Source organism: Cupressus sempervirens, chromosome 9, assembly GCF_028749045.1.
Source record: "Cupressus sempervirens isolate cs-2001-9-10 chromosome 9, ASM2874904v1, whole genome shotgun sequence".
NCBI lineage: Eukaryota > Viridiplantae > Streptophyta > Pinopsida > Cupressales > Cupressaceae > Cupressus > Cupressus sempervirens.
In genome coordinates, this window is record NC_143126.1 from 821835083 (window position 1) to 822123440 (window position 288358).

The window sequence follows — 288358 nt, forward strand, 5'->3', positions numbered from 1 at the left end:
CCCTCGATAAGCCTGAGTTACTCTTTGATTCCCCATCAAAGTATATCTTTGTCCATCCATCCTCCAAAGGTTTCCAAGATTCTGGCACAATCCTTTTCACTGGAGGTTGAACCCTCAATGACCCATAAGTGAATCACTATTGTGTATTTTAACACTATTGAATCAAAACCTTTGTTATTATTGAAACCTAAATGTAGTAGACTACTTTGTTACTGCTTTTACATGCCCTCTTTTTAAAGTAACAATTTTCTATATAAAGCATTTTGGAACACCTTCACAACCTATTTTAAGTCTAACAAAAACAAAAACTCTATTACAATAAAAACATACCTATCATCAGTAGCTGGAAGGATAGGCAAGTTACTATCAATGGCATCACCTTTCAGGTGAATGAGGAGACCATAGCTATGGTGATGGGCTTGGACAAAACTGGTAGGAAATGATAGAAAATTACAAAGGTGGTGGATGAAGCTAGCCTGTCTAGTTATTTCAGAGGTGAGGTCCCACATTGGTATTGTGGTGGTTTTAGGAGGGATAAGCTTCTAGAGCCTTGGGACGATGTGTGCCTAGTGATAATGAAGTATCTCACTCTGGAAGACATACACAGACAAAAGGAATTATTCGATGAATTGCAACAGGGCTCTAAACCTAGGTATTTTGGAGGATGGGGCTATTGCTTGTAAAGACTTCTAGGAGCTGAAGGACAAGTGCAATGCATTGGAGGAGGGCTTCACCCTCTTCGCAAAGTTCACTCTAAAGGTGACCCATGCGACTGTGAACACTCTCCAACTTTTGGCTCATGAGTAAGAGGAGGAGGGCCTGGGAATGAGGACTCGAAGCTACTTTGCAATTTCCTTGCTGAAGACTAGGCCAAAGTCCTCCTAGCTGGGAAAGAAAAGAAAAAAGATGCTAGTTAGTGGCCTCCTAGTGCTTGGTGTTTTTTGGTACTCTCCTGGTTTTTGTCTCCATCCTTTAGTGATGGTTTTATTTTTTTGTTGAACTTGGATATTAGCTGTAGGTGGTGTGATGCGATGACCACCTATATGTCTTTTGTTAACTTGTTAAACTTTGCCGCTTTTAAGAGTAGGAACTCTAGTACTTTTAATTACTGTTATGTTGTTATTTATGTTTTTGATGTAAATTGTTGGGAGTTCTGTGTGGCTGTTTGCTAGTTTTCTGATGGTTGTTTCACCACTGTTGTAAAGGGCCAGCCCCCTAATTTTGACTACTTGAATATCAAAAACATATTATTTAAATTAAATATAAAACTTTTACATTTTCTTTAAAAAAAAAAATTCCTACCAACAAATTCTTAAATATATAAACCCTCATAATAAACTTAACACCCGGAAAAAATATGTGGAAATATTTGTACCTATTACACATCGAAGCTGACTGCGGACAATCTCGCCGTACGACAGGTTTTCTAGGCAAAGCTTTATACTAGTGTTTTTGGTTTTCTTGCGGTCCAGGAGAGTCGAACATGGCACCTCGGGTACTTATCTGCGGCGACGTTCTGGGTCGCTTCAATGCACTCTTCAAACGCATTACCACGGTAAGTTTTTAATTTACGACGCTCTTTCAAGTTTATGCTTTTTCCTTGCAAATTTCGTTGTCGAACTTTTAAGCAAGTTTTAGAACGTAGTTGAATGAATGAATAAAAGACTCATGAATTTTGTAGCATTACGGTTTTGCTGTCGCATTGAAGAAAGGAGGTGTTTCGTTCACCGAACATTAAAAAGACCAGAAAGCTTTTTTTGTAAACGAATTTTTCTTTTAAGATCATTTAGTGCGGTTCTTTTGGTCTCCTGCCAATCAAAACCATTAAAATGTAAATCCAAACGAACTTCTTTCATTAGCAGTAATAGCTATACCTAGCAAAAGTACACTTTATTAGCGTATATGCACTAAAGACGCTAACAATTTAAATAACGAAATCAGCTTGTTAAGGGACTATGCAGCCCGTCGAAAAAGCTATTCAAAAGTCAATTCCAAATCAAACATAACTTCGTAACACATAATTCTAAAACCTTAGACCACCTTCCATTTCTCCTTGCTCATAGGTTTGTCTGCATTAGGCTTGAGCATATATGATCTATGCTTCACGGAGTTTGCCGGAAGGGGAGGGGTGGGGACATGTTTCTGGTATGGGTATGATTCAGGGCCAATTTTCAGGGACAACAGAGGATGGCTATCAAAAAATATAGGGAATTTATATATATATATAGAGAGAGAGAGAGAGAGAGAGAGAGATCAAATATGCATATCATTAACATTGATAACCATTCACCGTAGACATTTTAGAAGCTCAATACATAGAAAATTAACAAAATTCAAATGTTTTCATTGTAAAAATATGGTGTACATAAAGTAAAAATATCCAAAGACTCCAAGTTTCATGCAGGAAATGACATAAAGAGAAGTTCAACTAAAATACTAAACAGTAAACAATAAAATAGAAGTCCAACTCCATAATCAGCTATTCATAATAATCATAATCAATAATGTATCTACAAGTAATATATGCCAAATATATGGCTGTTCATAAACAGAACATGGTAGGTCTAGGAATCTATATCAGCATTAAAGATAGTATCTGTGTCACTGGTAGGCTGAGGGTCTTCTTTATCCAATGGAACCCCAAGCAATCTTGGAGATCCTCCTCCTTTGGCATAGCATGCTTGGGATTGACATCCTAGCATAGCCTGGAGTCTAAGAATAATCAATACTACGCTAATCCTATAGCCACAATGCACTTTGAATAGCCACTAAATTCTCTGATCGCCTAGAGGTAAGATTGTTCCTCTTGACTGATTGGATGAAGCCATATGTGGACTACTTCCTCTTTGCAGTGGAGGAACTAACAATCTGTGAAAGGAGATGAATGACAAGTATTCTCAGCTTAGGTGAAGCCCTAGCATACTACATCCATCATCCAATAGGGTCAGTTAGAGCTAATGCAGCTCTATCCATCTTGGCTTTTGGTGTACCAAAGGTTGGACCACAAAGACTGGCAAATATAATCCATTGACCTTGAAGTCTAGTAGCATCATCTCCATTGTACATTCTAGAAAGGCATTAAACAAGCCCCCCTTTGCTTGAGGTGAAAACAAAAAAAAGAATTACAATATAATCAAAATGAATGTGAAGAGATAATCATAAGAGATCTACTTTGCTACTTGAAGTTTTAACTGAAAGCTTGAGATTTCAGAATTGAGACTCACCTCCTCCTCATCAGATGGAAGCACTCTCCCAAGCCTCTGTGCATACCATCTTGGATTGACAACATAGGCTGCGATGTGAAGCGGAGTGTTTTTAATGTTCCACCGTTGCATCACAATGGGCCTAACTAAGATGCTCCTTATAAAATGCCAATGTAGGGTCCTTGCTATGAATATTTTGCTTGATCTGCCCAAGCATGCTATCAAAGGTCTCATAAATCTCTCCAAGGTTAGGAGAGTTAGCATCAACATATCTAAAGACCTGCACAATATGCTCAACGAAGGAGCAAATGTATCTGCAAGTGCAAGCAAGCTACAAGTTAGAAACATCTTAAAGTTTAAAATTCTTAATTTGTAAATAGTAAAATCAGCAAATGCCAAAATGAGAAATATATTAAATCAGCATTAACAATTTTCTTACCTCATTGTAGACCACCAATCACGTCAAAGACTCTTTGCTTCGCACTTAATCCCTCCAGTGTGCTGGATACATGCCATCTACTCCACTTTGCATTGATCACCATGCACTGTAGGATCTCTTGAACACTAAGCACTTGCTCCAACAAAATAAAGTAGCTAGCATATCTAGTCTCCATAGGCTTGATATGTGTAATGGTTGCAAATAAACAATGCAAGATATGTGTGATGGTTGCAAATAAACATTTGCTTATCTCTAGCCTTAAACACCATTGCCTTTATCCAATCAATTGCTCTATGTCGTTCAAGATGTTGTTGAATGTGTGTGCACAATATGTGGTCCAAAAATTGTGCCTATAAGCACCCTCCATCATCAATCCAGGTGACTTACACACCTGGGCTGAATCAGTAATCACTTGCACAACATTAGTGGGTCCAACCTCTTCTATAGCATCTTTCAAAACTTGAAATTGAAAGGCGGCATCCTTCCTTTTCTCTAAACAATCTATACCTCTAAGAGAATAAGAGTCTATTATGGTAGTGACAATAAGATTGATGAGTGGCCGATGTTTGATATCGGTCTACCCATCCATGATGATGGAGCAACCATCCCCCAACCATGATTGTCTCTTATCCTCCATCAAAAAGCTCGCTTTGAGTACTCTCTATCGAGGATGGTGGTGTACTGTTTTTTTCCAGGACCAGCAAAATAAATATCTTTGCACATTTGCTTAAATTGTGAGGAGCTTGACATAGAGAATGGTCTAAGATGAGAAAAATGAAACCTACCAATAGATGATTCAACCACCTTTTTTGCTTGCATATTAAACAAATCAACATTTATTTCTGTTTTAGTCTTCTTTCACTTTCCTTTACTAGAAGTGGGAGTGGGTGTGGTGTGCTACTCAAAGGCATGCTAGTTTGTACATGCTCTAATGAAGTCCCTGATTTTAATGCCTTCCCTCCATGTGCAATCTAGTTGCCTCAAGTTTTTGTTCTTGTGTTAATTTTTTTGCAAGCTTTGACTCATTAACCACTATCCCAAAATATGACAATAAACTCTAGCATAGCTCCTAAAATAGTGTTTGTTGCACAAATTACACTCCCATTCCCTACTACCCCCTGATTTGTTCTCTTATCCTTGTCTACTCTTCTGGCAAATTGTAGGAGAGGTTTCTTGGGGTTGAATGTGCCTTTGGCAAACATTTTGAGGGCTTGGGAAGGGCACTCAAATGGGTTATCAGTTGCTACCCCTATGATGCAAAGGGCTAACATCAATCAACATACAAGTTCTACTTAAATACATTCAAGGTGCATTCCTTTTTACACCACTTATATACATTACTTATTTGGCCTATTGAAATGTTATCTAGAGTTCGTCAATGGCACACAGTATTGGCCTAATTATGGCCTCTGACAATGAATATTGTCAATTGATGGCATATAAATCATCCTTACATCAAACAACTCAATAATGCATTATTATGTCAAACCCTCGTTTCATCAAGGGTTATGAACATTGAAAACATTTACCATGAAAAGACACCCAAAAAACCTCCATATTTTTCCCAAATGATCATATAATGTAAATTTCTTTGGAGGAACCTTTTTCAGAAATATAAAGAAGAATCTCTCCATGTTTGAGCCTTTTTGGATGGCACAATACAAAGATATAATTTTCTTAACACTTGCTGGAAACTCTAGTTTTACCACAGGCTGCTCTCACCAAAAATGTCATTACTCCTTCACAACGTATTTAAATTGGATCAAACAAGAAGGAAATGAAACTAGACCCATTTCTTCTTCTTATCCAATTGGTTTCCCACCATTATTGTACGGTACACATGGGTTTCTTTTGGACTGTTACAGGAAAAACTAGTCATTCAAGAGAACCTGTACCAAAAATGCCATAACTTTTACAAAACTTAATGAAATTGGATGGGACCAATTGCAAATGAAAGTAGATTCACATATCTAGCTTAGCCAACCAATTTCAGATTATTAAATGAAATATACAGTCCGTACAAATCAAGAGAACATTCTGCAACATGAGAAGAATTCAGAAAAATAATACAAAACAAGGGTTTATTCTTCTTCACAATCTCCAACCCTCAATTCGACTTGGAGGTCCTCATTCATGATTTTTTTAATCCACTTATTCCCCCCAACCATCTACAAAACTACTTATCAAATTTTAACAAACTTTTAAAAGATTGTCATCAAGTTGCAAAAGTTGTCATGACAACTTTGACATCTTTTACAATTCTTGTCCAAATGACTCAAAACTTGACACAATGATCCAAAAGGATCATGAAAGGTAAAAAATGACCTTACAAACATTAGAGAACCCAAAAGGAAGCAAAAATCTCAACTTTGCCTCCTGTAGGCATATTAGGTACTGAGGGGTCTCCAACACCACCTTGTTACTTCCACAGCAGTTGAAGTTTATGACTACCCTAGTATTATGTTTTTTCTTTGAGATGTTTGAGTTTGTTGCATTTCCATATTCATGTTTTCACTACTTTCCTCACTTGTACTGCTGCTCATGATGTTGAAACTTGAAACTTGAAATCGAAAATAGTGCTGCAAGTTCAAAAGAAAACAAAACTTGCAGTAAAAAATTCTCTTCCTATATGTTGCACAATGCAGAACTAATGAAAAATGAAAAATAATGGTCAAAAGCAAATGGAATATGAAAAACATACATGGAATGAAGAAGATTTTTTGGGAAACCCTTCTCTTGCAACTCCAAAAACCTCCTTTCTATTTGCTGCTCCACACCACTTCTACCTGCCAAATGATGAAATGAATTAAAAAAAACTTACCATTTCATGTTTCAAGGGTTTCACATATTTCATTTATCTTTTTACCCTTAGTGGGGTCCACACAAAGCCAAATAGATAAAAAAAAATGATTTTTAAATGTTTGGTGGCCACAAAGTAAAGCCTGGGCCGTAGGTGATGGGATTCTGTCCTAGGGATGGACGAGGGACAGCAGTGCTGTCCTCGGTACAGAATGCTATTTGGTATTCTGCAGTTAATTCCTGTTTTTAGGCTGCAAATACGTATATATTTATAATTTCTTTATGTTTTTGTACAGAGTTACCTAAGTTAATTATTTTATAGTGTACTGAATTCCCATACTCGAAATGATAACATTGGGTTTAATTGATAAAACAAACATATCTCAAATTGCTCGCATTTAAAAAACTTAAAGCTTCTCACAACTTTTTATATTGATTGTCAGAAGTTGGAACATAATCTGGGTGAATTTGTAGGTTACCAATACCATATGCTGATGCAAATTCCGAGTCTTCAGGAATGATTGTTATAGAAACTGTCTTTATTATCAAAACCTATCTTGATTCTACTTAGATTACTCACATATTCTGTTCTGTTATATCACAGTATATGTTAGTTGCTTTCAGAGTTCAATAATGGCTATAAATGGACATCTGTGTGATGGATTAGAAGTTCAAAATTTTCATTCTAATTGGAGATTAACCTGCATATTTAAGTTATACTGTAATTACTAAGCATTTAAAAAAATTTGTTGTCATCAATTTTGATCAAGAACATGTGTTTTTGTGTGGGTGCAATAGGTAAACAAGGCAAATGGCCCTTTTGATGTTCTTCTATGTGTGGGTCAGTTTTTTCCAAATACAATTGAGGAGCTAGATGAGATGCTGCTATACATACAGGGCGAAAAGGAGATTCCTTTACCAACCTATTTTATAGGGGATTTTGGTGAAGGGGTTTCTTCTGTACTATCTGCTGCTAAATTAGAATCTGCTAGTCAAGGGTTTCAAATGGAAGGCATTCCAGTTTGCAAGAATCTTTATTGGCTCAAAGGGAGTGGCAAGTTTATTCTTCATGGTATGGAATTTTCATTTAATGTGTGTTTTGATTGCCATATAAATCTTCTCTGCAAAATTTGTATTAAACATGCATTTAATGTGAAGTTTGTGTAAAGTTTAATAGATCTTAGTTGGTGGAGACTTATCAATTAGTTTCAGTCTGATTTCTATGATATAGCAGACTGGTGTCTTCCTTATATAATGCTAGACTCTTTATTCTATATGTTCTTATTGCAGTAGTATCCTATTCTAATCTGAGATCTGTATGCCGCTTTCATTCATATGATCTGCAGATATAGAATTGGAACTAATATATATACATATCGAAGCACAACCGAGTAGGGTCATGCCTCAATATGCACATACACTAGCACCAATTCATAATGATTTAGTTAAACGATAACAATTTCAATATATGCCACGTGTATTAGTTAGACCCGATAACAATTGTAATATTTAACATAATGCATGGGATGTCACCCGCTAATACAATCGGTGTGAATGAGTTAGAGCCTATTATGGATATTTGATAGCAATCGGTTTATTGCCTATCGTCACCATAAGATTATCGTTTATCGGCAGTGGATCATTTATTTGATGTAATCGATATCTTAATATCTGAATGCATAAGATTATAATGATAATGCATTTAAGAATGGAAACACTGCAATATTATAGTGACAGCAATTATAATTATATATATAAATATCAATTGCTAACTTTTGAGCAGATGTTTCAATATACTTAACTGCTAACATTCTTAACACTCCCTCTTTAGCAATGAGGGATTGAAACTTCTTCATACAATTAAGTATGACGCAATTATGTTTGATAGAATATGGTGTCTGGCAAAATCTGGCCTAAAGAACCATAACAAATGATTTTCATGGTGTCCGGCAAAATCCGGCCTAATAACCATGATGAATATCAATGTGTCCAGCAGAATCCGGCCTAATAACAATGGCACCAATAATTTTCATGATGTCCGGCAAGATTCGGCCTAATAACCATGATGGATATCAATGTGTCCTGCAAAATCCAGCCTAATAACAATGACACCAATAACCTTCAACACTTTTGGTGTTAGAAGGTTGGTCATCTATTGATAAGATCGTTACCTTACAATAGAGACCTTTAAACACATATGAAAGATCGTCACCTTTCATTTAACAAGTTTGCAAACAATTAAATTAAGTATAATATTTATGAATAAATTTATAAAAAATGTAATTACAAATTTGTCATACCAAGTTTAGTTCTAAAATACTCTATTTTCACTCTTGCAAGAGGTTTAGTGAAAATATCAACATTTTGATCATTTGTGTTAACATAGATCAGCTTGATCACATTCCTATCAACCATGTCTCTGATACAGTGGTAAGGAGTCTCAGTGTGCTTTGACCGATTATGGAACATTGGATTTGCAAAAAGTTTGATGCAGCTATGATTGTCACAATGGATCACGGTGGAATCTAACTTCTTTCCAAATACTCAAATAATAGCTTCCTTAACCAAACTACTTCACGTGTTCCCATGGAGGCTGCCATATATTCTGCTTCAATAGAACTCATGGCAATTGTAAGTTGTTTTTTACTGAACCATGATATCATTGTTGATTTGAGACTGAAGCAACATCCTGTGGTACTCTTATGGTTTATGGAACAACCAGCCCAATCAGGATTAGTATAGCCTTGAAGTTTGATTTCAACATTTCTATACTTTAGTCCAAGACCAATAGTGCCACGTAGATATCTCAAAACATGTTTCGCAGCCATCAAGTGTATTTTCTTAGGCTCACACATAAAGTGGCTTAGTACATTTGTGGAATAGTAGATATCAGCCCTAGTGTTTACCAAAAACATGAGAGATCCAATGATTTGTCTGTAAAGGGTAGGATTAATAGATTCTGAATGTGCTGCTTCCTCTTTTAGCTTTTGTAGATTAGTTTCCATTAGAATTGCAAGTGGCTTGCTGTCCATCATCTCAAATATATACAGAATATCCTAAATATATTTTCTTTGATTTAAGAATATGTAATCTTCCTTTTAACATGCTTTTAGACCCAAAAAGTAATGTAGTAAATATTACAAAGTAATTGGTAAATAATTGCTTGTTATTAACAGATACCAAAAGGTCAATTTATAAAAAAGAATAAAACGATGTTTCCTTAGGGAACGATTGTAAAGAATAGAAACATTCTAGTCTAACAGAGAAAGCTAAAAAAACAAAAGCAAACTAAAGCTTACTAGAAATTTACAATAGATAACCATTAACTAATAATAGACGACTATCTATTATCGTAATACCCTCCCTTAATAGTTAATCTATCTAGAACACCAAGTTGTCCTCTGAATTTGACAAACTTTTCAGGACCAAGAGGCTTGGTGAAAATGTCTACAGGCTGATCTGTGGTAGGAACATACTGCAAATCTATAGTCCTGTCTTCAACCAATTGTCGTATGTAATGACAGTGAACATCCACATGCTTGGTTCGTTCATTGAAGACTGGATTTTGTGCTAACTTGATAAGGCCTTCGTTATTAACAAACAGAGTAGTCGGTCTTGTTGGTGACATCTGCATGTCCCCAAGCATCCGACGAAGCCAAACAACTTCACATCTTGCCTTAACAGTCCCTTTGTATTCAGCCTTTGTAGAGGAGAGAGAAACTGCCTGCTGCTTCTTACTGGTCCATGTGACTGCACTGGATCCCAAAGTGAACACATATCCAAACATTGACTTTTTATCATCAACAGAGCTTGCCCAATCTGAATTTGTGAACCCACTCAACTTAGGATTAGAACTTCGAGAGTACAGAAGTCCATAATCTGAAGTGCCCTTCACATAATGAAGAACACGCTTTGTTGCCATCCAATGATCAGCCTTAGGAGTTGTCATAAAGCGTGAAATATAGCTGACTGTGAAGCTGATATCAGGCCTAGTAGCAGAGAGGTAGATGAGGTTGTCTACTTGTTTCCTGTATGTAGTATCATCAATGGAAGGAGAATCAGACTTTGCGGATAACTTGAGACCTTTCTCCATAGATGTAAATGTAGGCTTGCAATCCTGCATACGAAATTTGTCTAATAGGGCCTTGACATATTTTGACTGAGAGATGAATATACCAAAAGACTGTTGCCAAACTTCAACACCTAGGCAATAATGCATGAGCCCAAGGTCAGTCATATCAAAAGACTGCCATAAATTCTGTTTGATTCCTTGAATCAAAGATGTCGAACTGCCAGTGATGATCAGATCATCCACATAAATAACCAGAAGGATGATGTCACTGTCAATAGTCTTGATGTACAGATTTGAGTCTGAAAACTCCTCTTGAAGCCTTGATCACTGAGGTACTTATCAATTTTTATGTACCATGCCCAAGGGGCCTACTTCAAGCCATAGAGGGCTTTTACCAATTTGAGAACTTGATGGTCTTTACCAGCATCATATTTCAGTTGTGCAATCTGAGCCTTCATAAGATCTTGATCTAGATAAATCTTAAAAGGGAGAGTGAATAACTTCCTCTTTGCTTTGAGAGCACTAAGCCTATCCAAAAAGGTGAGAAACCGAAGGAAAGGGATGTCACCGTGACCAATCCAGCATGTGTCTAGTATAATCTCGGAGAGACCAAGCTGATCAGTAAGGAAAGAGCGTCTAGTTGAGAGAGGATCAGAAGAGGGAGCAAGACCATGTACTCGTAAGTTGAGCTCACAAGCACGTCTCACACATTCATACACAATCTTCCCCTGAACAATCTTCTCCAGATTCGGTAAAGGTTCAGTAGCAATTGAGGTGTTGCAGATAGAAGCCCATGATTTAACTTTCTCTTCAATTTCTAAAATGAGAGAGGAGTGTTTTGCTGCCATTTCTATTTGCTGTATTTTGATTGTATCTAATCCCTCAAACTGTTCAATAATGGATTCTAGATTCGATTTTAATCCTGCTGTTTCAAAAGTAAAGGTATTAGAGAAATGCTTAATCTGGGAGATATTTGATCTTGTAGCATGTTTGAGTTCATTGATGGTCTCTATCAGAGATAATATTTGTTCTCTAAGTATCTGATTATCAGATTCCAGCTTAGAGACCCGATCGCATAGCCTTTGATAAGTTATAGGTTGTGGCTGTGACGTATCAGCAATTGCGGTCGTCATTTGATACAATGGATGGTAGAAATCCCACATGGGAGAGGTTCGATCACAGATGGAAGGCACTCAAAGATGAAGACAAACTTGACACGGGAGCTTGCATATGTGACCAAGCAGACCCTTATTCTCTAGAAGCAACAGAGAGTATACCACACTCGAGATGAGAAGAGTTGAGTGATGCTCTCAATTTTTATTTTGGGCTTTTGGTTTGGGCTCCAAGAATCTTGGAGGGAGTGTCTATTTATAATAATTCACCCCGTTAGGTTCATTCATCGTCGTTCATCTTTAGGATCACTTTGGTATTGTCAAATGATGCTTCTTCAACTGTTTTCGCAAGATGGGTAAATTATTATTATTAGTCATCTAAATATGCTAAGGTTGCTATTTTTTTGAGGTTGTTTGTTGGTCACCTTAGTATCATAGCTCGTTGGAACTAGGACAAAAAGTTTTAAATCATGGGAACAAGAAACAATGGCCTTGCATGTCAGATTATTAAGTTATGGTGGAAAAGGTCATTTTTGGAGCCAAAAGCAATTAATAAATAAAATTAATGACACTTTATTATATTTTAATATTGTGTGTGGGAAGCTTGTTAAGTGAAGTTCATTTGGGAAACTTGTGCCATTTTGAGATTATAAATATGAGGCCATTTGATTGAAAGGCATCCAATTATTTGATTATCATATCTTTTTTTGTTGTCTTTGTGACACTTCTGAAGTTCTGATTTTTGTGCCCTTTCTGAAGTATAAGGGTTTGGAATTTACAGCTGAAGTATTGTAGATTAAATTCTGAGAATTATTCCGAGATTGGTTGGCAAATTGTGCTGAGGTATACAATTTGTCATTCCTCCTGACTAAATTGCTACCGTTTCTAAGGAGAGGATTTTAGCTGGCTGAATTTGTGAAGGAAATTCGAGGTATTATTGATAATTGCATCTGCTATATAGAGGCACGTTTTGGGCATTTCACATCTTTGTATTCTAGCGCCTTTTTTTGCTGCATATTGGCATTGGGTTTTTTAATTGCTGGTGATATATATTGGGCAACATTGGATAGCATTTGTGTCTTGTTTATTCCCACGTGGTTGTAGCTTTTAGATGTCAGAATTGGCGCTTTCCCAAGCTACTGCAATCACAAATCTGGGCGTCTAGAAACTGATCGGAAGTCTTGTTTTAATGCCATTATCTGGGCATTTAAAGGGCTGCAGTATTGGAGTCATTGTTGGCATTGTTGGTGACTACTGAAGGATGTGGGCCTTTCCTATACACACTGTGATTGGTGTCATTTAAAGCTCAAGGTGGAATGTGTTCAGTCTGCTGCAAATTGGAACTGTCTCAAACATTTCAGGTTTCCCTTATATTCAATTGTAATTTTCAATTTGTGAAGCAATAAATTTGCATGTCATTAATTGCAAGATTGTTTAGAATTTGATAGACATTATTAGTTGTGAGTTATTTACTTGAATATTCCGGTATTTGATATATACCAAAACATTCATATATTCTGAAAAAAACACTAGATTGCAAGACATTTCAAAACAAAAACAATCTTTTCCAACATTAGAGTAGTGTGAGCTAGTCGGGTTACTACACTGAATGACCATTAATATGACATTAATTACTTTCAAAAAATAAACACTCAGTTAAACTAGAAAGGAAAGGTAAAAAGGAAACATCAAACAAACTACTTATGTACATAAAAAATACTTGAGCAAAAAAGGCTTGAAAAACATGGATAAATGTATGACCTAATGCGGTTTCATATAATGTTTAGTGTCCATGCGCAACAATGCATAGGTCATGGTCCAAAGTTTTGTAGGTTTATCTTTGTAATCTGATAGATAAATTTTGATCAGATTGCTCTCACACTTGATGGAAAAGTCATAAAAAATCAGCAATTGGTGCAAGTCCTTTGTTTCATGGTTGATTTACATACAGGCTGTGTTAAACTACCATAATCAAATTGATAACTGTCATACCTATTAGTAGCAAACAGATATACAGCCCAATGTACTACTTGCTCAGGGAGGATTTTTTGTTTACTGTCCACCAGTATGTCATAGCACATGGTATGTTGTTTTGCTTGCAACATGGGCATGTAAATCATAAAAGCATATATCAATGAAAATTTCATGGTGAAAATCAAACTTAACATATGTAAACTCAAGAACATGGAACTGTTCACCTATATGCGAGTCTTCATGTGGCATGGATGATGAATTTTTGTTCTTTTCTTTAAGCACATCTTTATAAGCTTCAACTTCTTTGATAGGTTATCCTTCAAATTCCATCTTAAGTTGTTCTTCAACAATCTCTATTGCAGCAGCCTGCTCATCTCCATTATGCATGGTGTTCACTATTTTTCTTGTCTTTGCATGGCTCTATATGTTGAAGATTGTAGCTGCGATGGAGATCCTTATCTCTAGAAATATGGGCATTATTATCTTTATGGTCACCTTCAGCTGAAGAGGACATTTATGATAGTAATTGTAATATTAAATATAAAGATATGTGTCATACGACATGCGTTGAGGCATGGAAATACAAAGAGTTGTTTCTTTGAAAATGAAGAGTCATGTTTTAGGAAATTCAAGAGACCTTCAGTTGTAATGTGAAGTTTCTCGTTTTGTTATAAATATTGTACCAAGTGAAAAACATTGTACACTTGAGCATTTTATGATTAATAAAAGTAATATTTTTGGTTGTGTCGTTGGGTTTTTCCCTTCATCTTGAAGGGTTTTTCCAGGATGATTCCGTGTGTGTTTTGTGTCTATTTTTTGACTCTTCCTTATTGCCGTTTATCTTAAATTCTGGACTAAACTTAACATAGTATCAAAGCTATGTTAGATATCAGCTTTTCAAGGAGTTCCTTTTATTCTCTAAATCATTTTGCAGTTTGTATATATTTCATATTTGTTTTGTTCTTAGTAGATTATGAGTTGGGGCCTCTGGATGGTGATCATCTGATTTTTTTTCCTCTTCATTCAAGGTGGGAAGTAAGTGCATCTGAGATATTCAATCTGGCAGGCAATGTTGCTTTATCTGTGTGAAATTTCGTTGGACATGATTTTTTTTCTTTTATCATTCTCTATGAGATTTTTTGATTATGAACTGTAAATATGTGTTTCATGGTTTGTCGACTATCCTCTTTCATGTTGTTGGTTCATTTAATTTCTGTTGTGTTTCTTGGGTCATCTTTGATGTAATCGACAACTTAATTTTGTTTCATCGATATAGCTTGTTTATGCCATTTTTAAGGTCTGCATGTTATATTTCTATAACTCTTGTTGAAGTATATTTGCTAGATAATATTTTTTTGTTCTTTGTGATTGCACGAGGTCTGTGCGTGATGTGTTTCACCAAGGCAACATGATTTGTGCCATTCGTCTTCTTTCTTTGCTGACTTGGATTTTTTTAATTTAGCTCATGGACCCCTCCCTTTTTTGTCTCTCATGTTTATACCGTGTATTTTTCCATCTTATTTTTTTCCTTAATACTCTCTGGCTGTGATCATTAATTTCGATTGGTATTCCCCTTATAACTGTCGATTCTGATCTCTTCAGTTGTGCATGTCTGGGGACCTTCTCGTGGTCATCTTTATTTTTACCTGTGAGTTTTCTATCTTGATACTCAACTTAGGGACTCTATTGTCTCTCCGTGATTGGGTCTGCTATATCTGTACATCGTGAGTTCCAGATGTTTGATCCTGTGTCATTCCCATATTTGAGCCTTCTTCTTTATCAAACTCTTTGTTTTGCGATCTCATTTTATGACATGATTGTTTGTAAGGATGTGCAAGATTATTGTTTCAGAGTTATTCTTTGCTTCTCCCCCATCATTGATTAATTGCATGGGTTTTGTTTGAAATTACGATGGATTTGCTGGTCTAAGCGTGTATTCTACTCAAGAACCCTGTTTCTGCAATGAGAGAAGTGGTTGAGGGTGCTTGGATGTTTTGTATTTAATTTGTGTATAGGAGCAATTTGCTCATGGAGGTTCTCCTTTATGGGGTGGAGAGGAGGTATATCTATGAACAGTAACCAATTGCAGACTGATGCTCTGTCTACTTCTGAACTATAGCAAGATAAGGAACATACTGTTACAAGATTCAAGAATTGGCAGATTAACGGATTTCTAGATGATTGATTGATTAACAGAGGAACAAATGTGTTCCTTATAAAGAATTACAAGGACATTGTCTCTAAAAGAAACAACGTAGACTGAAGATGAAATTAGAAACAAAACTGAAGATAAGATAGGAAACATTCCTATCTAGACTGAAAGATGGACTACAGACAAGTAGTTGATCATTATAGAAAGTATAAGATATTATCTTAATACCCTACCTTAATAGTCAACGTATGGATGTCAGAACAGTTTGGGATAACTAAGACCCTCCCTGGATCTATAGAATGCTGAAACCAAGAAGTTTTGCCAAAAGAGTGCTATGACTCAAAACAAATTGCAATCACAAAACTTCATTTTTGTGGAAAAAACGGTAAAATCTAGAATCTCACACAACCTTGTGTATTACAGACAACATGAAATGATTTTTCAGAAGAAAATCAACAAACCCAAAAAAACAGAAACAAATTTAGAAGACAAAAAATGTAGCTTCGCCTTGATCGGGAAGCTCGACAACTTGTGTTGTTGGTTGGGAAGCATTTTGCCTTGCTTGGGCAACCAAACGTTTCCGACACTTGAACTTCATATGGTCAAACTTGTGACAGTAATTGCACTGTACATTTTGCTTCGTAGAGCCATCCAGGGATTGAGCAGAAGGTTGATGCTCTAAAGGCTGAGAAGACTGATGGTTGTTGATGTTCTGTTTAAAGGATTTTGCAGCAAATGCTTGCTTTGAGGAGGCTGTAGAAGCACTGCTGCCAAACTGTTGTTTCCAACGATCTTGCTGCAGAAGTTTGGTGTATAATTCTAGAAACTTCAGAGCAACATTAGTTGACGTAATGTTGAGTGTTTCTATGAAGTGCTCATAGGACGATGGTAGACTTTTTAGAGTGATGACTACCATATCCTCTTCCTCCATTTTCCGACCAATAGCTTCGAGCTGATCGTGGATGTCCTTAATCTTTGTCAGATGCTCTTGCAAGGATGTACGTTCATCCATCATAATGGAGAACAACTGATCCTTCAAAAAGAATGCTCGACTCTTGTCAGATACTTCATGCAGCTCCTTCAGATATTTCCAGATTTCTGCAGCTGACTTGTCGGAAGGAATCTGCGGTAGTTGATCATCAATAAATAGAGAGCTTAAGAAGCATAACAACTTCTCGATTGCGATCATCAAACTTGTCCTGTTCTACTTGGTCGGAGGTTGGAGGAGTCTTTGTGCCTAGAACAAGCTCATCCAAATGACGATACTCGAAGATGGTTAACATGCGCTGCTTCCAGTGGTTATAATTATGGCCATTGAATTGTAGACTACCCTCCAACATCAGATTAGTTAAAGATGCCATTTGCACGAAGTTCGAGGCAATGTTGAGGCTGACTTAGAAAAAATTGACAAGTACCTAGAAGAGTAGACGAAAAACCTAGAAGGAATTTGAAATCAGATTTCAAATTCATCGGCTCAAAAATTGAGGCACGAAAAACAAGGCACCCACAAAAATTTGATGAAGCCCCATTTGAGATCTTGAAAAACTCACCAAGAATTTGAAAACAAAAAATTTTTCCGACCCCAAAAATTAGGGTTTTGAAAAAACGGCCCTGGCTGAAAAAATCTTGCAAAAACTCAGATTTCTTGATAATAATGGCAGATTTTTTTGCAGGGAGAGTGTAAACGATGAAGAATGGAGACAAAACGAACTGATCCTTGACCCTACAATTGCGATTTTGCTGTCAAATGAGCTTGAAAATATACGGACGCGAGTTGCTTCAGATGCGTGTGATTTGGACATGATTTGTAGGAAAAAATCGCTAGCTTTCCCAAGGATACAGGCACGGATTTTGCAGACCAGTAGGTTACGAGTAGAGATGACTGTTGTGGTGTGCAAAACTCACAATATTGCACAAACTTGTAGGCTTAGGCGTGATAATGAGACAAACCCGTTTTTGAAAAAACATCACCGGAAAATCCGTGATTTGATGCTGCGATTTTTCAAAACAAAACCCGTGTTTTTCCAAAATTGGATGCCAAAAAAAATGCGATTTTCATATTTGACCAGAATTGGACCACGATTTGTAGAAACCCTAGCCGAGTTCTTGGTGAAATCTCAGAAATAATTTTGAAAAAACATAACAAATAATTTCAATAGAAATTATAAATTTTTCAAAAAAATTTGAAGCATTGGCTCTAATACCATGTTACAAGATTCAAGAATTGGTAGTTTAACGGATTTCCGGATGATTGATTGATTAACAGAGGAACAAATGTGTTCCTTATAAAGAACTACAAGGATGTTGTTTCTAAAAGAAACAACGTAGACTAAAGATGAAATTAGAAACAAAACTGAAGATAGGATAGGAAACATTCCTATCTGGACTGAAGACAAAAGAGACAGGAGAGGAAACATTTCTATCTAGACTGAAAGATAGACTACTGACAAGTAGTTGATCATTATAGAAAGTATAAGATATTATCTTAATACATACTTCATACAATACAATGGAAATTAGGTTTGAGTTACAACTTATTTTATAAAAAGAGGAGTATCTGTATTTTAAGGAGTATGGTTCTTTCAAATAGAAAGTTTTTTTAGTTTTCTTATTTATGCTCTGACTTGTTTTTATGCAAGAGTCTATGGTTGCTAACTAGGTTATCCTAGATGGCTTCATAGAGCTTGGAGATTTGATTGATGTTGTGAGGTTTTCACACATCGTCCCAAAATCTTGGGGACCCCCTTTTTAATCGCCTTTAGGGCCAGTGGAGAAGGTTAGATGTATTTTTCACCCGGTTTCAACTTGATTTTCCAGAGCTATCAGTTCTATCCTTAGGCCGAATAAGTTCAAAATTGATTTCAACTTGGCAGGATAAGATTGTGAATTTTGTACTTAGACGATTTCTTTTGAAAATTTGGATTTAATTGTAAATTTGAATGATTTTCAAATAAAGAAATTTTTCGTTAGACTTAGGTTCTTGGAAAATCTTATTTTTTTTGGTGAAATAGAATTTAATTTTGTAAGATGAAGTTAAATTGCAAAATCGATTTTTACTCTAGAGGCAATTTTATTTTTTTTGTCATAAAATTTTAATTATTTAGCAAAATCGATTTAGAGGAAAATTGCAAAAATTGGCTTTAATAGATTAAATTTGCCTTGAAAGCTTTTGGTATTTAATGAAATTGGTAAATTAATATTAAGAAATCGCTTTTGGTTAGCCAAAATTCAACTTCAAGGATGTATTAATTAGCAAACCCTCATTAAATAGAAATTTTTAGCATCCTCAAGGCACCATTCAATTTCGTTTTGCAATTTGTGGTTAATTAGCAAATTAAAAGTGCAGTTTTCATTTTAGAAAATTAAAATTTTGGCAAAGTATTTAAAGTGGGCCACTAACTTAACTTTAATTTTGGTTTTTTTTGTCCTCTATAGGACCAAGTCGGCCAGCCTGGGAGGGAGGTGAAAGCTGCTATAAAGGGAGTCCCCTCCCATTTCATTTTCATCAATTCATTTGCTCCTCATGCTTGGGCGAATTTGAAGCAAGGGCAGATTTCCAGACTTGGGCAAAATTGGTGGAAGGCAGTTTTTTGGTGATTTTTGGGCAATTTCTCCATTGCCATTGTTGGGCGATTTGTCTAAGGGCCAGATTTTTTGCGTTTTTGGGGATTTTTGCTCCACTTTGTGGGCTGCGATTTGTGCCCTAGGTGGCAGATTTTACAGATTTTGCTCCTTCTTTGCTTGGGCGCATTTTGTGGAAGGGCAGATTTTTTTTTCATGCTTAGCCGAATTTTGTGGGAGCCGAATTTTGTGGGGGCCGAAATTTGTGGAAGACAAAATTCTGATTTTCTAGAGGGGCTGCAATTTTTATATCAGATTTGGGCAATTTTGTTGGGAGAAGAGATACATATGAAAGTTTGATTTTTGCATAGAAGGCAAGTGTTGGATAAGCTTAGAGGCTTTGTTTTCTAATTTGCAAAGGGATTTGTAATTCTTTGATGTCATATCCCGGGTTCCGAAAAGTTGCTGTAAGATTATTAGTTAAGGTGAAAGTCATCATCTAGAGTTGCAAGGAGTGCTTAAGCTGACATCCATTCTTTCGCTCTTTTCTAAGAATTGCACTACTTGGTTCTTCTTGCCTTTTGGTCCACCACTCTACCATCCCGTAATAGGGCGACGAGCATGGAGGATGATAGTGCAAGTAAGAATCCCAAGCGGGCAAACGCTAAGAAAGACAAAGAGGATATGATGCCCAAAACTTCCTTCTTCTCGAAAATGAAGAAAATAACCGATACTAATATCGCTACAGTGGACATGATACGGATGAGGGACAGACTAAAGGAAGGACAATCCCCCTTGGCAAAGAGGATATACAAGAGCGAAATTGTACATGCAGCAGCTTTTCCTCCTACTTTGCCTTGTCCGGAATTGATTATGGAGTGTGTATCCAGATTTGATCTAGACAGTAAATCCATCATTTTTGGCAAAGGGAAGAGAGTGTTGGCCAACATTGGCGAACAAGCAATTGAAGAGACATTTAATATTCCCCAGAGCAAGGGCATGACAGTTGTAATGGTGGATCAGGCGGCCAAATCATTTCAAGGTAACCAAGAGGCCTACTTCTCACATCTAAAGCGGAATTGGATACACGAAGGAAGGAAAGGAGTTAACAAATCAACAAGGCTTACAGTGGCAGATTTCAAGCCGGAATATGGTGATCTCATTGTTCTTCTCAGTCGGATCATGGGCCTAGCTCAAGCTATGCAATTCAAAAACTGGATGTACTTCTTCATTGATGAAATTGAAAAGGGAAAAGGAAAATTTGATTGGGCTAGGATCATAAGTGAAAATTTAGAGTTGCAACTTAGAACAGTTCAAAACCAAAGGCAATTCTACATGGGATCCTATCTGTTTTACTTAATTGCTAGATTGTATGAGAGTCCGGGACTTAGGGCCTTAGGAGAGATTGGTAATGGGCCGGGGCAATATTTGATGCATGAATGCTATCCGTAGCTTCATTTGCACAATAACAAGGATTACAAGATGTTTTGCGATGCATTCGCCATGAAGACAGTAAGGGTATTACAAGGGGCGCCTGCTAAGAGACTTTCATCGGAAGCAGAAGCAAGGATTAAGAAGTTTGGGAGTTGGTTCATCCAATTCCCGCAATTCACATACATTAGAGTGGCAGGAAGTACAGTTTGTCCCAAGAGGCTTCCAAGATACCCGCCCGACAAGGTAGTTTTGATGGAATTGGCTAGGCAGCTTGAGCACTATGATAGAGTAATGAGGAATGAGGGGAAAACAGGCGTTTCCTTCTCAGTTATAATTGGCAATGATAGTTGCCCAAATCGGGCCACCTTTGAGGCTGCGGAAAAGGAATTGGAGTGGTATCATCTAGGATGGTACAGAGCAAGGCAAGGATTCGACCCTGTTGGTCTTATCAAGGCATCTCATGGAAGCGAATTTAAGCATGTTCCCACTATAGAGGACTTTTGGGCCAATGCAAAGGATGATTTTCACGTGAGAAAGCTAGCTTTCTCGAGATTGTCGGTGAACATGATGAGAGATATCAAATGGAGAGGCCTTGATATTCCCGATCAATTGGAGGATGATCGTAGTGTGTTGAGAGAAGACTATGAGACAGTAGTTGGAACAGAGTTGAATCCAGTGGATTGGGACGATCATCAGGATCCTTCCTTGGAGGCAGTCACAAGGACAGTAGATTTGCATACCGAGTCATGGTATAATGCCAAGTTGAGAAAGCTACAAAGACAAAAGGTTCTCCTTACTTATGAGATGATGAAACCGAAGGAAGGTCTAGTAGAATCAATCGGACAGAAGGGTGAAGGAAGTGGCCGGCAATCGGAGACAGTTAGAAATAGCAAGAAGAGGGCTTTGGAGGTAGAGAAAAGCCAAGAACGTTCGGAACCTCCAGCCAAGAGACAGCGGGCAGCGCCGTCAAGGGAGAGTATAACTAAGGCTAGAAGCCAAGAGGTCAATTCGAGTGATAAAGGGGCCGCAGTGGAGGTGAGCTCTGATTCGGAATCAAGTGGCTACAGTGAAAGTACGGAGTACTCCCCTCTTTCGGAGAACCAGCAAGGAAATATGGCAGAAACTAGTAGAGAAGAAGATGGGCCGATTGATATTGAAGAGATAAGTCAGGCGTCTAAGGCTGTTGGTGATGCTTTGTTGGTCGAATCGAATCCGGATTTGGGGAGATGCACTGCACCACTATGGTTAAGGCAAATGCTTATGCTGAGAGGCGAGGTGGTAATGGCTCACGCAGTTGATGATATCCAAGGACTAATAGAAAAGGATGATAGCGAGAACCAAAAACAGATGGCAAATACGGTGGCAAGGGTAATCAGAAGCGACAGTGATGGTCACCGAAGGGTTCAGATTGCTATACCAACAGTCAATAAGGCAGCGGATGAGATTGCAGCCCAGGAGTACGAAATAGTAGAACATAATTTGGGAAGAAATACAGATGATATGGAATGTGAGGAGGTTCAGGAAGGCATAGCATCAATCAGAGAAAGATTGAGGAAGGCAAACAAAAAGATAGTAAAGTTGGAGGCCGAAAACAAATATTGGAGAGATTGCCAGCCAATCCAACAGCTGCATCAGGCAGCCCTTCCTCAAGACAGCGGGAGCGATTCAGAAGAGGTATCAGCTCAGTTACATGAAGTAAGGGGTTGGATCTATGATACAATCCAAGATGGGCGAAATTTCTTGCCCTCCTTCATCTCAACATTCCAGTCATTGGTGACTGTTAGAAACAAATTCAGATTATTTGAAGAGGAATGGAAGAATTTTCTTCCCATCAAGGATTTGGTTATTCCTAGGCTGCAGGCGTTCATTAGGCTACCGGAGGCATATTTGGAAAGAGCCCGGTTGGTTGATGAGAGAGGATTGAGCATAGTTGAATCTTGGTATGTCGCATTGACTACCAGATTCAGAACACTTGAAGAAATTCATGATGAGATTGCACAACACGGCCCAAGCGTCGACACTTCCATTTCAACCATAATGAGCGACGTTGGGGTGGCGCTTGATTTTGAGGGTATTAGAGAGGAGGATGTCAGTGAGACAGGATTTGGATCGAGATTGGATGAGTTAGGAAAGGCTGCCGTCAAAAGGAAACATCTGAACACCCTTTCCTCACTCAATGCTTTTATTGGGTTTGCAAAGGAATATGAGAAGGATCACGAAAGGATACTACAAGCAGCAAACAGCGTGGCAAAGTCAGCAGAACTCCGAGCGAAGCACACACCTTGTCCTCCTATGGAAGAAGTTAACGAAAGGCTAGCTAAGTTCATTGCCTTAGCTAAAAGAACAAAAGAAAAAGGAAGAATTATATTAGAAGATCATCTTATGTAAGCCCAAGTGGCAACTTTCCCTTTCTTCTAGAATAGGACAAGTGTTTGTTTCTGATTGGCCACCATTTTGGTGCCTTCTCATTGGTTGCCACTTTTGCACTTTTTTTATTGGTCCATTGATGAGGTGGCATCTTCTCATTGGCTGATGGGGTGGCAACCCTAATTAGGGTTTTTGGATCCAATCTGGATCGTCGATCTTGTTTTGATCTCTACCGTCCATTGTATTTTGGACCTCTATATAAGGCCATTGGCTCTCATTTGTAAAGGAGGGATTGGAGAAATTGTTGCGAAAATAATACCAAAGTGCTCTCTTTTTCATTGCATGTTGACTAAGAACATTGGGTGTTATTGCATGTTTTCTACTTCCACATAGTTAAATTTTCTTTTCAGGTTGAAGCAATTTCATTTCAAGTTGTTAGAGTAAGAGTAAAATAAAATGGATAGTTGCATGGTAGCTTTGGTAGATGTTTGATAGGGGTCAACACTAGGCCACTAGCATCCTAGCGGCTGGTTGGGAGGCTTTGTGTGGTGATCTAGTTTACTTTCCTTTGAAGCGTTGCATCTATGGAGGTAGGGCCGCTGGTTAGCCTTCATTAGATTCGATCCCCGTCCATCTGCTAACCTTCCATTCTTAGGAGTAGGAGTAGTTGAGTAGCCAAATTTCATGCTTAGAAGAGGTTAGTTAGAGAAGTAAACCAAAACATCGGCATTCTCACCTTCCATCGCCATTCACCCTACATTGCCATCATCGCGCCATCAACATCATCTAGCATTCACACCGAACCACCATCTCCATTTTCTCACCAAGATCCAAATTTTTCTCAAACAGGAAAACGTAAGGCCGCCTACGTGATTACCAGCAAATCACATTGATAAAACTGAGCGAGTATCCAACGGTGTAAGGAACATTGGAGTTATACTCATGTCCCATGAGAGATAACTTTTCAAGAGAGGAATTGTGTATTTGATATTCTGTATCAAGCATCCAATTACTAATATGTTATGCAGTGACACAAAACTCGCATCAACATTATCTGGCGCTAGAAGGAGGGCCAGAAATTTTCCCTTTTGAGAAACTTTCAAGATAAGTATGAAGAAGAATGGTGCTTCCTAGATCAAATCAACCTAGAGCAACTTGGAGAACACTTCAGGATCACCTTGTAGCCAGTTTGGGCTCAATTGCTTGGGAGGAAAGTGAAAACACCAGAGAGTATTTGGACACCATTGAAGTATTGAATCAAGAAGAAAGGAAAGCAAGAGCTATTGAAAGGAGAATTCAAAGGAAGTTGGAACGCCAAAGAGAATTGGAAAGGAAGCTTGAGAGAGAAAGAAAGGCGCAAAGACAAGCTCAAGCTATTATCAAAGAAAACTCGAATTAGAGAATCACTTGAGTCGGTTCTGAACTATATTCAAGCTGGATAGAAAGATTGGATCTTTTTCCCCTGAAAGATTTGAGAGATTGATATCGGATAAGAGACAGAGGATATTGAGAAATACACCACACCAAGAAGAAGACTTACTTGTGTTAGAATCTCCCAAAAGGTCAAGGAATCGTCAGGTAGCTGATATCTCAAACTTAGCTAGCTCCTCAAGTGGTCAAACAATCCAAGCTTTGGTTAATTCGCCAGTTCAAGTTCAAGTTCAAGTTCAAGCCAATCAACCAACAATGGCTCAACCACCATGGATTCAAAACAATGCGTCACCCATTTCATTCCAACAGTACCATGATCTACCTAAGAATCCTGAGGTTTTTTGCTCCAAGTTTTTTGTCAATAACCCTAACCGCACAGCAGAAGAGCATATCAAAGTGTTTCAAGAGGCATTATGCAACAGAAGAATTCAAGAAGAAGATGTTGCATGTAGGCTTTTCCCCTATTCATTGAGTGAGGAACCATATTACTGGTTTGTCAATTTGCCAGCATCATCAATAACGGGATGGGTTCAACTCAAGGAAGCCTTTATTGCAAAGTTTGGTATGCCCACCACACCAATGGAGTTACATAGAATGTTTGTGGACATCAGGAGACGTGATAAAGAGTCAATAAGTTCCTTCAATGATCGTTTCCATAAGGCTTACACGAGATTGCAAGCTCCTTACACAATAACAGAGGCGGGTGCATTGGAAGCATACTACAGTGCCTTAGACAGCCAGACGGCTATGTTCACAAGGATGGCGAATCCTGCTCCTACAACGCTAACTGAGGCTTACACTAAAGCAATTAAGATTGGGAGGCAATTAGGCCAACAAGGAATAGAACCTCAAGGTGTAAGGTATTCGAACAATCCAGTTCCACAACTTGCTTACCAAGCTCCTACAAATCAATTGGTGGTACACCCGGGACCTCCATTATCTCAAGCACCACCCTCAGTACCAGTTTATCTACAAGGTGCAGGTTCCTCCACGAGGACACAAGAAGAGAAGGATGAGATGAAAGAGTTGATTGACCAAGTCAAGAAGCTATCCACGGAAGTCACCTATTTGAGAAATCAGAACAATCAACTCCAAAGTTCCCATAGAAACAACCAAGGAAGCAATTATCAGAACCAAGGGAATAATTACCAGAATCAAGGTGGAAGTTATCAAGGAGGGTATCAAAGAAACCATCAAGAAGGGGGATACCAAAGAAATTATCAGGATAGAGACTACCAAAGAAACAATCAAGGTGGTGGTTATCAAAGGAACTATCAAAACAACAACTATCAAGGTAACAATCAGTCACAAGACCAAGGATATAGCAATCAGTCTAACCAAAGGAAGACTTGGAACACAGGCCCAAACAATGGAAATGTGGTGTCGCCACTTGATAATCAGGCCTCAGCGGACAGTAGACCGGTAGATAGAATATTTCTAGCTGAGTCCGCTATGTCCAAATATTGCAGATTTCATGAGACTGATTTACATTCGGAGTTAGGATGTGCTGAGTTCAAGAGGGCATCTAACCTGTTTCAAAACATAATAGATGAGTCAAATAGTTAGGAAGATGTGAAGGTCACGGGGTATGAGATTGTTCCATCCCCGGGATATGATCAGTGTTTGACTTTTGAGGAGTTTTCATTCCCGCCAGAATTTGAAGCATATAAAGAGCACCAAGGAAGATTTCCACCCGAATCAGCCAATGGGCCAGTTAGCGAGGTGATAAATCAAAATGAATATAACAATGAGTCGGATTTTTCTTTCCCACCTTTGGGGGATACTGTTCTAGTTCAAGGAACAGGTGGGAATCAAACATTTCAACAACCGGCTAGCAACGCAAGATTTTATCAAAGAAACAATAGGAGGAATGACAGACCCTTCACATCCTCCATTCCCCCGAATAATTTCAATACACCTCCACACCCCAATGCGAGCAATGTACCAAATGCTTCAAGGGATGCCCCTGAATACAGACAGAGTAACCATAGCAGTGGGAATGGACAACAGAATTTTCAACAGGGTACACAAAAGAACAATCAAGATGTTCAAAGATCACAGAATGTCCAGTCGACACAAGAAACAAATAGAGGAAGAACGGGAAACAACACTGTCAATAACGAAGAATTGAAGAAGTTGGGACAAAGTGTGACAGAGGAGATGAGGAAGATCAAGATCAGTCTCCCTTTGTTCGAATTACTGAAGATAGCAGAGGTTAGGGATACGTTCCTTAACAATTTGAAGGATAACAAACCACAAGGATCTCAAACTCAAAGTACAGTAACACATACTCAAGGGAGGTCTCCTCCTAATTCGGTGCATGTAATCCAAGACGCTCTAGGAGCAAATATGACAAATTCATCTCAAGAAATTTCGTATGGTGAGGGGGAGAACCCTACACAAGAGGTTGCATATGGCGACATTAGCAGTTTCAATGGCCAGTTAGGGCCTCAACCAATTTATGTGGCTCAAGGATCAACGCCTATAGAACAACAAACTCAAAAGAGTCAAAATCCGGTGAACAATAAAGAAAAGGTGAAGAAGGAAGAGATTACTCAAACAATAGATTTCGGAGTGAAGCCAAAGCAAGCACATAAGACACCTGTGGTATATTATCAAGGGAAAGAGGAACCAGCCCCATTCTTGTTGTCAGTAAGGATGTTCGGGAAGTTGCTTCACAATTGTTTGATAGATTCAGGAGCATCAAGCAACGTCATGCCTTTGAACATTTGCAGAAGGTTAGGAATCACGCCTTTGGACTCCAACAGAAGGGTTACTCAATTGGATAAAACGGAAGTGCCAGTGGTAGGAGAATTACACAATATACATATGCAGTTGGCATCTGATCCGAGGATGGAACACATGGTAGACATTTCAGTAGTGGATGTAGCCGATACCTACGGATTGATCCTAGGGAGAGATTGGGCTAGAAAATTGAATGGATATATGGCTACTGACTTCTCCCACATGTGGCTCCCATGGAAAGGTTTGGCGAATCAAATTAGAATTGATAGCACCCCAAGGTTGAGATTGACAGTGACCGAAAATGGGGAGTCAAACGAAATATTGTTTGTGGAGACAAATATGAGCACCTACAGACCAAAGAAAGTAGAAGTATTGACAATGAATATCATAAGCAAAGGAAGGGATTCCACTGAGATCCTGATTGAGTCAGATCCAGATGCTTCGTCCGATGAGGGTTAAGGCATGTTTGAAAATTTCAAGAATTTCGTGACTAGGACCGTGCAACAAGGAATGGAGTTGGGTAACCGAACACCAGTAAGAGACTTATTATTACCCAATTGGTGCAGAATTCACAATGCATTCCACTCAGAGTTATCTTGCTCTCTGTGTACAGTAGCCTTAGAACAAGTGGAAAAGAGAATACCAGGGGCTCTAAAACGAGAAGATCAACATGGTAAACAGAAGGTTGAGATTCAACAAGTTGAGAAGGTTGAGATTCAACAAGTTGATGAAGCAGAAAGCAACATGATGGGTGAAACAAAGAACCAAATTACACCACCCAGTGCGGAAATAAAAGAAGATGATGAAATAGACGAGTCGGAGAGTCTCCAAAAGGAGAAGCATCTAGAAAGAAATGGAGTATGGACTCTAAGATTCGATGGTTCCAGAACCAAACAAGGAGCTGGAGCCGGATTTGAGTTAGTCAGCCCAACAGGGACAACATATTTAGAGGCACATAGATTGCAATTCTCATGCACTAACAATGTGGCAGAATATGAAGCTTTGATTTTAGGATTGTTATGCGCTATCAAGAAAGGTGCCAAAATACTACATGTTCTTGGGGACTCATATTTGATAATTGAGCAGATAAAACAGAAGTTCGCCTGCTATGACAAGAGATTGAAGAGATATAGAAACAGGGTTTGGGATTTGATAGAGGACTTCGATGCCTTCAATATCAAGTTTAGCTATAGAGCGAATAATCAGGTGGCAAATGCCCTCGCACAGACTGCAAGCTCGCCGGCACCAATTAAGTTGGATGGTTTGAAGAAATTCAGAGTTGAGTTGGCATCGGTTCCATCAGTACCAGACAATGTCAAGAATTTCCAAGTGTTTGAAGATGATAGACATATCCTCAAATTCTTGACCAATTCAAATGTTTTCACAGCGCAAATCATAGATGGTGAAGTGGATGAAGAAGCAAAGATTGATGCAGAAGGAATTATGAGCTTAAAAGAAAATACTATTCCAAAGGGGATTATTGAGTTAGAAAGGATATTTGACATGGACCAGTTCCACAAAATGCAGTATCAACCCACAGGGGGCGATGAGTGTGAAAAGGTTAATTTGGGGACAGAAGATTGTCCCAAAATAGTTCACATTGGGAAAGTTTGCACACCTAAGGAGAAGGCAGATATATTGAGTTTGATGAAGGAATTCCCAGATGTAATTGCTTGGGGATATGGAGATTTGAAAACATATGATCCTTCTATCATCACACATACAATTCCACTGAAGGAAGGGAGTAAGCCATTCAGGCAGCGGCAGAGGCCAGTCAATCCTTTGTTAGAACCATTGATATATCAAGAAGTAAAGAAGTTGCTAGATGCGCGGATCATTTTCCCAGTGAGACATTCAACGTGGGTCGCCAATCTTGTCCCAGTAAGGAAGAAGAACGGAGAGATAAGACTATGTGTAGATTTCAGAAATTTGAACAGAGCCTCAGAAAAAGACAATTATCCATTGCCATCACTAGACGAGGTTTTGCAAATTGTAAATGGAGCCCAAATGATGTCATTTATGGATGGATACTCGGGATACAATCAAGTGATAGTCGAAGAAGAAGATAGGTTAAAAACGGCTTTCACCACGAAGTGGGGAACATTTGCATACAGAAGGATGCCTTTTGGCTTGATCAATGCAGGCGCAACATTTCAAAGAGCCATGGATTATGCTTTCAAGGACTTAAAAGACAAGTGCATTATAATCTACATGGATGACATAACCGTATTTTCAAAGAACAGAGAAGATCACATTCTGGATTTGAGGAAAGTTTTCAGGAAATGTAGTAGGTATGGAATTTCTCTGAACCCGAAGAAATGTATGTTTGGAGTCACCGAGGGTAAATTGCTAGGACATATAATTTCAGAAAGAGGTATCATGATAGATCCAGAGAGGGTGGAAGCAATTTCCAAACTTGGCATGCCAGGAGTAAGAAGGAGCTCAAATCGTTCTTTGGAAAGATCAACTTTGTGAGAAAGTTCATATCTGCATTTGCTGAGATCGTGAAGCCAATGAATGACATGTTGAAAAAGGATGCAAAAGTGGATTGGACTCCAGCAGCTAAGAAGGCATTTGAAGAGATAAAACATGCTATCATCAATGCACCAGTTCTAGTGAGTCCAGATTATGAGAGGCCATTCAATATATATTCTTTCGCCTCTGATCATGCATGCGCGGCTATTTTAACACAGAAGAATGAAGAAGATGAAGAGCACCCGATAGCCTTCATGAGTGCACCTTTCAGAGAAGCTGAATTGAATTATCCAAATGTGGAGAAGCAAGCTTATGCCTTGGTGAAGGCAATGAAGAAATTCAGGCACTATATCTTGAGAAGTAAAGTACGTGCAATTGTACCTGATATAGCAGTGAAGACGCTACTGATGCAGAGTGAGCTTGGAGAAAGAAGAGGCAAGTGGGTCGCCACTATCCAAGAATATGACATAGAAATCCTACCAATGAAATTGGTTAGAGGACAACAATTGGCACAGACCATGGCATCAGAGGGGCCTGGACTTGTGCAACAAGTTTATGAATTGGAGGATGTACATCCCGATGAATGGTACCAGGACATAACCAACTATTTGTTAAATCATCGGTGCCCTTCACATTTAAATCCAGTACAGAAGCGAGTATTGAGATTCAAGAGCAGAAGATATATGTTACAAGGAGCAGTATTATACAAGCAAAATCATGAAGGGATATATTTGAGATGTGTCGGAAAGGAAGAAGCCAGAAATATTTTGGAACATTTTCATGATAAATGGGGAACAGGACACGGATCAGACTTGGCCACAGCACATTGGATACTAAGAGCAGGATATTATTGGCCAACTTTGTTCAAGGATACTCACGAGCACGTAAAGATTTGTCATGTTTGCCAAACTTCGGCAAAACGACAAAGGAATCCGGCAATGCCTCTGCGGCCAATCATTGAGGTGAGACCTTTCGCGATGTGGGGACTTGACTTCATCGGTCCTATCAATCTACCTTCCTCAGCACAACATAGGTATATTCTAACCGCAACTGACTACTGTACTCGGTGGTCAGAAGCCCAAGCTTTCAAGAATTGCACTGCTGAGATTGTTATCAAATTTTTAGAGGAAAGAATCACTACCAGGTTTGGGTGTCCTTCTGCTTTTGTTTGTGATAATGGTTCTGCTTTCACTTCTTTGAAATTTCATACATGGGCATTTGATCACAGGATTATTTTAAAATTTTCATCAAGTTACTATCCCCAGGGAAATGGCCTAGCAGAATCCACAAACAAGAACCTTTTGACTGTGATTGGAAAACTTTTAGACAGGAACCCAAAAGATTGGCACACACAACTGAGATACGCTTTGTGGGCAGATAGAACAAGAGTTAAAGAGTCCATAGGGATCACTCCTTTTCATATGGTTTATGGACAAGACCCTGTATTCCCAATTCAATTGAAAATTCCAACTTTAAGGTTCATACAGGAATACTATGATGAGAACGAAGACAGAGTCCAAGTCAGGTTGACTCAACTGATGCAGTTAGATGAGAAAAGAGACGAAGCCCTGGAAAAATTTGCAAAACATCAAGGGGTAGTAAAACGTTGGTTTGACAGAAAAGCACAAAACAAGGCCTTCAGGATTTCTGACTTGGTCTTATATTGGGACAAAGCCCATGAAAAGAAAGGACAACATAATAAATTCGACAAACTTTGGAAAGGTCCTTTCCAGATTGCTGAGATCATCGGAGATAATGCATTTAGACTCAAGACACTCACTGGAGGAGATGTCCCATTGCCCGTCAATGGGCAATTCCTCAAGCATTATTTCCAAGCCTAGGACTCTGTCCGGAGCCCTTTGTACATAGTTAGTTTAGGTTTGCTTTCAGTTCTTTAGAATAGAGTTTATCTTGGATCATTTGGCCCAAGGGTTAGAGTAGTTTCCCTTTCAATTGTTTAGAGTAGTTTTCTTTTAGTTGCTTAGTTTAGGTGTTTTGAGGGAGCTTGAATTTGATTTGCATCAAGTCATTTGACTTGAGATCTTTTTGCTTCCCTCAGTCGGAGAGTAGTTTTGGTTTTGGACCTTTGCAAGTGCAAAGGAGGGTTCCATGTTATCACTCATGGGCGAGGTGTGTAGATTTTATATTATATTGGGACAAAACGGAGTCTGCCTTGTTCATTTCTCGAATGCATTTAACAAGGTTCAGAGATTAAAGGATGTGTTTAGTCGTTGGTCTATGGTAGGACTTGTACTAAATTTGGGTTAGACTCTATAGAGGTTCTTGAGTTATCTTTTGACATGGTTACAACATTCTACTCACACTTAATTGCTCTGAGTTCTTGGTGTTTTAAAGTGAAGTTGGACTTAGTAAAAATCATACACCTGCTTCAGCGCCACTGTGGTCTTCCAAACCCTCCGCAAGCTTCATTGCCTGCAAACCAAACAAAAGATTGAAAAGAGAGAAGAAAAAGAGAAAATATCAGGAGAAAAGAGAAAAGGCAATATTAAAGTGAAAATGAAGATAAAATTTGGTTAAAGGGTGTGCAGTCATCTCTGCCGGTGCTATAAAGATAATCACTAAAGGCAGAACCGTGATTGTGGTGCCACAGCGATAACTCCGTCGGGGCTATAGACGCCTGACTGGCAGCGGAGCTCTATCCGGGTTGCTTTTGAAGTAAGGATATTTATAATAGCTAAGTTTAATGGATCTGAGAGACTATCAACTTCTTGTCGAGCGGGGAATAAATCATTTGCACACACGTGAGTAACTTATGGTAAGAGTGCTTAGGTTCAACTTGAGAGTCCTTTCCCTTGTTGAGTGCTCGTCCTTAAGTGATTTGCGGATAGGCCATCCTGAGATTTTGTTCTAAGTTACTTGTTTCTCGAAATGTTCAGGAACATTTCACCCGTGGAGTCGCCAGATGTTGTGAGGTTTTCACACATCGCCCCAAAATCTTGGAGACCCCCTTTTTAATCGCCTTTAGGGCCAGTGGAGAAGGTTAGATGTATTTTTCACCCGGTTTCAACTTGATTTTCCAGAGCTATCAGTTCTATCCTTAGGCCGAATAAGTTCAAAATTGATTTCAACTTGGCAGGATAAGATTGTGAATTTTGTACTTAGACGATTTCTTTTGAAAATTTGGATTTAATTGTAAATTTGAATGATTTTCAAATAAGGAAATTTTTTGTTAGACTTAGGTTCTTGGAAAATCTTATTTTTTTTGGTGAAATAGAATTTAATTTTGTAAGATGAAGTTAAATTGCAAAATTGATTTTTACTCTAGAGGCAATTTTATTTTTTTTGTCATAAAATTTTAATTATTTAGCAAAATCGATTTAGAGGAAAATTGCAAAAATTGGCTTTAATAGATTAAATTTGCCTTGAAAGCTTTTGGTATTTAATGAAATTGGTAAATTAATATTAAGAAATGGCTTTTGGTTAGCCAAAATTCAACTTCAAGGATGTATTAATTAGCAAACCCTCATTAAATAGAAATTTTTAGCATCCCCAAGGCACCATTCAATTTCGTTTTGCAATTTGTGGTTAATTAGCAAATTAAAAGTGCAGTTTTCATTTTAGAAAATTAAAATTTTGGCAAAGTATTTAAAGTGGGCCACTAACTTAGCTTTAATTTTGGTTTTTTTTGTCCTCTATAGGACCAAGTCGGCCAGCCTGGGAGGGAGGTGAAAGCTGCTATAAAGGGAGTCCCCTCCCATTTCATTTTCATCAATTCATTTGCTCCTCATGCTTGGGCGAATTTGAAGCAAGGGCAGATTTCCAGACTTGGGCGAAATTGGTGGAAGGCAGTTTTTTGGTGATTTTTGGGCAATTTCTCCATTGCCATTGTTGGGTGATTTGTCTAAGGGCCAGATTTTTTGCGTTTTTGGGGATTTTTGCTCCACTTTGTGGGTTGCGATTTGTGCCCTAGGTGGCAGATTTTACAAATTTTGCTCCTTCTTTGCTTGGGCGAATTTTGTGGAAGGGCAGATTTTTTTTTCATGCTTAGCCGAATTTTGTGGGAGCCGAATTTTGTGGGGGGCCGAAATTTGTGGAAGACAAAATTCTGATTTTCTAGAGGGGCTGCAATTTTTATATCAGATTTGGGCAATTTTGTTGGGAGAAGAGATACATATGAAAGTTTGATTTTTGCATAGAAGGCAAGTGTTGGATAAGCTTAGAGGCTTTGTTTTCTAATTTGCAAAGGGATTAGTAATTCTTTGATGTCATATACCGGGTTCCGAAAAGTTGCTGTAAGATTATTAGTTAAGGTGAAAGTCATCATCTAGAGTTGCAAGGAGTGCTTAAGCTGACATCCATTCTTTCGCTCTTTTCTAAGAATTGCACTACTTGGTTCTTCTTGCCTTTTGGTCCACCACTCTACCATCCCGTAATAGGGCGACGAGCATGGAGGATGATAGTGCAAGTAAGAATCCCAAGCGGGCAAACGCTAAGAAAGACAAAGAGGATATGACGCCCAAAACTTCCTTCTTCTCGAAAATGAAGAAAATAACCGATACTAATATCGCTACAGTGGACATGATACGGATGAGGGACAGACTAAAGGAAGGACAATCCCCCTTGGCAAAGAGGATATACAAGAGCGGAATTGTACATGCAGCAGCTTTTCCTCCTACTTTGCCTTGTCCGGAATTGATTATGGAGTGTGTATCCAGATTTGATCTAGACAGTAAATCCATCATTTTTGGCGAAGGGAAGAGAGTGTTGGCCAACATTGGCGAACAAGCAATTGAAGAGACATTTAATTTTCCCCAAAGCAAGGGCATGACAGTTGTAATGGTGGATCAGGCGGCCAAATCATTTCAAGGTAACCAAGAGGCCTACTTCTCACATCTAAAGCGGAATTGCATACACGAAGGAAGGAAAGGAGTTAACAAATCAACAAGGCTTACAGTGGCAGATTTCAAGCCGGAATATGGCGATCTCATTGTTCTTCTCAGCCGGATCATGGGCCTAGCTCAAGCTATGCAATTCGAAAACTGGATGTACTTCTTCATTGATGAAATTGAAAAGGGAAAAGGAAAATTTGATTGGGCTAGGATCATAAGTGAAAATTTAGAGTTGCAACTTAGAAGAGTTCAAAACCAAAGACAATTCTACATGGGATCCTATCTGTTTTACTTAATTGCTAGATTGTATGAGAGTCCGGGACTTAGGGCCTTAGGAGAGATTGGTAATGGGCCGGGGCAATATTTGGTGCATGAATGCTATCCGCAACTTCATTTGCACAATAACAAGGATTACAAGATGTTTTGCGATGCATTCGCCATGAAGACAGTAAGGGTATTACAAGGGGCGCCTGCTAAGAGACTTTCATTGGAAGCAGAAGCAAGGATTAAGAAGTTTGGGAGTTGGTTCATCCAATTCCCGCAATTCACATACATTAGAGTGGCAGGAAGTACAGTTTGTCCCAAGAGGCTTCCAAGATACCCGCCCGACAAGGTAGTTTTGATGGAATTGGCTAGGCAGCTTGAGCACTATGATAGAGTAATGAGGAATGAGGGGAAAACAGGCGTTTCCTTCCCAATTATAATTGGCAATGATAGTTGCCCAAATCGGGCCACCTTTGAGGCTGCGGAAAAGGAATTGGAGTGGTATCATCTAGGATGGTACAGAGCAAGGCAAGTATTCGACCCTGTTGGTCTTATCAAGGCATCTCATGGAAGCGAATTTAAGCATGTTCCCACTATAGAGGACTTTTGGGCCAATGCAAAGGATGATTTTCACGTGAGAAAGCTAGCTTTCTCGAGATTGTCGGTGAACATGATGAGAGATATCAGATGGAGAGGCCTTGATATTCCCGATCAATTGGAGGATGATCGTAGTGTGTTGAGAGAAGACTATGAGATAGTAGTTGGAACAGAGTTGAATCCAGTGGATTGGGACGATCATCAGGATCCTTCCTTGGAGGCAGTCACAAGGACAGTAGATTTGCATACCGAGTCGTGGTATAATGCCAAGTTGAGAAAGCTACAAAGACAAAAGGTTCTCCTTACTTATGAGATGATGAAACCGAAGGAAGGTCTAGTAGAATCAATCGGACAGAAGGGTGAAGGAAGTGGCCGGCAATCGGAGACAGTTAGAAATAGCAAGAAGAGGGCTTTGGAGGTAGAGAAAAGCCAAGAACGTTCGGAACCTCCAGCCAAGAGACAGCGGGCAGCGCCGTCAAGGGAGAGTATAACTAAGGCTAGAAGCCAAGAGGTCAATTCGAGTGATAAAGGGGCCGCAGTGGAGGTGAGCTCTGATTCGGAATCAAGTGGCTATACTGAAAGTACGGAGTACTCCCCTCTCTCGGAGAACCAGCAAGGAAATATGGCAGAAACTAGTAGAGAAGAAGATGGGCCGATTGATATTGAAGAGATAAGTCAGGCGTCTAAGGCCGTTGGTGATGCTTTGTTGGTCGAACCGAATCCGGATTTGGGGAGATGCACTGCACCACTATGGTTAAGGCAAATGCTTATGCCGAGAGGCGAGGTGGTAATGGCTCACGCAGTTGATGATATCCAAGGACTAATAGAAAAGGATGATAGCGAGAACCAAAAACAGATGGTAAATACGGTGGCAAGGGTAATCAGAAGCGACAGTGATGGTCACCGAAGGGTTCAGATTGCTATACCAACAGTCAATAAGGCAGCGGGTGAGATTGCAGCCCAGGAGTACGAAATAGTAGAACATAATTTGGGAAGAAATACAGATGATATGGAATGTGAGGAGGTTCAGGAAGGCATAGCATCAATCAGAGAAAGATTGAGGAAGGCAAACGAAAAGATAGTAAAGTTGGAGGCCAAAAACAAATATTGGAGAGATTGCCAGCCAATCCAACAGCTGCATCAGGCAGCCCTTCCTCAAGACAGCGGGAGCGATTCAGAAGAGGTATCAGCTCAGTTACATGAAGTAAGGGGTTGGATCTATGATACAATCCAAGATGGGCGAAATTTCTTGCCCTCCTTCATCTCAACATTCCAGTCATTGGTGACTGTTAGAAACAAATTCAGATTATTTGAAGAGGAATGGAAGAATTTTCTTCCCATCAAGGATTTGGTTATTCCTAGGCTGCAGGCGTTCATTAGGCTACCGGAGGCATATTTGGAAAGAGCCCGGTTGGTTGATGAGAGAGGATTGAGCATAGTTGAATCTTGGTATGTCGCATTGACTACCAGATTCAGAACACTTGAAGAAATTCATGATGAGATTGCACAACACGGCCCAAGCGTCGACACTTCCATTTCAACCATAATGAGCGACGTTGGGGTGGCGCTTGATTTTGAGGGTATTAGAGAGGAGGATGTCAGTGAGACAGGATTTGGATCGAGATTGGATGAGTTAGGAAAGGCTGCCGTCAAAAGGAAACATCTGAACACCCTTTCCTCACTCAATGCTTTTATTGGGTTTGCAAAGGAATATGAGAAGGATCACGAAAGGATACTACAAGCAGCAAACAGCGTGGCAAAGTCAGCAGAACTCCGAGCGAAGCACACACCTTGTCCTCCTATGGAAGAAGTTAACGAAAGGCTAGCTAAGTTCATTGCCTTAGCTAAAAGAACAAAAGAAAAAGGAAGAATTATATTAGAAGATCATCTTATGTAAGCCCAAGTGGCAACTTTCCCTTTCTTCTAGAATAGGACAAGTGTTTGTTTCTGATTGGCCACCATTTTGGTGCCTTCTCATTGGTTGCCACTTTTGCACTTTTTTTATTGGTCCATTGATGAGGTGACATCTTCTCATTGGCTGATGGGGTGGCAACCCTAATTAGGGTTTTTGGATCCAATCTGGATCGTCGATCTTGTTTTGATCTCTACCGTTCATTGTATTTTGGACCTCTATATACGGCCATTGGCTCTCATTTGTAAAGGAGGGATTGGAGAAATTGTTGCGAAAATAATACCAAAGTGCTCTCTTTTTCATTGCATGTTGACTAAGAACATTGGGTGTTATTGCATGTTTTCTACTTCCACATAGTTAAATTTTCTTTTCAGGTTGAAGCAATTTCATTTCAAGTTGTTAGAGTAAGAGTAAAATAAAATGGATAGTTGCATGGTAGCTTTGGTAGATGTTTGATAGGGGTCAACACTAGGCCACTAGCATCCTAGCGGCTGGTTGGGAGGCTTTGTGTGGTGATCTAGTTTACTTTCCTTTGAAGCGTTGCATCTATGGAGGTAGGGCCGCTGGTTAGCCTTCATTAGATTCGATCCCCGTCCATCTGCTAACCTTCCATTCTTAGGAGTAGGAGTAGTTGAGTAGCCAAATTTCATGCTTAGAAGAGGTTAGTTAGAGAAGTAAACCAAAACATCGGCATTCTCACCTTCCATCGCCATTCACCCTACATTGCCATCATCGCGCCATCAACATCATCTAGCATTCACACCGAACCACCATCTCCATTTTCTCACCAAGATCCAAATTTTTCTCAAACAGGAAAACGTAAGGCCGCCTACGTGATTACCAGCAAATCACATTGATAAAACTGAGCGAGTATCCAACGGTGTAAGGAACATTGGAGTTATACTCATGTCCCATGAGAGATAACTTTTCAAGAGAGGAATTGTGTATTTGATATTCTGTATCAAGCATCCAATTACTAATATGTTATGCAGTGACACAAAACTCGCATCAACAATTGATATGGCTACATTTTGTATGGCAAGTTCTATGATATAAGTTATCATTATGTATTAATTCATATTTGTGTACCTGCTGAGATTAGAGTATGCATGAGATGAGGATGTAGCCTTGACGATACATGTTTAGAGGGAGATGTTCAGCTTTAGAGGGATGATACTACTATGATCTTATTGCGGTGATCAAAGTAATTCTTGATTGAGAGGGAGTCATTACGGAATCCCCACTATTCTTATATATGTTGTTAATGTTTTGGTATTGTAGAATTTGAGACTCTTGTTAGAAACAAGTCTCAGTTGTGATTTTCCTTGTTGATTATGAGTTCTTATTCATGTGAAATTAATAATAGTTATAAGGTCAACTACATAACTTTTCCACTTATGAGAGATTCATAGTGAGCATCATGTAGAGAGAGTCCATCATATCATCACGTTGAGAGATTCCATGATGGGAGTTGGAAGTCACGTTGAGAGAGTCTATGGTTGTATCACGTTGAGAGAATCTATGGTAAAATGGTGGTTGCAAACCTTACTAACATTTCACATTGAGTGTTTCCATGATGGGAGTTGGATGTCATGTTGAGAGAGTCCATGACAACATCATGTTGAGAGAGTCTGTGATGTGCGCTGGTTGTGATCCTTGTAGACTTGTCATGTTGAGAGATTCCATCAGAACATCACGTTGATAGAGTCTGTGATGCAAATTGGTTGTGATTCTTGCAGTTTTTTCATGTTAAGTGATTCTGTGAATTATGTTTGTTTATGAGAATCTAGGTGATTAGAATTTATCATTGACATTTTTCGGTTGCAGCCTTGTGTGATTGTTTAGCTAAAGATCTCTCTCTTGCTAAGAGGGAGTGTGGAAGATTGTAGCTGCGATAGAGATCTTTATCTCTAGAATTATGGCCATTATTATCGTTATGGTCACCTTCAGCTGAAGAGGACATTTATGATAATAATTGTAATATTAAATATAAAGACTTTTGTCATATGACATGTTTTGAGGCATGGAAATACAAAGAGTTGTGTATTTGAAAATGAAGTCGTGTTTTGGGAAATTCAAGAGATCTTCGGTTGTAATGTGAAGAGTCTCTCTATTTGTTATAAAGATTGCATCAAGCGAAGAACATTGTAAACTTGAGCATTTTATGATTAATAAAAGTAGTATTTTTGGTTGTTTGGGTGGGTTTTTCCCTTCAACTTGAAGGGTTTTCCCAGGATAATTCTGTGCATCTTTTGCATCTAGTTTTTGGATCTTTCTTATTGCTGTTTATCTTAAATTCTGGACTAAACACTTTGTACGTTGTATATGGCTGTGTTTTTGTTTTTGGCAGAAAATATGGCTACATACGTTGCATCTCCTCCCATAGTATTCACATGTATAATTTTGAAAGAAGATTCTATTATATTAGAAAAGTGGTTTATTGATATTCATATAGTTTTAGCTCTTGTTTCTTTTTCCTCATTGTTTTATATTGTTCTACTTCTCATTAAGGACTTTATAAGCTTTTTAAGACTAGTTTATCTGTTTTTTTCTGGAGTATTTTTCCTGATTATTTAATATCTGGACTACAGGTTTATCTGTAGCCTACTTAGCAGGAAGAAGTTCATCAAATGGATCAACTATAGGAGTATACTGTGAAGATGATATTGATGCACTGAGAGCTCTTGCTGAAGAATCTGGTGTTGTTGATATGTTTCTAACATATCCTTGTATGTTTCATGAGTTGAAATATGTAAAATTGTATTTACAGAGTAGAAAAGGGACAGTCTAGATCAGTAATGTGCTAATGGAAGTTTGAAATCGATTTTGTTGCTGGTTGGGTTGTATGCTCTTTATTCTCTTATATAATTTTAGGTAGTAGTTTTTGCTTCGGTAGACCTTGACTTGTTTACTAATGAATGGCCGGAAGGAATTCTCAGGGGTGCTAACTTAGCAGATGCTCCTCCAGGAATTGAGCATCTGTCAGGTGGAAACACTGTGATATCAGAGCTGGTTAGAGAACTCAAGCCTCGGTAAGCTTCTTTTAAGCCACACAAAGCTCATTACACATACAAATAAAGTAAACTTAAAAGGCATTCGCAACTGCAAATTTTACATAAATTGGTCTAACTTCAGGATTCTGAAACTAGCTTCATTCTCAACTGCAAAGGTTGCTAAATTTGGATTAAGTTTATGATTATGAAAATACCCTCATTCTCTAGTGCAAAGTTTACTTAATTTGGTTTAGCTTTATTAATCTGAAATTAGCTTGTGTTGATAGAAGGCATCCTCGATATCCTATAGGCATGCTTTTGCAGTCAAACTTTTTTATTATATTCTATTTTTTACACACAAATGCTTATTTAAATATTCTATACCTGATAATACTTGGTCAATTCTGAATTTTGCTAGATCTTCTAGGTAAATCTTTTTGTAAATCAAATTTGGCTTATTTAAATATACAATTGCTTGCAGTAGTTTCTTTATAGGACAGGAAGGTGATGTCCTTAAAAGGACTTATTTGAAATATTCATTTGAAAATAATTTAGAAAAAAAAATGTGAAGTGTGACTATTTAGTTTGGCATTGTACAGGTGGATATCGCTAGGGGAACCTTCATCCCTCTAACAGTGTAACATACCAAATTAACTTCCTAGAAATAATAACAATTAATTAAATTTTAAATAACACAAAAATAATAAGAATTAAATTTCACCTTAATCATAATAACTGAAGTAATTGATATCTTTTTCACAAGAACTTGAATCACTGAAGGTTTGTTTAATAATTGAAAGGAAAAACACAATTTCTCTAGAATAACTAACTTCACATGAAGGGGAATCTAACCAACCATTTTCCTTTTTTTTAATGCTGAATACAAGAAAAAATTAAACTGCTATAACTAACAAAACATAAACCATAGAAACTGATAAGCTTGATGGTTTGATCTTGTTTGTTTTTACTTCAAGCTTCCGATCTCTTTGGGGGGAAAGGGTATCATCAGAGGTTTTACTTCCCCACCATTGATCTTACGATCTTACTTGAATTAGTCTCCCACACAGCTTCCCCACATAAGTGGCCTGACCGTACACAAGAGAATGTGGGCATGAGATTCAATCTTTCATATCATCCGAGACTTGGTGCAGAGCACACAACTGTCATAGCCAATCAACGTATAGACATCTTCGCCTATGAGATTTACCTTTCTAGCTAGACATTGCCCAACTGGTGCTAGTAGTTGACAGTTACTACCCATAGCAAAGTACCATGTTGGCTGAGGTTTTAAAGGTGCAAGCATTGTACTTCGTGCTATCATTGTCACCACCAAACTCGTATAAGAGTCCTTTGACATCTTTAATTTAGTCAACATGAACTCAAGGACTCATCATTTGAATGTCAATTATGTTACCTAACAATCTAGGGCCTTGTGATCACATACTTCAATCTCTAGGTTGGTCATGTCTTACCTTGATTTGCAATTCAATAATGGTTTGCATTAGGTAACATCCTAAACCTAGTTATGGGGCAACATCCCTCTTGCAAGAATAACAAACAATACAACCCACCTTAATCTCAGTACCTTGTCTACCAATACCTAAGGGTAGTTTATAGTTGCAGTAATGGAGAAGGGTTCTCTATGTTAAAATTGAACCAGAATGAAACAGATAACAACAGAAAATTTTATTCTGGGAAAAACCTCCTTCTTGAGGAAACAACCCAGCCACACAAAATAATGCCTTTATATATTCAAATACTTATGAATGTTACAATCTTGTATCACCAGTAATAAAACAACTTCTTAGATGAGAGTACAGAAACATAAATTCAATGAAGTTTCAGTCAACAAGATAGTTACAATATGTGCCAATAAGGAACCGAAATATATACTATGTGAAATGACAAGACTAAAGCACTAGGTCATATGAACAATCAGAAATCACGAGCCAAGTGAGGATGAGAAATTTCTGAGCAGACAGCAAGCATATGCATCTACAACCATTCGTGTTGTAACTGAACTTCACCCCCCAAGCCCATTTAAAAGCAATACAAAAAAAGTATATTCCGGACAATATAAATAAGTGGCTTCCTTGAGAAGAAGGGGTCATCTTGACAGTTACATGGAAGAGAAGCCATCGTCAGTTGACAAATAACAAGAGCACCTGATGAATGATTTCAACACGAAAATAAAGAGTCCGATATAACCAGTATCACTTGATGGAAGACCAAGGAGCTTAAGATGCCGACAATAATAAATTTGCAGTTGAACTAATATATATCTGCCGTGAGCAGGACATACTTCAGCTTGAAAGCCAACAGGGAGCTCGACTGTTGAAGAATGAATAACGCCAGTGTAGCAAACTTGATGCACACTAAAATTTGATTATTGTAAAATCAAAACAAAATTTCATGAAGTTGAAGAGAGGAAAAGATCTCTCTTGCAGCTACATCAGATCTTCAACACTCTACATATTCTGGTCTCGGATCTTAAATTCAATTTAAACGAGGACTGAGTTTCGGATTGATATTTAATTGTCAATTTACTGCTAAACACTGATATAAACTGTGATAAATATTTCTCCCTTCTTGTGGTTATTAGGGTTCTTCCTCTTCTGAAAATAATGATACATTTATACTTAACCGGGAACGAATTCCTTGATTGTAATGCTTGAAAATGATAAGATTATTCAGTTCAGATGATTGCAGATCAATGCGTTGCTCAAAAACAGAGCATGATTTTTTTTGGGATAGAATATGAATCATTGAAGCAACTCTTCTATGCAGATTTACAACAATTTAATTCGGAAAAGGATTACACCAAGAGTATGATTCAGATACATCAATTATAGATCCGAATCAGATGGCATATCTTATAATACTTAGACCTGTTTAGCTTATTACTATATCACTATTATATGCAGCAATCTTCATTTTGATGATTGCGCAATAACTGTCATGCATGAAGTCCCAATGAATGCTACTATGCCTAATTCCATATCAGTAAGCAATAATGAATTTATGAATCATTTCCATGATCAATTGAACCTATTAGCAAGCTATATGCAACAATGACTCACAATACTATTAACTCTCTAAATTGATGGCATCATTGAGAATGGGGATTATTTATATGATAGACTGATTAGTATGTAAAAATAAATACATAATACCACATAGCATCTTAAAGAGAGCGCACCTGGTAATCTTGCAAGCAGATTCTCTGTCCTTGACTCCTTTACAACAAGTGTGATGACTCATATTGTTGGCAAAAGTGTTATGCCATCGGGATTGGTTAAGATGTCAATTGGTTAGTACCCGATGGGTGTTCTGTTATGATGCGATGGTTTGGTTGCACCCCTTTGGAATCTATAAAAAACTCTCCCTTGAGAGAGAAGTCATTCAGTATTATCCATTCATGATCTATCTTGTACTGGCGTATGATGTACTGAAGCATGGAAACAATAATGAAGTATATGCCTGATTCCTGAAGCATTGCATTTTTGTCATATTCTCGTTACTGTGATATGCATTAATTAAATTTACCTTGTATGGTAAACATTTGGCGTTGTTGCAGACTCTGAATTTGGGAAGAGTGACGCAAACAATGACATACAAAGAATAGAATAAAAGGGAATACCTATCCCGGAGTTTGTGAAAACTAATGACGATGGAGTGACCAAGTTGTTTGAAGGGGAGCATGAACTATTGACAAATTTCCACATTTTTTTCTGAGCAAGTATTGAAACTTTTGTACGGAGAGAAGCCGTACATGAATAGGTTCTCGAGGACACCGTTTGGGACGCACTAAACGTGAGTCCCACTGCAAACCATTTGTTGCATTAGTTTCCTCTATTGTTTGCACAAACTTTCCTGGCTCAGGCAAGGCAAAGAGAGGAAACAGAGAGGGAGCAACACAGGCAATAAACTCTCAAAAACTTTCTGGAACATAACTGTTGAGAATTAGAGGATCGCGATGAAATCCAAAGGAGGTCTTATCCATGAGCCCTAGGCCGTGGGAATGTAAATGGAGTGAGTGAAAAAAGAACTGAAGCTCTGTAACGGTTGCATAGACAACCCATGATGATGTACAGGGAATATATAAATAAAGGTGTTCTTGTTATTTATGATGTGTTTTTAAGAATTGATGCCAAATCAATTGAATAAGAATAGAAATAGAAGAGAACAAAATGATGATGATATCCACCTTGCACAACAAGGTTTGATCCTCGTACAACAAGTTGAGTGGAGGAAAAGGCTTAGGCAACTCGTTGACAGGTACCACAGTGGGGTCACAGAGGGTGATCACGGTGCTAGAGGAGGTGCACTGAACGGAGAGCACGGTTCGCCTAACCATCCGTGACCAAGAAGTACAAAGGACTTACTAGAGGAGACGTAGGAAAGGTTGAATCTGATTGAGGAAACAAGGGAAAAATTTCTAAATTTGTGTACACTACAGGTAGAGAATCTAGACAAAGGTGAAGGAACCAATGTGGCTCAAGGTGCTAAAGTAGCACGATCGCAGGGTGACCACTTTGCCCCTCACACACCATACGAACGAGTACAGTTTGAAAATCAGACTACCCTCTTTTCAGAACCTATCACATCACAGTGTAACACGGGCACGCATTGTAACGCACCGGCACAGACGACAACACAACAGGTATTACAATTAGTGACAACCAACAATCATGGCTGGGAACAAACAAAAGTTGCTCAAGTTTATGGCCCAAGCAAAAGAGGATTTAGTACGACACTGCCGTACATGTGAAACAATTTGGACTGCTAACGGGGTCATTGACTGGGACGAGTGGGTTAAATAGTTCCCTGCCACATTAAGGGAAGGAGCCATTAACTAGTACTCCAGTGTGGATAAAATTGGTTTGACAACATGGGCGACAGTGAAGAAAGAGTTTCAAATGGAATTCAAGTTGCTAAAAGACGATAATGAGATCCTTGTCGAGATCTACAAAACAAAACAAGAAAAGAATGAGTTTGTTAGAGCCTACGGGTGACGATTAAAGAAATTAACTGGGAAAATGGAATCTACCCCAGTCGACGAATTGGAGAAGCAATGGTTCGTCAAAGGACTAAAGACTTCCCTCTGAAATAAGATGAAGATCGTACCTCCAACATCGTATGATAATGCATATAATTGTGCAATGGACTTGGAAAGTGAATTTAGGACTTCCAAGAAAATGAAGTCCTTGGACGATGAGTCCTCTAAGGAAAGTAGTGAGGAGGAATCAAGTAAAAATGTGCATGCCTTAGGAAAAGACCTTCAGAGGATGATGAAGGAGCAATGAAATGAGGATCAAGAAAAATCGAGGAAGATGAGGTGTGTGGTACTGACTGCAAGGAAGCCGAACACACGAAAGGTTCTTGTCCGAAGAAATCCTTTTGCAACATTTGCCAGATTGCGGGACATTCCACCAAAGAATGCCCCTATAACCTAAGGACCAGGAACCAACAAGTGTTCATGTAGGAGCAAGCTTCCATATCTAGAGCTGACGGTCAAAAAAATAATAATTATACTGCATCATCTAGTGGCGCTTGAGGTTCCAACCCGACTTGCTAGTTTTGAAGTTTAATGGACGGAATGAGATCATATCGGTCAAATTCAAAGTGAAGTGGCTCGGACCTTATAAAATTTGGGAGGTTGGAGCCAATGGATCCATCAAGCTTTGGACACTTGATGGCCTAGAAGTCCTAGATGCTATGAATGGTTCAAAACTAAAAGTCTAACATGAGTGACGCGAGGATTTGCGTAGGCCGGATAATTTAGATTAAGGTAGGATTCAATTTAATTTAATTTTTTTTGAAAATAAAAAAAAAGGTTTTTCAAAACATAAGTGAATAAACTGGGGCCATATGGCCACATTTAAGTCTATTCTATATGACAATGGCATAAGTACCTGAAACAATGACATAATACATGAAGCAAAGAATGGCATAAGTACCTGAAGTGCTGGGATATCCCCTGAAGCAACACAAAAGTACCTGAGGTACCGCCAAGCATGGCACCATAAGACACAATATAGGAAACGGTAAAAGAAATATACCTATACAACCACACGCTTAAAAGATCATGCGACCTCTTACCCAAATTGTATGGTACTTTTATCGAGCCAAGTTGCGATACATCACCACTATTGTACGACCACAAGGCAAACACAATATAGCTATTTGGCTAAGAGATTGGTCCACTGACCATATATATTGTATGACACGACATCGTGAAGGGCAGCATTGAAAATGATATCGTACGACCTTAGGGAAGCAATAAAGTTTGGTTGCAAATGTGAAGCCGTATGGGCATATGTTTGTAAACCCTATTTAGCATATTGAAGCGACAATACCCCTCACACAAAACACCTGTGGTATTAGAAGAATACCATTGCGACCACAATGATCAAGGGAAGAATACATCCTATGACTAAAGGAAAAAATTACAGAGACAGTAAGAGACTAGCTCTGTGCGGCATTTGGAAAAACAAAGATATCTCCAAGATAAGCACGTCACCATCTTGGTAAGGTAAAGCCATATGACATACGGCGACATCTCTGGCCTAGCATCAGAAGAATGCAATGTTTAAGAGGTTAGGCCATTACCGTGACTATCCAACAATTGTTAGATTGAGAGTAACCCAAAGGCGTCATACGACGTTGAGGGTGTAGCACTAAGCAATTGTTTTTCGACAACCATAATGGAGAACATGTTGGAGCCGTACGGTTGGGGAAGAGGGCAGAGGAGGATAAAATCATACCCACATGTAGACAAGCCCTAACTATTTGGTTCTCTCTTATCTATGTAAAAGACAAATCAAGAAACGGTTATGGACAAACAACCTTGGAGAGCAAAACTTCAAACACGAAGTGGGTCTAGTTTGAGCAACAACACCATGCCAAAGAATACGAATCTCCTACCCTCAGGAGTAAAAGTTGCAGGCAAGGTGTCTACAGAGGGAAAAAGATGTCACGACCAAAAGCACCCATGCCTGCAACATCCTATGTAATGCTTCAAAACGTACATTTTGAAGGATTGAATGGGTTGGAGTGCCACAAGTGGTGGCAAGAAACTCCAGACAATGATCTGATGAAGGCCAGCATAAGGAGAGCACGGGTGGAATGGGCAATTAAAATGCCAGTCTTATGCATTAAGGATTTCAAGGGTTGCTTGTGAATCATGATCTATACCTATGATAGGTAGTTGAAAACAAGTACCTTTTCATATCTAAATCGTGATATAAAGATCTCCTTCAAAGCGCAAGATCTCATGAAAGTTTTTGGCATACCCAAGTATGCGAAAGGAGGTAGGAAGATTGACCTAAAGGCAGCACATGAGGCAAAGGAGTGATTGGTAACCCTGGTATGCAGAGACCTCTTTGACATGGAGAAACAAGCCATGACGCAAACTTCAAAAATAAGAGGACTAAAAAATTCAGATATTAGAGAAGGATCGTGGCATTGCATTATGGACCTAGTAAAGAGTAGACTTATTGGATCAAGCCATGCTTCAGACATTTCATTCCGGAAGGGGCATTGATGAACAAAATAATGACAGGAAGGGTATACTATTAGGCGACACTTCTTGCAGAGCGTATGTATGAATTCATGACATTGTAGCATAAAACATTCTATATGCCGCACTATGCTATTGGCCTATTTTTGGATGTCACAACACAGTTGATTCTAGCCGATAGGCTTGAGATTAAGCTAGAAACTTAGCTCTAGGGGAACCTCCTATGATGCAATGGTGCCATTTAGACACACCCGGTGGGCAAAAGGCCATGGTAGGGAACGATGCAGGTAGGAGGTGGATTTAGGATACGAGCATGGGAACACATCTAGTAGCCGACATGATACCTCATCCGACAGTGACAGTGACACAGTTGAGGGTGACAACACGCAGATGGAGGAGGTTGAGATCATCATCGCAACACCACTATTATTTCCATGACCCCTTCTCTCCACAACACATTTGACCACTAGGAGCGTACACATTCCTGGGTTCAGACATATTAGGTAGCCCATCGACATGACCTCAACTGTAGTGGTAACGGAGAAAGCACCCGATTCCTGAGGCAACAATTATACATGTGCCCATTCATGTAAGAGACAGAGTCCACACCTTGCTGGCTAGGGCTTTGTCAGAAGAGGTGATGGAGGTGCCCGAGGAGCAACACAATAGTCAGGAGGTGCCACAAGTTCGGTTAGAGGTGATTGGATCCGATGTTGTTGCCACAGTGGATGCTGCATTGTTGGGATGCTGCATTGTTGGCCAACCCAACTAGAGAATACTGATCGGGCATGTACAACACATGACTTGCGAGCTTATCTAAGCAAGAGGTTCAACAAAACCCCAAGGGCACGAGCATCTAGTGTCCTCTCACCTATGAGAGAGGTACCTATGGTAGAGGGTAGGGAGCCTCTTGTCTCTCTTCCAGCTCTTCTGGTGGGAGAGAGCCACCCCATCCTTGCAGATGAGCAACCACCACCAGTGGATAGTGCCCAGAGGATGTTGGAGGTAGTAGACATGGCAATGGGTACATAGGGGCAGCCAACATCAGAATCATCCACGGTTTTGGGAGAGGATCTTGAGGCATACCTAGCAGGTGTAGTGACTCGAGGTTGCTAGGTGGTGATCTCAACTCAGACACGAGTACTTGAGGGGGTAGTCAAGGAGTTGAAACATGTTCTCTCGTTTATGAGAGTTGGTTGTCCTGTTGCATTTATTGCATGTTTCAAGGCACGAGGATGGCCTGACATTGAGACTTCTGAGATGAGACAAGATTGGATTTCTGGAGAGCCAATAGTTGAAAGCCAAATTGAGTACCTTACAAGATAGTACAGGTGTACCAAGATACCTACTATGCTTTGCGATGTAGTAAGACAGATCAGGTAGCAATAGAGAGGGATTGAGAGGAGACGACTACTCGATTGGTTGCAACAGAAGGGAACTTGGTTACACAACAGTCAACCTGGGAGTCGGAGTGGGTAACACTCATCAGTCAGCTAGAGGCAGTCAAGCAGGAGAAAAAATTTGAGAGAGCAATAGTCCTAGCTCAGCTTGAGGCAATAAAGTAGGAGAATAAATTTGAGAGAACGATAGTCCTAACTTAGCTCGAGGTAGTAAAGAAAGAGAAGAGTTTGCTAGAGGAGTGTGTAACAAAAGAGACAAAACTTGGGAGTATTGCTGATATGATGAATGCAACACTTGAGATTCAGATTTAGGCTGAGGCAGATTTGAAGATGAGGACTAGGCAGGTGTGAGAGTTGCAGGCACAATTGTGGGCTCGAGCATCTACACCTCCATGGACGCACCCTCCTTCCTCCTAGTCTCTGTTTTGATGTCTTGTGTATAGTAGCTTTGTCTCCATTTTTGTATGTCATCCGAAGATGACTTTCTTTTGGGGGGGATATTGTCGGCAAAAGTGTTATGCCATCGAGATTAATTAAGATGTCAGTTAGTTAGTAGCCGAAGGGTGTTCCGTTATGACACGATGGTTTGGTGGCACCCTTGTTTACCGCATAGATTAATTGATTAATGCACACAGATAATGAACAAGAACAGCAGCAACAATACTCCGTTTATTATTCGCATATGCCAAGAGATTACATACCGAGCATAAGATGCTTTACAGTGATCCCAGACGGGGTATAAATACTTCCCGTCGAACCTTCCCGAAGGGGTCCGTCGGCTACATAATAATCCTAATCTACCCATTGGCTACAAAATCTTTACCGACAATATGAACCCGTCGGCTACACAGTTTCTACCAACGACATCATCCCCCCCAAAAGAAAAGTCGTCTCCCGGCAACTTCAAAAACTAACAAAAACAGGAGATCACAAAATACAATAGAGAAAGAATATACACTAGAGAGAAGGCTGTGATCTTGAAGAATGCTACTGCCGGCACAATTCATAGACTTGCTCCGTCCGGATGCTCAAATCCTTCTGAATCCGTGTGTTAACCTCTACGGCTTCCTTCAGGAGAAGCACTGCATCCATAGCCTGGGTCTTTGCCAACTGTAATTCCTGCTCTGCCGCTTCCTTATCACGCAACAGTGCTGCACGCTCAGCTGCCCACGCTGCCTGCTGGCTGGCCAGATCTGCATTTACCTTTTCCCCAGCCTCCTTCTTTGTTGCTAGAGACCTCTTCGCTGCGACCCTGCCTGCTGCCCTGTCCGCCTCCGCACACCTGCGAGCAAAGTAGACTTCTTTGTACAATCCTACTATCTTGTGCGCTAGCTTCTCCACGTGCGGCAATTTCCTTCCCTCTTCCTGGTTCTCCTGGTAACTTAGCAGTTAGCATGGTATTTGTGAGTGCTGATTGGAGTTGAGGCATTGTGAGCAACAGACCGCCTATTTTGATGGGTACCTCAGTTTGTAATATTTGGCATACGATGTTTTGTTCCTTGCAGTTCCTTGGTGAGGTGCCCATGGTGTCTTTCAACTGAGATGTCTCCGCCTGTGTTGCTTTCTCAATTTCCTTCCGTACTTCCTCCAACCTCTTCTTTTCTTCCACTGGGTCGAGGTATAGTTTTGCTTGTTTCTGTGTGATTGCCAACAACTCCTCTTCGTCCGTCTCGATGGTGATCAGATTCACTCCAGACTTCGGGCACTTGACATCTTCATGATCGCCGGGTCCGCACCACTTGCATAATAATTTTGGTGTGTTTGCCGTTGTACAATCTCGGGCAAAGTGGCCCCACAAATTACATGCTCAGCATTGAACCATTGGTCGGCCATTCGTATCGTGCTGAATTCGACTCCGACTGCCATTGTTATTGTTATTGTTTGCATTGTTGTTGTTCTGCCCACGTCTATTATTTTTGTATTATCCGAACGTGGCACCCTCCATGCTTGTGTTCCTGCTCCCTCTGGATGCAGAAGCCTCCTGTGCGAGGAAGACTTGTTGAGGTCCTTTGGTTTTCATGTTGAAGGGGCATTCTTTTGTGGAATGTCCCATGATCTGGCAGATGTTGCAAAACTGGTTCTTTGGACAGGACCCTTTGGTGTGACCTTCTATCTTACACTCCGTGCACCAAAGCTCGCTTCCCTTTGTTTCTTTCTGCATGTTCTTAAATTCTTTCATCATCCGAAGCATGTCCTTCTAGAGAGCTCGGACCTTTTTGCTGCTATTTTCCTTATCGCTGCTCTCTTCTTCCGAAGACGCATCGTTGTTTGATTCAGAGGAGCTACTCTTCTTCTTTTTCATCTTCTGCTCACTTTCCAAGTTCATTGCTCGATTGTACATTTTCGTGTATGACGATGGCGGCGCAATTTTCATCTTCTTCCGCAGCTTCGGGTGCAGGCCTTCGATGAACCATCTTTTTTGTAGTCCGTTGGCTGGCTTATTTTCCATTTTATTTATCAAGTCTTTTAATTTCTTGGCATAGACTTGAACTGTTTCATTTTGCCCTTTTTTTTGTTGTATATCTTGGCTACGATCTCATTGTCGTCGCAGAGCAGTTGAAATTCGGCAGTAAACTCCTTAAGGTTGTCCCAAGTGGTTAATTTTTGGGGATCTGCATCGGCGAACCAATCAATTGCAACACCCTGTAGGGTGGTTGAAAACTGCCGAACCCATTCGTTTGTATCGATTATGCCATTTGCCCTCCAAATCGTTTCGCATGTTTTACAGTGTCGGATTGGATCGGCCATACCATCGCCATCAAACTTTGGTAACTTTTCCTTTAGTCCTGCCATCACTACTGGATTTTGTGCACGGGCGTTGTTCGGTCCTGCAACATTGGCGCTGTTCACTCCCACACTAGCACTTTGTATTCCCACACCGGCGGTTTGCACTCCCACATCGTGGCTTTGCACTCCCACACCAGCAATTTGCACTCCCACACTGGCGATCTGCACTCCCACACCAGTGGTCTCTCCAACAGATGTCTTATCTCCAACAGCTGTGTCCTTTGGTGAAGAAGGGTCTTCTCGTTTCGGAAGTGTATCGTGGACGAAAAGTTCACTCCACGCTCGTGCTCCCTCGGCACTCCGAGCTGTGCAAGTCAATTCCCTTCCGTCTGGATTCTCTTCCCTCGGCGAATACGGGTTCAAAAATTCTTCCCTGACTTCTTCCACCAATTCCACTCGCTGTCGAGTCTCCTCCAACAATTCCTCAGCGCTTCGGTGATTGTTGGCAATCTTTTGAAACCTCCGTCTGCGTTGGGCTTGCTGTGACAACATTAAATTTCCTTGAGCTGTGCGGATTTCGTCTTTGTCCTTCAACTTATTCTTATTTTTGTTTAACTAATTTGGCATTAGTCTTCATTCCAGCCTTTGTTCTAGGTCCATCGGGCAACGGAGCCAAATGTTTACCGCATAGATTAATTGATTAATGCGCATAGATAATGAACAAGAACAGCAACAATAGTTTTCCATTTATTATTCGCATATGCCAAGAGATTACATACCGAGCATAAGATGCTTTACAATGATGCCAGACGGGGTATAAATACTTCCTGCCGAACCTTCCCGAAGGGGTTTGTCGGCTACATAATAATCCTAATCTACCCGTTGGCTACACAGTTTTTGTTTTGATGTCTTGTGTATAGTAGCTTTGTCTCCATTTTTGTATGTCATCTGGAGATGACTTTCTTTTGTGGGGGATGATGTTGTCGGCAAAAGTGTTATGCCATCGAGATTAATTAAGATGTCAGTCAGCTAGTAGCCGAAGGGTGTTCCATTATGACATGACGGTTTGGTGGCACCCCTTCAGAATCTATATATGTAACTCTCCCTTGAGAGAGAAGTCATTCAGTATTATTCATTCATGATCTATCTTTTATTGGCGTAAGAGGTACTAAAGCATGGAAACATTAATAAAGTATATGCTTGGTTCCTGAAGCTTTGCATTTCTGTCTTATTCCTGTTACTGTGATATGCATTAATCTAATTTACCCTGTACGGTAAACAACTCATAGATGAGAGCTATATAATTGCACTATATTGATAACCAAAAATACCAAGTGCTACTTCCAATCACATGAATGAATGAATGATGACAACCACAAATAAGGTGATAAACAATAACTAAGTGTAATGCCCCTTCCTTGGGTAGTTCAATATACAACAAAGGTTGGCATATAATCAGTTGTTCCCGTAAGTCAGTAGAGTGCTTAGGGTTGTGAAGCTTAGGAAGGATTTCCACTTTTTAAGGATTTATTAGAAGCTGACTAGAATGCATCAAGAGGTCTTAGGTATCATTCTGGAAGCTTTGGTTGCAGTTCCTATTTTTTTGGAGGGAAATATCAGTTCACCTACTATATTGAGACGTCAGCAAGATGGGATGGGCATCAGCAAATTTCGTTTTGGAGTCTAGGTGATGGATTTATGAATAAATTTGGAATAATTAAATTATTACCCAGTGTTTTAATTTAAATAAAAATAAAATAATTTAATTATATCACTTTATAATATAATAAAGTGTTATGGAGTGGACCCCTATGGAACACACTCTAGGAGTTATAAGGGTAAAACTTTGAAAAGTGGGTATTTTTATGAATGCGGAATAAGATCCTCAAATGGGTTGAACTCTCTTGGAGAGAATAATTTTCTAATGAACTTCATTAAAAATAATATGAAAACCTTAATTTGGATGGCTAGGGTATAGAGGCTAATAAAAAGACATTGAGCGGTTTCATTTGGCATCCAAGTATTCATTTTTATAACTAAACAATGTGTTTGAACTCTGTGATGGGGTTTTGAGCAGCAGGCTGAAGCTTCAGGGAACAAAAGCTCTCTCAAGATCAGAAGGTTGGATGAAAGCCCAGCTTTCTTGGAGGAGTGATTTCACCCAAAAGTCACCATTGGGCAAATTGAAAACAGTATCAATTGATTCAGTTTAGCAGTTAGAGGATCGGTTTTGGTCAGATTTGTGAAGGTTGGACACCAGCTGTACTGTTTCCTAAGGCCATCTCCATTCTACAACCATATACATTGGATTGGGCATTGGGTTTGTGCAACAATTTCCAAATCAGAATTACCAACAAATCATTAGTGAGGTTCATTCAGATAATAGGGACTTATGATGGATCGGATTGATGCACATTGAGAGTTTGTTAGATGACAGTTTGATCGTGCCTGCTGGCCAGGAGTACAGTTTAGAGTTTCCTTAATGTTGCAAATAAAACACGTTCTGATTGTGATTTTATCTATAAAAACCCTTCTTGGAGTGAGCGTTGCACTTCCGGTTATGCCCATTCTTGTTGTGGTGTTTAGTCCTTTCATTTGAATGAATGCATTGTCATTCATAATAAATCAGAATTATGATATACCAGTCATTTATGATTTTGCATTTCAGGTTCAAAAATCATATTTATTTGCCTTATATATTTGACAAAGTGCAAACTACCTTTGGCATTGAAACTGAATCAAAACACATTACGAACAACACAAAAACATATCTAATCAGCAACCAATCAAATCAGAAAAATCAGATCAGATTTGGTTGGGGATCTTTTAGTGGTATTGTGATAATTTTTATGCATCCTAGAATGATTGAGGTATATAGATATTATGTCCACAAGAGAGTGCATCATTAATTGAATCTTGATACAATTACTCCAACAGGTGCAGTTATGGGCGATATGCATGAGGGTGGTAGGAGTCCTCGACAGAGGGGGAGATAAGATTAGTAGGATGATCTAGATAATAAGTTATTTAGAACTCTCGTTAATACACAACCATTGATTGCACAAGCCTTAGAGAGGATAAGTAGGACCCTTGACATATTAGATTTTAATTGCCCCAGGGATAGGCATGACAGGCATGACATGTAGATCAGATCAGTATCAATTGTTGGGAGCTGCAAGAGTAGTAGAGCTCCATCTTAATTGCACAATGCATTTGATTATCCTCTGTGTGGTAGAGCACGTACCTGAACAAGTGACTGACCTATACAGCTCTATGTCCCACCTAGAGCTCACCACTGGTTGATCCACTTGAGGGCGTGGAGTTTTAGGATGTGGTTATGGCAGCTAGTGACAAGTGGGCATGCCTCCCAGAGCATGTTAGAGAGGCTTTTCATATTCATTGTTATTGTGCACAACGTAGAGACAGTATGAGGAATTTTTTGGTGATTGGTAACCTAGACAACAACATAATCCAACAAACTACTAGCAAGTTCACTTTATTATCCTTTGACAATAGTGGGAAGATCAGTGCATGAGCCTGGGTGTACAAGCTTGACATCTAGTTCTCACTTAAGTCGATGCCCATGGACGAGGCTATATAGTTTGCAGTATTACATTTAGAGGGCATGGCTTATGATTGGTGGCATAATGGTTTGGCTACTCAAAACCATGGACTCATTCATTCTTATAGGGAGTTTAATGAGCGGTTGATTGCCAGATTTGACTATAAGGATGTTGAGTTGTACTACATGGATTTACCACTGATGTGATAGATTCGACACATTGAAAACTATATGAATGAGTTTCAAAGCATTGCTGTTATGATTCCAGAGATGTGTGATAGACATGCGGTGATGTTGCTCATTGAGTTCACATGAGAGGTTATGAGGTTTGATTAGGGCTCTTAAGCTTGGGAATTTGTAAGAGGCTATTCAGACTCCTTTAGACCTTGACAACTCACCACCACCTACATTGTTTTATTTGGATAAGAAGTCCTCCACGAGCTTTGAGCCATTTGAGAGGTCTTCTTAATAGCCCAAGAGTGCACCACTTCCCCCTAGGATGGATTAGGAGGCATGTAATGAGTTGTGGAGGAAACTTTGCTTCTCATGTAAGGAGCCTTGGGAGCTTGTACATTGATGCCTTAGGAAACACAAGGCACATCTCATTGAGGTTCATTTAGAGGTGCAAGATGAGCACATACATGATATAGGTTCAGAGGGCAACAATGCTGAGGGTGAGTAGGAGACTTTACAAGTGGAGCTAGGAGAGAAAGATGCATTGGTCATGTCTAATGTAATCATTGCCTCATTTTCAAGAGTTCTTAGAACTATCCCTTTTACGTGATGGGAGCGATTAAAGGACATTGTATGACTTACCTTGTTCATAGTAGAGCCACACAATTTTATTGTTGAAGGATTGGTTGCTAGGCGTGGGTTGTAGACAAAGGATTTTCCTTTTCTAGTGTGATAGTTGTAGACGAGTTCCCTACAAGATACACCAAGAGGGTTTTGAAGTTTAGCATGTTGATGGGGGATTGCACCTTGAGTGATGATATCTATGTTGTTGGACTCAGTTAGATTGATGCAATGTTGGGCATTCAGTGCTACAATCTCTTGAAAGGTACATATAGGATTTCAGGAGGATGGAGTTGGAGTTTATGGTTGATGGTAAGAAGGGTTATAATGCAAACTATAAACCATGATAGCTGATAAAAATCCCCCATCAACAAAATTTTGATGAGTGGTTATAATCTATTATAAAAATTCCATTGTAGCATTGGCATGAAGGAGATTCTTTATGATAGGCGAAAGGTCTTATTTACTTCTCTATACAAGCATGCATATCAACCAACGTGGCATGATAACAATGTGTAATATCTTTTAAAAAAATTCTCCCAATTATTGTGCCATATGGGAAGTTAATAACCCACTCCCAAGTTTCTTATTTTTGGCTCAACTTCTTGGGAGATGCTGGCAGAGGCTGTGGAATTTGGATTAAACCTACCATTTGCATTTGCTTGAAAGTTTCTAAAACATTGTAAACAAGTCTATTTATGTAACATTTGAAATTATTGCATTTCATGAGACTGAGTGACACATCTTTAAGGAATTCCTATTAAGCAATCCAAATGATTGTCTTTAATTCTTCATGTTGCACCAGTGTCCACTAGAGCATTTTCGACTATAGTATCTGATAAGGACATCATTCTTCCTTACGTTTTGATGTATGCCCATACTCGTAGCCGCCTATAACATTTTCATGAAAGTCAATTTCAACAAACCCAGATTTTTCATGTGCTGCAATTCCTGGCGCCCGTGCGACCATATTTCTCTCAAGTTTTACAATTTACATGCACTTGTAATGTCCTTATTTTTAGTAGGTTCTTGCAGTTGGCTTGGTCAGTTCACCATTGCGACCCTCGTGAGCTGATTGTGGGATTTGAGGATCTTAGTTGTGTGGTTGTAGGCTTTCCAATAGCCTTTGGTTTGTTTTGGCTTTGTTTGAGGGACTTACTATTTATAGTAAGTCAATTGTTGAATCCGATGAGCTTTTAGTTGAGTTAGAGGAGTTGAGTGATGCTTTGTTATTTTGGGCTTCTGGTTTGGGCTCCAAGAATCTTGGAGGGAGCATCTATTTACAATAAGTCACCAATGTCAGGTTCATTCATCGTCTTTCATCATTAGGATTACTCTGGTGTTGTCAGATTTTGATTTTGATGCTTCTTCAGTTGTTTTTGCATTTTCGCAAGATAGGTGAATAATAGTTATTCATCTAAAAATGCTGAGGTTGCTATTTTTGTCGGTGTTGTATGTTGGTCACCTTAGTATCATAGCTCATTGGAACTGAGTTGATAAGTTTTAAATCGTGGCACAAGAAACAATGGCCTTGAGTGCCAGAATATTATATTATGGAGGAAAAGGTCATTTTTGGGAGCCAAAAGCAATTCATAATTATTTGATGACACTTTATTATATTTTAATGTTGTGTTGAGGAAACTTCTTAAGTGGAGTCCATTTTGGAAACTTGTGCCATTTGGAGAATATAAATATGAGCCCATTTGATGAGAAAAGACACCCGATCATTTGATTTTCTTATTTTGCTTTGTTGTCTTTGTGACATTTTCCCGAAGTTCTGAATTTTTTGTGCCCTTGCTGAAGTGTAAGGGTTTGTTCTGAGGGCTTCCCTTCATTTCTGAATTGTAGTGTAGATTAGAGTTGTGAATTCTGGAAATTTGCTGGTGGCTTCTTGACTGTTTAACACTGTGACTGAGAAGATGGTTGTTAGCTGGAAGAATTGGTGATTCTTACCTATGCTAGTGAGCACTTGTGTTTGCTTCTGGTTGGCGTTCTTCTCGTGATTGAGACAAATCCATACTTCAGGTAATTGGTAGTGTCAATGCCCTTTGTTTGATTGCATTTCTTATCTGCACATGGGCCAATTATTCTGGGTGTGATTGCATCTGCATTAGCGAAAGAATTGATTTGATAGTGAGAGGCCAGAATTTAGTGTGTTTGTAATGACCCTTACTATAAAGGCCACTGAAACCCTCAAATTGGACTTAGGAATTTTGTCAAACAGTTGGCATGTAACCGAATAAGGCTGCAATATTACTAATTGTTGTACAACGAAACCTCAATATATGATGCCAATAATGTATGAACAACAATTCCAGATTATAACACTACCAATCTAAGAGATAGATGACAATATGAAACTCAAATATGAAGTCCAATGCAATTCTGATTTTTTGACAGCAAATAGAACTGATTACAATGAGAGACAACTATGCACTTCTAATACATCAAGCTCTTGACAATGCAATGTTATGACATGAACAATAACCCAGTTCAGATTTGGAATGCAAAGGACGAAACTTTTACAACAGTTATTAATGACTGGAAATAACTATTTATGCAATGACAGTGCTGACTGTTCTAATCCATAACATGCAATATTTTGGCAATCAAAACTTCAGTTTGTGCACCTGAAATAGCTCCAATTTTGCCGGATATGAATGCTGAATTAATGCCACACAAAGACCTCACAATCTGCCCCAAACCGACTCACAAAATTGCTGCTGCTGCCCAACTGACAGGGCCGTACAGGTATGGCTTGGTACGGCTGCTAGATAAAAATATTGCAGCATTTTTTTGTCACTCCAAAAGCAATAAATCTGGGCGCCTAGGGTTGCTGAATAACCCCCTTAAATATGAAATTCATCCGTCAAGCCAATTAGGAGTTATGAGCAAAAGCGTGGGTCCAAACCCTCGACTGGCAGTCTGAAAATAATGCACAACTGTGTCTTCAAACCCTGTTAATCAATCCACAAATGCTAGGGCCCAACTGGAACCCTTATTCCAACCAAAGTAAACCCTTATAACTGAATCTCAATGAAGTCCAAATGAGATGGCTGAATTACCAACTCCTCAAATGCAACAATTCAGGTGATATTTCACACCCTCAAAGTCGCCAATCCAAGGGAGTGATTCGTTCCCAAAGATCGAATAATAATTTGCAAACCCAAGAGACTACAAATTTGCTCCACAATGGAAGAAGTAGAAGAAATCTCAAATCCAAGCATGTCCAAAATGAGAGGCCCAACCCTCTATTTATTCACTTTTCTAAGAAGTTGCTAGAACTTCTAGAAACATCCTTTATAAAATCTCATTATAATGCACTTTTTCTAGAACTTCTAGAAACATCCTTTATAAAATCTCATTATAATGCACTTTTAATAATAAAGTAATTTTATAAAATAAAAAGTGCAACTCAACTTAAAATTATAAAATGTAGGCCCCAATAACACATAATAATAAAATATAACCTCTTAACACTTCTTCAAGAGCAAGATATGACCATTTGATCCGCAGAATTGACTCTCTCTCCACACCATTTGCCTACGAGAGTCTGGAATAGGCAAAATCTATGATCAATGTCATGTCGAACTAAAGAGGGGACATTACAGTCCGCCCCTCCTGAAATTGCTTGGCCTCAAGCAATCTCAACGCTGCGTGCTGCAAAATAGCTTCCCCCTCCCAAGTAGCATCCTCAACAGGTAGATCTTTCCACTTAACCAAGTATTCTCTGATCACTCTTCTGCGAAGCTGCTTTTCTCTGCTCTCCAGGATGGATTCTGGCACTAAAATCAATTTTCCCTCATCGTCTAAAGGAGGTAATACTGCGGAAGGCACCACATTCTGACCCAACGCCTTCTTGAGGTGGTACACATGAAACACATTGTGCACCCTGCTGTCTGCCGGAAGCTCCAACTCATAAGCCACCTCACCAATTCGCCTGATAACCCTAAATGGTCCGTAATAGTGTGGCTTGAGTTTCTTTGCACCACTCTTCTTAAGAGTAGATTGCCTGTATGGCTGCAACATGAGGTAAACCATATCATCCACCTCAAAACTACGCTCAGTCCTCTTCTGGTCTGCATACTGCTTCTGCTGGTTCTGAGCTCTCGCAATATTATCTTTGAGAGTAGCAACTATATCCTTACTCTCCTGTAATAATTCTCCTGCACTGGGTACCCGGCTGTCGCCCAACAACAAATCCAAGAAACTAGGTGCTTCATAACCGTAAAGTGCCATGAAGGGTGTCATCTGTATAGTGATGTGATATGTAGTATTGTAACAATACTCGCAGAGATATATCCATCTGACCCAAGCTCGCTGCTGAGCTGCCACATAATTCCTTAAATACCCTTCCACCCATTTGTTCACAATCTCTGTCTGACCATCGGTTTGTGGGTGATAGCTAGTGCTGGGTGTAAGCTCCGTGCCACATAACCGGAATACCTCCTGCCAAAAATGACTCATGAAACGGCTATCCCTGTCACTCACAATGTTCCGAGGCAATCCGTGCAATCTAAAAACCTCCCGAAAGAAAACCTCTGCCACCTGAGCTGCTGAGTGGGTAGTGGTGATAGGAAAGAAATGAGCATATTTTGTTAATCTATCTACCACCACATAAATACAATCCCGTCCTTGTACCTTGGGCAAACCTGTGATAAAGTCCATGGAGATGCACTCCCACTTCCTGTCAGGGATCGGAAGTGGCTGTAGGAACCCTGCCGGATAGGTGTGTTCTTGTTTGTTTTGCTGGCAAACAAGACACTCTCGAATGTACTGCAAAACATCAGCTTTCAGCCCCTTCCAAGTGAACCACTCTCGAACTGACCTGTAAGTCTTGAAGTACCCGGGATGGCCTGCTGTCGGTGAGTTGTGAAATGCTCTCAAAATCAGTTGCTTAACCTTCGATCCTGGGACTAGGTAAATCCTGTTCTTGTAAATGATTAAATCATCTACAAGTGTGTATCTGGTATCAATCACTGTACCCTCCACTATATCGGAGGCCCATGTATCCCTGGCATACTCTGCTATAATCAAGTGTCGCCAATCCTCTGATATATGAACCATAAGAGTGAGGTGTGGCCTTCGAGAAAGAGCATCTGCAACAACATTCTGAGTTCCCTTGACATATGAGATGTCAAAATCATACGCCTGCTACTTACTTATCCACTTTTGCTGGCGATCATTCAGGTCCCGCTGTCCCAAGAAATGCCTCAAACTGTTATGATCAGTTTTAATACAAAACTTGCTACCCACAAGATATTGTCTGAATTTGGCCAAAACATGCATGATGGCCAACATCTCCTTATCATATATATTGAATGAACGCTCGGGGCCTCTGAGCTTCCTGCTCTCATAAGCTATGGGGTGCTTATTCTGCATAAGTACAGCACCTACTCCCTCTCCAGATGCATCACATTGAAGCTCAAATGGCTTCGTGAAATCAGGTAATGCTAGAACTGGGCACGTAGTCATTATCTCCTTAAATCTCATAAAACAGTCCTGTGCCTTCTGAGTCCACACAAATTCCCCTTTTTTCAGTAGATCTGTCATGGGAGCTGCATGTCGTGAATAGCCACTGACGAACCTGCGATAGAAACCACATAACCCAAGGAACCCCCTCAACTGTGTAAGGTTCTCTGGTGGAGGCCAATCAACAATAGCGCGAATCTTTTCAGGATCCATCCGCACTCCATCTGCACTAATAATGTGTCCCAAATATAACAGCTTGGTCATCCCTAAGTCACATTTGGACTCTTTTGCATACAAGGACTCCTATAAAATGCTCAACACTGTCTCCAAATGCTCTAGATGCTCCTGCCATGATCGGCTATAGATCAAAATGTCATCAAAAAACACCAGCACGAATTTCCTCAACTGATGGTGGAAAACTCTGTTCATAGTGGACTGCAAAGTGGCAAGTGCATTGGTCAGGCTGAAAGGCATGACTACAAACTCAAAGTGCCCACAATGAAATCTGAAAGCAGTTTTCTCAATATCCTGTTCACGGACTCTGATCTGGTGATATCCTGATCTCAAATCAATTTTCGTGAAATAACAAGCCCCATGCAATTCATCTATCAACTCATCAATGCGAGGAATGGGATACCTGTTCTTAATGGTTCTCTTATTTAATTCCCTGTAATCAACACACATCCGAAGAGTTCCATCCTTCTTTTTTACCAAAACAACAGAAGATGCAAAAGGTGACTTACTTGGTCGGATGTGCCCCATAGCTAGCAACTCCTCGATGGTCCTTTCGATCTCATCCTTGAGTCGCTTTGGGTGTCGATATGGTGTGATCATGATAGGCTTAGCACCTTCCTCCAGCTCAATAACATGCTCAATGCCTCTGTCCGGTGGCCTGCTTGGTGGAATCTCACTGAATACCTTTTCGTACTTAATCCTCAATTTTTGAATATTAGGATGATATTCTGTCTTATGTTGCTCGTCCTGTGTAGGTGTCAAAGTACAAATTGCTGCCCACTCTATATCATTATGCCTAGTTAATCTCTCCAGCCGCCTAAATGAGATAGTCCTGATGTCTCCATTACGGATAGCCTTAAGCACATGAGTCCTACCATTCACTTCGAATTGTATCTACATATCCTCTAGTCTCAGGGTAACCACCTTCAATGAATGTAGCCACTGCATTCCAAGTACTATATCCATGTCACCCATGTTGACCACATGATAGTCCGCCTTAAACTCATAGTTGTTCAGGCGCAAAGGTAGGTCTCGTACCATCCTGTCACAATGAAGAGTGTATCCATCAGCTACCTTGACTCTTAGTCCCACGAACTCCTCAGTAATGAGTCCACGCTTCTCCACGAATCGTGCATCAATGAAATTATGTGTGGCACCTGTGTCCAATAATGTAATAACCTTCTGCCCAGCCAAAACTCCCCGAAGTCTGAAAGATTCCCTCTCTCTGGATACTAGACAGTCGTGCTTCCTGTAAATGTAGCTCTGTTCTCTGCTGTTGCCCTGCACTGTCTATCTCCTGCTCTCCCTCTGCTTCATCAGGATCCTCATCATGATGTTCTGAACTATCTGAATCTGAGCCTTCGTAATAAGCCCACATTGCTCGGTCGGTCTTCCCTTTTGGCCTCATAGGACAGTCATGGCCATACTCATACGGGCCTTTGCAATAGAAGCATAGCTTCTTCCTACGCAAGTCATTAAGTGTCTCCTTGTCCAACCTCTTACTTTCCTCCTTAGGTAGCCGTGCCTCTCTATGAAAGGGTTTCCTGTCCCTATCTTTTCCTGAAGGGAAACTCTTTGCCTGGAATTTATTTTTAGAAGCTGAAGAGGAATCCATGTCACGAGCTTTCTTAATGGCTTCCTGCAAAGTGGGAGGGTTGAGAGCTTTAATCCACCCTCTCAACGGATCGACTAGCCCATCCATAAATAAAACCAATAGCCTCTGTTCAGATACATCTGTTACTAACACTGCAAGTTTTTGAAATTCTGAAATGTATGTTTTCAATGAGCCCCATTGTTTAAGCTGAGCTAACTCCTTGAAATGGAGTTCTGGATCCTTCTTATCAAAACGTTCAATCAGTCTCTCCGTAAACTCCACATATGAGGTGATGTGTGCATGACCCATAGTGATCATACCATGATGCCACCACTCGTGTGCTAACCCATCCAGGTGAATTGCTGCATACTTAATAGCTTCTTCTTCAGACATAGGGTTCAATTGAAAGTATGTGTCAAGTTTTTGAACTCAAGCTCTTGCTGTAGACTTCCCCGAGCCATCATAATATGGTAACTGAAGTTTCCCTACTTTCTTTCGTAGCTCATAGCTCTGAGTCCTGTCATGTCCATGGGGCATATGCTTCATCCGCACATCCATATACTCTCTAAAGGTGATTGCAGCTGTAAAATCTGGACCTCCTGCTTCCCAATCTCTCCTCAGCTGATCCTGTATGTCAGTGATCTGGGGTTCTGGTACTGGCTGCTCTGGAGCTCTAGGAAGGAACGTGGGAATCATAGGTCTCGAACTCACTGTCCTAGCTTGCTGGGGTGCATGACCGAAATGGTTCCCAATTTGTTCGCCTCCATTATGTATCCCATCCTGATTATTCCCATTCTGATTGTTACCATTTTGATTATTTCCTCCACCTATGTTAGCGTTCAACCCCATTTGACGAGCCATCATCTGCATCATAAGCTCCATTCTCTGATTCTGTTCCTATGCTCTTTGTTCGGCTAATCGCTGTCCCTGTGCCAAGGTGTCTAATAACTGTAAAAATCTTTCCTCTCGCTGATCTGGACCGGCATTCCCGCCTCTATCCATATTGTAGTCGTAGTCTTGATCAAAGAATACCTCCCCTGTGTCTGTATGACTGGATTCTATGTCCACCTGTACAGATGAGCTAGACTGTTCGCTCTGCAGGTCTGAAATCCTATCTTGTCTTGCTTTGGTATTGCGGAAATTATAAAGCCTCTGTCGCATGCTCAAACATAAATGTTTTGATTTTAGTGTTTTGACATTTCGTCAAACACTTTCCCTTCTATCCAGCTGTTCCAAATTCCCTATAAGACCTCCACAGGATGGCAGGACTTATAGCTCTGATACCACTGTAATGACCCTTACTATAAAGGCCACTGAAACCCTCAAACTGGACTTAGGAATTTTGTCAAACAGTTGGCATGTAACCGAATAAGGCTGCAATATTAATAATTGTTGTACAACGAAACCTCAATATATGATGCCAATAATGTATGAACAACAATTCCAGATTATAACACTACCAATCTAAGAGATAGATGACAATATGAAACTCAAATATGAAGTCCAATGCAATTCTGATTTTTTGACAGCAAATAGAACTGATTACAATGAGAGACAACTATGCACTTCTAATACATCAAGCTCTTGACAATGCAATGTTATGACATGAACAATAACCCAGTTCAGATTTGGAATGCAAAGGACGAAACTTTTACAACAGTTATTAATGACTGGAAATAACTATTTATGCAATGACAGTGCTGACTGTTCTAATCCATAACATGCAATATTTTGGCAATCAAAACTTCAGTTTGTGCACCTGAAATAGCTCCAATTTTGCCGGATATGAATGCTGAATTAATGCCACACGAAGACCTCACAATCTGCCCCAAACCGACTCACAAAATTGCTGCTGCTGCCCAACTGACAGGGCTGTACAGGTACGGCCTGGTACGGCTGCTAGATAAAAATATTGCAGCATTTTTTTGTCACTCCAAAAGCAATAAATCTGGGCGCCTAGGGTTGCTGAATAACCCCCTTAAATATGAAATTCATCCGTCAAGCCAATTAGGAGTTATGAGCAAAAGCGTGGGTCCAAACCCTCGACTGGCAGTTTGAAAATAATGCACAACTGTGTCTTCAAACCCTGTTAATCAATCCACAAATGCTAGGGCACAACTGGAACCCTTATTCCAACCAAAGTAAACCCTTATAACTGAATCTCAATGAAGTCCAAATGAGATGGCTGAATTACCAACTCTTCAAATGCAACAATTCAGGTGATATTTCACACCCTCAAAGTCGCCAATCCAAGGGAGTGATTCGTTCCCAAAGATCAAATAATAATTTGCAGACCCAAGAGACTACAAATTTGCTCCACAATGGAAGAAGTAGAAGAAATCTCAAATCCAAGCATGTCCAAAATGAGAGGCCCAGCCCTCTATTTATTCACTTTTCTAAGAAGTTGTTAGAACTTCTAGAAACATCCTTTATAAAATCTCATTATAATGCACTTTTTATAATAAAGTAATTTTATAAAATAAAAAGTGCAACTCAACTTAAAATTATAACATGTAGGCCCCAATAACACATAATAATAAAATATAACCTCTTAACACTTCTTCAAGAGCAAGATATGACCATCTGATCCACAAAATTGACTCTCTCTCCACACCATTTGCCTACGAGAGTCTGGAATAGGCAAAATCCATGATCAATGTCATGTCGAACTAAAGAGGGGACATTACAGTGTTCAGTGTGGATTGGGAGGTGGTTGTTTGGATGTTTAACTCTTGCTATTTTGGCGTCATAGGGGTTGAGGTTTGGACACCTCAATTCGAGACTATATTCTACCAAGCGACTTGCACCCTAACTGTGTTTTGCTACAACAATTCTGGATGCCTATATCAGGCAATTGAGTAGTGTTCTATACAGCACTTGGGCTGGAGAATATTTGGAGTTTGAGCAGTCCCATTGCTAGGCGATTTAATTGATTCTTGGGAACTCATACAATGACATAAGAATTAGTGGACAGACTTGTTGTTGCCAAACGCCCAGACCATCAATTGCAACATTATTGGTTGGCATATATATATGTGAATCTCTGCTGAAAATCAGATTAGAGATGGGAGTTACATGTTTAATATATTGTTTCTCCCATTAAATCTGCAAATAAATCTGATATCTTGTAAGAGTGTTAATGACAGTTAAGTCTTAGCATTGGATTTTCCTTGAAACTTGGGGCTCACCAAGGTATTATTTTATAACTGATTTCAGCTTTCAAACTGTTTGAAAAAATTCAATGTATATGTTTCAAAAGCAAAAGCCGTAAATAAAAGATTTATCATCAGTGTGGTATTGAATTCGTTTGTCAAGTGTTTGATTAAATGCCAAATCTCTGATTAGTCAAGGAAGTTGATGTTTGTTAAAGCCATAACCCAACCGTGGTTATTATAGTGGTATCAGAGTGATTTCTTGCCATCCTGTGGGGTAGGAAATTTATTATATTTTCAGATCTGCTGTTGTATTTGGGAGTGACCAGCACATTCACACTTACTAGTTATGGACAAATACAAGAGGTCTAGAAATTTTGGGAGTTGGTGGAGTAGTGAGGAAGATAGCAAAATAAATGCCTTGAGAGAGAGTATGGAAAAAGTTAAGCTTCATCAGCAGAGGTTGGCGGTAAGATTGTCAGATTTGGCGATGGTGGAAAGGGTAGTGAGATACATAGTTTCTGCTTTTAGGCTAGCATTGAGAATGCACGGAAGGAGGCTTGAGTTTTCCCCAATAGGTGTTCATGATGCAAATGTACCTGTTGATGGACTTATTTCATAGGGACATGTGGTTGTGTCAGTGGCAGTGAAGGATAGCGACATTGAGCTTCAACAGGTTTAGGATTCCATAGTGTCACTACAGATAGAGCCGAGCTGTTGGGGTAGTTGTTACCATTGATTGTTCAAAATCTCTTGAAGAGGGGACTACTATTCAAGATTTATATCAGCAGTTGTAATGTTGCTCCAAAGCAGGAGGCAAAATTTTCCTTAGGAGGGGCTAATACTTATATGGAGTCACCCAGTTGTGATATTGGTGATCTGAGCATTACGACAGAGTCAATTGATGTTGGATTATACTCTAGCATTATTGATTCAGAACTTGACGTTGAGTCATGTGTGCAAAGCCAGGTGATGGCAAGTGAGCATCTATTAGTAGATGTCGATATAGAGAGTATGGACACATCTGAGAGTATGCACTGCGTATGATGCCCCTTGCCAGCTATTGGGTGATGACTCCGAGGAGGTTTTGGATGGGTCCAAGGATCAGGATTTACAAGGACTTTTTGTTGAGGGGGAAGCAGAGTCATGCGAGGAGTTCGATATAGCGAGGGCTTCCACTTCTCCAGAGGAAGTGTTGGTTGTGATACTGAGTAGTTGTATCTCGTTTATAGAGGTGTGCGAGGATAGCACACATGTGGTGAGAAGTACTAATTCAGTTTCCTATCACATTGCAGATAGTGAGGCAGTGTGCTTGCAGAGGAGTTAGGGGTTATAGAGGCATCATGTGACTAGTTAGTTGAAGGTGAGTGATAGTGACATCACTTTAGCTCTGAAACATTATGATGAAATCCATTAGATGCTAGTTGCATCTGGTTGAGGTGCTCCATTGTTAGATGAGCACGATGATAGTAGTCTTTCCCTAGTAGAGGTTTATGCACTTCAAGAGGTTGTTATGGTCTTGAAGCATAATTATTCACAGTTAGTTGCTGATAGGGATTGCTTTCTGGAGTGGGGTAGCACCTATTATGAGACATTGTTAGGGAAAGAGGTCGTTGAGCTCACCCAAGTTCTTGAGGTGACTGTGGACTCTCGTCAATTTACTCAGTTGGCTCTTCAGGAGTCACAATCACGGTTGGATGAGGTTATCATGGAGTTAGAGCAGGTACAGTCGACACTAGTCCTAGACCCTGTTTAGTTGCATATTGTGGTTGGTGGTGAATTTGCTTACACGGTTGGGGATGAGGGGTGTGATGATGTGGCTATCACATCTACCCAGGATATGGGTGCGTTAGGTACAGTGGAGGTAAGAGCATTAGTGGAGACAAGCTCTCATGGTGATTCGCTTCCTTCTGCCAGAAGCGAATCTATTTCTTCATTTCATATAGCTAGTAGGATTAGATAGTTGGCAGTGCCACATTTTTAGAGGGATCCTTTGTAGGTTGCGGGGGAGGAGGTTGATGCTTCTACATATAATTTCTAGTACATAGTGTTTCATGAAGTATCTTTTGGAGAGATTAGATGCGCGGGAGAATTCATACAGAGTGTCTGAGGATACTCTCATCTGTGGCTCTTGTGCTGTTTGGAGGTTGGTGGGAAAGATTGTAGAGACTTTGTCTATGATGCTTCCCCACAAGGATCTTGTGGTTGGGTTTGCTAAGAGAGTTGCCTAGGATCTTGCCCGATCAATGGTTCAGAGTCAGAGATTGGAGCTGTCTTCTGATTGCCAGTTTGATATTGATGAGTCCTTGGTAGAGATTAGGAGTTCTTATTGGCATTACACTGTGAGGAGTGCTCATCACTACTCTCTTGACACACATGTAGAGGATTGAATTTCATGTTGGTATATGTTGGCTTCAGTTTCATACCATCCATTATGGGATGGGTTAGGACCATCTTTCATGGATGGGATCGGCAAGTGCAAGTTAGATCACTTGCAATATCCGCACACCTAGTACAATTTATTAGAGATTGGAGTTGGTGATAGTGATTTGGGTACTTATGGTCGTTATCATTACCATAGTGCAGTTGGGTGTGAGTGTCAGTTTGATAGGGACTCAAATGTTGAAAGAGTTGGTATTTCAGTTTGATTGTGTTCCAATGAGTTGTTATCGCCATCAACACCAACAATTAGTTTCCAGATGATTATGTCATTGATATCAATTATTTGGTGTCGGTGCTATAGTAGTTGCTTGTACACGGCAAGGATAGTACACAGTTCTCCCCTTGGGATCCAAGTGGACTATGATGTTCATTTTTCTCCGGGATTGCTTGGGGACAAGCAATTTTAAGGAGGGGGAACTGTAATGCCCCTATTTTTAGTAGGTTCTTGCATTTGGCTTGGTCTGTTCAACATCGCGACCCTCGTGAGTCGACAATGGTATTTAAGGGTTTCAGTTGTGGGATTATAGGCTTTACAACAACCTATGGTGTGTTTTGGCTTCGTTTGACGGACTTACTATTTATAGTAAGTTTGTTGGTGGTTCCGATGAGCTTAGTTGAGTTAGAGGTGTTGAGTGATGCTCTTAATTTTTATTTTGGGCTCCAAGAATCTTGGAGGGAGCGTCTATATATAGTAAGTCACCCTGTCAGTTTCATGAATTGTCTTTCATTATTAGGATCACTCTAGTGTTGTAAGATTTCGATTTTGATGCTTCTTCAATTGTTTTCACAAGACGGGTGAATTATTATTATTATTCATCTAAATAAGCTCAGCTTGCTATTTTTATTGGTGTTTTATGTTGGTCACCTCAGTATCATAGCTTGTTGGAAATGGGTTGAAAAGTTTTAAATCTTGGGCACAAGAAACTGTGGCCTTGTGTGTAAGAATACTATGTTATCGTGGAAAAGGTTATCTTTGGGAGCCAAAAGTAATTAATAAATTATATTATGACACTTTATTATATTTTAATGTTGTGTTGAGGGAGCTTCTTAAGTGGACTTCATTTGGGAAACTTTTGCCATTTGGAGACTATAAATATGAGCCCATTTGATGAGAAAAAACAGCCGATCATTTGATTTTCTTATTTTGTTTTGTCATCTTTGTGAGGTTTTCTAAAAGTTCTGATTTTCTGTTCCCTTGTTGAAGTATAAGGGTTTGTTTTGAGGGCGTCCCTTCATTGCTGAAGTATAGTGGAGATTGGAGTTGTGAATTCTTAAAATTTGCTGGTGGCTTCTTGACTGTTTAACATTGTGACTGAGAAGTTGGTTATTAGCTGGAAGAATTGGTGATTCTTACCTCTGGTAGTGAGCGCCTGTGTTTGCTTCTGGTTGGCATTCTTCTTTTGATTGAGACAAATCTATACTCAAGGTAATTGGTAGTGTCAATCCCCTGTGTTTGATTGCATTTCTTATCTGCACATGGGGCAATTATTCTGGGTGTGATTGCATCTGCTTTGGTGAAAGAATCGATTTGAATGTGGGCAGTCAGAATTTAGTTTGTTCAGTGTTGATTGGGAGGTTGTTGTTTGGATGTTTAACCCTTGCTAAATACCTGCATTTGGGAATCATGGGTTGAGGTTTGGATGCCTCAATCTGAAGCTATTTTCTACCAAGCGACTCACACCCTAACTGTATTTTGCTGCTGCAATTCTGGACACCTATATCAGGTAATTGAGTAGTGTTCTCTACTGCACTTGGGCTGGAGAATATTTGGAGTTCGAGCATTCCCATTGCTGGGCTATTTAATTAATACTTGGGCACTCATTGAGTGACGTGAGAATTAGTGGACAGATCTGCTGTTGCTAAACGCCCAGGCCATCAATTGCAACATTATTGGTAGGCATATATATGTGAATCTCTGCTGCAAATCAGATTAGAGCTGGGAGTTACAGGTTTAATATATTGTGTCTCCCATTTATACAATAAATCTGATATCTTGTAAGAGTGTTAATGACGGTTAAAGTCTTAGCATTGGATTTTCCTTGAAACTTGTGGCTTGCTAATTTATTATCTTTTAGCCGATTTCAGCTTTCAAACTGTTGGAAGAAAATCAATGTATATGTTTCAAAAGCAAAAGCAGTAAATAAAAGACTTATCATTAGTGTGGTATTGAATTCATTTGCTAAGTGTTTGATTAGATGCAAAATCTGTGACTGGTCAAGGAAGTTGATGTTTGTTAAAGCCATAACCCAGCTGGGGTCATTACAGCACTCCAACATTTGGAAATTCATTAGGGTATGACTCAATTATCTTAAGCATTTCCTTACAAATTTGATTAGCGCACATTATAGATGTCGATAACCGACATAGATATCTTACTCGTGTGCTAGAATGAATGTTTGCAATCTGTTCTATTTATGTTACTTTTGAAATCATTGCATTTCATGAGACTGACACCTGTAAGGAATTCCTGTTAAGCAATCTAAATGGTTGTCTTTAGTTCTTCATGTGGCACCGGTGTTCACTAGTGCATTTCCGACTATAATGTTTGACAAGGACATCTTTCTTCCTTATGTTTTGATGCATACCCATACTTGTGGCCACCTTTAACATTTTCTTATAACTCCATTTTAACAAACCCAACTTTTTCATGTGCTGCAAATATTGGCGCCCATGCGACCATATTTCCCAAAAGTTTTACATTTACATGCATTCCAACATTTGGAAATTCATTAGGGTATGACTCAATTTTCTTAAGCATTTCCTTACAAAATTGATTAGTGCACATTATACACTTAGATAACCGACATAGATATCTTGTGTGTGCTACAATGAATGTTTGCAATCTGTTGTATAACCTCACCCCCACCCCACCGCCACCCCCACCCCCACCGGCACTTGGCCACCACTCAACCTCCACTGGAATGCAGGGACGACTAGAAGTCCTTAGGATGTCCCAGGGATGGCCAAAAGTCTCCTAAGCATTTTGGGGATGCCTAGGAGTCCCATGAGCATCTGAGGGACTTCTGGTGGTCTCTTGTACCAAGACATTTAAAAAGTGTATTTTTAAAATAATTTATTAATATTTGTATGCAAATCATATATATATATATATATATATATATATATATATATATATATGTATATGTATATATTGGTTGATTGCGGAACATTTTCAGATCAATTGCAAAGATAATATGGGCAGTTTATGAGCGTTTGTACTTTGTAGCTGCTATTGCATATATTATTGCTAGTTATGCTGGCTACACTAAATAAAAATCAGAACTAGGATTTCTATATTGGCGTTTCCATGTTGGTAATTCATGTGGTTCCCCTGTTGTTTTTTTCATATAATATAAATCTTCCATTTGTCGTTTTGACATTTATTTAGTATTTAATTTTTTAATGGTAATTAGTAATTGAAATTCGATAGGCAATGTTCAAAACTTCAATGTTAAAGCATATTAGTCTGTATTTAGTATTTGGCATTTGCAATTTTTCTATTTTACTTCTTATACTATCATACATCTTCATAACTATAACATTTTAAGTACTATTTGTATAGTACATAGTATATACAATGCTGCCTTCTTTATCCCCCGTCTTGGAAACCCGTCTTACCGTCCTCCTGCCCCCTTGGCCCTTAAAGCCGGTGTACCACTGTTAATTATTTATGCTTGTTATGATTGATGGTGCTATAATTTTAAACATGACATTACTTTTATATCTAAGACATACATTACTTTTATATCTAAGACATCTCTACTTCTTTAACAATTATAGAATGGCTTCCCTGCATGAATTTTGTATGAATGACTGTTTATCCACAACCAATAATTTTCAGTTAGGTTTGCACATTTGATCTTTTAGAAAGATTCCATAACCGTATGCTCCTGTGCTTTCTCAATTCATTTTTATCTTCCATTGTTCTACTGCATTCAGATGATGATTGGTTGTTTGGAGAAAAATAAGTTCTTATATGATGATGATTACTTTTTTTTTCTTAAAATATTTTTTTTGCTCAAAGTACAGTAACATGCATCTGATTGATTGAATTACAGGTTTTGATTCTTTGTTTTGCTAGGTATCACATTGCAGGTTGTGAAGGTATATTTTATGCTAGGGAACCATATACAAATGATGGAGCTTCACACATAACACGTTTTATAGGAGTAGCAGCTGTTGGAAATGATAAGAAACAAGTTAGATCTTATCTTCCTTCCATATCTGTTAACTGAGTGTATTCTTCTTAGAGAAACTGTTTGCAGAACGACATTATAATCTTTTGTACCTTATTTTTCATTTGCCTTGGTAAAATGCTGTAAAATTACATGAACAGCTCTGAAATGGGTGTCAAAAGGCAAAAAGTTTGTGGATATTTTGCTTTTACTATACAAACCACCTTTTACACTATTTCTAGCACTCTATTGGAAAATGGTCAACATTAAACAAAATAAAAATATGCTATCAATGTGGTTTCTTTATGCAATAAATTGCTTTTTGTCCTACATAAACTAGATATACTTTACTATATCAGATCAAGGTGTGGTTCTGGCCCATTCTTTTTATGATAGATGATTCAAATATTAAAAGAAGAATGATTGTTTTTGTTTAAGGTATAAAAGAAAACAGAAGGTTGGAACCTATTTTTTTCTGTGTTGAATACACTGGATGCTGGATGACAAGTGCTGGTAGGGACTGGGACTGTTGCTTCTACAGGGATGCTCCTGTGATCACTTCAAAGTCTTTCTTCTGCAGATTTGCTCTCTATATTCCGAAGTTATTGAAAAACTACTGTAGAGCTAGCTAGAAACCTGCAAAAAAACAAAAGAACTCTTTAACAAGACATGAGAAATATTCTAGAATAATTGATATAACAAAGAAATCAATGAGATTGAAAGGGATAAATAGAATGAAGTCCAATGTTCAATAGAGTCTGATCTAACCAGACTAATTTTGACAAGCAAAATGTTTAAGGCTGCTTAGGAGCTTGCAAAGATGGTCAAACCCATAGTTTGGTCTTTTAAGTTCCAATGAGTGGTCAACTGAAATATTGCGTGTTTAATTTATATTCCCCCCAAGGATTAAACTATTAAACAATAATGTGAATAACCGTAAGCAAATCCCTTATTGTTTACGAAGGGACAGAGGAAATGGAAAGACCTGAGTATTGCCAATAAAGAGAAATAAGAAAACAAATGATTTAGGTCATTCCAGGGAGTAAGATGAGAAGCTAAGAGAAGTTCGTCGAGCCTCTTGCAAGAACAGGGGTACAATTTTCTTTTTTTGAGAAATGCAAATAAATAGAAGTTGCTTGCAAGGAGAGAGGGCAAAGCAACTTGAGAAGAGGACAAGAAGAGGTCCTATGAGTGCTTGCAAGAAGAGGGGCAACATCTCAGGAGATTTTTCTTCATGAGTTAAGCAAAAATGGAAAGAAAAAGGGGATTGATGTTTTTTGAGATAATAAGGAAAAAATATCAATATAGATTTTCAATATTGAGAATAGAAATGCTAATTCTAACAACTTTATGAATGAAGTATTGATTTCAATTAGAGAAGTTAAAAACAGATTTTACCAAGAAAGAAGATGCAATCTCACAATCATGGAGCTCTCACATAAATCCAGAAGCTTTAAAATTCCTCCTACATAACAATGGTACCCTGTAACAAACAAACACTGTGAAATGCTTGTGGGATATGCAAAAACCATATGGACGAATACTTCTGTTAGAGTGAGAAGACTATAGTTGCAGCAGAGTTGAGAGCGAATAACCAGTTAAAACTGAGAGAGAATGTAGTAGAGAGTGAGGAACATTAAGGAAAAGCTTAGTATGATGCTGTGAATGACTGATAGGTGAATTTGAGATCATTCCTTTTAAAGGGTTTAGAGTTGGTGCCTACAAGACAACAACAAGAGATTTCTTGCGAAAATGCAAAGATCTGTTGTCATTGATCATGCTGGATTCAAAGCTTACAGATTTTATTGTATTAGTCCGTCCTTTAGCTTATCAAGGGACATATTTATGATCATAGGGGTATTAAGATAATATCTTATACTTTCTATAATAGTCAACTACTTGTCTGTAGTCCGTCTTTCAGTCTAGATAGGAATGTTTCCTATCCCGTCTCTTTTTTCTTCAGTCTAGATAGGAATGTTTCCTATCCTGTCTCTAGCTTTGTTTCTAATTCCGTCTTCAGTCTACGTTGTTTCTAAAAAGAAACAATGTCCTTGTAATTCTTTATAAGGAACACATTTGTTCCTCTGTTAATCAATGAATCATCCGGAAATCCGTTAATCTACCAACTCTTCTTGAATCTTGTAACATGGTATCAGAGCCATGATAAGGAATTTTTCGAAAAATTTATAATTTCTTTTGAAATTATCTGCACACCACGACAGTCGTCTCTTTTTTGCAGCCTCCTGGTCTGCGAAATCCGTGCCTATATCCTTGGGAAAGCTCGCAATTTTTTTCTGCAAATCGCGTCCAAATCACATGCGTTTGAAGCAACTCGTGTCCATATATTTTCCAGCTCATTTGACAGCAAAATCGCGATTGTAGGGTCAAGGATTAGTTCGTTTTGTTTCCATTCTTCATCATTTGCGCTCTCCTTGGAAAAAAATCTGCCATTTTTATCAAGAAATCTGAAGTTTTTTCAAGCCTTTTTCAGCCAGGGCCGTTTTTGTTCGAAACCCTAATTTTTGGGGTCAAAAAAATATTTCGTTTGCAGATTCTTGGTGGGTTTTTTGAGAGCTCAATTGAGTTGTTGTCGTTTTTTCTGGGTGCCTTGATTTTCGAGCCAGCGGATCTAGAAAACGACAGCAGATTCCTTCTGGGTTTTTCGAGCTCTCTTTTGGGTCATTCTCTGATTCTTTTGGGTCTTTCGTATTTTTGCCTCGAAGAACGTGCCTTCACAGATTGTCACAATTTTTCATTGAAAAACGTGCCATGGCATCTCTGACAAATATTCTGCTCGAACATAATTCCAAATTCAATGGTCGCAATTATGGAACCTGGAAGCAGCGCATCATCGCAATCTTCGAATATCGAAACACCGATCAACTTGTTCTGGGTGTTACGCAGCGTCCGACTTCTCCGGGTCCTGATCAAGGCAAAGCTGCATTTTTCGCCTTCTGAATCTGTTTCTGTTTTTATGGGTTTGTTGATTTTCTCCTCAAAAATCATTTCAAGTTGTTTGTAATACGCAAGGTTGTGTGAGATTCTGGGTTTGTTGATTTTCTCCTCAAAAATCATTTCATGTTGTTTGTAATATGCAAGGTTGCGTGAGATTCTGGGTTTTACCGTTTTTTTCACAAAAACGAAGTTTTGTAATCTATTTTGAGTCATAGCACTTTTCTGGCAAAGCTTCTTGGTTTCAGCATTCTGTAGATCCAAGGAGGGTCTCAATTATCACAGAATGTTCCGACATCCGTACGTTGACCATTAAGGGAGGGTATTAGGATAATATCTTATACTTTCTATAATAGTCAACTACTTGTCTGTAGTCCGTCTTTCAGTCTAGATAGGAATGTTTCCTATCCCGTCTCTTTTTTCTTCAGTCCAGATAGGAATGTTTCCTATCCTGTCTCTAGCTTTGTTTCTAATTCTGTCTTCAGTCTACGTTGTTTCTTTTAGAAACAACATCCTTGTAATTCTTTATAAGGAACACATTTGTTCCTCTGTTAATCAATGAATCATCCGGAAATCCGCTAATCTGCCAACTCTTCTTGAATCTTGTAACAAGGGATGCCCCCATGACTATGGTAGAATCCACAAACATCCAAATATAATAAAGTGTGGGAGTAGGGAGGATGAGGTGAGATGTTGGAAGAAGCACATAATTTAGCAAAGGCACAGAAAAGTACAGTTGGCATTTTAGGCTGGAAAAAAAGCCAAGATAGGTGGCTGAGTGAGACCTAAACGTGCTTGACAGGTGGACTCTAAAATGAGTGCAATTTATAGAGTAGAAATTGGGAAGCTATGCAATTTCCAAGCATACACCAGCTGAAAAATTAAATGCGATATCCTCATGGAAGCTCTAGAACTGTAGAATATTCAAATTGTAAAGCTACATTGGGTTGCATCTGAAGTTCTTTTTGATGTGGCCCTTTCCCATTTGTCACCTTCCCTCTCCAATTTCTGAAATGTAGGGATGGCTAAGAAATTATTCCCTAACTGCCCCAGAAGTTGTTGTAAAAGGGGAATTCATCCATGAAATGTGTAATATTAGAATAACATCTTTATTATTTGTTTAATGGTCAATATTGTAGATTTTGTATGTATTAGAAACTTTCTAATCATACGATTGTTTCATAATTATTTATTTTTGAACATTAATATTTTTATCTTATCTCTTTGTTATCTTTAAATGATCGCTTGATCACGCATTCAATAATTACCAATTTTCTGCATAATATGTATCAAAACTTAGGATGTGAGATTTGTTTTTTAAAACAAATTTTCAATTAATTTTCTATTAAGTTTTCAAAAATAAAATTTTTTTTCCCAAATTTTTCAAGGGATTTTCTGAAGTCGGTCATGTAGGCAAGGATTTTTTCTAGAAATCCTGACCTTGAAAACCAAACACGTTTTTTGTGTTTTTTCTTTTGTTTTCATGGTTATTTTATCTCTTATTTGAAGGCCATTCCATTTCAGATACAAATGCGTTTTTCTACAAAATAAATTGGAATGACACAGGTTTTTCAGCTCATAAATTGCTGTTTTGAGTCTTGCATGATTTTCTTCTTTATTCATGTTGCTCTCTAGGTTATTATCCATTGCCGACGGTCCACTCACGAGGAATTTTTGGCCCTCATACAACCATTTTTTCGTTGTTTTTATGCTTCTAAGTTGATAAATATTGTGACTGCTTTCTCTCGGGGTTTTTGATATTCTTTTGCTTCTCTTTTGTTGTGTTTTTCACATGTTTGTAATGTTCCCATTTTTAGCAGGTTCTTGCAGTTGGTTGAGTCAGTTCATTATAGTGACCCTCGTGAGCTGACAGAGTGATTTGGGGGTCTCAGTTGTGGACTTATTATTTTTAGTAAGTTTATTTTTGGCAGTTGCCATTTTTGGCAATGCAGTGGGTGGCTCTGGCAGTTGGTCATCACCTATAGTGGATGTGGTTATTATTTGCGCAAGCTCTTATTTATTAATTATTAAGTCACATTATTATAATAACAGTAACAGATATTTCTAAAAAGTTGTGTTGGAAGTTTTAAGAGCTGAGTTCTTTTGTTAAACTCTGCAGTTTCTGGAGTTGAGTCTTTTTAGAAACTCTTTGCACCAAAGGGTTATAAATACGAGCTCTTTTCAGTGGAAGAGGCATCCGATTATTCATTTGTTTTGTTCTATTTGTGAATATTTCTGATGTTCTGATTTATAATTCCCCTTGCTGAGGTATAAGGGTTTGATCTGAGGTTCCAGTAGTCTGAGATTTGCAATTAATCTACTGCTGAGGTATAGTAGATTATTTGAATTTCTCAATTTCGAATTATGGTGTCTTCTTTCTGTATTTGCTGTTGCTAGAAGACATTAAAGATCTGGGAGAAATAAACAGTAATAATTACTGTGTATTACATCTCTATTCTGGGCACTCTTAACTCTGTTATTGTGAGCAAATTGCTGCTGCAAATAAAGGTGACTTTTAGCATGGGATTGTCTCTGCCTTGGCATCAAGAAATCTGGTTTTTGGCAAGGGTTTTATCTGCTGTAGCTGTAGATTCCTACTGTGCATTTTCTTTTTGAGTACCTAAGGGCTGTCAACCTAGGCGGCTATTTGTGTGGAGGACGACTGCATTTCTTGTGAGGGCAGATTGCCCTATCGGGTTGCTGGAAGTTCTAACACCAGCATTCAGCGTTGTCTTTCTCTGCTACAACTGATGCTAGTACATATGTTGCCACTGCCTGGACGTTACTTCTAGAAAATTGCCCCATTTATTATCAATCAATCTATGTGTGGAGGCATTGCAAGGTTGGGACATGCACAGGACAATATTGGAAAGGGAAACTCAAGTGCTTATTTTACCATTCAAGCTGGATTGAGCAGGTCTGTTCAAACTATAGTGGGCTCTTGTACAAATCGACTGGTTAGGAGCAGTGACAGGTTCATTTTCAATCATAATTTAATGCAGCATTGATTGGTTTTCCAATTCGCAAGTTGATATAAATTTGTAAGTGTGCATCTGCTGTTAATATTTACAATTCCTGGGCTGCAAATTGTTAAAGGTTGGATATTTTTGCTGGATACTGTCATTTACATTACCTTCAACATTTGTTTCTAACTTTCTATGCATATATTTATTCAACACAAATAAAAACTTGAATAAATTCAGAGAACATTAAAATTATATCTGCATTTCCAAGAGTTTGTTTGACAAATGTTTGACAAAATATCAAACATCTAGTTAGTGTGAAAAATTGGTAAAATTTGGAGTTGTTTAAGTTATAACCATATCAAAAGTTATTACAATGTTCTTATTCACTCAACTAGGGTACACGTTTTTCTCCTTTGCAACTCAACTTTTCTCTACAAATGGCTTCATTCACATATTTCAGGAGCCATTTTCTTGCCAAATCGGAACTTTTATTTCTTTTTTCACATGTTCATTGTTCTATACCTTCTCTGCTTGGGTCTGCAACTTTTGTTTTTGCAGATGACTAGGGTTTCTTCAAAAGATGACTTGCACTTTCTTCTTCTTCTAGAGATCCTTAATTTTCTCAGAGGTTGCTTTTCTTTCTCTAGCCAGCTAGGGGTTTTCAAAAGCCCTCTCATTTTTTAGTCAGATTAAAATTTTACTTACATAGTGGATTTTTCAAGAAGATTTTTGGACCTTCGTCAGAACTTTCTGGATTTGTGACAACCACAATTTATACTTTGAAGTTTATACCTGAATCTATCTCTGTTCCTACATTGGTATCCATTCCTCATGTTCCGCAATTAGTTTTTTTGCCTTTTCAAAAGTTCTTTGTTTTTTTATACCTTAGAAAACATGCGATTGGCTTCTTTGACAAACATAATGTCACAAGGCTATGAACAACAAAAATTACAATGCATGGAAGCAGATGATGATGACTGTCTTCAAGTATGGTAGCCTTGATGAGCTCATTTTGGGTAAAGAGTTTCATCCTTCTACCTTGGACAAGATTAGGATAAGTTTGATAAGCACAATTGAGAAGTGCTCATGCTTATCAAGCTTTCAGTCACTGATGATGAGCTGCCACAAGTACCATCTGGCAAGAAAACTACAAAGATTTGAACTGTTCTTAAGGATCTCCATGAGACATTAGATAAGAGCCATGTGTTCTTCCTAAAGAACTAGCAATTTTCTATCATGATGGATGAGTGTATGTCCTTACAGAAACATCTGACAAAGATTGAGGACATTCAAGACTAGCTTGAGGCCATTGGTCAAAAAATGGAGGAAGAGGATAGAATATTCATCACTTTGAAGAGTCTACCAAAATCCTATGAGCACTTCATTGAAACATTCGACATTATTGCAACTAATGTTGACTTGAAGTTTTCAGAATTGTGCAACAAAATTTTGCAGTACCATGGGAAACATCAATTTGGTTGCAATGTATCTTCATCCTCCTTAGAACAAGCCTTCACAGCCAAATCTTTGCACAAGGATAAAGGTGAATCTACATCAACTTAATAGAAAGGCTCCAACCACTCTTAGGATAGCTTGAGGAAGAAGAAAGTTCAGTGCAACTAATGCAGCTAATTTGGTCATTTGATAGAGGTTTGTCGGAATTGGATTGCTTCTGAACAAATGAAAGTAGGAAGTGTTTCAGCCTAAGGTCAATGTTGCTAAGAACTCTTAGCAGAAAGAATCTGCATTTTATGCTTTCATGACAAAGTGACCTGTAGATCATGTGATGTGTCTGCTTGGTACATAGACTCTGGTGCTTTTGGACACCACTCGTAGGCGTAATTGGTTCATATATTTCTCACTTTTCATTGATTGAATTATTTTTGGTGGAGGAGAAGAGTATATTGTTGTCGTCAACGACACTATACAGATACAATTTGGTGGGAGGAATCTCATATTCCTCAATGTATACTACGTTCCTTGTATGGAACTAAATCTTCTCTCCGTAAGCCAAATTATGTGACATTCTCCTTAGCTTGATGTGGTTTTCATGACACACAAGTGTTTGTTTGTATATTGAGTAACTTGCACTATTGTGGTGGTTGAAATCGAGGGCCATGGTCTATATAGACTTCTGGATTTTAATCTTTTTAAAACTAGATTATGTAATTGTAGTTCAATTGTTGATTGCGTGACTTCCACTAATGTGGTGGTTGTTATCAAGGACCATGGTTTGTACAGACTTGTGGATTTCAATCTTTTCAAAACTTGACTATGTAATTGGAATGTCCTTTAAACAAATTTTAGGAAAGAGGAACACCAATGAACACAGGTATAACGTGGAAACCCTACTTGAAAAAACTACAACAATAAATGCTTGCATATAAATATTTGCAATGTTTGTAGGAACCAACCTACTAGAGTCACCAATGCCTAAATATGAAACACCAACTTGACAAAGATGAAGCACCGATTTCTCCATAATGATGCACCAACATTCTAAAAATGAAGCACCAACTTCTCAAGGATGAAGCACCAACTTCACTAATAAACTCTTATATTATGATGATTGAAATAGTGACAAAATCTGATTACTGGATCCTCTTAGAATCTGCATATCAACTCCTGCTTTAATCTATCTCAAACTTGATCACAAATCTGCTCAAAGAGATCCCAATCTCTTCTTTATAATATGCCTATTGTCTTCATGTATACTCCTGAAATAAATCTTTTTTGTATGCTACTCTCTTTCTTGGTGTATGCACTTTATCTTCTTTTCTCACAACACACACTCTTCAACCTCCTTTCTAACCTCTATACATATCTTCAACCTACCCCTTTATTAGAGGTGTGAACTCTTCTTAAAGAGCCATCTATTTTAAAAGAAAATTGCACTTCTCTTGAAGAACACAACACATTTCTTAGTAATTGCACCTTTTTGGCGACTTGTCATGAAAAACACATCATATTACCACCTTAATCATGATTGCACCTTTTGTAAAGGTTTTTGTTATCTTAACTAACTCATGTCGTACCCTTAAAAGATAGCATTTTGTTTAATATCAATTTTTCTTAGATCACCGCTTTTGCCTTATTAAGCAAGTCAGCCACCATTTTATTTAATTATCATTTGTTCTTAACACAAAAGTGTTGATTAATTCGTATACACAGCTGCTGCCTTAATTGTGGCTGTCTTAAATTTGTCCCTTTTCAATCACACTTCTATTATAATATTAATTATTAGCCTTGATTTGCTTATTGATTGGATTACTTGATGAGTTAGATTCGTGACTATTGCATTGATTGCTCCTACTTGTTGATGTGAGTTTTGTTTCACTATAACATGCAAAATCAAGTACATAGTAACCCAGGATTAAACACCAAATCTCCAACTTTGTCTTGAATAAGGATGCTCATATGTTAAAGATTATAGATGAATTGTGCTATCAAACAAGACAACCCCAAGGTTCCTTCTGAATTGTGGACTTAGTTTTATGATGTGATATGTTGGTTATAATAAAGGGGCTTGTTGATGTATAGCATCAGTTGAAGTAAGATTAAGTGCTTGAAATCATGATTTATATGATTTCTGTTTTACTGGTGAAAATATATATATATATATACACACACACACACACAGTCACAGACACACATATACTAATGAGCAAACAATAGATGTTTTTACCAAGCCTCTTGCTAAAGTGAAGTTGGAATACTTCAGAGAAAAACTTGGTATGATTAAATTGTAATGTTGAATATTGAATTTAAATTTCAATTTATGTGCATTTATGCTTCTATGGTTGTTTAGTTGCATCAGATATGTAATGAAAGGTAACAATCTTTCATGGACATATATATTTAGAAGGTAGTCTTTCTAAGGTGATGATCTTGCAAATGATAGGCTTGTTATTATGACACTTTTGTTCTGGATATGCTGGAAGTCATTGATAACGAATGCCTTATGATTACTTTAGATATTGTTTTGGACAATTAGAGATCATAATATATGTTATGATAGTGTTCATAACATGGTGCTTAAAATTATTTGACAAGTCACTATTTCAGAGTGTTAAAGTCAGATAATGTGTTATGTATAGATATTCTATATTCTGGTACCTATTAAAGAGTTTATTACTTTCTCCCTTGCTAAGAGGGAGTGTTGATGTATAGCATCAGTCAAAGTAATATTTAGTGCTTGAAATCATGATTTAAATGATCTCTGTTTTACTGGTGAAAATATACATACATACATACATACATACATACATACATACATACATACATATATATATATATATATATATATATATATATACATACATATATCAATATCGGGCTTATGCCTTGAAAAGATTGTTGTTATCGGGGCCTTGTATTTATTTGTTCTGCTGCTGATTACATCGAAACAATTACATTTGTTATGATAACTAATGAAACAGATTGTTATATTTGTTTCCAGATGTGGACTGATATTAATCACAAGTCATATATAGTCCCAGTGATCGTAATCTCTCTGCATTAAACAAAGACAAAGTTCATCAGTTCTTCATTATTATTCAAGATTGAGGATCGCATCTCCCAGGCTATTACTCAAGTTTAAAGATCTGCAATATTGGAACAGGACAGTCGATCTATTACATCTGTAAGTAAATCTGAATTGTACATTCTGCAATTATAGTTTATATCTCTATCAGAGATCCTGCAATTAACATTGTATCAGAGCCATCTTGATAGGAAATTCTATTATTCAGAATTAAATCTAAAATCTCAGATTTATAAAATTTAATTTTATCCTCAATTTCAAAATGGTTAATCATGTAAGATTAGAGGATAGACTTGAAGGAGCATCAAACTTTTCATCATGGAAAATTCGAGTCATGACAATACTAAGAGAAATGGAATTAGAAGAGCAAACAGAATCAAACAAATCCATTCCTGAAAATGATCTAGATAAAACGACATGGAAAAGACACAAGGCTATGAAAATTATTATAGAATCCGTAAAGGATCATACTCTCCCTTTTATATTCCGTCTTAAAACTACATTTGAGATGTCCTCTATTATTAAGGACACTTTTGAAATCAATAATACTAGTAGACTACTAACTTTAAAGCAAGATCTTCTATGCATAAAGATGAATAATGGGGAGTCAATTACGTCCTACTTTCTAAGAATCTCTAAATTAAAAGATCAACTTGTAGCGATTGAAAATCAAGTTGATGACAAAAAACTTAGCATGCTAGCTTTAAGTGGACTTCTTCTATCTTGGGAAACCTTTATTCAAGGTCTAAGCTCCCGACCTGAGCTTCCTAAATTTGAATTACTCAAAAATAAGTGCACACAAGAAGAATCAAGATTAGTTTCAAGAGGATTAAGCATAAATCAAGAGGGAGACATTCAAGATCTTCATGCAAATTCAAACAAGAAAGGAAAATTTAAACGTAATAAGAAGGAATTTAAGGAATTTAACAAACCATACAAGAAATGAGATTGGTCTAAAGTAAAATGCTTCAAATGTGACAAAATTGGTCACTCACACAACTTCTGCCCTAAACAAAAAAGAATTCAAGCAGCCCTAGCAGAAGTCAAAGAAGAGAAAGAAGAAAAAGAAGAAAACTTTGCATTTTATCTAGCCCTTTCAAGTGAATTAAACTCAAACAAAAACACTTGGATTATAAATAGTGGAGTATCTCGGCATATAACAGGTTTTAGAGACAAATTTGAAAGCTTCTTAGAATACTCCTTAGAAGAAGTAACCATTGGGGATAATTCTACTTATCTGATCAAAGGTATTGGGTCTTGCTCAATTTAGCTAAATTCAGGTATTACTCTCCAACTTAAATTTGTTTTATACATATCTGGTATAAAAAGGAATTTGGTCTCTATCTTTGGTCTTGCTGATCAAGGATTCAGAGTCACCTTTCAAGAGGACATAGTTCTATCTTGGCCAAAGAACTCTAATATCAAGAAAGCTATATCTACTGGATTTAGAGACGAAATTCTATATAAACTTTGTAATCAATAAAATTTAGCCCCAAGTCATGAAACTTCAAATGCTACCGAAATTTAGCATAGGAGACTAGGTCACCTTCATTTTCGTGCATTGACATCAATAGGGAAAACTGTAATAGGATTACCTAGTCTCAAAATTGATCATTTAGGCATTTGCAAAGGATGTGCCCTAGGCATAAACATTAAGCAGTCCTTTCTTAAAAGTGTTTACAAATCAAAATTTGTACTTGAACTTATTCACACTAACCTATGTGGTCCTATGTCTGTACCTTCCCTAAATGGGTGCCTCTATTATGTAATTTTTATTAATGACTATTCTAGAAGAACTTGGATCTACTTCTTCAAACAAAAGGAATCAATTGAAGTATTATCAGAATTCAAGAAATTCAAAGCTCTAGTTGAAAACCAGTAAGGACAAAAAATAAAAATACTAAGATCAGACAATGGAGGTGAATACATCTATGAAATTTTCAAAGATTTTTTCATTATGTTGGGATTAAGAGGGATTTTTCTGTACCATATAATCCTCAACAGAATGGAGTTGTCGAGTGTAAAAATAGATCAATTGTTGAATCAGCCAAAGTAATGATGCACGACCAAAATTTTCATACTTCGTTTTGGGCTGAAGCATCTAACACTACAGTTTACATTCAAAATAGATGTCCCTACTTAGTATTAGAAAACACCACTCTTGAAGAAGTATTTACGGGTATCAAACAAGATCTAAGTCACCTAAGGATATTTGGGTGTCCTGTTTATATTCATATTCTTAAAGAGAAGAACAAAACTAGAACCATCTGGAAAGAAGGGAATACTCATTGGATATAGTGAAACAACAAAAGGCTACATGATCTATGTTCCGGGTCAAAGAGCAATTGAGATGTTAAATTTGAAGAAGATATTGCCCTCAATCTTTCTAAGAACAGTGATGAATCGTATAGAGAACCAGTCACTGAAATAGATGAAGATCACCCAACAAAAAATGAGAGGGAGAATGATACTGAACATCCTTCACCTACCATTTGAAATCTCAAGGATACTAAAAATCTTAACAATAAAAAGAGGCCACTTTGAGCTAGGAAAATGATAGAAGAGAATCATGTTGAACCTAATGAAGTAACCAGAGAAAGTAAGAGAACAAGAAATCAGTCATGTTTTGTGGCATTATTAACTGAAGTTATCAAAATAGGACCTACAAATGTTGAAGAAGCCTTATCAAGCAAACCTTGGACAGAAGCAATGATTGAAGAATATAATTCTATACTAAAAAATGATGTATGGGATGTTGTACCCAAACCTAAAAACAAATTAGTTGTTTCTTCTAAGTGGCTTTTTAGAATCAAGCATGCACCTGACGAAAGCATTGAAAATACAAAGCTAGATTTGTAGCACGCGGTTTCTCACAGAAAGAAAGTATCGATTATGAAGAAACATTTGCCTCAGTTGCTAAATACACATCTGTTAGGACTATCTTGGCAATCACAGCATTCAAAGGATGGAAAGTTCATCAAATGGATGTTAAAACAACATTCTTAAATGGTGAAATTGAAGAAGTGTATATTGAGCAACCAGAAAGGTTCGTCACTCATGATAGAAAATCTAATGTGTGTAAGTTAAAGAAAGCACTGTATGGTCTTAAACAGGCTCCCAAAGCATGGTATGGAAGAATAGACAACTATCTAACAAAGTTAGGGTATTTTAAGAATGAAGTTTATCCTAAATTATACTTCAAGATTGATGGTGATGACATCATTATTCTTGTATTATATGTTGATGATTTGTTGATAACAGGTGAAGAACATCTTATAAAGAAGTGCAAACAAGAACTGACAATAGAGTTTGATATGAAAGATTTAGGTCTTCTCCACTACTTCCTATGACTAGAAGTCTAGCAAAAGGGGAACTACATTTATCTAAATCAAGGAAAACATACTATTGATATTTTGACAAAATTTGGAATTATGGATTGTAAACCAACTACTACTCCTATGGAAGTCAACTTACATAAGCTGAAGGATGATATGATTAAATTTGAATCTATGGATCCTACTCACTATAGGAAGATTATTGGATCCTTAATGTATATGGTGAATACTCGTCCTGATATAAGTTATGCCACCAATACCTTAAGTCAATTCATGTGTGCACCTAAGAAGATACATCTAATGACAGCTAAATATATCTTAAGATATGTAAAAGATACTATTGGAATGAGAATCAGATATAATCGAGTTGAAATCAATCTTCATGGATATTTAGATTCTAATTGGGCAGGTAGCTCTACTGAATGTAAAAGGACTTGTGGATGTTGCTTTAGTCTTGGATCTGGGATGATTTCTTGGTTCAGCAGAAAACAATCCTCAGTTGCATTAAGCTCTACTCAAGAAAAATATATAGCCTCTTCCTTGGGAGCCAGAGAAGCTATATGAGTACAAAAGTTACTAGTTCATATGTTTAAGAAGCCTCTGAAGCCCATTGTTATTTATTGCGATAATCAGAGTTGTATCAAGCTTTCAGCTAATTCAGTTTTTGACAATCGGTCTAAGCATATTGAAATTCCTTATCATTACATTAGAGATATGGTAGACCGAGGTGTTATCAAGCAGGAGTACATCAATACTAATTAGCAAACAACAGATGTTTTTACCAAGCCTCTTGCTAAAGTGAAGTTGGAATACTTCAGAGGAAAATTTGGTATGATAAAATTGTAATGTTGAATATTGAATTTAAATTTAAATTTATGTGTTAATGTTTCTATGGTTGTTTGGTTGCATTAGATATGTAATGAAACGTGACGATCTTTCATGGACATATATATTTAGAAGGTACTCTTTGTAAGGTGACGATCTTGCAAATGATAGGCTTTTTATCATGACAGTTTTGTTTCGGATATGCCGAAAGTCATTGATAACTGTTAGTGTTTTCCAAATCTGCTAGAAATATAATAGCACTACCATTCTATTTGGTATGTACTTTCCAAATGGCAGCCATCTCTCTAATATAGGATAAAGTATGGATAGACATGTCTCTTCAAGAGACATGTCTATTCATCAGAATGTAATTAATATAATGATATAAATATCTCATATATTTAATATATTAATATATAGTATATCTCACTCTTATATATAATATATATATGCACTATAGTTTATCCAACTAAAGCTACCAATTATTAACACTGCCTCTTAGCTTAGAGAGGATAAACAAGATTCATACACAATATGAATAACATATTACCTCAACATAAATAGTGGTTTCTAGAATGTCAACTCATTTGTCTTCCTGGTTTATTGAATGCCAACTCATTTGGCAAATGTCAACTCATTTGACATTTGAAATATGCTACAAACATCAACACTCCCTCTTAGCTAGGGAAGATAAATGATATAATCTTATTACATATCTTTTGATCATATGACACATGATATGAAGTATCATCTAATATATAATACCTAGTTTTACACATCACCTAACACATGATATGAGGAATCACCTAACACGTGATATGAGGAATCACCTAACACGTGATATGAGGAATCACCTAACACGTGATATGAGGAATCACCTAACACGTGATACTTAGTTTTACATATCATTTCAATATCAATCAGAGATATGGTCTAATCAAGAATATCAACTCTCATGATATTCACCATAACTCAAATTTGTTCAAAGGTAATGTGTATTTACCATAGGAACATTCATAATCTATTGTGATCGGTTTCAGCCTTCACACAATGTCTATCACAATCTAGAAAGTCATGGTCTAATTAAGGAACTGAATCCACCATGCTAGAAATCATCCATCATGAATTGTTACAGCCATCACATGATGATAGAAGATTAAGTTATTGTAAGATTGTTATCTTCCAATAACATCAACAAATACAAGTGATAATCATTTGGAAGTTGTTACTTCCTCATGATTTACACAGGGCCCATAAGGCATTAAATGATTTCATAAGTATAATAATCAATTAAATCAAGTTTACCTCATAAGTGTTTCACCTTCAACAATGAAACTCCCTCTCAATCACTATGATTTGTTACAGCTATCACATGATGATAGAAGATTAAGTTATTGTAAGATTGTTATCTTCCAATAACATCAACAAATAAAAGTGATAATCATTTGGAAGTTGTTACTTCCTCATGATTTACACAGGGCCCATAAGGCATTAAATGATTTCATAAGTATAATAATCAATTAAATCAAGTTTATCTCATAATTGTTTCACCTTCAACAATGAAACTCCCTCTCAATCACTATGATTGAGATTGTCACAAGTTGATTGAACCCATATGCTCCCTTTGAAGCTTGAGTTCGTTGACATTTTGACCTCTTTGAGGATGCCAAACTCTCTTTGAATCTCCCTCTGAATTTGTATTTCATATGGTTTCGTCCTTGAGTTTCAAATATTTCCTTTCATAAGGTGAGCCCATATAGGAAATATAATACAAGAGTCAATTCTCACCATTCATTGAATATTTAATCACCCCTCTTTGTACCCTGAACAGATACGAAAGAGATAAATATTGGAAGGTGACTTTGTGCAGCCACAACTTTAGAGTATCACAAATGAAATATCGTCACGAGTCTCAACTTGCCACGTTACTTTTGTTCATCACTTCCAACATCCTCGGGTGCCTTTTCCCAATTGTTTAAATCACTGATTGTATTTCCCAATCCTTCACTATCTATAGTCTTGTCATTAAATGATGACATGGAGCATAGTTTCAATTTTATATGCTGTGTACAATCATATATTTTATTTTGGAAATGAATTATTTTGTCCTTTTATTGGATTATCATACCATGTACATGGACTCATTCCCTTTGCGTTTCATATCTTGTCACTATAATCCACGATATCGTCAATTCATCTCCGTCTATAATTTCATTTCTGATTTTCTAAATTTTGACATTTAATTTCTTTTTCAAATTACAAGAGCCTGCACACAGACCCTGCCCTCAGTCTCAACGCAAGGATGCTCGCTACAGTGGACTTCAATTACCCTCACAAAGGCTTAATAGCTTGTCACATGGTGAAAGAAAATCGACAATCTCAAGAACCTGACCAAATCATCTCTATTTTCTCTGGTCATTATTGTTGAGATATTCGACAAGTTTGACTTTCGGACCTTGACGCCAATTATCTCCCCTTCAATAGTGCGGGTTCAACAGTTCATTGTTCTCGTGAAACGTAGATTTCTTGACAATCTTTACAAATAGGGTGCACATAGGTTGTGAATGAAGATGTCCTACGTGTCTTCATTTATTCCTCTCATTAAAATAATTAATTTGCTTTCTAGACGGATATGGGACAAACTTATGAGGAGAGCCCAAAATCATATTAGCAGCCAACTCTTGCCCCCGCAAGTCCCTGAGCAGAACATGGGTTGAGATTAGTATGATCTTTGAGAACACATCACTAATCTTCTATTGTTCTAACTTGATGTAGTGACCACCTATCTCTACGCGGGCATCATTAATCTTATATGTAGCTAATATTGATAGGTTGTATTTGAATGTCTTATTCAATTTGTAGCTTACAACGCGATGTTCCAATCACACACGTAACATTGTTTTCTGATATTGATTGTCTTTCATAATCCTCTTTGTGGGGTTCGATGAATGCCTGCCTTAAAATCGTTCCATATGTGGGGGATGGCAATATTCTTTGAACACTCCCACGTCAGTATTCATCGATCTAATGCATTAAGACCACCAATTTATGAGCACAATATACATTTGATTCGCTTTCCCACGTGGATGGTCACTATCGTTCGTGGCATAATACATTTATTGACATGTCAAGCAAAGAGATTGGTAGGCGTAACACCAAATTTTGTAATGTAACCTCTACAACATCCGCATGGCCATTGAATGAAACTGAAAGATATCTAAAAATTGGGTGAATGAAAACAATAGGCAGAGACATCATATCTGGTGTAAGAGTGTCGGGGGTTTGAACTAGCGACATGGACTCTTCATCTATAATAAATTAATCACATGTTGTGATTGTCTTAGCCTCATAATTCATTGTAGGAATCACATAATTGCAATGCCATTATTAACAGAAATGATTGTGAGAAACTTCCTTGTCACTTTCTCCATCTGATCATTCCTCGAGTCTTTGCTTTGATTGTTTGACTTTGTACACTGATTATCAGAACAAAATCTTTCTATCATGTCTTTGATTTCTTTATTACATTTTTAGTTTGGCTCTAATACCATGTTAGTGTTTTCCAGATTTGCTACAAATTTAATAGCACTGCCATTCTATATGGTATGTACTTTCCAAATGGCAGCCATCTCTCTCATATAGGATAAAGTATGGATAGACATGTCTCTTCACGGGACATGTCTATTCATTAGAATTTAATTAATATAATGACAAATAAATATCTCACATATTTAATATATTCATATATAGTGTGTCTCACACATAGTTCCAAGAATCACGGCGATTCATGCGATTCACGCGATTCGGCGATTCGATTCAAGCCAACCAATTTTTTGTGAATCGGTGAATCGAATCAGCGATAAAGGGTTTATGAAATAAGTTACTCACTAAATTTCAAGGGTTTTTTAAATTTTCCGATTCATGGCCAATTCACGATTTGATTCGGCCTTGCCGATTTCGATCCGATTCCGATTCTTGTTACTTTGGTCTCACACCTATATATATATATATATATATATATTTATTTATTTGCACTATAGCTTATCCAACTAAAGCTACCAATTATTAACAATAATGAATGCATTATGATTACTCCAGATATTGTTTTGGACAATTAGAGATCATAATATTATGTTGTGATAGTGTTCATAATATGGTGATTAAAATTATTTGAGAAGTCACTATTTCAGAGTGTTAAAGTTAGATAATATGTTATGTACAAATATTCTATATTCTAGTACCTATTAAAGAGTTTATTACTTCTCCATTGCTAAGAGGGAGTGTTGATGTATAGCAGCAGTTGAAGTAATATTAAGTGATTGAAATCATGATTTATATGCTTGTTTTACTGGTGAAAATATGTGCACACACACACACACACACATATTTAATTGTTCATGAAATGACTTTATCAATATCTGGCCCATGCCTTGAAAAGACTGTTGTTATCGGGGCCTTGTATTTATCTGTTCTGCCGCCGATTACATGGAAACAATTACATTTGTTATGATAACTAATGAAACAGATTACCTTTGTTATGGTAACTAATGGGTAGTTATGCCCACGTGGAGGTATGACCCTACGCGACCTTTGGCCATGCAGAGTCATGTCTCTACGGGGACATGACTCTCCACAATTATATATAATACATGGCAATCGATGTGGACTGATCTCAATCACAGGTCATATACAGTCCCAGCAATCGTAATCTCTCTGCATTAAACAAAGACAAAGTTCATTAGTTCTTCATTATTATTCAAGATTGAGGATCATATCTCCTAGGCTATTACTCAAGTTCAAAGGTCTGCAATATTGGAACAGGACAGTCGATCTATTACATCTGTTAAGTAAATCTGAATTGTACATTCTGTAATTATAGTTTATATCTCTATCAGAGATCCTGCAATTAACAGGACTTATGCTACTCAATCAATGGATATTGACTATTTTAACAACTTCAATCACTTCCAACCAAATAACTTGCAAGGAAAGAAATCTAATCAAAGTCTAAGAATGTAGAATAATGTTGATGATGGGGGAGCCTCTAACCAATATTTGCTTTGCCATATCAACTAGGCATATGAGTTGCTATCTTCCTTTGGATTTAGGAATGATTCTCACATTGTCAATATTCATCCAAACATCCACAATCTAAATGAACATCTCCAATAGATGTTAAAACATTTGCAATTTAGGCCCAAACTATCCTTGCACTGTTACAATCATCAAGTACCAAAAGGCAAGTACACTAGCTCCATCCCTTAGGCCCAGACTAATCTTGCACTGTTACTGACAATCAGCAACTACCAAAAGGTATGGACACTAGCTCCACCATCTATCACCATTCAACAAAATCTTCCATCCGTGAACTTCTACTTAACATGGAATAAAATTAATTTAAAGTGAGGAATTGAAGAAACCATGCAACACTTCAAAGCAACTTTAAGTAATCCACCGCAAAGACCAATAATGGATGATCAATTACTTTGATATCGGCATTATGGGAAGAATTTCAACAAAGTCTTTGCCTACTCTACCTCTACTACTAACTTCTCTCTAATAAATCTACAATGTAAACTTCTAACTCTTTCTAACCCTCTACAAATGAGAAGGCCTTTTCCTTTTATAGTTGCTCAATCACAATGAAGGGCCAATATCTATCCATACAAACCCTCAATAGGTTTTCCACGCTATCTACCAGTTACATGAAGGCATACTTTGTGGGCCAATGAGAAAATTAGATTGCTTTGAGAACCAATGGGAAAACTGTACACTAGGCATAATATGATTGAATGTGCTTGTAACTTGAATTTTCTGATTGGTACAAGGTAACTTGGTACCACATCAACATTTTATCTTTTAGATTTGATCAGTTCTTAGGTGATTGGAAAATATCTCTTGATACTCGATTGTGTTGGAAAATCCTCAAATTGCTTCAGCTTCTCAAATTTTCTCCATTTTGTTCTCGGAAATTTTCTCATTGCAATGATTTGCACTTGATTGCATTTGCAAACGTGAAACTTGAACTTCTTGAAGTGATGAAGTCCTTCATTTAGCCGGGATCCTTCAAAATGAACTTGGATTTCTGAAGGAAATTCAAGTTGATGAAAATTTTCTTTGATTTCTTCTTCTTTTTCTTTCTCTTGATCTTGTCTTGAATCCTCGAACATCGTAATCTGATTTTGGAACTCTTCCTCATTTGAAGTCCTCGAGCTTGGCCTTGCCTCCATCCTTTGCTTTCCAAGTCTCTCCATGCTCTGTATTTACCTTGCAAAACAAAAGAGAGATTGCATCATGTGTACAAAATTAATAAAAAAAGGTGAAGGAAATATTACAATTTTCATGGAATACAATTGGATCAACATCAAAGCAGAGAAGCAAAATGGATTTTAAAGATCAAATTCCTCAATCTTCTTGCAATTCCATGTTTTGATTTTGTTGATTAAACAATCCTAATTTTGCAGCTTGTTATGAATTCACTTACAATCTAGAAAATAAGTGAGATATGCAACCTAGCATGCCTTGATTTTATTCCTCTTTTCCCTCCTAATCTTTGATTTAGGAGATAATCCGCCTTGGATATTGAGAATTGTTGTCTTTTAGAGTTTCAAATGGTTGGCCAAAGATGTAGTTAATATCCTTAGAAAACAATTCATTTTATATTAGGCGACCTGGGGGCTGAAAGACCATTTTGGCTTGTAGATTTGATCAGTTCTTAGGTGATGAGAAAATATTTCTCGATACTCAATATTATCAAGTCTTCAATTACATTGGCAAATTTGCCAAATTGCTCTATCTTCTCAAATTTTCTCCATTTTGCTCTTAGAAATTTTCTCATTGCAATGACTTGTACTTGATTGTATTTGCAAATGTAAAACTTGAACTTCTTGAAGTGATGAAGTCCTTCATGTAGCTTGGATCCTTCAAAATGAACTTGGATTTTCAAAGGAAATTCAAGTTGATGAAAATTTTCTTTGATTTCTTCTTCTTTTTCTCTCTTTGAATTTCTCTTGATCTTGTCTTGAATCCTTGAACATCATAACCTGATTTTGAAAATCTTCCTCATTTGAAGTCCTTGAGCTTGGCCTTGACTCCATCCTTCGCTTTCCAAGACTTTCCATGCTCCGTATTTACCTTGCAAAACAAAAGGGAGATTGCATCATGCATACGGAATTGATAAGAAAAGGTTAAGGAAATCTTACAATTTTCATGAAGTATGATTGGATCAACATCAAGACAAAGAAGCAAAATGGATTTTTAAGATCAAATTTCTCTTCTTGCAATTCCATGTTTTGGTTTTGTTGATAAAACAATCCTAATTTTGCAGCTTGTTACGAGTTCACTTAGAATCTAGAAAATAAGTGATATTTGCAACTGAGCTTGCCTTGATTTTAATCCTCTTTTCCCTCTTCATCTTTGATTTTGGAGAAAATCTGCCTTGGATATTGAGAATTGTTGTCTTTTAAAGTTTCAAATGGTTGGTCAAAGATGTAGTCAATATCCTTACAAAATGACATGGGGGCTGAAAGACCATGTCCTTGGAGGGGCCAATTTCAGTCTTTATGGGCCAATAAAATAAAATAATTAAGATAATTAAGTTTAAATCCTTTTCTTGACTCCTTATACTGGCTGACTTAAAAAGACATTATTTTGTTTGTTTAAAATCATTTTTTGCACCCCTCATTACATGTTTGAACCAGCTCCATACTTGGTGTTTTCCTTGTAGGGCAAAGTTTAACACATATGAGAATGCAAGTAAATGTAACAAAACATATATAAAAGAACTCACAAATGCATTTCCATTAATCTTATCAGTGCCCTCTAATGTATCAAAACGTCACCAACAATACTTATATTTCATCACAATAACAACACACCTCAAAGACAAATACATGAAAATATATAGATGTATTAAGTGAGTACGAGTATCAACTGTTGCCAAACTACCTAGCCCTTGACAACACTAATAAACATTAGTTACATTGATTGCCCAACAACATCATCCCCCAAAAAAAATTGTCTCCAGATGACACAACGAAATAGGGACAATTACAATTATTCAAAGAAAAATCAATAAGGGAACTAAGGGAGCATCCCTGATGAGGAAGGCACTGATAGTGCTATAGATGATGCCTATTGTGCTCTCAACTCGTACACTTTCTCAATTTGTAGCCTCAAGTCTCTCTCTCCTAACATCTGTCATTCCCAAGTTGACTCTACCATATCCTTCTCGTCTGTCTGCTCCATAGCTCTAGCAAGCCGAGTCTCCACCATTGTTCGTTCAACCCTCTCGTGTGTTAGAAATATTAATTTCTACTTCTAAAACTTATTTAATCATATCCGTCATTAGATGTTTCTAGAATTTTAGGTTTAAGTTTAGGTTTAGGTTTAGGTTGTGTCGACTGTAGTAGTTTCTAGAACTTTGTAGATAATTGTCTTGTCGGCAAATGTAAGATATTTCTAGAATATTGTAAACTTTCCTATAAAAGGGAGTGCTATGTATCCATTTTGACAATCAAAAAGTAATAAAATACAATTAATTTTTATTGTGCCACAGCACATTGCATTTCGTATTTTATTTTTGTGTGTCTATGCCTACCTATCAAAGTGGTATCAGAGCTTGGTTAAGAAGCAGAGTTTGAAGGATCGTGCGTAAGGAGGATTGCAGCATAAAAGGGAATAGAAAGTCCTACAAATGCCTTTATTGTGAGGGTGTTGTTGAGATCCGTAAGTATCTTGTTACCTTATTTAAGGTTTGGTAGATCTATGTATCTCTTTTTAAATTTCTATCAAGAATGGCTTCCAGAAGTTTTCAACCTTCAATTCCAATGTTTTCTAGAAAGAATTATGATGATTGGGCTTTCAGAATGAAGCTTATATTTGATAATTATGAGTTATCAGATATAATTTTAAATGGTTATATTGACCCTGTAGATGAGTCTGCTTTAAATGCTAATCAAAAGAAAAAGCTTGATGAAAATAGGCAAAAGAATAAAAAGGCTTTGCAACTTATTGGACAAGCATTAGATGACTCAATTCTTGGAAAAATTAAGCTAGCTATTACAGCCAAGCAACCTTGGGATATTCTTGAGACTGCATATCAAGGTACAAGTAAGGTAAAGATTGTGAAATTGTAAGCACTTAGAAGAGAATTTGAGAATTTACAAATGAAGGATTCTGATTATGTAGAGTAGTTTTCAAATTGTGTCATGAATGTTGTTAATCAAATAAGGATGAATGGTGATGAACCTACTGATCAAAAGGTTGTAGAGAAGATTTTAAGAAGTGTACCTATTAAATTTGATAATCTTGTGGTTGCAATTGTAGGATCCAAGGATTTAACAACATTTTCTATAGATGAGTTATTTGGATCTTTATATAATCATGAAGATAGGTTGAACAAGCGTAATAGCACTTCATTGGAGAATGCATTTAAAACACAAATGACATTTGGCAGAGGCAGAGGAAGAGGAAATGCTGGATTTAGAGGAAGAGGAAGAGGCAGAAATAATTTTCAAAAAGAAGAAAGGAGTCTAGATCTAGGAGGAAGAAGAAATCAATACTCCTACTCAAGGGGAAGCTGTAACAACCAGACATCATTGAGGTATGATAAATCAAATAGTCAATGTTATTACTACAAGAAGTTTGGACATTTGCAAATGAGTGTCGGAAACAACAAGTTGATATGAGTAAGCAAAATGTAAATTTTTCTAAGATTAATTCTGAGACATTGTTCATTACTTGCAATGTAGCTCAAGAGAGCACAAATGATTTTTGGTTTTTAGATAGTGGTTGCAGCAATCATATGACAGGCGATAAAGAGCTTATTGAAAGTTTGGATAGATCAATTAAATCAGAAGTGAAGTTGGGAAATAATGAGATAGTGGAAGTGAGTGGAAAAGGCACAATCAATTTCATAACAAAGCATGGTAAGAAATCTATTTTTGATGTATACTTTGTACCTAGTTTGAAACATAATCTTATAAGTGTGGGGCAGCTTAGTCAAAAAGGTTATAGAGTTATTTTTGAGAAAAATTTGTGCACTATATTTGATATGCCTCCTAGTAACATGGTGATTGCAAGGGTAGAAATGACAAATAACAGAATGTTTCCACTTCGGATGAAGAGCAATATGACTGATGAAGTTGCAACAAGTTTCAAGGCAGCAAGTCAAGATCAAACGTGGATATGGCACTTGAGGTATGGTCATCTAAATTTCAAAGGATTATCTTTATTGCAAAGAAAGGAAATGGTAAGAGGCTTACCCACAATTGAAACATCATTGGGTCCATGTGAATATTGTATCTTGGCCAAACATCATAGAGAAAGTTTTCCGAAAGGGATGTCATATAGAGCAGGGGTACCTTTAGAAATTGTGCATTCAGATATATGTGGTCCAGTGAAAACGCCATCATTAGGGGGGATCATTTATTTCTTAACATTTATTGATGACTTCAGTAAAAAGATGGGTTTACTTTCTTAAATACAAATCTGCAACTTTTGACAAATTTAAAGAATTCAAGGATTGTGTTGAGAAACAAAGTGGTTTACCTATCAAGGTATTGAGATTTGATAAAGGAGGAGAGTATAAGTCAAATGAGTTTTTAGATTATTGTAGGGATGATGGAATCAAAAAGCAATTTACTACCAGTTACACACCACAGCAAAATGGTGTTGTAGAGAGAAAGAATAGGACAACAATGGAGATGACAAGGAGCATGTTGAAAGGTAAGAATCTTCGTAATGAGTATTGGGGTGAGACAATTTGTTGTGCTATTTATATTTTCAATTGGAGTCCAACAAAGATTGTGAGGGCATGGTTCCACAACAAACATGGAGTGGTAAGATTCATAGTGTTTCTCATCTCAAAGTATTTGGTTGTATTGCATATGCACATGTTCCTAAAGAAACTAGAAGTAAGTTAGATGATAATAGTGAGAAATGCATTTTTGTTGGTTAGGATGAGTAATCTAAGCTATATAGGTTGTTTAATCCTATCACTAGAAAAGTCATTGTGAGTAGGGATGTTGTATTGAAAGAGGATGAATCTTGGGATGGAAATATAGATATAAATGTTACAGGTGCTGCAACAATACCATATGATGAGAAGGATAAAAAGGATCATGAAGATCAAGAGGATCAACCAAGTGACCAAGAAGGAACTCCACCACGAAGTCCACAAGGAGATCACTTAGAAAATAAAGTTGAACATGGAGAAACTTCGAATTCACAAGTAAGTAATGATTCAAACCCTATACTTGCACAATTGAGATCAAGGATTACAAGCAAGAAAACTAGAAGCTTGAATGAGATTTATGATCAAGGAAATAAAATAGATTTGCAATCAATTTTTGTTTTATTTGTTTCAAGATCCTATATATTTTGAAGATGCAATTAAGGAAGAACATTGGATTAATGCAATGAATGATGAAATAGAATCAATTGAGAGAAATGATACATGAGAATTAGTTGATTTTCCTAAGACCAAAGATTGCATTGGTGTAAAATGGGTTTATAAGACTAAGTTTAAATCAAATGGAGATGTAGACAAGGTTAGTTGCTAAGGGATTTTCACAAGAATATGGGGTTGATTATAATGAGACATTTGCACCTGTAGCAAGACTTGATACTATTAGAATGGTCTTTGCTATTGCAGCTCAAAAGAAATGGAAGGTTTACCAAATGGATGTCAAATCAGCATTCTTGAATGGATATTTGGAAGAGGAAGTCTATGTACAACAACCACCAGGGTATGAAATAAAAGGTTATGTAGATAAAGTTTATAAGTTGAAAAAGGTGCTCTATGGATTGAAGCAAGCTCTAAGAGCTTGGTACAATAGGATAGATTCATACATGATAGAGAATGGATTCAGAAGAAGCACCAGCGAGCCTACATTATATACCAAGATCAATGAACAAGGTCAGATTTTGATAGTTTGTTTATATGTTGATGATTTGATATTTACGGGCAATCTAGGATTGATGAAATATTTTCTTGGCATTGAAGTTACTTAAAATGACAAGGGAATCTTCATTTGTCAAAGTAAATATGCAAAAGATGTTCTGAAGAAGTTTACATTGATAAATTGTTGTTCTGTTTCTACACCTATTATAGTAGGCACAAAACTTAGCAGAGAAGACAATAAGAAAGCTTTTGACTCAACTATATTTAGAAAATTGGTTAGTAGTTTGATGTATCTCACAACAACTAGGCTAGATATTATGTACGGAGTGAGTTTAATCTCTAGATTCATGGATTCACCAAAGACCTCACATTGGCAAGCAGGAAAAAGAATATTGAGATATATTGTAGGAACTATGGATCATGGCATATTGTATTCTACTTAAGATGATTTTCAATTAGTTGGATATACAGATAGTGATTTTGCAAGGGATATTGAGGATAGAAGGAGCACATCTGGATATGCATTTCAACTCGGGGTAGGTATTGTGGCCTAAGCATCAAAGAAGCAACCTGTAGTGACAATCTCATCAGCTGAAGCAAAATATGTAGCAGGAACCACAACAGCATGTCAAGCAATATGGATGTGAAGGATTTTGAAGGACTTAATGCAAGCTCATGATGGACCTACTACAATCTATTGTGATAACAAGTCTGCTATTGCACTTTCAAAGAACCATGTGTTTTACAAGAGGACAAAACATATTGACACAAGGAATCACTTCCTTAGAGAGCTGGTCAATAACAATGAAATTTATATACGACATTGCAGATCAAGGGAGCAACTTGCAGATATCTTCACCAAGGCCTTACCACAAGTACAGTTTGAAATTTTGAAGGAGGCTCTGAGAGTTGTAAATATTAAAGAAGTTTGTAATAGTTGATAGTAAAAATTAGGGGGGAGTCTTAGAAATAGTAATTTCTACTCCTAAAACTTATTTAATCATATTCGTCATTAGATGTTTCTAGAATTTTAGGTTTAGGTTGTGTTGGTTGTAGTAGTTTCCAGAACTCTGTAGATAATTGTCTTGTTGGCAAATGTCAGATATTTCTAGAATATTGTTAACTTGCCTATAAAAGGGAGTGCTATGTATCCATTTTGACAATCAAAAAGTAATAAAATGCAAATAATTTTTATTGTGCCGCAACACATTGCGTTTCATATTTTATTGTTGTGTGTCACTGCCCACCCATCATCGTGATCTAACTCTTCTCGCTCATCTCTCTCCTGGACCAATTGTGACTCCAACTTTACCAACTACCCCTGTGCTGAGCTAACTCCTCTACTTGTTGGAGTTGAGTGGCCAATTCCTCTCAAGTGGTCAAAGTTGCCATCTGTGCTCGATCCGCCTGAGCATGTAGTACCTCTTGTGAGATGTCTTCTCAATTTTCCTCAACAAAAAGTGAGCCCGACTCTCTCTATGAGGCTCCAAAAGGCCATAATCCTCCAACATTGCCAGGGTCTTCATAACAGGCCATCCTTGAGACTCATTGCTTGAACTACTGAATGCAACCCCCTCTTTCAAACAACAACTCAACATCTTGGTCTACCACCTCATAGGCCCATTATTGATTAAAGACCACTATCCTTTGGGTGCTTGCCTCCATATCAACTAGGTATTGTTGTGCGCCTGCCGCCATGTCTACCAAGTACTGCTCTAGGTCACTAGACTAACTAGTCACAGGTATGGAATGAAGGATGCATGTATCCTACCCTTACATTCCTCTATTGCTCCAAGATCATGCAGGAATCCATCTCCAACTCCCTTACTGGTGAACTTTCTTCATCCAAATCTAGAGTATCATGAGATGATAGTACTTCTCACTGTGGTAAAAGGAGTGTGTGCCCAACAGGTGCCATGGGCATGAGCTAGAAATTGGCGAGCCACATATCCATGGTTGCCTTTGACATAGTACCTGTGCTTGCCAACGTCTCAACAACACTATCTCTTTGCACCTCCTCTTTGGCCAGTTGCTGCATGGCTACCACCTTAATCCCAACCATCTCTGTTGCTTTTGTCTTGACCACTATTGCCGGCTCTCTAACTTCAGTTGGAACAAGCACATCTCATTGCTCTACGATTGTGGTGCTCATACTCAAATGCGTCAAGATAATAGGATCATAAGATTCTGCATGGCTTGGTATGGGTAAGGCTCTCATCATCATCCTTGACAAGATAGGCATGACCAACTTGCTCTCCTAGATAGAAGAGGTGGAGCAAGTACAACTTTCTGTACGAGAGGTGTAGTGATACTGGATAGAACTTTTGAAGGGCTCTTGACTCCAACCTCCTTTGCCATGTGACTCTCGACCCTCTGTCTTGAAACTCCCTTCGCTGGCCCTCAATGTGTTTGCTGACTCCTTTTGTCCACTATCCTCACCATTCATCTTGGACTTTGTCTTGGACATGACGCTTCCTCTTTTGACCACATTGAATAGTACTACTCGTGACCAAGGTGTCTGTCAACAATAAAAGATGAGTGGGTGAGAGGGCTCCACATGACGTGGTGGCTGCAACTTTTGTAGGTTTGAGGGCACCTATGTCCATATAGCCTTGAGGAAGAATCCAATGACATAGTGTGACATGTAAAAAGTTTTATGCTTGAGCGTCATGAATTCCTCCATTATATCAGCCAACACTAGGACCTAGTGACAAAGTATGTCGTTCCCGAGTCCATTAATGAGAGCAATTTGTGGTAGTTTAATGTTTGAGGCTTGAATGGATCCTAGGAGTCTACTCTTGATGATATTTATTAAGAACCTCCACTTGTCATTTGCAACAAAGGATTTCTTCAGCCCTCAACTTTGCTATAGGGTAGCCATTAACTTACATTCTACTTTTGTCAAGTCTCAATAAACCATCTATATGAGCCCTTCTTTTTGTTTTGCAATAATCTTTTTCAATGTCCTATCAATCTTTTTCTTGTTAGATTGAATGCCAAATACTCTTGTAAAATTTGCAATTGAAAAGGAAATTGTAATTTTGCATCCCAAGCACTCAAAAGAGGACTTGTGTTGGTGCCTGTTATAGGTGTCTATTATTGTCCTCAATGATCCCTCAAAATCCTGAATAGAAAATACTAGCACCTGGATAGTGCTGTGCACTTGCGTGTGCCTAAGATTTTCCGTAATGGGATGGTTGTCCAGAGTTTTATGCCTTTTATTGGATCCGCTCATTACCTCTTTTTTCTTTGGGATGGTTTGTGGTACCAAAAGGCACTTGGTCTGCTTTCCCAGCCTAGATTTGTGAGACCCAGGAGATCCTATTTGCAGACATCCAATTCTAGTTCTACAACCTCTTTCGGTACAAGACATCTCTAGAGACAGGAACAACACCATCATCGACATCGCTCCACTACCACTACCACTACCACTACTACTACCACATACACAAACTATCGTTTTGTTCGAGTTTTTTTCTCTATCTCTTCAGCTCCTTAGCTTTGTTTGGCGTAATAGGGTTGTCTTTTGTCCCTTCTAAGCTCTGACTTGTCAAGGTCTTTGCGATTGAGTTTATTCCTTGATGATCCCGTAGTCCTTTTGACCCGTTTGTGGTCAGTAGTGGACATTAATAAATATATTTTTATCTTTATCTTATCTTGCTAATTTTGTTACATCCCAATTTTTGACCTTGTTTGAAATATAGCCGTTGAGGTTCACATGAAGTTAGTTGGCAGTTTAGTTTGATATAATCTGGCGAAATGGTAAGATAGTTGGTGGTTATGGTTTCAAGTGAAGATGACATGTTAGTTGATTGTTAATCGCGAATTCATGGAATTAAGATGAAAGGTTAACTGTTATGATTATTTATGATTAAATAATTTAATTACTGAGAAATTCCTTGCAAGGAGCATGTCGAAGGGGTGGAAACATTGTCAGAAAAGAATTAGACAGGGCATCACCATCACTGCGCAGACGGATAAAAGGACCTAGTGATTTGAAATAGAATACATCTGCGAGACTCGCATGAGTTATTTTAATAATTAAATTAAATTAATTGAGTTAAATATAAAACGTATCTTAAAAGATTTTAATTTATCTTTTATATTTAAATATGTGCATATAATATAAATGATTCGGCACCATTATAATTTATTAATTTAATAAAATGATGTTTATATGTACCTATAAGATTATAATAATGTTCATAATTTAATAACATTTGAAATATAATTATAACTCTATTCTTTCCATTTTATTATTCCTTGCTTTTAGCCAATTAGCACTTGGTACGGAAATCAATTTATTATTTGGCATTTGGAACTTTTTTATAATCTTTTCCCTTTTCAATCGTTTCTTCTTCTCTTCTAGGTTTTAATCGATTTATTACTTGGGGATTTAAATTGAATTTATGATTGGAATTCGTATGGTTTCTTGTAACTGTTGGTAGCCGTAAGGTCGGGCTCAAATTATAATATGGAACCTTTAACGTGTATCGACATTCATCCTTATTTTGGCATTCTGTACCTGTATACTTTATCGGCTTTCCTTGCTCTTGGCAACCCGAGTTCTTTGTTAGTTGTTTGCAGAGGCTGAGTTCGGCCCTGTTTGTAATTTCGCCTTGAATCAAATCGATTTGTCTCCACAATCACTGAGCCAGGGTAGACGGATTGTTATCAGTGCGGACTCTTCTCAGGATTTGGATTTAGAGAGAGTCACGTAAGATAATCTAGCTTTTGTAATCTTTTTATGCCTTCCTTGATATCATGTTTGCATAAACTTAATTCTTGAGCCGACAGATTAATAAGAGAAAGTAAAACCTGTTTAGAATATAAGATTACTGCACTTTGATACCCATATGTCGTTTTCCTTATGGTTTCGAATTGATGTATGTATGTCTTCAGTCTTAAATAGTGAAGCTTGTCATGATTCTAGTTTGCCGACTGTTCTACTTTAATATCATTGCAATTATGTGTTAAATCATACATCTTCCTTTATTGTTCAAATGTATAATTATCTGATTCCTCTTTTAAGAATGTTATCTTCTCTAGTAAAATCAAATACATCTTTATATAAATTGAATAATTGAGATTGAGATAATGAACCCAAAACACCAAGGAATTCACCAGGTGAAGATGCCAGTATGTGGTGAAGAAGTTGTAAAATATCGTTGTGATCTTTAATCTGATAACACCTAGGAATCACCGGTTTGGAGCCCTGAATAGGGTGAGGAGGTGAAGAGAACCGACAAAATGAGGTTGACATCAGTATTCATAAAAGTAATACATAAAATATTTCTACAGCTTATGCATGTTCCACTCAGGAAGAATGTTGTCAATTTTGAGATCTTTAAAGAATATAATCACAGAATGTGAAATGATGATTGTATGTAATCTTCTTGAATAATTGTTAGAGCCGTTTGCTCTGAGAATTCCGAATACCTGGGACTCACCGGGCTGTGTAGCCAAGAAGATGGGTGATGAGGTGTGAGATAGGAATCATCAATAATATGAACTAGTATCAGTTATATGACATTTCAATATTTATCATTTAATATGAATTAATTAATAGCTTAGGCATATTCCTATTATGGTGATCTCTTGCTGCCAAGTCGTATGGCGTGTTATATATCATGATGCCCAATGGATGGTAAGTGGTTCCCTGTCAATTTTGGGTAGGGAGGGCCTTTCTCATTAGAGATCGTGTGGGCACATGTTGTGGTCAGAGGTTAGGTGGTTAAGCCCCTGACAATATTTCACCTCACTCAAGATGTCGGACATGAGTCAGATAGAGATAAGCTATGCATTCAATTGTTTATCAGAAACAGGTATTGTCATTTTTATTTATGAGGAGGTAAGATTGAATTGAGTTAAATTCATTGTTATCATTATTTTACACCTAGATAGATTTGTGAATTGTTTTCATTTATATAAATATCAAATATAAGTATTTATCTAATCTTGAGAAATTGTCACAGGTAAGTAATTCGGATGGAATGGAATCTGAAGCCCTAATTGATTGAGAGATGATTGGAACCCTAAATGATAGAGTGGTATCGGAAGCCCTAATTGGAATGGAATCTGAAGGCCTAATTGATTGAGAGATGATTGGAACCCTAAATGATAGAGTGGTATCGGAAGCTCTAATTGAATTTGTGGTATCGGAAGCCCTAATTGAATCCGTGGTATCGGAAGCCCTAATTGAATCCGTGGTATCAGAAGCCCTAATTGAATTCGTGATATTGGAAGCCCTAGTTGAATCTGTGGTATTGGAAGCCTTAATTGAAATAACGGAAATAGAAGCCCTAAATGAATCGAAGGTAAACAATGCCCTAAATGATACAATGGTATGTGATGCCCTAATTTTGCATAATGGTATTTAATGAAAATCATCATTTGATATTGGTTAAACAACGTTGGATAAAAGTCGTTTTTGTGTTATTTGTGGACTAACCCGGGTGGTTGCAGAAGCATCCCTAGTGGATTTCAATCTTAGATTTCCGAGTTATGTAGTTTTCAATTTCTGTAATAATTTCATTTGATGGTATTTCAAGTTTTAAGTTAAGAAAATTTTGTCTAACCGTTTTTAATGGTAAATCTTATCCACATTAACATGAATGATATAACTATCTTCCTATGAAATGAAGTAATAATTGTATTCTTTCAGTATGTTAGATGTTATTTTAGACCCGGGAAATCGGGATGTTACAAATTTCACTCCGTTTTCTTTACTTAGTTTAACCTCTCGATTGATATCGCTGCCTTTATCATATTGCTGACTCAAACATGCCATATATACTAGTCTTTCTCCCAAAGAAAGTCTCATCACATGTTTAGTAGAATTGGTTGCCACCTTATTCATTCTTATAGTTGTATGCCTAAAATGTGAGCACACTTTTATGAGTCATTATATTCAAGATTTCTCAAAAATGAGGTCTTGAATGGCGACTCATAACTCCCTATTCATGGAGTGTAGGGGTTTGTAATGGAGGCCCTTAGTCTGACCTAGTTTATGCCCATACAAGTACACCACGAAACAAGAGATTCAATGATCTAATATGCATGCAAATGGAAATAAAAAAAAAACTAATCTAAATGATAACAATGCAAAACAATGCAAGAAATGAAATCTAATCTATGAAAAGAAATAACAATGCAGATCTAATCTATGAAAGCAAGATCTAATCTATCAATGCAAGATCTAAGCTAACATGAAAATCAAAGTATGGATCATGATGATGGAAGCCATGCATGCAAGAGAGAATGAGACAAGAAGATAGAAGTTCTCCACAAAAGCTTTAATATTCAAAACTCATCCTTCAAAAATCACTCTCCAAACCTGCAACATAACAATAACATAATAATGGGTGTCTCAAAAATGAGGAGAGGACTCTCCCTTATAAAGAAGATTGGACGATCTAGAGTGAGAGGAAAAAGATTTAATCAAGGGTGGAGAAATAATGATCCATGTGAACTAAAGATCCACCAATGAGAAAAGTGGAGTGGTTGAGAAGAAAGTGGAGAAAGGATGAAGATAAGTCCCATATTAAGTGTAGATAAAAGATTTATTTAATTTTTTATTTGTTTTAACTCCTTTTTCATCAAAAAGAGATTTAAGTGGGATATTTTATTTAATTAAAAGGGAGCAAGTTCTTTTAATTAAATAGGAAATATTTAATCAAATTAAAAGAGGGGTTTTTCTCTTAATTAATTAAATGTAGATGAATTATTTAATTAAAAGAGAGGTTTTCTTTTAATTAATGGAGACTTATTTTATTTAATTAAAAGAGAGCAAGTTCTTTTAATTAAATAGGAATTATTTAATTAAACTAAAAGAGAGGTTTTTATCTTAATTAATTAAATGTGGATGAACTATTTAATTAAAAGAGAGGTTTTTCTTTTAATTAAATGGGGACTTATTTTATTTAATTAAAAAAGAGCAAGTTCTTTTAATTAAATAGGAAATATTTAATTAAATTAAAAGAGAGGTTTTTCTCTTAATTAATTAAATGTGGATGAACTATTTAATTAAAAAAGAGGTTTTCTTTTAATTAAACGGGGACTTATTTTATTTAATTAAAAGAGAGCAAGTTCTTTTAATAAAATAAGACTTAAGATAAAATGATCAACCTTAGAAATAAAACAAATTGAATTTGATCAAGGAAATTGATTCGAATTGATTTAATAAAATATTACACACCATTGATTTAGGAAATTTGATAAATTGATAAATTGAATAATGGGGGCCCATAGTCTAGGCGACCATTTTAGGGTGCATACAATAGTACGTGTCTTCACCATGAAATCTGAGAAGATGGGAGCAATTTGAAAACATGAACAATCCCATTCATCAACACGAGGCTAATAGTTTTGGAACAGTTAATCGAAGTTGGAAGGATTGAGGATCAAGATTCATCAAGAGTTACTTTCTAATAATCGAGTAAGAAATACTTGTAGTTTTAGCAAAACACTTGACGAGCTAGGATTCAAAGCAGATAATTAAATAGATCTACATGATAAAGTTGATGAGGTGGCATCCAATTGTCTTTCTTCAATTAGAAAATTCAAATTTCAAGCATAGTTAGTCACATTATGCTAAGTGTCCTATTTTCTCATTGGTTGAGGAAAGCTTTGTAATTTTCTAATTGGCCCATGATTTGGAGCCCTCATGTGATTGGTTGTACATTTGGCAACCCTAATTAGGGTTTGTGGAGTTAAATCTTGGCCTTTGATCTTAGATCAGTCTTGGCCCATCATTGTAATTGGATATCTATAAAATGTGATAACCCCCAAATGAATCCATTATAAATTTTAAAATCCTCATAAAATCAAATTGCCTTTATAAAATGACAAGTTAAATATACATAATAAATTTTTTCATGTGGAACAATTATATTTTTTGGGCAATTTAATTTTCATATCCAAATAAATAATTTACTATATATATGTGTGTATATATAACATAATCAAAGAAAGAGAGAAGTAATAATTAACATAATATAAAATATTAAATAAACACCATTGATAAAGAAGTCATATATATAAATTAAAAAAATTACTAATAAATCATATGTTAGTCAGTGACCATTGGTCACCTAACCAAAGGTCGCAACATTAGGTTGAGTGACCTAAGGGTCATTGTCCTTAAGGCAACCACATAGGCTATAAATGCCACGTGAATATTATAGCATAGGGCATGGAAGAATAAAAACGAAAGTCAACACAAACAAAGAATTAAGAAAGAGACAACAGCATTAGCAAAACGACAGATCAAACAAGCAGCACAGAATTCTTTACAATTGGAGAAGTAGCAATAAATAAGAGATTAAAAAAAAGAATGATAGAAGATAGACTAAGTGATGACGAGAAACATAAGGGAAGTGAACAGCAGCAGTTCGAGCTAAGGACAATTACAAGGACCAAATAGCAAGGCATTGGCAAGAATATTGGCGGCAGAACCAGCTATTGGAACTTACAAGGAGTTGATGTGGTGACATTACCCATAGCAAGGAGTTCAAATCAAACAAAGACCATTAGAGACACGAAAGAACGAAGGGTTAAATTGGCAATAACTAGCTACTAGAAGGAGATCGAAATATATGGCAGTAAGCCATTAATGAGAGGTGAATAGGAAGTAATAATTACAAATATTGCAGGAAACAAATAAGAGAAAAAGTGCAGCAGATATATTGAGGATAATAATTCAGTGAATGATAACATCAGAGAGCGAGTGGAAGAGTAGAATTGATATAAGAGAGAAAAGAAAGTTTAAATAAATGCTGACAATTAATAAATAATTCTGAGGGGACATATACAATACAAGATCAAAGATAACTAGAAGTATATTTTATATTACTATAGAGGAATTCAATACTAGAATTACAATAAGAACTTCATAGTTCTCAGAAGAGATCATAAAGATTTTGATAGAGGACATTCGTATGAATGCTGAGTTTCTGTAAAGGAGAAGTTACAGATTAGAGGGCATTCTATATGAGTGCCAAAATTCCAAATTGGAACCAGGGAGAGATTCATTGGAATCTCTAGAGACAATATATATATTGTAGTGGTTAATCTTGTACATATGTTAGAGATCAGAGGCTTGGTCAAATGTGGGATCTCTGCCAAGTAAACATTGTTAACAAGTGCACTCATTAATAGAGATCCTAGAGGCCTTAGAAGGACACTCACAATTTGATGGTTGCCTAATCGAGAGTTACTCACTAGATGGTTAGGCAAATCGGAGTAAAGTATTCTCTAAGGATTATGTGGGTTAGCATGTGTTTAGTGATTAATATCTAGCTTTATTTCTACTAATGCTTATTGCAGGTATTACTACTAGTTGAATTACACACATGCACATATTTATAAGTATTTTATCTTGTACTAGCAAAATTGTTGCAGGTTACAGTCGCATTATTCAATCCAAGGCAAGGGCACATTACCGTGGTATCAAAGCATAATCCGGCCATCCCATGAATAGAGGCCTATGCAAACTTATTAGAGAAGAACAAGGAAAGACAACATGAATAACTTGATAAGTAGGAGATAATTTCCATAGCAAGTCAAATTGTAATATTGCTATCAGGATTGAACTGTGTGATTTTGAGTCAAACCCATTGACCCATGTTCCATGAGTAGTGATTCAACATGAATCCATATCTCATGAGAATAAATGGAACACTTAGCACTCATTAGATCTAGGTGATGCTCATAGGGGTGAAGCACCGGGACTTCCTGGGAGGTCACCCATCCCAGTACTACTCCAGCCTGAGCGCGCTTAACTAAAGAGTTTCCTCCATGGTTAAACCCAAAGCTTGCAACCCCATTTGCAAAACCTTCACCAAGTGTTGTGCCTTATGAACCATTCATTAGAAAGCCCCTTAAACTCATCAATTGATAAGTAGGAGATAAGCGCGCTCAGACTGGAGTAGTATTGGGATGGGTGACCTCCCAGGAAGTCTCGGTGCTTCACCCTTGTGAGCATCACCTAGATCTAATGAGTGGTAAGTGTTCCATTTATTCTCATGAGATATGGATTCACGTTGAATCACTACTCATGGAACACGGGTCTATGAGTTTGACTCAAAATCACACAGTTAAATCCTGATAACAATATTACAATGAATAATTTGGCTAATGAGATGAGATTCTTATATGGAACAAACAAACCAAACATTAATAAATCAAATGGAAAAATGGAATCAAACCCTCCTCCAAGCTCTACAAAACATGGGAAATCCAATCAAAACTTAAAGGGGCAACCCATCCAAGGGAGAGACATTAGCTCTAACCATTTAGAAAACAATAATATGACCCCAAATACCAAAGTTACCCAACTCCCATTCCTACCTAGAGAGGAATCCCCAAGGGAAGGGAACATAATAGAACGACCCATGACCCAAATTGAGGACATAGCAAGAGGTTCTGAAGAGTTAGACCCTCATATTAGGGAAGTGGTATCATTTAGGTAATTTTGCAAAGATTAAAAGAAGAGAGACACACAGGAGGCATATAAATAAAGAACTCAAACACAAAGTGAGCAAGGTAACAACTCCAAATTTCAATGGACTGGGAAAAATTAAAGGCAACACATGGTTAGAAAAATTAAACACCTCTTTTATTCTAAGTCCCATGATCGAAGAAGATGCTCTCTTATTTGCAATACTCCATCTAGGAGCGGCACATGATTGGTGGCACCATGTACGTGTCTTATTAGGGCATCAAAATATAAACTCCTATGGAGAATCCTTCCAAAAACTCATGAATAGATTTGACAAAAAAGATACAGAGTACTACTTTCAAGAATTAACACATCTTAAACAAAATGGAACCATGGATGATTTTGTACGACAATTCCAAGGGTTATCAGTAACGATTCCATATCTCTCCCAAAAGAGACTTACTCATATGTTCATAGACGACCTTATAAAGTCCACAAAAACTATGGTGAAACCCCTTGAACCACAAACCCTACAAGAAGCCATGAGGAAGGCAAGAAAGGTTGAATGTAATAATAGGGAAAGGCCCAGTAATTTCACTTCTAGAACATTCCATCAAAGCGAAGTATTAAGTTTTCGCGATCGCTGCAAATATACTAAGCACTACTTGTTTCAAGGTATGTGTTTTCCAATTGGCAACAATCACTTATTTATATTGAGATTATAACAAGAGGAGACATCTCCCTTCATGGAACATATCTATTCATTAAAATAATAACATAATATATAATTATAAATAAATAAATATATAATATCTCATATATATGATTTATTATTTAATTAATTTACATACATACATACATACACACACACACACATATACATCTACACTTTAGTGTCATAGTTTTATTTGGCTGAAGCTACCAAACATCAACACGAAGGAACGAGGATGACCAAAAGAAACCATGTTATTTAAGAGACCATGGATTACCGTGTATAGATGTCAACAGAGGGAAGAGTTAATCCAAAAGAATTTATGCTTCAAATGTAGAGAACCTTGGGAACACGGTCATCAATGTAAAAGAGGGCAAGTAAACGAAATTGAAGAAACAAGCAAAAGGGCAAAATTTAAGGAGTTAGAGCAACGGACCTTAGTAGTCATCTCTCAAGATGAAAACATGCTTTTTTGAATCAAAGGCATCCTTAAAGGGCAAAAGGTAATTGCTTTGGTGGATACAAGAGCTTCTCATGATTTCATTAGCAAGCAATTGGTAACAAAGAGGAGACTAAAAACCCAAGATTTTGAAGCCTTTAGAGTAAAGTTGGCCAATGGATCATAGGCCGTTGTACAAATATAATTACACAAGCAGAAATTACCACCGATAGACATATACTTAAAAGAATGTTTTATGTAGCAAACATACAAAAATGATATCATCTTAGGGATGCCATGGATCAATTCTCTAGGGCATTTTATCATGGATGACCCAAATCTTGAAATATGCTTTAAGCACGAGGGAAAATAAATAAATTTAAGAAGAATGCTTGATGGAACCCCAAAAATAGTATCATGTAATAAAGTGGAGAGAATATTAAGACATGACCAAGGAGAATGGGTAGTGCAGTGTATGATCTCTAATAAAAATCACACTAATGAACAAACATGATCTTTGATAAAAATCCTGTTAATGAGCAAACCGTCCATGTCGACATTCGTCCTATCCTTAAGAAATACCAAAAAGTGTTTGAAGATATCCCACCTGTTCTTCCCATGCCATAGAGTTAGAGGAATGTGCAAAACTGGTGATTAGAACACCTTATAGACATCCCCATAAATATAAGGAAGAATTTGAAAAAACCATTGAAGAACTATTAGAGATGGGACATATACAACTTAGAAACAATATATTTGCCTCACTAGTGGTACTTGTTAAGATGAAAGATGGAACCATGAGAATGAGCATTGATTACAGGGCATTAAATAAGAAAATTATAAAGAATAGATACCTTATCCCTAGAATTGATGAATTAGTGGATGAATTACATGGGGCATGCTATTTTTCCAAAATTGATCTAAGGTTAGGATATCATCAAATTAGAATGGGAGAAGATGTACCAAGGACAACATTCAGATGCCATTATGGACACTTTGAATTTTTAGTGCTTCCTTTTGAACTCACAAATGCATCGACCACCTTTCAATCTTGAATGAATCACACCTTTAGACAACATTTACAAAAGTTTCTTCTTATATTTTTTGATGACATCCTTATTTATAACAAACATGGGAGGAGCACATAAAATATATTGAGGAAGTTTTGAGTGTTTTGGAAAAGAGTCACTATATGCTAAAATTTCAAAGTGTGAATTCAGACTTCAGGAAATAATTTACCTTGGGCATAAAATCAATAAAGAGGGGGTGAATGTGGATGAGGAAAAGATCAGAGCAATCAAAGAATGACCAAAACCAAGAACCCTTACCCAACTCAGGGGTTTTGTGGGACTATGTAGTTACTATGGGCAATTTGTTCAAGGTCTTTGAAAAATTGCAGCCTCCCTTGCATATCTAATCAAGAAGGAAGCATTCACTTGGAATGATAAAGTACAACAAAATCTCAAGCAACTAAAAGAAGTTATGAGTTTATGCATAGTGTTAGCCATATTGAATTTCTCTATCTTTTTTGAACTGCAATGTGATGCGTCAGAGAAGGAATAAGAGCTGAATTGATGTAGAAGAAACACCCTATAGCTTGTGAAAGCTGTAAACTCACAGAAGTTGAGAAGCATTATTCCATTCATGACAAAGAGATGTTGGCTACAATGCATGCCTTGTCAAAATTTCATCAATACTTAGTTTGTGGGAAGTTCCTAGTAAAAAAATATCATAATGGTAAATGTTTCTTCTTAAATCAAAAGGATCTAAATAACAAACAACAAAAGTGGGTGAGCAAAATCCAAGCCTATGATTTTGACATAGAGTATGCAAAAGGTGTAAATAATGGGGCAACAGATGCCTCATCAAGAAGACCCCACATCAACACTATTTCTTGTATCTCTAGAGATTGGAAAAATAAGATAATAAAAGTCTATTCCAAAGATCAATTTGTAACCAAAATTTTGGAAGGGAAGATACCTAATGGAGACTACAGAGTTTCAAATGACATCAATTTTTACAAAGGAAGGATTTACTAAACACCAAAATGAAGGGAATTGTTATAAAGGAATAACATTATAATCCTTTAGCAGATCACCTAGGATATTATAAAACATATAAACACATAAGAGAGAAATACTCATGGAAGGGGTTATAAATGATGCACAAAAACATGTACAAGAATGTATGATTTGTCAACAAAATAAGGCCAAACAATCACATTCCATAGGGCTATTATAACCACTGCCTATTCCAAAGCAAAAAATGGGCAAGCATATCCATGGATTTTATAACAGGACCACCCAAGGTTCAAGAGAAGGATAGTATCTATGTTGTAGTGCATAGAGTCAAAAAATTTGCTCCTTTTTTATTGTCTCCGCTGAATATTAAGCACTGCAAATAGCAGAATCTTTCTTCAGAGAAATCTTTCGTCTGCATGGATTACCCCAGAACATCGTAAGTGACAGAGATAGAAAATTCCTTAGCAAATTTTGGCAAGAACTATTCAGACTAGCAGAGACAACACTTACTCCTAGAACTAGCTATCATCCTCAAATATATGGGCGAACCGAAATTGTAAACAAGTGGATAAAAGGATATTTAAGAAACAATGTCACAGGGGAGCAAACAACTTGGATCAAGTGGCTACACCTAGGAAAATATTGTTATATGCATCATATTTGCACAGGAGTGAGCCCATTCAAAGCACAATACGGGTATTGAGGCTACCACTTTTTGAACATCTGATCATCCCCAAAAGCAAGCTACTTGGCACACGAGTTTATCTAAAGAAACATTGACCTTATGAAAGCACTAAAAGAAAACTTGCACGATGCTCAAAACCAGCAGAAGATCTATGTGGACATGAATAGAGTGAAAAGAGCATCTGAGGAAGGGGATCTAGTGTTCCTACGATTACAACTATGAAAGAAAGCTTCCCTTAAGTAAAACGGGACAAAGAAGGTTAAGCCCCTATTTTATGGGCCATACAAGGTGATCAAAGTGATTAAAAATTAGAGCTTCCTAATAATAGTCGAATTCACAATGTGTTCCACGTGTCGAGGCTCAAGAAGGGTTTGGATCAGCAATCAGTGCTATATACATACTTACCCCCACATGATGATGAAGGACAACTCATTTTAGAACCCAAAGCAATCCTTGAAACTGTCATGCCCTCTATTTTCCTCCAATAGAGTTTAATAATATATGATAATAAAATTATAATATAATGAATAAATAAATTATAATATAATTATTCAATTAACTATATTAGTTTATATATTAATTAATTTAATAGAATATTACAAGTCAATGATTAAATATAAATATATAATTATGTAATGTCCCCATTTGTTGCTAGCATTAGAATTTTAGGGATTAGTCTATTATTGTGATCCTCGTAGGCTAATGAAGATGGTTAGAGGGTCTTCTGAGGATTGATTTATCTCCAACATTCACGGATTTATGTATTTGGCCTTTGTTTGATATCATTTGGACTCCATTTGCCATACTTACTATTTAATAATAAGTAAGGAGTAATAGAGATGGACCCTTTCTATTTTTAGAAAGTGTATTAGGTCACATGGGGAATTATGAGGAGAGATTCCTATTTCAAACTGCATGGCAATCAGACAAGTATTTCAAGAGATATTAAAGTTAAGTGACTTAAGTGATTTATTTAAATATTTTAATGTTATTATAAAGTTATAAAGTAACTTATAATAATAAAGTCACTTTAATATTATAAAGTGCAAATTTAAAGTCACTTTATGACAAAAGTAACTTAAGTGACTAAAAGGCAAAAGTGGTTTTTATCCCACATTGCCTAGTTGTTTGCGTGTTCCCTCATATTGAGGTTATAAAAGCATGGAGCTACATTGGGATTAGGGGCATGAAAAATATGATATTGATCAAATACAAATGGTTGCTTAAATGTGATTGGTTATCTTAAGAACGAAACCCCTTAAGATAATGGAGAAGTTGGACGCAGCCCCAACACTCATTGAAGGCTTCATTCATACCAGGCGTGGAGTTGTACTTAGTGTTTTCATCATAGTGTGGGCAGCAATCAAAAGTAAGTCAGTAATGCAGATGAGGCATCTGGAGTTCTTTATACTAGCTGGTGTAAAACGTAAATTAGTGTCCACTACATTTGATGGTTGTGTGAGGTGGTTTAGTAGCAGTAGTAATAGTCATTCATATCTGGGTAGAACACAGGAGCAGCCAGTGATAGTTAGATTTCTATCAGCAGAAATAGGGCAGATGTAGTACTACACCATCTACCCATGGAGACTATTATCAGTTGGATGTGGATATTGGAGGAGTGAAACTCAGCTCTCATCAGGGCCTGTTTGAACATCCAATTTATTGCATACATGTGCAATAGTGGAAATTCGTAACAATAGCCAGAGTTAGGATGATTAGTTAGCTGAAGGTGAACATATCCCAACACCATAAAATAGATCATCTGGGCTACATACTGCTAGGTCTGTAGAACATTAGTAAACGTGGAGCATTATAGTTGTGTTTTGGCACAGTTGGGAACACCATTCAAAACAACAACAGTGAACGTGGCCACCCCAGGATGATAGTAGTCTAGAGACTGACTAGGCAAGGAAGGACATAGGCAGACAACAGGTAGTAAAACATCAACAACACACTCAGAATATTAGATGTGTAGTGCAGATCACAGGGAAGTCTGAACTAAGAGGTGGTGAGGAAATCCATCTGAGAGCATGCTTGGCGTAAAGGAATAGACCATTAATGGTGATAGGTACAACTGTTGTTTAGTACGGAAGGCATTTAGTAAATCGTCCATTTTAAGACCCAGGTCTGTATAGACGCCTGCACATTGTGCTAAACATTTTCATTGTATGTAACTCTGGTGATTTAATATTCCATGGATTATGTCTGAATCATATTACAAATACTGAGCTTTGTACCGTCCATGATATTTTATTGTCATTTTCTTTCTATGATTGGGAAGGAGTTAAATTAATTGTGGTTAATCTGTTGGTTATCACCCTAACTATAAATTTGGATAATAACCTTAAAAGGAATACTGCAGTAGTGTTAGCATATTCAACGTCCAGATTGCACACCAACTGCTTGTTAAAATTACAAGAGTCAGAAATTGATTTCTTCTATCAGATTAAGGGGTCGAATCTTACAGTGGTATCAAAGCCTAGTTTCTTGCCATCCTCTGGGGTAGGAAAGTTATTTTATTTTCAGATTTGCTGTTGCATTTGGAGTGACCAACACTCTTGTTGTTTTTTCCTATGGACAGACGTAGGAGGATTGGTATTTCTAGAAGCCGGTGGAGTAATGAGGAATTTAGCACAAGAATGAAAGCTTTGCAGGAGAGTATGAAGAAACTTAAGCTTCATCAACAGAGGTTGGCGAAGAGCTTGTCGGATCTAGAGACAATTGTGAGGGCAGCGAGGTATATGGTTTTTGCCTTTAGAAAGCCGACATTGAGGTTGCAGGGAAGGAAGCTTGAGTTTTCCCCGATGGGTGTCTATAATGCAGATGTACCTATATTTAGTACGACACCTGCTAGTCCTATCTGCAGTGTTGATGATGGACTTATTTCACGGGGACATGTGGTTGTGTTAGTGACAGTGGAGGATAGTGGCACTGACCTTCAACAGGTTGAGGCTCCTAGAGCTATTGTTGTAGTTAGTGTAGAGACAGTTGATGCATTTGTTACCTGTGATACTTCTGGCCCTCTCGAGGAGGGGATAATTATTGGAGATTTGTATGTGAGTTTTCATAGTGTCTCTTCAGTATAGGAGGCACTTGCTTCCTCAGGTGGGATCGAGGCACGTATCGAGTCACCCAGCTGTGATGTTGGTGATGTGGGTGTTTCAGCGGAGTCAATAGATGTGGGTTGATGCTCTAGTATTATTGATTCGTAGCACGACGTTGTGTCATGTGTGCAGAGTCATGAGTTCGTAGTTGAGGCTTTGTCTGGAGATGTCGATGTAGATAGTATGGACACATTTGATGATCCATTTGATGATGCTATGAGATTGCTGGGTATGACAGCCCTTGTCAAATATTGGAGATGACTCCGAGGAGGTTTTGGATGGGTCCCAGGATCGATGCTAACAGGATCTTACTATTGAGGTGGAAGTTGAGATATGCGAGGAGATTGATACAACAAATTTCCATTTCTTCGGAGGAATTGTTTGAGGTACATAGTAATTGTATCTTGGATGTAGAGTTGTGCAAGGACAATAGCACATGTATGAGTGATCTTGTGATGGACAATTCTGATTCAATTTCCTATCATAGTGCAGTTAGTGAGACCTAGAGTTTGCATAGGAGTCAGGGGTTATAAAGGCATCATGTGACTTATTAGCTAAAGGTGAGTGATAGTGACATTTCTTCATCTCTTGATCATTATGATGCTATTTGTCATATGCTAGCTACATCTGGTTGGGGTGCTCCTATGTTAGATGAGCATGGTGATAGTAGTCTTTCCCTAGTAGAGGTTCATGTGCTTCAAGAGGTTGTTAGGATCTTGAAGCATAGTTACTCTCAGTTAGTTGATGATAGAGATTACCTTTTGGAGTGGGGCAACACTTGCTATGAGATGTTGTTAGGGAAAGAAGAGGAGGTGGTTGAGCTCACTCGGGAGCTTGAGGTGACGGTGGACTCTCTTCAATATACTCAGTTGGCTCTTAAGGAGTCACAGTCACAGATGGATGAGGTTACCATTGAGTTAGAACGGGTACAGTCAACACTAGCCCCAAACCCTCTTCAGTTACATATTGTGGTTGGTGGTGAGTTTGCTTCTGCAGTTAAGGATGAGGGATGTAATGATGTGGCAAACACATTCGTCTAAGATATGAGTGTAGTATGTACAGAGGAGGTGAGAGCATCAGAGGAGACAGGCTCTCATGGTGATTTGCTTCCTTCTACTGGAAGTGAATCTATTTCTTCTTTTCATACAATTGGTAGCATTGGACAGTTGGCATTGTCACATTTTTAGAGAGATCAACTGTGGATTGCAGGGGAGCAAATTGATGCTTCCACATATAATTTCTACTGTATTGCGTCATTCACGGAGTATTTTCTTGAGAGCTTGGATTTGCGGGAGGTTTCATATAGTATATCTGAGGGTAATCTCATTCGGGGCTCTTATGCTATTCGATGATTGGTGAGGAAGATTGTAGAGACCTTGGCTACAATGCTTCCCATTAGGGATTTTGTGGTTGGGTTTGCTGAGAGGGCCCAGGATCTTGCCCGACCAATAGTTTAGAGTCAGAGATTGGAGCCATCTTCTGATTCTCAGTTTGATGATGATGAGCCCTTGATAGAGATTGGAAGTTTTTATCAACATTAAATTGGGAGGAGTGCTCATCACTTTTCTTTTGACCCACAGGTAGAGGACTTGGTTTTCAGCATTATGGATGGTGATAGAAGGTTTGGCATTCATTATACTCGCAGAGGGTGTAATTCTCTGCCAAGGGACAAAGATTCTAAGATACAGGGTATTGTGAAACATTTGACATGCTGCATACATATTCATAGATAAGAAAACACCCATAAGGCGATGGGTCTCAAGATAGCATGTCAACCTCCAACAATATATATCTCAGAACTTATACAGAACTAGAGTTGCGGATCACATGGGCGTAAGGAGTCAGTGCAGTCACAACTTGAAATGAAACAGACAGGAAATGATTGGGAGTTGGAATGGTGAGAAGAAAAGAATAATAAGTTGATAATAAGAATAGGCAAGTATGAGAACAAACTGTGACACTTACGGTCAGACATTATCAGACGGAAGGAAATAAAAATAGAAGCATTCTCAAGATTAGAATTGCAGCACTTAGAAGAGAGGAATGAGTTGTGCGAACTTGTAGGGATTGGAGATAATATGTGGCTATTACAAACTCATCAATAAAAGACAACAACTCAAGCTACTATCAATTGGCAAAGCATTTAGTGAATTGAATGCATATAATTGATATCAAAGTCTATCAGCGATAAAGGATATGAGAGCATAGGTTGGTGAATTGAATTAGAAGAGATTTCGAGAGGATGATATGAGAGTAAAGTATATCAGATTCTATGGGAATATTATAAAGAGTCTGTAGTGTTCTTCTCAAGATGCTAAAGAAAATCACATTTTGGAAATTTATGGTAATTGTTTAATAAATTAGTAAATATTGACATCAAGGTTATCTTTCCATAATCATGTGCATTTTTGTGAGTGCAGAGATAGCTGTATGTTTTGGGAATTATATAAAGAAGGGAAACATAGATGCAATCCAAGATTTCATAATAAATAAACACTTGAATCTTATTATGATTTCTATATACAATGATTGACAAGAAATATCACAACTGTGGGAAATACTCATCTAGTAAACATTGAATAAGAAGAATCATCAGACACGGTCTCTCTTCAGTCCATCCATATCTATTTACAATAAAAAATAAAGGAGAAGATTTAATAGGAAGAAGGAAACTCTTACATTAGAAATGTAAATTAGTTATTGAGAATGATGATCGTTACAAACATATGCATATCTATTATTGGTCAAGAGTAGTTACTCCACCTTCCTTTGGAAATCAAGTCATTTTATAAGAGTAATTTTACAAAAAGAGCATTGAGCTGAGGAGTGGAGTCACAAGTCTTTAAGGTCTTATGCAAGGGACATTACAAAAACTAGGGAAAAGACACTAAGGAATAGAGTGGTGAGAGAACTCCTAATCAAATGGATAGGGCTACCAAATGAAGATGCCACTTGGGAAAGAGAAGAGGTCCTTAAGATGTTTAAGGACAAGCATAATCGGGACAGGGAGACTGTGATAACCCCCAAATGAATCCATTATAAATTTTCAAATTTTCATAAGGTCAATTTTCCATTCTAAAATGACAAGTTAAATATACATAATAAATTTGTTCATATGGAGCAATTATATTTTTGGGCAATTACATTTTCATATCCAAATAATTAATTTACTTTACGTATGTGTATAAATATATATATGTATATATAACATAATAAAAGAAAGAGAGAAATAATAGTTAACATAATATAAATAATAAATAAACACCATTAATAAAGAAGACAAATTTTTTTTACTAATAAATCATATGTTAGTCAGCGACCAAAGGTCATGACCTTTGACCTTGGGTCGCCATCCTTAAGGCAGCCACACAGGCTATAAATGTTGCATGATGATTATAGGAATGGGCATGGAAGAATAAAAACAAAAGCCAATGCAGCTAAGAATTCTTTATAATTGGAGAAGTGGCAATAAATAAGAGATACAAACAAAGAACAATAGAAGATAGATTGAGTGACGACACAAAAACACAGGGAAAGTGAACAGAAGCAGTTCAAGCAAGGGACATATAAAAGGACCAAACAGCAAGGCATCGACAAGAATATTGGCGGCAGAACGGGCGACTGGAATTTACAAGGAGTTGACATGGTGACATTACCCATAGCAAGGAGTTCAAATCAAACAAAGACCATAAGAGGAACGAAAGAACAAAGGGTTAAATTGGAAATAACTAGCTACTAGAATGAGATCGAAATATATGACAGCAAGCCATTAATCAGAAGTGAATAGGAAGTAATAAGTACAAATATCGCAGGAAACAAATAACAGAAAAAGTGCAGCAGATATATTGAGTTTAATAATTCATTGAATGATAAACATCAGAGAGTGAGTGGAAGAGTAGAATTGATATAAGAGAGAAAAGAGAGTTTAATAAATTCTGAGAATTAATAAATAATTCTGAAAGGATTTATATAATACAAGATCAAAGAGAATCAGATGTATGTTTTATATTAATATTGAGGAATTCACAATTAGAATCCCAATAAGAACTTCATAGTTCTCATAAGAGATCATAAGATTTTGATAGAGGACATTCATATAAATGTCGAGTTTCTCTTAGGAGAACTTAGAGACTAGAAATCATTCATTTTGAATGTTGAGTTTCTCTAAAGAAGAACTCAAAGATTTGAGGGCATTCTATGTGAGTGTTCGAATTCCAATTTGGAATCCAGGAAGGGATTCATTGGAATCTCTAGAGACAAGTGGTGGTTAATCATATGCATATGTTAGAGATCAGAGGCTTGGTTAGAGGTGTGATCTTTGACAAGTTAATATAGTTAATGAGTGTGCTAATTAATAGAGATCCCAGAGGCCTTTTAAGGATGCTCACAATATGATGGTTGCCTAATCAAGAGTTACTCTCACCAGAGGGTTAGGTAAATTTGAGTCGAGCATTCTCTAAGGATTAGGTGGGTTAGCATAGGATTAGTGTTTGATAGATATCTAGCTTATGTCTACGAATGCTTATTGCTGGTTTCACTAGTAGTTGAATTGCACACACACACACACCCGCACATATATATTATCATGTACTAACAAAATTGTTGTAGGTTACAGTCGCATTATTCAATCCAAGACAAGGGGACACTACATAAAAGGCCAAGGCCATTTTACTTGTTAGAATCTTAGAAAGCTAGACATCAATAGGAGAGCTAGAATATTGAAGATAGCTTAGGAGATTAGATTAGGCTAGCTAATGGAGAGGCTTGATCAAATTGTTGCTATGATGCTATTAAAGTAATGGATGGTCATTGTTGGTTCTTTATGGTAAATTACTTAATATTTCTTTGAAGTGTTGCATGGTTTCTTGAATCTTTCTTTTGGTTTAGACTTCTTTTCATATTGAAGTAGCTTAGTTGAATGGAAGTAGTTGTCGGTGTTGCTTGCTTAACTCAAACAAATCTAGCCATCTGGCCTCTTGCTGATGTTAGGAGTGCCTTGTGTGATTAGCCAATGATTGAATGCACTAAACTTTAACTGATATCAAATCTTTAGTCTGCATCTATTTGATGGGATTGAAGAGGTGATATAACCATTTGCATGTTTCTTAGAATCCCCTAGGTGGGTGAAGTCGGCAATTAATCTGCATCTAGTAGAGTCCAAGTCATCCATGATTCTTTGCTTTCATAGTTAGGAGTAGAAGTAACGTAAGTTAAGTTGAAGAGGAAAAGTTTGAAAATCAAAGTTATATTCTTGTTGCACATTGTGAAGCTAAATCTTTAGAAGTACAAATAGTTGATGTCCATTGAATAAACAACATAAGTCCCCTCAAGTGACTACCAACAAATCACATTATTTCACTGAGTATTCATGGTTAAAGGAACCTTGAAGTCATTTCACGACGCTACTTTGTGATCTTAGCATTAGAGATGTCCTTGATCAAGAGAGAATTGAGTGTCTAAGTGTTTCACTTCGAACGACTAGTTGTTTGATTCTATATGTTGTAGTGGAACAAAACTCATATCAATAATGTTATCCATTTTTCCTTGTTTTGAGTAGAGATGTTGGATGTGTTCATTTTCATAAACCTACCAAGATGTGATGGAGCTCAATAATGCAAAAAAGAGTTTTTGTAAAGTTCATTAGGTGATGTATGCTCATGTAATACATAGGATTAGTGGCATGAGGAGCATTTCTTTCTTGTGCTGAAGTTTTCTATCCATTTCAGTTTTCTCCAAAGCATTATCTTGCTTTTGCATTTGTTTGTGTGGTTGATTGTAAGGTTGTTTTACTTTTGCACGCAGGAGTTTTATATTGAGGTCTTGATTATACACGTTGAGGTTGTTTGAGAACTTCATGTTTAATTCCATTTGCTGATATGATGGAGTGTGGCATAGCTGCCCCATTTAATGATTAAACATCTAGTGGAACCACATCCATTACTACTTCACCCTTGTATTCAAACCAATAGAACACTTGACTTATCATTGCTTTTTCGCCATGATTTCCACTTCATTTTTCAGCCATTCTAGAGGATGAGGATCAATCATAGAATAACTAAGTTGTCGGTTCGGGTTCGGTTCGAAGTTCGAAGTTCGAGAACCAGTTTGCAAGTTCGACAAAATTTTGGAAAGGGGTTTGGGTTCGTTTGGGTTCATGAGTACAAAAACATGTAAAAATTATACACACACACACACACACACACACACATATTTATTAAGCATGAGTTAAAATTAGAATGTAGCTTTATTTTGCCATCCAGTTCCCTTTGCCTCTCCTTCTTCGTCTTCTTTGATCTCTATCCTACTGCATCCGGTCCCATATATCATATAGTTATTGGAAACGATATATGTAATATTATACCTTTACAGCAATAGCATTTACACAACTGAGTGACAAGAAAATTCAAAGTCCTGTGCATTGGACTAATAGCATCATCAAAAGAATGATATATCGTGTAAATTAAAAACAAAAACAGAAAAAACAATTCTTAAGCTTCAAAGCAATGTTAGTTAAGTATAAAATTTTCTAGCAGTGATCCTTGTTCCATAACCTATTATAAAAATCAAATCTACACTTGCTGCATTACATATAATATTGAAGCAAGCTGTGTACTGTGAAGTATAAAACAGATAGCAGAATGTGAAGAAACCTAAGGGTGTTAAGCAATAACTGAGAGTCTTGATATACAATCCTCATAAGTAAACCTTCATCACAATAATAATAGAATCTCATAAAAATGATTTAAAATATCTGTTAATATATATTCTGTGCATAGTTTAGAACAGGGTGAAACTTGAGAAAATTTGTTTATAGCATCCAGGTTTTAAAAGCCATTTAAGCTTAGTCAACATCGCTGTTTGACTGGATTTTAGGCAAGTTATCTTACCTTCAATTATGTAATATACCTTCCAATTCAAGCTGACCTTATTGGCCAAGGACTTGATATAGTTTAAACTTTATAAAGGTAGAGCCTCCAATTTCTTGATGGATTCATTACATAATTCCGCAAGGCCCATGCAACATATCTCTTGAACTACTCAACCATTGTGCTTGCAAAAAAAAGAAGCCATGTGTCACATGGGAATGCAAGCTTATATTTTGTGGGTTGACTTTGCTTATATGTCAGTTGACGGTCCTGTTTATAATTAGAAGAGATAGCAAATTCAGAGGACAAGATCAGTTTTTGGGAATGCTATAGAATGAGACTTCAAACCTTGGGGTGTCCTTGGATATGGATTACCACGAAATGTGTTTATAATGCAGTATTTAATATTGAAAAAAATGATAAATAGTTCATTATGACTTAGAAGCTTAGTTGTAGGTTCGAACTGGATTCGAAAATTTCAAGGTGGTTCGCTCGCGTTCAAACCTAGTTCGAACCAAATTGAACTAGGAGTGCAAAAATCACACCCTGGTCGAACCAAGTTCAAACCGGACCTGAACTTCAAACCGGTTCGAGCTTTCTTGGGTCCGGAGGGGGGGGGGGGGAGGTACCCGTGCAACTTAGTAAAATAATGGTAATATGATAATATAGAAGAAATATCACAAACAACACAAGAGATGTGCATTGGTCAAGATGCCTCTCTATACCTAAAAATAAAATAAAATAGTATAACCTTTGAGGTAGGGAAACAACATACAATGCTTCTCATGGAAGAAGCCACTCGAAATTATATATCTAGTAGATCTTGGACATAACACGATACTCATCACATTTTCCTACAATCATATTCAATTTCTTCATATAGGCCTCCTAATAACATAATGTTCCTAATAAAATAATGAAGATGTGAACCAATAAGCCCCACGGGGCACATTCATTGCTCAATCTAATTAATTTGACAAGTTGTCCATATGAATCAAAATAACTAAGGGATGTGTACCACATGTCAATATACCTTTCAACTTATTTACATTATAATACCATATCCTACCTTGACATGTTTTGTCTTTCAAACATGAGGGAGTTGTGAGCTGTACAAATATGATGCCATGCCCTATCATCCAATCATTTGTATATGATCTTTGTAGTGAGTTTTCCTTGATGGTGCCATAGTATGTCCTCATTTTTTTCCTATGAGTAGCCATTGCTTCTGTCATGCCATTTATTTTTGTTGTTTCTTTGATCACAATTAGATTCATAGTAATTAGCTTGGTGATTCCATGTAGTGCCATACTAACATGATGTTTGTTTCTCCCAATAATGTAGATGACTATATGTTGCACTCTTCGCTATATTTAAAATCTTATTCATTTCTTCTCCTTTTTGCCAGTTGTTTTGTTGGTTCATGAAGGGATAAGGTCGTTTTCTTTGGTTTTTAAAAATGTCATCCTCTTGTTATTCCTCTGATTCTCCAATGCACTCTTGAGTAGATCTTGATCTCACTCTACCTTCACTTTGTTTTTGTCTCTGCTGAGTGTAATATCTTGCAATGTGATATTTTATTTTCTATACTAAAGCTTCATGAACTTCTCTCTACATTAAAATGTTTATTGTCCCCAATGTTTCTAACCAAAAAATATTCAGCCCATTAATATCAAAATCATAAAGTTTTTAATGTAAAACATATCTGTCCATGGAGAGCTTTAAATTTTCAAAAATTTGAATATTCTTGCCCTCAATTTGAATAATTATGCATATTTATTATTAACAACAATGCCTCTGTGGACTGGGTGACTGCAAGTTGCATGCCCCCTTCCAAGGAGTGATTCATTACCTCATTCACTTATCCTATTCCATACATCCCGATAGGCTAAGTTTGGTGAGCAAGGGATGATGTGGGTGGCATATTAAAATTGCCACTTAGTCAATGTCAATGCCACCCTTAAACCCTGTTTGGAGCTTTTTGTGCCATGTCATTCTATGTTGCGGGAATCTTCCCTGTCAGCCCGTGGGTCAGTAACTACAAAGTGTGAATGGGTGGGCTGGGTGATAAGGTAACATCTCCGTGCATGTAGAGCATTTTGTAATTGCGGCTGGCTATTCTGGGAAGCTTGGCTTCAAATGGAAGAAAGTTGGATGTAGTGGGCATGAATATTTGGTTAAGATAAGATAATAATATTAATGTCCAACAAAAAACCACAAGGGTTTATGGGATTGACCATACAAACAAAAGAGCCGGCCAAAGCAGGGGCACCAAACAGTGACTGAGAAGAACAAAACAAGAAATGACACGAGGAAAACCAAGGTAAGGACTAAGGATCCTTCCCCGGTACAAATAAATCAGTCACAAAAGGATATAACCGTGGACGATTCAAAGTCATAGATTGTCGCCGAGAGCCGCCAGAGGAGTGTTGCTGCCTGGAAAGACTAGTACAGTGTCTGACTGATCTGGAGGGAGTAAAACTGGATGGCCTTTTCACACCTCCATTGTCGTCACTTTGTGGTTGAATAGAAGGACAACATCCCATCAAGCACTTTGAAGTTGGATCGGGAACTTGACTTACATCAGAGTTTGGCAAGGAGCTTAGACTGAGAGTTTCCTGGAGTTGGCATGTGGCTCATTTGGAGTCTACTGTGAAGATGGAGTTGCAGAAAGGAATGAAGTAAGAGTGACTGGGCAATCATGGAGCAATTCCCTTAGCATGCTGAATGGTGGTGGTGGACTGTTCTGAGGCCGTCTAGGTAGTATCGACAGCTGAAGCATTATTGATAAAGTCATTCTCACGTGAGGATCAGGCTGCTTGGCAATACGACTGACTGTGCTGGAGTATACAATTGGATGTCACTTGTAGTTATGCTACTTGCATTGATGACCAAGAGGCTTCCTCGTTGCTAATACAAAACATATGTGGGTAATCGGCATGGCATGCACACCACAGTAAACCCTACACGGCAGGTGCTACCTCTGTGCGCATGAGTGTGATTTCTGTTATTTTATTTTGTGTAATCAGAATTTCTGATCATTATCATTAAGCAAGCATATATTAAACATATCCAGTTTTTCAAGTTTACGGCAGGTCCTTGAATTTACTTCTGTTCGAATTACATACTGTTGATCTTTTCTTTTACCTGAGTATTAGTACCTCCCAATCTGCATTTACTATCATAAGCATTGCAAAGATCAATGGTTGAGAAGATTTAGGAATAATTTACAGGTCTGTTCTGAGGCTTACCTTACCAGCTTTCTTAGTTAGTTTGCAACTTGAGGATTGGTGTAAATCACTACAAGTCTAGTCCACAGATCGGGCATTATAAATTCTATAAACTTTTTCTAGGCCTATACAACAGGTGAATCTGACAGCAAGGGATCAAAAGGCAATGGGTCTTACTGTTAATTCCTTGTAACTTTGACAAGATAAGTGTTCTGATTTTCAGATCAGTCTGATCTAGAAGCATGAATTCCCTTAAGTATTGGTCACTAGAACATATTGTTCCCTCTAAATAGATTGACATCTTCCTTGTGGCTTTTATAAGCCTTCTTATTTACTAATGTGGTTAGTTAGTTACTAACCATTAGTAACTCTTGGAATGGGCACCAATCTTGAGGAAAAAATTATGTTGTTAAATAGGCCAACCTAGAGAGGGACATGTCCATTCAATGAACATGCCCCTTGAGTTAGGTATAAGGGAGGGCTAGATTGCAGATTAGAAGACGCACCGAAATCTATAAGTCTGCTCTTCTAGCAATCTGCCCAAATAGAATCATATATAAGAATGCAAACATTTGCAGAAGATCCATGACCTTAACATGGTATCAGAGTGTATATGTAAGTAAACAATTGGACAAAAGAAGCATGATAGCCAGAAAGAATGGAGCTAAATCTTATTGATGGTTGCATGAGATGGAGAGCAGCATGGCATAACTGATATTCCTCATGAGCAAAAGAAGTAGTACTTTTAAGGATCAGCTGCAGAATCTTATCACGACTCTAATAACCACAGCAAGTCCAAATTGGATTTATTTGAACAGAAAACTGAGATGAAGGAAAATGATTAATATAATGATAAACAGCAATCCATGTTATCAGGACACTTATACAAAGCATTGATTATTTTAAAAATAAGCTGGGATAGTAAAGACAGAACTTAGTCATAAAAGACAAAATTTGTCTTATTCCTATTTTGTCTCATTCAAAGGAAACTGCAGCGATTACATTTTTGAGTAAAGCCAAGTGATTCAAGATTCATAATGATAAAGTGCCAAGTATTCAATAATAGTCCTACATATATATATATATATATATATATATATCCCAACCTCAGCGGTGAATAGAAAGGTTCAGTCACAACAAATATGTATGAAGCATCCGCGATTCTGGAAAATCACAAACTTGTTTTATATATAAAGCCTGTTGCACTCACACTATTTGGAATTTAATAAACTATATTTAATTACAAAGAAGACAAAAGTTTATTTGATGCTTTGGAACGATGTTTTTTCTGTATCGGGTATACAGACGGGCAGGTCTCAATAAGAGACAAATCCTTAATACACGTTAAAAATGAAAATGACGCACCATTTGTGAAACGATATGTTAATCATCGCGTCCTTTGGATTAAAATTACTGGAAACTTAAGCATAGTTGTTAATGTTAATATAATTGGTCTGGCAAACCATTTCTAAATGAATCTGCTCTAATTAGAAATTATAAATATAATTCCGAAACGATGAAAGGTGTGCATCTGGAAGAATCTTAATGATGTTTATGAAAGTTCATTATATTAGCCTCTCTTGCAAATAATAAATTCTGGAGGATTGGAAAATCTTTAAAAAATTGACAATCGACATGAGCCAAATAATGGTTAATGAGCAATGATGAACGAGGAGAAGCGCAACGTGCCATGTTTAGGAGGTTAATGGTTGCAGAATTTGTGATGATGACCACTTAAATCTGGAGCTTACCCACCTTCGCCAAGTCTTCAAATTGAATGGGTACTCTAGTAAACAAATTTCGAAGGCCTTCGCCCAAGCTCGTTCTTTCTTCTTATCCCTCTCTGCTCCCAAACCCAATCCCTCTCCACCCCCCTCCTTTGTGTCTCTTCCCTTCGTTGATGGTGTCTCGCAAAAGCTTGCCAAGATTTTGAGTAAAAAAGGCTTACGGGTGGCTTTCAAAACCTTACATAGGATAAAAAACCGAACCCCTGCACTCAAAGACTCCAATGATGTCTTTTCAGAATCAAGAGTCTACAAAGTGTCTTGCTCTTGTGGTATGCCTTATATAGGTGAAACCGGTCGTTCCTTTAGCACTCGTATCAAGGAGCATAGTGCAGACATCAGACATGATAGGGTTCAAAAGTCAGCCTTAGCTGAACACTCATCTACCACCAAGCATCACATCTGCCTGGAAGATGCTCGTCTCTTATCTAAGGAGGACAATTATTTCAAGAGGAAACTTAAGGAAGCAATTGAAATCAATGTTCATCCCATCAACCTTAATAGGGACGAGGGATGGACCTTAAACCCCTCCTAGTTTTCGATGTTAGCCAAGTGCCATCGATCCTAGTCTCGCGATCTGCGCTCGTCCTCTTTTGTTTCTTCTTTTTTTGTTTTTTCCTCTTTGTCCCCTTGGTGCTGGTTGCTGGTCAGTAGCGGTCCCCTGCTCCTTCCTGTTCTTCTTTTTATTCCTCTTTGGTGTCTGGCTCTCCCTCTTTGGGGCTCCCCGTTTCTCTCCCTTCCCCCGAGTTTTATTTTCTCATTGGTTGTTGGGTTTGGCTTTTCTTCCTTCTTTCAGGTTCTCGTGCTCAAACTCTGTCTCGTTTTCATTATTATTCGGGGTAGTGTTATTGTGGGTAGTGTCATTTTTTCTTCTTAGTCTCGCCAACTAATTTCAATATTTATTTAGTTTTCTATTGTCGTCTTTTTTTGTTGTTCTTTACTTTACCTTCCCCCCCCCCCCCTTTTTTTCCTTTTTTCCTTTAGTTTTTTCCTCTTTTATATATATATATATATATATTTGTCCTTGGTTTTTATTTTTACTTTTCTTTATCTATTAGTTTTTTAATTCTTTATAACTGAAACATTTTGTTTTCAATAATATTAAAAGATATTTCATTTTATATTATTTTGTCTTCTTAATTTCTTATTTGTTTAGTTTTTCATTTTTATTTCTTTTTGTTGTTAAAAATTTGTTCACTCCTTTATTTGTTTTGTTTCTTTCCTTTTTTTCATTTTTTAGTTTTTTAACTTTATTTACCACTTTTATATTTATTTATTTCGTTGTTCTTTATTTCGTAATTCTTATTTTTGTTCTTTTTTATTGCATTATTTCGTTATTAGTATAAATTAGTATTTTTTTGTTTTGTTTTAGTTTTAGTTTTTCAATTTTGAATTTTTTAAGTTTTAATTTTTTGTTTTTTCATCTCGATCTTCTCTTCTCTCCTCTACACCAAATGCCCTCTATTTAATTTTTTGAATCCAAGTTCTTCTTCCCCCCCCCTCTCGATCTGCGTGCTACCTCAACTAACCCCCCCCCCCCCCCCCCCCCCCCCCCCCCTTTCTCCCTCTCTTCCTCCTTTTTAATCTCTTTGCTCCCTCCAATTTGCCACTTTACATTTTTTCTCTATTCTCTTGCACTCCTCATCCTGATGATGGATCACTGTGTGTGATCCGAAACGTTGATGCTTAAAAATTACGACACAATCAAACTCTAGAAATTCTCATGATATTACTAATGGATTGTGGAAATCAAATGACATTAATCAATACCCTTCATGGGAGGGAAATCTGTTTTAAATCTAAGCAATTTGAAGTGCTGAGAATTAAGCTTATGAAGAAAGTGGCAGATTTGGCTTTTCTAAAAAGATGCAGAGATTCTTTTCTTATTCCTTCTTTTGTTCGGATCTCCCATCACCTTCGGAGCAGTTTCACCAAGCGCATCTTCCACCGTGCAGGTTTATCCCTTCTTAGAGCCATCATCAGGTCCACAAGGAAGGCAATTGACCACTTGAATTGCAGGTTGCTGCCGCTGTATTTAAAGCTTGCTTCTGCTCTTCGTCTAGATGTGTGGATTCAGCTTGACACCTCATCGTATGCCAGAGCGCTTGGCCACCAAGCAGAGAGCATTATCAGACAAAAGCGAAAGTTTCTATCTTTGTGGAAGCGTGCCCATCGTGTTTTCACTCTTGCTTCCTTCTGTCATCCCGACCTTCCAACGCAGATGGGGTCGTAGGGCGTTGTCCCCATCCCCTCAGTGCTTAGCTCTACCCGCCCACGTTTGGCCCCTTCTCCAGCAGCGAGACTTCCAGCGCGGGTAGGCTCTCAGAGCAGTAGTGTTGGGTCTCATTCTCCTTTGGTGAAGCGCCAAACCCGTGCAAGCTCTCTGAGCAATATGGCAGCTCCTTCTCCAGCAATACATCTCCATTCTTGTACTGCTACCAACGTGAATGCAACTCCATCAGCTTTGGCGCGTAGCACGCAGAGGATGCAGTCTCTCGTCCCTGCAGATGCCTGTCCATTGTCTTCCCCTGCACCTGGGAGACATAACGCATTGGATGCCACGGATGCCACGGATCCAACGGGGTTCCCCCAACGGCCATCTTCATCCAACGGCTCCTTCTCCCAACCAGCTGGCGGCCAACTATCTTCTCTGGAAGGTGTCCGATCACATTTACTCCAAGGTACGTCCTCCTCTTGTGTCTCTAGTTCACCTATCGCATGCTTTCATGTTTCTTTCGTATCGGGGTTGGTCTCCTCTCAATTTTCGGATCCTCTAGCCCCATCTGCTTGTCCTTCTTTTTTTCTGCCAGCTAGTGACGAGATTGCTCATCCCTCTAGCATTTCCCCCCCTCGGGTTGCATCACCCCCCAGCCTGGTTAGTGGGATTTCACACCCCCTTCACAATTCCCCTCTTGAGGTGGTTTCAGTTTCACCCTCCAGCCTGGTCAGAAGCTTGCACTCGGTCCCCATCATCTCCGATTGGGAGAACAAATTAGTGGTCAACATTTCCAATGCTTGTCTTGACCCGCTTACTTTTAACTTTATTAAGCATGGTCTAAATTTTGCGCTAGCCCCCCATGAGGTTCCATGTGTTGATTTCCTAGTGGAAATTGAAAGTGCAATACGCTCGCTCCCTAACGATGCGGCTGACGAAATTCGACAAGATTGTGCGGTTGCACTTAGACATGCTAAACCTCCGAAGCGCAACATTTCTAGGAGAGAGTCTCTAGCTTTCAGCAACTTTTTGAATAATAATGATGTTATTCTTGTAAAAGCTGACAAAGGCAATGCTACCGTAATCATGAGCAGACAGGACTACGTTACTAAAATGACCAACCTTCTCTCTGATTCGGGTAGCTACAGGGTCCTTTCCATTAACCCTTGCTCCAAGATCTCCAAGAGGGTCAAAGGAGCCATTTCTTCCTCTTCGTTTGACGATGGCACCAAGAAGAGACTTTTACCTTCCAAAGAGGTGACCCCGCGCATCTATGGTGTCCCAAAAATTCACAAAGCAGGCGGCCCCCTCAGACCCATTGTGGACACCAGAGGTTCCCCCACTTACCTTCTTGCCGCTCATCTTGCCAAGTTAATCTCCCCCCTAGTGGGCATCTCCAGGACTTTCATCAAGGATTCGTCCCACTTTGTTAATTTCATCAAAGATACCAAGCTGGAGAAAAATGACATCTTGTTCAGCTTTGATGTGGTCTCCCTCTTTACCAAGGTTCCTATTTATGATGCTGTTGAAGTGGTGAAGAGCAAAACTAACATTAAGATCACCAATCTTGTTGATCTATGCTTAAGATCAACTTTCTTTTCCTTCCAAGGGGTCATCTACGAGCAAGTAGATGGTGTCGCCATGGGCTCCCCTCTCTCCCCGGTGATTGCTAACCTTTATATGGAGCATTTTGAGGAGCTGGCCCTTAGTTCTTTCCCCCTCAAGCCAAAATGGTGGAAACGGTACGTTGATGACACCAATGTATGTTGGCCCCATGGGATGGAGAAACTTGAGGAGTTTCACCAACATATCAACAGTATTTCTTCTTGCATTTCTTTCACCAAAGAGCTTGAATCCAATGACCGGTTACCCTTCCTTGATGTGTTACTCATTAAGAAATCTGATGGATCTCTAGGTCGTCGAGTGTTTCGAAAAGCCACCCACACTGATTTGTACCTCCATGCCTCTTCTCATCACCATCCCAGCCAAAAAGTTGGCATCCTTAAGACCTTGGCTTTAAGGGCCCACAGAATTTGTGATGATGACCACTTAAATCTGGAGCTTACCCACCTTCGCCAAGTCTTCAAACTGAATGGGTACTCTAGTAAACAAATTTCGAAGGCCTTCGCCCAAGCTCGTTCTTTCTTCTTATCCCTCTCTGCTCCCAAACCCAATCCCTCTCCACCCCCCTCCTTTGTGTCTCTTCCCTTCGTTGATGGTGTCTCGCAAAAGCTTGCCAAGATTTTGAGTAAAAAAGGCTTACGGGTGGCTTTCAAAACCTTACATAGGATAAAAAACCGAACCCCTGCACTCAAAGACTCCAATGATGTCTTTTCAGAATCAGGAGTCTACAAAGTGTCTTGCTCTTGTGGTATGCCTTATATAGGTGAAACCGGTCGTTCCTTTAGCACTCGTATCAAGGAGCATAGTGCGGACATCAGACATGATAGGGTTCAAAAGTCAGCCTTAGCTGAACACTCATCTACCACCAAGCATCACATCTGCCTGGAAGATGCTCGCCTCTTATCTAAGGAGGACAATTATTTCAAGAGGAAACTTAAGGAAGCAATTGAAATCAATGGTCATCCCATCAACCTTAATAGGGACGAGGGATGGACCTTAAACCCCTCCTGGTTTTCGATGTTAGCCAAGTGCCATCGATCCTAGTCTCGCGATCTGCGCTCGTCCTCTGTTGTTTCTTCTTTTTTTGTTTTTTCCTCTTTGTCCCCTTGGTGCTGGTTGCTGGTCAGTAGCGGTCCCCTGCTCCTTCCTGTTCTTCTTTTTATTCCTCTTTGGTGTCTGGCTCTCCCTCTTTGGGGCTCCCCGTTTCTCTCCCTTCCCCCGAGTTTTATTTTCTCATTGGTTGTTGGGTTTGGCTTTTCTTCCTTCTTTCAGGTTCTCGTGCTCAAACTCTATCTCGTTTTCATTATTATTCGGGGTAGTGTTATTGTGGGTAGTGTCATTTTTTCTTCTTAGTCTCGCCAACTAATTTCAATATTTATTTAGTTTTCTATTGTCGTCTTTTTTTGTTGTTCTTTACTTTACCTTCCCCCCCCCCTTTTTTTCCTTTTTTCCTTTAGTTTTTTCCTCTTTTATATATATATATATATATTTGTCCTTGGTTTTTATTTTTACTTTTCTTTATCTATTAGTTTTTTAATTCTTTATAACTGAAACATTTTGTTTTCAATAATATTAAAAGATATTTCATTTTATATTATTTTGTCTTCTTAATTTCTTATTTGTTTAGTTTTTCATTTTTATTTCTTTTTGTTGTTAAAAATTTGTTCACTCCTTTATTTGTTTTGCTTCTTTCCTTTTTTTCATTTTTTAGTTTTTTAACTTTATTTACCACTTTTATATTTATTTATTTCGTTGTTCTTTATTTCGTAATTCTTATTTTTGTTCTTTTTTATTGCATTATTTCGTTATTAGTATAAATTAGTATTTTTTTGTTTTGTTTTAGTTTTAGTTTTTCAATTTTGAATTTTTTAAGTTTTAATTTTTTGTTTTTTCATCTCAATCTTCTCTTCTCTCCTCTACACCAAATGCCCTCTATTTAATTTTTTGAATCCAAGTTCTTCTTCCCCCCCCTCTCGATCTGCGTGCTACCTCAACTAACCCCCCCCCCGCTTTGTCCCTCTCTTCCTCCTTTTTAATCTCTTTGCTCCCTCCAATCTGCCACTTTACATTTTTTCTCTATTCTCTTGCACTCCTCATCCTGATGATGGATCACTGTGTGTGATCTGAAACGTTGATGCTTAAAAATTACGACACAATCAAACTCCAGAAGGTTATATGTCAGAGAGAGTACCTAAAAGATCAAATTGACTCCCCAAGATCTAGGTTATACAAACTTAGACTGAGTGTACCATGTCAAGATGGTGTATACTCATAAAGTAGGAAAGCTTTCATCAAGGTTATGATGGAAAGATAAGTATCTATTGTACTTGAGCTCTTCTTTTACCTTATGTCTATAATATCTTTCATTTGTTTTTTTATAAGAAGAGTATATGCCTTGATTTTCTTTTCTTTTCTGAAGAATGTTCTTGTAGGAAAGAATTTTTGGATTCAGAGGGAGTCTGACATCTCATCAAGGCAACTTTGAATAAGGAGCTCGGAAGATTTGATATCTAGTAGGAGTCTGGAAAATCTAAAGTGAGCAACCATCTGATGGGCCTACCTTTATAAACATCATGGTATGGAAGCATTTCTCAGCAAACAGTCTTGTAGCATTAGTTTGCAATAATAGAAAACAATCTTCCACCACAAATTTGTAGTGATAACAAAAGATCTTATGGTGTTTTAAATCAGTAGAGGACTACCGACAAATCTTGAATAGATTCAAGATTGTGTTGTGAAAGAGACATCTCGATGTCTATGAATCACAACCTAGATAAAGAGGGAATTTAATTATTCTCTAGACTTTATTCTTAAGTACTGAAAATTAGAAAGAAAATATTCTTATCAAACCTCTTTGAGAGTGGTCATCTCAAGAAAGATCCAAGTATGATTGAATTGTTTTGTATTCTTATGATAATTTATATTATTGTTAGGATATTGACTGTTATGGGGCTTCACCATTTGTGTTTGTTATTTAAGAGGTGACGATCTCTAAAATAATGAACACTTGTATAAAGACATTATAAGAGGTGACGATCTCTGAGATAATGTTCTAACCAATAGAGAACTATTAGTAGATTTGGATGAATTTAAGATCATGTTGTGATGGAGGCATTTCTATGTCTATGAATCACAACTTGGATAAAGGAAGAATTTAATTATTCTCTGGATTTTATTCAGTTCACTGGCAGATCTAAATTCAGGATCATGTTGTGTGCCTATGAGTCACAACTTGGATAAAGGAAGAATTTAATTGTTCTCCGGATTTTATCCTGTGTAAGGCATTCTAGTAATGGATTGCTGGTAGAGTCTAGATCTTGGACGAAATCAAGATCATGTTGTGACAGTGACATTTCTAAAACTCCTGAGTGACAACTTGGATAAAGGAAGGATTTAATTATTCTCCGGATTTTATCCTGTGTAAGGCATTCTAGTAATGGATTGCTGGTAGAGTCTAGATCTTGGACGAAATCAAGATCATGTTGTGACAGTGACATTTCTAAAACTCCAGACGTCACAACTTGGGTAAAGGGAGAATTTAATTATTCTCTAGTCTTTATCCTGAGTATTGCATTCTATGCAATACTGTTATCACAAGTTCAGGTAATACTTCATATCACAAGCCTTGTCAAACATCCTGTGTTACAAGCCTAGGTGATTTGATAGTTTGTATTATGAATGATGCTTAGTGATTTGATCACAAGCTCCAGTGATAGCTTATATTATAGGATTTGTAATATGATATGTTTTCAAGTATCATTTGTATAATGATACATCATGCTTGAAATTCAGAAAGGTATAGATTGTATATCTATGCTTAGTCATCTCTATTGATGTTGTTAGATATGTTTCTACCACTTATCTTATCAAGTTAAGAGGGAGTGTTAATTCCTTGTAACTTTGACAAGATAAGTGTTCTGATTTTCAGATCAGTCTGATCTAGAAGCATGAATTCCCTTAAGTATTGGTCACTAGAACATATTGTCCCCTCTAGATAGATTGGCATCTTCCTTGTGGCTTTTATAAGCCTTATTATTTACTAATGTGGTTAGTTAGTTACTAACCATTAGTAACTCTTGGAATGGGCACCAATCTTGAGGAAACAATTATGTTGTTAAATAGGCCAACCTAGAGAGGGACATGTCCATTCAATGAACATGCCCCTTGAGTTAGGTATAAGGGAAGGCTAGATTGCAGATTAGAAGACACACCGAAATCTATAAGTCTGCTCTTCTAGCAATCTGCCCAAATAGAATCATATATAGGAACGCAAACATTTGCAGAAGATCCATGACCTTAACACTTACTCTTAAATCCTTGGCTTTGGTAATATGTGAGAGTTTCAGTTGAAGTGGAATAATACATGATTGACAGAAATGATGATGCCCACAACTATTCTAGAGGCACACAGAAAATATATATATATGCTGGGGTGGATTATATACTCAATAAGAGGAGAAAAAGCATTGAGCTAGTGGCCTGGCTCGATTGGCGATAGCTCCTTGTGATAATTCTTGTGGTAAAGCATGAGGTCATGAAGTCCAGTCTCCCCCAGCCCATGTGGTATTGGAAGACATGTACTGCCAGCATCACCAAAGAGTTTACCTGGCACATTGCGGTTTATAGGGGAGTGCTATATCTGATTTCTGCAGTCTAAAAAAAGGGGAGCAAGACATTTAATTTATAAACCTTTCTTGAAAACATGAAGGGCATGATGGTTACAATTAGTTGTTTTTGTAAAAAATTATGATGTTAGATTCTCTAATGAGTGAAGAAATGTGGAGTTTAATAATGATTATATTTTCACTGAAATGTTCAACATTTGTGTTTCTAAGGTTGAAGTTTTTGTGTTAGTGTAAATGGATTCCCATTAGTAAAAACTGACATGATAGGCAATAATCAGAAGATTATCTATGCCATTTTCTTAAACCCTTTTTGAATTGGTATTGCAATTTAGATTGGACATAGTCCTCTTGAAATCTAGTTGTGTGGAGGTTGGCATGGATATGAAATAAGATTATGGGTTTTTAAACAAAAATTGAATTTTATATTTAGGTCTGCATCATTGTTGAATGACTTTATTCTCTTTCAAAAGTGAGGCAGCTCAGAACTACTCAACGTTCATCTCTTTGTTGCTTCTATTTCTTTGATAATTGTTTATGTTTTATTATTATATCACACACTCTCATGACTGTAATATAAAAACTGTTATTGCTGTTCTTTATTGTATTCTTACTAGATATGTTTTTCCTGCTACTGCTGGACAAATTGATTGTATGTAATGCATATTGATAGTCAGTATTTGGTTTGTCAGAAATTTATCCATGCACTTTCTCCCACGCCTGCATCTGTGATGTCTGCATCTGAACTTGCTGCAATACCTGCAAATGCAACAGCTTCTCCATATAATGTCCTATTCCAATCTGGTGGAGGAAAAAATACGAGGAAGCGACCTGAAGCTTCTGATTCTCAGTATTGGCGATATGATGTATCACAAAAACGACACAGGGGGGGAGATGGTGAAAAAATGTGTTTTCAGTTTTTATCGTCTGGTTCTTGTTCACGAGGTGAAAAATGTAATTTTAGACATGATAATAACAGTAAAACTCCCTTCTCAAAAGGGGTCTGTTTTGATTTCATTAGTAAGGGTACATGTGAGAGGGGTTCAGACTGCAAATTTCGCCACAGCTCAGATGGTGGTGGGATTGATGATCAGATTCCTTCTGGTAGCTGCTTTGATTTTTTCAGGAATGGTAGATGTGACAAGGGAGATGAATGCAGGTTGGGCATAGTTTTATTTCTTATTTAGTATACATATACAAATTATTTTGAAAATAAAAGCATTTGTGGTGCTGCACGTTTGATTTATTTTGTGCTATAGGTGAAGCATATAAAAAATTGTACTTAAAAATTTCCAATAGATTTTTGATAGCTTACATAGGAATGCAAATTTTTTGGCCCTTTTCTGTTTCTTTATACATGCCTCTGTATTCTTAATTTTTTTCTTGTTATTTTTGATCTAAATTGCAGATTTAGCCATGACCTTGATGCTGGGAAGAAAAGGGGAAATGCAATATCGACAACTAATCAGTCTTGCTGGTTTTGTCTTTCAAGCCCTAATATAGATTCTCATCTTGTGGTCAGTATAGGAGAAAATTTCTACTGTGCAATAGCCAAAGGGCCACTTGTTGAAGGACATGTACTAGTAATTCCTATTGAACATTTACCTTCCTCCCTTTCACTGCCTCCGGATGCAGATGGTGAGCTACAAAATTATAAGAATGCTCTGAAAAGATTTTTCAGGAAGCAGGGGAATTCAATCATTGTGTTTGAAAGGTACTTCAATCTAAGAGTGGCCACTCATGCTCATTTACAGGTAGGAGAGACAAGTCTTCTACTCTTATCTGGTAATGGTTTAAGGTTTATGATATGTGCATGCTTCTTAATAGAGCTTAAGAGTGATATATCCAGCTTTTTTTACAGAAAGAAGGCGTTTGTAATTTTTTTACAGGTTGTCTAAGAACCAAATGTCGCAAGTAATGTATAAAATATATTTTTTAAATATTGAAGAACATAATTTGCAAAATGTATGGCTAAACTAATTATTCAAAAAGAATCAATGCAAGTATCACATGGATGTAAAAACTACTAAGTTCCTGCATATTTTTATATTCTCTTCTCAACAACTACAAACCGTAAGTGAACAAGTATCTCCAATCTAATCTGGAAGTGTTGAATTAATAACTTTTCCAACTCTTGTTGTGGCGATAACTAGACATCTCCACTTTTATGCTTACACTAGAGAGTGGTAGGCCTCCTTTGTTAGGGTCATTCCTAGACCTAAACCTAAACTTTGAATGTTTGTTGGTGATGACACTGGCTGTGTGTTTCCTTTCGGGAATCACAGGACCTGTAGTTTGTACACCAATGATAGAGCTTATCCTCTCCTTTTATAGTAGACCATGTATCTTTCTTTTAGCTCATGTCTATTGATTAAGCTTATGTTTTATTTGTCTAGTCACAATAGAATGATAATAACTTGTTCTAGGGAAGTGTTGGTTTCATACCAATCATTAGTATACAACACACAAAACCACATAGGGTCAATATTGTCATATACACAGGGTGGCTATTTCATGCATATACCACAAGTAAATAGCGGCTAGCTCAAGCATACATTGCCTTCATCTAGTATGAATGATCCTCGCATGCATTACATGTTTGCACAAAGACTGACTAAAGCAACGTAAGTGGATGTACTTTGCTGTTTGCATTATCCACTACTTGGTTCTCTAACACGAAACTGTTAAGTATATCTCAGTTGGAAATATGAACGTTAGTACATTGCATACTACACTGTGGGTTCCATCCTTTTTCTATTTGACCATCATCTATGATGATAGTTAAGCATGTCCTACTACTTGATGCTTTCACTGGCAAGGACATTGGTATAATAATGTTCACTGCACCTAAGGCTAATAGTTAGATTTCTACAACCCATTAATTATCTAGGTCATCAAACTGCCATATAAATTACATAGTCAAGATGTCTTATGGTTATGCCATAGAAACAAGGTTAGTACCTATACTATTAATCACTTGGATTGAAGTAATAATCAAAATTAGAAATCCTATTGGAAACACACACAATTCCTCTGGTACACCAATGCCAATTTTGAACTCTTGAGATGGGTAGATATTGACATCCATCACTTGCATGCTACTAGCTCTATGGCCTACATGCCAGTAGTGGAAACCATCCATGCTCTTTAGAATAGCATGGGCATCCATCGCTTCCATTTCATTGATGGATACCATCCATTGCTATAGAGTAGCACGAGCATCCATCACTTGCATGCCATTGGTTGTATGGCTTATTGGCACTTGTAAAAGCCATCCATGCCTCTAGAGTAGCACGAACATCCATCGGTTGGATGCCATTGGTGGAAGCCAATATCAATAAAATTGTACAGCTCCATGTATCGTTTGCATGCTGCTAGTGAAAGCTACTCAACCTTATTAAACCAAGTAGCTTTGAGCATCTATCACTTGCATGCTACTAGTTAAAGCTGGCTAACCCTATGATATAGCTGAATATGTCTTTTGTTAGAGAACTCTCCTTGTATCCTATCACATTGGAGTGACAATAAGCCTATCTATGAGCGGTCATAGGTTTTTACAATTTGGGTGATCACATCTAGATGAGTCGGACAGCCTATATTGAAATCTATAGTACATCCAATTGTCATGCAACATCCTTCATTTTGTCCATTAACACTTTTCTTTTGCAATAGCTCTTATCCTAGATTGCGATCCTCAAATTTCTCTTCCTTGGTGGCACATGTGATGGTCCTACCCTTGCTAGCTTTGCCATTGTCTCCTTATCATAAGAAGTTCTAGCCTCATGCAATGAAATGTAATTGGCAAAGAGGAATTCACCAACAACATTAGTTACCTCATCCTTGTCTGCACATTGATTAATTTTGCTTGTAGGTTAGGAACATCACTTGTCAATTTGCATTTTCCTCTAACCTTTGCTACATAGGCTGTTGAAGTAGAAGAAACCAGTATATTTGCTACTTGCCTCTAACAAAGCACACAAGCAGAGGATACTCAAATAAAAATATTGGATCTTTATCTTTGTCAACCAATGATATTTTCCTTTTTTACTTCATGTTGCATGATGCATATAAGTAGAGGATACAAAAAAGTTCAATTCTAGTTTAACAAAATAACAGATTTAAGCATAAGCTGTCATGTCCCCTTTTTAGTCCAGTGATTTTTGTTGTGCCATTAGCCCATTTTTTCTTGGTCCCATGGGTAAACTAGGTTTTCTATAAGATCAGAGCAGTTTTTGACCTAGGCAGTTTCAGTTGTAGGCTAATCGAGGTTGTGACAGTAGGGTTGCCAGACACTTACTATTTTTAGTAAGTCAACAAGCTCAACATTCTTGGTATTTCAGGGTTGGACTAGCAATGTCTTGGCGAGACCTTTTCGACGAGCTATCGCAGATGCATATGCAAATCCATTTGAGTAGAGATCATAATGCGTGAAGATTTAATTGATTTATTATAAAGTACCTTTATAACTTAAGTTCATATAGTTGATGTCACTTCATTATATATGGGCACTTTATTTCCTTAAGTTGGGGAAAAGTATTATTTTAAAAAGGAAATAAAGCATTAAAAAGGTGAATGCAAAGAGTCAGCTGTTTACACTTAAAAAGGGAAGAGGGAGCTCATTTTGGACATGCTTGGTTGATGATTTGGATTTCATTTTCTCTCTTGGAGGGTTATTTGGGAAGCTTTCAGCTTTCAGCCAATTTGAGGATGAAAACCTCGAGCACAGAGTTGGTGGATGCAAACTCATTGTCGGTTGGAGACATTGTGTTGGTGTTTCACATTGTATTTTGGGTTCATCTTTTTTGTTATCCAATCTTGCTGTAGTCACTGTATCGGTGATTGGATTTGATTTTGATTTTTCTGAAGACCTTCAATGAAATATTATATTTGAAAATGTATTTTTGTCGAAGATTTATGGCATCAACATTTTAAGGGTTCTTTTCATTTGGTTGTTTAATGGGGTTTGGTTGGTGAAATCTGAAATACATTGCATGGATTTATTCGTTTCAAAATTTCGGAGACTTGATTAAAAAAGTTGGGCAAATATCCGATTAGGGATATTACGGTGGTATCAAAGTAGTGTATCATGCCAACCTCTAAGGTTTTGGACAAAATTTCTGCATGTTATTGTTCAAGAAACACTATCTTTTGGGTATTGTATCATCTATGGAATATATTTTCATAGGGATTAAGAGTTTGGGCAAGTGGTTATTTCATTTTCTGGAAATTCAAATATAATTTGGAACCAATTGTTATTTCACCATTTATGTGGTGCATAGAGAGGATACATTGATTTTAATTCTATATGTGAGAGGTTATGAAGAAGCAAAGTTTAAATTTCAGAATTATTTATTTGGTCTCAGCAAATAAGAATTGGTGTCGTAAAGGTTGCAAAAATTGTTTCAATGGTCAAAGAAGTCTAAGCTAAATGGTTTAAATATCGTGGGCCTAAGATGAGATCTTTCTAATGTTTGATTAACATTGGTGAAACGATATCTTTTGGGCATTTTTAATTTTTCCATGAGTCTAATGTTTGGACAAGACTATAGTGTTTGCTTTGAGGGTTTGATTGATAATTTAAATTATATCTTTGGGCCTTTATACTTTTGAATTTAATTTATTGTCGTGGAAGCTTGGTGCTCGAGCTTTAATATTATTTTGGAGACCTTGAATATTTTCGCTCAGCTAATAAATATCAATCCATGGTCTCCATTCACTATCCTTGGCATCAAATCTGCTTATTCCTGGCATATGGAATTAAGGAAGAAACAATATGGATGTTTATTGGTAATCCATTACCTGTTGAGTATGCACTTGGCAGTAACCTTAAGGACTTTTGTACGCTTAGGCACATATTATGATGAAGTCTAAGTGGCATCAAACATTGCAAATCATATGGAATGTGCAAACAATTCAAAAAGTGACAAATTCAGGATGTGTCTAGAAAAAGACAAAGTTGGACTTTTCAATCCAAGTAATAGACAGAGTCTAGAATTTTAACCCAATTCTATTTGGGTCATTAACTAGAGGATAGCGTCAGAATCACATACGAATTCCATTTCCACAATGACGACTGTTGAGTAACATGGATCGTTTTCTACAAATGTACTAACATTGCCAATGTGATTGATGTCTTCTAAATGCAGATTTGAAGATTCATAAATATGAGAGGAGACATGTCTCATGAAGAGACATGTCTCTATAGTTAATCATCATTAGTTAATAAATATCCATATGTATAACTTATCTTTAAGCATATATGTAATATTAATTTATTAACTATATATGTAATATATTATTATATTATTATATAATAATATATAATGTATAATGTATATAATATATATTATATTACATATATAATATATATTATATATATAAGATATTTATCTTAAAGATGATTACCATCAACAAGATATCTCATAATAAAATCATTCCGACAGAAGCTACAACCTTAACAACAACAACTTCTTTGCTAGACATGTGCTCCAATATAAATGACATATATGTAGAGTCAACACAATGAAGGAGTGTTGCTTGCATTTCTTCCAATGCATTGGTTTGTCTGCGGTCTTCCTCTCACAACTAGTGCATGATTTCCTTACCGTCTAGGAAAGATAATAATTTTATTAATCTGAGTTGGCTATATAGAAAGAAACTTTGTTGATTACAACGTGGTCTGGGATCATCCTCCTGTAATAACTGACTATCAACAACATCACTAGAGTGTCACAAATTATTGACCAGGATTATTAGTTAGCATTGAGATTAATGGGGATCATATAGATGTTCATGCTATGAGTGAACTTCTTGACAAATAGGCCCATCTTCAAGCCGGATGTTCATATCAATCCACTGCTGTTGCATTTGATTGCATTTCTGTGCAGGAGGAGCTGTTTCTGATTGAAGACCGAGCTTGTTACTGTAGATGTGTATGCGTTTATCTTCAGCTTACTCAATACTGGGACTTGATGCAAACACTACACGCTTGATACGACATCTCCAATATAAATGAACTATCTCAATATGGTGCCATATGTTGGCTAAAATGCCTCTGTGAAAATTATAATGTTTTTGTTTACTGTTTGTCAGCAGTCTTAGATGAAATTTCTATGCTATGAATTAGAATTTTGGAATGAAATTTCTGGCTCAAACCCTATAAGGAGACATTTAAATATTCTCCGATTAAACTCTTTAAATAATTTTTGACAGTATTACTACTATTTCTTGAGAAAATCAGAACACAGTGGACTTCTCTGTAATAGCATATCTCTTAACCTCATTCAGATTAGTGACATACTTGTTGTCAAGAGATAGAAAGGAAAGTGTTTGTCAAAATGTTTTAATAAATCATATTTGTGTTTTAAACAGCTATGCATGTCATTGCATATAAATGATTGCTATTGTTTCTTCAGTACCGATTAGAGAAAATAAAATTATAAATCTGTTTAGGGCATAGATTGCATTAAGTTTGAACAGTCTGTGCACATTGTGAGAGAAAAGAGTAGATTTGGGATGGCTTAGTGATTTTACCACAGTTTAACAAAGCTGGTACAACATACAGACAATTGAACTTAAATATTAGAACTTCAAGACAAATCCGTGAGCTCCAATTGGTTAGAAAATTTTCAGTTAGTTTTGAGCAGCGCTATTGAAGTGACACATCAATTTTTGGGAAAGGACTAGTAGAATCTAATGATTGGAAATATGCACTGTAATGTCCCCATTTTTAGCAGGTTCTTGCAGTTGGCCAGGTCAGTTCACCATCGTGACCCTCGTGAGCTGACAGTGGGATTTGAGGGTTTCAATTGTGTGGTTATAGACTTTCCAACAGCCTATGGTGTGTTTGGCTCCATTTGAGGGAATTACTATAGGGACTTACTATATATAGTAAGTCAATTTGTTGGTTCCGATGAGCTCAGTTGAGTTAGAGGAGTTGGAGGATGCTCTCAGTTTTTATTTTGGGCTTCCGGTTTGAGCTCCACGAATATTGGAGGGAGCGTCTATTTATAGTAAGTCACTTCGTTAGGTTCATTCATCATCTTTCATCATCAGGATCACTTTGGTGTTGTCAGATCTCGATTTTGATGCTTCTTTAGTTATTTTCGCAAGACGGGTGAATTATTATTATCATTCATCTAAATACGCTGAGGTTGCTATTTTTGTTGGTGTTGTTGGTTGGTCATCTCAGTATCATAGCTCATTGGAACCAAGACGAAAAGTTTTAATTCGTGGGAACAAGAAACAATGGCCTTACGTGTCGGAATATTAAGTTATGGTGGAAAAGGTCATTTTTGGAGCCAAAAGCAATTAATAAATTAAATTATAAGGACACTTTATTATATTTTAATGTTGTGTGTGGAAAGCTTCTTAAGCGAAATTCATTTGGGAAACATTGTGCCATTTGGAGATTATAAATATGAGCCAATTCGATGAGTAAGGCATCCGATTGAATATTATTTTTCTCTTGTTGTCTTTGTAACACTTCTGAAGTTCTGAAATTTTGTGCCCTTGCTGAAGTATAAGGGTTTGGGATCTACAATTGAAGCATTGTAGATTCAATTCTAAGTTTTCATTTTGAGGATTGCATTTGCAATTGTGCTGAGGTATACAATTCCCCTTTTCTCCTATTGTATTAGCTGTTGCTAGGAGAAGTTTAATTTTTCTTGCTGCTGGAGATTGTTTTGGAATTTGTGAAGGCATTCGCTAGAATTGTTATATCAAATTGTGTGTTGGTTAATTTGGAGTTGGTTAGGCACTATTTATATTTGTTGTCGGGCATTATTTTCTATCTGCACTTTGGGAGCAACATATCTGGAGTTGCATTTGTTTGTTGGAGAATTATTTTGCTGCTACTAGTCTTCATTTCAGAGGGTTTTCAAAGCAACTCTACATGTAAGGTCATGGACTGTAACTTCTAATTTTTTTGGGTATTGTTGATTTAGATAATAAGGGATAATTTATCGACTGGGCTATTGATATTTTGCGAAAATACTTAGTATCTAAATTGGTATTAAAATATGGAATTTTCAGCTGTATATTCCCTATGTAATTTCCAAATATTTGAGTTCAAATTATTATTGCAATATCTTCTATTTTGCTGCTATATTGTTGTATCAAAAATTGCAAAACATCAAAAACAAAAAAAAGAATCAATTTTTCATCACAAATTGTTTGAGAGTTAGCAAGGCTCATTACAGTGGTATCAAAGCTTGCTTGCAAAGTGTTTGACGAAATGTCAAACAACTGAATTATAAAAGAATTTGGTGTTTGTTGAAGTTATAATCGGTTGGGGTTATTACATGTACCCTCTGGAAAAAGTCAGGCAAGATCTTGTTAAGATATGACAACAGTTAGCCTAGAATTCACAGCTCGATAAAAGAACAAAGATACTCGACATGTATGATGAGTATAGCGAACTTCCTCGACAGGTTCAAAAAAAATTACCCTTCATTGATTACATTGATTTTCACCCAAAGCCAGACAACATGAATAATATGGCCAAGAAACAATACCATGTGCTAGCTTATGCACTTTTGGCATGAGGAGCTTGTAAAACTTCGCATGAGGTGTTTTCAGCAGTTAGTAGTCAGGCTACAGGTGAACCGAATTTCAAATAAGATTTGGAAGGCAATGAAGGAAAATGTACTACATAGGTTATAGGCAGTCTTGAAAAAGAAGAGCAATCATCTACTAGCAATTTGCAGCCATCTCATGATCATGTGAAGGATGTAAAATATGGAAAAGGTTTGTTGATAGGTGTTTTCAGCAGTTAGTAGTCAGGCTACAGGTGAACCGAATTTCAAATAAGATTTGGAAGGCAGTGAAGGAAAATGTACTACATAGGTTATAGGCAGTCTTGAAAAAGAAGAGGAACCATCTGCTAGCGATTTGCAGCCATCTCATGATCATGTGAAGGATGTAAAATATGGAAAAGGTTTGTTGATAGGTAGCATGGAGGTAGAGGTTTCTTGTGTGGCTGCTTACACTAGTGCTCTTGATGGCCATATTGATAAGGCATTGGATAAAATTGTCCAATTAGCCAATGATGACGACTCCACATCTTTTTTGATTGCTGATGTTGATTTTGATCCAGATTTAATGGTCTCTACATATGGTGTGGATTCCTCTTATGATGAATTTTCTAATTGAACATAGTGCTGTTCCTGATTCTTTTACACATATGGGTATGAAAGATGACATTTATGATGTGAATATATACGATGAAATACATTCTCCCACCTCTTGTACATTTGACTTCTCTCATACACCAACTAGTTCACCTTATTTAGAGAGTTGAATGAAAGTAACTGAAAATAATTTTTTGCAGCCATATCACATTTTGATAACATCCATGAGATGGTTGAAAAACAATTTTGGAAGGAACAATTAGAGAAAAGACAAAAAAGGACTCAAAGAGAGTTCTCACATTTACAGATGATTAAGGAAGGGATGAAAGCAACAAAGCACACTATCTACGTTTTCTTTTAGATTGTGATCATCTTCTCAATCTCACAGAAAATTGTTCTGAGGCATTTAAGGAAGAAGGAAGAATTGGACATCCTTTTTTGCGAGCTCATGAATACTAAGAGCATCGTAAAGGCTTCCTTAGCAGCATTTCATGAGGTAGAAAATAAGATTGTTAAGGTTAATCAAGAATTAAATTTGGCATGCTCCACCTTAAGTAAACATTGATGTGAGAGTTAAGGAGGCTGACAATGATGATAGCAAGAGGATTTATCAACATGGACATGTTTCATCCACATTCAATGGGCACATAGTATCGAATGATGAGTCATTGATTAACGTTGAGGTTATGCATTGTAACAATATAGTAAGGAGTGCTCATCAGTTTTCGTTTGATCCACACATGGAGTATTTGATGAGACAAATGTGTGGATTGACTTAGAGTTAGTATCATCCATTGTGGGATGGAGGTCTACCATCTCTACAAGATGGGATTAGAGGTTGCAAGTATCTGACTTGGGTGATTTTGGGAGAGTACCTTCAAGGGTACTATTTAGTTTTCCATCATAGCAATATGTATTCAAGAGGGTTGGATACTTCTATATCATAGAGATATCATGCGGATACAACATTATAGGGTGATTATGGTGTCAGTTGCTATAGGTTGGGTCACTTGCAGAGTCAACACATCCGTGGGGGTCTAGAACAGCAAAAAACCATGATTTTTAGGAGAAAAATGAAAAAACCGAACACTATTTTTGCAATGAAAAATCAATCAAAACCCAACATGATTGTTGAGGTGAAAAATCAATCAAAACCCAACATAATTTTTGAGGTGAAAAATCAATCAATACTTGACAATACAAAGCTTCATTTTTTTAGGAAAAATGTTGAGAAAAAAATTACAAGCAAACAAAGGAATCCCACACAACTTTGCGAATTATAGAATCAAAATTACGTAAGGGAAAATTTATAGAAACCCATAAGAAATTATTTTTAGGGAAAAAAATATGAAAACCCGTTACAATTTTTTTGAATTTTTTTTTAATGAAAACCCACCAAAATTTTTAATGGAGTCAAAACACGAGACTTTGCATGGTAAAGCAGCACATGCAAACAACATGCAAGTACATGCAACCCTCAAAAAGTAGAGACCCAAGAAATTTGAAGGGTGACCCAGAAGAGAGCTCTAAAAACCCAAAAAGAATATGTTGGTTTTTGTATCAGCTGGCTTGAAAATTGTGGCATGAAAATTGAGGCAACAGAAAAATAGATGACAACCCAGTTGAGATCTCAAAAAGCCCATGAAGAATCTCTTTACTTTTTTTTTGATCCGGTTGATAAAATTAAGGTTTTGAACTAAGTTGCTGGTTCGGGTTCGGTTCCAAGTTCAAAATTCGAGAACCGGTTCACAAGTTCGACAAAATTTTGGAAAGGGGTTTGGGTTCATTTGGGTTCGTTAGTACAAAAACATGTAAAAATTTAAAAATAAATAAATAAATATATATATATATATACACACACATTTTTATGAAACATTAGTTAAAATTAGCATAGTTTAAAGAATCGGCGTTATATTGCCAAACCCGCGATATATTGCGGGAGTTTCTAGCAGCCGAATATATCGCTGAATATATCGGCACCGTTAAATGGCAAAAACCAGCGGCGATAAATATGAAATAAATTGCCTGATAAACCCAAAAATTAGCAAAAAAAATCGTTGAAAATTGCGTTGACTAGTTGTCGGGATTTTAGGTAAAAAAAATTAGGTTTACAACGTTTTATATCTTCACTCCCAGCGCATTTGATATTCATGCGAAAACAACTTCCTCCAGCAACATTTGATAATCAGCAGCCACGACCTCCTCCAACGGCAACCTTTCTACAATTGCAATTGCATTCAACCTCCTCCAATTGCATTCGACCTCCTCCAATTGCATTCGACCTGTGCTTGCAGATTTCGACTTTTCTTGCAGACTTCACTCTTGGCGAATCGCAGGTATGTGAAATATTTTTTAATTTAAAAAAATAAAATAAATATATATTGTAACTTGTTAATCATTTGTGTATAAAACTATATAAAGCTATATATATTATAACTATATAAAACTATATATATTGTGTATAAAACTATATATTATTATATATTGTAACTTGTTAATCATTTGTGTATAAAACTGTATTTTAATTTCTTAATTTTCTGTAATACAGTATACTATTAGCATTTTATATATATATATTTATATTATATTATTTATAATGTAATACTATTAGTATTTTATATATATAATATTATTATTTATAATGTAACAGTAATACAATAATACTAATTAGTAATTTAGTTTGATTCCAGTTTTAAACACAGTTAGGATAGTTTTAAATTTAATATCAGTAAATAACAGTATAACAAAATTAGAAAGAATTATTAATGTTAATATAAATGTCCTTTAATTAGCAGCAAGTTAAATAATAGTTGGATAGTTTTAAACTTTTAATATTAGTAAATAACAGTTGGATACTCATTCTATTTTATTTTGCTTATAGACTAATTCCAGTTTATTTTAAACCCGAACAGTTGGATAGTAGATCTCACCCTCGTTTTGATAAAAGTTGGATTAGAAATCATTAAATTCTATATATTCATATTGTTGCAAATTATGTTTGATGTCAATCTTATTTTATATTTGATTGTTCATTCTTATACTTGCATAGTGCAGACTTCGAGTGTCAGTGACATACCTATAGAAACAGGATGATTGGTGGTGGCAGAGCTAAGGATCCTTTATGGAAACATGGGATCCCGGGGGTAATCAATGGACATGTTGAATGTATCCATTGCCATAAGAAAATGACTTCAAGGATAAGTCGATTGAAATACCATCTTGCGAAGATTCCATGCAATGATATTACACTGTGTGAAGAATGTCCGAAAGAGGTTACAAGAGAGGCTTTGACAAGCCTACAAAAAAATGCATAAAGTAAGGCAGAAAAAAAGAGGACATTTGAGGCCATGGCAGCTCCAATGGGGACTTTTAGTTCTACAGGATCAGAAACAGGTGGAGAGGGTTCTTCTTCTATTGGGCCTTAGATATGAGGATCGGGAAGTACGAGTGGGTCTCTTGCAGACTTTTGGGTTCCATGTAACACTCCTGGTGCTCAACCTGGCTTGCTAGGCACTGCATGGAACAAAGAGATGCACGAGAAGACAAAGGTGGCAATTACAAGATTTTGGATCCGCAATGATATTCCCTTCAATTCTTTATGCAGTCCGTATTGGGATCAAGTGGTAAGTTCCATTTCTTTGTCTGGTAAGGGGTTCAAGCCCCCAACTCCCTATGAGGTGAGTGGGCCATTGTTACAGGATGAGGTAAGAAATATTCATCAACTTGTAGAAGAGCAAAGAAAAGTTTGGGAACAAAAAGTTTGCCCTATTATATTTGATGGGTAGACAGATGGCAGGAATAGGACGCTCATCAACTTTATAGTGTCTTTAGGGGGGCAGTTGGTATTTCTAAAATCAGTTGATGCCTATAATCAAGTAAAAAATGCAGAAAATTTGTGTAACATGTTGGATGAGGTGGTAATAGAAGTGGGAGTGGCTAATGTCATCCAGATTGTGACTAATAATGCAGCTGCATATGTGGCTATCGGTAGACTTCTCATGGAGAGACATCCCACATTATTTTGGAGCCCTTGTTCTGCCTATTGTTTTGAATTGCTTCTTGAGGATCTAGGGAAACTGAGATGGGTGGAGAAGGTGGTTGAAGATGGAAGGAATATTGCTAAGTACATCTACAATCATACATGGGTCTTGAGTCTTATGAGAGAGCACACTAGTGGTAAGGATCTTGTACAAGCAGGGGTCACACACTTTGCTACTAATTTTCTAAACTTGCAAAGCATATCTGAGACATTGCTAGACTTCAGGCGCATGTTTCTTGATAAGAAATGGTTAGAGAGCCCTTATGCCAGGAAGCCTGAAGCAGAGAAGATTGTGAGGATTGTGTTTGATGGTAGCTTTGAAAAGTTGATGGCAGAGACCCTCAAAGTAAGTTTTCAAGTATTCATTGATGATTTAATATTCAATTTTGAAATATTTTCCGTGGTTGATTTTTGTATGTTTTATTATGTCTAGGTATCAAAACCATTGGTGAAGGTTCTACGAGTTGTGGATGGGGATAAAAATCCCATGGGGTTTCTATATGAGGCCATGGATAATGCAAAAGAGGCCATTCAACACTTCTATAGGTCAAATGAGACCAAATATAGACCCATATGGAACATCATTGATCATAAGTGGAACCAACAACTCCACCAACACATTCATGCAGCTGCCTACTTCTTGAACCCCAAGTACTATTTTTCCAACACTTTTGAAGCAGACGCAGAGGTTCAAATTGGCTTGGACACATGTATTCGAAGATTGGTTGCTGATACGAACCTCCGAGACCTCATACTTGATGACTTGCAGAGCTACAAGAGGGAATAGGGGCCATTGTTTTCTTCTCCTAATTGCAAACGTAGGAGATACACCTTGCAGCCAGGTAAAAAAGAATGTGTTTAGTTTTATCATACCGTTCATTTCGCTCGTGAAGTTTATTGGAAGTTTTACCACATCATAAATGGTTTTATTAATCCTTATAGATCTGTGGTGGGAAGATTATGGTGCCATAACGCCTAATTTTCAAAAGCTTGCCATCCGAATTTTATCGCAGCTTTGTAGTGCTTTTGGCTGCGAGAGAAATTGGAGTACTTTTCAAAACATACACACAAAGAAATGTAATAGGTTGACTGAAAAGTGCCTGAATGACTTGATTTATGTGAAGTACAACCTTCTCTTGCACGAGAAGGAGGTGAAAAGGCAAGCTTCATATGAAGCACTAGACTTGGATGACATTGATCCATACTTAGCCAATTGGATTGCTCCTCCTGATGGTGAGGATGCAAATGTTGGTGAACCTTTATTGACAGATGAGCAGCTAGCTGAGTTTGAGAGAGAAGCAGATCAATGGAATGCAGATGTGGCAGCACGTGAGGAGGAACATGAGCTTGGTCATCTATCAGAGGCTTTTGTCGAGCGTGAGGGACCTATTAGGGCACCTGTTGAGGATGTTGCCACAACAACTACTTCAACACCACCCACCCAGCAGCAAGGATCTCTTTTGAGTTTTACTTGTAGATGCAATTTATGATTTCTACTTTTAGTTTTCATTGATACTGAGACTTGAACTTAATATGTGTTCAGAATTATTACTTTCATAGAGTTTGACTTCTATGTATCGAACTTATTTATATTCAGATGTTCTACTTGTTTTTTGCTATACGATTCTAGTAGTATGTTAATGATAAATCGACTAAGTTCCTCTTGCTATAAGTATAAATTACCGTTTAACTTAAAACTTTGAATGATGTATGGTGGATATCTCAATTTTCAAATTATTATATATTGTACAAATTTGGTGTATGTATGCATTTTTAAGCATATTTTAAGAAATTTTATATTTTCAAATGTTCGATAAAAGTGCCGATTTATTGCTGAATTTTTCGCCAATTCCGAGTTTTCCAAAATTTTTGGGTCCGCTGAGATATTGCCGATACTGAGTTTTTAAACTATGAAAATTAGAATGTAGCATAGTAGCATAAACACATTTAAACAACAAAAACTTTAAAACACCAACCACACACCAACCACACTAAGAACCTAAACACACCCTAGAATTCATTGTTTTTATAAAATTTTAAAGCTATCCATGCTTTATTTTGCCATCCAGTTCCCTTTGCCTCTCCTTCGTCTTCACTGATCCCTATCTTGCTGCATCCGGTCCCATATATCATACAGTTATTGGAAATGATATATGTAAAATTATACCTTTACAGCAATAGCATTTACACAACTGAGTGACAAGAAACTCCAAACAGCCCTGTGAATTGGACTAATAGCATCATCAAAAGAATGATATATAGTGTAAATTAAAAACAAAAATAGAAAAAACAATTCTTAAGATTCAAAGCAGCATTAGGAATAGTTAAGTATAAAATTTTCTACCACAATGATCCTTGTTCCATAAGCTATTATAAAAATCAAATCTACACTTGCTGCATTACATATAATATTGAAGCAAGCTGTGTACTATGAAAGTATGAAGTATAAAATAGATAGTAGAATGTGAAGAAACCTAGGGTGTTAAGCAATAACTGAGAGTCGTGATATACAAACGTCATAAGTAAACCTTCATCAGAATAATAATAGAATCTCATAAAAGTGATTTAAAATATTTGTTAATATGTATTCTGTGCACAGTTTAGAATAGGGTGAAACTTGAGAAAATTTGTTTAATGCATCCAGGTTTTAAATGCCATTTAAGCTTCGTCAACATCACTGTTTGACTAGATTTAGGCAAGTTATATTCCTGTTTTGCTTCAAATTCTTCCAATTTAGGAAATGTGTTTATAATGTAGTATTTAATATTGAAAACAATGATAAATAATTCATTATGACTTAGAAGCTTAGCTCTAGGTTCGAACTGGGTTCAAAAATTTCAAGGTGGTTTGTCTGGGTTCGAACCAGATTGAACCAGGAGTGCAAAAATCGCACCCTGGTCGAACCAAGTTCAAACCATACCCGAACTTCGAACCGGTTTGAAATTTCCTGGGTTCGGAGGGGGGGAGGTACCTGTGCAACTTAGGTTTTGAACAAAAAATGGTGCTATTGCAAAAAACCTATGTTCCCCCGAGTTTTCGGGACGGGGACGACAGGGGACAGTGGGACGGGTTTTCGGGACGGCATTTTTTTTGCCAATTTTGGGGACGGCAAAAGTGACATTTTTTTTAGTTTTATAAATTTTTTGTGTGTTAAAAAATTGGGGATGGATGCAAGTCCCCAATGAAGTTTTTGGGATGGGGATGTCCCCGTCCCCGAAATGCTGGTTTTTTTGGGGGGGATGCGTCCTTGAGGAACATAGCAAAAAACCCACAAAAAGTGGCAAAAATGTGCAGAAAAATAGACAGATCTGGATAGAAATGGATTATAGAACCGAACTAGAAGTCGGCGGTTTCAGATCTCTTAGAACAAGAACCCTAGCTGGATTATAGAGAGACTTGGAAGCAAATATGCATGTAAATAATTTTGAAAATAAAAGGCAGATAATTTCAACCAAGAAATTATAATTATTTTTGAAAAACTTTAGAGTATTGGCTTTGATACCATATGACGAAGTAATTGAAAAATATTTGCTTGTTATTAACAGTGATCAAGAGGTTGATTTATACAAGAGACTGAATGATGTTTCCTTAAGAAATAATATAAACAATCTATTATCGTGATATAGAGGTGGGATGTAGTTGTGGGCAGTTTGTTTTCAGACTCAAGTATTGACAGAGTTAGTAACATAGCTTGGGAGGGTTCTATTGACGGGCTTTGCCATTTTTGACTGGGTGAAGATGAGATCCAATTTGAGCAACACAAGTCCGATGATCTTCTTAGATCCATTTTGATTTTGAGGGATTCCTCGTGTGCGCAAGATTTGGAGAGTTGGGATGATATATATTCTTGCACAGTTGAGGCAGGTGTGACGGGCTGATCTGTTGAGTTGCTCTCTATTGAGACATATTGTTGGATTACTCCATCATTTCCAACATGGTGGCATGTTGGTTGTGTCAGTTGGGCAGGCTTTATCCTCTTCGTGGGCGCAGGTAATACAAGAGTTGGCGATAACAAGGACTTTACACATGTATTCACTTGGGACCTAGGCAGAGCATTCACATGGGTGGTGATGAATTAGGGAGTTGGGAGGAGCAATTTGTTGCATTCCCTTCTTGATAGAGGTTGGTGTACTACTAAGCTCCTACCACCTCTTGATATTAAAGGAGAGTATGTAATTACAATTGGAGTGAGCTACTTAGTGAGTAGAGAGCATTTTCTTTTATGATAGAAGAGCATGACAGGGTGTCCCTACTGAGTATGCACCTGAGATATTCGTGATCCTGGCAATTGGTTGACTATTGTTTTGGCTCATGTTGTATTGCTTCATGACTTTGAGGTTAGAAATGTTTACATCCGTGTAGCGCAATAGTTGGACAAACATCAACTTTGAGGAAATCTAGGATTTGGGCATTTGGTTCCAGCATATAGATGTAGATTGCTTGGGGGCAAGCAATCTTTGGGAAGGGAGGACTGTCATCCCCCTTTTTTAGGCTAGTTAGTTTTGTTGCACCATTAGCTTGTTTTGCATTGGTCCCATGGGAAAACCAAGTTTTCTATAAGTTCAAAGTAGTTTTTGACCTAGGTGGTTTTAGTTGTGGGCTAATTAGGGTTGTGACAATGGGGTTTCTATACACTTACTAATCTTAGTAAGTCAACATGCTTTTCTTAACATTCTTGGCATTTCAGGGTTGGACTAGGAGCATCTTGACGAGACTTTTCTGGCGGGCTATCACACATGCATATTCGAGTCCATCTGATTATAGATTTTAATGCTTGAAGATTTAATTGATTTATCATAAAGTGACTTATAACTTAAGTTCATATTGTTAATGACACTTTGTTATCTGCGGGCACTTTATTTTCTTAAGTGAGGAAATAGTATTAATTCGAAAAAGAAATAAAAAACATAAAGGAGAATGTGAAGAGTCACCTGGTTGTTCTTAAAAAGGGAAGAGGGAGTTCATTTTGGACGTGATTGGTTGATGATCTGGATTTCATTTTCTCTCTTGGAGAATTATTTGGGAAACTTTCAGCTTTCGACAGTTTGAGGTCAAAACCCTTGGGCTTAGAGGTAATGTATGCAAACCCATTGTCAGTTGGAGACATTGTGCCAGTGTTTCACATTGTATTCCAAGTTCATTTTTCTGTTATCCAATGTTGCTGTATCTATGATTGGATTTTCTTTTGATTTGTGAAGAACTTTAATGAAATATTATTGTTAAAAATGTATTTCTGCTGGAGATTTCTGGAAATAACATTTTTAGACATTTTCATTTGGTTGTTTAACAAGGTTTGGCTGGTGAAATCTGAAATACATTGCAAGGATTTATTTGTTTAACAATTTCTGAGATTTAATTCAAAAAGATGGGCAAATATCCAATTAGGGCTACTACGTAAACTGATAAAAGTAAGTTGTAAAATATGAGGACTTGTTGTAGTATAACTAAAATTTGATTTTTGTTGGAAAATTGAAAATTCAATAATAGCTATTGAAGTTCAAATTTAAAATTAAAATTGAAATTCGCAATTAAGTGTGTTATTTTTATTTTCATTATTGATGACATATGCAGCCAGGTTTATTGATTCTATCAAGATATGTTACGTATAGAATCACCCCTACCCTACAGAATAGGGCAGGGCAAGGAGGGTTCGTGAACGCGGGATGTGGAATGATTGGTTTTTTTCCATTATGGATTTTATCAACATAATGACAAAATACAATCATGTCTATGGATTGAAACTTGAGATTCTATCAACATAAATCATGAAACTAATTAAAAAGAAAAAAGAGCAGTCATAGAATCCTACCTCTTGCTTGAAAAATGCTTGCAACTTGGTGTAGATCCACTTCTTGCTCCTCTTTGACCCTTGCACTCTTATCTCTCACTATCACATTTACAATATCAACTCATTGTTGATTAGCTTTTGTGAGTAAAAACAAGGATTCAAGGGTGTTTTAAAGGGCTTGTGGGGCTTGGGCGGGGCTTATAGACCATTACCTCGAATTTCATCACAATTATATTTCATGTTCCAAACAAATACATTTTGTAAACGTGGAACATTATAACATAGAATAGTCTAAGATTAAGAAACAATATCATAGGTTGTCAAATGAAAATTTGAAATTATTATTCCAGAATTATCAATTGGAAAATTTGAATTGTAATTTATTATCATCCTCTATCTGATCTAATTCCTTAACATGGTATCAAATAAGATATTGAAATTACTATTCAAGCATCAAACATACATAAAATCTTTTCAAAAGTGCAACCATGGTGAACGGTGTCAAACTTGAAGACAGACTCGAAGGTGCATCAAACTTTATAGGAGGGAGAATTTGAATAATGGTCATTCCTTGAGAACTCCAATTAGAATCATATGCGGAAGAAAACAAAACCATGCCAGACAATAAACTGGATTAAATCATATGGAAAAGGCATAACAATAAAGCCATGACAGTTATTATAGATGCTGTAAAGGATAATATACTACATTTTGTCTTGTATTTTGCTACCACAAAATGCAGGTAACAGTATGAAACTTTTTCAAACTAGTTTTGCATCTCTCTAAGTTGAATTTGATATTCAATTGCTTAATGTTGATCAATCAATCAACTCCAATTCGTATATCAAATTATTTTAGTAAAGGATTTCGTCAAGTCTTTTTTCGTTTTTTTTTTTTTGTCGAGCCTATGCTTGATTTTTGAGGCCTTCATCGTCATTTTCTTTGCTTTTAAGTGTGTTTGTTGGTTTTTAGTCCTTTGATCTTGCTCAAGTCATGGCTTTCGGTTTCCCCTTTGATTTGATCTAACCTAGAGCGTAATCAGAGTTGTCAGTCAAGAGATATGGTCGTTTTAGTGCCCAAAAAGTGGACCACTTTGATGCAACAATACGAATTAATAATATCATGGTATATCTTTAATTTGACATTCACTTTATGAAAAATATAACTTAAATTCACTTTATATTATGTTTTTAAGTTACTTTATCATTTAAATTTTCACTCAAAGTATATAGTGCACTTTATGTTATATTTTTAAGTTGAGTTTACTTTTTGATTTATAAGTGACTATATTAACTATATAGTTCAATTTAATTTTTGGCATTTAAATCAAATGCTCTGGTAAATATTACTTTTTAAATGATATTTACATATTATATTATTAATATGATATGTAAATATAATTTATGTCCCACTTAAGTAATATTTTGATGAATTTAAATTGACATGTGCTTATTAAATCACTTAAAAGTCATAAAAAATGGACATTTTATATGTCCTTATATGTAAAATCCATCAAAAGTAGATTTTTTACATGTCATTGCATATAAAATTCAACTTAGAAACATAAATCCATTAAAAGTGGACCTTTTTGATGTCTTAGCATGTAAAAGTCATCAAAAGTGGACCTTTTTGGTGCCATTGCATATAACTCACTTGAAATGTGCAATGACATCAAAAAGGTGAGTTTTATAACTTAAATATGCTATTGCATCTAAAATGTGAGCTTTCACTTAAAATATGCAATCACCCCAAAAAGGTGAGTTTTCAAGCTAAATGCATATTTTAAAACATGCAATGCCTCCTAAAAGGTGCGATTTGCATCTTAGCATGTTTTTAATATATGCTATGGACACCAAAAGGTGCGTTTTGCGCTAAAAGTTCATGTTCTTGCCCTCAAGAAACCCTTTTTTGGAAGAACACATGCAAAAAGCCTCCAAGCACCCGTTTTTGAAGATTGTGGGAGATTTACTTCATGGTTTTTTACGAGATCTTCTCTACTAGGGTCGTTTTTGCGTAGCTATGGGTTTTCAAGTAATGAAAATCAATTTATTTTGCTAAAAAACGTTTTTTCAAACTCCTTCCAAGGGCACGTTTTTGGAAAAGTCTTCAAAAAACTCCATTTTTGGCTCACGTTTTGGTCCAAAGAGGAATTGATTTGGCATTTTAAGTGTTTTACATTGCATTGTGATACTCGTTTTGGCTATTGGAAGCCAAAAGAATCAGGTTTTTAACCAAAACGTCCCATGTGCATGCAACCAAAAAACGTTGGGTTTTAGAGCAAAGATAGGACACATTTTTGGCATCTAACATTAAAAACGCCTCATTTGCTACCTTCTCCAATTCGAAATTGCAAAGTTTGAAAGAGTCCAAGTGTTTTTGAAGAAATTTTCAACTTTGGAGCTTCTCCCTCCATTTTTGGACTTAATCTTCATGTAAGAGGACATTTTCTTTCTTGCTATTTAAGTTGTGCTATCTTGCTTATTTTATGCACATTATTGCTTAATGATTGCCACTTGTTGAAATTGATGCCATGGAAAGTGCATTTTTCCTTTAAAAATGAAGAAATGGTTCATTTTCATATTTTTGGTTTTTCTCCAAACTCCAAATTCAAATTTGCATGTTGAAGTGCTTCGCTTGTTGACATGTTTGAGTCATTTGCCAAAGGTACGTTTTTCTTTTGAAGTTTTTGTGTTTTGTGTGCTTGCTTTCCAGTTTTCTCCACTTTGGAGAAGTTACAAGTTCTTTCCCAAGAACTTGTTCTTGTTTCATTTCATGCAAAAGCGTCATCACATTCCATTTCCATCTTCCATGTCACGACACTTTGCATCTTATTCGACAAATGCGATTACATGTTTTCCATCTCATTCACCATCTGCACAATCATGTAATCTCATTTTCCGCTTCCATTTTTACTCATCTCACTTTTCATATCCACTCGCACAACACGATTACATGAAAAAGCTTTAAGTGTAATTGTATCATAAAAACCTGTTCTTGACTTAAAGTCACTTTTTGGAAAGTCAAAAATGTCAGTTTCATGTACTTTGACTTCACCTTTTCACCAAAGATAACTATAAAGTTCATTTTCCCTCTTCCATTTTCATTTCCACCTCTCCATATGCACTCACGCCTTCATGAGCAAATACATGTTTTTCCATTATCCGCATCTTACCATGCTTCACATCTCATCTGTTATCCGCACTTGCATGCAAAACTCATCCTCCATCCTCATTCGCATCGCATCTCATCTTTTATTCCTTGTTACATGTTACACTTACATGTAGTCATTTTCCATGCAATAATGTCTTGAAAACCCTAAGTCACGTTTGAAAATCAGCAATCTTCATTCGCATGCATTTCCATGTATTCCACCTTCACACATACCCATTTCCTTTCGTTTCATTCCATCTTCCATTTTTCACCATCATAACACTTCATTCCATTCCATTTCCATTTCATCTCCATTCACTACATATGTATATGATTTCTCTTTGAGATCATTTCATCGGATCTACTAAGTTTCCAATCCATAGTCGAACCTTAGTTGTTGATCGAGAATCAACTTGTATGGCAATTCCCTTTGATGATGTGTTTATGTTTTGAGATTTTTGTGTTGCAGCACAAGCACAAGAGATGCCCTCACCATCAAAATCCAAAGGCAAGATGAAATATCAATTTGATAAAGAGTTGGCTCATGCAACTCCATCATCAGTTGCATCTATTTTTGATACCATACTGGACACAACGATCAGTCATGTGGACATGGCTGATTTTCTGCGGAGAGTAGAGACTCCTGTTGGCCACGAGATGAAGCGTATCAAAAGAAGTCACATTCACTCGGTGTCTGCATTTCCTATGGCTGCCATGGAACCTAATTTCGTTCTTGGATGTGCAAGACATTTTAGCCTAAAATAAAAAAGGATCAAGGATGTTGATAGCAAGGTTATCATTAGTCTCAATCTAGAGGTCATTGAGCAAATCTTCAAGGTACCACATAATGCAGAGTGCGCAGATCTAACCAAAGAATCATCTTTAACAAGCTGGAATGAGAAGATAGGTGATTATCAGAAGTATGTTACCAATACTGATTAGACAATAAAAGGAACAACTTCTCAAGATGGCCAAAGACTGTTCATCGGTTTAACTTCAAACAAGAATACAAAGATCTCATAATTCTACTCAACAGAGTTTGCGGTCTCAAAGCTTCTACTGATTTTGAGCCATGGATGTACAAATTCATCTTCCAAATCATGGAAAACAGAGAACACATCTTTTGGGGAGAGTTGATTAGTACTGCACTTTGCCAGCAATTGCTCAATGTAGGAACTTCAGCGCCTTTTTACATGAACAACTACCTTGTCTAATTGCTACTATTACGGGATCTTTCTTTGGCCTCTCAACCAAAGGAGATCGTCTTCAGATTCCAGTTTGGGATTACTATGACCAGATCACTCTGGCTAATAGTAATTTCAATTACAAAAGAGCCCAAGATGATTTCTTTGGGCATTTCCGGTGCTTATTCGATAAACAATTATCCATCAAGAGGGTATCTAATGTAGCTTGGGAAAAGGTGAATCAATACGGTTGTATTTTTATTCAGTTTCCAACTTTTACATACTTGAGAGGTGGGTATTTTAAAGGTGAGCCATATACCTTACCTAGGTATGCTACTGATAGGATTATCCTAATGGAGTTAGCCAGACAACTTATGGAAGTGTAGAGTGATCAGCGTACTTTGCAGAGGCCTGGTTTTGGTATCACTTTTGCCAAACCCTTGGCAATTGGTAACTATTCGATCAATTTTGTGCATAAAGAAAAAAATATGGAAGTAGAGTTGTAGTTGATCATCTTGAAGAAGTTCAAAGCCAGATTTGACTTTGATTATCGAGAAATGAATTCTCAAATCAAAAGGGCTTTCACACATGTTCATTGCATTGAGGACATCTGGATTGATATGAGAATAGAGTTGGATATAATGAAGATGGACCACTGCAGATTGACTTTGCAACAGATAATCGATCTTCAACATGCTAGAGATTTGTTCGGATTTCCAAGTTGAAGATGACAACAACATCCTTGATCCGGAATTTGTTCAGGCCGATTTTGATAAAAGGTGACCTTTTCTTATTCAATGGCAGCAGAAAGAAGGTACATCTATCTTGGATACATTTCAATCCATTTTGGCAAACACTAACAAGGGGCTGAAAATTAAAGGCCTAAAAAGATTTAATCCTAAGTTGGGTTTGTATTGTGGAAGCTTTGGCCCTCCTTGAAGGAAGTCACATCTAGAGATTACAGGAAAAGATGAAGCTTCTTCTTCTGATGTGAAGAATTCCCTCAAATTCAAGTTAAAGGGCGGAAAGGTATCTATGTCATCTCAGACCTTTGAACTAGTTAAAGAATTAGAGGAAGAATTAGAGGAGGAACTAGAAACAGAAGCAGACAAAGAAGATGAGGAAGAAGAAGGGGAAGTTATGACCATATCTCCCCCAAGGCCTGCACAAACTCATGCACCATCTATGCATGAAGCACCTTTTCTGGATGAAGTAGATGATGATGTGGAGTTATTCTCCATTGTTTTCACACCTATTCCGGTTTTGGAAGTCAATACAATGGCTCTTCCTATTTCTTTTGCTGCTCCTCTCATCCTGGCGAATGAACAATATGAACATTTGGGAAGCGTGTTTGAAGATTTTCCAACTCTTACAAATGGTCATGTTTCCCTACTTGATACATCTTTGTCGGGGTTTGAGCTTTTTATGATGGAGTCCTCTCATCATGCACCAATGAATTCAGCTGTGTAGACTGAATCTTGTTCAGTCGCGACAGAGATACTATGTGGATCAATGCCAATGGTCTCCATTGTACCTGCTTCCATAGATGAAAGTTTCAGCTTGGCTGCATGGTTGAGCAGAATCACAACAAAGAGAAGAAAAGTTGTTATACCTCCGGATAATCTCCCTATCAAGAAAACCAAATCCAAATCTTTGAAAGATAGGATTGTTTCAAGGATTTTGGTTGATTCGGATAAAACCAAATTTGTAGAAGTTGCTGAGCCCTTGGTGGACAAACTTGTTGAAGAACTTATTCGTTCTGATTACAAGTTCACTAAAGTCGAAATTGGAAAATAGTCACATTTGAGTTGTTTACAAGATGCTCAAGATGCATTAACTAATGTGTCAAAAAGAAATCATGAGCTATGGGAGAAGAAAAATCAACTCAAACAAGAGTTTTCTTGCTTGAATGAGGTCATCCAGCAACAATCTTCTCAAAGTGCTGTTGTTATGTCTCAAACATCAAAGGAAAGAAAGCTGATTGAAGCTGCCAAGTCTTGGATAGGAGAAATCATCTTTGAAGGAGTTTGAGCCATCACAGAAACATTTGCAGTTCTTAGGCGTGTCAAAGAGATGAATGGAATGGAGCGAAACTTGATATTCTCTTTGACTCAAGAAGCAGATGATTTGAAGGACACCCTCAATGATTGGGATGAAGTTGCAAAATTTGATCTAGATGCCTTGGTCTCATATGACATTCTTCTGTCATGTGAAATGTTCTTCAGATTTCAAGGGCTTATTGGCTATAAAGAGGAAATGTTGAGGAAGTTGATTTCAAAGTTGCAAGCAACCCTTGGAGATTGTCAAGCAATTGAAACAGTTGTTACTTGTGAGTTGGAATAAATGGGAAGCCAGGTTCTTGATGAATCTGGTAATCTCATTACAGTTGAAAGGGCAAGCTCAAAATATACAATTAGGATGAATGCTGATGTGGATTTTGAAGACTTTGGTTCGTACACAATGAACAAGCTTGTCTTGTATAAATCCTTGACAAAGCACATGTTAGATTCTCTGGCAACAAATTCCAAGGTTGTGCAATCAGCGTATGGAAATGCAATGAGAATAGATGCCATATCAAAGACGATGGAGATTGCTGATCTTCCTACAGTGCATGATGTCATTGTCAAGTTCAAGGCACTGAAAAACAATTTTTAAGATTGTTATTTTTATTTTTATTTACGTTTATAGGTCTAAGAGGATACATTGCATGAAAGGATGTAATTACATGTAAAGTGAGTTACATGTGCATGAAAAGATGTAATGTGAGTTGCATGTGCAATTGCATATAACTCTATAATTTCTTTTTTAGTTAGATTAGGTCAAAGTTCATTGAGTTGCTCCCACTTTTTCCTCCATTTTTTTCTCAACTCTTGTGCCTATATAAAGGAATGCCCCCCTCATTGTAAAATAATCTTTTATCTTTTGTTGTATGTAAAAAAGCTTTTCCACATTTGTGCAAGCATAACTTTGACTGTGTAGTATGAATTTGGGAGAAAAGTGAATAAAAGAAGCAATTGGATTCAAAGCTTTGACTAGAAGCAATTGTGATAGAGAAAATTAGAAGATTTGATTGTAATTTGTGCCTATTGTCTTTGATTCATGTTATTAATGTGTGTTCAATAATAGAGCGTAGTGATTTAAGAAGCAATTGAAGACGAAGCTTTGATTGGGAGCGGTTGTGACAATACATAGACTAGTAGCTTTGACTGTAGCTTGTATTACCATCTCAAATTCGCAAAAAATAGTTAGAATTCCCTACTTCTGTAAGGCTTTGTGCCTCAGTGTAGAGGTTCGTATAGAATAGGTTAAAACAAGACTTAGAATAGGTTCGTATAGTTAGTGTTGATTTATCAGTATCATCGTTTACAACTTTAGATAGAAGTGTAGTTTGAGGTTTCATCTTGCCCATTACTCGCTCCGCAAGTAATTGGATTCTTTCTTGAAAGTTGAGAGGAAAGAATATTGGTAACACCCCTTTACAAAATCTCTCAACTTCTTGCTTACCTTGAGTTGATCCAAGGAATGGTGAGAAGGGGGAGCCTTCCGTTTAAGGTAGGAGAGAATCTGTCTCACACGCTGTGGCTGGTCATCCTATTTTGCGATAGGATTTTTCCCAAAACTGTCGGTTACAAAATATCCACCCAACACAATCAATTAAATAAAAAATGAAAACTGCCTATGATATGTTCATGACTCTTCAAAACACATAGAAAAGCAATAATATAAGCAAGCTTCTTACCTTGAAACAACCACTTTTTCATATTAAGATGAATAGAGGGGAAACAATTACATCGTATTTTATGAGAATTTCGGAATTAAAAGATCAACTTTGAACTATTGGAAATCATGTAGACAAAAATGAATTATCCTTGATAACCCTAAAAGGGTTACCAACTTCTTGGGAATCCTTTAGTCAGGGGATCAATGTACACCCTAAATTACCTACAGTTGATCAACTAAAGAATGATTGCATTCAGGAAGAATCAAGATTAATTACAAGAGGGATCACTCTAAATAAAGAGGGAGAAGTACAAGCCCTACGCGTTAACAGAAACAATAAAGGGAAGAAAAGAAATTTCAAATGAAAAAGGGGGAAGAATAATCCTAAAAACCTCACATGTACTGCTTGGAAAGAAACAAAACTTATCTTTCTATAGTTGAAGTCAAGGAAGCTGGAAATTTACTATTTTTTCTAGCCTTATCAAGTGAACTAAACCCTAACAAGAATATTGAGCATCTCAACATATAACTAGATTCAAAGATCAGTTTGAAACTTTTGAAGGACACTCAACCAAAGAAGTTACAATAGGGGATAACTCCACCTACTAGTGAAAGGAATTGGGATCTGTTCAATACGATTGAAAACCGGACCTTGCAAATAAAAATTGTATTATTTGTACCAGGCATCAAGAGGAATTTTGTCTCCATTTAATAGGGGATAACTCCACCTACCAGTGAAAGGAATTGGGATCTATTCAATACAATTGAAAACCGGACCTTGCAACTAAAAACTATATTATTTGTACCAGGCATCAAGAGGAATTTGGTCTCCATTTCTAGCCTAGTAGACCAAGGATATCCTGTAACTTTTCAAGAAGATAAACTACTATCTCGACCTTAGAATTCCAATATCAAGAATGCAATAACTATAGGATTTTCCGATTTAGAGATGGAAGTTTATATAATCTTTGGAGTAAAAAACCAAGCATTAAATCATGAAGCTTCCAAAACTAATGAAATTTGGCACGGAAGATTGGGACACCTTCAATTTTGTGCCGCACCCCTATAGAAAAGGTTGTCTTAGGCTTACCTAATCTAAAATTTGAACATATTGGAACATGCAAGGGATATACTTTAGGAAAGAACTCCAAAGGTTTTATTCCACATGGTGAACATAAATAAAAAAATGTACTTGAACTTATTCACATTGATTTGTGCAGTCCAATGTCAGTGCCCTCATTAGGGGAATTTTTGTACGACCTAATTTTGTTGATGACTATTCCAGAAAAGCTTGGATTTATTTTATAAAGCTTAAAGAATCAAATGAAGTATTATTGAAATTTATAGAGTTTAAAGCATTAGTCGAAAATCAAACTGGAAAGAAAATTAAGACGCTAAGATCGGACAATGGGGGTTGAATGCATTTCTGATTTTTAAAAAGAATTATGCACTTTTGTTGGGATTAAGAGGGAGTATATAGTACCTTATAATCCACATCGGAATGGAATACTAAAAAGGAACAACAAAACCATTATTGAAGCTGCTAAAGCCATGATGCATGATCAAAACCTTCACAGGTCATTTTTGGCTGAAACCTCAAATACGATAGTGTACATTCAAAATAGACGCCCTCATTCAATTCTAGAGAATGTAACACTTGAAGAAGCCTTCACATGAAACAAACCAGACTTAAGTCGCTTAAGAATATTTGGCTGCTCTATATATATTCATGTTCCCAAAAAGAAGAGGTCCAAACTAGAACCCTCTGGAAAGAAAGGTATATTTGTTGGTTATAACGAGTCTTTCAATGCCCACAAAGTATATATGCCAGGACAAAGAACAATTGAAATCAACAGAGATGTTAAATTTGAAGATGTTGCATATAAGATTTCTAAAAATATTGAAGAACCAAATAATGAATTAAGCACAGAATTAGATGAAAAACCATACTTTGAGATTCAGAGGGAGAATTATTTAGAAGATCATAGACCCATACAATCTAATCCTGAGATTCCATCCAACAAGAAAAGACCACTATGGGCAAGGATGATGATTGAAGAAAATAATGTAGCCTCTGAAGAAATCTTTAGAGAAAGTTAGAAAACAAGAAGCCACTTGTGCTATGTTGGACTTATAAGTAAGCTTATCAAATCTGAATGATCAAATGTTGGAGAAGCCTTATCATGTCAAGCTTGGAAAGATATTGTGATTGAGGAATATCAATCTATCTTGAAAAATGATGTCTAGGACATCATACCTAGACGTAAGAATAAATCAGTTATCTCCTCTAAACGGCTATTCAAAATTAAACATGCACCAAATGGAAGTATTGAAAAACACAAGGCTAGATTCATTGCTAGAGGGTTCTCTTAGAAGGATGAAATTGATTATGGAGAAACATTCACCCTTGTTGCTCGATATACCTTTGTAAGGACCATACTTGCCATTGCCGCATTTGAAGGATGGAAGATACATCAAATGGACGTAAAGATCCCATTCTTAAATGGTGTTATTGATGAAGAAGTGTATCTAGAGAAACTAGAAGGCTTTGCCATACATGACAAGAATTCCCATGTGTGTAAGCTTAAGAAAGCTCTCTAAGGCCTTAAACAAGCCCCTAGGGCATGGTATGAAAGGATAGACAATTACCTTATCAAACTAGGATACTCCAAAAATGTAGTAGATTCAAATATATACTTTAGAGTATCTGATGGTGTCATGTTAATACCTTTTCGCTATGGTGATTATTTACTAATAACAAGGGAAGATCATCTCATTACAAAATGTAAACAAGACCTAGAGTCTAAATTTGATTATTTCTTGGGACTAGAAGTGTGGCAATAAGAGAACTATATCTTCTTGAATCAAGGCAAATATACTATTGACGTTTTGAACAAATTTGAAATGATGGACTATAAACCCTTATATACACCAATTGAGACAAACCTTCACAAGCTTAGAAATGATGCATCTGAATCTGAATCCATAGATTGCATACATTACAAACAGATACCTGGTTCATTAATGTATTTGGTGAATACTCACCCTAATATCTATTATGCAACAAATGCATTAAGTCAATTTCTGTGTGAAATTAGAAAATTCATCTTATGGTAGCCAAACACATCTTGAGATACCTACGTGGAACCATTGGATTTGATCTAAAATATGATAATTTTTGAAATTCAACTTCAAGGATATTTAGATTCAGATTGAGCCGATAGTTTTGTTGATCCTAAAAGCACTACTTTATGTTGTTTCAGCGTGGGATCTACAATGATATCTTGGTTCAGCAGAAACAATCCATAGTTGCACAAAGTTCTAGTGAAGAAGAATACATAGCAGCTTCAACGGGAGCCTGAGAAGCAGTTTGGTTAAGGAAGTTACTAGTTGGATTATTTGGGAGCCCAAGAAATAGTTTGGCTAAGGAAGTTACTAGTTGGATTATTTGGGAAATCAAAGTTGTATAAAACTATCAGTAAATCTAGTTTTCCACAACAAATCAAAGCACATTGAGATTCCCTATCACTACATAAGGGACATGGTGGATAGAAATGTCATCAAGTTGGTATATGTCATCACTGATGAACAAACTGCAGATATATTAACCAAATCTTTGTCAAAACTGTAAGTGGAGCACTTTAGAGGTAAACTTGGTATGATTAAAATGTAATTGTAATTCCTGAGATTGAGTCTTAGTTATGTTTAAATGTTATATATTCATTTATATTGTTTAAATCTTAAATGAGTTACTATTTTGCATATGTGGATAATGTCACGAAAGGTGACGATCTTTCATTTGTTAAATTCTAACCTAAATAATCCTACAAGTCTGATAGTACAGACCGTACCTCTCTTAAGTGTTAATATATCTTAAGAATGACATCTAATATTTATACCTGTTTACCCTATATGTGCCGGCGACTTTCTTAGAGGCGTTTTTGTTTGTGTTTGGCTAAACTAATGTTTATTTAATTAAATCCTAAACTAAGTCTCTAGAAGTCACTGACTTAGGAAAAGGTATTATTAATGTCAAGTGAAGGGTTATGCTCTTTGAAGGACACACCCTCTAGCAAGATATATATTCGGTTGTGGATGCAGAATTAGAATACACACAATTCACAACAGTCTGGTCTTCTATGCGTCTCACTTCCAGCAATCCATAAGTCTGCAATATTATATATTTATCAGATTGGAAATAGAACAGTGGATCTATATTCAAGATAAGATATACATTCAATCAACACACTGAATATTGATAATATTAAGAAGATCATTCTTAGCCAAACTCGGTTCTGATCTTTAAGTCGTATTCAAGACTCAGAATTTGCAGAACTGTACATCATTGATGTTTCTTTGTGAGGTCGCTATTGCAAGGTGACGATCTTAACAATGGCTTGACCTGTTATTATGATGGACTACATTAAGTTGCTGTCCGAGAGATCATGATTACAGACATATCATGATGGACTACATTAAGTTGCCATCCGAGAGATCATGATATTTGTCATGATGGACTACATTAAGTTGCTGTCTCGGAGATCATGATAGTCTATTGTTATCTGATGGACTACATTCAGTTGCTGTCCTAGAGATCAGATAACACCTATCCAACTCTAGGATTTGATAGAGAGAAAATATTTTTGTGGTAGGCATCATGAACTTGAAGCCAGTGCACGTACCATGAAATATTCGGGAAATAATAGTACGATTCCTGACCCAATTTGAGACAATTGTAATGTTTCAATCCTCCCTAGCTAAGAGGGAGTGTTAACGATGTAGCTTTAGTTGGATTGATTTATATTGCAAATCAGGATTCCATATGCTATATATAATAAATATATGTGTGCTTGCATATGATTGTGTGTATATCTATCTATCTATCTATATATATATGTAAAATTGATTATTATTTTAACATGGTTTACATCTGATTAAGCAACATTATTAACGTCTCATTCAAGTGAATCTGATTAATCCCAATCACTCATGGGCTGATATACTAATTTGTTATGAATGTAATTAATCAGGACCACGTAGGGTCTTGACCCTACATGGCATAAGCCATGTAGTGTCATGCCCCTACGTGGGATCTTTTCATTCATATTAAACTTTGTTCGTATTGCCATTGGAAAAATATCAATTCACTCATACTATTACCTCTGCAGTACGAACATCTCCAGTTACAATACCCTCCAACACAGCGACACATATATATTTGCGAATATATATCTTCTGTAACACTTATATATCAGTAATTATATATCTGCGATTTCATCTCAGTTTTATTTCAAGTTCCAAACAAATACATTCTGAAAACATTGAACATTATAGCACAGAGCAGTCTAAGATTAAGAAACAGTATCGTAGGTTTTCAAATGCAAATTTGAAATTATTCTTCCAGAATTATCAGTTGGACAATTTGAATTGTAATTTATTATCATACTCTATCTGATCTGCATTCCTTAACACTGAGGTGTCCCTGTGACGGCTGGGAGACTCTTTGTAATCCCCTGGATGTCTCTTGGATGTTATAGCGTCCCAAGCTTGTTGACAGCATTCAAGTGTTTGTTGTGATGTTGTGGTGGGGGACATTTTCCCAAATCCCATGGAAGTGTCCCCATCTTGACAGCATGGGTTTTTTTCTGGAGTTGTGGCCTTATGGAATGCTTGTTTATTTGAGGCCATTGTTTAAAACTTATTTATGTTATTTAATGATTGGTCTTCCATACAATCTTCATTCAGTGTTTTAACTTTAGAGAAAGCTAAAAACTAATAAAAAGGGACTTGTTCAATCTATGAAATGCTCTAATATTTGTTTATTACAAGGGATATTTGATACTATTTAGGCGTTGGTTATTTTCAGTTTATTTTATAATTATTTCTTGTATCGCATATACTGAACAGCAATAATGAAATACATTTGGTATTTCTTTGTAAGTTTTTGTGTGGCTTACTAGTTGAAAAAGTTATTATAATATTGTAAGTTTGGATGGCTAAGCTGCTGTTACAGTAAACAATCTAACAATAAATTTTTGCAGTTTTCTGTAAGACTAATATTAGCTGGCGACAAGCCAATTTCAGTTATATTTAGCATTGAGTTTGTTATCCATTGTGAAATTGCAAATATAATTAATTTTAGTTTGAGACATTACTACTGCAGTGAAAATATTTATTTCTGCTATCGGAATTTAGTCATTTTGGATGGATTATCAGGTTGACAAGATTTTTAACTTGACTAAGATAAACTTATGATACATGAGGGGATTGAAATTGACTGAAGACTGCTTGCAAGGACGATCATAATTGATAACTTACTTGATGAGCAAGTGGACATGAAAAACATCTAGCAAAATTCAAGAGACATTGATTTTTTGACTTGATCAGGCTAAGGCAACAAAGGGACTTAGCATGCAATTGGAAGACCAACATGACTTTCAAGAGAATGGCTTGATGACACATGTCAGTTAAGGGACAAGTAAAGTTTAATATTTCTCAAGGTCATTTGTTTTGGCCTTTGAAAGTGATAGCAGATATAAGCATCTTACTATCTCTTTAGTTATCATGGATTATAACCAGGTATAAAATATTATAACAACACATTATATTATATAAATATTATGATAAATTGAATTTATAAACAATAATACAGAAACTTCACTTATCATTCGATTTGGCCTTCAATAGCAACTATTTACTAATAGTATTATAGTGATAAACATCTTATCACTTTTGTTCATGGAATGCAACCAGGCTGGTCATAGCATTGGATTTACTTTTCATTGAAATGATGTTTAAAATGACATCAAATTTTATTTTATGTATAAAAACTTGAACAGAAAATATAAGACAGTTTAGAATAGACATACAATTTGATTTATATATTTTTTTTGAAAATGACGTTGAAAGCAACATCAAACTTTATTATGACTTAAAAAATAGAAAAATGTAAGAGTTGCCAGTTTTCTTATGCTTTATAACAGAGCATCTATTATTATTTATGTGAACTATAAATCAGGAGGAAAAGGAATGAAACTAATCCCATATCCAATATGATTGAAGATAAATCGGGGTTTTTTTACATTTCGTTAAGAAATTAGCATTGCGGCTCTTTCAATATAATCAAGAAGACATGGATAATTAATAAACTATATCTGATTTTTATTGCTTTGAAGGTCTACTTTGTAATAGCTACTTAAGTAAATGTTTCTATAACTCCCTTTGCCCACAGAAGAATAAACTAAGTTTTTTGTTTTATGAGCAGGTTGTTCCTATACCATTATCCAAGGCATCAGCTGTGCGAAGTGAATTCATATCAGCAGGCAAGAAGTTAGGTTTCGAATTTGATGTAGTCAAACCTGGTGAGTTTTTAACACTGAAATGAGTTCCTTCTAGCATTCTATTAATATTATCTCCTTGCGAATAATTGCATAAGAAGGTAAACAATAAACTATGGAATAGTTATCTCTAGGAATTGAGTCCCTAGGGACTTTACCAGAAAACACATCTAGATGGTTTCTTATTGGTTCCAATGGAAAAGATGACAAGAGAGGAAGGACTAAAAGAATATTTTTATTTATTCTGAATGGTTTTATACACTTTATTAGCTCTCAATACCGAAATGACATTACTAACTAGCTACACTTAAGGCTAAAAGTTTGCAGGCCAACCTTTGAATCCGATTTAAGAAAATCGTGGTATAAATATTTCCATGGAAGTGTGATGGTTATTTTTATAATGAAGCGTTTATAAGGGTTAAAAAGTAGCATATAGATTTATTATCTTTGTTTGTCTCAGATATGACAAGTATTCACTAGCTTAGATGATGCTTCTTGCATCATGCATTTTACCTTGAAAATTTGATTTGTCAAAGCTTTATGATTGTGGATGAGGTATCATTAATGAGACATAATGGCAGTTTATGTGTGGTGTCATTAGTTTAGCAAAAGTATCGATGACTGTAGTCCCACTTTATGATTCCAAATACTAAAGCTGGGTTGGTCCTGTTAACGTGAGTTTTATGCCACTACAACATGCATAATCGAATACTTAGTATTCTAAGATGAAACACCAAATTTCAAACTCTCTTGAATAAGGATGCTCATACCTTAAACAATGTATATGGATTGTGTGATCAAATGAGCCAACCCCAAGATTCCTTCCAATTGTTTACTTAACTCAGTTATAGTGATGTGATACGCTAGCTATCACAAAGGGATTTGTGTTGTTCAATTAGTAGATATCAACTACTTCAATTTCTTGCAACTACCAAACAAACTGCAAAGGAATAAAGGGTTTAAAAATCCATTATACTCTTATAATGCAAGAAATTGTGAATGCCTTTGTGATTCTGCTAGACTTAGTTTAGCTATTGACATCAACCAAGCTAGTGCGATCACTTAAGGTAGATGAAAGATGTTCAAACTATCACCATTCCATTAACACTATCCATTGATACATATCATTGTGCAAGCAATATTCGAAGTAAAGCTCATAAATGCGCCATTCAACCATTCAAGACGTACTTACAATTAGCAAGCAACTAGTGGTTTGGTCTAAGAGAGTTTATCAAATATGCATCAAAAATATCTTCCATTCAACTAAACATATTTCTAACTAACATGAAATGAAATCCTAATTTAAGTAAGGAAATGTAGAAACCATGCATTAGTCCAAAGCAACACAAGTAATCCACCATGAATACCAACAAGCAATTACTTTGATAGCATTATGCCAACAATTTGTCCAAGTCACTCCTACTATACTCTACCTCTAATCTAATCTCATTCAATGAGTTACAGATGAGAAGGTCTTGACCCTTTATAATTGTCCAGTTACAATAAGGGTCAAGATCGTTTCAAGGTCAAGGGCCAAGATTGTTTTAAGGTCAAGGGCCAATATTTCTCCAACAATGCTCTAATCCAGCTAGTAGTTACAAGCATTAAATGCTCATCCAAGTACATAAAAGTGCCACCTTGTGGGCCAATAAGAAAATTACAGTGCCTTGATTGACCTATCAGCAAATAGGTTAAGTAGAAGCCTTATGGAGACTCCACATGTAAACTTGGCATGGTTTGATTGAATGTTCTTGGACACATGTAAACTTGAATTTTCTGATTGGCTGGAAATGGGTAGGCACCACCTTTGCATTCTTATCTTGCAATCTTCGTTTTAATTCCATTTCTCCATGTTCGAAATTTGGAAATCTTCTCATTGGCATGACCTTGAACTTACTCGTACATGAAATCTTGATGCCTTGACCTTGAACTTCTTGATGACTTGAACTTTATTGGTATCTTGACTTATCCATTCTAAGAGGTGTTGTATATATTTGCAACAAATTTGAATATACAATTTTGATCATCATATCAGATATGACTTCCTTCATGTTGCTTTGTAGTTGCCGTTGCCTTTGCACACAAAACTGTACAACTTTTCCATCCTCCTTTTTGTCATCCATTGTACTTGCATTGTTGAAATCTTGAACGCTTGTACTTTGCATTTTCTTGTCCTTGAACATCTCCTTCATTCCCTTGCAAAACATGAAAATACTCATGTTAAGTTTCTAAAAAATGGCAAAGGTAAACAAAATCAAGATATTCTGATAATTAAAGATTGCATGAATTCAACTACATTTTGAGGTTGCATTGGAAAACAATTAATAACTCCTAACATTGAATTTTGAATTTCCAACTTTATGAGTTTCAGTCTCTGAGCATAATTTTGAATTTTCCAAAGTTTAGTGTTCTGATTTTATATTGCCTCTCTGATTTTTGCACTTAAATGGTCAGCCCTGCTCTGATTATTATTTGAATTACACTTGAGTTTTGAAATGAAGACACTTACCTTTCATATATAGGGGTTCAAACTCAAAAGGGCATGTCCATTGGAGAAAGGGGCCAACCTGATGCATTTTGCTAAAACATTTGATTTCGAAAAAATTGTGCTTCCTTCCATTGTGGATGTTGACAAATTAATTGAAGCAACAAGTCACTTCATTTCTCACCTCATAGATGACTTGGATTTTGTATCATGTTGGGCCTATACACTAAACATGGGGCATGCTTTTCTTTTGTTTGTGCATTGGATTTGAGCGTTTGTACACTATTTTTTAGTGATTAACAATTGTGAAAGATTTTTTTAACAGAGTTTTTACCAATTTGCAAAGAATTTTAATGATTGTGCATCATTTTGGAGGGATTGTGCACGATTTTTGAGCAATTGTGCAATTTTTGAACCCAAGTTTATTTTTTCTTAAAAAAAACTAAGTGATAATTTATATTTTATGCTTGGAGGTTGGAGGATTTATATAAAATATAACATTTAAGCATAAGTCACATATTTTATATAAATATTATCAGGATGTTTGAGAGTGGTTTTAGATTCCTAGGAGTTATAATGGAGATTATAAATTTTGGGAGATACTGAAAATTTTCAAACTCAACTAAATGTCAAGAATCAACTTGCCTCCGTTAGTGTTCTTTGACTTCCCAAGATAAATTTGATACTAGAATTAGGATTTCCAAGAATTCCAATTCATTTAATTACAAATCTTGACTCCAATTCCACATCTTGACTAGCTTGGCCCAACTCTCACTCATGTCTTTGACTTTGCTATCCAACGATTTGAAGTTACCTACGTACCGCAGGGACGCATCCCTACCTAAAAAAGCCATGTTTATGAGATGAGGACGTTCCCGTCTAAAAAAGCCATGTTTCTGAGACGGGCATGTCCCCAGGATAGGTATGTGACATCCCCTCGTCGTCCCCAGATGAGAAAAAACACTAGGAGACATCCCTAGTACTTGGGGACGCCTGGGAGGGAAAAGGGGATGACAAACCATCCCCGGTATGGAAAGGGAAGATCTAGAGGTCCCTCGACCATACCAAGGACGACCGGTCATCCCCAATTTTTTCAATGTAAAAAAAAGGTGAACAAAAAAACATAAGTTTTCTACTCCAACTTGGTTGCCCAGGTGGGCCCCACCCTTCTAAATGCCCTCAAAGGTAAAAAAAAGACCACATTATGGTTTTTTTGTCATTTGTTTGGTTTTGCTTGTGAATTTGGAGTGTGTTATAGTTGGTTGGGGTTTTCATTTTGCAAGAAGAGGAGGTGAATTTTTTGCATCCAAGAGCTTGATCAGGGGTTTGAGCTTCCTTTCTTGTGCACCAAGTAAGTATGAAACTTTTTATGCTTCCATTTTCCATTTTTAAAATAGATTTGCAGCTTGAAAAGTCTGAATTTTTAATGTTTTTTTATTGTTTCATCTCATATTTCCCTTGTATATTTAAATATCAAAACAAAGCACAATGAGCAGCAGTGGGAATACTAGTAGTAGTGGTGATGAGGAAGAAAATGTGGTTGAAGGTGATATTGCTAGTAGTGGGACTAGGAAAAGAGTTGATTTTAAATCTGATTTGTTTAAATGCCCTTCCACCATCATGAAAGATTTTGCAAAGGGTCCTTTTAATAGGAAAAATCCTCATCTCGAATATGTCACACCTAGCTCAAAATATAAAAAGAATTCAAAAGGGACTAGGATGTGAGATTGCCATGTTTGTCTTGATGAATTTAGGGGCAGCTATACAAAGGTGAAGTCACACATTTTAGGTGTTGCATGCCATGGAGTGAAAGCTTGTCCTAACTTGACTAATGAACAAAGATTAGAATATCAAATATTAAAATTAGAGGCTGAAATAGAGGGGCAAAATTTGACAATGACATCACCATCTATTCAGTCACAATTATCTAGGCATATGTCATCTACCATTGGTACTACTGGCAGCCCTACTGAGTCTAGAGGGAAGAGAAAGATGAGTAGTGGTGAGAAGGGCACAGTGAAAAATATCTTTAATGCACAGGCAAAGGAAAAGTGTAAGGCATCCATTGGTAGATTCTTTGTTGCTAATGGTATCCCATATCATGCAGCCTGTTCCACTTATTTTAAACAAATGGTGAAAGATATATTGAATATGAATCCCTCATTTGTACCCCCTGGTGAGCATAAGCTACGAACCAACATCCTAGATGAAGAGTACTCTAGGGTTTCTTTGTTGTTTGAGAATATGAAATGTACCTGTGTTAGGACGGGCTGCTCTATTGTGATGGATGGGTGGACCGATGTTAGACATCGACCACTCATCAATATCATTGTCACATCCCCTGTTGGCTCTTATTTCTTGAAAGCTATAGATTGCTTAGGAAAGGATGCAAAATTTCAGTTCATTTTGAGAGATGCCATAGAGAAGGTTGGGTCGGCTAGGTTAGTACAAGTTATCCTAGATTCTATAGTTATGTGCAAATCAGTTGGTTTGATGATAGAGGGTGCTTATAGGCACATCTTTTGTACCCCTTGTGTTAATGCCTTGAAAAATGCATTGAAGGACATAGGGAAGATTGAATGGGTGAAACATGCAGTGTTAGAAGCTAGAGAAGTGTAAATGTTTATATGCAACTACCACACTTCATTTGCTCTATTCGGGTCCTTCTTTAAGGAGTTTCTCAAACTAGCCGAGGCAAGGTATGCCAATTTTAATTATAGTTTACTTTTTGTTTGCTTTAAGTTTATTTTTATTATAATTGTTACAAACTTACATGTGATGTTTTTAATCATTAATGTTTAACTTCATTATAATTTATAATTGTCTCTATAAGTATTTGTAATATCCTAATCATAGAGCTTCAAAATAAATATAAGTATTAAAATGAACACATTTATGAATACGTGCATCATTAGCATATAAAATATAATTAATTAAAATAAGATCAACAATATAAATGACTAATTACATAAATAAAGCATAGTTAATTATATTGATATCATAATTAAAATATTAAAATAATTACTAAGCTATAATAATTAAGTGATAAACAATTACTTATAACTATTCAAGAAACTACTAGTAAATAGGACTCTCCCATGATAAATCAAATAACATAATATATAAATATTAAACAGTTACAAATAAACAATTGCAATACAATATTAAAATAGTAAATTTGCAATCAAATAATAAGCTGACCGCATGGGACACAACCTGTGGGAAAAGGTATGTGAGTGCATATAAAAGACTTGAGTATGGGAAGTACAGAGAAATAAGGAGTGAATTATTAGGAAGGTGACTGGAAAATAAGTAAAAATGATAAAGTGAATTTTTTGAATGACAATAAACAAGTAATTAAAAAAAATATCAAACAAATAATCAACATATAAATAGCAGCAATATTTACATGGCTGAAAAAATATAGCAGAAAAATTTACATGGTTGGAAATTCAAGAACATCTCCATCCCATTTTCCACTTACATGGGAAAAAGCAACCTATATGGAAATATTAAAATGCAGAAAAAGTAAGTCTTTAAAGATGCATGACATAGAAACCAAAAAGATAAAGGAGTAACCAAATGACTGGCATTAGAAATATGATTTAATAAATAGGATCTAAAAATGAAGGAGCAACAAATAAGGGATGGAGGAAGTGTGGATAAGAATATAAAGAAGAAGAATTTCAAGTTAAAGTATCAACAATAAAATAAACGAAAGGACTCTTAGTAAAGAATGTATTAAAACTAAAGGAGATAATTAGATATAATTAAATAAGAGATTTAAATGGAATGATGTGAATTTAAAGAAATATCAAAATATAATCAAATAGAGAACTTGCACGTTGATTGAAATAGTTCTTTTAAAAAAAGAAGTTCCCTGCTTAGTTTGATCAAAGAAGTTGAACTCTGGCTAGTGAAATTTTGTCAAACAGTTGGCATGTAACCTTGGCATTAAACTTTGATGCTGCTGTGAATAGTCCAATTCCAGAATATATATAACAATATGACTAAGAAATCTGCACACAGTGTGACAACCTTAGGAACTAACAGTATTGTATGTATATTACTCTTCAAGTACAACAGATCACATAAAATGTTTTGTCTAACTTGGATTATAGAGAAATAATTACTGAACGAGTTCACACGTAATTATTTATGTTTAAAGCACCAACACATGGTATTACAAACATAGACAAGGAAATAATGGATCCTATATATTGCAGTTGGTAATGAATTGGACTACTTATCTATGACATACTCTTCAAGGTCACTGTTCTGGAGCTGCCAATGCCCAGTCACTCTGCTACCTGTATTGGTTCCTAGAATTTGTCTTGGTGTGAAGGCCTTGACTACTTGTCTACCTGCTCTTCTACGTCACCTCACTTATGTCGGCTAAGTACTAGTCCCTGCATATGAATAAATGAGCCATGCACAGATCCTCTATCAATCCTTTCGGGTAGTGTTCGGAGCTCTAATCGCTGTTGTATCAGGTTGCTGGAGCTACCTGTACTCCACTTCCCAATTAGACAAGTATCATACTGCTGGGGTACCGTTCAGATGCTCTAATCGCTGTTATATCAGACAAGTATCAGACTGCTGAGGGGATTGTGGTTTTGTTTTACCAGTCGGTTGGATAGACCCGTGTCTCAATATTGTAACCCGTGCCTCCTATAGTGTAGCTGCCATAGATATCTGCAGAACTTCCTCTCTTAATCAGACCTCCACCTTTGATTATGCTACAGTCTGCAAGTATTAATAAGGCTTGGAGAGTTACATTGAGTACCTTGTATTTTCTTCTGCTCTTCACATGGCTCTTGGCTCTATCTTTACTTAGCTGCTGAAGTAACCATCCACCCAAGGAACTTCTCAGCTAATGTAAAAGATGTTGTTTAGTAATGAATGAACCGACTGTCTAGTAAACTTCAAGTCTGGTGTAAAACTCACAAAGAAGACTGGGGCTACGTCTAGCTTCCCACTTCCTAAGGGTTTTCTTCCCTAAGAAGAACATAGTCACATTTAAGCAACTGATAAGGCTTTAAATAATAACATATATTCATGGTGTCCATCCCAATGTAGCTCCACGCTTTTATCACCTCAATATGAGGGAAGACACAAACAACTAGGCAATGTGGGATTAAAAGCCAATTTCGTCTTTTAGTCACTTAAGTAACTTTATAACTTTATAACATTAAAATATTTAAATAAATCACTTAAGTCACTTGAACTTTAATATCTTTTGAAATACTTGTCGGATTGCCATGCTGTCTGAAATAGGAATCTCTCCTCATAATTCCCCATGTGACCAAATATACTCTCTAAAAATAGAAAGGTCCATCTCTATTACCCTTGATTTACTATACATAGTAAGTATAGAAAATGGAGTCCAAATGACATCGAACAAAGGCCAAATCCATAAATCATTGAAAGTTGGAGATGAATCAATCCTCATAAGACCCTCTAACCATCCTCATTAGCCTACAAGGGTCTAATATTAGGCTAATCCCTGAAATTCTGATGCTAGCAACTAATGGGGTCATTACACAAAGGATCCTTGATGAGAGCCAGTGGTCCACAATGAGGTAAGTTGCCGATTTTAAAATTTAATGTTAGTCTTTTGCTTGCTGATTTTCATACTAACAGCCTTAAAAAATTTAAATTTCTAATTCTGATTTTAAATTTTGTTTGCATCTTGTAGATATATTTGCTCTGTTATAGCACTCATTGAAGATGTCATTAGATATGCTGATACTGATACTCCTAGTTTGGGAGAAGTATATGAGACTATTGATAGCATGTTGGGGAAGATGAAGAGAATTGTTGTAGCAAAGGATCCTATATTGGGGTTTTATGAGGAGCATATTAGGCCTATTATGGGGCAGAGGTGGAACATGATGAATACCTCGCTTCATATGGCAGCCTTTTCTGTAAATCCCAAATGGTATGCGTAGTTGGGTGGAAGTGGCCTCCCATGTGATGATCTCGAGGTATTGGATGTCTTCACAAGTCATTGATAAGATGTATTCAGCTCAAGAAGCCTCTACTCTTCGTGCATAGTTCCTTGACTTCACCAACCTTCGTGGCCCAAACTTGGGTAAGCCACAAGCGAGGTTGGATAGAGTAGTTTTGGCATAGAGAGATCCTATTGGATGGTGGACCTGGCATGGGAGAGATACATTTGAGTTAAAAGCACTTGTGACTCGCCTCCTTGCACAGGTTACTAATTCCTCAGCTGCAGAGAGGAATTGGTCCGCATATTCATTTATCCACTTTATCAAGAGGAACAGACTTACCTCTAAAAGAGTGGAGAAGTTAGTGACAATGCATCATGCTCTTTGACTTGCAGATCGTTAGACTCCAGAGTATAGGCAGACACCAGCTTTGCAGTGGGATGTTGAGCCTGAGGATGTGGCCCACAGAGATGATGATGACACAACACTAGGATTGTTGGAGTTCCATTAGATGAGACTACGCTTCTTGTGGAGGATGATTGTGAGGACTCTGATTTTGATGCCATGGTGGCAAAGGCAGAATAGGAGCATTAGTCTGCTTCATTTTTTTATTTTTTATTTTTTATGTTGAACTTGAGCATGATGATGATACATTAATACTTAATGGAAGCCCTCTAGCCTTTGGGCATATTTAGATTTTCAAATTTTTATGATATTGTTCACCGCTAAACTTATATTTAAATATTTAATATTTTTGTTCACATATTGATATGCATATTCACAATTGAGTACTGAAATCGGTTATTATTTCCTAAATGACATTCAAATGGTGTATGTTAAGGTTCTATAATGTTTAAATGACATGCTTTTTGCTTAGTTTCATATGAATGACATGTATATTTGCAAATTTCAATGTATATTTTAAAATTTCCCTATATATAGCCGTCCTCGTTTGTCATTCCCCCCATCCCCAAAATTGCCAAGAATTTTTGCCATACCAGAAACCCGTCTTGCCGTCCCCCACCATCCCCATCTTGGAAACTTGGGGGAACATAGGAAGTTACTCAAACTCAACTCTAAGACTCAGAGACTTGAAAATTTCCGCTGAGCTAAAACTAACTATGACAACCATTGCTACCAAGGCAAAAATAAGGGGTCCTCATTTGCAATTGGGTGATGGTGTGAAAACCTCACAATAGATCCTAGAATTGCTTTTTACTCTCTAGCATAGTTAATAGTTGTGCTTTGCAGAATTGAAATTTCTAGTTTAGTTTGACGTGTCTTAGGATAGTTTAACTATTCTATATAGCTGGTACTAGGTCCGAAGGAGTTTCATGATTAATCATTATTCAAACGAATCAATCTAGGTTGCAAAAGGAGACAATACCAAGAACATCGGGAGCATCTACTGGAAAAGACCAAGCTTGGTAGTTGTCTGCCAAGAGTTGAATTTTATGTTTTTGTACAAAAGGATGATATCAGTTTTATCTACAATGGAATAATTCCTTTTGTCTCTTTTATTGCAACCATGACATTGATATTTCAAGTTACTTAATTTTCTGTTCCCCACATTTCGGATCCCCCATGATACCTTGTGTGTCCATCATTTGATCTAGTGACAATTTAGTGTTAAAATACCCTTAAGAGGATCACCTTGGTGGGTCAGTTCTTTACTGGTACTTGAAATCTGAAACTAAAGTAATTCATTGGACAACTTAAGAGTTGCTCTAGTTTAATTTTGTTCAAATAGAATGCTAGATTTTCGAAAAATGCATTAGAGGCCTTGGAGTAGCAAAATACCAAAAATGTATCAAAAAAGCCAAGGGCTTAGGAAATAAAAACATCATGCCTTAAGTGTGCTCCATCTCATGCCATAACCTCATCACTTCTTTGGGGGAATGCTTATTGCATGAGTTTCCTAAATTTTGGAAAAATAATTTCATTTTCTATTCTCCAAATTTTTATTTCCCACCACAAACAGATAAAAACGTATCATCCAAATGTAAAACTGTGGACAGATTAAACACTATTAATTGCAATATAAATGGGGTATTGTTGTACATACCAAATTATTGTAGGCAAATACCAATATATGCTTTATTACAGTACTGCTTGTACAATCTATATTGTAGACCAGGGAAGATTTTGCCCCAAATCATATGCCTGTCTTAGACTATGATAATCTTTTTATAGTGCCTGACCTGATGTTTGCTAAATGGAACACAATTGTTGACAACCACTTACAGCCAACTCTTAGCAAGTACCTGAAAATAGACAAATGAGTAACAAAACATAAGAAGCCATTTTATGGAAAAGATCTTCCTCCCCCAAAAGAGTAGTTTGATTCTTAGCTGACAAGAAAAGAACAACAATAATGTTAATCATGCAATATCAGACAAACTTTGTAAACTTTTGAAAGTATTGAAGGTAAGGTCCTAATTATGATATTGCTATCAGGATTTATCTGTGTTTTTTTTGAGTCAAACTCAAAAATTAATGTTTCATTTGTTCAATGAAGACAACAGACTCATAACGTGAATATTCTACCATGAAGAGCTGATGAAGATCTTTGGAATGCTAAGATTTTGACAACACTAGTTGAACTATGCAATATGTTTTGCATCTCTTTGTGTAATGTCTATTGCATTCTATTTAGAAATTCTCAGCTATGGTCCTTCCTACCCTTCCTGAAATGATAATTGATGGATGTTTTAAACAAAGGAGAGGGGTACTCCTTGTTTAAGCATTTGTAGAAGATCATTACACAATGCAAACAATCGAGAACTAAAGACATAATAGAACAATTTTATTTTAATAATTTCACTTGATGGTCATTCTACTAACTACAACATTTGTGTTGGAAGTTTACAACCAGCCTATAGAATCCACGACCTTTGATGCCAACTGCAATGGATTTTTCTTGCTGTTGGATCTTTTGTTGCCTTCCAACCAGTGTCATGGAGTCTCCTAATGGGCTGACATAGGGATGTGGGGATGGGTTTTGAAGACAATGGGGCCAAGAGCCTAAATTTGGGGATGGCAAGGGACGACGGTTGAGGGGGCAATGCTGTTATACAAATCAAAGTAAATTGAAATCTTCAAGGCAAAATCTACAATATAACATCTTTGCAAGTGCCCAAGGAATGACAAACTAACTTTTTGAAGTTAAAGATTGCATTTAGTATGTAATGGCATGTGCCATTTAGCAAGCAACCCGGGGGCATCCCAAGCGGAGGTGGAAAAGATGGTGGTTCTGTGGGGGGACGTTTCCCCGCAGTCCCTAAGTCTCAGAAATGTTCCCCTGTAGGGGATGCAATCTTTGTTTCTTTCTGTTTTGTGTGTGTGTGTCTATAGGGGGAGGGGAGGCGGAGGGGGAGCGGGAGCGAGGGTCCTTGTTGAACACTGCTTCTAGCAAGATGTTGGGTAATGAGTTAATCCCTCTTTCTATCTAAAGACACAAAAAACAAGATAAAAATCACCATCTTGAAAAACTAAGATTTTTATTGATACAGAAATTGGCAAAAATCCAAATCTATCACAAATTTAGACAAAGTGAATCAATTTAATTCAACAAAATATGTGCATCTGAGATACTGAAAAATAGAAATCACTTACAAACTATGTTACACGGTGATGCACCCCCTATTTTTGGCCTCTAGGAAACGTCTCGAAAAAGCATCCCTTGCCATCCTCCATTCCCATCCCCAAAACATTGTGGAACAATTTAAAAATCAACACAAGTCAATGTTTTTCATAAGACAACCAAGTTACAAATCGAAATGGGCTTTGATATTAACTAATGGTTCTAAGCTGGCACTAAGACAAATCTATTTTCCATGCAGACATAAAAGTGGTTGAGTTGGAGCGCATTTGTGTCTCAAACAAAATAAGTTTTGTCATTAAAAGTTATATAAAACATAAAAGAGCATAAAAAAATTTAAATATAAAAATATATATAAAATATTAAAAACATATAAAATCTGAAAAAAATGAACATATATATTTAAAAGTTTGTTTATTGTCACTCCTTGCTGTCCCCTATTTTTGAGCCTCTAGGAAATGTCCTGGAAACATGTCCTCTGCCATTCCCCCATCCTCATTACTGAAACACAGTGGAACTGAGTCTACAAATTTAAATGTTTAATAAGAAGGATTAGCAATGGATAGTGTCCCTTCCTTAGGTAATTCAGACTACATCAGAGGTTTGTCTATAATCAGGGATTCCCATAGGTCTGTAGAGTGGTTAGGGGACCCAACTAGGGGTTGTGGAGCTTACCAAGGAGCTATACGAGCAATTATAGATAGTTTATGGTAGTCTCAGTTTCCAGGAGGATCCCTATTTTTAGGAGACTAGGAGATGTTCTTGGAGAAATTCTAAGTCATTCCAGATGGTTTGAGACAGTTTCCTAAATTTTAGGAAGAGGTCCTATTTTTAAGGAGAGAATTGACAATGGCCTTGCTAATTTTAGATATACCCTTGGACCGACATTAACACTCAATTTTCAGTTTAGAGTCTAGATGATGACTTCAGGATTAAAATGGAATATTGAAGTTATTACTTTAATATTTTAAATAAATGAAAAAAAATGCATCTGATAAAGTTAATTTATATTATTTAAAAAAAGTATCCAATAAGTAGACTGGCATAAACATGATGCCTAGGAAGGCTTTAATCAAGTTGCTTAAAAAACAACTTATTATTAAAAATAAAGGAGTCATAAGGGGTTTGAACTTGATGAGGAGAAACAAAGTTTGTAAAAGTAAACTTAATTAAATAAAGCGGAACCCTAAAAGGTCCGATTAGGATTTGGAGTCAATAAAGTAACATGAGGAGGCATCAATTCAGTATTCAAGCATTCATTGTCACAGTAGCAAATTTGGAATTGAGCTCTGAGAAAGAGTTTGGAAAGTAAATCAGACTTCTGGGAACGAAAAGTCCTTGGATAATTGTGGATTGGACGAAAACCTAGTTCACTATTGAGGGGAATCTGTACAAGGTTTCTATTTGCAATTCAGTGGATCTTTTGAAGAATTTATAAATCATTGTTATGCAGATTGAATTTCATTAATACAGTTCAGATTGCTGGAATCGACCATGGAGTAGTTAGTGTTCAATTTCCAGCGTCAGCAATAAAATTGGTGAAGCTACAACTGATGCCTGGAAGTTTGTATCAGAATTGAGGAGATATCGATTTGGAGCAAAAATCAGATTGAAAATACAAATTGCAGATTTAGATTTGAAGGATTTGTTGATTGAATAATTTGCGGATTTGTCTACAGGAAAATCGTCCGAATTGGATGTGCAGATTGCAGCCTGGAAACTATGGTTTGTGGGTAATTTCATCATTCATAAATGCTGTGCAGATCTCGCATTCCTTTCTCCTTGTAATAAGACTCAAATTCTCTAATAAAATCACCTCTTCGACTGCCACTAGAATTCTGGTTATGAAATTGTTGTTTATGGGTGTTTTTGATATTTGATTTGGAGTTGCCATCCTAATTTTACTCATAAATAGATATAAGACCTGCATATTTGTGTTACTTTGTATTTCAAGACTTGTTTCATTGCATATAATTCATGCTTAAACATCAATTATCATTGGATTTGAGAAAACAAACAAAAACAATTGCAAACCCTCACAAAAAGCTTGATTTGCGCTCATTAAAATTCAGAAGAAATCAGGTGGGCTTGGGAAGGGATCTTTCAAACTAACATTCTTCAAATCCCTTAAAACATCTCCCAACTAGCTCTAGAATGCCTCACAGTGGTGTGTGTCATGGATTGTTGAATGAAGGCTTCATAGGCATGAAGCATGTTTTTTAGTTTTTACTCCATGTTTTGCCTTGTGAAACCGACATTTTCCCTTGATTTTAGTTTATACCATAATGAGTTTTTATCTCAAACATGTTGAGTTTTGGGTATTAGTCACCAAGGAATTTGAGTTTTCATCTACCACTCATGATACAAACTCAGTGAGCGAACCTGGAAAAATTGTGGCAAAAAAAGGCAAGTACTCAAAGACTCATAGAGTAGGTAAATCATGCTCATAAGATTAGACAAGCTATAGAATCTATTACTACACAATGCTATGTGACATAAGGAGTTTTCAGCTCAGACTCATTGATCTTTAGCTATTAGTCACCAAGAAAGTTCTTATTTTTCTGTAATAACCCCAGCCGGTTATAGCCTTGTCTAACTCCAATTTTTTTTACTATTCAAATGTTTGACATTCCGTCAAACACTTTGCAAGCAAGCTCTGAACTGAATGATGATAATGTTTCTTTGAAAGTCTGTTATTCGCTTTCAAGATAATGGTTTATATGCTTTTTGGTTTTTTCAAGTTTAAAGATAAATGAAGACCAGTGCCTATAAATTTCTGACGAGTATATAACAACTCAAAATTAATGAAACTCTGATTGTTTACAACTTTACATAACAGATGACAGCTGGGAATTGAAATTGCATAAACTAAAGTGTTTACAATGAACCTGGAGAAAATGGTGTTGCAAGATAGCCGCAGAGCTTGCACCAACAGCTCTCTCTAAGTGTAGCACATGCCCATAACGCTGGGATTTATTTCCCTCTTGTAATATCTACCTGGCACCTTCAGCAGTAAGCTGCCAGCAGCAAGGAAATACCGCAGCCGGGCCCGAGTGTACGAGCAATGGAAAAAATCACACACAAACCTGGCAGCGTGGCCTCTAACTCCACAATGCAGCCTCTTAAAAGTGGATCACAGGCCTGATTAACATTGAATGCAGACCCTAAAATGCAGAATGCAGGTCTCTAGATAATCAACGCTGGTCCAATCCAAATCCCAAACACTGCAAATATGATGAACGGCAGCCTCTTAATGCACAATTTGATACCCTAAAACAGTGCCCAGGACTGTAGGAATCTGGACGTCCAGCTATGTCAACTCTTCCAACAGGCAATGCCCTCTATCGCAGATATAAGTATGATCATCTTCAGCAATGAATGGTGCCTCCCATCATAGTTAGCACAGCCAAGGAAGACAATAGCAATCCCAGAATGCTTATACTTCTCAGCTACAGCAGCAACAGTATGAGAAGTCACAATCTCAGTCCAAAAGCATTATACATTAGCAATGGTTTGAAGCTCACAAACTCGTAAACCTTCACAAGAGAAAAAATAAAATAAAGAGACAAATGGATGATCAATTCTCATAATGGGAGCCATATTTATAATCTCCATTGTGCAACTTAGCTTTAACTATACACTTTTCACTTAAAAATCTTTTTGCTTTATACTTAGGCACATAATATAATTTATTAATTTCCTTTTTGGCTCCCAAAAATGACATTTTCAACCGTATCATGAAATTTTGACACACAAGGTCATTGTTTCTTGTGCCAAAGATTTTAAAACTTTTCAAACCGGTTGCAACGATCTATGACACTAAGGTGACCAACATACAATACCATAAATGTTGTCGGTAAAATCTATAGTGTAGCCGATGGGTAGAAGTGTATCGGAAAGGGCGCATGACGGTTGAGTCACCCCTTCGGAAAAGTATACATACAACGTCCGGAAGGGACTTTGGGACATCATCAAAATCATTGGAAGCATCATAATCATATTGTAAGCATTGGATTGCATATTGCGTATATGAATAAAGTATCTGTTCTGTGTTATATCTTACTGTATTACATTCGATAAGTATCCGTTTACCCTGTATGGTAAACATTTGGCGCCATTGCCAGTCAAACCTGGAATGGAGGAAGTGTTATGAAGATTAATGCCGAATCTTCTTAACAAGGATAGGAATAAGATAAAAGATAAGGATGAAATACGCACAACACAGGAAGTTTTAATTTTAGCAAAATAGGCGGAGCATAGACAAAAGCTTCAGCAGATTATTGACAGACACCAAGGGGGTGAAGGAGCATAGACAGAGGGAGTGCATTGACCTAGCAGACCAAGGAGTGCCGAGGAATTGCTAGAAGAGACTTGACAGCGATTGAATTTGGTGGAAGAGACAAGGGAGGAGTTTCTTAACCTGTATACATTGAGGGTAGAGAATCTGAATTGAAGGGAAGTAACTCGCACGACTCGAAGTGCCAAAGGAGCACGAGTGTGGAGTGAACTCTTCGTTCTCGATACACCCGACGAACAGATATAGGCAGAGAATCGAACAACTACACGTGAGGAAGATCTTTTCTCACTAGGTAACGCGGTTGTTGGAAGTAGGGTGGTTGTCTGAAGCAACGCAGTTGTGTAGAACAACACGAGTACTTAGAACAATGCGAGTGCGCAACAAGCACCACCACTTCAGAAGAAAGTAGTAATGGTAGAACCAAAGGAGAAATTGCCGAAGTTTAATGGTGATGGGACGATAGATCCTATCAGACATTGCAAGACATGTGAAACAATATGGACGGCAAATGGTGTAACAGATGAGGATGATTGGGTTCGACAGTTCCTAGTGACCCTACGGGGTGTAGCAAATGATTGGTTTGTAGATGCCGATCCTAAGAAATTAACTACATGGGCAGACGTTAGGAAGGAGATCATAGCAGAGTTTCGACTGCTAAGGGACGATAACAAAATTGTAGCAGAAATATACAGTACAAAGCAGGGAAAGAATAAAATGATCCATGTATACGGAAGAAGGCTGAAAGAGTTGGTGGGGAAGATGGAGAGCCCATTGGCTGACGGATTAAAGAAATGATGGTTTGTTGATGGGCTACGATCGGCTTTGAAGAAGAAAATGAAGATTGTACCTCCAACATCGTACGCAGATGCGTATAATCGGGTGATGGATTTGGAGAGAGAAAAAAACAAGAAAGAAGAAGCACAAATCATTGGACTTAGACGATTCATCGTCCAAAAGTAGCAGTAGTTATGAAGAATCAAGTAAGAAAGTTTGAGCGTTGCAGAAGGATATGCTATGGATGATGAAGGAATTTAAAAGTCTGAAGAAGAATGTTGACTCAGTGAAGGGGGAATTGTGGTGTACAGGTTGTAAGGAGGGCCACATAAAGGGCTCTTGCCTGAAAAAACAATTTTGTGATATCTGCCAGATTGCGGAACATTCTACAAAGGAATGCCCATTCAACATGAAGACAAAGGGACATCAACAAGTGCTACTGAAGGAGGAAGTATCTAGTAGAGCAGGAATGATCACAAACAATAACGATGCAACCTCAGGAGGGTATCACAACAATAATTGGCACAGAAGGGGTGTTAATAATAACAATAATAACAATGGAGGTTGGAGTTGGATATAGTATGATTCGAGTGGATGACCGATGATACAATGCCGTGTGTGCAACCTCTAAGGGCACTTCGCCAAAGATTACCACAAAGGAGACGACACAACTATTATGAAGATGGTGTGGTCCGAGAGGCCATGAGGATTCGAAATGCTCGAAGCAGGGGGTGAACTTGTTAAGCATCGAAACATGTGATGAGGAAACACTAGCCATTACGCGTGAGCAAGTGAAGAAGGCAAAGTACCATGATGTAGAGGAAGAAAAGAAGAGGTTGCAGCAAGCATGCATGGAGTTGGAAAAACAAATGGAAATGGAGAAATTACAAACAAAAGACTCTGCTGGTATCTCGAGGAGAAACTTGGCAGAACAAAACATGATAAGGCAGGTAATGCAAATAGAAGTCCCTATAAAATTATATGACCTTACAATGCCTTATTTACGGAAGACGATTTTGAACATGACACCAATCTCGAAAGCAACAGAGGAAATAGGAAAGGATGGTAGTGGAACGACTGTAGCAGATCCAATGCTACTGGCACTCATGAAAGGAACACATTCGACAGTGGTAGAGATGGGTATCTTGAGAATTGTACGTACGGACACAATTGTGGATGGAGGGTCAGGCGTAAATGTGTTACCAGAGGATATATGGAAAAAGTTGGGACAACCTACGTTGTGGCCACCTACATTTCAATTACTCACAACAGATCAACACGAAGTCAAGCCGTTGGGAACCCTGATGGCACAACCAGTAACTATCGGAATGCAACCATTTCTATTAGATTTTGTAGTCATTCCGCTAAAAAGAAAAGGGTATGACACTATCCTTGGATGGGGTTGGTTGGTGCAAGAAAAAGTGAAACATGTTTGGAAACGAAATACTCTATCCATGGAATGTGGAGGCCAAAGATTTATAATTAACCTGCACACAAATGGTAGGTCCTCAATGTTGTCGGATTTTGAAGGCGATGGTGAAAGAGATGACGAAGGGAAGAAGAGAATGGAACCTGATGAAGAGGGAGTATTGAGATTGGAAGGAGGGTTGAATGGTGATGACCTAGACTCGGTGAATGACCTACTCCATTGGTAGATGAAGGATTACGAGCTCTTTCATGTTGGGAGTCAAAGAGGGAAAAGAAGGGAACAAGTTTTCGAAGGAGTATAGCGAAGTGAAGGAGGGAGAAGCACATGCAGATGAAGCACTGACCCATACATTTAGTGATGACAAACCTATAAAGTATGAAGAGCCTATTGTCAAAACAATGAACTTAGGAGATGAAGGCAATCTGAAAAATATTTTTGTAGGAGATGATTGGAATCCAATCCTGAAGGCAACAACGTTCAAAATATTTATGGAGTACAAGGACATCTTTGCATGGATGTATAAGGATTTGGAAGGAGTACCACTAAAGTTATGTGTCCACCGGATACCGTTGATAGAAGGTGCAGTACCTTAATGGAAGCAGCTGTATTGGATGAACAAAAATTATGCCGCACGGGTCACTGATGAGATCGATGGGATGTTGGAAGCAGGGATTATTTTTAGAGTGCAGACGAGTGAGTGGGTATCACCGATTGTGATATCTTTGAAAAAGGACACCACGCAGATAAGAATATGCATAGACTTTTGATGCCTAAATGTGGTAATAATCAAAGATCCCTTTCTGATACCATTCACCGATAGCATTCTGGAAGAAGTTGTGGGGCATGAGATTTAATCATTCATGGATGGGTTCTCTAGATACAACCAAATATCCATCCCTGAAGAAGACAGATTGAAAACAACATTCATCGTGGAAGATGGAGTATACGCATACAACAGGATGCTGTTTGAACTGTGTAATGCTCCGGCAATGTTCCAGAGAATTATCCTACACATATTTGATAAAATGTCTGAAGGAAACTTTAAAGCATTTCTGGATGATTGGTCAACTTTTAGCACAGAGGATAAACATATAACAGCATTCAGAGAATGCATGGAGAGATGCAGACGGGCGAGACTAGCACTAAATCCGAAGAAGTGCAGGTTCATGGTACCACAGAGGAAGTTGTTAGGACATATAGTCTACAAAGCAGGGCTGAAGATGGATCTTGACAAAGTTCGCATAATTTTGGATATGTCATCGTCGACGGATGTATTAGAAGTAAAATCATTTTTCGGACATATAGGATACTACTGGAGGTTTATCAAGAATTTTGTGAAGATATCCTACCTGCTGGACAAACTCACCTGCAGGAGCGAACCTTATAAATGGGAAGCGAAACAGAATGAGGCTTTCAATGGATTGAAAACAAGGTTGGCCATAGCACAGATTCTAGCATATCCGAACTGGGATAAGGAGTTTCATGTTCATGTTGATGCATTGAACTACGCAATTGGTGACCACAGACAGGTGACCACGGATTGGACCATCCGATATATTTTGCAAGTAGACTATTATCTAAGGCAAAGAAAAATTACAGTACGACAAAGCGAGAGGCACTGGGGATGGTGTACGTAGTACAAAAATTCAGACATTATTTATTGGCGATGCCATTTGTATTCTTTGTAGATCATTAGTCACTGCTATATCTTGTAAATAAGCCAATCATCCAGGGAAGAATAAGTCAATGGTTATTATTATTGCAAGAGTTTATATTCAAGATTGTGGTACGATTAGGAAAGAGTCATGTAAGTGCGGATCACTTGTCGAGGATAAAATTAGGAGAGCCACCGGAGGGAGTCAATGATGATTTTTTTGATGTACAGCTATTTCAGATTATTGTACTACCATCCTAGTATATGTGTATCGGGGGATACCTTTCGACGGGCCCATTTCTTGGGGAGATGCTATCGAATGAGAGAAGAAAACTGGTGCTAAGGAGCCCAACATATCAGTTGATCAACGGGTTACTGTACAAAATGGGACCCGATCAGATTCTAAGGCGATGCGTTTTGGAGGAGGAAATTTTGAAGGTGTTGAAGAAAACGCATGAGGGACCAATAGGAGGACACATGGGGCCAGACACAACTGCATGGAAGATACTTCTAGCAGGATTATGGTGGCCAACCATGCACAACGACGCTAGGGAGTGGGTTGTTGCATGAGACACATGGCAGAGAGCTGAAAAACCACTAAAGAGGGACTTCGTGCCTCTGAATCCTTCGCACGCTTAGGAGTTTTTTTAAAGATGGGGATTGGACTTTTTCAGACCCCTTAAGGTAAGCAAAACTAGAAGGTGCAGGTACATCATGGTGGCGACGAAATACCTAACCAAGTGGGTGGAGGCATGCGCACTACTGGACAACTTTGTGGTGAGCACAACTAAATTTATTTATGAGCAAATCATCACTAGCTACGGGGTTCTGCTGCAGTTGACAAGTGACCGGGGAGGACACTTTGTCAATTACATCATTCGACTGCTCACTACCGAGTTCAAAATTTATCATTCACTGTCGAGCCCATACTACCCGAGAGCCAACGAACAAGCAGAAGCTAAGAACAAAATCTTGGTCGGGGTGATTTATAAATCTTGTGCAGTCAAGGGAGAAGATTGGGAAGAAAAACTACCATCAGCATTATGGGCATACCGCACTTCATATAAGGCAACAACCGGACAGGCTCCGTTTTAGTTGATGTATAGATAGGAGGCAGTGGTACCGACAGAGTTCATGGTACCGAGTTTAAGGATCGCGATCGGAAACAAACTGGGTGATATGGAAAGTTAGAGGGAGAGATTGTATAACTTGAATAAATTGGATGAGTGACGACTGCAGGCACAATGGGCCACGGAAGTTACACAGAATAGGCAAAAGGTATGGCATGACAAGCATTTGAAATCGAATAAATTTCAACCGAGCTAGTTAGTTTTGAAGTATAATGAGTGGAACGAGATCAGACCAGGAAAGTTCAAAGTAAAGTGGGTAGGACTGTACAAAATCTGCGAAGTCGGCGATAATGGAGCAATCAAATTATGGACACTCGACAGGAAGGAAGTGCCCGACACAGTGAATGGGTTGAAGTTGAAGATCTATCACGAAAGAAATAATGCGCCCCCACGAATGAACAACTGAGAGAGTATAAATAATAAATATTAATGTATATATGTAAAATAAAATATTAAATTTTTTAGAGTAAGCTGAAGAAAAGAGATAAATATTAATGTGTAATGAGGAAATATGGATTCAGAGTGTACGGTCTTGGATAGGAAACATCAGAACATTTAAGGCAGCACAGAAGGCATATAAGCTCACCGTATGGTCAAGTAAAATTGTGAAGAGGTATTGTACAGCCAGCTGAGAACATGGATAGGAGGACTCACCGTACGACCATGCAGTAGGAAGGAGGAACTCACTGTACGGTAATATGAAGACAAAGTATACCATACGACCTTCTGTACAACAAGAAGGTAAGTAAAGGGCCCAAGGAGAAAGTATCATACAACACATGGAGGAGTAATCAAAAGAAAAGCAAGGTGTCCCGCATGGCTCAAAGAGGAATAAATTTCGAGCACCATCATACGGATAGCAAACAACTAGTAAACTAAACCGTACGACAAGCAAAAAGGAAGGCAGCAGAGCAAGGAACAAAACATCGTACGACACTCACCCAGAACACTGTACGACCTAGGAAGGACACCGTACAGCCAGGAAAAAGTTTGTAGGAGATCACAGGTGATCCACCGTATGGCCAGACAGAGTAGACATCATATAGGTGGTATATTGACACCCTGTACGACAAGGGAAACGTTGAAAGGAGGGGATAGGAGCACTGTATGGCACAAGGGCAGGCAAACAGTTACTGTACGACTAGCTATAAAAGACAAAACATTGTTGTATGACCATTGTTAGTGCATACTCTGGTGACCGTATGGAATACTTTGCGGAGGTAGTGCACTTTGCAGCCGTACACCGTACGGTATTGGCAACAAGGTTATAACATAATGAGAGGGACCATTGTACGACACAAACAGAAGAACTTAGACCAATTCACATGCAGGAACCGTATGGCTATAGGTACGAATAAAGGCACATTGAAGTAGTCACCGTATGGTTGCTAAAGTAGACAGGTGGAAGGAATAACGTGGTAGAGTAGAGGGGCCGTACTTGTTAGGAAGTAGGAGCCGTACGGATGCCAAAGACAGTAAAAGGAACTTTTGAAATAAAATTGTATGGAGGGAGGTAATTGACCTAACAGATTTGTGTTTTAATTCGAGCAAAACGACAAAAAGGCGATAGTTATGCATTCAGTTGGCAAGAGAGCCTGGAAACAGAAATTGGACGAGGATTCAGCGACAACTACAGCCATGAACAAGAATGTGTAGACTTTGCCATTCGAAGTTCGTGTAGCAAGAGGAACAAGTACAGGACCAAGCAAAAAGAAAGTGAAGCAACCAACACTGTCTGTGAGGACGGAGAATCCCACAGCTTAGAATGTTGCATTTGAAGGATTGAATGGAGCAGAATGCAGGAAGTGGTGGCATGAGATATCTGATAACCATCTAGTGAAGGCTAGCATTCGGAAGGAACAGGTGGAATGGGTGATACAAATGCTTGTGTTTTGTATCAGAGATTATAAAGGGTTTTTACGCCTCATGATAGAAACGTATTATAGGTTCTGTCCGACCAGTACATTTTCTTACTTTGGTTGTAATTTGGTAATATCATTTAGACCGGCGGACTTCACACGAGTATTTGGGATACCTGGTCATGCACAAGGGGGAAGGAAAATAGATAGCAAACCAAAATAGTTGAGTCAGGAGGTAAAGACAATTGATACAGCTGGTATGTGATGATTTCATGCAGGCGGAGCAAGAAGCTCTCACAGACACGTTGAGGGGTAGAGGATTGAAGAAATCCAACGTGCATGAAGGTCACTGGCGTTGTCTTATGGACATCGTGAAGAGTTGCCTCATAGGCTCTAACCGCACCTTAGATGTTTCATTTCCACAAGTAGTGATGATGAACGGGATTCTGCATGGAAGAGTGTACGACCGGGCTGCATTATTGGCATAACAGATGTATGAATTTATGACATTACAACACAAAACATTCTACATGCTGCATTATACCATCGGGCCATTCTTGGAGGCAACGACACAAGTGATCCCCAACAATGCACTAGAGGCCAAACCCGGACCACTCACGCTAGGCGAACCCCCAATCATGCAGTGGAGACATCTTGATACACTTGGCACCAAGACCACGGTCGGACAGAAACGACTGAGATCGGACAACAGAAATACTGATAGTGATTGCGAGGATACTTGTTCTAAGGAAAGTGGGACCGACAGGGAGGAAGAGGACGAGGAGGTAGAAGTAACTATAGCTACACTGTTGAGATTCCCATGGCCTGCACTTTCAGCGACGACACTCTTCGCTTCCATTGGTATACATGGCATTTTGGGATTTGGTCGATTCATGTAGCCAGTAGTGATGACTTCGGCTTCTGCTGCGATTCAACCTGCTATAGAGACACAAGCTATTCCCGAGGCATTAGCAGAGGCACATCCACTACGAACAGAGACAACCGTTTGGGAGGTAACGATGGAGCTTGCTCACGAGGTTTTACCAGAGGCTAGGGCTGGGGTACTTGTACCTAATGCAGAGATGGACATTGAGGGAGGAGTAATGGAGATACCGACAGGTGAGGGTTTGAGGGTGCCTGGTGTTCATTTGGACGTAGTGGGTTCAAATGCAGTGGTTATGATGGATATGACATTGTTAGCATCGCCTGAGCCGACAGAGAAAGTAGAACCCAGAAGTTGAGCACATACCTGAGTACGAGGTTCCATTGTACCCCAACGCCTTGAGTGACATACCTGCATACACCTATGCGAGAAGTAGTTCCGGAGGAAGACCCTTTACAGGTACAGGTGGAGGGACCGACATAGAATGATGGACTACCACATAGCGCTATTAAGTGGATGGCGAAAGCAGTAGAAGGGCTATGGGTGTGCAACAACAGCCTCCAGTAGTGCCAGAAATAGTGATGAGAGAGGCATTCTTCACTGATATAGCAGCTCTAGCAACTCGGGCTCACCAAGTAGTGACCTTGACAGAGATACAAGCTTTGGACTTAGTAGTAAAGGCGCTGGAGTGTTACATCCCAATTTTTGCCTTAATTTTTTTTTAAAGCTGTTTATAGCCATTGAACCAAATTAATTTTTCATGTTTATGTGAAATTGAGTTAGTTCATTATAGCCGTTGTTAAATCATGTTGGTTATAGTCGTTATTTATTTCATGTTCATGTGAAATTGAATCAGTTAATTATAGCTGTTGCATTGATTTGATTATCAAATGAAACTAGTCAGTTAAATCTAGTCGTTGTGTTCACGTGAAATGGAATTAGTTAATTTTAGCTATTGTACATTTATGATGAATGAGTTATTATAATGAAATTTTCTAATGAGCACTTGATGATTTTGTTTAACAAATTATGAATCTTGAATTGATGCTTTCGCGAGAATGTTGTTTTAAAATGTTTACAGGATGAAGACTGGAGAGAGAGGGGGAGCATTACAAAACGAGGTCATTGGAAGGGGATAGTCATAAGATTCAGTCATCAGGAATGGCAGGTTTGACCTAAAAATTGCCTTGGCAAGGTTATTAGGACTTGACAATAAATTTCTTGGTGGAACCGCATGAGCTAAAAGTAAAAACAATATGAATATTAAAAAAAACAAAGTTCTTACCTTTATTAAATTTATCAAATAATAATATCACTTAATATTATTTTATCCTCTCGATTAAGATCATAGATAAATAAATGCAAAGTGGCACCATTATATTAGAATTATTAATCCAATAATGTCACCTTGCAAATACATACCTATAAACTTAACTAAGATAATAAAATAATATTAATAAATAAACTCTTCATCTATCCTTTTCATTTTATTTTTCCCTTCCTTATTCTTCTTTTAAAACCGATTGAATAAAAGAATTTCGATTATGGATCTTGTAACGGCAGGAAGCCATAAGGTCATCTTCAAAGTAATATATGATGGCCTTGTCGTGTATTGGCAACACACAGATATCAGAATTTCTTCTTTATTCTGCAACTTATTATTTTCCTTGCTCTGTTACAACACCATTAGCACCCGAGTTTATACGCTTTGCAGTCCATAAATAATAGCTTTCCCGTGGAGGTCTGAAGGAGATGACTAAGTCCTGTGAAAGCAATTTCAATTGCAGAGCAGTGAGTCACGTAAGGAAATGCCTTGTATTCTTCCTTATTTTCTTTCTTAAAAACTCGTTTTAGCTGAATTGGCTTTTGAAGTCGTTATCCATTTTTTTCCAGATATATTAAAAACAAGCCGTCTTCCATACGTTTTTGGATTATTCGACATCGTCTTTAAGTCTGAATTGACGTCCATATAATATTGCAAATAAGCATATACCTTAGTCGAATTTAATTGTTTGTCCAAGTAATACCTTCAATCAGTTGAATATCTTGAAAGAATAGAATATATTCAAGATTGTCAATCTAATGAACAAGTGTGTCACGTAAGATGGCGTCTTGTATTTTCTTTCCTTTTCCCTTTTACCTTGCTTAGCTGAGTCAGTTTTTATTTGAATCTTTTCCTTGTTTACCAAACTATGTTATAATATGCTATCCTCAATATGATATAGAATATCCGTAATCTTCTTTTAAAGGCTGAATTTACACTCACGTGAACTAAAACAAGCAAGTACCTTAGTATAATCATTTGTCGAAAGCAATTCCTTTTAGTCGAATGTCTTGAAAGAACAAAATACAATTAAATATACCAATCTTTATGAGTAATAGATTCTTCATTTAAAAACTTTACTTTTAATCTCTGAAAATGCGATACAATATCTGATAAATAGTATTGAGAGCACTAAGGATATCACCGGACTTATGCTAGAATGAGGTGATGAAGGTGCAAGCTACACAAATAAAGACAAATGTTCAGGCACAAAGGAGTCATTGGCCTGATGGCTTGATTATGGTGAGGAGGTGTAGATGAACCTGTAAAAGAAATACATGAATGAAATGAATAACCATTATTATATAAATAAAAACTAATGAAATTAGCTCATGCAAATTCCACTTTCGAAATTAGTTGTCAAACTGAGTGGTGGAGATCGGGTTATAAACCCACAGTTCGAAATCCTTGGCCAGGGTGGTAAAAGGCAGACTTGCCACAACAAATTGATTGTGTTGTTGTCCAGGCGCTTCAATTATTCTTTTGAATAACTGCTGGGACCTCAACCCACTTGATTACTCTGATGGTTGGATCAATGAATGTCCCAAACCCGACCTCGAAGTAGGGAGGGCCGTTCTATTAAATTAGAACCTGTGGGGATAAGTAAAAAGGTCCGCGGTTGGGATGTTAAGCCTATGGTAATGCTTCTCCTCTCACTAGAGCTAGAGCTTGGACAACCAATTTAGAAAGTCCGTCAACTAAAAACTGTATGTTCTATTTAACCTGTGAGTTTAGTATTTTCCTTTCAAGTTTTAAGAATCATTTACTATAAAGTTAGATATTTACTTTAAAATAGTTAGATGATCATGAGTATTTAAATTTGCATTTTTATTTCTTTAAACTGTAAATAGTTTAGTATTTATTTTCAGCTGATTATATAAATTATTAGTTAATGATAATCTTGATAGATTAGAAAAGCAATGTAGACTTAAATATTCATTATAAAAACATTATTGAATCCTATGTCGTGAATATGAAATATTTTTCAGTTAGTTTAATGCTGATGTTTTTTAGAAGAAAATCAGTCGTTACATGGAGAGAGTAGTATCCTTCATGAAATTAGGATGCCTGGCTGCCTTTACAGTTTGCTTTGAGGAACGTGGATGGCGAAGTGTGGAGATTGCAGAGATGCGATAGGATTGGGCCACTACGAGAGATCTTGGTATGGAGAGCTGAGTTGAGGGGTTGACTTAGGAGATAGTCGAGATACACAGGGATGCATATTACAGCCTTTGGAGGAGCTAGGTAGATTAGGTAGCAGCAGAGAGGGCTTAAGAGGAGTCAGCTACTAGGCTAGCCGTGAAGAAGGCAGCCTGGGAATCTGAGAGGGCGGCCTTGTTAGCCAAACAGCGTCAGCTACAGAAGGTGGCAGCAGAGAAGGAACAGTTAGCAGTGGAGGAGTCGGTGGTATATGAGAAAGAGAGAGAGTTGGGAGAAATTGCTGGGATGATGTAGTCATCTTTGGAGTTTTAGATGGAGGCTAAGGCAGAATTGAAAGTATGGAAGGAGCAAGTGTACAAGCTACGAACAAAGCTGAATAAACTGAGGACACGGACGACCACTACACCAAGGAAGGGACTTTGGGACATCATCAAAATCATTGGAATTATCGTAATCATATTGTAAGCATTGGATTGCATATTGCGTATATGAATAAAGTATCTATTCTATGTTATATCTTACTATACTAAATGCGTTAAGTATCCGTTTACCTTATACGGTAAACAATAAACAATAAGAACCTCAACATATTTAGTTGAAGAATAATAATAATTAACCTGTTTTGTGAAAACAACTAAAGAAACATCAAAATCGAAATTTGACAACACAAAGTGATCCTGATGAAGAAAAACAATGAATGAACTTGACGCGTGGCTGATTAAAAATACTCTCCCTCCAAGATTCTTGGAGCCCAAACCAAAAGACCGAAATAAAAACTGTGTGCATCACTCAACTCCTCTAACTCAACTGAGCTCATCGGAACCAAGTGTTGACCTACTATAAATAGTAAGTCCCTCAAGATGAAGCCAAACATCACCATTGGCCACTGGAAAGCCTAATAACTGCACAATAGAACTAACCAAGCCAACTGCAACAACTTGGGAAAAATGGAGACATGACAGTCCTCCCTCCCTACAATTGTAAAAATGAACATCACGGTCTACTTGGATCCCAAAGGTACAACTGTGTACTATCCTTGCTTTGCACAACTGACTCTTGTAGCACCAATACCCAAATAATTGAAATCAATAGCAGAATCATCCAAAAACTAACTGTAGGTGTTGGTGAAGTAAACAACTCGAAACTCAAGCCAACTGAAACCCAATTGTGTCAATTGTACTGTGGAGATGGTAATAACCATAGGTACCTAAACATTACCACCAACTCCAACCTTTGCTAAGCTATCCTAGGTGTGTCCATATTGCAAGTGATCTAACTTGTAGCTGATGATCTCACCTGCAAAAGATGGTGCTATCCCATCCTATAATGTATGATATGAAACAAGAGCCAACCCACACCCACGTCAAACCAAATCCTCTACTTGTGGGTCAATAGCGAAATGGGGAGCATTCCTCACTGTATAAAGCTAGTAAAAAGCCCCAATCTATGTCACTAGTTCATTAGTACCGAACTAGGAATTAAGAGATGACTCCAATCTTTGATTTTGAACTACTGGTCGGCCAGGATCTTGGGAAATCCTCTTAGCAAAACTGACCACAAAATCCTTGTAGGGAAGCATTATAGCAAAGGTCTCTACAATTTTTCCCACCAAACGTCATATATTATGAGAACCTTGCATAAGAGTACCCTCAGATGCCCAAAATGTTCCCTCTCACAAATATACACTCTCTAATAGACACTCCATGAAGGACTCTGTGCAACAGAAATCATATGTGGAATTGTCAACCTGCTCCCCCACAATCCACCGCTGATACCTCTTAAATTGTGGCACTGCCAATTGTCTAATGCTATTAGTTGTATGAGATGTAACAAGAGATTTTCTCTCGACAAAAGGGAAAAATCTCCATGAGAGCACATCCCCACATCAAGTGATATCCTGCCCAAGTCCTGTGAAAGAGAGGGAGAAGTGTTAGGAATTGATGCACAACCCTCTGAAGAATCCACCACTGCCATGCTAACCACTGGAGGACCTAGCGCAATAGGAATCACTCTATCGTCCTCCACTGATGCTCTTACCTCCTCTGTACCTTCTACACCCATACCTAGACAAACGTGACTTCTACATCATCACGTCCCTCATCCCCAACCATGGAAGAAAACTCACCACCAACCACCTCAATATGCAATTGAATTAGGTCTGGGGCTGGTGTCCACTGTACTGTAATGTTCCCGTCATTAAATAAATATTTAATCAAACCTTTATTAATGGGCCGAATGATTTAGTATATTTCGGACCCATTTTTGTTTTTGTTTCTATAGGCAGGTGTAGCCGTCGGCTATCTTTGTACACCCTCAGAAAGGTTTCCCCGATGGGTATTTAAGCACGACTTGTAGGTAGTTGTTGGTATGTGCGATTTGGATTATTTCTTTGTACTACAAATTCTCGTTGGGATTCTATGTTGTTCCCCGTTTCGAAAGTGAAAGATCTTCCCTACTTGGCTTTCCGGTTTCGGTGGGATTCATCCCTCACCCTATTCTGTTGTTGAATTACTTTGCTCGGATTTGGCAATTCCACGCACTATCTTTGGTTGCAAATATCTATATCTGTGTCAATGTGTGATTTGGTTTTCAATACTTATTGGCGATATTTGGTGTCTTTGGCGAATGTAATCACTTGTACTGATAACTCTGAGCATGACCTGAATCATAGGCAAAGCAACTTGCAATATCTGACATCCCTCACAACACATCAACCTATGGCCCAGATGGATATCGTACGACCATTAACCTACTGCCCATATTGTACGACCAAGGCCCCACTACCGTACTGCCTGTCGTTCCTCTCCCTCCTTTGAAGTACGACCAACTGCATCTACTGTAATACTACCGTACAACCTCCTTGGTCTGCACCTCGTACTTCCCCTCCCCCATCACTATACGGACTCGCTCCTTGCACCGTACGACTTGTCCTTCCATATTGTACGGGCTTCCTTATATCCACCGTACGGTCAGAGCATAGATCTCGTACGACTACTCTTGTGCCTTGTATATCGTACGACCTTTGCTAAGACACATTGCACAAGCTTGAAGCAATTTCATCTCTGTCCAGTTCAGCCCCCGTACTTGGGAACATTACAGTGGTATCAGAGCTTAGTTATTCTATCAGCTTGTGAAAGTGAATGCAAGTTTATACCTAACGGAGAAGGTGAAATAACCTTGTTCGAAGAATGGTAGATCATCAAGATCCTATGATAGAACTCATGAATCTTTTAAAATAGCTGAGTAGAAACCAAATGCAAATCAACGAAACCCAAAGGCTTATGCAAGAAACTCTACAAAAATTGGCCAAAGGAAAGACAACAGGAGAACAAAATGGGCAAAGCAACAACTTTTTTTTGGGAAGGACAAACTTTCAACCCTCTCGCTCTTGACCCTCAATACCCATCTTCCTTCCAATGGCGAAAGCACCACGCAAAGAGAGAGAGCCCACTTTATAGGAAATGCAAGAAAAACTTTGGGAATATTGGAGGAACGTGAATATGGAAGATGATATATCTTACAAAGACTATGTTGATCTAAGAATGAGATATTCAGGTGGGGGAAATTGTGGTTATTTTAATGATGATCTCAGGAGAAAGATCAGAAAGGTAAACTTATCACCATTTGATGGCTCTAGAGCCATCACTTCATAGGCATGGGTTTTGAAGGCAGACACCTATTTCAAACTCAACCCAATGCCCAAAGAGGAAGCAATCAAGTTCGCAACACTCCATCTAGAAGGAGTGGCACAAGAATGGTGGCACCATGGATTGGTTACTTTGGGCCATGACCAAGTAACATCTTATGTTGAGTTCACTGAGAGACTCATTGACTGTTTCAATAGGAAGGATCCTGCACTAAACTTCAAAGATCTAGCTTAGCTAAAGCAAACAGGTACAATAGACAATTACAGCACTGAGTTCCAAAGGTTGTCAGTATTAGTCACAGACATATCTGAAAGAAGTCGAATCATGTTATTCACGGATGGGTTGAAAGAGCCCTTGAGAGGCTGGATCAAAGGGTTCAACTCGTGTGCACTCAACAAGGCTATTAAGAAGTTATGTGACATGGTCGCATTTTCCTCCAAAACTCACATAGCTACTCCCAACACCGTTCCCACAAGAAGACAAAGACAACGAGCCAATTCAGAAAAAACCTCCGTTGGATGAAGACTCTCGGCAAGAGCTCTGGAGGAAAAAGCTCTATTTCACGTGCAAGGAACCATGGGGACCAGGTCATCGCTACCTTGGGAAGGGAAAAATTCATTATATTGAGGTGTTTCTTGATGACGACGAAGGACAAGTACCTATAGTGATTGGTGAAGAAAGGAACTAGCAGGAGAGAATAAGTACCCTAATACAAAAAGGCGATTCCATTGCTACACTCACTACAATGGCTGGAAGTAGTATATTCAAGGTTCGTGGCACACTTCACGAGAAACGAGTCACAATCATGATTGATAGTGGCTCCACACTCAATTTCATCAATTCATCCTTAGTCACTAGTAAGGGCTTGCATGCAGTAGAGCATGGAGGATTGGAGGTTAACGTTGCCGGAGGAACCTTGTTACCCTGCACTCATGTGATCCCATGACTAAAAACTCACACAATCTAATCCAGAAACATTGCTCACATACTAATGGATTGTGGAAATCTGATTATGTTAAACTATACCTTGACAGATGATTTCTTTGTCATAGATTTGGTTGATACTGATATCATATTGGGCATCCAATGGATGGAGGCCCTTGACCAGTACACCCAAAGTTTCAAGAGGATGGACTTCTCATTCGAGACGGATGGCAAGAAGGTGCTGCCAAGAGGAATGTCAAATAAAGGATCGAGGGAAGTCACAATCAAGAAGATGGAGGTCATTTTCAAACATGATAAGATCCCGACCATTGTAAGTAAAAACATAACAATCAACACCTTGCCCCATTCCTTGGATAATTGGCAGGCCCATCTATTAGTCGAGTACTCCAAGAACCATTTTGCATGTCAGTTGATGGATGGCTATATACATGATGAAAGATACAAGGTTATTGATGATATCATTTATTACGGCGATAAGATCTACTTGGTACCTGACTCGAAATTGAAGAAGTTGATTACAGAAGGGTTCCAAGCATCGGATTTGCATTTGCTTGAGGACAAGAAAAGTTTTGGACGGAAGGACTATAATGTTCTCGTCATTAAATAAATATTTAATCAAATCTTTGTTAATGGGCCAATTGATTTAGTATATCTCAGACCCATTTTTATTTTTGTTTCCATAGGAGGTGTAGCTGTTAGCTATCTTTGTACACCCTCGGAAAGGTTTTCCTGACAGGGATTTAAGCACAACTTGTAGGTAGTTGTTAGTATGTGTTATTTGGATTATTTCTTTGTACTGCGAGTTCCCGTTGGGATTCTACATTGTTCACCATTTCAGAATTGAAAGATCTTCCTTACTTGGCTTTTCGGTTTTGGTGGGATTCATTCCTCACCTTATTTCGTTGTATTACTTTGCTCAAATCTGGCAATTTTGCACAGTATCTTTGTTTGCAAATACCTATATCTATATCAATCTATGATTTGGTTTTCAATACTTATTGGTGATATTTGGTGTCTTTGGCAAATGCAATCACTTGTACTAATAACTCTAAGCATGGCCCAAATCATAGGCGAAGCAACCTGCAATATCTGACATCCCTCATGGCACATCAACCTACGACCGAGATAGATACTATATGGCCTTCATCAACCTATTGCCCATACTGTACGACCAAGGCCCCACTACCGTACTGCTTGTCGCTCCTCTCTCCTCTAACGTACAACCAACTGCATCTACCGTACGACTATCCATCCAATACCACTGTATGACCACCTTGGTTTGCACCTTGTACTTCCCTTCCCCCATCACTGTACAGACGCTCTCCTTGCACCGTATGGTTAGAGCATAGATTCCATACGGCTACTCCTATGCCTTGTATACCGTACGACCTCTGCTAAGACACATTGCATGGTCCTCAAGCAATTTCATCTCCATCTAGTTCAGCTCCCGTACTTGGGAACATTACATGTACCCACTCTGACTCCACAATAACCTTCTCCAAATGCAATTGTGACTCCTAGAGAGCCAATTGAGTACATTGAAGGGAGTCCACAATCACCTCAAGCTCCTCGGTGAGCTCAATGACCTCCCCTTTCCTAAGAATGTCTCATAACAGGTGCTTCCCCACTCAAGAAGGTAATCCTTGTCAGCGACCAACTGAAAATAATTATGCTTCAAAATCCTAGTAGCCTCTCGAAGTGCATGGAGCTCTGCTAGGGAAATACTACTATCACCGTGCTCATTTGACATAGGAGCACCCCAACCAGATGTAGTTAGCATCTGATAAATAACATCATAATGCTCAAGAGTTGAAGAGATGTCAGTATCACTTACCTTCAGCTGACTAGTCACATGATGTCTCTGCAACCCCAGACTTCTATGCAAGCTCTCTGCCTCACTAATTACACTGTGATAGGAAACTGAATCTAAATTGCTCACCCCATGGTTGCTAACATCATGTGGACTACCATCCTTGCTCACATCTGCAACCAAGGTACAACTACTCGGTACCTCTATCAAAACTTACTCTAAAGAGGCAGGAGCCCTCGCAGTATTGTAGTTCTCACATGACTCTACTACCCCCTCAACAAAAAGTCCCTGCAAATCCTAATTTTGGGACCCATCCAAAGCTTCCTCGGAGTTATCACCTATCATCAGGCAAGGAATATCAGACCCACAACAACTCATAGCATCCTCAAATAAATCATCAGGGGTGTCCATACCATCTGTGTCCACAACTCTTGACTGAACATTCACTATTATTGCTTGACTCTGCATAGGTGACTAAAATGTCCCCACTATTAGGGTTAATTTGGGACAAGTAATACCTGCAAAATAATGGTTAGAATTACAACAATAACAAAACTAACTATATTATTCTACCCTCTAATTTAACTCCAATCTTAAGGATGTCTCCAAATCGGGCTTCCTAGCTCATAGCTACTTCGTTTTCTTGGTAGCATACCCCTTAAGATTCTTCTTGGACGGGCATTCTCTATCCAAAGCTACTCACGTATGCATATGTTGACAACATCAAAATATCGGCCATGGTGGACAATGGAGATCTTAATATCTCCATGCTTCATCCTTTGATATCGACTCTTGACCATGGCGGACCATGGAGATCTTAAATATCTCACATGCTCCATGCTTCGAGTTTTATTAGCATTCATGGTGTTAACCCCATAGGTTAACACAATATTATCCGTAAGTATGATTCATTAATATAAAAAAATTCATAAATATAAATAAAACAAATACAATCAACAAACATACCTTTCTTACCTTCTTTTCTTGGTCAATGTGGCTCTATCCTTAGTCGGCCCTTTAATGAATTATTCCTTCTAGATTATCTCAACTCTATATTTACTTTCCAAAATTATTCATTTTCTAATTATTAGGAAAGGATAACATAATTTTTTGTTTCTTCTTTTTCAAGAGTTGCAACCTTTCATAATACAAATCCTTTGAAAAGTTACAACACGTCATAGTGATAATCCTTTCAAAAAGTCAACACTTCATAACTAAAATCCCTTGGAAACTTCCTAATACTTTATAATCAAAATATTTTTGAAGAGTCACAACTATTCATAATTATGATCTCATCCTTTCAATATCATTGATACTTTTTTAGGAAGTCACTTCCTTATTTTCTTCATATTACTTTCATTTTCCATTTTTCCTTTTTGAACTCCTTTGTTCTTCTCTTCCTTTTTTCTTCTCTCTAAAATGAACTCTCCTCCTTTTTATATTTTAATTTTAAGGAGTCGTGTCTATTTGTTAAACATCTCTTGACTTTTTATTAGATTTAGTTAATTTATATTATTCTATGTTATATTATTTATTTACTCATTTATTTCTGTTTATTTCATTTATTATTAAATTCTATTAGAAAGTTAACATACTTTCTACAATATTGTCTCTTGTATTTAATTTAATTTCTTTCTTCATTCATTGAAATTTTATTATTTTTTAATTATTCAAAATATCATACTAAATATTATTTTATTAATAATATAGATTCAATAATCATTATTTCCTTATTTTATATTTTAGTAATAGTTTTAATATAAATTTATTATTTATTTAATAATATTGTATTATCTAATTATTATTAAGATTCTATCTTAAAATAGGGATATTACAGTGACTCAATGTCATGTTGCAAATCAATAATGCTAGAGCCTTGATCAACCTCTGTTGACTCTAACATAACACCCAAATCACTAATGTTGCAACTGGGTGACTCTATACACGCATCGGTCCCACTTGAGCAAGCTGCTACCTCCTGCATTGAATCATCACTATGACAACTACCTTATACATTAGTGCTCACAGTCTCTGCACAGTCTCTAATAACAACTCTCTCCTCAAGAGAGTCTGAACAATCAATGGTAACAATTGCCTCAACTGCACTTGTATCATCTGGTGTTATAGGTTCCTTTCTATGTTTTTCAAATCTGATTGTTGTTGTTTCTAAGATTGGATTTCTATGCATGATATTGTATTGCTGGTTTATTAAACAATAACAAATTTTGAGATATTTTGCATGAGCATTTTACTAGTTATTTGTTGGTTGTAAATTGCATAAACTACCTACTGTGTCCTGGAATTTTTTGGTAGCAATTTTGAGTAGAAATATCCAGTGGTATATTACAGTTGTATCAGAGCATCGAACTTGCTAGCTTGTGGGACATATCTGCAAAAAGGTTTTATCATTTTTAGAGTTGTAAATTATTTAATAGAAATTTTTGTCAGAAGCTATTTCTAAGATGATTTGAACAAGAGTTGTATATTATCGGGCAACATGAGGAAATTAATTTGCTTCTATCCCAAATGAATGTGTAGTTTATTATATGGTATAAACAATTGTTGTGTTATCTTCAATGGGACTTCCTTTTGGGTCGAACACAATAGTTGCCAAGGAGTACTTTGTTAATTGCAGCTAGTGGACAAAGAAAGAAAAAATAACTGAATGTCATAGCAATGCAATGGGGAATTGAATGACTCGATGTCTATTGTTACAGAGTTTTGTCCGTACAATAAGCTATCTTCTATTCCGAGAAATTTACCCAGGATAATTGACTTAAGACATAATAAGGCAGATTATCATGGGATTAAGGCAGATTATCTTTATGACATTTTAATATTAACAAGGAGATCAAAAGGCGACGAAAGGGGAAGAAGACAAACATAGAAGTGGGGAAGGTGAAGAGTCATCTGTTCAAGCTTAAAGAAGGGAGATGAGCTCATTTGCAGCCATGCTTAAATTCTGGAGTTTGTTTTCAGATTTCTCTTCGAGAAGAGGGAAGCTTCGGCTTTCAGTTTCCAAAACTTGAGGACATAAACCTTGAGGCCCGACTCCCCGAATCAGATGCCAACTTGGTTCGGCATTAGGGGTGGATTCACAATAGAGGTCTCATTTGGTGTTATAGGTTCCTTTCTATGTTTTTCCAATCTGACTGTTGTTGTTTATAAGATTGGATTTATTGGTGGTTTGTAATGCAATAACAAATTCTGAGATATTTTGCATGAGTATTTTACTGGTTATTTGTTGGTTTTAAATTGCATAAACTACCTACTGTATCTTGAAATCATTTGGGAGAAATTTTGGGTAGAAATATCCAGTGAGATATTACATTTGTAGGGTCTTTGAGGGGAGAGAGGCAATTTTCAAAGTCAAATAATGCTCAAAGGCACATCAAAGGCTTAAAATCATTAATTATATTATAGTTTGTAATGCAACTTATGTTTTTTCATTTTATTTATGCTTTTAGTATTATTTAATTTATTTCTTACTAAGAGTTAATTGTGATTATTTTTATATGACACACTAATGGCCAGTGAGTAGCTCCTATTATTATACCAAATTACCAATGGTTAGTGGGTAGCTCCTTTGTCTTGTTGTGAGGTTCTCACACCACTGCCTGAAAATTTTTGGGGACCCCCTTTTTTATGCAAGCCTTGGCAATTTTTGCGAGTGTTGGGAATTTTTTGGTTGCCTTAGCAAAATTTGGAGTTGTCTAGAGGTTTTTGAATTGGTGATTTTTACACCTTGGACGCCTTCAGGCCAAGAGGGGATTTGGTTTGTTTTCACCTGATGCGAAATTGGATTTTCCGGGACATGTAATTTCGTCCTTAGGCCAAGCTAAATTCAACAACATTTTTCGATGGTTAAAACAATATCTGGCAGGACAAATTGCAAATTTTGAACTTAGACGGATTTTGAAAATTTGATATAATTGTATAAGTTTGAACATTTTCAAAATAAATTTTATATTTATTTGTTTTGGAAATTTTGAACTTTTTTCAGTGAAAAGAAATTTTGATAGTGAAATTGAATTTAGAGTTTGAATTTCGATTGCCAAGACAAAGATTTATTTTGTTATAAAATTGAAATTGTATTGCAAAATTGAAATTGGAGTAAATTGCAAAATCTTATTAATTTGGTTGAAATTTTGCGTAGAGGATTTTAGAAATGTTAAAAGAAATTGGTAATTTGGAATTGAAAATTGATTTTGGCTTGCTAGATTTGATTTTAATGATATTTTAATTGCCAAAATGTTGTCAAATGAAAATTTTGACATCTCCTAGGCTTACCTTATTTCTATTTTGCAATGTTGGGTCAAACTGACAATTAGAAGGGGCAATTTCGCTATGGGGCTTAGTTATTTTCATGTTTTATTTAAAACAGGGCCATTTTGGGGGCTCTAACTTAAGTTTTTGTTTCCCTCTAGGCAGGTTGGCCCACTCTGGAGGTCAACAAGGGGATATAAGAAGGGGCTTCCCCCCTCTTATTTTCTCATTCATTTCCACTCATCTTGCTTGGTTGAGCAATTTTTCCTCTAGCTCGGCGAATTTCTCCTTAGCAGCGATTTTCGAAGGTCTGATTTTTTCTTTTTTGGGCAGCAATTTCTTCCTTGAGGATGGGAAATTTCTGCCACAGGGTGAATTTGGAGGTGCAAATCTGATTTTTGCAAGAATTGAGCGATTTTTGGGGTTTGATTTTCCTCCTAGGGCAGCGATTTTTTCCTTCAGCTATGGCGATTTTGTTTGGTGGAGAGGCAAGATGATTTGAGATCTGATTTTTCGCAATTGTGAGCGAGTTTAGAAGGTTGAAATTTTGATTTGGAGCAGACTTTTCTGCCCTAGGGCAGCGATTTTCCTTTAAGTTCGGTGATTTTGGCAAGGAAGTCGAAATTTGGTGAAAGTAGCAGATTTTTGCAAGCAATTCATGTTTTAGGGCATCACATTTTGGAGGACTGAAATTTCTGAGATCAGATCTGAATTTGAAGATGCTTGATTATTGGTAGAAGGCAAATTTAAGGTAAGATTTTTGTTTATCTTTTGAGGTGAAAATTGGTTTTAAAGGGGGATTTTATTCCTTGTTCTTGCTTGGTTCGTTTCCCTTATCTTCTTCTTACACTTTTCATCCACCACTTCATCATTTCCATTGATAGGCTGAACTTGGGAGATATAAGTGTAGATTTCATGATAGGACATTTGGAGAGGCTGAAATAAGCTAGACCACCCTAGGATTGAAGTTGGAAGATATAAGTGTAGTGCATCTTAAGGTAATGAAGAGGCAAAAATAAGTGGTAGTCCCACTCCTAGGATTGAAGTTTGGAGATTGATAATTGTAATCCATATCATTTAGAATGAAGGGGCAGAAATAAGTGTTTAGGATGGTGGATGTTAGTACAGGCAAGGACCCAAAGGGAACAAATACCAAAAAAGACAAGGACGACATGATGCCTAAGACCATCTTCTGTAATGTTCCCGAACGGTTTTAGTAATGTTTCTGAAAGTTTCGAAATTTTCTCGAATGGTTTCGGAGATGCTCCCGTGCTGCGCGGCCTCAGTTGCCTCTGCTGCATGGCCACTGCCCGTGTTTTGCGGCCTTAGTTGCCCATGTTGTGCGGCCTCAGTTGCCCATGCTGTGCGGCTACTGCCCGTGCTGCATGGTCACTTTCCCAAATGGTTTTGGAGATGCTCTCGTGTTGCTCGGCCTCAATTCGTGTTGCATGGCCTTAGTTGCCCGTGCTGCATGGCCATTGCCTGTGTTGTGTGGCCACTTTATCGAACGGTTTCAGAGATGCTCCCGATGTTCCCAAGTACAGAGGACTGGGTAACTGGCGAAGATGAAGCTTGAATAATCCATATGTGAATAAAAAGATCAGCTTAACAAAGCAATGGGATCTGTACGGTGGAGGAAAGTGGAGAAAGTACGGAGTTGTTATCAAGAAGTTTGTATGGTGTCGGAGCAAGGCGTAGGAGAGGCCGTACGGTATCCACAGGAGTGCTGTACGGTGAAGAAGCAGGAGTCGTACGATCGGTGTGTCAAGGTGACTCCCGTACGGTAGGGATCAAAGGCCATACGGTGAAGGTGTTTCAGGCCTTATGGTGATGGTATGTTTCAGGCCGTAAGGTGGAATTAGCGGGTCGTACGGTGCAAATGAAGGGCAGTACAAAAGTTTGGAGGAGGGACAATCGTCGGTGAGTATTCATGTCGGAAGTGATACAACCACAACAATTACGACAATTTTTCTCATACAAAAATAATAACAAATTTAGATGAACTCCAAACAATAATAAAGACTTGAATACAAATAATCCTTCAATTAATATTTGCCAAAGATGAGCTCCGATTTGCCAGATTCAACCAAAGTAATACATGCAACAATGGAATAGGGTGAGTGTTGAAACCCACCAAAACTGCACGAGTCAAATAGGGAAGATCTTTTACTTCCGAAATGGCGAACGATCCAGAACTCCAACAAGAATTCGTAGTACATAGAAAATAATCCAAAAGCATACCCAAAGACTATTTACAAGCTGTGCTTAAATATCCGTCGGGAAACATTTCGAGGGTGTACAAAGATAGCCGACGGTGACACAAACTACGGAAACAAAATAAAAATGGGTCCGAGATATATTAAATCAATCGGAACCACAAATACAAATATAAACTTGGGCCCTATCTTAATTAATTAAAGTAACTAATTAAAGGTCTTTATATTATTTAAATTCTGGGACCAATTAATTAATTAATTTAATTTAATTATTACATTAAAATTTGGGGACATGACACCTCGAAAGTGAGGCGAATAAGTGATACCAATATCAGCACGGTCAACATGGTATAGTTGAAGGACAGATTGAAGGAAGGACAATCCCCCATGGTGAAGATCTACAAGAGCGAAATTGTACACGCGGCGGCTTTCCCTCCTACTTTGCCTTGTCCGGAATTGGTAATGGAGTGTGCATCCTGGTTTGATATTGTGACCAAGTCCATCATTTTTGATGAAGGGAAGAGAGTGTTGGCTAACATCAGTGGACAAGTGGTCCAAGCAGTATTCAGTATTCCCCAACATAAAGGCATGGCAGTGGTAATGATGGATCAAACAACCAAGTTCTTTGAGGATAATCAGGAGGCCTACTTTATTCATTTAAAGCAGAATTGGTTACACGAAGGCAAGAAGGGAGTTACCAAGTCGTCAAAGTTCAAGTCAAATTTCAAATTAGAGTATCGTGACCTTATTGTGCTTCTCAGCCGAGTCATGGGTGTGGCTCAAGGTATTCAGTTCGAGAGCTGGATGTACTATTTTATTGATGAAATTGAAAATAAAACGACAAAATTTGATTGGGCTAGAATTATAAGTGAAAATTTAGAGTTGCAACTAAGGACAATACAAATTCAAAAGCAATTCTACATGGGGTCTATCTTTTCTATCTAGTTGTGAGACTATATGAAAATCTTGGACTTAGGCCTTAGGAGTGATTGGCAATGGGCTGGGGCAATGTTTGGTGCATGAGTGCTATCCACAACTTCATTTGCACAACACCAAAGACTATAAGATGTTTTATGATGCCTTTGCCATGAAGACGGTAAGGATACTACAAGGGACACCTGCTAGGAGCCTTTCATCAGAAGCTTAAGCAAAAGTGAAGAAGTATGGGAGTTGGCTCATCCAATTTTCGCAATTCACATATATTAGAGTAGTAGGAAGTACAATTTGTCCCAAGAGACTTCCAAGGTAACCACTCGACAAGATAGTTTTGATGGAGTCGGCTAGGGAAGTTGAGCATTATGACAAGATGATGAAACTTAAAGGTGAGACAGGGATTACCTTCTCATTTGGAATATGCAATGGTACTTGCCCCAATCCTGTTGCCTTTGTAGTTGTGGAGAAGGAGTTAGAACAGTATCATCTAGGATGGTATAGAGAAAGATAGAGATTCGATCCTAATGGTCTTATCAAGACATCTCACGAAAACACATTCAAACATATTCCTACTATAGAAGATTTTTGGGCCAATGTACAGGATGACTTTCATGTGAGGAAGCTAGCTTTCTCAAGACTGTTAGTGGGCATGATGAGGGCAATCAAATAGAGAGGCCTTGATATTCTCGATCAGCTAGAAGATGATGAAAATGTGCTAAGGGAAGATTATAATATAGTGGATGGAATAGAATTGGATCCAGTGGATTGGGATGATCATCAAGATCCTTCCTTAGAGGCAGTTACAAGGACAGTTGATCTACACATTGAGTCATGGTACAATGAGAAGTTAAGGCATGATCATCAAGATCCTTCCTTAGAGGCAGTTACAAGGACAATTGATCTACACACTGAGTCATGGTACAATGAGAAGTTAAGTCAATTACAAAGTTAGAAGGTACGCCTAACTTATGAGAAGATGAAACCAGAGGAAGAAGGTCCAACGGAGTCAGTCAGACAGAAAGGTGGGGGCAGTAGCCAGCAACAAAGAGTAGTTAAGAGCAAGAAGAGAAATTTGGAGGATGAGAAAGGTAAAGAACATCAGGAGCCTCTAGTAAAGAGATAGAATGCAACATCGTCAAGAGAGAGCATAATTGAGGCTAGAAGCCAAGAGGTTAATGCAAGTGGGCAAAGGGTCTCGGTAGAGGTGAGCTTTGATTTAGAATCAAGTGGTTACAGTGATAGTACCGAGTACTCTCCTCTCTTAGAGAACCAACATAGAGATGATATGACAGTCACTGGTGAAGAAGAGGATAGGCAAATTGATATTGAGGAAGTAAGCTAGGTGCCAAAGGCCATTGGTGATGCTTTGCTAGTCGAACCAAATCTAGATTTGAGGAGATGCACTGCACCACCATGGTTAAGGAAAATGCTTATGCCAAGAGGCGAAGTGGTGATTGTTCGAATAATTGAAGATATTGAAGGGTTAGTGGAAAAGGAAGATAGTGAGAAACAAAAACATATTGCAAAAATGATGGCAAAGGTAATTAGGAGCGATGATGAGGGTCATCGAAAAGTTTAGATTGTTATACCAAAGGTTAGCAAGGCAGTTGATGAGATTGTAGCCCAGGAGTATGAGATAGTAGAGCATAACTTGGGAAGAATCACGGATGACATGGAGTGTGAGGAGATCCAGGAAGGCATGGTTACAATTAGGGAAAGGTTGAGGAAGGAAAACGAGAGGATTGTAAAGTTGGAGGCCGAAAACAAGTATTGGAGAGATTGCCAACCTATCCAACAATTGCCCTTCTGCAAGACAGCAAGAGCAACATAGAAGAGATATCGGATCAACTGCACAAAATTAAGGATTGGATCAGTGATATAATTCAAGATGGGCAAAATTTCTTGCCTTCCTTTATCTTGACATTCAGGTCATTGGTGGCTATTAGAGAAAAATTCAAAACATTTGAAGGGGAGTGGAAGGATTTCCTTCCAGTCAAGGACTTAGCCATTCCTAGGCTACGGGCATTTATTGGGCTACCGGTGAGATATTTGGAGAAAACCAAGTTGGTGGATAAAGGAGGAATGAGTACGGTGGAGTCTTGGTATGTTGCCTTGACCATCAGATTGAGGATATTTGAAGAGGTATGGAATGAGATTGCACAGCATAGCCCAGGCATTGACACTTCCATTTCAACCATGATGAGCGATGTTGGAGCTGCACTTGATTTTGAGGATATCAAAGAGGAGAACATCAATGAGATAGAGTTTGGGTCGAGATTGGATGAGTTGGGGAAGGTTTCCATTAAGAAGAGGCATTTGGGCACCCTTGCCTCCCTCAGTGCCTTTATTGGATGTGTGAAAGAATAAGAGAAAACACTACAAGCAGCAAGCAACATGATGAATTCAATTGAGCTCAAGATGAAGCACACACCTTGCCCCGATGAAGGAAGTCAACGACAGGCTAGCCAAGTTCATTGCCTTGGCTAAAAAGATGAAAAAAAAGGGTAGAATTATATTAGAGGATCATTTGATGTAAGCCCAAGTGGAAAATTCTCCTTCTTGGGTAGGATAGGTGTCTGATTCTGATTGGCTTCCATTTTGGTGCCTTCTCATTGGTTGCCACTTTTTCTTTTTTTCATTGGTCCATTGATGAGTTGGTGTCTTCTCATTGGCTGATGGGGTGGCAACCCTAGTTAGGGTTTTTGGGATTTGATCGGGATAGTTGATTTTGCCTCTTAATCTCTACCGTTGGTTGTAAATTTGGCCCCTATATAAGGCCATTTGCTCTTATATGTAAAGGGTTGAAGAAAATTGTTGCTTAAGATAATACCAAAATTGCTTCTCTTATCATTGTTGTGTCTTGCAGAGTGATTAAGAACACTTGGTGTTATTGCATGGTGTCTACTTCCAATAGTTAAACTTAAATTCCATTGAAGTTGTTAAAGTAGATTTTATTTCAAGAAAGTTATTAAGCAAGAGTAAGAATAAATGAATAGTTCTATGGTGATATTAGTGGATGTTTGATAGGGATCCATAAACTAGGCCATAGCATCCTAGCAGCTTGTTAGGAAGCCTTGCATGGTAATCTAGTATTTTTTTTAACTTGAATCATTACATCTATGGAGGTAGTGCCGCCGGTAATCTTTCATCAGATTTGATCCTCGTCCATTTGCTAATCTTTCCATTCATAGGAGTAGAAGTAAAGCAGCAAATAGTATAGTAGTTGGAGTTCATTCAAGAAGGGAGTTAGAAAATTAGAAGCATTGTTGGTGGACATACCCTCCATCATCACCATCAACATCATTTGGCGCTAACATACATCGCAAAGCTAGATTTCATCACCATCATAGCAAAAGTTCGACATCCTTGAAAGAACAACGTAAGCCCGCCTACATGATTAACCAACAAATCACATTAATATAATCGAGTTAGTATCCACAGGTGTAAGGAACCTTGGAGTTTTTTTCTCTTCATGAGTATTTACTTTTCAAGAGAGGGTTGAGTGTTTGGTATTCTATATCAAATATTCAATTGCTATATGTTATGTAGTGCTACAAGACTGACATCAACATGTCTTTTCATATGGTATTCTTGTTTTCAATTTTCCTTAGTCCACTGTTCTGGTCCTTCATATCTCAAGCCTGTTTGCTCCCCTCTTGTTTTAGTCTAGTTTTTGTTTTTTTGTTCTCTTTAGCTATGTATCTTTCTTGATGGGGGATCAGTGTGATCCCAAATGTTGATGCAGAAAACTGCTACACAATCTGTCTCAGAAACAACATTGACTAGAATAATGGATTGTACAAATCTAACATCATTAACTTAGAGTAATATTTTTTAATAGATTTTTGACAGCATTGTGTTTAGTTTAGTAATCTGGAACTCTTAAAGTTGCATCAGTTTTAAAACTTTTGAGCAGTTATTAGCTATTACTAGTCCCTAACTAGTTTGGTCCATCTTTCTATTGACCATGAAATATAGATAATAATATTTCCGCTTCAATAAATACTCTAGAATTCAGTTGCCAATATCCTTATTGGATGAATTTTTTGTCCAACTTAGTTAGATGTGCTTTGGGTGATTGATATGCATAAGGCATGTTAGTATACATAGTTGAAAGAATGTGTGCCCTGTGACATTGTTGTTCAATTTTGAATTGAGTTTCCAGATTGGCATGAGCCACTTCACCTTGCATTGTTTTATTAAGTTCAGTCATTTTGAGATAAAAACCTTGCCATGTTTCTTTTTCATTTCATCTTTCTGCATTTTACTTTTTTTTGAACTCTAACAGTTAATTGGTATTCCATGGAAATCAGGAGAGAGTACAGGTCGCAATGAGTGAATTCATCTTGCATTTTGTTCTGATGTTCAATTATTTTAAAAGCTCTCTGTTCAGTGTTTCTCTTTCTTTATGTTAAATCTCACACGGCTCTATTGTTTTCTTTGTTGAACTTAGCAATCAATTCTGGTGTTTGATGCTTGTCAGGAAAGAATGATGATGATACCAAAATGTCATTAAAGAAGTTACTGCATGGTGGGAATGGCTATTTCTTTGTGGAGCTTCCAGAAGGAACCATATTGGCACATATGCTGGAGTCTGGAGAGAAATTGCCTATGCAATTTGGGCGCGAGGTGTGTTTTATTAGCAAACAATTGCTTTCACATAAGAAGTGTTGAACAGCCACTGTGGATGTTATGTTCTACTTTACTTTGTGACTTAAAGACCATACTATTTTTGAACAACTATTTCTGGAGGTTGATATATAGTTTCTAACATTACACAGTATCACTCATGGCTTCTGCTGATTTACCTTGGAAAAAAAGACAAATATATAAAGAGTGTTGTTCCGTTAATCTAGGATTAATTAATATGGATTCACAGCTATATCTTCATATTAGATGTGTGAAAGTTGATAGAAATTGATTGCTGTTGCTGATTTGTGAAATCTATTGAAACTTGACCTCAATAAAATCGTTGCAGGCAGTATACATTGTCTCTATAACTTAGTCCAGGACGTTTATGCACTTTGCGTTAGCCTTCAGTGCCTTTCGAAACTGTTGGATTAAAAACCTAGTTTCTTTCTTTTTTGATTTGGATTTCAGAAACAGTTTCATTAATGTACACCAAAGACTATAAGTTATGGTTCCTTAGCACAACCAGTTACATCAGAAACTCTGCTTTCGAACACAATCAGGATTCACACCTATTCCCTACTAGCTGTGAATTGTCCATAGACTGTTTCAGGAGAGCCCATTTTCTGTGAGAGTTGAACTTAAAGTCTTTTTCCATTATATTTAACTGTATCAAAGTTAAAATTGGACAAAATGGCATTGGGAGCACTAGATATAGACTCAAATAGCCAGCAACTGGATTTAAATCCTCTGTTCGTAATCTGATTTATTTTGTGAATTTGGAGGACTAACTTAGCAAGGAGTTGGTGGTATTGTAAAACACACAATAAATAATATGTGAAGCATCATTTTATTTGGAATATAAAATATATATACACTTTTGTTAAACTCGGGGGAGAGATATATGCCTCAAAATCTGTTTAGGAAAGCTTATACAATTTTGCAAACTGATTCATGAGATGTACACCATAATTTGGAAATTTTGTTTCGAGAGCTAATTCTTAAAACTCTATTAGGAGACCTAATACAATTTGGCAAACTCATCAGAAGAGCTAAAACAAACTTGTCTGAAGATGCTGCCTTCACTATTTATTGGCTTTGAATTGAACCTGTTTATGCATTTGCAAAGAACCTGAAAGGCCACTGCATCCTTGCCCTCATTATGACCTGAAATGAATAGTCTAAAAATTGAAAATCAATTACACTTGGATGAGTATTAGTAGGGTACCATGACTTCTGATCACTCTTTCACACTTAAGAGACAATGGACCCCATTACACGTGGTTGTAATTATGCTCACTAGTTGCCCATTCTGTGCTTTATTTTGTATCAGCCAAATGATCTTTATTGTTGGCAATTTATGACAGACCATTTCATGGCCACCATATCTCTGGAATTTTCATGCTTCTTTTAATCAACTTCCTATGTTTTTAGTCTTAAATGGTCTTAATGTCAAACCTCACAAAGTTTCTATGGCTCAAAACCCCAAATGTTGGTAACAATTCCTGCAACTCAAACCTTAGAGACAGTATGCGAATGACACGAGAACCCCAATCGTTGTTTGAACTAACAAAAGGTCTTGTATTTAAGCCATGGAAAAATGCTGAAGGAGAGAGAGCAATTGACGTTTGCTCGCCTCTTGAAGAAGGCTGTCCACTAACTCCCTATATTCCACGGGTGGCAACATTAACAATCAAAGCTTTAACTGGTAAGCCAGAGAAGGAAAATTAGAGGTGTCTATGCTTAGTGGTTGTCATATGAACTTTTGCAAATGGTTGCTTAAATTAGTCACCTAGCAATAATGGCATTTCTGCAACATTTTAGATTCAATATTTTTGCTCACTCCTAAACAAGGTCAGAAAAACCAGTTGGATGGATGTTATAAAGTTTTGGAGCTGGCTTGGCCTTGGTGGGCATCTTTTTCTGCATTTTGTTTCAGACTTTCTCAAATCAAAGCTCCTTCATCAAGCTTGTAAAATCTCATCATCCTATATTAGAACCTTGACATCACCGCATAAGCCATCCCATATTAGAGAGGTTGATGAAATTCTCCAATGTAAAAGAAATCCTTCAGTTGACAATGATTTCTATTGGTCCTCCTTGACATTTATATGGAGACTACCAATCAAGTTTTGTAATACCAATTAGGATTTGTAGTAGGACTCTTCTTAATAAGATAATAGAGTTGAAATTCTAAAAAACTGAATCAATTTGTATTACCAATACATTGAATATATAGAGTTTATAGACACAATAAAAAGCTTTTACAAAAAGCAAAGTTGTCTAAATAAAGACGGTGTCTAAAAATAGAATTAGATTAATACAATTCACTAAATGATGACTAAACTAATATTCTAAATAACAAGCTAAAAATAGCAAGAATCTTAGGTACTATAAAAAGTCTAAAACCCTCCCTTAATGGTCATGCTATTAACTACCCTATAGAAGATTGTACATGCGTTGTCATAAATTCTTTAGAACATTTTGCTGTTGCTGAGACCCTCCTTGGATCTACAGAATCTCAATGACCAAGAGTAGCCAGACTTTGTCTAGATGAGTTTGCCACTAAACCTACCAGAATGTGCAAAATCTGTGACCAAAAGTTATCACAAAATGTCAAGCTTGATGTTGGATAACAAAGTTGCCCCTCGACATAGCTAGAGACACATAGCGAGAACATCTGCCAAACCCTCCAAACATTTGTAGAAGAGTAGGATTCCCAAAATAGACAAACCTTGAAAATGAAGCTTACAAAGTATCATTTTTAAAAAAAAGGATTAAAAAACCCTAAAACGAGGAACACCTAACATTAAATCTTGAGTCTAATTAATTTTACGAATTATAGATCCCAAAAAATGATTTTTTGATGATAAAATTAAAAAATCAAACAAAAAGCGAGCACAAAATCTGATATTTGGGTCTTGGGTTTACCATGGAATAGGGTTTTTAAACTTTTTAGATCTAGTTATACATCTCACAAGGTCCCCTAAGTCGCAACGTCTTCCTCTACACTTGGGACTCCAATACAACCCTTAATTTGCAAAAAAATCTAGTTGGGTAAAAATTATATACTAAGAAATTGCAATCTGGAATAAACTCAAAACTAAAAAATCATGCACTACAATTTTGGAAGACTCAAACTAAAAAATCACATACTAGCTGAAAAGTGTTATTTGGGCATCAGATGTAGAAGATGCCAGGTAGTAGTAGAAATGTGACATTTTGCAGAGTAAATCGTGAAAATGGTAGACTTTTCACAGTTGAAAATTGCAGATAAAAGATAGCAAAGAAAAATCGGGTATTTTTTTAAAAACATGAAAAATTCAAAAGCCTTGGCATGATAGACACAATGAAAATCGTGTAAGATTTTTTTTAATTTTTTATTTTGCCCCTATAAATGCTCTGTTTTTGCTTTTGGACATGTGAGGGTTTTTTGCAAATCGGGCACCCACAAACACAAAAAAAGGTCACACTAGATCACAAAAATACAGATGCAGGTCTTTTTGTTAAATGCCTTTAGAAAACTTTGGTTTGTAGATATTCAAGTGTTGGACAGGTTGCTGTGATTGTTTTTCCTTTTTGATTGGTAAAAGGCCGAGGCCATGTAAATTTTATTTAAAATAGAACAATTTTACAACATTCTCTGTTCCAGCGGGCATTGGTAGGAAAGAATGGAGAAGAAAAGCTCCAGTCTTGCTTGGGACAATGGTCCCATACAAATTACATCCTTAAAAGGGGCATACCCCAGTGATATACTATTTATTAACTTGCCACTTACAAATTTTTGGTTTAAGAGAGAATTTAGATCTGACCCTTTTGTGTTTGAGGTATAGGGGAAGGGTTTCTTATAGTAAATGCTCTTTAAGTTTCATCTACAATCTGAAACTGCAATAGGATATTTTCTAGAGAACTTGAGAAACTCGTGACCATAGACTTTCCCGTTGTGCTCCAGTCACTTCATTAACTTGCTGCTACACTGAATAAAACTTCAAACTTTTCCAAATGATTAGCATCCTTTATAAAAAAGGTTGGGTATTCTTATCTTTTCAAGACTGCCCTGTATTTAAAAGATTTTTTTAGAATAGATACTCCTTTAGCCTATCTTTTAATTCAAATTTAAACTGTATTCATGATATGAAGATAACAAATTATCGAATAGAAAGAATAAAAATGTAAAATTTAGAAACTATCATAAGAAAGTAATATATATTAAAAAGGGAAGGTTCTAAATATATGTATCCTCTATTACGATAATTGATAGTTTCTATCATCTCTGTTCAACATCTAATGGTTATCTATTGTAATCTTTTGTAAATATTAGAATGTTTCTATTCTTTATGATTGTTTCTTAAGGAAACATCGTTTAGTCTCTTTGATCTCTTGATTGCTGTTAATAACAAGCAAATATTTTCTAGTTACTTCGTAATATGGTATCAAAGCCAATACTGTAAATTTTTTCAAAAATAATTATAATTTCTTGGTTGAAATTATCTGCCTTTTTTTCCGAAATTATTTACATGCATATTTGCTTCCAACTCTCTCTTTAATTTGACTAAGGTTTATGTTCTAAGAGATCATAATTCACCGACTTCTGGTTCGGTTTCTGCAACCCATTTCTGTCCAGATCCATATTTTTTTCTGCACATATTTGCCATTTTTTGTGATTTTTTTTGCAGCAGGGCTGTTTTTGTTCAAAACCCTAATTTTGGGTTTGGATATATTTTCTGATTCAAAATTCTTGGTGGGTTTTTTGAGATCTCAATTGGGTTGTTTGTTTTTCTGGGTGCCCCAATTTTCAAGCCAACCGCTCTAGAAAGTGACAACATATTCTTTTTTGTTTTTTCGAGCTCTCTTTTGGGTCACCCTTCAAATTTTTTGGGTCTCTACTTTTTGAGGGTTGCATGTACTTGCATGTTGTTTGCACGTGCTGCTTTATCATGCAAAGTCTTGTGTTTTGCCTCCCTTAAAACTTTTAGTGGGTTTTCATAATTTTTTTCCTTTAAAAAATTTCTAATGGGTTTTTATATTTTTTCCTTGATTTTTTTTTCTTATGGGTTTCTAAAAATTTTCCTTTAAAATTTTCTGATTCTATAATTCGCAAAATTGTGTCGGATTCCTTTGTGGGTTTGTAATTTTTTCCTCAAAATTATTTGTTGGATTTAGAAACGAAGCTGTCATGTTGGTTTTTGATTGATTTTTCACCTCAAAAATCATGTTGGGTTTTGATTGTTTTTTCACCTCAAAATCATTTTGGGTTTTGATTGATTTTTCACCACAAAAATCGTGTTGGGTTTTGATTGATTTTTCACCTTGAAAATCATGGCTTTTTGTGGTTTGTTTTGGAGCATTATGCTCATCTACAAAGTTTTGGAGCATTATCCAAAGTACCATCAATAGTCTTCTCAGCTAACATCCTCTGCTCCAGACTCTGAAGGCTCCTAGAAGAAAAACATTCAATGCAACTATTGCTTCAAGGTTGGGCACATGAAGGTTGAATGTCAGAAGTGCTTAGTTGCCCTATCTAAGCAATCTAGTTCGCAACCCACAGCGAACAATGCGGAGCACCTTGAGCAGACAAAATCTACCTTTTACGTGTTTTGATAGCTTCATGCTTTGGATATATTAACCATTAAGGGAGGGTATTATGATAATAGATAGTTTCTATTATCTCTGTTTAGTATCTAATGGTTATCTATTGTAATCTTTTGTAAATATTAGAATGTTTCTAATATTTAGCTTTCTGTTTCTAGAATAGAATTTTTCTATTATTTACGATTGTTTCTTAAGGAAACAACTTTCAGTCTCTTGTATAAATTGATCTGTTGATCACTGTTAATAACACACAAATATTTTCCAATTACTTCATTACATCCTCTGCAATTCTAAATGTAAAGCTAAGTTTGAGTTTCTCGAAATCCATACTTAGAATATATTTTACTAAATATCCAAATGGAGATTAAAATCAGATAGCCACTCAACCCCAGAATAGACAATAGCTTTTCTTCTTATTGTTAAAAGTTTTCTGAGAATCCTATTCACAACAAGGGAGATTATATTCCAATCCTAAGATTAGTCATAAAATTTAAAAACAGTATTGGATTTAGCGAGATAGATTCCGAAAAGGATTAAATTTCCTTGAGTTATCCATATAGGGATTGAACCAGAGATTAATGATACAAAGATTGTGATATACTTACCTTGTTTCCAATTATGATTATTATTTCTATGTGATTATCTAAATGGTGAAAGATCTGAAAATAGTGGATATGAGAACTATACTATTCTATCATAATTCCACCCTTTCAATCTAATCCTATACATCATATCATTCGGACTTTTAAATGGATAGCATAAGAGAGATCCAGGGAATTAGAATTTACTGCAGAATTATTCCATGTATTGTTTATACTGCACAACTATTCTGTGTATTGTGATATCAATGACAATCTAACAGGGAGGACTAGTAGGAAACTAGGCATAATTGTTGCATTATACCCTTGACACTTGGCTCAGGCTCATTGGACATTAGTGATGAGTCAAGAAGATGTTCTTATGCCAAGATAGGATAGTTGGAGTAGTCTAACTCATTTCCTTGGAGGTTGGAATCAGGATGCCCTTTTACCTAGGGTTAAGCTTATTAGGCATAGTGGGATGCTTAAGGACAATTGATGTGGGAAGTTGTATCAAGATGGAGAAGTTGTTTGTTGTCATCAAAGTTAATTAAGAGAAATGTTAGGAGACTGTGAAATACCCCAAGACATATTAGGGTGTGTTGATCTTATTGGAGGGTGGTTGTTGCGAGGAGGATTGTGGGTGTGAGTGTCAATCATTGCTTTCACTGGGTACTCTGCATCAGAAAACTAAATTTATTCATTTTTCTTGATAATTTCAATATTATTTATTCATAAGGTAAGTCTGGGAACACAATCTATTTTATTTGGAATTGACAGTATTTAAAAAAAATTCAGACTGGCCTGTTTCATTACTTCTGCTTAGGTTCTTTGAACCTTTAGTTATCTTATTTGATTATTGGATTAATATGTTTTACTTATTGCAGGTTCTTGCCACCTTGTTAGGGAAAAAAGATAGAAGTGACTGGAAGAATTGCAAACTAAGCAAGGAAGAGGAAACATCAATGGCAGAGGACTTCAAAAACCGTTTTGAATCATTTGATCCAATGATTTCAACATGACCACTAACAATTGGTTGCTTTAAGATCCTGTAAGCTATCCAGTTATGAGTTTTGCATCATCATGGAGTCGGCCTTTGCTAATATTTCTAGTGAAATTCATTATTACAACAAAATTATAAGTTTTGAGATCTGCTTGTTTGCCACTTTTACTTTAGTTATGGATTTTTTTTGATTAATTTTTTTTCCTTTAGATCATTACTTTGTGATTGCTCCTGTTTAGAAAAATTGACCTTTAATAATAATTCCATGATTGTTAAGGAAGTTTTCACAAGGAAAGCCCTATTCTATCTGTTTCTGTCTGCTGTGTGCTGATGATGAATTAAAGTATCTATTTGTAATCAATATTATGTGTGTGTGTGTGTGTGTGGCAAAACCCATGAAAGCAACATCAGGAAATGTCCAACCTCCAAATACACATAAACAAGAACTACTTAGCAGAATAATATATGTCTCCTGCTTAAATTACAAACCAGAAGCACATGTAAAACTAATAGAGGCAAGGACTCTAAATAGCATAAAAACTAATACAATTACTTTTCCCCAAACCATAAACACCCTGTCAAGAAAAGTCTTACAAACAAGACAAAATACAAACATAGATAAATCTGCACTCCAAGATACAAACAGCCATCACCAAATTATAACTCATAGACTTGTACTTGGCAAGTCCAGAATGTTCAGCTTCGCAAATACTTGGCAGAAACTTGGCAACTTAGAAAGTACTACAAATTCAAATCCCTCAAAGAAACACACCGGCCATTGTCATCACAGCATGAATCTTGGCCCCTTTAATCACCTCTGTTCTTCTCACTGCCCTAGTCAGCTATTCATTCACCAAGAGTCTGCATTGTGAACCCATTGGTGAATCCCAAAATTTTATTTATTGAAGATGAGGCTACCATGGGCCTCATGCCCATGTGTGAGTTCTGCAGAATTCCAAGTATTTTGTTGTTGAGTAGCAATTCATGGACACCCTGCAATTGCGTAGTAGACACCTCCAACATATCACCTGTGAGATAATACCTCCATTTCGGTGACACATAGTGGACTTCTCTTGCAAACATCTTGTTTTCCTTCTCAACATCATTCCCCACATCCTGTTAGACTTTATTATACTCTCCATGATTGCCATGTCCACAGAAAATGGTTTCCATTACTGCTTAAATTCCTCTAGGATAATCCCCCTTGATCTAAAATAGCCATTATCTTCCAAAACTTCCTTACCTAAACAAGCCTCCACCAATCTCAAGATGAAACCTTGCTTACAACTAAGATTCACTTTAAACAGTTGTTTGTGACCAGGCCTTGTGTGAATTGGTCCCTGAACAGCCTGCCCGTTGCCATTGAGAGAAGATCCACAGAGCACAGCCTCAACAGCCATGTAACTACAGCTAGAGCCAACCCAATACGGCCAGGTGCACATTCTAAAAGCTCACCACTCCCAATACTATAACTTAGGATGAAAGCACTAAACATAAAAATCAAAGTACCTGTGGAAACTCCTACAGGATTTTTTAGAATGCGACTGCATACATTCTTAGTAATCTCCTCTTATATAGCAAACTCTACTCCATCATAATGTCAATACATCATATTAAAAATACCCAAGGTGGCTAAACCATTTTTTATTATTGAGGTCAATTATCCCAATATTTAATCTCCCTACTTTCTATTAAAGATATATTTTTTGGTATTACCCCTGGACTGGCCATAAAGTCCAATTTGTTTTGCAGTAGCTAGCAATGAGAGATTGAAAAGACTGAAATTTCAATTGCCACACAAATACTTGTCTTAAGGTTACCTTGAATTTCCAATAAGGAGATTGTTCTTTCTCAAACACATTGACATCATCTGTGAATCCCCTTTACTTCCAGCACTTTGCAATGTTGTTGGCTTGCTCCTGTAGGAAAATAGAACCTCCAGCACAAATCACTTTTATTACTGTGACACATATCCAGATTTTACCCAGCTCCAGGGTTGCCTTTAGAAACAAGTTGCATATATCCTTCATAATCCTTTGGCTTGGAAGCCAAACCCTAGTACATAATAAAGGAAAATCTGATATATCATATTAAAATTGCCTAAGGTGGCTAATCCATTTCTAATATTGTGGTCAATTCATCCCCATTGCTAATCTCTCTACTTTTCATTAAAAAAAAAAAACTTTCATTGTTACCCCTCGATAAGTCATAAGGTCCACCACTTTGGTTTGTATAATAATGCAAGATCTTAAAATAATCAAATTTTGACTGTAACTAATACTAATTCTAAGATCACCTTCAATTTTCAATTAGAAAATTGACAGTTCTTGACTACATTAATATTGGCTGTATCTCCTTGTAAATCCACTTCTTTCTTGTCTCCCTTAAAAGTGTTTTTCAATCCAGCCATCATTTCTTATTATCCCACAAAGTTGTTGGTTCACTCCCTGGAAAATAGAACCTCCAATGTCAAATCACCTTTCTTATCACGTAAGACATAACCTGCTCCATCAAAATTTAGTTTCACCTCCCCTCTTAACCTTTCCCAGCTCAACTCCTTCCAACGTCTTCTTTTCTCTATTTGCCCTTGAATGGGTAAGGTGCGCTATATATTGTTACAATGTTATCCACTTGAGATATCAAATACCCACCAACCACCACCTCCATTATCTATGATCAGCCGAAATTTTGGATAGTAATTGGGCATTGTGAACCATGGGGCTAAAGAAGAGCCACAGGTGACGATTAAATTTTGTAATATATATGCAATGTGAACTTCCCTAGTCTAAATGGAGCAAAATCAGTTAATGTACATACCACTGATTTGTGAGAATCTAAAATCTAATCCTAAACAGGAATAAAATTGCTTGTTATCTGTTTGTTTTTCCAGTTTGCCAGTCGTATCCATTGGGAAATGTTGTCCGTAGGCATTTGCAAGCTTTTATCAGTTTTTAACAGCCATAGATTGACACATGTTAATCTGGAAAAATATTTTAAATACATGGGCTTGCATCCTATTTTATTTGCCTTGCACTCTTATTAAGAAAAAGCTAAAAGAGATTTGCTGTCATGGCAATTCAATAGTGAGCCATTTAAGTGTCATGCTATTTAATTTAATATTTTACTTGCAGAAAGCCTTTTAGGGTGTACTATTAGCAAAGTTGGAGCCAAGGTGAACAAAGATTCAAAATGAAGCTACTTGACACAATAATGCAAAGATCAATAGCACACTTGCAAAGTGAGTGGAGAAAAGCTATTTTCTAATTTAAAAAATATATTGTAATACCTTGATCTTGAAAGGATTATGAAGGCTTGATTTCAATGTTGGTCAAATTTCAGAATCTGAAGAGGTGGAGGTCGAAACACGCATAATATGTAAATTTATGGAAAAACAATCTTCTTCTGGGCTTCTCCAAAAGGACCTTGGTAAATTTTTCAAATTATAAAGAGGTGGAAATTCAAGATAAACAGGGAAACAATCTTCTTTATAGGCTTCTCTGAAGATGATATCATACACCAAACTGGGATCTCTTGTTATTGATTTGGTAGACCTTTTTATATTTCACCATCATCAATTGTCTTAGATCTTAACATGTAGATGAAAAAAATATAATATTAAACTTTTGTGATGGTTCAACAATCAAATTCACTAGCACAATTATATAAGGCTGCTCCGTTAGCCAGTCAATTAAGATGTTGTGATGTATGGAGTAATTGATATTTTCTGTCCTGATGAATAATATGTGTTTTTTCTGATCAGTGTTACTATAATCTATTGTCAATCTGAAGATAAAGTTTATAATGCTCGTGTTTTCATTATATTTATAATTCTCTTGACACTTGAGGTCCAAAAGTACACACATTTGGTGCGTTCTACAATGAGGAGTTCAATAATGAATTTTTTTTTTTTTTTTTGAAATATGATAATTATAAGGATAGTGTTGATGTATAGCATTAGTTGAAGTAATATTAAGTACTTGAATTCATGTTTTATATGAACTCTGTTTTACTGGTGTATATATATATTGAATTGTTATAAAATGAATTCATCATTATCAAGGGCCTTGAAATTATATAATCTGCCACCGATTGCAAAGTTTACATATCACATTTGTTATGGTGCAAACTAATGGTTAGTTATGCCCATGTAGGGGCATGACCCCACGTGGATTCATGTCTCTACAAGGACATGACTCTCCATTCTTATACGTAAGTGGTACCGAGTGGTCATTGGGATACTATATCAATACACGACATATACAGTCCCGGAGATTGCTCTCCCTGAAGGTAAATAAAGACAAGCACATCAATCCTTCATTGTTGTTCAAAGTTAAAGATCTGCAACATTCAATCAACACCTTCAGCCTAAGATACAAGTAAGTTAATCTGAATTTTTACAGTTTGATATAATAGTTTATCTCTATTAGAGATCCTTACATTTACATGGTATCAGAGCCATCCTGATAAGAAATTATATTATTTAGAATTAACACCAAAATCTTAGATTTCAATATTAAAATTTTATTCTCTAAATCAAAATGGTTAATCACGTAAGACTAGAGGATAGATTTGAGGGAGCATCAAAATTTTCATTATGGAAAATTCGAGTCATGATAGTACTAAGAGAAATGGAATTAGAAGAGTACGTAGAATCAAACAAATCTATTCTTGAAAATGATCCAGATGAGACGACATGGAAAAGACATAACAACAAGGCCATGAAAATTATTAGACTCTGTGAAGGATCAGTCTCCCTTCTATACCGAATCTTAAAATTGCATTTGATATGTTCTCCACTATTAAGAACACTTTTGAAATCAATAATACTAGTAGACTGCTAACTTTAAAGCAAGATCTCCTATACATAAAAATGAATAATGGGGAGACAATTACGTCCTATTTTCTAAGAATCTTTGAGTTAAAAGACCAACTTGCAAAAGTCAAGCTCATGACAAAGAACTTAATATGATAGCTTTAAGAGGACTTCCACTATCTTGGAAAACCTTCATTCGAGGTCTAAGCTCTCGACTTGAGCTTCCTAAATTTGGATTACTCAAGAATGAATGCGCTTAAGAAGAATCAACATTAGTTTCAAGAGGGAGACATTCAAGCTCTTCGTGTTAATTTAAAGACGAAAGGAAAATTCAAATGTAATAAGGAGTCTAACAAAGCATATAAGAAATGAGATTGGTCAAAAGTCAAATGCTTAAAATGTGACAAAATTACACTCACAACTTTTGCCCTGAACAAAAAAGAATTCAAGCAACTTTAGTAGAGGTCAAAGAAGAAAAAGAAGAAAAACTTGCATTTTAACTAGCTCTTTCAAGTGAATTACTCAAACAAAAACATTTGGATTATAGATAGTGGAGCATCTTGACATATGACAAGTTTTAGAGACAAATTTGAAAGCTTCATAGAATACTTCTCAAAAGAAGTAACCATTGGAGATAATTCTACTCATCCAATCAAAGGTGTTGGGTCCTACTCAATTCACCTAAATGCAAGTATTACTCTCCAGCTTAAAAATGTTTTATACATACTTGGAATAAAAAGAAATTTGGTCTGTATCTCTAGTCTTGTTGATCAAGGATTCAGAATGACCTTTCCAGAGGACAAAGTTCTATCTTGGTCAAAGAACTCTAATATCAAGAAAGCTATATCTATTGGATTTAGAGATAGAAGTCTATATAAACTTTGTAATCAACAAAATTTAGCCCTAAGTCATGAAACTTCAAATTCTATCAAAATTTGGCATAGGAGACTAGGCCACCTTCATTTTTGTGCATTGTCATCAATAGGGAAAATTGTAAAAGGTTTACCTAGTCTCAAAACTGACTACTTAGGGATTTGCAAAGGATATACCCTAGAGAAAAACACTAAGAAGCCCTTTCCTAAAAGCATTGATAAATCAAAATATATACTTGAACTTATTCACACTGACCTATTTGGTCCTATGTTTATACCTTTCCTAAATGGGTGCCTCTATTATGTATTTTTTATTGATGACTATTCTAGAAGAACTTGGATCTACTTCCTCAAACAAAATAAATCAATTAAGTATGATCGAGGTTCAAAGAATTCAAAGCTCTAGTTGAAAACCAATAAGGCCATAAAATAAAAATTCTAAGATCAAACAATGGAGGTGAATATGTCTGAAATTTTCAAAGATTTTTGCATTATTGTTGGGATTAAGAGGGAGTTTTACCATATAATCTTCAACAGAATGGAGTTGTAGAGTGTAAAAATAGATCAATAATTGAATTAGCCAAAACAATAATGCATGACCAAAATCTTCATACTTCTTTTGGACCGAAGCATCTAATATTGCAGTTTACATTCAAAATAGATGTCCCCACTCAACATTAGAAAACACCACTCTTGAAGAAGTATTTACTGGTATCAAACTAGATCTAACTCACCTAAGAATATTTGGGTGTCTTGTTTATATTCATATTCCTAAAGAGAAAAGAACAAAACTAGAATCATCTGGAAAGAAGGGAATACTCATTGGATACAATGAAACAACCAAAGGCTACAAGATCTATGTTTCAGGTCAAAGAATAATTGAGATAAGTAGAGATGTTAAATTTGAAGAAGATATTGCCTTCAATCTTTCTAAGAATAGTGATGAATCATATACAAAACCTGTCACTAAAATAGATGAAGATCACCCAGTAGAAAATGAGAGGGAGAATGATACTGAACCTTATTCACCTACTATTTCAAATTCCGAGGATTTTGAAAATGTTAACAATAAAAAGAGGCCACTTTGGGCTAGGCAAATGATAGAAGAGAATCATGATGAACTTGTTGAAGTAATTAGAAAAAGTAAGAGAACAAGAAATCAATCATGTTATGTGGCATTATTAATTGAACTTATCAAAATAGAACTTTCAAACATTGAAGAAGCCTTATCAAACAAACCTTGGACATAAACAATGCTTGAAGAATATAATTGTATACTAAAAAATGATGTATGGGATGTTGTACTTAGACCTAAAAAATAATAATTTGTTTCTTCTAAGTGGCTTTACAAAATCAAACATGCACCTGACGACAACATTGAAAAATACAAAGCCAGATTTGTAGCATGCGGTTTCTCATGGAAAGAAGTTACCCACTATGAAGAAACATTTTCCCTAGTTGCTAGATATACATCTGTTAGGACTATCTTGGCAATTGCAACATCTAAAGGATGGAAAGTTCATCAAATGGATGTTAAAACAACATTTTTAAATGGTGAAATTGAAGAAGTTTATAGTGAGCAACCAAAAAGGTTCTTCACTCATGATAGAAAATCTCACGTGTGTAAGTTAAAGAAAGCACTATATGGTCTTAAACAGGGTCCTAGAGCATGGTATGAAAGAATAGATAGCTTTCTAACAAAGTTAGGGTATTCTTAGAATGAAGTTGATCGTAACTTATTCTTGAAAATAGATGATGATGACATGATTATTCTTGTGTTATATGTTGATGACTTGTTGATAACAGGTGAAGAACATCTTATAAAGAAGTGTAAACAAGAACTAACAACAGAGTTTGATATGAAAGATCTAGGTCTTCTCCACTACTTCTTAGGACTAGAATTCTGGAAAAAGGGGAACTACATTTTTCTAAATCAGGGAAAATATACTATTTGATATTTTGACAAAATTTGAAATTATGGATTGTAAACTAGCTACTACTCCTATGGAAGTTAACCTACATAAGTTGAAGGATGGTATGATTAAATTTGAATCTACGAATCCTACTCACTATAGGCAGATTATTGGATCTTTAATGTATTTGGTGAATACTTGTCCTGATATACGTTATGCCACCAATACCTTAAGTCAATTCATGTGTGCACCTAAAAAGATACATATAATGATAGCCAAATATATCTTATGATATCTAAGAGATACTATTGGCATGGGAATCAGATATGATCGAGTCAAAATCAATCTTCATGGATATTTAGATTTTGATTGAGTAGGTAGCTCTACTGAACATACAAGCACTTCTGGATGATGCTTTAGTCTTGGATTTGGGATGATTTCTTGCTTTAGCAGAAAACAATCCTTACTTGCATTAAGCTCTACTGAAGCAAAATATATAGCCTCTTCCTTGGGAGCTAGAGAAGTTATATGGTTACGCAAGCTACTAGTTGTTTTGTTTAAGAAGCCTTTGAAGCTCACTGTCATTCATTGCGATAATCAGAGTTGTATCAAGCTTTAAGCTAATCCAATTTTTCACTTTTGGCCTAAGCATATTGAAATTCCTTATCATTACATTAGAGATATGGTAGATTGAGGCGTTATCAAACTAGATTACATTAGTACTAATGATCAAACAACATGTGTTTTTACCAAGCCTCTTGCTAAAGTGAAGTTGGAATACTTCAGAGGAAAACTTGGTATGATTAAATTGTAATGTTGAATATTGAATTTGAATTTAAATTTAAATGTGTTTATGCTTCTATGGTTGTTTAGTTGGATCAGATATGTAATGAAAGGTGACGATCTTTCATTGACATATATATTCAGAAGGTAATCTTTGTAAAGTGACGATCTTGCAAATGATAGGCCTATTATCATGACAATTTTGTTTCGGATATGTCAGAAGTTATTGATAACAAATGCATTATGATTACTCTAGATATTGTTTTGGACAATTAGAGATCATAATATATGGAAGTCATTGATAATGAATGCATTATGATTACTCTAGATATTGTTTTGGACAATTAGAGATCATAATATATGTTATGATAGTGGTCATAACATGGTGATTGAAATTATTTGACAAGTCTCTATTTTAGAGTGTTAAAGTCAGATAATGTGTTATATACAAATATTCTATATTCTGGCATCTATTAAAGAGTTTATTACTTCTCCCTTGCTAAGAGGGATTGTTGATGTATCGCATCAGTTGAAGTAATATTAAGTACTTGAATTCATGTTTTATATGAACTCTCTTTTCATGTTATAAAATGAATTCATCATTATCGGGCTCTTGTCCTTGTAAAGGTTATTGTTATTGGGGGCCTTGTAATTATCTAATCTGTCGCCAATTGCAAAGTTTACATATCACATTTGTTATGGTACAAACTAATGGTTAGTTATGCCCACATAGGGGCATGACCCCATGTAGAGTCATGTCTCTATGGGGACATGACTCTCCATTCTTATACATAAGTGGTATTGAGTAGTCATTGTAATAATATATCAATACACAACATATACAGTCCCAAAGATTGCTCTCCCTACAGGTAAATACAGACAAGCACATCAATCCTCTATTGATGTTCAAAGTTAAAGATCCACAACATTCAGTCAACACCTTCAGTCTGAGATACAAGTAAGTTAATATGGAACTTTTAAAGTCTGATATAATAGTTTATCTCTATCAACGATCCTTACATTTACAGATAGATACTTTAAATATACATATATTGACGTCGAAGGCATACCTATACTGAGATGTCTCAGTTCATTTTCCAATCAACGATTCTTATTTCATTACAGACAATGCAAGATGATAGCATTTATCTGAACCATTTATTTTCTTCCATTTTAATTGGATGTTCATGGGCCCACACGCTACATACGTTACAAGGAGTCATTGGACGAGGCTTTCTTGCTCTAGTTAATGTTGTATTGTGGCTTGTGTAACACTTAGCAGCCAGTCTGTGAACAAATAATGTCATGCACAGAAAAACATTCTGTAACCCACATATTGTCTTTCATAATGGAATGTCAACCAATTCTTGCAGGGCACTTTCTGGTTTTCCTTTCTCAAATGATCAGGGAGGAGGCTGTAGTTCTTCATTTGCATAGTTGATAATTGTTGTTGTTGTTGAGCTTCTCACATACTATATCGGCTTATTATTGCATCAGATTTTTCAGCCTCTGGCTTTCTTCACTAATTTCTCCTTCAAAGGAACACTCTTTTGTGTTGTTGAAGTCTCCTTCAACCTCTGATTTCCTTCTAATCTTCATTGGCTCCTGCCCTGCCCGCTGGAAGGTCACTTATCTGTTGACATGTTAGCCCGAATCAAATCAAAACCACCAAAGTTTTAGCCTTAATTTTGAAAAACCAAGGAGCAAAGCTTTCCCATGGAGTCTCCTGCAAATGGAGGAAAAAGTTGGGCAAAGTGCTGCAGACTGGTTTTGTAGGCTTTAATTGGGGCTTCTTTTGCATCTGTATGGAATAAGATTAGACTAGTTTTTGTAGTAGAATCATCTCTGCTGAAGTATCTTGGTGATTGTCCAAATGTTCTTTAAAGTTGTAATTGCTAGTTTAAATAGAATGTAGAGAAGATAAAATAGAGGACGGTCGATCTCTTCGAGAGTCCACTTCTAATTCTGTCTTCTATAACTCGTGTAGTGATTTTGTCTTTTATTTTATTTTATTTTATTTTTAATAATAATCTAAAAGAATGGTCTATTCATAAAAAATAGAGTTGACATATTAGTATTATTTTATGTTTTTAAAACTTATTCTATTTCTTTTTTAGAATTAATAATGAACAAACATTATTTTATTGAAGCAAAATAAGTATAGGATTAATATTATAAAATATGTATCTAAAAGAGTTGAGATATATCATTGTTATTTTATCTTTCTAATTTTTTTAAATTTCTTATTTGAATTTTTCTAAGGTATTTTATAATTTTAAAAAAAAATGTTGATTATGTTTTTGTTTTGTTGTATATGATCACATGTTTTTCTATTATTGTCATTTTAGGATGTTGTTTTAACATAAAACATATTGCTAATATGACTTGACAAGTTTAACATTCCCACTTGTGATATTGCTAGTCCTTTTCTTTGGATATCATTTCTATTGGTATCCCATAATATATGGAGATTCCTCATCTTGAAACTTATAACGACAAGGATGGTTCTCTTACTCATGTTAAAAAATTTCAAACCTTGTGCGTAGTGATTTCTCTCACAACAATAGGTTCTTGGAAAAGTTGTTCACTAGAACCTTTCATGACAAAGCCTTGCAAAGGTATTGTTCTTTGCCTCCTTATTCCATTGATTCCTTCCAAAAGCTTTCCAATGCTTTCATTCAATAGTTTTAAAACAACATTGCTCCTAAAACCTCTTTGACTAATTTAATGCATTATAAAAAGGTTGCTAGAGAAAAAGTGATTGATTTTATTGGTAGATTTAAGAATTTGTTATGCTTGATATTGATGTGCAACACATTTTCATTGCTAATTTACAAAAAATACTAGAAATAAGATTCTGCTATCTAAATTCTCCTCTTTTATTCAATTATGTGCAATGCTTCATAATTATCAAATTCAAGTGAATTGGTTTGAGAGCACCACTCTAATGACTCCTATTGATAAGATTGATGCCACATATAAAAATTTGAAAAAAATGGAAAGTGAAAACTTTCATCAAAATCAATAATTCATCAAACAATATTGGTGAACAACTGGCAGAAGTATCCAAAGGCGTGACTCCTTTGTTATCTATCTTAAAAAATGCTTGTAATTGTACTCAACTTTTTTGAATATTTATATAATGTGACGTTGAGATTAATTAGTGCTAACGTTTTAATTCTTTCTCTAATCAAACCTATGGACATATCGAAAACTCAATCCAAATAATTTGATCGTAAATCTTTTCGTCAATGTTGAATTGTCAACCTAGTCATGATGCTGAAAAATGTTTTTGTTTGAAAACTATTATTCAAGAGCTTATTGATTCTAATGTTAAATCCATTGAAGGTGATAATAACCATGAAAACAACTCAATTGCATCTCCTTACTAAAACTGGCAAATTTTTACCAATCCTTTGCAATCTCATTGAACTAATACCATCAATATTACCCTGCCTTAGTCTTTCTCTCAAAGAGTTGACTATAATGAAAATGATTTTGAAGCTAATCATGTTGTCGGCATGGTGAATGTGATAGTACTGTATTTATAATAAATTATTGCAACATGATTTCTACGATAGATTTGATGTCATGATCCAATACTACAATGACTTACTGTATCCTTCCCATGTATCTAATTCATTTCCTATTGAAGTTGGTGGTAGAACTATAGATATTATCTTTATTGCCATTCCACACTAGTACATTCGGTGCCTTTTTTCGACATCTTGCCGTCAGTATTTTGACGACTAGTTGTCGAAGTTATTCTGTTGAAACTTGTGGTAGAAGGGGTAACTATTGCTCTTTCAATGGCCATGCCTATTGCAAAACAAGGGTAGGCCGACAAACATATACAACGCATGTGTCGTCACAAATTTCGGCATGCATTATGAATATCAACAACTGGTGTTGAAGAAGTTAACACCTTCCATGGTGTTAGTAAATAGATTTTTCCTATGAAAAGAATTACAAAATATGACTCCAAATTCCTGAATGGAAGAACAAAAAGCTAGTAACAGTTGGACAAGTTATCATTGATTGATAACTCTCGTCTGAATTGAGAGGTACAACTCCCTCATAGAAAGATTTTCAATGAATTAAATAACATGTATCTTTAACCTGAAGACACAAAGGTTTTCTAACATTCATTCATAAAAATGAAATGAATGTGGTTGCTAGATTTACGAATCATAATAAAGAGAGAAAGATCAACAAATAGCTGCATGACCATTTATTCAATCCTTCTTTACATTGCAGAGAAAATAAATGAAATGTTATTTATTCTACAAACTATAAATGACCACAGGGCTACATCCAAAACACAAAAGACGTGACCACACTGTTGGAACTAAAAATTACATGGTTCATTTTTAGTCACAATTTCAAATTTTGAGAAATCAAGCTCCATAAATGCTTGTGTACTTGGCTCTACCTTTGAGGCCCAAGAGGTGTTCAATGTTTCTAACACCTTCCATTTAGCCTGTCTAAGTGTTTCATAAAGTTAAATTGTCATTCCGAGTTATTTGGTGAAGTCCTATTTTGAACCAATGTCAAAATCTGCATTTTACCTTAACTGTTAAACAACGATAGGAGGCTATGTTTGCATCAGAATATCTTTAACCCAGAATTGTGTCATGACCCACCACTTTGGGAGTGTCTAATATCCATACTTGAGAACCTATGTTTCAGATTTTGAGTCGTTTCAAATTCGTTTAACTAGGTTTTGAATCCCTCAAAGTTGGTCAGTTACTGTTTTCATTTTGATGCACTTCGTTCATAATTCTGGAAAGCCCTGTTCGATGAGTTATAACTTTTGACCAGTTGACCAAAATGTTGAAATTCCTATTGCATTGCATTATAAAAATCAAAGACTTGTTATATTTCAAGTTTTAGCTCATGACGGATCCGTTTGATCAGTTTTCAAATGTGATTCCAAATAGAATTTCTATCTTTGTACTAGTGTCATTATTTGTAGATTGATTAGTAGCCCTGTTCGTGACATCATATCTCTTGATCTGTGATAGGTCAAGTCAAATGGATTGTACCCTGTATTGTCCTCTGAAAATACTTTAAGTGTGTCAGTTTGTAAGTCATGACGAATCCATATGCACACTTTTATGTGTCAATTCCATTTCCAAAAATTGTTATCTTGTCATCGTTTCCTGTCTGCAAAATCCAAGTAGCCTACTTTGACCATCCGCCATTCGCGCCCTGTTATTCGTCTTGAGCCCAAATCATAGATCCGTAATGTCCTCATGACAGAGAACCAATGTCCCAATTTTCATCTTCCCAAGTGTCAGTTTGCCTAGTTTTCCAGGCCAAATCCGAACCCAATTTGTTGTTTTCTGACATGTTTTCTTGCAGGTAAATTTGAGAAGGCAACTTTGACAATCAATATCTTTTGACTGGGAATTCATCATGAGACGAGATTCGACAAGGTAGGAATATGTGGAACAGAGAATCAGTGTGTTCAATTTCAGGACTTGGTTAAAGGTTCAGGTAAGTTTTTAAGGCTCATCAATAGACCTCCTGAAAAAAAATTCATAGTTTGCAAATGAGTGATAAAATAGTTCAGTGATCGAACTTGGTTCTAATCAATTTGAGATGATTGGTAGATCAATCTGAAGTTTTAGTTGTTCGAGAATGAATTTTTTTTTAGCTGGACCCACTTTGGGGCCGAGCTAAATTCCATCTGATTGATAAAGCATGCTAGAATTTGCAAAGTAACTAAATGGGCTATGATGATTTCATTTTGTTAAAGAGACCTGTCTAATAATGATTGTAGCATCTTCATTAAGAATGATGTGTCAAAGCATAAATGGGGAGGCATCTTTTGAATGATGAAGCCGACAGAAATTAAAAGGGCCACAGGGGGGAGCTTCTTCGAGAAATTGCTTAAAGCAAAAGCCACGACCCTTTTGATTAAGATGTCCATGCGGCTTAAAACAAGAACCCATGCCAAATGTTAGAGCAGAGCCCACAACTTATGAAAAGAGGTCGTTAGTGTTGTCCATGCATATTTAAGAAGATTCTCCACACAGGTCAAAGTGGAAGCCTCACATTTTAAAAAGAAAATGGTAATTAAAGACAAGAGAGTCCATCGATAAAAAGGGCTGGATCGGCGAATGAATAACTGAGAAGTGCTTAGAAGTAGCAGCCAAGCCACAAAATAGAAAGTCACGGTGGCAATTAAAAATGAGATCGTGCCCTGTTAAAAGGAGACCCTCTCCATGCATTAAAAAAAAATAGTAGAATAGGGGACTCCATCACAAAGGAAGCCTCACGCATTCCAGAAGGAGGGCCAGAGTTGCATTAACAAGAAGCTGGTTAAAAAAAAGATAACTACCCATTGAAAAAAGAGATGAATCACGCAAAGAGATAGATATCTCCACATGCAATCACAAAAGGAAACACGTAGGGTAGTCAAATAAAAAAAAGACTAGCGCTATGAGAAGCCACACGCAGCCAGTCAGAAAGGCACAACAACATGTGGCAAGTAAACCCACAGTTAATCAAGAAACAAAAGCACCCATGTTCAAAAGAAGCCGTAGTCCATACCTCACTCACGCATAAAGGGGGTCATTTTAAAAGGAGGAGGCCCAACACCAAGCTCAAACAGAGAACCCACGTATGCATAGAAGAGAGGAGGCCACCATCAAAATGCAGGTTAAGATACATCTCACGCCAAACAAGAAAGAAAACGCAGTCAAAAGAGCAAAAAATAGTGATAAACTTTAATCCGACATTGAGGATACTATAAAGCTTTTAACAATATAAATACAAAAGCACACACAAAGCAAATATCTTTAAGGACAAGCGCTTTTGAAGTGCAAGTATTGAAGATGGGCCCCATGGATGCCAACAAACAGTCACGTCAGCGTGACATAGGCAAATTTTTAAACAAACATGCATGTAGGATGATGTGGTGCCCAAAACCTAGATGCAAGGAGATGCTACCATGTGGTGAGATCGTGGGGCGCCCGCATGCTCGCAATAATAAGTTGCGCCTAGGATAAATAATGCGGGATTGCAAAAATGTGACAAGTGGCAATGGGTCCTTGCACATGATGATGTGGCGATTGATAGGAAATCTCAACCAAATGCTTAAGATCACGCCACGTGGACAGATCAACGACCCGCACATCCCCGCAAGATGGAGGTGCTTGATGGTTAAGCAAAGTGGGAATGCCGGAACATGCCACGTGGCAGCGGGCCCACCCAGTGGTGACATGGTAGTTCAGTGGCAAGTGTGCAGAGTTGGAAAATCATAAAGTGCCACGTGGCAGCCGGTCAAAGCCTGTTGACCCAGATGGCACATTGACGGAGAAAATAAAATATTTTTAATTGTCTTTCTAAAAATGTTTTATGAGAATGGGTAAGTGCAGGATTTTTTAAGGTGCTTTTAGTATAAAGTCTGAACATTAGAGATTTTTTAAATTTTTGAATTTTTAAAATCGTAAGTTGCAAGTCTGAGTTTTCAACCAGAGGGGATTGTTTTTCAAACGAAGATTTCAGGCATTTCTGAGAGGCTAGATATGCCTTATCATATACCGCCAGAATCGTGAGAATCTGAATTGTTCGATTTTGGGGTTGGTTTTTGCACAGAATGCCAATGTTTCAAGCTACAGGGGGATTTGTCTTAGGTACCTAAATTGCAACTGTATTCAGGTAATCAGAGTCTAGAACTGATTTTTAACATAGTAATGACTTGAATATCAGTAAAAGGAAGTGAAAACTCAGTTTGGGTCGATTTTGTTCAGATTCATTTAGTAAAAACTGAGCTTTCACTGGCATTTCATGAGGCAAATTAGATATTTTGGCAAACAAGTTTTCATCATTCAGAAAAGGATATTTTCAAATTAGTTACAAAGTAATGATGAAACCAAATCAGATCAAAATGGTAGAGAGAAGAGAGAGGTGATTCAGTTGCAAGAGATTGAATTTCAAGTGGACAGGTGGCAGTTGCATAACAGATCCGAGAATTCACTTCTTGCTATATCTTTGTTTCTTTTTGTCATTTGAAGGGTTCCAGTTTTTGGGGAGAAAATTGGCACATTACTGTGAGACCATATTCCGGTTCCAGTTTTGATGTATTCCCAATACCGAGACACCATTCTTCAGCATAATTCTCTTATGTGAACAACAGTAGTGCAGATAATACAACAAGTTTTGATATGTTAGGTTTTCTCATGTTTTAATTTTGTGCATTTGAATGTATAGTTTCAAGGAAATCAGCACATATGAGCAATAACTTCACTAGTTTCATTCTGGTTTTTGTCTCCTGTCTCAGCAATTTGTAATTCTTATGTGGTCTTGGAACAAAGATCTAAGATCCATTTGCATCCCCTTTAGGTTGTATATTTGATGTATTTTGCTGTTGGACCAAAGGGCCAAGTAAATGCTTGATATGTTTAACAAGGTTACTGGTTACTTGAGAAGGATATTTTGTGAGAATGAGATTTGAATGAACATTGATGTCTGAATCACAAGGTGATTAGATAGATATGATGTCTGGGTATATGAAATATGTCCTGATGTCATAGATGTATGTTTTGAACTCATGGAATCACCCAATGGATTAGGCATTGATCAGTTATATGATCACTTGTTATGCTACTGCATTTTTGAGGTTGTGCTGAATCAACATTATTAGTCAAATGCTTTTCCCTTTCATGTTGAAGAGCTATAATGGAATGCCCTCACTCAGCTTATGAGATTCATAGCTTTGCAATTAGCTACTGTAGATCTGTGTCATTTCATGAGTCATTAGGAGAAATAAGAGTAAAATCTGCTTTACATTAGATTCAGTGTATGCTTTCATAACTAATACCATATAAAGAATCTATAGGTCCACCCGTCTAGGTTTTGCAGAGCTTGAAGAAGAAGAAGGGTCTACTCTTATAGTTGGCCTGGTGTCTGAATGGGCATGTTGAAAATGAGAGTTAGCTGCCCCTAGATGTGTTTTGTTCTCATCAGAGTAATTGAAAACTGGTAATGTTTTCAAACACCCCCGCCCAAGAACCATCTTCCTAGTTATGATAACTGATTCTTTAAAATATTTTTGGACTTCTTTTAATACATCTTAATATGAACATATAAAACGATGTGTTTCACCTTAGTTTTGATAAACAAATTTATATAATTCCATTAATATTTTGCTATCGGTGAGGTAAGGTCAATCTACATTCTTGTTGGGCCCGAAATGTTCCCTATATCCAATTGACACCTATAATAAGTCTGAGGATACCGTGGCATTTCTTCACTTTGAAGGTTTGTGACCAGTACTCGATGATTACAAATTTGTTCTTCAGATATAGCAAAATGGGCTCACTTTAGTTCCTGTGGAACTTCGAGTCTTGTACTTGAGAGGACAGCTCGAGCACCTGCTATGATCTGTTGAAACAAAGGCTTCTTCACAAATGCTTCAATCCTATATAGTCTGTTCATGGGAGACCCAATTCACAGTTTGCGTGAATTACCTAAACATCAATCTCACGTACATCCCCAATTAGGATTCACTAAACAGAGTTTCCCATTTTGAGAAAGATGGGAGCATCGACCCTCGTGGAATCTACAGATTGTCTGGTTTGCATGTTGATACTCAATCATTAAGGTATTGTAATGACAAGCTTATACTCTGCAACATGTGGCTCGAGCTTCATTAAATTGACTAGGTGTATATAAATCAATCGTGATCCATTGCTTGATGTTTGAATTTCCACCATGCCAACTGTCTTCTTTTGCTATGAGAATTCGATTAACAGTGTTTTCTTCTCTGCTATAAGATTATCTTTTAAACAAGGATAATTACATTTCGATGAGCCTTCAAATCAGCGAGTTATCTTTGAGGTGAAGGAATTGCAATTTTTCTCAAAGCCTCATTCTTGTCTTCATATTAAGCCTCCAACGGTGTAGCACACCAAATGCTTATTTCCATTATACGCAGATTTCTATGATGCATCTGGATCAATTAGACCTCATCGAATCTCTGTGAACCCATTAAACTTAAGCCGCTAGTGAGTTCAAATCTTTACATTTAGATTTGCATTTTAATTGGTGAGCCCGAGCTTTGGGGTTTTAACATTCACTTTGAACCTGTGATTCTCAATTATTCATACTGAGTCCGAGTCTGCACTTCTGAACCTTGGATCATTGAGCTGTTTTAAGACTTGACTAGAATATAAACTCTCCAAACTTTTGAATCTTGAATTTTTTGAATAAGCAGGCCTTGAAATTGAACTCTGAAACTTTGATTTATCCGTGCATCCAAAATTACATTTTGCACTTCACAACCTGAACTTTGAATTGTGGTCCTCGAATTTGCATGCTGAAACTTTGAACTTCTGAATCGTGAACCTTCGAACTTGAACTTGAACTTCTCAACTTTGATGTTCAAAGTTTATTTTCAAGTTTAACCTTGGAACTCTGCATTCTTCACAAGTCGTAATCTACAAAATTATCATTAGCGATAAAAAAACCAACCAAAACACTAGGACAATTTAAGGAATTTTCAAAGGGGTTGATTTTCAAAGTTTGAAATCGGGTGCTAAAAGCATGCTTACACATGGCATATTTCTGATGGGGATGCTATATGATTGGCGACACCTTGTCAGATCATCTCGTTGGTACGGTCGTCGCAAATATTGTCAGTGCTACAGAGGCCTTGACAAACTTGTCATCAAAAATGTTTTGCTAGCATTGAAATATTGATGAGTGTTGATACTTGAAAAAAACAGTATCGAATGTTGCTCCCTCCTTGTTTGTGATTGGTAACGAGAAGTATATATTAAAAATAATAATAGGTCCTTGAATCATGTCCATTATTTTTCTAAATATATTATAGCATCAATGAAAAGGCCATTTTTGTAAGAATTAAAGAGTCATTAGTAAGTATATAATGATCATCCCTTGCAATTTAACTTGTCCATGAAAATTTTACAAAAAAACAATCAAATCTCATTGAGGGAACATACTATATGTTGTATGGTAAAATATGAAGAACGTAATTTTAATTTTGGAAATTGGTTCAAGAATGTTATTTCTAAAGAGTGGATGGATTTAAGGGTGTCTAGCCAATGTTGTTTGTTGCAATATTAGATACACATGACAATTTTCTTGCTTTTGTAGGTGGATGAACAATAAATCTAGCCACCTAAATAAGTACAAATCATTTCTTATGAGTGAGTATGAATCAATAATCATAACAAATGAAGTGTAAACCAAACTTCATAACATGAGTTCATGAAAATAAATAATTTTTGATTGCAGTGATAATTGTGAGGATTAATCACAAACATAAATAATCGTTGCATGCAAATATAACCAATATCATAAAATAATAGATCGTATAGAAGAGAACACAAGATACCAAGATTTAACATGGTTCACCCAATCCCTGGGCTACATCCACCAACAACAAGTCCAATATAAGTATTATCTAGTGATTACAATCCGCAATCCCTTATAGTTCAATTCCACCGCAAGAAGATACAATATCACCATCACATTTGTAAATCCCTAACCCTAAGTTTTTTTATACAAGCTTTTGCCGCTTACAAAATCAGGGCAGAAATAAGTTTTCTAATAGGAAAAATAGTAGCCGACACTTTTTACAATATAAGGTCATTTTTGGCTTCGAGGGCACTGCTCTTGACAGCCCTTGCGGGAGCATTGCCCCTTGATCCCACCATGTACTGCAACATGGAGCGCACTTGGGGCGCTACCTCAGGACCCTGTCTTGGAACCCCCATAGAAATAATATGGGGAGAAAACCATGCCAAATAAACCTCCGAGTTTGATTATGCTTCACATCACAACAATAATTGAGTGCTAGATCGTGCTATGTTGAGCTACATCATAAAATGATATCTTTTTAGTAGACAACTAGAGAAGCTTCATAGATAAAGGGAAGATAAAAGTAGAACTTACATTTATTTGGGTATTCTCATTTTCTTTGAGGTGATATTCATGCATAAACCATTTTTCTTTTGGCCACGAGGGGCTCTCCCAATGTAGAAAACTAAGGTCTTTCTCATTCCAATCCTCTTGAAGTTCATATAGATGGCCTTATCTTGGCTAGTTGCCTTCCAAAACCCTACAATTGTTTCTTTGTTTGTATGAGTGCCAATTGGGTACATCTTGTCTTTATGACTAAAAAAATACCACTCATTTTGTGGAGAAAAACCTATCTTTCATCTCTCTAGTTAATTTCAAAACAACAAAAAGTCACAAAGATAACCAACTATTAATCCATTAAAAAGAAATCTATTAAGAACAAATTAATCCATTTGGCATACCATGGAGGTCCCAAGGTTCAAGCTTGTTAAGATCAACATCTCTATAACATCAGAGTCAATGATCTCACATGACACCTTTTTCTTCAAATAGAAGTATAAAAGTTCTTTGACTGTGGGATGAAACTTGAACCTTGGTGGTACACATGAGGATTGCCCATTTGTTGATAAACCCATCCCTACAATACAAGAAAACATATATGCACACCATCAATCACACACTTTATTTCACCTCCAAGAGTCATAAGAACAATGATTAGCAATACCAGGAAGGAAAAGAGAAGAATCAAGAAGTCCATTCATATGATAGGGAGCAAAGAGAGAGGGGGAGAACATATAGATATCATCTGCTCAAATTGATTAGTGTTCTTTTATGAGAAGTCCTACCATGGAAAAAATAATATTTTATCAATAATCCAAATTTTAAGAATTATTTTGAAATTAACAACCTAAATTCATTTTTCTTATTTTTGTTTGATGGATCATGAAGTACGATCCAATATATCTTGAAATATATTTCAAAATATCAAAAGTATTATGAAATTTAGTCCAAAATATTTTGAAATATATTCTAAATATCATGAACTATGATCCAAAATGCTCAATATCTTGAAGAATTATCTAAATAGATATACCAACCGAAATTATCATGGATAGTAAAAATGTCATATTAAGGTTTACTATGTTTGGTGGCACTTGCACCCAACTCTACTACAAGAGTAAGGTAACTTATGTTGTAGTAGACCACAAGATACACCAAGATTCTATACCACAATACATATATAGCAATATCAAACTCTACGCTCACCATCTATTTTCTTCTTGGAAAAGTAGATAAACTACTACAATCTTTATACAAACTATACTCATCAAGAGTTAGAAAGATAAAAGAATAGTACATCAAGCCAGCAGAGCTTGATAGTGTAAAAAGACTATAGTTGTAGAGTAGTTCCCATAAGGACAAGCTTCTTTGAAGCCGACATAAAGACCTTGGAACATCTTTAATACAAAACCTAGATACTCACAAGCACAAGATGATTGAAAGAAACACAACCATGTGTCTTGAGATGAAAAACTAAAATCAATTTCCAAACACAAAATTCTACAAGTTTCAATCTTTCTTCCTAATAAATCTATGCCCATGTTTCTCCTAGAAATTAATGTCAAGACCAATTCTAGTAACCCCAAATTCAGATGCATATCTAATCAATACTTTAGCTGAAATACAAGCCCTACATATACTAACATCTGAACTCTACAAAATATGAAATTTGCATTAAAATCTTGATGATTACTTGCAAACTTCTAGTTTTCTTGACTCTTGACACTTTGAATAGATTAGAGCATGTGAGTATCATCCAAAATAGTTGAATTTAAACTCCTCCCTCTATCTAGCCCTTTGGCATGCTAGGCTCTAGATAATAATAGGTCCTTGAATCATAGCCATACTTTTGTAACTACATTCTAGCACCAATGACAAACCATTTTTTGTAAGCACTAAAGAGTCTCAATAAATATATAATGGTCATTCCTTATAGTTTAACTTCTACATAAAAATATTGTGAAAAATAACCAAATCCCAATAAGGGAACATATTATATGTTGTATGAGAATGTATGAAGAATATGAGTTTAATTTAGGAAATTAGTTCAATAATGTTATTGGGAATCAAGTTTTTGTGGAATTATGAAATGAGTTTGGAGAATTTTCAATATTGGATATCAATGACTCCTGATTATACATAGTGTAGTACAAGTGGCTTACATACAACCACATTAGTGGCCAGCAAAGTAAAATGAGGCTAGATTGAAGGGAGGCAATTACCTATGCTTTAGGGTCTATCTTAGAAGGACCCTCCTTGGACATACTTGCACCACCAATGAAATGACATTTAGTTTCATTCTTAATGTCATGAAGGATGGGGACAACCAAGTCAAAGATAGCATTGTTTGTACTCTTAAGTAGGATTTTTTTATTACTGGCTTTACTCTTAGGACTTTTGCATATGAGGTCTTGAATGAAATTATGAGGTGTTCTACCCTAGAAACTGCTAAAATTATAATGCAATTGCTTCATGTTATAATGAAACTGCTAACATTTTAGGTACATTGAGACCTAGATAAGGAACATCCTTATTGAGATTCACTTTGTTTCGATAATAGTTTAATATTCTCTACTAAACAAGGCCAACCCCGTTAACATCTAATATTCATTCATCCATCAATAAAATGTAACATTCGTTAATTATCACATGATAACATTCATTAATACATAAGATTCATTAACATCCAACATTCATCAATATTCATTAACAAAGTATATAATTCATTAACATTCATTAGCATATAATTAAATATATTGAAACATAAAAAATAGTCATTATTAGTTTAAGTTACAGAAATGACAAACATTTCTTTTTTTCCTTTAATTTTCTTGAATTCCTGAATTGTTGAAGAGGAACATCAATGTTGTCATCATTTCTCCCATTAAAAATTCTTCTTCATGTCTCTACTCGTGATTTCAATTGTGCATGGTTGGTCCTTTATTCATGATGCAAAGAGGTGTCCTCTTCAATAATAAATAAAAAGGTTAAATTAAAAACATTTTATTATAAATGTTACAAGAATTTTTGTACTTTAAAGAACATATATGTGGTGCTCTTTTCCTGATCCAACTACATCATCTTTTTTGGTGGCCTCAACCTCAAGGTTCTCATCATGAACAACGACCTCTACGTCCTCTACAACTGCAATACAAAATGTTTCATTAATCCAATCACCTATTGCAATTAAATTTGTATTACTACACCAATTTTAATTTAGGATGCTTACTTGTATTAATAATTACATATGAAAAATTGAACAGAAAATGTATACCTTGATGACTGTGATTCACATCTAAACCAACAAATTCGTCATGCTTGAGTGGTGTACGAAGATTGGATGGTTGCATTTCAATGTCATGTGCATTGTTATCATTATTTGTTTACTTAAAACAATTATACTAACTTCATGTTGGAACTTAACATCAAGTACATTAATTGGTAAAGTATTCAATTTGAAGTAAAAATTGTTTGGCTTATTTACCATGAAAAATCCATCAAAAGAACCTTTCACACTCATTTCTAGTAATCATTTAGCCATGACTTGATAGTCTATTTGAAGGCTATTTTCTTGTCCTCTTCTAAGAGCTTTCTTTTGAACTTTGGGCCTTGCATTTTTTCTTGGTATCATGAATTTTTGTTGCAATGTTTTGTCAAAACCAAATTCATTTCAGTTTATAAATATTTGCATACAAATTTTCTTTTTCTAATACTTACAGTTTGTGAAAAAAGTTTCGAATAAACAACATAGTCGAGCTTGTATTATTGCACTTTTGTAATCTTGTTGCAGTTGCCTTTGATGTGTCAGAGAATCTATGAAAAAATTGAAATATGTTAGATCTTATAGATATAAAGAGTAATTAGTACATAATTACATTCTCAACAGTATCACATACCTTCTTTGGTCATCATCTCGTGTACGTTCTTTATGTCTTTTACTTCTCACCCTCACATCCAACATAAGATTCACCCACTCTAAAACATGAATGCAAGGGGTGCACTTGTACTTAGGGTTGTTTTCTAATGTAGACTTGTAGTGGTCTCTAATATACCTCAAACATAACCCTTCTTTCTCAAGGAGCCTAATTTTATGACATGCATAAGGTCCAAAATAGTTTATTACACACTCAATGAGAGCCTCCATCAACTTTTCTCCTTGAAAATTCCAAATTTTAAGAAAAAAAATTGTTAGATTCATAAATGAAGTGAAGCTACCTTTAATATAGATGAAGAAATGGATGAAACGAAAACTATTCTAGCAATAATATGAAATCAAAATAGTGGATTGGGGATTTAGTTCGGATATAATGTTTCACTATATACGTATGGTAGGCTTGAATATAAACAAGCCCCATCACTAAGTTTTTAATAGAATTATTATTCCCTGCACAATAATCATTGGATCATTAGTTTTTGCAAGGGATTGCATAGGTGGTTATTGCATTAGATTATGAGTACAAGATTATATAGTAAAAGAAAGGACCAAACTTTTAAAGTACTTGGAAGCTTGGCTACTTTCAAGGGAAGTACATCTTTATTGCTCATGAGTAAGGCACAATTCTCCACCATTCTTGTACAATGAATATGGGTACATCTAGGTTATTCCTTGTCATGTGTTGCAACTCTTGCTACATAAAATGAATCCAATATTACAAAATTCACCGAAGAAAGAATACTTCAAAAGAGAAATAAACACATGAAAAATGAGAGAGAAAAAGAGGGATCTACATACTAATAGGTGGTGCAGTAGCATTTGTGGCCACATTACATGTTCAACATTGCGATTGACAATACATCTGGGGTTTTATTCCTCATCGAATGCAACATTACTATAGGATCATTAATAGGTGTTAAATAATAAGATTGTTAGAGCATAAAAAAAGATTGTTCAAACATATTATCATTGATTATTGTCATTCATATATATATATATATATATATATATATATATATATATATATATATATATATATATATATATATATATATATACAGTGGAAAACACAAGTGGGGGATAGAACATGCGATCTACTTGAACCACCTAAAGAACCTTCATCAAGGCCATGAGGGTGATAATTAGACAAAACATCATATAAAAATAATGCATCCTTATTTTAGTTAATGACATAAAAGAGTATAAAATAAAAACCATTATTGGAATTTCGTTATAATTAAAAATTACATTAACACTTATAATATAATTCTTTGTTTTGTGTATCAATTCAGTCACACTCTGTGTGACTAAGCATTCTGAGGGTATACAGATGCCAATCAATTCAATTCATTTCCAATGTTACAAAGGGCCTTTTGAATTGCAACAATAGGGTTAGGGGCTAATGCGAAATCAACAATGAATGGGTCCTTCTCACCAGACTCCTCCTGAGGTGTTGCATTTTCGTTTCCATTTCTCTAATCAACACCCATTTGTGACAACAATATTATTAGCACTATTGAAATTACTCCAAAATAAGTAGCAAAGAAAAAATATAATAAAAAATACTATTTAACATTTTTCTCGTATCTAATCCATATAATAATAATGAGGTTTACCTGCTAGGAAGAAGAAGTGCATGGAGCATCATCATCGTCACTTCTATGTGGTCATTCCATATTGCAGCCCTACATTTCAATAAAGTTTCATTAAGACATGTTAAAACACATTTTGTTATTCTAAGTTATGTTTAATAATAAAAAGTTATAAGAGAGACTTAATTAAAAGAAGAGATAAACAAAATCATTTTACTATTTTATACAAAAATATGAATCTATAAAAATTCCAAATATTTATGAAAAAAGCAAGTGCTAATTATGTTCAACTATCTAGAATACTACTAATAGTTTATAGCTAGGAAGAGAGGGACATATATTAGTATAGGGTAAGTGCACCAAGTTGTGGTGCCAAAAAGGTGACATATTTTTTTATTCTTCTAATTTTCAATAGCGTGTACGTGTTATGACTTGGGTGACTCAAGCCATAGCGCGTATGTGCTTTATAAAAAACCAAAATATTATAAATGGGCTGCATACCTGCAGCCCATTCATTTCTCCTCTATTTTCCAGTTTGCCCTCCTCACAACACGTACGCAGATTGAGAGAATACGAGATTTTCACCACCCACCTTGCCAATATGCCTCCTCACTATCGAAGTTCGAGATCATGAGCATGCCATATGTTATCTAACTTTCTTTTTGCATTATTTTATATTTTTTTAATATTGTTTTCTAGGTTTTTTTAAATTTTTCTTTAAATTTGTTTAATTATTTAGATTTCAATTGATTTCTTATCAGGAAATGTGAATACTGAGCTGGAAAATCTCCAAGAAGGTCAAAACCAAAACCCTCAATAAGATCCAAACCAAAACCCTCAAGAAGATCAAAACCAAAACCCTCCACAATAAGAAAAACAAATCTGCAACCTGAACCAATTGCAAGACCTCCTCTTGGCACACAAGAAAATATTTTAAATGAAATAGAAAGAGGCAAAATCGAATTAGAAGCACTCATTGGTAGGTTGAAAGCTTGTGGACAAACCGATCCAATGAGAGCTCAATTGGCACCCTCCCTCGAGTCCACTAAGACCCACATAACTTCTGTTAGTGGTCAGTTAGATGTTTGGCAGGTTAAGAGGGATGAACAAAAAAGATATTATGCAAATAAATTATCATATCAAGATGTTAGAAAAAAGATATACTAAAAGGTAGGATTTGTGCATTATTTAGAAAGCCTGGTGAACAAGATACTATTAGAGAGGGTACTAAACAGTTCCCCATCCATTGGTGCATACACTATGGTATTAGAAATAATTTTTGGGATAGATGGTGGATGGTTTTTGATGCCCCTCCTTGCAATAATCACGAGGTCCCAATGTATTTCTTAAGGAAATTGTACTGTGAGTTTGTCCTTGGGGAGATCCCCAATTACTTTGATATATTAGACTCTTAGGGTAGAGGTGGGGGGTTATCATTTGAGAAGCTAAGGGCACGTCGTGACCATAATGTAGTTAGGGCATCTGTGGTCAAGCCACAAGGTGAGCATGTGACTATTCGTTCAGTTGTGAAGGAACATGTAGAGGCCAGTGCTCTAGGGACTATTAGTGCTTTGATGTAGATCCTCATTCATTACACGAGTCCATTAGTTGAGGAGGAGCCTTCTGCACATCATGGTCACATGTGCACATTATATGGATCCTTATGCACATTTGGCAGTCATGCTGGAGATGGTGTGGATGATGGGCTAGTGATTGATCAGTTCCTAAATGAGACATTTGACATTGACATAGGTAAATTACAATTATAATAAACTAATTTGATCACATTTCATATGTATAGTGAATGACTAATTAATTTTCATTTATTGACATTGTTCAAAATTTAGGATCAGAGTGTTGGTGGCCTTAGTAGCGATCCCTTGGCCCCATTTTTCATCCCATCAATGAGTCTAGATTTATGTATCAATTTAATCATTTAAATGAATACATATATTTATTAAGTAATCATATGAAGGATTGACAAAATTTTTTTATGCATGTGCATCAGTTCTCTATAGGACTGTCAACATTTACTACAGACTCCAAGCCTAGACGTGACACGAGCTTCATAGAGGTACATTTGTTTCATGTTAATTTAATTCATTTGATTATATTTGTTTCATGTTTCATGTTACATTTAACATGTATTGTATCAAATGCAACTCTTGACATCTGAGACTCTTGATCTTCGATAGTCCGTCGATCATGGAGTGGCTACAGCTATGGCTAGTTCACAGCCATTGACTAAGGTATGAAAGAATTTTCTTGGTTTTAGTTGTTGTTTATAATAGTTAGTATCAAAATTTCTAATGTTATTTATAAGTGATTATATTGATTCAATTGTTGTAGGGTCTTGTTACACCTGATCGTCCACGAGCCTTCGAGGTGGACTTGCAAAGCAACTATATGATGGCATAAGAAAATAATTAATTTTGTGTGTACATATATTTGATTTCAATGTATAATAATTATTGATTCATATCTATGTTATTTGTATTAGCTTGAGTTAGAGAAGAGCCTCAACAAGAGGATGATCGAGTGTGTGAGGAAGACCCTGTCATTGCCACTGTCTCCCTCCACACGATGATCAAAGACCTCTAGAGATTTGTTTCCTTCCCCTCGTGGGAAGGAGAAGATATAGTTGATAGACATACATGTATAGGCATTAACACACATATATGTTGGATTTTATGTCAGTGGACATATGCGATATACATTTGATGTATATATGACATTTTATATTTGATGTATGACATTTATTTGATGCATGACATTATTAGACTTATGACATTATTGGTTAATATATGATAGGTTTGTTCATGTACGACATTATTGGTTATCATAATATATTATGTGTTTGTTAATGTATGACATTATTAGTTATCATTTTATATTATATGTTTGTTCATGTATGACATTATTGGTTTTCATAATATATTATATGTTCCTTCATGTATGACATTATTGGTTAACATAATATATTATATGTTCATTCATGTATGCCATTATTGGTTATCATAATATATTATATGTTTGTTCATGTATGACTTTATTGGTTATCATAATATATTATGTTGTTGAATGGGTGCTTGTACCCACACCCCTGGTACTCGTACCCATGTACCCAAGTACTGGGTACTTGGTGGAGAGCATCATAGCTAAGGACCTTGATTGAGATTTTGGATTATTTTTTTCAATTTTTTGTTTGTGTATCAGCTTGTTGCTTATCAAGCTTAATTCAATACCTAATTAGTTCGAAACTTTGATAGAATATTGATTAACAATAAACTTTATCACTGTTTAAGCATAAGTTTATCATTTCCAATATGTCATCATCATATGATTTATGATCTTGTTCATGTTTAAATTTTTCCTTCTCTGTTATTTGTTTATCAAGCTTAATTCAATACGTAATCAATTTGAATTTTTGATACAATATTGATTAGCAATAAACTTTATCAGTGTTAAAGCCAGAAATTTATCATTTGCAATATGTCATTGTCATATGATTTATGATCTTCTTTTTCATGTTTAAAGCCTACCTTCTATGTTATGCATCTAAACATTTATCATAAATTATTATTACAAACATATAACAAATCTAAAACAGAAAAAAAATACATTACATTTGCAAACTTTATTACTGTTCTTGATTTGAAAAATCATTGTCATGACTCATAAATTCAGGTTTTCTATAAATATAAAAGTATAATTAAAAATAAAGTTTGACATACCCAAGTAACCCCATCCCCTATTATAAAAAATAGTTGTACCCATACCCGTACCCTAAGTACCCCATGTACCCCCGTCCCCATGTAACCTTGTATATTACATGTGGATCTTGGTGTTTTTTGTACACCTATGTGGTCTATAGGATCTCTTGCTACTTAGAACATCCGCTGACCTTGCCCAACCTCCTCAAATGGAAGTTTTATGTGTGGTAAATTTTAATGAATACATGATCTAGGACATTGTAGTTGTTAGATAAAAGTTTTATGTTTCATGAGGACCCTTTAATGCATCCAGCTAATTTTATTTTCAGCACCACCCACTAAGAAAAATATTGTGTGCCCACTTGCATGGGAACAGTGCTTAGTTTAGGTTTCTTAATCTATCCACATAACATTCAAACCTCCTGCAACAATTTTTCAAGTTTTTGCAACCAAAATCATCAGTTAAATTCTATCTGAAAAATATTACTACACCAAAGTTGCTATATGGGGAAAAACTCTTCAAACATTTGAGTAGATGCTGCAAATTTTTTGTACCCCTATTTTATTTGGGGTCAAGGATAGTGCTTGGAGGACATGCACATTGAGTGGACTAAATGTTAGCAGAAGCATAATTAAGAATGACATAGGCTGAGAACCATACCAAGCTGGAGAAGATGAGGGGAAAAAAAATAACATAATAAGTTAGATGTTAAAATTTAACTGCAATGCACAATATTATTATCCAAGAGGTACAATTTGAGATGTTGTACATATTGGTGCCTAATCTATTCCCCTAATCTACCACTAAGTTGGCTCCTAGAGAATGGTAGGGCCAATTATGTTACTGCACTGTTTGTAGTTAGCAAATATGTCAGGATAGGTGCCACTGGACATGTGTGGCAAGTTTTTAGAAGACTTACATTGTCGTGTTTCTCTGATGTGTTTTGTAGGTGATGATTTTGTTGTTGACAGAGCAACAAAGGGCTTATCTTAGTACAGATAGAGTTATGTATCCCTGAGTCCCCCAAACCCTTGAGAAGCATGAATACCCATTATGTCCAATTGCAGAATGAGACATGGAGATTTTTGAGCAATTTGCACTTTTGTCTACCCCTGTCCTTTGGAAGGGACTTTTTGTGTTTCCATCATTAGGAACAGGGTGTCTCTTGTTGGCAAACTTAGATGTTGATTGTTGATGATCTGGTTATTATTGGTTGGGGTGGCACATAGAGGATTGAGTTCAATTGAAAATAGAGCCTTTGTAGCATTGTAAATTTCAATAGAGGTGGCTAGTAATGGTGTGAGAGTTTTGAATTGAAAACAAGGTGCACAACAAGCTAGGCAGGAAGATTGAGCTCAAAGGTGGTGTCCAATCCTACTTACTTGGTGATGTTATAGGGCTCACAATGTAGTAGATAAGCTTATGGTGCTGCTTGTACTTGGTAGTTATGTTCTAAAAAATGGTTTGCATATATTGTTGTATTTGTTTAATTTGTGTGATGAATTCAGCGACTTTGTCAACTTTGTCTTAAGATAGAGTAATTGATGTTAAGTATAGTAGCATGGGATAAGCCCTGTCATTCAATTATAAAAGTTGAAATTGGAGTAGAATGGAAAGGGTTGTGGTTTGTAGAGTTGGGAAGACCTTTTCCATAGTTGTGCTTAATGAAAAGTAGGCTTCCATCCCATGTGTGCTTCTTGAAGTAGTACATGTGAAGAAGGGGCAATATTAATCCTTTTACCGAAGGAAGTAGATCAACTTTGTGCTCGTCAATGGCCAAATTGCCATGTGGGGGTGTCTCAAAAACATGGGGGATTGATTAGAGACGATGGTACTTTGACTTCGTTAGAAACTCAACAACATAAGTTTCACAAGTCCATATTCATCGGTAAAAACTATAGTTGTTGTTCTCTTATCTAACAAAATTTGCAAGCTGTGAGCATTTAGCGTTACCCATATTACATCTCCTTAGCACAGGATCTGTCTGCCCCATGATGAATAACTATTGTTGAATCACTGCTGATTTTTGCCATAATTTACCACCAATCTATTATATCAACATACACTGAGAAGGGAAGGGCAATGCTTGATAAAAGATGTTGGTTGATCATCATTTCTATGATTGGGACTTTGTTCTGTTCTTCCATTGTCCCTGTTCTATCTGCTTAGTATATAATTCCCTCCATGTTTTGCATGTGTGGTTACATATTGTTCCAAATCTATCACTATCCTCCTCTCTGTTTTGACCTAATTTCACACCATGTTTGCAAGCTTCCATTATTCAAATACTTATTTACATTTGCAGTTTGGCTTTGATACCATATTAAATTCCAAATATTCGGCTTAGCGTGCCTGAGAACATTCGAGCGCTCAATGAGATGGGATGAGGTTGGGGATAAGGTTTACTCAGCCATCTGGAGCTAACAAAATAGATAGTTCGATCTCAGGATGAAAGGTGAGAGAGATTTGGTAGTTGGCAACTTTGTACTAGCCAACACTACAAATTTCAACATCACCTGAGATGGCATCACAAAATTAAAATGGAGTATGATCTCCAAAAAGTGAGAGAGGTTATTATAGTTCTCTAGAACACAGTCCAATAAGAACTAGAATCGCATCCATACTCGCACGAGCTTTGAGATATGCCCTATCAAAGATTGTTGCCCTATGGCATTAGTGACCCTTAGGGACATTTCAGTTCGGCGTGCCCGAGAACGTTTGAGCACTTAATCGGACAAGAGAAGATTGAGGATAGGGTTCACCTAGCTAGCCAGAGCTAATGGAATAGATAGCTTGATCCCACAATGAAAGGTGAGAGAGATTTGGTAGTTGGTAACTTTGTAATAGCCAACGCTGCAAGTTTTAGCATCACCCGAGATGGCATCGCAAAATCAAAATGGAGAATGATTTCTAAAAAGTGAGAGAGGTTATTGTAGGTCTCTACAACACGGTCCTATAGGAACTAGAATCACATCCATACCTCACACGAGCTTTGAGATATGCCCCATCAAAGATCGATGTCCTATGGCATTTAGTGACCCTTAGGGACGTTTTGATTTAGCATGCCCGAGAATGTTCAAGAACTCAAAAGGATGAGACAAGGTTAGGGATAGGGTTAACCCAACCACCTGGAGTTAATAGAATAGATAGTTTGATCCCATGATGAAAGGTGAGAGAGATTTGACAGTTGGCAACTTTGTACTGGCCAACACTACAAGTTTCAGCATCACCCAAGATGGCATTGTAAAATCAAAATAGAGTAAGATCTCCAAAAAGTGAGAGAGGTTACTGTAGGTCTCTGCAATACGGTCTTATGAGAACTAGAATCACATCATACCTCGAACGAGCTCTGAGATATACTCCATCAAAGATCTCTGCCCTATGGCATTTAGTAACCCTTAGGGACGTTTTGGTTTGGCATGCCTGAGAACGTTTGAGAACTCAATAGGATGGGATAAGGTTGGGGATAGGGTTTACCTGGCCACCCAAAGCTAATGGAATAAACAATTCAATCCTAGGACGAAAGGTGAGAGAGATTTGGTAGTTGGCAACTTTGTACTGGCCAACTCTACAAGTTTTAGCATCACCTGAGATGGTGTTGCAAAATCAAAATACACTATGATCTCCAAAAAGTGAGAGAGGTTATTGTAGATCTCCGCAATGCAATCCTATAAGAACTGGAATCACATCCATACCTCACACAAACTCTAAGATAATGCCCTATCAAAGATCACTGCCCTATGGCATTTTGTGACCCTTAGGGACGTTTCAGTTTGGTGTGCCCGAGAATGTTTGAGTTCTCAAAAAGATGAGAAAAGGTTGGGGATAGATTTTACCCAACCACTCAAACTTAACAGAATAGACAGTTAGATCCCACAACCCTTTTTCTACTAAGTTGCAAATTTGAGCAACTTTTACAACTTTCAACAATGCAACTTTACACAAAAAGTGCAATTTTTACATTTTTCACTTGATTCCAATCCCGCAACTTGGAAAAGGTTCATCAACACTAAAATAACTTATTTCCAAATGCTCAACCCTTCACTTATTTCCAAACTCCTACAAAGTTGTCAGCATTTTTACAATTTTGCTTTGACAACTTTTATAATTTTTTGCAATTTTTGACATCTTAACTCCTAGATGCCTACAACTTAACCTAATGAGCTTAAAGACCTTTATAACCTTTTAAAAAAAAAAAAAATCCTTTTTACCTTGAAAAATCACCTATATTGTTTATTTTTATGCCTAAAAAGTGGCCCATAGTGTAACAACAGAGACTTGGTCCAAAACAACCATACCTCATCTTTTGATATGTTATAGAGGAGTGAAATGGGTATCCTAATCTTCAATTTATTTTCTTAATGTTATGGAAAAATGTGAAAAAAAAATGAAAGAGGATAATATTTTATGCTAGTGTTTGTATTGGAATTATCATTGTTTCCTTACCTAGTGTTTTTCATGAATAATCTATCTTTTGATTGAGTTCAATATTTTAGTGTTCTTGTTGATTAGTGTTGAAAATAATTTGAGATTTGAGTTAGTGATGATATGAATGCTCTAAATGGTATTCATGCTTCTTGTTGGTGTTCTTAGATCATGTTAATGGTTCACATTGATTGAGGAGACCAAATTTTATTTATTTGGCAGTTTTTTGGTGTTTCTTTATTTAGGGTCTAACTGATTTGATGAAGCAATAAGTTGTGATTCTTGGTGCTACTTTGATGATACCATTGCATGCTTTTGGTTATTCATTTGAGTCCTATCCAAGTCTTGGATGACTTGATTTGGATAACATTATTGATTAAACATAATATTTATATCTTTTATTGTAATAGGCATTAGCCAACCTTGTTTATGTTTAATCTTTGTAACTATTGGAAATCTGATTTAAAAGATCATTGATGAAGAAGATTGATTGAAAGAGGGAGATTGTTGTTAAAAGAATGTTTTCAATCATTGTTTTGTCATTGATGTCAAACCTGCTATGCGTAGAAATGACAATTTCATATAATATCCAAGTACTATCACTTATTTGATTGATGAAGAGGATTTAACCAACAAGATGTAACAAGAGCACCTAAGGGAAAGGTTGAGTTATGATTTTGTAATGAAGTGCAAGGATTAGTTAAGACAATGGTTAAATGATGTATTGGTAGCATACTTCAAGATACAACCACATTTAGAAACACTAGAGGAATAAGTTGTAACAAGGTTGAATACAAAGCTTAAACTAAGTTCATTAGTGGGTGTCGAGCAAATTCTTAGTTGGAGCTGGGAAAAAGGAAAAGCTAGTGCGTGTCGAGTGAAATTCAAGTGTCGAGTAAAGTTCAAGTGCTGAGAAAAGTAATAGGTGCCGAGCATCAAAAAATCTTAGTAGGTGCCAAGTAAACTTTAGGTGTCAAGTATCAGTAAAACGTAGTTGATGCCGAGTAACACAGTATGTGCCGAGCACTAGAATTTCAATTTGCTACATTATTGGAAAAGTTGAAGATTCTCTAGATCTGAGCCAACATAGTTGTTACCTAGAATTTTTTGAACTAGTTGGAGCATAAGGATGATGAGCTAGTGGCACAAAATTTTATGTAAATCATTTTTTAACAAATTCAAGAGGATTCTTCATGATGTTTCTAGAAGAAACAAACTATGAGTTAGATTCAAAAAATCCTACATAATCCATATGAATTGAAATTAAAGGAGGAAAGAATTGAGTGAGAAAAGGAATTTTAGAATTCTATTTAAGGAGTCACAGACCAAGAAGCAAGAGCTGCTGGTGTGCCAAATTGTGAAGTGGTTGAAAGGGTGTCAAGGAGAAGGCATCTAGGAGAAGGAAGAAGAGAGCACAAAGACTTTGCTTCGATAAGTGGTCCGAGAAAGATGTTTGCACTGTTACATTGAGCATGGAGACTTAGAGAGACTAAGCTTGAAAGGAGGGCAAGCTGTCAAGAGTTGCAGAGACTAAAAGTCAAGCAATGTTATGAGTTGAGTAGTGATTTGAAATCTGCAAGTTAAGTTGTATTCTGTAATCAGGTCAAAACCCCTTATTGTTACACTCTAGCAATTGTATTAGTTAGGGTAAAAGAAAATCCTATGGACTTAGGTTAGTCTAATAACCATTTGTAAGTCCTTTAATAGAGTGGCATTCCAAGTGAATGTTCTAAAGTCCTCTAACTAGGCCCACTTCTAACAGGGTGGATAAATCCTCTAACCAAATCACATTTAGTAGTGTGTTGTAAGCCTTTAATAGGGTAGGCCTTTCATAGGGCATCACTTTACAAGAGTGAGAATTGAGTAGCATGTTACTAGTGGTTTTTCCCAAATTGAGTTTTCATGTAAATCACTGTGTTATGTGTTGCTTGTATGTTGATTTACAGTAACTTGCTGAATAAGAAGGTTAAAGCTTGGATGAATGAATGGTTGAATGGGCTCACTACACTTAGTAAAAAGTTTGAATTAGACATTTGGACCTTGAATAACTGATTCACCCCCCCTCTCAGTTATTCTAAAATATTTCTAACAATTGGTATCAGAGCCCATCTGCTGATTTACTTTCAAGGTACTAGAAGCAGAAAGATCAAGATGTCCAAGAGAGAAGTTTCCAAGCTCAACAAAGACAACTTTTTTGCATGGTAGAGTCTGATGAAACTACATCTTGGATCAATAGGTGATTATGCAAAAACCTCAATTGGAGTGGAGCATGTAGATCCAACTGGACTCCTCTCTGCAGATGATTTGAGCAAAAGGAAGGAGCACAATTAGGCAATGTTGGAGATTGCCTCTACACTCAGCTATGCTAAATTTGATGACATCAAAGGTTGTGACACTACATTCAAAATGTGGAAAGTGCTAATAGATATCTATGGAGGAGATCAGAATGTTCAAAGAGCAAAGAGAGAAAGCCTCAGAGGAAAGTTTGATGACATGAAAATGGAGGAAGGTGAGAATGCTGCTCAATATGGCTCTAGAATGAAAGAAGTGGTCAGTGCAGTAAGAATTTTGGGTGGTCAATTAGAAGAAGAGACTATTAATAGCAAATACTTAAGAACCCTGCTCCCTATCTATGCTATTAGAGTTTCAACCATCCAAGAGCTAAGGTGTGTGCAAGGGAACACACTAACCTTTGAAGGTATAGTGGGAAGACTCACTACATTTGAATTGTCTAACTTTGATAACTATAAACCTAAGAATGTTGAATCAACTTTCAAGGCCAAGTTGAAATTGAAGGCCACTAAGGAGGTGACATCAAAGAAGAAGAGTAGAAAAGGAAAACATGTATCCAGTGACAATAACACAAATGAGGAAGATGTAGAACAATTGGAAGCACTACTAGCAAGAAGATTCCATAGAGGAAAAGGTAAATTCAAAGGTAAGCTCCTTATCATTTGTTTCAATTGCAATGAAGTAGGTCATATTGCTACAAGGTTCACACAAAAGAAGAACTACAAAGAAGGAAACAAGTACAAGAACAAGAGAGAAGATAAGAGCAGAGATTACAAGGAAAAAGGAAAAATATGCTAAATTGTTGAAGAAGATTCTGATGAGAATGATGATGAAGTAGTCTATGTGGCCATGAAGGATGAATCAGATGAAGATGAAGCAACAACATTGGTAACCTGTGTGAACAAGAATGACAAGTGGATAATAGACAGTGGATGCTCACATCACATGATAGGAGACAAAAGTAAGTTTATTACCTTTACTTAGTATGATGGAAATAGTGTAAGATTTGGTAATGATGCTCCATGTCAAATCAAATCAAAAGGCTCAATTAAACTTACAAAGAAAATTTCATGTGATAATGCATACTATGTTGAAGGATTGAACTACAACTTGTTGAGTGTATCATAGTTAGGCAATGTAGGTTGCAAAGTAGAATTTGGAAACAAATCTGCCAAAATCTATGACACTGATGGAAATCTGATAGGAAAAGGTGAACAAACTAGAAGCAACTTGTTTTACCTAAATATGAAAGATGCAACTTGTCTTGTTGTTAGACTTGATGATGTGTGGTTATGGCATAAAAGATTGTGTCATGTCAACTTTGACAATCTAATTAGCATCAACAAAAAGAAGAAAGTCAAAGGTTTGCCCAAACTGAAGAAACCTAAAAACACAATGTGCAAATAATGTCAACTAGGAAAGATGACTAAGTCAAGCTTCAAAAGAAAAACATACACTTCCAAGGAAGTATTAGAACTAGTCCATATATACTTATGTGGACCAATAGAAGTACAAAGCTACCTAGGAGACAAATACATAATGTTATTTGTAGATGACTATTCCAAGACGATGACTACTATGTTCTTGAAGCAAAAATCTGATGCACTTCAAATGTTTAAGTGGTATTTGGCCAAAGTTGAGAAGGAAATAGGAAAGAGTCTGAAGTGCCTAAGGTTAGACAGAGGAGGTGAGTTTACATCAAAAGAATTTGCAATATTCTACAATAACAAAGGTATCAAAAGGAAAACATCAACACCAAGAACTCCACCATAGAATGACATTGCTAAAAGGAGGAATAGATCAGTGATAGACTGTGCTAGAACCTTGATGATGGAGAAAGATGTTTCTCTAAAGAACTGGAGAGAAGTTGTAAGTACTACTGTTTACACACTGGATAGAGTTCAAGTCAAGAAAGGTACAAATGCAACACCTTTTGAATTATGGTATGGTCACTCACCTAATGTTAAACATTTCAAAGTATTTGGTTGCAAATTCTATAGTCTTAAAGATACTAGAAATGGCAAGTTTGATGCAAAAAGTGACAAAGGCATATTCCATGGATACTCCACTAGAAGTAAAGCATATAAGTGTTTGAATACTAACACTAACAAGATAGTGGAGAGTGCAAATGTAAATTTTGATGAACATGCAGAAGTTCAGGTTGATGGAACTGAACAATCAGAAGATTATAGTTCTTTTGTATGCTTCTATGAAGGAATGACTATTGAAGATGAAGTTGGAAATCAAAAATAAATTTTAGTATCAGCCGAGTCACAACCAGTGAATGATGAGATAAATTCAAAAGTAGAGTTGTAGAATGAAGGAAATGCACATTCTAACTCTAAAATCAGTTCATATGAAAGAGACAATGAAGTACGAGATGGAGAAGAACAAAATGACTCTGAAGCTAAAGGATCAAACATGGAAAGAAGAACAGAACCAAGACTAGCCAAGTATGTAAGAAGACATCACCCTATAGATCAAATCATTGGTGACAGAGATGCTATACCAATGACAAGGAATAGACTGAGAAATGAATCATGTCTGCTGAGAAAGGTTGAGCCTAAAATAGTAAAAGATGCACTACAAGATGATGAATGGTATACAGCTATGGAAGAGGAGATAGATCAGATTGAGAAGAAAAAAACCTGGATCCTAGTTCCTAGACCAGCTGACAATAATGTAATTGGTACCAAATGGGTGTTTAGAAAAAAACTTGACGAGAATGGTGAGATCACAAGAAATAAGGCCAGACTAGTTTGCAAAGGCTATGCATAAGAAGAAGGATTGGATTATGGGGAAACATTTTCCCATGTTGTAAGAATGGAAAGAGTAAGAACACTACTTGCATATACTACTTACAAAGGTTTCAAAGTCTACCAGATGTATGTCAAGTCTACGTTTCTAAATGGTATACTAGAAGAGGGAATCTACGTAGAACAACATGATGGATTTGTTGATGAAAACAACAAGGATATGGTCTGCAAATTGCATAAGACACTATATGGTCTGAAGAAAGCACCTAGAGCATGGTATGAGAGACTGCACAAATATCTTGTGAAGATAGGATTTGAGAGAACAGATGACAACAACAACCTGTACATCAAGAAAAAAAAAGGTAAAGATATATTGATATTTGAAATCTTTGTTGATGATATAATATTTGAAGGAAAAGAAATTCTTTGCAAAGATTTTTCTTATCAAATGTAACATGAGTTTGAAATGTCAATGTTTGGAGAAATCAAATTCTTTTTTGGATTGCAAGTACATCAATTGAAGCATGGTATATTTGTGACCCAATAAAAATACATCAAGGAGATGCTCAAGACATTTGGATTAGAAGATTCAAAACTAGTGAGTAGATCAATGGTAATAGGACATAAGTTATCCAAGAATGGTGAGTCTACTGAAGTGAACCAGAGAATGTATAGATCAATGATTAAAATGTTGTAGTATGCTGTACATAGTAGACCAGACATTGCATTAGTTGTTGGAATAGTAGCAAGATTTTTTGCAAATCTAAGAGAAAATCATTTGATGGTAGTAAAGAGAATACTAAGGTACTTAAAAGGAACTGATGACTTTGGTTTGTACTATAAGATGAGTGAAAATTTTGAGCTAAGAGCCTACACTGATGTTGATTGGGGAGGTAATATTGATGATAGAAAAAACACCAGTGAAGGAGCACTTTTCTTAGGGAAAAGACTAATTACATGGACTAGGAAAAAGTAAAGTTGTACATCATAGTCAACAGCAGAAGCTAAATATGTTGCAGTTGCTATCAATTGTACCAATATTGTGTGGATCAAACATCTGTTGCAAGGTATGAAGGAAGAAGTAACTGAGCCTGTGATACTCTATTGTGATAATACAAGTGCCATCAACATATCAAAGAACCCTATAATGAATGTCAAAACCAAGCATATTACAATTAAGTATCATTATGTAAGAGAATCAGTGGAAGATAAGCAAGTAAAGATGGAATATGTCAGTTCAAAGGAACAAATTGTTGACATCTTCACAAAAGCACTACCTAAAGATGCTTTTGAGTATCTTAGAGGTAAGTTAGGGGTGATACCCTGAACCAAGGCTACTCGAAGTAAAATCAAGACTGCCCTACATCAAATGAATTGATTGTTGAAATATTACAAATTGAAGCAAATGATACTTACTTTAGGATTTATGCCTAAAGTAATCAAAGTGCAGAATCTACAAAATAGTCACAAGCAAGGCGACAGAGGAAGAAATTGAAATATCTTACAAATTCTACACCTAAATGTTAAGATGCTAAAATAGTATGTCATTGGCATTTTTGTCAAAGAGGGAGAAAGTGCAAAAACTGATCAAATCCACAGAAAGAGGGAGATTGTCAAATCAAGAGGAAGAAAAAGAGAGATAGCAAGAAGCTAATTAGAACAAAGAATAAAAAAAGATGAGCAATGCATACAGAGGGAGAGAATGTAAAAAGAAAGAAAATAAAGAAAAAGGATACAACAACTAAGAGGGAGAAGTAGAGAGGAAGAAATTGTGTAGATCAATTTTCTTTTTGGCATTTGAGTTACCATTCTAACCTAGTTAGCATGTTGATAACATGGTTGAATAGTTTGGTCTAATGATTGATCAGTTTGGTTTGCCATTTGTTGGTGCTCAAAATTGCATTTCCATTTTGAGTGCCTATTCCAAATTTTTTTGTCACTTTAAGCCCCCTATGAACACTTTTCATGCTTATGTACCCGGCTATTGAATTAATGCCTAAGTGGTGTTTTATGTTTCTAACACCCTTCATTTAGCCTATCCATGTGTTCCATGATGATAGATTGACATTTCGAACAATTCTGAAAAGTCCCATTTTGAGTGGTTTTCAGTTTTGCATTTTTTGCCTGTGTCAAATAGTGATCAGAGGGCATGTTTGCATTTGAATACCTTTCACCCAGTTATGTTTCATGACCCGCCATTTTGAGGATTTTTAATATGCATACCAAAGAACCTATTTTCCAAGTTTCAAGTCATTTTGAATCTATTTGACTAGGTTTTAAACTCCTCAAAGTTGGTCAGTTGCCTCTGTTACAAATCTACATATTGTTCATATTTCTGGGTAGCCCTGTTTGACAAGCTACAACTTTTGACCAGTTGACCCAAATAAGAAAATTCCTTTTGTATCATTTTTTAGGGGTCAAAGAATTTCTAATCTCCAGATTTGAGCTTATGATGAATCAATTTGATCAGTTTTCAAATGCAATTCCATTTGTAAGTTTTAAGGTTTCACTGGTAATCAAAAGTACAGATTGATTGGGAGCCCTGTTCAAGATGTCATATATTTGAGTTCGTGATTGGTGGGATCAAATGGTTTCTTCCCTTGTGTTCTATATGAAAAATACTACAAGTGTGCCAGTTTTCAAGTCTTGACGAATCCATCTTCACACTTTACCAGAGTCATTCCATTTGCATAAAACACTATTTTATTGATGTTCATTGTCCTGCAATTCCAGGTAGCCAACTTCAAACCTTTTCCAAATGCGTCCCGTGATTTTTCATGAGCCCAAATTGTAGGAGTACATTCTCCTCATGACAATGAACTAATAACCCAATTTCCAGATCCTCAAGTGCCCATTTTCCTAGTTTTCAAAGTCAATTGCAAACACATTTTCTAGTTTTCTGACAAGTTTATTTGTAGGCAATTTTAAGTGGGCATGTTTGGAGGTCAATATCTTTTGATCCCGATGTCATCATGTAACGAGATCTGGCAGGCCTGTTGAATAGGTTAGAGAGAACAGAGATCTTGAGTTTCAAAGCCCGACTAGGTGATTATGTCAATTTTTAAAGCCAGGCAACAAGCCTCCTAACAGAGATTTCACGATGGTGTGGAAATGATTTAAAATGATTTTCAATGGCGAGCTTGTAATCAAATCGGGTTCTAGTCAGTTCAAGATGGTTGATGGATCACTTTTCCTGTCAGTTGTTTGGAAATGAAAATGTTTTAGCCGAACCCACTTTGGGCTTGGCTAATTCCATCAGATAGTCTGGGTGTTATGGCATTCTAGAACTACCTTGGGATTTTAAAATTGTTATAGTTCTCAAAAGGGAGCATTTTGTTTCAATGCATTCCAAAGGATGAGTAATCTCCATGGCGACACCCACGGTGAAGGTAAGGACTTAAAAGCATTTACTCAAGAGCCCAAAGACCACAACAAATATAATAAAGCTGATTCAAGCACAGACGCCAATGAAGTATATTGAGATGCATGATAAAATAGGGCAGCCATTAACAAGAAGTTCCACACTGAAGATGAAGCACACACAGCCTGCAGCTCATGTGAGAAGGAATGACCACGACAGAGTTTTCCATCTACAGAGAGATAAAGGGGATTGGCAATGTTTTTAATGACAGAGGATGGTAGGAGCTTCACACTTTGGTATGAGGGGGCACATTAGGTTTGGGAAAGGCTATGGCTTGTAACAAATTTTGCATATCATATGCAATATATAGTCTCTCGTGTGATCGGAAGGAGGAGATAAATAGCCCCGGATATTATGACAAGTTTGTAAGATTGAGGGGGTTAGATATGGTGCCCCATGATCTTACGAATTTCATATCCCTGCAAAAGCTCAGTATGAAAAGCTCCTCCCATGGCGGACAAATCTCATACTTTGTCTTAACTTTATATGACACGCTTTTTAGGTGGGTATGATAAGAAATGGAAAGGCAATCATTTTATTGTCAATCCTGGTGGAAGACATTGAGTCTTTAAGCGCTTTTTTGTTAGGACCCATATTAACTACTGTGATGTTGCTCTTATCTATTGTTAATTTCCCAATGCAATTCTTATAAAATATTCTCTCATTTTGTTTGTTTAGATTGTTTGATACGAGTGAGTATCTTCTGCGTAGCTCTCAGTGCTCAGGATCAAGTATATGCGCTAGAGTTACCGTTTGTTTCGTTGTTTCTATACCAAAAAAAGAGCGTGGGCTTTGGATTTATCTTCTTGATTTCTATTGTTGTTGTTTGGACAACATTGAACATGGCAGTTATCAGTACAATTAGCTTCCAATAAAGGCAATGGCTAAATCGTAAACTAAATTGTAATGCCCCCATATGCCTATGCATGCATGTATGAGTGGACTTGACTAGCACACGTGAAGCACTGACCCCATTGGTGACTGATATGGGTCTCATTACTCTATTTGGCTCACTGTTACAGTAAACACTGTCATTATGGTTACTTGCAATCAATAGTAGTGGCGCATGATGCGTGAAAAATCCAAGGTCATCAAATTCAAATGTGTCTCCCGCATTTGTCCATATTCAAATTCTATTTAAATTTGTGTCTCCCACATTTGTCCATATTCAAATTCTATTCCCGGCATGGTGAATGTGAATGCATCCTCATTAAAGAGTCACTATTTTACAAGTCTCCAAGCCGATCATAATACATTCTCCAGATTTATTGCAGCCTATGCAAAAATGAGTGTCGAGACTAATTGTAAATTTTTTAGAAGTATCTTTTGAGCATCTCTGAAGGATATTCACATTTTAGAGTAACTTGAATTTCTATTTTCAAAGCCTCTAGAGAAGTGGCCTTTTTCATTGCCTTAGGATGAAAAGCCCCTTTCTTAGCAACATTCCCCAGACTAGAACACATCTAACAACTCTTCATTCTTTTGCCTTAATTTGATGGCCTCAAAGTTAGATCTTGAGCATGTCTTATTGAGTATGATCCCTTAAATGGTTCATTCATCATCATGTTCACACCATTTGATCCTTGGGACCAAGGTTTCGCTCTAGTTTAAACAACATCAGAAGAAAAACAAAACAACTTCACTTCCATGAGTATGAATCAAACAACCCATATATTCATGTTCCCTCGTAGCTCACTTGATCTTATCTCCACAAATTTGGATGGGATTCATTCTAGCTTTGATCCACAACTTTGTAGGCATTTTCTAGCATGATATAATCATCTTCTTAGCTTGTTAATCATTGTCAGAACTTCACTCTTCAGATATGCACTCAATATAGTTCACTTAAGGGGAAAAACATCTTGAAATATTAGAATCCATGGGACATGGAATGTTAGGGAAAGGTAGCAAAAATGAAATGCAAAGTAACTCACTTCTCATTGAGAGGATGCCAGAACACATCCCAACCATGCCTAGATCATCTAGACCCGTACACACTAGAAAAATAGGATTCCTTCTTAGATGGTGGGTAAAGGTAATGAAAGGGGGAACTAGAAAACAAAGAAAGTAGAGCACTCAGAAAAACTGAGAAGTAAGTGACCTAAAAGATACTTAGACATCAATCTTGGACACACGTTAACTTTCATACTAAAGACTTCGGGCTTAAAACAGGAAGACCAAAACTTGGCAACACATTTATTTTGGTTTGTGCTAATAATATTTAGTTGAAAGGGAGTCAAATTTTAGGATCCCCTTTTTAATGTGACTGTGGTAAGTGGTGACATATCATTGATCATCATTTCCCAATATACAGTTAGATAGAAAGATAATTAGATAAGAAACACCCTTACAATGGACCATGCTACGTAGAGTAGAGTGTGAGACATTCTAAGGAGAGAAAAGACCATCATGTGGCCACCCATAGCTTAAATCCAATGAATAACACATGAAGACAAAGAAAAATTAAAAATGGGTGAACATGGAAGGGAAGCCTAAATGCCTCAAATATTGTGGATCATCCCCAAATGTTGAAAATTAAGATATGAAAAATGGAAGAAAAAATACAACATAAAGAGGATGCACAATAAATAGGCAAGAGCATACATCACAATGGTAAATAGTGAACCTCTTATTTGGGAGGACTTGGGGGTTTGAATCTACTCAAGCATAAGTAATAATCAAATCATAATAATTAATCTTTGCTTCAGCCTAAACTAGTACACCTATCTTTAGATGAACATATGTATAATATATATATATTTTGTGATATTTTCCCTTGCAACAAAATTTTACTATTTATTATTATAAATTATTGTAAATCATTAGCCTAGCATACCTATCTTTAGCTAAATATATGTAAAGCATGCTAATCTTTAGATGAACATATGTATAATATTTGTTTTTGTGATAGTTTCAATGATGAAAATGAGATATTGGAAAATACAAAGCATAAACCTATGTTAAAACAAATTTAATTTCATGTAGTTAGTTAGCAATGATAATTATAATAAATCTTTACAATACAATAACTATATAATTTATTTGAGTAGTTTTGTTATTAACAAATTTTAAACAAAAAATTAAAAGATTAATAATATTTTCATTAAATTCATAAGTATATGTTTTAGATTACAAAATATTAAAGTAGTTTCTAGTTTTTATTTTTTATTAATTGTATATATTTGAAATCATAATAATGAGAATAAGAATAACACATTCTTATTGATTATTTGTTTTCATTGCTTATATATGATCATCTATAATATGAATTTTAATATTTTAATGATAATTAAGTTTTAATATATTATATTTAGCTCTATTATTTTTAAAATTTTTAAATAGGTTTCTTCAGCTTGAGACTAAGAATTTGTAAGTTCATTTGATGGTCCAATTCTAAATTCTAAGTGTAGACTTTTCATTGTAATTTATTAACATTTATAAACATATTTTTACCCTCCTCAATGAATAGAATTCATAATTTTAAGTTTGATCAATCCACTTTAATTGATAAATGGCTCTACACAATGGTAAACTTTAAACTTTAAATTGGTCAGGTTACTATGTTGATCGAGAGGGATAGGCTGAGAAGGTTCCTTCAGGATGGGCATGCTACCTTTTTCTACTATGAGTTGAAGCATAGATACTAGTGGTGAAGAACCCTGGATGATTTACAAGCTTTTGAGCAAGCTTGTATTAGGCTAAATAGAGAAATCAGAAGCAACGTGAATGTCAGAAAAGAGGATTTGTTCTTGTTGACGCAGTTTCAAAAAAGTAAAAGTATCATTTGGATGGAGGGTCCCTTAGGATGGACTGCTTGGATGGATATTCACTATGATGTTCTTAGTTAGATGATCTATCTTCTCTTCTTTTTGTCTTGATGTACAACTGATACAGCTCTTCCTAGGTGAGGCTTGGCCTCCTTGTTGTTATTTGTGGTGACTATTTGGTTTCTTTTTGTTTTCTGAAACTCTTATATCTAATAGGAAACTTTAAATTCTTCAATTTTATTGTAAAATAAAGAATTACAGAATTTAGACTATCTATTGACAGTCACAAAATGAACCACCCTTCCACCCACTGATTGTTATGAAATTGAATCCCTTGCCCACATTTTGTGCTGTCATGTACAATTACAAATAGGTAATATTAGAAGTATGAAATGAGAGAGTGATTTGCGTACAAAAGAGACTCCCCCGAATTTAGAACCAAATTAGAGAAGGGGAGCTGAAGGAAGAGGGAACAAAGAGAAAGGGGAGCGAAGTTAACAATTAAATTCTTCTTTATTTTCTGTCAAATAAAGAGGAGTCCTTCAAAGTGTCTCTGCATTGAGATCAATCTGTATAGTCTTTCAAATCTATCCAATGCATGCCATTGAGGGGATGATAGAATTTTGATCAACATCTTGATCTTCTTTATTTTTTCCTGAAGGCCATGTCTGATAACATGTAAAAATTCAGCAAGCACACGATTAACTTCTATTTCAGCAAAACAAAGTAACTTCTTAAAAGTGAAGGTTGTTGAATGTATACCATGTAACTTGATAAAGCTTGTTAAAAAATATAGGCACGAGGGATGGTGTTTTGCTCATATATGTGAGCCCAATCTTTTGATTAACCAAGGTCATCTCCTCCGTAAAATCTACACAAAAATTGAGAGATCTTGGAGCAAACTCCTAGAAGAATATTAATCATATCGAAGCTCCCTTTGTTAACCTGGTTTCTAAATGTAAACAATGATATAGAATGATGGTTAAATTGTAATGTTTTATTTCTATTATCAAAATTCAAACCCTTACTAAAATGTAATTGGTAAATATATCTATTGACCCATCAATTCGTAACTGGATCATGAATGCTAATAGTGTGAAAAATGTTAGAAAAATAGAGTGCACAATAACTGTTACCTTCTTTAGAAAAATATAGTTTAAAATCAAGAATATCGTCGAACCTGCACAAAATCAAGAGCATTAGAAACGGTTGGAACAAATCATTCTATCAGTTTCCTTTTTGAAAAAAAATCACTTTTTGAAACATCCTAGATAATTTAATCAAAATAGCATGTTACTCATACCAAATGAAATTATTCATACGTACAAAAAATTCCTCACATTAATTGCATACCTTGGTAGCCTTGGTAGATCTATGTTATTTACACTAAACACAACAAGTTATCAAGGTTTTTAGTTTTATCTATATAAGAGACAATATCAAGTTTTAAAAAGAATACCATTAATGCAAATGATTAATATAGATTATTCAAATTGTAGAATTTGAATAAATATTTTAATCTATGGATCTAAATATCCTTTAATATATCAAATATCTTGAAAAACATGTGAAAGGTAAGATAACATATTTAATTTTTCAAAAAATTTATTTTAAAGAACTTAACACACATAAAACATATTTTTTCAATTTATTAAAATTTCTTTTTTTTTCAATTCTTCTTAATATGAAATATTGATTTTGTATACTATTAGTGTAAGAAGAATGATGTTTTATGACATATTTCTAAAATACTTAAAAACTCATGTAAACTGAAATTATTTTTGAGTGGAAGAAATTGAATTAAACTTAAGAAGTGACAAAGCATAACATTATACTTTTCCTCACATTAATTGCATATCTTGGTAGCCTTGGTAGATCTTCTAAACACAACAAGTTCTCATGAAATATATTAAAACTATATAAAATGACTAAAAAATTGAAACAAAAAAGAATGCACTAAATATGGAAAATAATGATTGAGTAAACTACACAAAATAGATTATAAATATGAGATTTTTTCAAACCTTTATACATGACTTTATAGTGAATTTTGCTATATCTTTGGAGGATGATTCTGTAAGACACATGTAATACCCATTAAATATAGAAAGTAATGAATGAAGACAAACCTATTAAATATATAAAATAATGATTGAAAAAGTCAACTAAAAAAGGACTCTGAATCCCAAAAAAATGAAGTTAATTTAGGGAAAAAAATTACCTAAATACAACAAAATGAAAGTTCACAAAAAGATACTAACATTTCCACTCTAATTAAATGGAATCATTCATTCAAATATTTTAGAGTAAGTTAAAAGTAAAAAATTAAATGAAATATTGTAGTGTAATCATCCTCTTCATGCATCCCCTTCATGTTATTTGTAGTGTCATGTTCATGGTTGGGTCATGTCTTTGCTAATTCTCCTTGATCTTCGCTTAGCTACTTCTGCTTTACACTAAATACAACAAGGAATATACCCAATAAATATGAAAACTAGTGACTGAAAATTTGAATAAAAGTAGTTTTAAAATTGAGGGAAAAAATTTAAATGTATTAAAAGAGAGAAATTTACCTCTTTTGGCCTAGCTTTATTTTCTTGTTTTTTGGGGGCTACTTCTATTTTACACTAAGGACAATAAAGAATATTCCATTAATATAAAAATCATGACTGAAAAACCCAATAAAATATAGATTTCAAATGAGAAAAAACTAATAAGAAAATAAATTTACCTCCCCCAACATAACTTTACTACGAATTCTTGTAGATCTTCTTAGAGGCACTTCTACTTTGCACTGAACATAAAATAAATATATAAATAAAAACTAATAATTAAAAATTCAATCGAAACTAGATTTTAAATTTGTTAAAATTTAAATTCATATATATAACATTAAAATATAAACTAATAACTAAAAAATCCAATAGAAACCAGATTTTAAGTTTATTAAAAAATCAAATTCACTGCACATTAATAATTTACCTCTATTGTACGAGATCTAGGAGAAGATGCTGGTTGATGGACACTATGTGGAATGGTGGGCATTTTCTTGTAGGTGTTCACCTCTCCTATCGAACGTTCTAGCTGGGGTGTAACCTTTGGTTGAGAAGTAGGTTCCCAAGCAGGTTGAGAACCCGACTCTTGAAGATGCAAACATGGTGGATCTGACTCCTTTATTGATTTAGGAACATCATGCCTACTGCTTGACGTTTTCTTGGAGTTCACCTCTTCTACAGAATGGTCTAGCGCAAAAGTAACCCTCCGGTGAGCAATAGATTCCCAACTGTGTAGAGTATCCCCTTCTGGAAGATTCGAATTTTTTGAATCTAATTTCTTTGTTAGTTCTTTTACCACACCTTCTTCTATGCTCATTGCTTCTTTCCCCTCATTTTCATTTCTTCTCACTACTTTTTTAGTCACATTTATTATTTTTTTCCCCTCATTTCCATTTTTTCCCACTACCTTTTTAACTTCATTTATTGCTTCTTTTCCCTCATTTCCATTTTTTCTCACCATTTTTTGAACCTCATTTTTTTTCTTTCTTACTATTTTTTCTTCCTCATAATCGTCTTCCTCGTCTTCTGGTGCTCCTATCCAAAGCCAAGTCGTAATCATGACGACTGTAGCAAGACACCAAAGCAGTAAAGCACCAAGCTTGTGATCGACTCTATCTGGAAAGAGCTGTTGATCAAACATTTCTACAAAGCAGAAAATCATAAACATTACTCTAAAGGCTACACTAATTATCTCATCTTCGAGCTCATTAAGCCTCTTCCTTCCATTGTTTCTCGCCATGAAAGTTAGAAAAAAAAAAACAACAATTACTGAAAAGAATTGCTTGTGAAAAGTATGTTTGAATGCGGAGAACTGTTCTGTACAAAAACTAGGATTTTTATAATGGCATTGAGCTATGATGCAACGGTCACATTATTAATGGAAATTTCTAAATTGGCTGCCGGAAATTTCTAAATTGGCGAGAATTAAAATCAAATAATTATAGAAACATAACGCAGGATCAAAACATTTCCTTGTGCAACATCAGACCAACGAGGAGAGTGAATAGTGAATTCCATAACTAATAGGAGACTAAGGGAAACTATCACTTTAATCAAGGAAACTTGCTGTTTAAGAAAGTTTAATTGCAGACGCGAAACTGATAGAAATTTATATTGAATATCGGCAAAACGAGCTCTGCTCAGGGAAACTATCACTTTAATCAAGGAAACTTGCTGTTTAAGAAAGTTTAATTGCAGACACGAAACTGATAGAAATTTATATTGCTGTTTAAGAAAGTTTAATTGCAGACGCGAAGTGCGATTTTGTAGCCTTTGGACTCACCCTGGTGGCACTGTTAGAATTAGAAAGGCAAAGAAATCATTTAGTTGACTTGGGACTCCATGAGATTTGGTAGACCGACAGTGGGATGCCATAACTAATAATTAAAAGAGTTTGGCTGAATGAATGTAAAAGTATCAATCATTTTTTCTTTCAAATCACAGGCTCGCATTTCCAAGTGCATATAGAATGCATAAAATAATAAAGTATATTGAGATGCATGATAAAATAGGGCAGCCATTAACAAGAAGTTCCACACTGAAGATGAAGCACACACAGCCTGCAGCTCACGTGAGAAGGAATGACCACGACAGAGTTTTCCATCTACAGAGAGATAAAGGGGATTGGCAATGTTTTTAATGACAGAGGACGGTAGGAGCTTCACACTTTGGTATGAGGGGGCACATTAGGTTTGGGACAGCCTATGGCTTGTAACAAATTCACACCATGCCCATAAGCCATATGATTGGGCAGATCCGAATGCAAGGGTCATCCACAGGCAAGAGAACTCCAACAAACCACGTGCTCTCTCTTATTTGGCATTAATGGCAGTTCACACAATGAAGAAATCGCCCATGAAATCTATTGGAGTAATCCATATATAAAAGGCAGGGTCCCCATGACATTAGAGATGGGAATAATGTGCCTCAGGGTGTCCACGCATCAGCATGTGTAGATCTGCATACAAAGGGGGAGCATGCACTGAACGTTGTATCCGACATTTAGCTGAGAATAGCTTTTCGTGGAGTTTAAATAAAAATATTTTCAAACACATGGTATCTCCAAAAACATGTTGTAGATATGCGCTTGTAATGTGGAATGTTAGCCGGTAGTCAAAGTCAACAAACTTTGCATATCATATGCAGTATATAGTCTCTCGTGTGATCGGAAGGAGGAGATAAATAGCCCCGGATATTATGACAAGTTTGTAAGATCGAGGGGGTTAGATATGGTGCCTCATGATCTTACGAATTTCATATCCCTGCAAAAGCTCAGTATGAAAAGCTCCTCCCATGGCGGACAAATCTCAGACTTTGTCTTAACTTTATATGACACGCTTTTTAGGTGGGTATGATAAGAAATGGAAAGGCAATCATTTTATTGTCAATCCTGGTGGAAGACATTGAGTCTTTAAGCGCTTTTTTGTTGGGACCCATATTAACTACTGTGATGTTGCTCTTATCTATTGTTAATTTCCCAATGTAATTCTTATAAAATATTCTCTCATTTTGTTTGTTTAGATTGTTTGATACGAGTGAGTATCTTCTGCGTAGCTCTTAGTGCTCAGGATCAAGTATATGCGCTAGAGTTACCGTTTGTTTCGTTGTTTCTATACCAACAAAAGAGTGTGGGCTTTGGATTTATCTTCTTGATTTCTATTGTTGTTGTTTGGACAGCATTGAACATGGCAGTTATCAGTACAATTAGCTTCCAATAAAGGCAATGGCTAAGTTGTAAACTAAATTGTAATGCCCCCATATGCATATGCCTGCATTTGTCTATATTCAAATTCTATTTAAATTTGTGTCTCCCACGTTTGTCCATATTCAAATTCTATTCCCGGCATGGTGAATGTGAATGCATCCTCATTAAAGAGTCACTATTTTACAAGTCTCCAAGCCGATCATAATACATTCTCCAGATTTGTTGCAGCGTATGCAAAAATGAGTGTCGAGACTAATTTTAGAGGACCTGTACAGCAAAAATGATGGTGCCCCTCATCTGATGTAGAAGCATAAACAATGCTACGAATATCTCAAAGAAATGCACTTAAATAAAACGCCATCATTGCAAGATATGCCAAAATGGAATCTGTTTAAAGCAAATGCAATCGACAGTTGTGAAGTTGGCTTGTCATCATCCTTCCAGCCTGTGACTAATGAGAGCTTTGAAGCAGGCTATGGGCATTAAGGATGAGTAAGTTTATTTGAAGTTCTAGCTATCACTACCATCTCTAGCGAGGATTTACGATATGGCATAGTAATTGGTCCAATAGAATGCCTCGTAGAAATGACTAGTAGAATGCATAAATTGTTGGATATTTCTGATAGGCATTAAATGAATTTTGTAACAATTACTTGGAAAATATGCAAATATCTCTAAAATATTTGAATTACTAAAGCATTTCAATGAGACAAAAAATTGTTCCTATTTTAGATTGATGATTTTTAGATTGGTAATTTCTAGTTCTTACATTCAAAACAAACCCATTGCTATTGAGGTTTAAAAATAAATAAAAATCATGTTATTGAAATTTCTTGAGAGTACTTTAAAGTGGTCCATGATTAAATTTAAAAATTTAATCTTTAGAATTTATAGTTATATTCATGATTTACAATATAATAATATAAAAATTAATAGGAAGAGATTTGAAATTTTCCACTAATAAATAAATTGTCAATATTTTAATTGTTGTGTACTATATTCTTTAAATACTTATCTATAAAATCTATAGTTTGTGACCTCAATAATTTTCTTATTTTGTATAATAGAGTAGAATAATACAAAAGAATAAAGTAAAATAAATTGACAAGTTCAAAACTTCAAACAAATCGTTAGTGGTAGAATTTTTCCAAAGGCCATCTCAAATGCACTCCCTTAAATTACAAACTAAAAGTTTGGAGCTCTTATCTATTTGAACACTATTCTACTTTATTGCTTTTTACCATAAGTTCTCACACTAAAATAATATGCACCATATCACACCTAAACTAATATTGAATTATCAAACTTTTATTTCTCAATTTTTAGATAATTATTTTGCTTTTAAAAAAAAAAAAATTTGACATTAGAGACCATGGTATTGGCTTCATAACTAATATGCATAGGGTACATTTTAAAAATCTAGAGGAGGGGGTGGACAACAAGTGAAAAATAGAAGTTGAAGAGCACTTCTGTAAATGGAAAGATGTCTAATGTCTATCTTGTAGGAAATGGGAGAGGGGTGCTCATATTACAATTTATAGTTCTTCATTTGGATCAACACCCATCATAATTATACTTCAAATTTTGTATAGTTTATTCATTTGCATTAGCTGTGTTATATTTGTTTTTGTTTGACTAATAATTTAATTAAAATAATATTATAGGACCATTCAAATAATGGTATATATTTTCATTGATCCTTTTGAGAAATTTAACAATTTTCTACATAGTCAAGCAATAAAATAGATCTCCTAATCGTGACATAACATTTTATCTCAATTTTTCTTTGAATGGATCATCAAGGAAAAAGAATCATCCAAAGGCGACATTGTACATATCACCCTATTTAAGGAGGTGAAGATGGTGTTTTACATCATGGTTAGAACTAGTTACAAGGAAAGTTTGGCAAAACTGTGATTTCTTGAAGGGATTTCCTAGTAGATCAGAGTGGAAGAACCTGTTGTAAGTCCAAACTATGAACCATAGATGAGTGTAATGGTGATCTAAATAGACAAAGTGAATTTTTATTTTCAAATCAAAATTAGTTGTTACTTTTTGACCATTGTGACAATAAAATCCTTTAATCAAGGTTGACCTAACAATCATTTGAAAAATCCTTTATGTAAGGAAAATCAAGTGTGGAAACAACTTCCCACACTAACCTCTTAAGGAAAGTATTGTGCAAATTCCTATTAAATTCTTACAATTTTAGATTCGATATTATGTAAACAATAATATTGCAGTCAACCATAAATACAAAAAACAAATAGAGAAGGAAAACACATAAACACAAAGATATGTTGGTGGGGAAAAACCTTTCAGTAAAACAACCCCACCCCTCCAAAACCTGCGCTATGTATTATCTTCAACACAGAAAGTTACAACACACTTGCAATGCAAGTTCTTTCAGGATATATAAGACCAATTCAGTAGCAACATACCATACCAACAATACACACACACACACACACTCTCTCTCTCTCTCTCCAATATACAACCCTAAAAATGCTTACATCATGTGCTTTCCTTTTTAGGGAAACTTCCAAAGAATAACCATATTAGGGTTTTACCATTATTTTAGGGTCTTGTGAGTAAATTTTTTAGTCATGTAGTCATTTATTTGCCAAAATTCTAGTAGCATTGGCAACAAATTCTACTCAAAATTCAAATGCAAAATAAACAAAGATGAGCAAGATAGCGAGGCAACCCAGGATGCTCCTACATCAAACAACTGGGGTTGAAAGAAATGACTCTCTTGAATCATGTGGTGAAGTCACAACCCAAGTTGAATCCAAATCAGATTGAGAAATTCATGGAGCATCTTCCTTCAACTTGATCATTTAGAAAATAATTATAAGAATTTTCCTTAGGGAAAAATCATCCAAGATCAAGGAACTCAAGCACAAGCACATAATAGACCAAAAGAGTATGATTAGAATAACGATGTGAGAATGAATATCTCTATCATGTACATACACACTAAGAGTGCCTGTATATAAAGGCCTCTGAGATGCATCTAGAATGTGTCTAGAAAGAGCTAGGAGATGAGCATGACAACTAAGCACACATCCACCAGAAGTGGATTATTCTCCATTTTAGATGAGAGGATAAGTATGACAAGGTGTATCTCGTATATAGATGGTGTAGACAACATGTGCTTAATTAGAGTGTTAACTCCTATGTTGTCAACAAGACAACTCATATGAGTACGCATACTCCTAAGTGTCAACCTAATAAATAATAAAATAATGCACTAAACTAAGTAAACTTAAGTAAAGTATAAATAGTAAATACTTATTTACATGAACACGCCCACTTAAGTGTAACCTAAGGGAATGCACTTAAGCTCACAAAAGCTATGATAAAAATGCATGATGGGTCTTGGCTACTAGGCCATGTTAGGTATCCATGTACAAAATGCAATGAAATCTTTCATAAAGAAAACAAAGAGGGAAAACCTCATGCGAAAAACCCTCCCCCAAAAAGAGAGATGAAAAACAAGATGCATGGATGGATGGAGTAATCAAGATCCCCCCATTACAACATACATCAAGTATATACAATAGAGAAGTATGAGAAGGACAAAACCCCATAAGAGGAAAAGGTCCCTCGGCCCCCCATAAATGAGAAGAAGAAGAGAGACAAGGCAGTCCCCCACCCCCGCCCCTTAATGTAGAATGTTGATCAGTGATAGCTGCTCCAATGTAGAAGCTGGTCCATGACTACTGAATAATGTTCCTCCCCTTTGGAAGAAACAATGACAAAGGTACAAATGAGATGCTTCCCCTATGTGTAGAAAGAATCTTGATGAGAATGGTGTCTCTGAAACCTGCTCAACTGCCCTTGTGTCAATATTAATGATCGCCCTTTCCAACACTATTGAAAAGAATGAGTGTAGAGATAAAAAGGATGGATGTAGAACTTGTCCCAAAGAACCAATTGTCTCCTCAAATGATAAAGAGACCTCCTGCAACTGTTGTACATAATGATCCACAATCATATCAACCTAGTAAGACTGATCATGTAGAGAATGGTCAAGAGGGTCAGAGTGAGCCCTCACAACAACTGAAGAAGGATCTTCTTCATCAAAGAGAAGATGTACATATCATCAATGATGTCTCCCAAATCTGCTATGTATGACTCCACAAACAAACCTGAAATATCTATTAAGAAGTTATCTCCTGATGTTGGAGCTGGAAGACAAGGTGTATCCTGTTGTACTAAATAGCATGGACCGATTACTATGGCAATGTATGCCTATGGAATGTGTTGATGCCATGACCTTTACTTGCATCTATCAATAGGATCCCACATATCTGAGTCTGTTGAATCACTATCGCTGCTTTCACTATCAGTTTCCATAATGTATGAAGTATGAAGAGGATTAGAGGATAAGCTAGGTAACTTTCCTCAAAGTGAACATTCCTCTCTATAAAAATCTCATGAGTTTCAAGATCCATAAGTCTATATACCTTTACACCATCTTCATATCTGATGAAAGTACAAGGCCTAGGTTGTTGTGCCTTGCATTCCCTTGAAGATATGTTTTCCCATGCATTCCCTCAAAGAAATACAATGCAGAAAAGGATCTAATTTTGAAAGTGATATTTTTGTCCACAAAAGCCTATAATCTGATTACATATCTAGAAAGTAGACAAAAAATTAAAAAATGGAACCTGAAAATGTGTCTAGATGAGCCCGTACAAAGTGTTGGAAATTGCAAAATGTAGGATTGGGCAAGTACAGTCACCAAAAAATACAATTTTTGACAAATCCATGCACCAAAACTAGAAAAGAAGAGCACCAATAAAAAGTTCAAGAAATTTTACTTAATTTTGTTTAAAAAATTGCACCTGATTTGGAGTTTGAATGATTGAGTTATGGCCTCCCAAATTTAGACTATCAAATCAAAACTAAATCTAGAGAGGGGTCTGGGTAGAAAATTGTAAGGTTAAATTTGACATCTAAATGGCCATCGCAGCAGTTCAATTTTCCCTACGGATGACATTCAAACAATCATCAAATTTAATGACATGACAGGCTAACATCAACGAAAAAAATCCTTGATGATGTGGCAGTGTATAGACTATATGGATGCCTACATGGAGGATGATGTGTCAATTTGAGTTGGTAGGTATGACAGGTGTCACGTGGCGATTGAGGTGTTTTTTGCATAGGTGGTGAGTTGGCACTTACGTGTTAGGTTGACTAGACATGTGGCAAGTTGAACTATCGTGGACCACATGGCATAAGATGGCTGAACACATGGTGAGTAGTTTTATAAGATTGGTGCCAAAAAAGGAAGGTACGCCAAGAGCCAAAGACAGGCATGGGTTGTCGGTAGAAGAAAGATCATCAGAGAAATTAGCCAGCAAGGAATGTGTGGCCAAACAACGATGGTTGAAAAGGGTGGCTCTGTGTCAGAAAGAAGTGATCAGCCAAGTTTTTTTTTTAAAATGGCATCAGGGGTTATTTGAATTATCCCACATCGACTATGAGAATGGATGTGAGGTGAATAAAAAGCAATGCCGCAAAGTTCAAACAAACTTGAGGCTGACGGATGTGTAAAGGCTTGTAATCTGCTAGTTTTTGGTGTGTGGCTAGAATGTGTTAAGTGCTTGCCAAAAATTGGAAATGCTGCCTATTATATCAAGAATATTCCACCTGTAGGGGCTGAGATTTCACCACCTAGTTCTTGCAAAAAAAAAAACATTCTCTGCAGACCTGATGGCCTAAATTTTTTTCGAAAATATTCTGAAAATGGCAGAAAATTGTAGAGAAAATGAAATAGCAATCTGAAAAATAAATTGTAGATCTAAAAATGATCATATCAAATTTATAAATTGGGCCTTTGGGTGCTGGTTTGCAAAACAAAATTGCCTCAAATTTGACTATGGCCTAGGGTAGGCAAATTTATAGTCAAATTTCACTGAATCGACGCTCCAGACACAATAGTGAGGTCTGCTTTGGCTCTAGACACTCCCAATGACTATGATACTCTAGATCTTAGTCAAGGTCCTCCAAGAGGTGAAGTAATAAAATGGTCTCCAATGGCTATGTGAAGAAAAATTCCCCTAGCTTGGATACCATGTAAGAATTTTCCTTATGGAAAAATCACCCAAGATCAAGGAACTCAAGCACAAGCACAGAATAGACCAAAAGAGTATGATCAAAATAAAAATATGAGAATGAATTTCTCTATCATGTACATACACACTAGGATTGGCTATATATAAAGGCCTCTCAGATGCATCTAAAATGTCTCTAGAAAGAGCTAGGAGATAAGGATGACAACTAAGCAGATGTCTACCAAAAGTGGATTATCCTCCAATGCAGATGAGAGGATAAGTATGATAAGGTGTATCTCATATAGAGATGTTGTAGACACCATGTGCTTAAATAGAGTGCTAACTCCTATGTTGTCAACAAGACAACTCATATGAGTATGCATACTCCTAGGTGTCAAACTAATAAATAATTAAATAATGCATTAACTTAAGTAAACTTAAGTAAAGTGTAAATAATAAATACTTATTTATACCAACAATACTCTCAATAATCTTTCTTCATGTTGATCCTCTTCTTGTTCTGGATTAGAGTTTGGTGCAATAGCTTCATCATCACTAACATCATCAAGATATGCTCCTCTCCTCTATGATGTCTCCACAACATCTAATCTAGTTACAATCTGTCTAAAAGTGTCCAAAATGGCATTGTCAACATTTCCTCTACCTTAGACCATGTTTACCTGACATAAGTCTTAGTGCAAATGGACTCATCTCAGCAATATGTCTACACACTCAGTACCAAATCACTCTAGAAAACAGATTCCTCTTTTAGAATGTATAATTTTTCTTTTGGTTAGAATATATTTATATTGAAAAATGTGGTGGGAGATGGAAACTATCAAGTGAGTGGAAAGTTGAATCATTATAAAGGAGAAAATATAGTTCTAAAGCCATTTTTTATTTTTGATTGTTTTAGCTATATATATTATCTAAAACATAGTCTAATATAAAAGGGAAATAAGTTTATTTCCATATAGTTTTGTGGTGGGAACTAGACCCCTAATTTTGAGCATTTTTCAGCAATTAAAAATTTTCCTTTAAAAATTAGAAAAATACATCAATTCTTATTCCAAATAATTATAAAAATTTATAATCCTAAACTTCTTCCATTTCTACACATTTCATTAGTTTACTTCATTTGCAAATTCTAAATAATAATACTAGTATTATGTCATTGAAGCTGAACAATTATACTTTTGTTAGCCTTTTCCTTTACAAAAGGCTGACACAGGTTTGTGTTTTTACCCTCAAATTCTTCCTTAAGTATTCTTCGCTACTTCTTCTAGCTACTACCTTCACTTCCCTTCCTTTATGTTAACCTAAGCCTAAAATACCCTATTTATACTTGCCAAAATGACTTACAAAAGAGTCTAAATAATTACATCATAGAAGGTCGACCTCATAATGGACTACATACATCCCAAGATCAAAAATTTATCACTAAATTCATAACCTAAATTAAATACAAAAGTTAACTCAAATTGGAAACCGACCACATACAACTCGGTCAGAGAACTCGAGTATCAACAAAAATTAGGCTCACTCAACACATGAAGGAACTCATCAATAATAGAACTTGATTGAAACTAGACCTAGGTCAATACTAGACCACTCAACAACAATTGCAACTCGGTCAATACTGGAGCTCAGAAACAACTGTTATTCGATATTCAAATGCAAAATAAGCAAAGATGAGCAAGATAACAAGGAAACCCAAATCTTTTGTCTTCTAAATTAGATGGCTCTCTCTATCATATTCTTTTATTTTTGCTTGAACTTGTCAATGTTACTCCCGGTGCCCTATTCTACAACTTCTACGGAGTTTGGTTGGAAGAGCTCCGCTTTTAGCTCTCCACTATATTTCTTTAGTTTTCTCCTAGGGGTTTTATTTCTATCAATACATTACACATGTAATTGTTTTATAAAAAAGAATATGCCAAAAAGATTTTTTTTGGAAAGTGTTATGATAGATATCTATTCAAATATTAGCATGCTCATTGTATTTCTTATTTATTCTTGTATCCACTTTGATGATAATTCCAAGTAATAACATGCAACATGTTCTTGTTTTAACCTCCATTCATGACCAGGTTCATACTAAAACACATTTCCCTCCTAAATTTGCAATACGTGTTGTCCATTCACTATTTGCATATTGTTTTTATCTATTTAAATTCATTATTACTTCTATATATATGTTTGCCTATTTAAAAGTTATTGATTTATCTTTAAGTTCACTTTCTATTAAAAACAAGGAGGATTTCATATTACATATCTGTTGATAAAATATGTCCTATCAACACAACTATTACATCTCTTAACATAGAAAGTTAAAGAAATGATTTTATCACATTCCTTTATAAATATTTAATAGTATCTATCTCAATGAATATTTTAAGATACGATGATTAGCATTCAAGTGGACAATCATCACCAACAAATATTTTATTTTTACTCAAATATATTATCTATACGACATCCAAAGAAAAATAATGATCTAGTATAAATTTAAAATCTATATAAGAATCTTTAACTATTAACTATTATTTATACGTAATGATTATATAAAATGGAGCAACACATTATTTGATTGAAAATAAAATTTCTTAAGATTTTAATTATGATTTTCGCATCTATTGTAAATTTTGAGTCTCTTATTATAAATTCATGTGTAGAAAAAAGATGTATTTGCATATCTTAATTAATATAGACCAAATTCCTTGTTTAATTTCTATTGACTAAGATCACCCCAGTTTTCCAAACTTATGATGAATTTTCTTTCTATTATTATGTTAAGTTTCAAGCTTCAATTTTATCATTTCCTGAGTATCTATATATCTTGCTTTTCCAAATTTCTTTATCAAATTAGATGACGATTTTTATTTATATTATAATGTTGAATTAGAAAATCTATCTTCATCTTGTTTGTTTATATTTGTTTATTGTCTCGAATTTGAAGATTCAAAAAATATGGCTTTTAAACACATTTGTTCTGATAGGGAACAAAGTTTATATTGTAAATACCATGCTTGATCTGCAATATAGTATACAGTCCAAATATTTTGCCCAAGGATGAGGGCACAACTCTTATTTAGTCATGGGAAGTGCATAGTGAAC

General features: G+C 36.5%; 1 protein-coding gene across 2 annotated transcripts; it reads left to right on the top strand.

Annotated features, from left to right (window-relative positions):
• Positions 1 to 1349: 1349 nt before the first annotated feature.
• Positions 1350 to 230995, top strand: LOC149541217 (CwfJ-like family protein / zinc finger (CCCH-type) family protein). 2 transcript variants are annotated; one of them, XM_089802225.1, is made up of 12 exons: positions 1350 to 1555; positions 7240 to 7513; positions 39979 to 40108; positions 40303 to 40419; positions 73362 to 73479; positions 139415 to 139881; positions 140131 to 140476; positions 173998 to 174094; positions 219918 to 220063; positions 227121 to 227284; positions 230368 to 230474; positions 230576 to 230995. In XM_089802225.1, exons 1-10 carry the CDS (start codon positions 1484 to 1486, stop codon positions 227253 to 227255), a joined length of 1902 nt encoding a protein of 633 aa, XP_089658351.1. In that variant the 5' UTR covers positions 1350 to 1483; the 3' UTR covers positions 227256 to 227284; positions 230368 to 230474; positions 230576 to 230995. The 2 variants fall into 2 exon arrangements, with proteins under 2 accessions (XP_089658351.1, XP_089658350.1); XM_089802224.1 differs by having other exon boundaries at positions 39979 to 40106; positions 40298 to 40419.
• The last annotated feature ends 57363 nt before the right edge of the window (positions 230996 to 288358 follow it).

Excerpts from the sequence above, each read along its gene's own strand:
- LOC149541217 (XM_089802224.1), top strand. The coding sequence starts at position 1,484 with ATGGCACCTCGGGTACTTATCTGCGGCGACGTTCTGGGTCGCTTCAAT. Across the intron at positions 140,477-173,997 it reads CCACTCATGCTCATTTACAG|GTTGTTCCTATACCATTATC; the intron begins GTAGGAGAGACA and ends TTTTATGAGCAG. Across the intron at positions 174,095-219,917 it reads ATTTGATGTAGTCAAACCTG|GAAAGAATGATGATGATACC; the intron begins GTGAGTTTTTAA and ends GATGCTTGTCAG.